Below are 288,358 nucleotides of genomic sequence, written 5' to 3' on the forward strand. Positions count from 1 at the left end.
GATTCAGTCTTCCCAGCCTGGTGCAGGTCTACAATTTTGTTTCTGGTGTCCTTTGACAGCTCTTTGGTCTTGGCCATAGTGGAGTTTGGAGTGTGACTGTTTGAGGTTGTGGACAGGTGTCTTTTATACTGATAACAAGTTCAAACAGGTGCCATTAATACAGGTAACGAGTGGAGGACAGATGAGCCTCTTAAAGAAGAAGTTACAGGTCTGTGAGAGCCAGAAATCTTGCTTGTTTGTAGGTGACCAAATACTTATTTTCCACCATAATTTGCAAATATATTTATTAAATATCCTACAATGTGATTTTCTGGATTTTTTTTCTCATTTTGTCTGTCATAGTTGAAGTGTACCTATGATTAAAATTACAGGCCTCTCTCATCTTTTTAAGTGGGAGAACTTGCGCAATTGGTGGCTGACTAAATACTTTTTTGCCCCACTGTATATATAACATTTTATTAGTTGCAAGAATTTTGTATAGTAATTTAAATTGACATATTCAAAGTTTTGAATCCGGCGTTGTTTTGCAAATCAATTCATAAACCATGTGCCATGGAATCGGTACATCGAAAATCTCTTCCCAACTATTTTGCAATTTATATGGCACAGCTGTCAGTTTTTTGGTCCTTTAATGTAATTGGTATATGTTTTTATTTATCACACTTTTCTTTAACCATTTATGTTCTTTAATACAGGGCCGACAAGTTCCTTACTTTTTTTCCTTCTACTTTCCTCTTCCATTTTTGTGGTAATGCTGAAATTAATTGGTTGTAATTGTCACGTTCCTGACCTGTTTTCTGTTGTTTTGGTATGTGTTTAATTGGTCAGGGCGTGAATTTGGGTGGGTAGTCTATGTTATGTGTTTTCTATGTTGGGTTAATGGGTTGCCTGGTATGGCTCTCAATTAGAGGCAGGTGTTTGGCGTTTCCTCTAATTGAGAGTCATATTAAGGTAGGTTGTTTCACATTGTTGGTTGTGGGTGGTTGTCTCCTGTGTCTGTGTATGTCGTTGCGCCACATGGGACTGTTTTCGGTTTGTTTGTATGTTCGTTCTTTTATGTAGTCAGTTTCCCTGTTCATGCGTTCTTCGTGTTTCATGTGAGTTCGTCGTTCAGGTCTGTCTACGTCGTTTTGTTATTTTGTTAATTTATCAAGTGTATTTCGTTTCGTCTTTGTCTTGTTCAATAAATCATCATGTCATATCACAACGCTGCGTTTTGGTCAAATCCCTGCTCCTCCTCATCGGATGAGGAGAAGGAGGAAGCCCGTTACAGAACCACCCACCAAACCCAGATCAAGCAGCGGGTTAACGGACAGCAACGACAGCGCAAGAAGGAGGAATGGACATGGGAGGATGTTTTGGACGGTAAGGGTTGCTACACATGGGAGGAGATCCTGGCTGGAAAGGATCGCCTCCCATGGGAACAGCTGGAGGCAGCTCGGAGAGCGGAGGAAACCGGAGAGAGGAACCGGCGTTATGAGGGGACGCGTCTAGCACGGAAGCCCGAAAAGCTCGTGAGTACTACCCAAAAACTTCTTGGGGGGGGGCTAAGAGGTAGTGGGCCGAGGGCAGGTAGGAGACCTGCGCCCACTTCCCAGGCTAACCGTGGAGAGCGGGAGTACGGGCAGACATCGTGTTATGCAGTAGAGCGCACGGTGTCTCCTGTACGTGTTCATAGCCCGGTGCGGGTTATTCCACCTCCCCGCACTGGTAGGGCTAGATTGGGCATTGAGCCAAATGTCATGAAGCCGGCCCTACATATCTGGCCACCAGTACGTCTCCTCGGGCCGGCTTACATGGCACCAGCCTTACGCATGGTGTCCCCGGTTCGCCTACATAGCCCGGTGCGGGTTATTCCACCTCCCCGCACTGGTCGGGCGACGGGGAGCATTCAACCAGGTAAGGTTGGGCAGGCTCAGTGCTCAAGGGAGCCATTACGCCTGCACGGTCCGGTATATCCGGCGTCACCTTCCCGCCCCAGCTCAGTACCACCAGTGCCTACACCACGCACCAGGCTTCCAGTGCGTCTCCAGAGCCCTGTTCCTCCTCCACGCACTCTCCCTGTGGTGCGTGTCTCAAGCTCAGTGCCTCCAGTTTCGGCACCACGCATCAAGCCTCCTGTGCGTCTCCAGAGCCCTGTACGCACTGTTCCTTCTCCCCGCACTCGCCCTGAGGTGCGTGCCCTCAGCCCGGTACCTCCAGTTCCGGTACCACGCACCAGGCCTATAGTGCGCATCGAGAGTCCAGTGTGCCCTGTTCCTGCTCCCCGTACTAGCTTTGAGGTGCGTGTCTCCAGTCCAGTACCACCAGTTCCGGCACCACGCACCAGGCCTACTGTGCGCCTCAGCAGGTCAGAGTCGGCTGTCTGCCCAACGCCGCCTGCACTGCTCGTCTGCCCAGCACCGTCTGAGCCATCTGTCTGCCCAGCACTGTCTGAGCCATCTGTCTGCCCAGCGCCGTCTGAGCCATCTGTCTGCCCAGCGCCGTCTGAGCCATCTGTCTGCCCAGCGCCGTCTGAGCCATCTGTCTGCCCAGCGCCGTCTGAGCCATCCATCTGCCCAGCGCCGTCTGAGCCATCCGTCTGCCCAGCGCCTTCTGAGCCATCCGTCTGCCACGAGCCATTAGAGCCGCCCGTCTGTCCCGAGCCATTAGAGCCGTCCGTCAGTCAGGAGCCGCTAGAGCCGTCCGTCAGTCAGGAGCCGCCAGAGCCGCCAGCCAGTCAGGAGCCGCCAGAGCCGCCAGCCAGTCAGGAGCTGCCAGAGCCGCCAGCCAGTCAGGAGCTGCCAGAGCCGCCAGCCAGTCAGGAGCTGCCAGAGCCGCCAGCCAGTCAGGAGCTGCCAGAGCCGCCAGCCAGTCAGGAGCTGCCAGAGCCGCCAGCCAGTCAGGAGCTGCCAGAGCCGCCAGCCAGTCATGAGCTGCCAGAACCGCCAGCCAGTCATGAGCTGCCCTCCAGTCATGAGCTGCCCTCCAGTCATGAGCTGCCCACCAGTCATGAGCTGCCCACCAGTCATGAGCTGCCCACCAGTCATGAGCTGCCCTACAGTCATGAACTGCCCTACAGTCATGAGATGCCCTACAGTCATGAGCTGCCCTACAGTCATGAGCTGCCCTACAGTCATGAGCTGCCACTCAGTCCGGAGCTGCCACTCAGTCCGGAGCTGCCACTCAGTCCGGAGCTGCCACTCATTCCGGAGCTGCCACTCAGTCCGGAGCTGCCACTCAGTCCGGAGCTGCCACTAGTCCAGAGTTGTCCCTCTGTCCTGAGCTACCTCTCTGTCCTTAGCTACCTCTTTGTCCTTAGCTACCTCTTTGTCCTTAGCTACCTCTTTGTCCTTAGCTACCTCTTTGTCCTTAGCTACCTCTTTGTCCTTAGCTACCTCTCTGTCCTGAGTTGTCTCCTCTATTGTGGAGGGGCCTTAGTGAGGGTTCCTGGACCATGGTCGGGGGCGAGGGTCGCCACTCAAAGGACGCTAAGGAGGGGGACAAAGACAGTGGTGGAGTGGTCTCCTCGCCCACCGCCGGAGCCGCCACCGCGGACAGATGCCCACCCAGACCCTCCTCTTGAGTTTTAGGGGTGCGCCCGGAGTTCGCACCTTGAGGGGGGGTTCTGTCACGTTCCTGACCTGTTTTCTGTTGTTTTGGTATGTGTTTAATTGGTCAGGGCGTGAATTTGGGTGGGTAGTCTATGTTATGTGTTTTCTATGTTGGGTTAATGGGTTGCCTGGTATGGCTCTCAATTAGAGGCAGGTGTTTGGCGTTTCCTCTAATTGAGAGTCATATTAAGGTAGGTTGTTTCACATTGTTGGTTGTGGGTGGTTGTCTCCTGTGTCTGTGTATGTCGTTGCGCCACACGGGACTGTTTTCGGTTTGTTTGTATGTTCGTTCTTTTATGTAGTCAGTTTCCCTGTTCATGCGTTCTTCGTGTTTCATGTGAGTTCGTCGTTCAGGTCTGTCTACGTCGTTTTGTTATTTTGTTAATTTATCAAGTGTATTTCGTTTCGTCTTTGTCTTGTTCAATAAATCATCATGTCATATCACAACGCTGCGTTTTGGTCAAATCCCTGCTCCTCCTCATCGGATGAGGAGAAGGAGGAAGCCCGTTACAGTAATTTTGGGTAGAGCATATATTTCCATATGTCTGTGTTAGCTGCATGTGTGACATAACTCCACCAGTCCTATTTATGATATCATTCACTAAAATTATACCTTTTTTAAACAGTTCTTCGAAAAATACAGTTTTTTTTATCAATTAGTATATTTGAATTTAACCACAATATTTGTTGTATTATTTGTTCTGTCTTTTCAGGTGGATTAAACTGAAATTGCAACCAACTTTCTAAGGCTTGTTTAAAAAATATAGATATTTTGGAGATTATTTCCTTTTCAAACAACCAAAAGTGAGCAGGTGTAATCTGAATAAAGGGAAAAAGGCCCTTCTTGAACATAGGATGAGACATTCGTACCAATTTACTAGAGAACCAGTTCGGATTTAAGTATAACTTTTGTATGACTGATGCCTTTATGACCTGCACGTTAACTGAGTCAGCTGAAGACACACTTCTGAGATGTAACGTGATAACACATTGGTCTAGAAAGCCAACTCAAGTCATTATTGTAGGCTGTGGGGGCAAACAGGAACAGCCTAAGTATGAACATGTCTTGAACGTTGAACTTTAACTTTAAGATTGCAAGATGGCAGTGTCTGTTTTAGCTGTACCCGGACAGACAGACGGCATGATAGTTGGATCGAACGCCATAAAACACAATGCAACAAGTTAAGAAAACGAAGCGGTATTGGGACAGCCTCTCCAAACCTGCCAAAGGAGATTCACATGGACTTTTACTCAGCATGCTAGCCAATGTGAACCGCTGGCACGGTGACAATATACCAGACAAAGTGGGAACTGTAATGCTCAAGCAGTGGGACTCTCATGCCTCAGCATGAACATTTAGTCTGGGGAAAACTGAAAGAACAGGTGCCTCTATCAGTTGGTAGTACTGTAGCCGTAGAGGCCACTACAGCATGATCTACACTAAGAAATGTCCTAGTAGGACACACTGTATGTCCTTTGAGGGGTGACAAGTGGCACCCCATGAAAGGGAACAACATGTTAGACTGCCCTATTGTTCTCCACCGTAAGACCAAGCTGGCTGACGTGCACCCATGCCCGATCCCAGCCCTAGAATACCTAGAGCTCTACGCCAACCATGTTCAAGGCTCCACCAAGGTCCAGTCTGCTGTTCAGAATATCTCCCAAGTAAGGGAAGAATGTTCAGTGAGTGGGGAAACGGCAAAGAGGGATTATCTACAAAAGTTGAAAGAGCTATGCTCAACAGAAGTTGACATAAAGTCCTGTGAAGTGTCTGATACGTGGAAAGGAAATCTAGTGGACCTTATTGCTCAGTATGAAGGCATCTTCTCCAGGGACCAACTTGACCGCGGGGAAGCGAAGAGCGTCATCCACCAGATACGAGTCAAAGATAAAAAAGCCTTTCAGGCTGCCGTACAGGAGGGTTTCACCATCTGACTACCAGAAACTGAGGCAGATGTTGGAGGAGATGGAGGAACGGGGCATCATCCATAAGTCCAGTAGTCATTTGCTTTGTGTGTGTGTGTAAATGGAGCTTCAATTGTTAGGATGGATAGGAGGAATATTGCCTCCAGTGCTTGACGACTGATGCTCCCTTTCCCTCTTATCCTGTTAACTTGTTTGGTGTGGGACTTGGTTAGTCCCAAAGGGGGGTTATGTGGGTGAACAATCCAGCTCTTTGGTAATTTTCCAGTACCCATGTTGGAGGGTCTCCCATCGCCTAGTAATTTTCCAATGCACATACTATTTCCTTTGGAAGTAGGAAGAAGAAGCAGTACAAGGTTAAACATTAGACATATGTAAACAGAATGAAGGTCAAAACTGTATGGATGTGCAGGAGTGGTCCAACATAGAGTTAAGCATTAGACATACAGAAACAGAACTAAGTGGTATCTATGTGTCAAGCCCTGACCTTAGAGAGCCTTTTTTTGTATCTATTTGGTTTGGTCAGGGTGTGATTTGGGGTGGGCATTCTATGTTTTTGTTTTCTATGATTTTGTATTTCTATGTTTTGGCCGGGTATGGTTCTCAATCAGGGACAGCTGTCTATCGTTGTCTCTGATTGGGAACCATACTTAGGTAGCCCTTTTCCCTCCATTCAGTGTGGGAAGTTTTCTTTGTTTGTGGCACTATAGCCTTAAGCTTCACGGTTGTTTTGGTATTGTATATTGTTTTTGTCGGCATCACCTAATAAAAGGAATATGTACGCTCACCACGCTGCGCTTTGGTCTACTTCTTACGACGGCCGTGACCCTATGTGAATAAGCTGAACTTAGCCAACAAAGAACAGACTGTTTTGAGCCACATAGAATCTAGTCAAGGCAACCACGGGGTACATGGGTTAATCACTTCCAAGTGACACAGACCTGACCTGGTGTGGGACAGTAACTATATATTTTTAGTAACCAATACAGAGGCCACACACTATGTATAAGTATTGGGAAGATATGGTTGTGTTCATTGAAATCTATTGAGAATGTACTTATAATGGGAACATATATATATGTAATAACTGTATTATTTGTTATAGTGGACCTGTGGTTGCGCCACCAATATAATCTAAACTGAGACAGATATGGGCGTACACAAGCCAGAATTAAGTCATAAAGATAATGATGGCGCACGGCCAAGGGGAGATAATCATCTACATAGAAAGGAGGGAATATGTCTGGTGGAAATGTATAAATACTGATGTTTTGAACAAGAAGAGTCAGTCATTCCATGGAATTGCTCGGCTTCTGTAACTTTTGTAATAAAGTATTTTTGAATTTACAAGTTCCGGCTATCTAAGAAATATTTGATTCAATATTTCCACAACACCATCTAGACCTTGTAGCTGATGCCATCTAGACCTTGAGAGTCTTTCAGAAGACTTTTAGAGTCAATGACTCGAGTGATCGCTGAGTCTGAGAAAAGAGAGCATCTAGCTGCTCTGATTCAAGTCTTGCCAACTTTAGTTGAAGTGTCGGAATAAGTGACAGAACCCCCAGTGAAACACGAAGGTCCAGAGGATAGATCAATAGAGAAATACTGTAGATCTCAAGAAAGAAGTCACTCTTCATTTCTTGGTTCTTCTGTGGTACGTATAAAGACCGCTACAATAGTAAAGAAATTGAAGCCAGTTTAATTTTATATTTATTGGACATGAAAATATGGCCTATTAATTGTAATGCATTTGAGAGTCGTATAATTAATTGGAGTCCATTTGAACTGCAGATCACCCCAAAGCCTTGTCAGAGGTCTGCTATGATGATAAACAATCATGTCACCTCCATAGAAATCATACACAGCAACCACTGTTTAATTAAATGTCTACTTTAACACTATTACGATAGCTATTACTGCACTGTGAGTATAAATGACATTGGATTCCAATAAACAATGAATCAGATATTATTTATAAGGCATTGTTATTTAATACTATTCAAAAAGACAAAAAAAATACACATAATCATTCAGGCAGATAAAAAGAAAACATTTGCTGATTCATTGCTGCCTTTTGACATTATCTACTGTAACACCTCTCTCGCTCTCTCTTGGCTCTCCTCTACTTTGTCTCTCTCTCTCGCTTTACCTCTCAGCTCACCCAGCTCTCTCTATGTACTCCTTACTCTCAACCCTCCCTCTCTCCCTCTCTCAGCTCTCTCTTCATCCCAGTCTTTTCTCCCGTTACCTCTCAACTATACCTCCCTCACTCATACCTCTGTCTCTCTCTCCCTACCTCTTTAGCTCTCTCCACCCCACTCTTTTCTCCCTCTACCTCTCAACTAGACCTTCCTCACTCATACCTCTGTCTCTCTCTCCTTACCTCTTTAGCTCTCTCCATCCCATGCCATCTTTCTCTCCTCTCGGTTATGCAAAAAACTCAGTGAATCATTTATTCAAGGCCCAGCATTTACAAGTCTTAATCCTGGGCTGATGCTCTTAGGGTGAGCCAAAATTGTTTGAAACTGTAAAAGTGGAATTTCAGCCACTCAGATAATCACCCGCTGTTAGTTAATACCTGAGAAGAGAGGGATGGATGGATGGAGGCAGTACTGGAGGGATGGAGTGAGCAAAAAACATGCAAGATTCAGCTGTCAGCTCGCCTGGTCAGCCTGGGCAGAATTATCATCCTCGCTTGGCCGGTGCAGGGGGGTACGTCAACACTCACCGTTCATGCCCAATTCTGTCCTCCCTCCTTCCCACCTCACAAAATCGTCCGCCCCAGCAGTCCCGGCCTAATGGAAGCTGACAGGATGTAAATTAGTTTTTAAAAGAGTTGGCTGGCGGATGGTCATTTTTCTCATTTAGTGGTAAGATGAGCTGGCCATGCCCCCAGCTGTCTGTCTTCCTTCCTGTGGGTTAAGAGGACGAGAGGCTCAATTCAACACATCAGGCCTTGATTACCATCTTGACGAGGCTGCTCCTCTCTCCATTTTCTTCCCTCGCTGTATCTCTCTTTTTTCTCACTCTACCTTTCTCTCTTTCTCACCCTCCCTCTCTTTGTCTCTGCTTCCCTCCTTAACTGGGGAAGCAGAGGGCGAAGCAGAGAGAGAGAAGGAGAAAGTGAGAGCAAGTGAGCGAGAACAAGAAACCTATGGTTGTAGGATTTTGTCAAGGCTTAAAAGTATTGTGTTGCAGGTCTGTTCAGCACCAAATAAAAGCAGCAGCAGCAGCAGAGTGAGCTACCGCAGCGATGTGCTCTGCTTCCTCCAGGCTGTCTGTCTCTCCAGCCTGGCTATCTCTCCCTCTCTTTTTCTCTCTCTCTCTCTCTTGCCTGTCTCTCTCCAGGCTCCAGCTCGGCTGGCTGTGTGTCAGAAGCTCTCTCCTTCCTCAAAACACAGAGCCTATAGGAACAGCCAAACCAGCCTTAATGGACCGGCCTTGTCCATATTGCATGTGTTTATACTAAATACCAGATTAAGGGCTTCATAAGGACACAGGGTTTTTAAGGATAAGGATAAAGCACAACAAAAGGATGTACAATGGGATTTGGGGTTGATAGTAATTCTACCAGGTGATACCAGGTGTTTTTGTGTGTTTCTTTATAATTGCTTTGGTAACTGTAGGCTTGTGATTTATTGTTGTACACTGTCCCTGTCTTTGCTGGGTTGCCTTAGTAATCCTGAACATGTGAAATGATTTCATACTGTCGATGGCTCCATATACTCCATTTGTCGTGGTTCACAACTACGTTTGACCTTCCAATAAAGTCTCCAAGCCAATGTTATTTACCTTCAAGCAAGATGACTTTTTCCTCCTTTGAGTAATGAGCATTTCTGAGAACACACACATGTACAAAACCGAAGTGCAGTAACTAACATTCAATGCCAGGCCCATGTTCACGTGCACCAGATGTTTTCCTGGGTTCCTCTGAGGTGCATGTATAATGAGAGAAAGAGAGAGATTAGTCATTCATGGAGTGGTGTAAAGTACTTAAGTAAAAATACTTGAAAGTACTACTTAAGTAGTTTTTTGGGGTATCTCTACTTTATTTGACTATTTATATTTTGGACTACTTTTAATTTTACTTCACCACATTCCTAAAGACAATTATGTACTTTTTACGCCATACATTTCCCCTGGTACACAAAAGTACTTGCTGAATTTTGAATGCTTAGCAGGACTGTAAAATTGCCTAATTCACAAATTTATCAAGAGAACATCCCTGGTCATCCCTACTGACTCTGATCTGGCAGACTCACTAAACACACACTTTGTTTGTAAATGATGTCTGAGTGTTGGAGCATGCCCCTGGAATTAAAAATAAAGAAATAAAAATAAAGAAAATAATAATAATAATTATGCTATCTGTTTTGCTTTATAAGTCATTTGAAATGATATGTTTAGCAATTACATTTAGTTTTTATACTTAGGTATATTTAGAACCAAAAACTGTTAGACTTTTACTCAAGTAGTATTTTACTGGGTGACTAGAGACATTTTCTACTAAGGTATCTTTACTCGTACACAAGTATGACAATTGGATACTTTTTCCACCACTGGCTGTTAGTTAGTGGTGTTTAACGGAGACTGAAATCCCAGCTGACACCAGCATGTCTTCTTCTTCTTTGGGTTAGATAGGAGAGCCAGAAAGCCTCGATCAACAGTCAAGAGGATAGCACTGGCCTGGAACACCAAGCACAGACTGTACAAAACTGTACAAAACCAGGAAAAGGGTACGATGATAAGGAGAGGTGTTTGTTTAGACAGAGACTGGATTTTAATCCGAAATGAACAGTTTAGTTGAACAGCTGTTTAGATCTGTCACAAATTCCAATCTGGGTAAGGAAAACAACAGACATTCCAATTCACAGTCTGACTCTCAGCTATCTTTGTAAAGATCGAAATGTAAAGGTAGTCAATAGAATCACATCATACAACACAAAGGATGCCACAACTGTTTAGCACACCTCTGCTCCTACAGTACGTCCCTGGTGTATTAGTCAGGAGCTGAGGTAATGTTTAGTCTCTCACTGTCCTAACCTTGACAGATCATTGGACCCAGTGCTCAGAAAACACCAAACAGTTTTATGGCTAGAAAATATTGGTGACGGGAAGACATCTTCAGAGGAAAGCATCTGCACGAGCCATATTGCTTATTGATCTCCGTTCGAAAAGCGCCGGTTGCACTTCTTTAGATTTATATTGTAAACAAAGACTTACAATATCAAATGTGAATTAGCACTTAAATGTTTTCCATCACAGCAGTTCATATTTTGTGCCATTGGTGCAGTATTGGTATTGCAGCAGACTTGCAGAGGTTTATGTGAAGAGAGAAGGAGTCTTAGTGTTTAGTGTTGGTTATTAAAGCAGAGGCAGGCTGTCTGCTCTGTCTCTCTCCTCTGTAGATGCAGCTGACTGACAGAAACACAGCACTGTGCCTTAGGACGGTAACTGGAAACAGTCGAAGGCATAACATCAACCTCAACACTCACACACAGACACACGCAAGGAAACATATAGACACATGTACAGTGCCTTCGGAAAGTATTCAAACCCCTTGGCTTTTCCCACATTTTGTTACGTTACAGCCTTATTCTAAAATGGATTCAAATGTTTTTTTTTCTCTCATCAATCTACACACAATTCCCCATAATGACAAATCAAAAACAGTTTTTTTTAGAAAGGTTTACTAAAATCAAAAATATCTAATTTACATAAGTATTCAGACCCTTTACTCAGTACTTTGTTGAAGCACCTTTGGCAGCGATTACTGCCTCGAGTCTTCTTGGGTATGACGCTACAAGCTTGGCACACCTGTATTTGCGGAGTTTCTCCCATTCTTCACTGCAGCTATTTTCAGGTCTCTCCAGAGTCATTAGATTGGGTTCAAGTCCGGGCTTTGGCTGGGCCACTCAAGGACATTCAGAAACTTGTCCCAAAGCCACTCCTGCATTGTCTTGGCTGTGTGCTTAGGGTCAATCTCCTGTTGGAAGGTTAACCTTCGCCCCAGTCCAAGGCCCTGAGCATTCTGGAGCAGGTTTTCATCAAGGATCTCTCTGTACTTTGCTCCATTCATCTTTGCCTCGATCTTGACTAGTCTCCTAGTCCCTGCCGCTGAAAAACATCCCCACAGCATGACGCTGCCACCACCATGCTTCACCGTAGGGATGGTGACATGTTTCCTCCAGACGTGACGCTTGGCATTCAGGCCAAAGAGTTCAATCTTGGTTTCATCAAACAAGAGAATCTTGTTTTTCATGGTCTGAGAGTCTTTAGGTGCCTTTTTCAAACTCCAAGTGGGCTGTCATGTGCCTATTACTGAGGAGTGGCCACTAGCATCTGGCCACTACCATAAAGGCCTGACTGGTGGAGTGCTGCAGAGATGGTTGTCCTTCTGGAAGGGTCTCCCATCTTCACAGAGGAACTCTAGAGCTCTGTCAGAGTGACAATCAGGTTCTTGGTCACCTCTCTGACCAATGCCCTTCTCCCCTGATTGCTTAATTTGGCTGGGCGGCCAGCTCTAGGAAGAGTCTTGGTGGTTCCAAACATCTTCCATGTAAGATTGATGGTGGCCACTGTGTTCTTGGGGACCTTCAATGTTGCAGACATTTTTTGGTACCCCTCCCCAGATCTGTGCCTCAACACAATCCTGTCTCTGAGCTCTATGGACAATTCCCTCGACCACATGGCTTGGTTTTCCAAATCATTTCATAATCAATTGAATTTACCACAGATGGACTCCAATCAAGTTGTAGAAACATGTCAAGGATGATCAATGGAAACAGGATACACTTAAGCTCAATTTCGAGTCTCATAGCAAAAGGCCTGAATACTTATGTAAATTAGGTATCTGTTTTTTATTTGTAATACATTTGCACATAAAAAAATAAAACCGGTTTTCGCTTTGTCATTATGAGGTGTGTAGATTGCTGAGGATTGCTTGTTTATTTAATCCATTTTAGAATAAGGCTGTTGCATAAGAAAATGTGGAAAAAGTCAAGGGGTCTGAATTCTTTCAGAAGGCACTGTACAAATACGAACACATCAACAGAACAGGATTGGGAAATGCGGATATGATACACATATCGCTATAGAGCTATAGGAAAGAGAGAAAGCATTTACACAGACAGATATACACACACAGTAATATTCTCCCAGTTGTATGTGACCCACTTTGCCTCTTTCTCTACGGCAAAAACATTATCGCAAGCTGTCTTTTGTACCTCTAGGAGAAACTCCTCATTGTACTTTGCTCTAATCAAATTAAAATGTGTATGAGACACGACTCCTCCGAACATCACACCGAACCTCCGGGATACGGGAGAGATTATTGAAATTCAATCAGATGTAATTAAATATTTACAACCGTCTTGACAATCGCAGGCTACACACGCACATCACACACGTACACAAACACACACAAACACACACAAACACAAATGAAAAACCCAAGGATCCTTTCAGGAAACTCACTTCTCATTTGCATTCTATGAAAACTCCTCTGTCAACAACAGCTGTATTAATCTCCAGCTGGTGTTGGTGGAACAGGCTGATCCAGTCAGTCAGGATTAGGAAGGAACGTCAGCCATCCAGCCAGCCAGCTAGTCAGACTGGTCCCAGTCAGTAAGTCAATGAAAGTCAGTCTGTCGGACTGAACAGCAGAGAGCCAAGTGTGGATAAGAGAAATTCAGCATCTGGATCTTAACAAGTTGGAGGTTCATCTGGAAGGTATAGGCCTTCACTCAGAGCCTAACACACGACCTTTGAAGCCTCTGTGAAGGCTTGGATTTGTGTCTTTCATGGAATCCGAGCCCCTGGCTGAAAACCAGGACCTTGGACAGTACCACCTAATGTAGCAGGAGTCTGGTTATATGGTGCTGTCCAAGGGACTGATATCATCTCTTTTTATGTGTTTTCACTTGCATTAGATCCGTAGCCCGTTGCAGGGTAACCCGTTACAGGATAGCCCTTTGCAGGGTAGCCCTTTGCAGGGAAACCCTTTGCAAATTCTTTAGCATCATAATCTTGCAGTTCATTAAATATTGACCAGGTCTACTGCTCTGCATATATACAGTATATTGTTGTATAATTATGGAATCCCTTCCACCATAATACATACAGCCAGCAGCATACACATATGGAGTGAGTCAGACTATTATTTCTGTCCTAACTGTCTGAGCAAATGCCTTAATCAACTCTGCAGCAATACATTCATATGCATATGTTATTATAATCAAATCCCATTGAGACTGTCTATAAATCATTTGATTTGGTTTACTTATGTATATCAGGTGTTTACCTATTAGATATGTATGATGAACTTACATGTGGACAATTAGACACTTTAAAGTAGATGGTCTAGAAGAAAAGAAACAACTTTTTCTGTCTGTCAGTTTTTGGCATATAGAACAGAATAATTAAATAAACGTAATACAAAATAAGGTATGATAAATCTTACTTCCTTGAATAAATTGGATGACTTTGAAAACTAAAACCGTCTATATTAGCAAGTGATGGTTCTTTCATGTATTTCATTTATTCTTAAAATATTTCATGATAAAAAGTATCTCATGTAAATGATTCGAAAACTTTTCCCACAATGCCTCCCTTCTTCGCGTGTCATCATCATCTTCGTCTCTCAGGACTGGAGGTCAGCATTGTGCGACAAACACAAGCACAAAAATAAATGAGATATTATAGAGAAATGAGTAAGTATTCCACGCCTTTTACAATGCAATACTGCAGCAATCAGCAGGATCCAAAGGCTGCTCATTGACTAAAGTGACAAAATCTCTGTCTATGATGAGCTCAATTTTTGATAGATAGTGACTCTCAGGCCGGAATTCAATCAGTTGCATTGAGGGTTCAGTCAGATTGTTTATGCTGTGTCAGAGTTGTTAACCACATTAAAACCGTACACTGCAAGACACTCTCACAGGCATCTGTAAAATATTACCATTAAATATTTAAACATAACTCAAGAGCATTTTTTCCTTTATCTGTGATTGATAGATTGGGAGATTAGAGGTATGAGAGGGGAGAAGCTACTTGTCATGAGAACAGAAAGAGAGCAGGACAAACCAGCGTTAGAGAGCTTGTTTTTCACGTTCTATGGCTGCCATTTTGTGACCACGTTATTCATGTCGAATAAGGTTCTCTACAAAGGTACAACATATAAAACTGTTAAATATATACGTTTTAGGCCTTTCAAAATACATTTAATGCAATTTGTCTTTTCACCACCCGCCCGCCTCAATCAGAAATGACAGTTTCAATATTCTCTTTTCGCCTCATTGATGATCAGTAGTTTTGCTCTTTTACCGTTTTTACCAACCATGCTTATTGCAATGTGTCCCAATTTGTAGCTTTTGAAAAATGCTAATCAGATTTTTTTTAATACATAGATATATGTTTACCTAAATCTCCAGTTTCAAAATACAGTGGGTGGGTTTAGTCAGAGAAAAAAATGCCAGCAAAGTGTTTAAAGGTAACTCCTTTGATTGTATGCGTGTCCCACTAGACTCTATAGTCTATGTTCAGAATGACATAAAGCCCAACATCTACAGCTATGAGGGCCCTCATTGTTGTGGAGCGAGAAAAACAAGTATCCATTTCTCTTTCCTAATCTGGTCCATCTCGTCTTACAATAAACTGTTATTTTTTTCCCCTCTTTGGTCTATAAAAATATGGAGAGTGCCAAAGGTGTACTCCTCCAGCAGAAGGCTATTCACAGCAGAGCACAGGGCGAGCAGTGAGCATGTCATCCGGTCCAGTCTGGTCCATAGTCTGGATAAATCCAGTCCAACGTTTGGTCCAGTCCATAGTCTGGCGCTAGGTCAGACACATCAGAAAGCCTCGGGCCAGGTTCACAATAATCCTCTTCTTTGGGATACATCTCTCTGTCCCATTGCAGTCTAACAGAAGCAGGTATGGTTGAAGTAAGTGGTAGTCCTCTGTCCATGAACATTAGCAGACAGGAGCTGAACAGTACAGTAGTCGATCTAAATGGCTCCATAGACACCACTCTCTCCCTCTCTGGACAAGGCGCTGACGGAAACCACACCTCCACGGCACTAGAGGGTTCTGCTCATTTACAAAGCAGACGGACGCTAATAGAAGGGGGCAGACGGGACATGTTGATCCAATGACAGACAGTGGGTTATCTACAGCAGATGGTCATTGGTTGGTTGGAGCCGCAGAGGGGTGGAGCCAGGAGTCAGGGCACAGGAAACATGAAATAGCTTCTCCAGAGTCAAAGATGAGACCTCGCTCTCGACTTCAAGTGCCCCCAAACCCTCCAGTGTTGGCTGTCGTTGACTGTGTTTAAGAGACCTGCAGATCAACGAGAACACAAGTTCTGTCAGAGTACAGGATAATCAATGCTAGCTAATCACAGACAATCCTTAAACAATGCTAAGTTGCTAAAACTTCAAAACATGCTAAATAAATCAATGCTTGTGGTAGAAGTTGCCCAGGCCATAACCACAGACAGATCTAGGATTAAATTACCAAATGCCAAATCTCAATGTTGACATTGAAGGGGGTGAAGAATACCTTGGACAAGTTGTTAGGGTCCACATCGACCTACTCCGCAATGACTGTCCCTAAATGAACGTTGTATATTTCACTCCCATTACTTTCACTCCCATTATTCCCATAACAGATACTGTATGTGGAACTTATTCAAATGTCTACAGCTCTGAAAGGAAGTTATGAAGAAATTAGACAGTCCCATACTAATCATTGTCAACAACAGTATGTTCTGGCATTCAAATATTGTGAATTCTGCCGGGGCATTAAACCATAGTAACAAAACAAGTCTTACAGTGCAGAACTGTAAAACAATTAATCAGCCTCACAGAAGAAATCTGGAGAGAGAAAGAAAAGTGTAGCTGGTCGGCACGCCATCTGGCCTATGTGTGGTCTCCAGCCAACTAGATAAAGGCATTGAAGCTGTCCAAGATTGCCGGGGCTGCTTCATTTCTAATAATGAACCCTTGACAATTACACAGAGTGCAAATTGCCATGAAAGGGGGCAGGTGTTAGATTAAAACTGGGGATATCTGGGGATAAAAACAACAGGAATGGAGCAATCAGCAACTAAATGAACCTGCGTCATTTAATAGGATAATGTCACAGTGTAGTGTACTCAGTGGCTGCAGAGGAGAAGGTATGGAGGGAATGACCCAAGAGTATCCAGGCTAAGAAGAGGGGCATGTCTCCCACTAATACACCCAGTGCAGCACCAGCCAACCTGGCAATTAGCGCCATTAGAGATGCTGTACTATTGCCGCGTCATTATGGCAGTGACAGTCACGCTGCCCTCTAGTGGTAAAATAAGGTTTACACTGAGACTGCATTACAGTAACACAGTGGATGGAATAGACAACAATGTGGTGGTGGTGGTATGACATGGAAATTAAGCATTAATTTGTTTGTTTGTTGGTTCATTCATTTGTTGATTTATTTGTTTGTTTGTTCGTTCTTTCGTTAATGAATTAATTAATCCATCCATCCATCCATTCATTCAACATAGGCTAATGGCGAAAACATGGTAGCCTAGTACAGTAGTGGCAGGGTGTCTCTGTGATATCTCAGGAGAATTTGAATGCAAATGACTTTAAATAGACCGCAGGCAGTGAGACTCTGTCTGTGTTGGCTTCCCTTTCTCTTCCACTACAATATCTCTCTCACACTGGCCGTGGTAAAATATAATATTGTAAATCTTGCACTCAAATCTGATCTCTATAAAAATGGAAACTGGCTATTAATGTATAGCATGATTATTGAATAGGTTTACATAGAAAATATGTTATTTCTTAATCTTATACTGGGGAAAGGGGTGATACCTAGTCAGTTGGACAACTGAATGCCTTCAACTGAAATGTGTCTTCCACATGTAACCCAACCCCTCTGAATCAGAGTACTGTATCTCCAGGAACAGATTTCTGATGCTTAGGAGAATACTAAAGGCAATCCTGCTGGCCAAAAATATATATTCTGCTTTAGCTGCCCAACGTTCAGGGTGACCCAAAACAAGAGCATCAATGAGATGTTACTTTATTGACAATAGCACAAGGTGTAGCATTTTCACGGCACAAATGTTTTTAGGACGCGACAGAACTTCGGGGGAAATTCAAATGGCGTGAACTACTGTGCTGTTACAGGGAAATAGAACAAAACAATCAATAGCTATCAGTATTCTCTTGAATAAGAAAAACAACTTATGGAAATAAAATATGGCCTGAGGCCATATTTTGATGCCTCTCTCTCTCGCTCTCGCTCTCTCTAATAAAGGCTGATTTGTGCCCCAAAATAGTAATAAAGGGATAATATGATTTAGATTGATAAGTGACAGAGCGTGTAACTAGGCCTATATTAAAGTGCCTGAGGAAGATGTGATCAAATGATTGAGGTGAGGTACTATAGGATAGACACGTTAGTATGATTTAGATTGGTAACAGAGAAAGTAGGACTAGTAGAATCAGTGCATGAGGAAGATGTGATCAAATGCTACCAGGGCTGATTGAGGATCTTTATGTTAGACGTGTGTGTTTGATATTCCACAGACACTCCCCATGTTCTCGCAGGAGAAGAAAGTTCAAAGCTATCAGTGCTGTTATCTTAATCAGCGCTTTCATATTACATTTCCTCCACACATCAAATAAACTAACGCTGTTTTAAGCCCAGTGTAAATACACATCACACAGTGTACAGCACATTAGGTCTCCAGAGATCAAAGTTTGTGTTTGTGTACAGTATGTTCACTTTTATTCCACCGTGACTAACTTTGGGAAACCCTGTTTTAGGGTACATATTTTAAATATAAAAAGGTACAATCATCACAGTTTCACTCTCAAAAAAAGGGGTACAATGTAAAAGTACATTTCTGTTGCAAATGTGTACGATAATTATTACCATCATCATACTTTCCTGCATGCTCTACTGCAGGTGGATAAAAAAAAGGTTTTTAATATCTGTGTTTTTGCATGTACATTCATTGATTGATTCATATTTTGCTACACAAAGATAAATAACATACATTTTTCTAAACTAAACCAATACGTTTGAACGATTTTTTGCATCTGTTACTGAAATGGTTGTTCAAGTTTAAAATGGCTTACAGTGCATTCAGAAAGTATTCATACCCCTTGACTTTTTCTGCATTTTGTTGTTTCACAACCTGAGTTTAAAATGGATTAAATTGTCACTGGCCTACACACAATACCCCATAATGTCAAAGTGGTATTAAGTTTTTGGAAATTCTTACAAATGTATTAATGAAAATCTGAAATGTCTTGAGTCAATAAGTATTCAACCCCTTTGTTTCAGCACTCCAAAATATGTTCAGGAGTAAAACTGTGCTTAACAAGTAATAATAATTTGCATGGATTCTCTCTGTGTGCAATATTCGTGTTTAACATGATTTTTGAATGACTGCCTCATCTCTGTACCCCACACATACAATAATCTGTAAGGTCACTCAGTCAAGCAGTGAATGTATAACACAGATTAAACCACAAAGACTAGGGAGGTTTTCCAATGCCTCGCAAAGAAGGGCTCCTATCGGTAAATGGGTAAAAATGAAAAAAAGCAGACATTGAATATCTCTTTGAGAATGGTGAAGTTATTAATTACACTTTGGGTGGTGTATCAATACACCCAGTCACAACAAAGATACTGTACAGGCATCCATCTTAACTCAGTTGCCAGAGAGGAAGGAAACCGCTCAGGAATTTCAGCAAGGACAATGGTGACATTAAAAAAGTGTGTGGTTGTGTTAGGAGAAAACTGAGGATGGATCAAGACTAATTACGTAACTGACAGAATGAAAAGATGAAAGCCTGTACAGAATAATAATATTCCAAAACATGCATCCTGTTTGCAAAAAGGCAAACTAAGGTAATACTGCATAAAACATGGCAAAGCAATTAACACTTTGTATACAGAGCAAAAAGTTACATTTGGAACAAATCCAATAGAACACATTACTATGTACCACCTCCCAAATGTTCAAGCATAGTGGTGGCTGCATCATGTTATGGGAATGCTTGTAATCGTTAAGGACTGGGGAGTTTTCTGGAAAAATGTTTTACGTAATGGAGCTAAGCACATGCAAAATGCTAGAGGAAAATCTGGTTCAGTCTGCTTTATACCAGACACTAGGAGATGAATTCACCTTTCAGCAGAACAATAATCTAAAACACAAGGCCAAATATACACTGTAGTTGCTTACCAAGAAGACAGGGAATGTTCCTGAGTGACCAAGTTACAGTTTTGACCTAAATGTGCTTTAAATTCTATGGCAAAACCTGCAAATGGTTGTCTAGTAATGATCAACAACCAATTTGACAGAGCTTGAAGAATTTTGAATAAGAACAATGGGAAAATGTTGCACAATCCAGGTGTGGAAAGCTCTTAGAGATTTACCCAGAAAGAGCTGTACAGCTCTAATCTCTGCCAAAGGTGCTTCTACAAAGTATTGACTCAGGGGTGTGAATACTTATGTAAATTAGATATTTCTGTATTTCATTATCAATACATTTGCAAAACAATCTAAAAACATATTTTTACTTTGTCATTATGGGGTATTGTGTGTGAATACTTATTTAAATTAGATATTTCTGTATTTCATTATCAATACATTTGCAAAACAATCTAAAAACATATTTTTACTTTGTCATTATGGGGTATTGTGTGTAGATGGGTGAGTGGAAACAAATATATTTAATACATGTTGAATTCAGGCTGTAAAACAACAAAATGTGAAATAAGTCAAGGGGTATGAATACTTTCTGAAGGCACTGTAGGTAGTCTCCTCACACTGTTTCTAACCCTGACTCTCTTTATGAATGCAGGTTGCATATGAATACAAATTCTAATTGTTGGATATCCTAACGTTGGCTGGATTCCAATAGGAATTACAAATCACTTGGCAAGCCAGCATAATGTGACTTGAAGGTAGGATTGCAAAATTCTTGTACATTTCCTAAGCTTTACAGAAATCCTGGTTGGAAAAGGAAAGCCCTCAACTATGATTTTATGAACATCTCTTAATCTTGGAACTTCGCAAACTTACTTGCAAGGTCTGATGTGGACAGTAATATATGAGTTTCGGGCCACTGTGTTAGGGTAAAGGTAGGCCGCAAAATAAGGCCTTATGAGATATGTAATGTATTATCATAAAGACTTTCATTTTAATGATAATATACACCGAGGAACTCACTTGCTGAAAGCCACAGGACTGAAAACAAACTAATTCTACAACCATGTCACTAACAAATACAGTCATGGATGGTAACTCTACAATTAATCTAAAAGTACAAAGGAGGGTACCACTCCAATCACAAATGGTTGTTCAACTTTAGGAACAAATCTAATCCTTTTTTTCTGAGTGTAGGTAGCATTAGTAAGTTGGCTATTTTTGCTATTCTATACAGTATCATCTCACTCACCACCTAATGTTTATGTCTTTAAGGGCTTTCAGCCCACGTAACTACAATTAGTCCGAACCTAGACATACCGTACTGTCTGAGATACATATAGGATGACTGAATCAACAGACAGTAAACATAAACAAAACATAAACCGAGACTGAGACTATCGACTGTACAGTTTGTTCTTTACAAATAATATTGTGAAAAAGCACTGTCTTGCTTTACAACTGGCTTCATTCATTTTCATGACAAGATAAGTAAAATTTACTCAGAGACTTTTCTGTTTCATCAAGACATACTGGCAGTATCTAGACCAGTGTCACGCCCTGGCCTTAGTATTCTTTGTTTTCTTTATGTTTTTTAGTTAGGTCAGGGTGTGACATGGGGAATGTATGTGTTTTTGTAGTGTCTAGTGTAGTTGTCTAGTTATGTCTATGGCTGCCTAGATTGGTTCTCAATTAGAGGCAGCTGTGGTTCATTGTCTCTGATTGAGAGCCATATTTAAGGCAGTCATAGGCATTGGGGTTTTGTGGGTAATTGTCTGTGTCTATGCTCTATGTTGCATGTGTGCACTTAGTTCATTTATATAGCTTCACGTTCGTCTATTTGTTGTTTTGTTTCGTTTTTCTTCTTAATAATAAAGAGAAGATGTATTTTTCACACGCTGCGCCTTGGTCCACTCTCTCACCCTTAGACAGCCGTGACAACCAGTCTATACGGTTCTGGTCGTATACTGTGTGTGCGTGTGTGTGTGGTGTCTCGTTCATTCCTCTGTGTGGATACAAGGCTCTGTAATGGGTGTAATAATTTAAAAACAACATACAGTATAAGACATGTCAATATAATGGGACAGAACTCAATGGCTCTTCCTAATGCTATACACATGGATTTTTTGTTTTTGCAAAACGGACTCTGGGGGCCTTTGAGCTCAAGGCGAGGAGTTTCAACACTTCAATAGAAATAGAATTGCAACACTAATATATTATATTATATTATTACCAGTGTATCTTAGTGCACACTTGTCAACACCATGCTGCAACACTATAATTCTGCCAGAATCATAAAAACAACATTGGTTAGGTTCAATGTTTGTTTTCCCGTTATGTTTTGATGCCGATTCCTGTGTTGATGGATTCATTCTGTACCTTGCTTTGTGGATAATGCCCACCATGGTTTAGAGTTGGTTGTGTAGGTTGCTCATGTCTGTAGTAATGGACCAGTGGTGGTGGTGGTGGTGGTTGGTGGTATGGGCTGAGGCTGTCTGTCATGGTCACCAATGCTCTCCTCCGCCATGGTACTGTCAGCGGAATGGAGGGCCCCCAGGGACTCCAGTCACGTCATAGAGCCTGGAGGGAAATCACAGAGAGGAGGAAGGGGAAGGAGTCATTTAGTCGTTTTCAAACCAGAGTGTGACCACAATTGACCAATAGAATTGGAGCAATATGCCCCACAGGTCAAAAGCCTACTGTGCAGCTACCGTAAAGAATAATACAGTAACAAAAAAATAAATCGATGTGAGATCTCTCTACAAATTTTCCAAACCATGAAATACTTTTCAAAATGAAGGAGGTGACACGTGTGTGTGTGTGTGTGTGTGTGTGTGTGTGTGAGAGAGTAAGTGTGTGGGTGTGTGTGTGTGTGTGAGGGTATGTGCCTCTTTCTAGCTCATGGTTTGAATCATGCACGGCTCCTCCATGCAGTCTCAGGGAGGGAGGCTTGGCGGCGGTGGTGGCTAATGGTTTGCAGCGGCTGAGTCTGTTTGCATGGCAGCCGGAGCATCTGTCCTCTCTGCAGTGATTCTGTTCAAGCCTCAACTGGATGTGTCCTGCACGGCATGCCAGCCATGTGTGTGTGTGTTCTGTCGTACCAGCCGTGCCCAAAGGGATCAATTACACAGCAAGGCAAGGCAGGCCGTATCGTATCAAACCCTGCACTACCAGCACCACACCGCCGGGAATCATTCCAGTATACACAGCCTATAGTACTATACAGCCTCTCTAATGAGTTAGCTAGGACTGGGACTATGGATGATCCAAATCCAAGGGATGCGTTACACACTCTGTTCAACACAGTCATACAGTATAAATACACTCTTAGAAAAAAGAGAACACGTTTTTTTTCCCCTAAGAGGGTAGTGTGTGCGAATATAAACCAAAAAAATGTATTCCCATTCAAAATAATTTTTGCCCTAACCTCTAAACCTGAACCTAATCATAACCCTTAACCTCACCTTAACCTCAAAATGCTAACCCTAAAACTAAACCTAACTTCTAAATCTAACCCTTAACCCCGATTGTAACTCTAACCCTCATTGCAACCCTAACTCCTAAGCCTAAAAAATATTTTTTCCTTGTGAGGTCCGGCGAAGTGTCACAAATGTTTTCCTTGTTTACTTTCCCTGTGTGGACTACACACACACACACACACACACACACACACACACACACACACACACACACACACACACACACACACACACACACACACACACACACACACACACACACACACACACACACACACACACACACACACACACACACACACACACCAATTAGATATCACGAAATTGGGGTAAAAAAAAAACACTGTGGGATCATCCTTTCCTCACCATTTTCTCAGTCCTAACACACTGAGTCCTTCACTTCCTTGATTAGCAACCTCTCCACACCACGTCTGCTGCTGTGAAACAGCCCTGATTACAGTGTGGTGCATAATCACAGGCTTTCTCTCAGTGGATGCCACCGACACCACTCTCTATTATGTAGTTAAATACCCCAATCAGGAGCGAGCTAATGGATTCACTGATTAAATTCATCAACTGCCACTTAAGAGGCTACCCCTCTATGTATGGTATAATCAGTGTGTGTGTGTGTGTGTCTGTGTGTGTGTGCGTTTTAGTTTATTAGGATCCGCATTAGCTAATGCACATGTAGCAGCTACTCTTCCTGGGGTCCACACACAACGCACTGTGACAGTTAAAGACATAGGTATAGTGTGTTCGTGTGTGTACGTGTGTACGCGTGGCTACCCCTCCATGTATGGTAGAATCAGTGTGTGAAGACGAGAAGTGGCAAGTGCCTTTTAGGCCGACAAAAGAAAGTGTGTGTGTGTGTGTGTGTGTGTGTGTGTGTGTGTGTGTGTGTGTGTGTGTGTGTGGGTGTGTGTGTGTGTTCGTGGTGTTAAAGAGTTTTCACTGAGTCAGAAGGTTCAATTGAGACGAGCCTCATTCTCAATTTTTTGGACTCAATGTTTGTTCTAAATGGAACTTAAAGTCTGAACAAATCTTTGAGAAATTAGTTGGATAACACGTGAATGTTTTGGTAAAGCTTTGAGGGATAGCGTTTAGCTGAGGAAGTGTTACATGAATGCGCATGGCTTGGATATGCTGTATACTGCGCTGTTGTATTCACCTCAGGAACCACTGCATGGTGTTCCCAAAGAAGTTTTCCGCCAGGAGAAAGCAAGTTCATGCATTTATCACTTCCTGCCAAGATGAAATGTTCTCTTGAAAACCGCAGCCTTCTCACAAAGGTAAAATGGTCCAGAACCATGAAAGACAATGGCCACAACCTGATGTGTTCCAATTTGAAAAAATTGTATCTGTCAGACTGATGGAATCAAGCTTTTTCTTCCCCCTTCTTGTCTCTCGCTCTCTCTCTTCCTTTGCCTTCTCCCAAACTCCTTTGAATTGTTTATCCTATTAAATTGTCAAGCAATATTGTCAGATATAACCTAAGGTGATTCTTCTCTTTAACTTATTTTTCCCAGCATGCATTTGTTCCCTGTGATGAGAAAGAGTGAAAGAGAGACAGTTCTCTCTGTTTTATCTGCCAGTACAATGGAGGAGACAATAATGTGAAGCATCCACAGAGAGAGAAAGAGAGAGAGAGAGAAAAAGAGAGAGAGAGAGCAATAAGCAATTTAGCTTAAAGAAATTTAGCTGAAAGAAGGTATCAAGGATGACTGCTGAAACTAATATTATATCACCATCAGAGAGATGTCTCTGAAATGCAGTTAACCATGTTAGACATTAGCGTGTGTGAGAAATACACATTTAAATCCTCTGTGGGGGTATTGGGGTAGGTACAGTACTTAGTGATTGCTAAATTGGACTTTCATTGCATCATGTAGGTCTTATGGTTAAAAACAACGTTGAAAATCAGGTGTCTATGTTAAACAGTTTTGTTATATTTCAGACTTCTGTGACTCTATATATGCCATGATACAGATGTCTTCTTTTTTAAAGCCCATAACCATGTGTGTGAGGTGTGTACTTTTGTTTCAAAGTAGATTTGTTTAAGACTACCAATAATCACTCTGTGTGAACCTGATTTAGCCCACTGAAGGACAAGTTACTTCACCCTAGATTTACATGAAGAGGGGCAGAGTCTGGGAGAGAGTGATTGGCATAGCCTTTTTTTCTATTTTTCTACGCTCTGCAGATGACAAACTGAACTGCCATTTCTGATTAACCATCAACATCCACACACACTGTGAACCACAAAAAGCCTCTAGGCCTCAGAAAGGATCAGAATAGGCAGTATCAAACCAAACAAAAATGATGCATCAATGAGATGGTTGGATTTGAAGAAAAGTTATAGTTTTGACCACATTATTTACATTTTTTAAAGCCTTAAATTGGCAGGCCTCAAAGGAATTGAGTCACTATATACTGTAAGCTTGGTCAAAAGCCCCAGTGCCTTGTCTGTCTATGTTCACAACCAGCACCTGGGAGATTGACTGTACATGTCACAGAGGCAAGCAGACAGAGAGAGAGAGAGAGAGACAGGCAGGTAGGTAGGCACTAGAAAGGTGGATAGGCAGGCACGTAGTTAGGCAGGCAATCACGAACCCACGCGCACACACTACACACACACACACCCAGCCAGTGCATCACTTCACATAGACAGCTCGTCCCTAGCCAACTATGGCCTCTGACCGTCCATTTGACGTGCAATATGGAGCAGCCATGAATACCTGTCATCTCTCAGCCTCTCGGAGCCAACATCAACACAGAAACACACAAACAGCCTTCTTACTTGGTTCCCAACCTTCTCTCTGTACCTCACATCTGTCATACACAACAGACGTATAGCTCGGGAATTCTCTGTGTGTTAACGTCTACAGTATGCAATGCTATAAGAGGTTTGTGGGGCTCAACTTGCGATATAGGGTAAGAGAGAGACTCGATAACGAACTGTATCAATTGGATGTAACTCTTTGAAAATGCTACACGGATATGAGTCACGGCATTGGCGTGACTCGGCGCATCTCTTCAGGAGAAGGAGTAAACAAGTTAGACTCAGCTGATGACTTAAATATGACAGATTAATTAGTGATGGGGCCTACGCTGGTCAGAGTTCACGAAGGGCGGGTGGGGAGGCAAATTGGGGAGAGAGAGACAGCTGCGTAACAAATGTGCCCAAATGAACAGTATTAAATTACTAATGAGTGGAGGCAGGATAGTGTTTGCGACACAGGGAGAGAGGGAAGCGACGGTGGGTGTGTGCACTGCAAAACTTTTCCCTGTAAATTTACAGCATTATACTGGCAGCAGACATGCCAGCTAAATGAATGAATACATTAATTGGATTCATTGAGGGGAGTCAGGGTTTGTATTTTACAGCATTTTACTGTAACTGCATGGGATTGGTGCAAGCAGGTTGGCTGCTAGGTAATGTTTTTTCATATCACAGCATATCAAATATATACAGTATATATACTGTTCAAAAGTTTCGGGTCACCTAGAAATGTCCTTCAAATTGATCAGAAATACAGTGTAGACATTGTTAATGTTGTAAATGACTATTGTAGCTGGAAACGGCAGATTTGTTAAATGTAATATCCACACACGTAGGCAAACAGAGGCCCATTATCAGCAACCATCACTCCTGTGTTCCAATGGCATGTTGTGTTAGCTAATCCAAGTTTATCATTTTAAAAGGCTAATTGATCATTAGAAAACCCTTTTGCAATGATGTTAGCACAGTTGAAAACTGTTGTGCTGATTTTAAGAAGCAATAAAACTGGCCTTCTTTAGACTAGTTGAGTATCTGGAGCATCAGCATTTGTGGGTTTGATTACAGGCTCAAAATGGCGAGAAACAAAGACCTTTCCTCTGAAACTCAGTCTATTCTTTTTCTGAGAAATGAAGGCGATCTCATGCAAGAAATTGCCAAGAAACTGAAGATCTCGTACGCTATGTACTACTCTCTTCACAGAACAGCGCAAACTGGCTCTAACCAGAATAGAAAGAAGAGTGGGAGGCCCCAGTGCACAACTGAGCAAGAGGACAAGTACATTAGAGTGTGTAGTTTAAGAAACAGATGCCTCACAAGTCCTCAACTGGCAGCTTCATTAAATAGTACCCGCAAACCACCAGTCTCAACGTCAACAGTGAAGAGGCAACTACAGAATGCTTTTCTTTAAAAAACAAGGACATGTCTAAGTGGCCCCAAACTTTTGAACGGTAGTGTATATACACTGTACATCAAATATGTATGAATAACTTACACTTCTAGATGCCTTAAAGTAGGCTTCCAAATTTGCAGTGCCTACAGCGCAAAACATAGCAAATGTATTGACACTCGAATCTGTCACCTACACACATTTTGTTGTTTGAAAGCTACTAACACATATTAGTTAAATTGGTACAGCACTCTCACTCATGGGTGTAACAAAAGTAGCCTCTTAGAAGGCATGCCTCAAAATATGTTAATGACCCCAAAAAAACAATACCATGCAACCACTAGGGGTCAAAAGTTTTTTTGTGATCCAGAAGTACGGTACACTGTAATCCCCAAGGCATTTTTAAGTCAAATATGTATAGTAAGTTGTAATCAAAGTCAATGAAATTACTACTAAAAGGTTTTTGTGGTACTGACTCAAAACTAAATGAGAATTCACACCAACTACATTTTTTAAAGATATAATGACAAATTAACTTGCTCTACTTCAGGTGGATTTTTTGGGAATTGTTTTTAATAAATGTGTTTTTGCATGTACAGTTGAAGTCAAAAGTTTACATACACCTTAGCCAAATACATTTAAACTCAGTTTTTCACAATTCCTGACCTTTAATCCTAGTAAAAATGCCCTGTCTTGTTAGGATCACCACTTTATTTAAAGAATATGAAATGTCAGGATAATAGTAGAGAGAATAATTTATTTCAGCTTTTACTTCTTTCATCAAATTCCCACAATCAATTAGTATTTGGTATCATTGCCTTTAAATTGTTTAACTTGGGTCAAACGTTTCGGGTAGCCTTCCACAAGCTTCCCACAATAAGTTGGGTGAATTTTGGCCCATTCCTCCTGAAGGAGATGGTGTAACTGAGTCAGGGTTGTAGGCCTACTTGCTCGCACACGCTTTTTCAGTTCTGCTCACAAATCACACATTTTCGATAGGCTTGAGGTCAGGGCATTGTGATGGCCACTCCATTACCTTGACTTTGTTGCCCTTAAGCCATTTTGCCACAACTTTGGAAGTATGCTTGGTGTCATTGTCCATTTAGAAGACCCATTTCCACCAAGCTTTAAACTTCCTGACTGATGTCTTGAGATGTTGCTTCAATATATCCACATAATTTTCCATCTTCATGATGCCATCTGTTTTGTGAAGTGCACCAGTCCCTCCTGCAGCAAAGCACCCCCACAACATGATGCTGCCACCCTCGTGCTTCACGGTTGGCATGGTGTTCATCGGCTTACAAGCATCCTCCTTTTTCCTCCAAACATAACGATGGTCATTATGGCCAAACAATTCTATTTTTGTTTCATCAGAGCTTTGTCCACATGTGCAGTTGCAAGCCGTAGTCTGGCTTTTTTATGGCGGTTTTAGAGCAGTGTCTTCTTCTTTGCTGAGCGGCCTTTCAGGTTATGTCGATATAGGACTTGTTTTACTGTGGATATAGATACTTTTGTACCTGTTTCCTCCAGAATCTTCACGAGGTCCTTTGCTATTGTTCTGGAATTGATTTGCACTTTTTGCACCAAAGTACGTTCATCTCTAGGAGCCAGAACGCGTCTCCTTCCTGAGCAGTATGATGGTTGCGTGGTCCCATGGTGTTTATTGTTGCGTATTATTGTTTGTACAGATGAACGTGGTACCTTCAGGCGTTTGGAAATTGCTCCCAAGGATGAACCAGACTTGTGGAGGTCTACAAATTTTTTTCTGAGTTCTTGTATTTCACCTTTATTTAACCAGGTAAGCTAGTTGAGAACAAGTTCTCATTTATAACTGCGACCTGGCCAAGATAAAGCAACGCAGTGCGACACAAACAACAACACAGAGTTACACAACTAAACAAGCATACAGTCAATAACACAATAGGAAAAATAATCAAGTCTTTATACAGTGTGTGCAAATGGCGTGAGGAGGTAAGGCAATAAATAGTCCATAGTAGTGAAGTAATTACAATTTAGCAAATTAACACTGGAGTGATAGATGAGCAGATGGTGATGTGCAAGTAGAAATAATGGTGTGCAAAAGAGCAGAAAAGTAAATAAAAACAATATGGGGATGAGGTAGGTAGATTGGGTGGGCTATTTACAGATGGGCTATGTAGAGCTGCAGCGATTGGTTAGCTGCTCAGATAGCTGATGTTTAAAGTTAGTGAGGGAAATATAAGTCTCCAGCTTCAGCGATTTTTGCAATTCGTTCCAGTCATTGGCAACAGAGAACTGAAAGGAAAGGCGGCCAAAGGGGGTGTTGGCTTTGGTGATGACCAGTGAGATATACCTGCAGGAGTGCGTGCTACGGGTGGGTGTTGTTATCGTGACCAGTGTGCTGAGATAAGGCAGAGCTTTACCTAGCATAGACTTATAGATGACCTAGAGCCAGTGAGTCTGGCGACAAATATGTAGCGAGGGCCAACCCACTAGAGCATACAGGTCGCAGTGGTGGGTGGTATAAGGGGCTTTGGTGACACACGGATGGCACTGTGATAGACTGCATCCAGTTTTCTGAGTAGAGTATTGGAAGCTATTTTGTAAATGACATCGCCGAAGTCGAGGATCGGTAGGATAGTCAGTTTTACGAGGTATCTTTGGTGGCATGAGTGAAGGAGGCTTTGTTGCGGAATAGGAAGCCGATTCTAGATTTAATTTTGGATTGGAGATGTTTAATATGAGTCTGGAAGGAGAGTTTACAGTCTAGCCAGACACCTAGGTATGTGTAGTTGTCCACATATTCTAAGTTAGAACCGTCCAGAGTAGTGATGCTAGTCGGGCGGGCGGGTGGGGGCAGCGAACGTTTGAAAAGCATGCATTTGGTTTTATTAGCATTTAAGAGCAGTTGGAGGCCACGGAAGGAGTGTTGTATGGCATTGAAGCTCATTTGGAGGTTAGTTAACACAGTGTCCAAAGAAGGGCCAGATGTATACAGAATGGTGTCGTCTGCGTAGAGGTGGATCAGGGAATCACCTGCAGCAAGGGCAACATTGTTGATATATACAGAGAAAAGCGTCGGCCCGAGAATTGAACCCTGTGGTACCCCCATAGAGACTGCCAGAGGTCCAGACAACAGGCCCTCCGATTTGACACACTGAACTCTGACTGAGAAGTAGTTGGTGAACCAGGCGAGGCAGTCATTTGAGAAACCAAGGCTGTTCAGTCTGCCGATAAGAATATAGTGATTGACAGAGTCGAAAGCCTTGGCCAGGTCAATGAAGACGGCTGCACTGTACTGTCTTTTATCGATGGATGTTATATCGTTTAGTATCTTGAGCGTGGCTGAGGGGCACCCGTGACCAGCTCGAAAACCGGATTGCACAGGGGAGAAGGTGCGGTGGGATTCGAAATGGTCAGTGATCTGTTTATTAACTTGGCTTTCGAAGACTTTTGAAAGACAGGGCATGATGGATATAGGACTATAACAGTTTGGAACTAGAGTGTCTTGGCTGATTTCTTTTGATTTTCCCATGATATCAAGCAAAGAGGCACTGAGTTTGAAGGTAGGCCTTGAAATACATACACCCTTTACTGAAATGGTTGTTCCAATTTAAATGGCTTAGGTAGCTTCCTCTTAACCCTGGCAGTCATTATGAATAGAGATTGCGGGTGAATACAATTTGTAGCTGTAAGCCTTAACACTGGCTAGATTCCAATAGAAATTACACATCACTGCAAAGCCAACATAATGTGATTTACAGAAATCCTGGTTGGAAGGTTAACCTTTCACGAGTATCTATCCCGGATCCGGGATCACCCCCCACCCCTCCCACACTGATTAGCATCGCTAGCATAGCGTCACAATTAAATAGTAGCATCTAAATATCATTAAATCACAAGTCCAAGACACCTAATGAAAGATACAGATCTTGTGAATAAAGCCACCATTTCAGATTTTTAAAATGTTTTACAGGGAAGACAAAATATGTAAATCTATTAGCTAACCACGTTAGCAAAAGACACCACTTTTCTAACTCCATCAGTTTCTTACTCCATCAGGTGCTATCACCAATTCGGCTAAACTAAGATATTGATAGCCACTAACCAAGAAAAAACCTCATCAGATGACAGTCTGATAACATATTTATGGTATAGGATAGGTTTTGTTAGAAAAATGTGCATATTTCAGGTAGATATCATAGTTTACAATTGCACCCACCGTCACAAATGGACTAGAATAAATACATAGAGCAACGTGTTTACCTAATTACTAATCATCAAACATTTCGTAAAAATACACAGCATACACTAATCGAAAGACACAGATCCTGTGAATACAGACAATATTTCAGATTTTCTAAGTGTCTTACAGCGAAAACACAATAAATCGTTATATTAGCATACCACATATGCAAACGTTACCAGAGCATTGATTCTAGCCAAAGAGAGCGATAACGTAAACATCGCCAAAATATATTAATTTTTTCACTAACCTTCTCAGAATTCTTCAGATGACACTCCTGTAACATCACATTACAACATACATATACAGTTTGTTCGAAAATGTGCATATTTAGCCACCAAAATCATGGTTAGACAATGACAAAAGTTGCCCAGCTGGTCAGACAATGTCGTGCGCCATATTAGACAGTGATCTAGTCGTATACATAAATACTCATAAACGTGACTAAAAAATATAGGGTGGACAGCGATTGATAGACAATTTAATTCTTAATACAATCGCTGATTTACATTTTTTAAATTATCCTTACTTTTCAATACAGTTTGCGCCAAGCGAAGCTACGTCTAACAAGATGGCGTCATAAGCGATTAACATTTTTCGACAGAAACACGATTTATCATAATAAATTGTTCCTACTTTGAGCTGTTCTTCCATCAGAATCTTGGGCAAAGAATCCTTTCTTGGGTCTAATCGTCTTTTGGTCGAAAGCTGTCCTCTTGCCATGTGGAAATGCCAACTGCGTTCGGCATGAACTGGAAACCTGCCCGGGCTTCAAAGTGTCTCAGAAATAAATGTCCCAAAATGCGCACTAAACGGATATAAATTGCTATAAAACGGTTTAAATTAACTACCTTATGATGTTTTTAACTCCTATAACGAGTAAAAACATGACCTGAGAAATATTACTGGCTACACTAATGCTTGGAAAAAGAGCAGGTCGGTGTCCACCGCGCGTCCGGCGCATCTGGAAAAGAGTTCCTACCTACAGGTTTTTTTCATTTATAGTGGCTGTGATTGCGCAATCGATACCATTCAAAGCGTCATCACGTAAAGGCATCCAGGGGAAGACGTAAGCAGTGTCCGTATCCTGATAGCGTTCACAGTGGCCTTTAAACTGACTCCAGATCAGGGGCCAAAATGTGTGAAATCTGACTCCATGTCAGGGAAATTGCTGTAGAATGAGTTCTGTTCCACTCAGAGACAAAATTCCAACGCCTATAGAAACTAGAGAGTGTTTTCTATCCAATAATAGTAATAATATGCATATTGTACGAGCAAGAATTGAGTAGGAAGCCGTTTAATCTGTAATGCAATTATGCTAATGAGAAAACAGCACCCCCTGTAGTCGCAAGAAGTTAATTTTACTATTTTCTTGTAGAAAATAGTAAAAATAGAGAAAAACCTTTGAATGAGTAGGTGTGTCCAAACTTTTGACTGATACTGTATATCTTTTTTTTTAAACTAAAATTGCCTGATATTCATTCGTCTCACCTGACAGCATGAGGTTGGTGCATGAAACTGAACATTTAAATCTACAGTAGGCAAAGCTATTACTGTAAAGAAATACAGTATGTTAGAGTAATTTTTACAGGAGGCTTCCAGTTACAGTTAACAACCGTATTTTTCATCATTTTACACATAATGCATTGCAATCTAGAGCATTAATTCTGTAAAACATATTTAAGGTATTTTATTGTGCATTCAACAGTGTTTTACTGTTGTCGTACAGTGTGTGCGTGAGTGAAGCAAGGGACAGAGGATGCTTTCTCTCCCCAAAATACCTGCCGTGAAGATTCCATCCGCTCCAGTCATTAGCTTTAAGAAGGAACCTTAATTCAAACTAATTACGAACGATGAACAGGTGAACAAGCCACTGTGTTGTTGAGGAGAAGTAGGAGGGAGGGGAGAAGCATTTTAGGTACGCTTGCTTAGGTGTACCTGGCTGGGGTTGGATTCATTAATATGAGCATTCTGCTGTCTGCTGCCAGCTAGTGTAGCTAACTCTGGGATGGAACTGTGGAACTGTTGGGAGCTAACCACAGCTTGTGGTGTAGTGGGTGAGTGAGTGAGTGAGTGAGTGAGTGAGAAAGGGTTCACACTGGGTTAAGGATACACATTAGTGGTTGATGGAATTACAATTGACATTCCTACTCAAGTTAACATTCTAGTAATTCTAATTCCAAGGAGTTACCCCCATTATGTGCTTTCAAACATAGTGATAATGAATATACATTCTGTAAATAAAACTCACCGTAGTGGTTTTGACTCTGCCTCCTGGTTGTGTACAAGTCCATCCAGTTTCCTTGATTAAAAGGTCACAGCCCTCATCGTCCAGACATGGGACCATCTCACACCACTGTTTGGTCCGGACGATACTAGCTGTGGAGTGAGTGAGGGAGGGAGAAGAGAGATGGCGAGAGATAGGGAGAGAGGAGAATGGAAAGGGAGAAATAGAGAGACATGGTTAACCTCATTTCGGAGGAGTCAAAACACACAACTCTCAGTGTTTAAAATAATAAGCAGGTATTTACATTATTTTCAGAATAATAGCATCTGAAAATAATGTAAATACCTGCTGATTGAGGCACTAAAAATAGTTGCCTTCTGGATATATTGCAAGAGTACATGATCTACCAAATAGTTAGCACACAGAGCCAGAGTACTATCAAATATTCTGGATTTGTCACGCCCTGACTATTGAGAACCTTTTTATTCTCTATTTTGGTTAGGTCAGGGTGTGAGTAGGGGGATGTTCCTATCTAGGTGTTTTATTTCTATGTTGGCCTGGTATGGTTCCCAATCAGAGGCAGCTGTTTATCGTTGTCTCTGATTGGGGATCATATTTAGGCAGCCATTTCCCCACTGTGTTTTGTGGGATCTTGTTTTGAGTTAGTGCATGTTGCACCGCTTATGTTACTGTTCGTTGTGTGTTTTGTTTTTGTAAGTCCGTCTCTCCACACAGCCGTGACAGGTTTACTGAAATCCGCTAGACTCGCTCAACCTACAGGTGTAAATCTTATTTTGATCACCATGTTGCAGGATAACTTTCCTGCAGTGTATTTGAGGTTAAAAAAGGCTTCTGAAGTTTGTCATTTCCACATTAAAATGTCAGACTTGAAAAATGTATCAACTCCTTCAAAAATCTCCAGAAATTAGAATCCACATAATAATTAACATTTCCTGTTGCTGCAGGATTATTTTACTGCTTTAGCAAACTGGCTCAAATTAAGATCCTACATTTGTACATCCAAAATATTATCATTGATTAGCCACAGAAATTGTTGATTTTTCTACATCAGCCTTGTCTGGAGTTGTCTGAGTTTGTGATGATGCACTTCTGAAACATGTACATGGGCAGAAAAGTGTACTTATCCTTATCCAGCTTGACTGTGGACGAATCAACAGATAGAGTACGGACTAATAATAAAACTTCTTCTGAAACCAACCAAACTGGCTGTTAAATCCCAGAGCTTTGTATTTGAGGTAGGCTCTTTGGTGTAGGGACTCATCATAAGCAAAAGTCTAATTTTAAAAAGTAGGACACAGTATTCCCACACCTGCACGCCTTCAGACAAATGGCACCCTCAACTAGCCTTCAGAGAGAGAGAGAGAGAGAGAGTTAGAGAGGGAAATAGAGAGATAGACATCTATAGAGAGAGAGATTTATTTCCCATCTGCAAATGAGATTGTGAAACAATGGGAGACGAACGAAACACAGAGGGTGAATTCTTGCAACAAAATACAGTGGGGAGAACAGTATTTGACACACTGCCGATTTTGCAGGTTTTCCTACTTACAAAGCATGTAGAGGTCTGTAATTTTTTATCATATGTACACTTAAACTGTGAGAGACGGAATCTAAAACAAAAATCCAGAAAATCACATTATATGATTTTTAAGTAATTCATTTGCATTTTATTGCATGACATAAGTATTTGATACATCAGAAAAGCAGAACTTAATATTTGGTACAGAAACCTTTGTTTGCAATTACTATATAACTACGATATAACTACGACAACATAACCAACAAAAACGGGTCACAACTCCTGCAGCTCTGTCGCACGCTGGGTATGTACATAGTCAATGGTAGGCTTCGAGGGGACTCCTATGGTAGGTACACCTATAGCTCATCTCTTGTCAGTAGCACTGTTGACTACTTTATCACTGACCTCAACCCCGACTCTCTCAGAGCATTCACAGTCAGACCACTGACGCCCCCATCAGATCACAGCAAAATCACAGTCTACTTGAACAGAGCAATACTGAATCATGAGGCATCAAAGCCAAAGGAACTGAATAATTTTAAGAAATGCTATAGATGGAAGGAAACCTATCAAAAAACATTTAGGCAACAACAAATTCAATCCCTTTTAGACAACTTCCTGGACAAAACGTTCCACTGTATTAGTGAGGTGTACTGTAAACTTTGCAGTAAAAACCTAAACAGTATATTTGGCCTCTCAGCTTCCCAATCAAATCTAAAAAATTCTAACAGAAAACCAAAGAAAATTAACAAGAATGACAAATGGTTTGAGGAATAATGCAAAAACCTAAGAAAGATGTTGAGAAACCTATCTAACCAAAAACATAGAGACCCATAAAATCTAAGCCTACGCCTTCACTATGGTGAATCACTAAAACAGTACAGAAATACACTATGGAAAAATAAAGAACAGCGCATCAGAAATCAGCTCAATGTAATTGAAGAATCCATAGACTAACCACTTGTGGGGAAATTGGAGAACACTAAACAAACAACACAAACAGGTATCTATCCAAAACGGAGATGTATGGGAAACCACTTCTCCAATCTTTATGGCCCTAAAACAAAGAACAAACAGCAAAAATGTATACAAGATCAAATATAAATCTTAGAATCAACTATTAAAGACCATCCTCAATGATGGTATTCTCAAAATTCTCTACCACAAATTCCAATTGGCTATACTTAAACTCTTTAACATCATCCTTAGTTCTAGCATCTTCCCCAATATTTGGAACCAAGGACTGATCACCCTAATCCACAAAAGTGGAGACAAGTTTGACCCCAATAACTACCGTGGGATATGCGTTAACAGCAACCTTGGGAAAATCCTCTGCATTATCATTAACAGCAGACTCGTACATTTCCTCAGTGAAAACAATGTACTGAGCAAATGGCAAGGTGGCTTTTTACCAAATTATCGTATGACAGACCACGTATTCCCCCTGCACACCCTAATTGATGATCGTGGACTTCAGGAAAGAGCAGAGGGAGCACCCCCCTATCCACATCGACAGGACAGTAGTGGAGAAGGTGGAAAGTTTTAAGTTCCTCAGCATACACATCACGGACAAACTGAAAATGGTCCACCCACACAGATAGCGTGTTGAAGAAGGAGCAACAGCACCTCTTCAATCTCAGGAGGCTGAAGAAACTTGGCTTGTCACCTAAAACCCTCACAAACATTTACAGATGCACAATCGAGAGCATCCTGTCGGGCTGTATCACCGCCTGGTAAGGCAACTGCTCCGTCCTCAAACGCAAGGCTCTCCAGAGGGTAGTGCGGTCTGCACAACGCATCACTGGGGGGAAACTACCTGCCCTCCAGGACTCCTACAGCACCCGATGTCACAGGAAGGCCACTGCCTGTTCACCCCACTATCATCCAGTAGGCGAGGTCAGTACAGGTGCATCAAAGCTGGGACCGAGAGACTGAAGAACAGCTTCTATCTCAAGGCCATCAGACTGTTAAACAGCCATCACTATCACCGAGAGGCTGCTGCCTACATACAGACTTAAATCACTGGCCATTTAATAAATGGATTTAATAAAGGTATCACTAGTCACTTTAAATAGTGCCACTTTAATAATGTTTACATACTCTACATTACTCATCTAATATGTATATACTGTATTTTATGCCATCTACTGCATATTGCCTATGCACGGCCATCGCGCATCCATATACATATTCCATCCCCTTACATTGTGTGTATAAGGTAGTCGTTGCGAATTTGTTAGATTACTTGTTAGATATTACTGCGGAACTAGAAGCACAAGCATTTCACTACACTCGCATTAACATCTGCTAACCATGTGTATGTGACCAATAACATTTTATTTAATTTATTTTGGCAAACAAACAAACCAAAACAAAGGCTAAGTCTTCTCATGCTTTGATTTCAAAAAAGCTTTTGACTCATATTGGCATGAGGATCTGCTATACAAATTGATGGAAAGTGGTGTTTGGGGAAAAACATACGACATTATGAAATCCATGTACACAAATAACAAGTTTGTGGTTAAAATTGGCAAAAAAACATACACATTTCTTTGGGGTGAGACAGGGAGGCAGCTTAAGCCCCACCCTCTTCAACATATATATCAATGAATTGGCGAGGGCACTAGAACAGTCTGCAGCACCGGGCCTCACCCTAGCAGAATCTGAAGTCAAATGTCTACTGTTTGCGGATTATATGGTGCTTCTGTCCCCAACCAAGGAGGGCCTACAGAAGCACCTAGATCTTTTGCACAGATTCTGTCAGACCTTTGCCCTGACAAAAATAATGGTGTTCTAAAAAAGGTCACGTTGCCAGGACCACATATACAAATTCCATCTAGACACCGTTTTTCCCTAGACTACACAAAAAAACTATACATACCTCGGCCTAAACATCAGCGCCACAGATAAATTCCACAAAGCTGTGAACGAGCTGAAAGACAAGGAAATAAGGGCCTTCTAACATAAAATTTGACATACCAATTAGGATCTGGCAAAAAATACTTGAATCAGTTATAGAACCCATTGCCCTTTATGGTTGTTAGGTCTGGGGTCTGCTCACAAACCAAGACTTCACAAAATGGGTCAAACACCAAATTGAGACTCTGCATGCAGAATTCTGCAAAAATATCCTCCGTATACAATGTAAAACACCAAATAATGCATACAGAGCAGAATTAGGCCAATACCAAAATCCAGAAAAGAGCTGTTAAAATCTACAACCTAAAAGGAAGCTATTTTCAAACCTTCCATAACTAAGCCATCACCTACAGAGAGATGAGCCTGGAGAAGAGTCCCCTAAGCAAGCTGGTCCTGGAGCTCTGTTCACAAACACAAACAGACCCCGCAGAGCCCCAGAACAGCACCACAATTAGACCCAACCAAATCATGAGAAAAGAAAAAGACAATTACTTGACACATTGGAAAGAATTAACAAAACAACAGAGCAAACTAGAATGCTATTTGGCCATAAACAGAGAGTACACAGTGGCAGACCCAAACTGACCCACATTTCAGGAAAACTTTGACTATGTACAGACTCAGTGAGCATAGCCTTGCTATTGAGAAAGGCTGCATTAGGAACACCTTGCTCTCAAGAGAAGACAGGCTATGTGCACACTGCCCACAAAATTAGGTGGAAAGTGAGCTGCACTTCCTAAACTCCTGCCAAATGTATGACCAAATTAGAGACACATATTTCCCTCAGAGTACACAGATCCACAAAGAATTTGAAAACAAAATACAATTTTGAAATACCACAGTCTGCCATCACGGCAGCAATATTTGTAACCTGTATGCCACAAGAAAAGGGCAACCAGTGAAGAACAAACACCATTGTAAATGTATTTTCCCTTTTGTACATTAACTATTTGCACATCATATGACATTTGAAATGTATTTATTCTGTGTACTGTCATTTTTGGGGGGGTTTATTTCACTTTTGTTTATTATCCTCTTCACTTGCTTTGGCAATGTTAACATATGTTTCCCATGCCAATAAAGCCCTTACATTGAAATGTAATAGAAATTGAGAGAGAGAGAGAGAATTGATGCAATTTCAATGTTATTTTGTGTATCACCAAATTAGCTTGAGATGATTTTACTGCAACACTGCTCACTGCATCCAAAGTGCTTGACGCAGGCGTTTCAAAAAGCTGTCTGTCAAATATAAGCCTCCTGCCCGCTCAGTCTGTAATTTCAAACATCCTGGTAGTTAGTCATGAGAGAAAAAGTAATTTTCAGAATGACTGTTTAGGACCTTTAACACTGTCAGTGTTGCTTTAACACTGTCAGTGTTGCTTTAACACTGGAGAATTTGCTGTGTGACTGTAACTTACAGAGGTCAGCTTGAATTTCTATTAGAATCTAGCATAGATCATAGAAGCAGTTCCCTCCTATTCATGAGACTAGATAACACAAATGTACTCTAAAAAACATGTTCTGTGAAGCTTTACAATGATGAATGTCATTCTAAGATTAAACAACATTGCAAAACACTCGTGATTCTCATTGCCACATTCTGCAATCAATTTAATTAATGTTTTATTTCTGAATTGTTCCATTGCAATAAGAACCACACTGTAGCTATTTGTATCAACACAAACAACACTTGAACCCAACTCAGCAACCAAATCAGGAGTGTCGTAACATAACACGCCTTCAGACAAAAGGCCTAATCAGTCCTAATTGTGGATCTAATAGAGAAATGTTGAGCACGAGTAATCAATGCTCAATGGGATCCGCTTCAGGCCTGTATTCAAACGAGCGTCTCTTTCAGGCCTGTATATTGCGTCGCGTCTCTTTCTCTCCCTGTGCTGTGGTTGTTCACACAATGACCACACAAGAGCACTCAATTATGCCCCTTGACAGGCTTCTCTTGCCTTACATTCACATTCATGCACGCTCGCTCACACATTCTCACTCAAACTCTACATTTAAAAAAGAAAATTGTACCTATATTTAAATAGACATGTCAGTTAAGTACAAATTTCTATTTACAATGACGGCCAAAACCGGCCAAACCCGAACGACGCTGGGCCAATTGTGTGCCGCCCAATCACGGCCTGTTGTGATACAGCCTGGATTCGAACCAGAGTGTCTGTAGTGACGCCTCCAGCACTGAGTTGCAGTGCCTTAGACCACTGCGCAACTCAGGAGCACAACATTTTGGGCCCCCGTCAGCCGCTAGCAGTCATAGACAGATAAATCAATCCCACGCAAAACGCGGAGGCGCTGTTCATGATGGACACGTTTCAGGAGAAAAAGTCATCGAGCTCAGCCCTCGGAGGAAAGAAAAAAAAAGAGAAAGTGAGAAAAATTGAAAAATGTCCATTCACTGTGAAATGGGAAACCTGTTGGGAGTTTTTCTCAAGGACTCGCCAAGACAGACGACCCTCAATTGATAAAGACATGGTGTGTCTGGTGTGTGTCCTAAATGGCAACCTATTCCCTACAAATTGCACTACTTTTGATAAGAGCCCTACGGAAAAGGGTTCCATTTGTGACACCGCCATTGGTACTGTTGACTAACCCCATTCCGTACAAATTTGCACAACCGTGGCATTCTAACGAGGCTGTACGTTCAATTGTGACGTGTCATGACGTAACGTACAGCACGCACAATGCAACTCATTCTGTGTCGTGCAGCCTCTCTTCTCTGGCAGACTAAAACAAGAAAGGGATGTGGTAAGGGGGGATACCTAGTCAATTGTACAACTGAATGCATACATTTTTTGCGTCATCATTGCAAGCCATCATGACTCTCAAAAGCCGTGACAGCCGCTGTTTACTTCTGAAGAAAACTTTAGCGCCGCCCTAAACACCTGATTCAAATTCGACACAAACCTTCAAATAGGTATGTAATGACACATTATATAAACTCTTTATAGTGTTTTATTTCAATTTTACAGGTGATAAGTTGGACAGATCGGGTGGAAAAAGACTTTTCCCACCCAACATATCTCCTCTTTTCACTATCATGCAGTAGGTTTCGCTTCCCCACCCACCATTTCCCCACCCACACGCACCCACGAACACAGGCACAACACACACCACACATCACTAGCAGCTCATTGAGCCATCTGAAAACATTTGAATCAGATTCAGCCTGCATCTGTAACACCCTCCACATGTCATGATGCCATTCATTCTACTGGCATTCCTGTGTCGTGTCTTTGGCTATGGCCGGATTAAGTGATATGACATTCTGAAAAATAATTTCTCTGTAATTAATATTACCTGATTAAGCTAATCATGTAAATGTAATTAACTAGAAAGTCGGGACACCACGAAAGAATGTTTATAGAGCTGTTATCTTCCGAATAAACTCTTAAAGACCTGGTAGTCTTTTACATCAGTAGCAGTCAATTATTAATCGTCACCTTATTCAGTCTATTGTGAAAGTTGTAAATTCTTGGTTAACAAGTTGAATCAGCAATACAAAATTTGGTTTAATTATTTATTTACTAAATACCTAAACAATCACACGGAATTACACACACCCAGGATGGGTCATACAAGAAAAACGTCCCTGGTGGACGGAACCGTTATGACGGCTGGTTACACAAAGAGAGGGGGTTGGGCTTGAATGAAAGAGCGGGAAGACTGAGGAACAAAAAGGCTTTCATTCAAGCCCAACCCCTTTACAAAATAAATGGTCTATTGATTCTGTATCCTCACAACAAAATCTGCAGAGCTTCAATGATTTTATGCCCCAAATATGGTGACAAGAATTCTATATAATAATTTTAGCTGAAAAGCACGAAGTCTTGAATCTTGCGTTGTTTTATATATCAACTCATATACCCTGTACCATGGAATCGGTACATCAAAAATCTCTTCCCAACTATTTTGCAATCTGTATGGCACAGTTGTCAAGGGCAAGCGGTGTTATGAAATAAAAACACTCCCCCAACACTCCCCTCTTCCCAGCCCAGTCCAGTAGATGTCATTTGGTTGAGGGAAGGTATCTGTGGATGAGTTCATGTGGCGGTAATAAAAGGTGGAATAACATCATTACACCCACGGTGGGACACTGTGAAATGGTATATCACACTTATGTCAACCAGCCTGAGAGAAGCTGAGATGATAAATCCTGGCTAACATAGAGAGAAGACGTGATGAGAGAGGGAGGGCCTGGAAATGCTGATCTACCAAAGCCTGCGATAGGATGGGGACGGATACAGCAGGAGTCTCTGTACTGATGCTAGATCTGCTCACATAATTATAGCTAGGAACCATCTATTATAGCTGATAGGGCCAGCATCAGCGGTTAAAGCCTACATCTGGACTGTTGCTGATGGTGTACTACCAAAAATAATGTTTCAAGATGTCATGGCTCTCTCCGTCTTTCTGTTATCTGTGTCTTTGTACATCACACACACACTGACTTAAATACACACAAACATCTCTTAGTTGTCCCTTTTTCTGAATCCATGCCCAAGCCTTCAACCACTCCTCACCATCAATAGGGTGCCATTTGGGACAAACCCAGTATCTCACTCATTATCTACCACGCTCCTATGCTATGAGCATGACACACTCATCCAATATGTGTACGTGTATTCCGTTTGTATGTGTGTGTATGCCTACAGTATGTGTGTGTTATGTGCATGCATGTGTGTGCGTACATCTTCGCGCGCGTGTGTTCAATGGTCTACGTGTGCGGGCTTTCTTTCGTCTGTGTGCTCAGACTGACTGTGCATCAGGAATAAACATAAATCCTAGCTTTGAAATTAGCCACAAGCGTCTCTCTCTCTCTCTCTCTCTCTCTCTCTCTCTTTGCTGTCTCTCTGATTTGCATATGATTATTCCACCCATTTGCTGGCTTAATGAATGTCTCGTGTTAAAACCTGCAAAGACTTTTAAAGCCTGAGGTTGTACAGCATTGAATTTGTGTCCTAAATAGCTCCGTCACTCACGAAGCTTCGAGAGGCTGTGATAACGAGATAGCATGCCGACACACATAACAATAATCCTTGTTTTCCTATGGGTTTAGTGGTGGCCCACGCGTCCCTGGAAAGGTGTTTGTGACAACTTATGATCTTAATAAATATGTTATTATCAATGATATCAAGGATATGAAATACTGTATGGCGATATTGTGTGCAATAAAGGAAGACTGAGAAATGCAGGCTATATTATAAGATTGTTACTGGTCATATTTTTACTAGGAATTTAGTATTGACCTTACTGTATGACATACTGTATGTATAGGTTGGTTATTGCATACAGTATGATGTAAATGTACTATAGATGTTAGTGGTTCAATATCCAAAGGTTTCGTTTCAAGCCTTTGGAACATTTCTACAATGTAGCATAGCACAGAGTTTTTGTAGGTGCCATTTTGGTCCATAATTGGCAGTTCTTTGACATGCCAGAGCTCATGGTGTCTGCCAGTGCCCACGGCGTGTGTGTGTGTGTGTGTGTGTGTGTGTGTGTGTGTGTGTGTGTGTGTGTGTGTGTGTGTGTGTGTGTGTGTGTGTGTGTGTGTGTGTGTGTGTGTGTGTGTGTGTGTGTGTGTGAGCAGGGATGTGAGGTCTTCAGTGATATCGTACACTTGCAGATGTGCTCTGACATCCCCCCCCCCCCCCCCCCCCCCCCCCCTCCAAACACACACGCACACACATAGCCTGAAGATGCAGTAAGCCAGAGGAGGGAATGTCAACCTGAACAGGAGTCTTCGCCGATGGAGATCATTTAATAATAACTCCGGTCTGCTGGGATCTCCGTCACTACATATGCACCTGACAGACAGCAAGCCCCGTCGGCTGCTCCTTCCCAAACATTGAAAGATTTTGCCATTCAGTTTTTTTTATTTTATATATCAAGCCATTATGTGTAATGCGTTATACATACTTTTATGCTCAGAAAGAAATATAATAATATATACAGTACCGGTCAAATGTTTTAGAACACCTACTCATTCAAGGGTTTTTCTTTATTTGACTATTTTCTACATTGTAGAATAATAGTGAAGAAGACATCAAAACTATGAAATAACACATATTGAATCATGTAGTAACCAAAAAAAAGTGTTAAACAAGTCAAAATATATTGTACAGTATATTTGAGATTCCTCAAAGTATCCACCCTTTGCCTTGTTGACAACTTTGCAACCTCTTGGCATTCTCTCAACTAGCTTCACCTAGAATGATTTTTTAACAGTCTTGAAAGAGTTCCCACATATGCTGAGTACTTGTTGGCTGCTTTTCCTTCACTCTGCGGTCCAACTCATCCCAAAGCATCGCAATTGGGTTGAGGTAGGGTTATTGTGGAGGCCAGGTCATCTGATGCAGCACTCCATCCCTCTCCTTGGTCAAATAGCCCTAACTGTCACGCCCTGATCTGTTTCACCTGTCTTTGTGATTGTCTCCACCCCACTCCAGGTGTCGCCCATCTTCCCCATTATCCCCTGTGTATTTATACCTGTGTTTTCTTGCTGTCTGTGGCCAGTCTGTCTTGTTTGTTCAAATCAACCAGCATTTTGTGTCTCAGCTCCTGCTTTGTCCAGTTTCTCTTTTTCTCTGTATTTTTTACCCTTGCCTGTCTTGACCCTGTACCCACCCGCCTGACCCCTCTGCCTGACCCTGAGCCTGCCTGCCGTACTGTACCTTTGCACCACCTCTGGATTATCAACCCCTGCTTGCCTTGACCTGTCGTTTGCCTGCCCCTGTTGTTACAATAAACATTGTTACTTCACACAGTCTGCACTTGGGTCTAACCTTGGTACCTGATACCTAACACAGCCTGGAGGTGTGTTCTGGGTCATTGTCCTGTTGAAAAACAAATTATAGTCCCACTAAGCGCAAACAAATGGGATGGCATATCGCTGTAGAATGCTGCGGAAGCCATGCTGGTTAAGTGCTCCTTGAATTCTAAATAAATCACTGACAGTGTCACCAGCAAAGTTCCATCACACCTCCTCCATGCTTCTCGGTGGGAACAACACATGCGGAGATCATTCGTTCACCTACTCTGCGTCTCACTAAGAAAGGGCGGTTGGAACCAAAAATCTCCAATTTGGACTCATAAGACCAAAGGACAGATTTCCCATCGGTCTGATGTCCATTGCTCGTGTTTCTTGGTCCAAGCAAGACTCTTCTTCTGATTGGTGTCCTTTAGTAGTGGTTTCTTTGCAGCAATTCGACCATTAAGGCCTGATTCACGCAGTCTCCTCTGAATAGTTGATGTCGAGATGTCTGTTACTTGAACTCTGTGAAGCATTTATTTGGACTGTAATCTAAGGTGCAGTTAACCTGTTTGGGCTGCAGGGGCAGTATTGAGTAGCCGGATAAAAGGTGCCCATTTCAAACGGCCTCGTACTCAATTCTTGCTCGTACAATATGCATATTATTATTACTATTGGATAGAAAACACTCTCTAGTTTCTAAAACCGTTTGAATTATATCTGTGAGTTAAACAGAACTCATTTTGCAGCAAACTTCCTGACAGGAAGTGGAAAATCTGAAATCGATGCTCTGTTCTAGGGCCTGCCTATAAATGTCCTTGATATATATCAGTATACATGCACTTCATACGTCTTCCACTAGATGTAGACAGGCAGTGAGAGAAGAAATGGAGTGTATAACTTGATCTGGGGTCGAATAAAAGCTCTTTGTATGACGTGTCACCAGTTTCCTGTTTTCTGGAGAGCGCGTGAAGGGACCTGGTTTTGCCTTCTGTATAGCTGTCGTTATAGACGACTAATATCTCCGGCTTTGATTTTATTTGATACATGTGACAATATCATCGTAAAGTATGTTTTTTCAATATAGTTTTATTAGATTATTGAAATTTTTTAGGGACGTTAGGCGTGTTGCTTTGTCTGCGTATGTTCAGGAAGGAGAGCTTCGCGCCACTTTGCTAGCTTTCCGTGCTAATTGACTGGAGAAGAGGACATTCTAAATCCAAACAACGATTGTTCTGGACAAAGGACCCCTTGTACAACATTCTGATGGAAGATCGTCAAAAGTAGGACCCATTTTATGATGTTATTTCATATATCTGTCGAACATGTTGTACTAGTAGTTTGCGGCCAGGTTTTGGGCACGCTCTCGCCATAACGTAAACTGCATATCGTAATGAAGTTATTTTTAGAATTCTAACACGGCGATTGCATTAAGAACTAGTGTATCTATCATTTCCTATACAACATGTATTTTTTAGTTATGTTTATGAATAGTTATTTGGTCAGAATATGTGAGTGTCAGAAAAATATCCGGACGTTGTGGGAAAAAGACGCTACGTTAGCACAATGTATAACCACTGATTTCAGCTCTAAATATGCACATTTTCGAACAAAACATAAGTGTATGTATAACCTGATGTTATAGGACTGTCATCCGATGAAGCTTATCAAGATTAGTCAAAAATTATATATCTTTTGCTGGTTTGTTACGATCGCTAACTTTTGCTGCTGGGGAATGGCTTGTGTTTCTGGCTATTGTGGTAAGCTAATATAATGCTATATTGTGTTTTCGCTGTAAAACACTTAAGAAATCGTAAATATTGGCTGGAATCACAAGATGCCTGTCTTTCATTTGCTGTACACCATGTATTTTTCAGAAATGTTTTATGATGAGTATTTAGGTATTTGACGTTGGTGTCTGTAATTACTCTGGCTGCTTCGGTGCCATTTCTGACGGTAGCTGTGATGGTAGCTGCAATGTAAAACTGATTTATAGCTCAAATATGCACATTTTTCGAACAAAACATAGATTTATTGAATAACATGTTATAAGACTGTCATCTGATGAAGTTGTTTCTTGGTTAGTTTGGTTGGTTCTTGGTTAGTTAGGTTGGTTTTGTGCATGCTACCTGTGCTGTGAAAAATGTCTGTCCTTTTTTGTATTTGGTGGTGAGCTAACATAAATATACGTGGTGTTTTCGCTGTAAAACATTTTAAAAATCGGACATGTTGGCTGGATTCACAAGATGTTTATCTTTCAAATGGTGTATTGGACTTGTTAATGTGTGAAAGTTAAATATTTCTAAAAAATATATTTTGAATTTCGCGCCCTGCACTTGAGCTGGCTGTTGTCATAAGTGTACCGACCTCGGGCTTGCAGCCAGAAGAAGTTAATTGCCCATTTCTGAGGCTGGTATCTCTAATGAACTTATCCTCTGCAGCAGAGGTAACTCTGGGTCTTCCATTCCTGTGGCGGTCCTCTCGAGAGCCAGTTTCATCATTGCGCTTGACAGTTTTTACGACTGCACTTATAGAAACTTTCAAAGTTCTTGAAATGTTCCGGATTGACTTTATGTCTTAAAGTAATGATGGACTGTCGTTTCTTTTTGCCTATTTGAGCTGTTCTTGCCATAATATGGGCTTGGTCTTTTCCCAAATAGGTGTCATGGCCTGACCATAGAGAGCTGTTTATTCTCTATGTTGGGTGGGTCAGGGTGTGATTTAGGGTGGGTTATCTAGGGGAATTGCATATCTATGTTGGCCTGATATGGTTCCCAATCAGAGGCAGCTGTTTATCGTTGTCTCTGATTGGGGATCATATTTAGGTAGCCCTTTCCCCATTGTATTTGTGGGATCTTGACTATGTTTGTGTGTAGTTGCTTTCTGCACTGCATGTAGCTTCACGTTTCGTTTGTTCGCTTTATTGTTTTTGTGCTTTAAGGTTTCTCTTCCAAATAAAAGGATGGAAACATACCACGCTGCATCTTGGTCCACTCCTAATAACAATCGTGACAATAGGGCTATCATCTGTATACCAACCCTACCTTGTCACAACACAACCGATTGGCTCAAACGTATTAAGAAGGAAAGAAATTCCACAACTACACTTTTAACAAGGCACACCTGTTAATTGAAATGCATTTCAGGTGACTACCTCATGAAGCTGGTTGAGAGAACGCCAAGCGTGTGCAAAGCTGTCATCAAGGCACAGGGTGGCTACTTTGAAGCATCTCAAATATAATATATATATACTGTGTATATATATATGTGTTTAACACTTTTTTGGTTACTACATGATTCCATATGTGTTATTTCATAGTTTTGACGTCTTCACTATTATTCTACAATGTAGAAAATAGTACAAAATAAAAACCCTGGAATGAGTAGGTGTGTCCAAACTTTTGACTGGTACTATATATATAGAAAGTAAGTTGGTAGTCCCCTGAGTTTCTCCTGGTCAGGTTCAAATGTAGCCATATACTGTTAAGAGATTGCTGTATAATATGGCCCTGTTTAGGTCACAAGGTACGGAAAAACAATTGGACCTTGTCGTTAGCCATCCTAGAATTATAATTCCTATGGAGGACACACAGGCAGAAACAACAAGACAGCATACCAGTACACGTAACAATGTACTGGTGTTCCTGTTCACACTCAGGCTCCCAGATGTGTCAGCTCGATGGTTAACTTGTTAATGAAGAACCTATACAGCTGGACTAAACCAATGCCCCCTCAGGACGCAACACATTACACTCAACCCCCATCTCTCTCTTGCTCGCTCTCTCTCTCTTCTCTTTCTCTGTGTGTCTCTTTGTCTTTCTATCTCTCTGTCGCTCCCTCATTCCTTCCCTTTTTACCCCCTCTCCCTCCCTCCCTCCTCCCTCGCTCTGTTCTCTCGCAGTCTCGCTCTCCTCTCTCTTGTGTGAATCAGGCAATTTAGCCTTTATTGACCTCTCCATACCAACCAAATCCACTATAAAGGATGCATAACCTTTTGCTTGGCAGATTTCCCACATAACCTGTGTTTATTCCCTATTCTCACCACATAATACACAAAGACTGCTGAACACTAAACAGCATTCAATTATGAAACAAGTAGCTCTGAAACTGAACGGCAACAACTATTTCTACTAGACTATGGACAAAAAGCTAGAAGGAATCACAGATCTTCTCAAACACTTTTGGGGAAGAGCATTTAATTATACAAATAGCAGAAATAATCAAAGACTATGTTCACAAAACAGATGAATTTTTTCAAAGGTATGAGTTTTCTAACCTTCACATCCTCTCTTTCAATATTCAACTGTGTACCATGAAAGGGACAGTGATGTTTGATTTATACTGTATGACATGATATACAGAAGTGATGGGGGGAGAAAAAAATCACTACAGCTTCATATTGCAATATTATTTTTGTAAGATATTATATAGAGTAATTATACACACTGAACAAAAATATAAATGCAACATGCAACAATTTCATCGATTTTACTGAGTTACCGTTCATATAAGGAAATCAGTCAATTGAAATAAATTCATTAATATAAATTCCCTAATCTATGGATTTCACATGACTGGGAATACAGATATGCATCTGTTGGTCACAGAAAACGAGTCTGTATCTGGTGTGACAACCATTTGCCTCGTGCAGCGCGACACATCTCCTTCTCATAGAGTTGATCATGCTGTTGATTGTGGCCTGTGGAATGTTGTCCCACTCCTCTTCAATAGCTGTGCGATGTTGCTGGATATTTGCGGGAACTGGAACACGCTGTCGTATGCGTAGATCCATAGCATCCCAAACATGCTCAATGGGTGACTTGTCTGGTGAGAATGCAGGCCATAGAAGAACTGGGACATTTTCAGCTTCCAGGAATTGTGTACAGATCCTTGCGATATGGGGCCGTGCATTATCATGCTGAAACATGAGGTGATGGCGGCAGATTAATGGCACGACAATGGGCCTCAGGATGTCGTCACGGTATCTCTGTGCATTCAAATTGTCATTGATAAAATGAAATTGTGTTCATTGTCAGTAGCTTATGCCTGTCCATACCATGGGGCAAACCACTGGCCCACACAACGCCACACACGCTGTTTGCCATCTGTCCGGTACAGTTGAAACCGGAATTAATCCGTGAAGAGCATACTTCTCCAGTGTGCCAGTGTGCCAGTGTCCATCTGCACACTGAAGTCGGTTACGACGCCTGTCCGGGTGAATCGACTCAGACAATCAGACCAGCATCCCGGAGTCGCCTCTTCACTGTTGACGTTGAGACTGGTGTTTTGCGGGTACTATTCAATGAAGCTGCCATTTGAGGACTTGTGAGGCATCTGTTTCTTAAACTACACACTCCAATGCACTTGTTCTCTTGCTCAGTTGTGCACCGGGGCTTCCCACTCCTCTTTCTATTCTGGTTAGAACCAGATGGCGCTGTTCTGTGAAGAGAGTAGTACATAGCGTTGTACGAGATCTTCAGTTTGTTGGCAATTTCTTGCATGAGATTGCCTTCATTTCTCAGAACAAGAATAGATGGACGAGTTTCAGAAGAAAGTTATTTGTTTCTGGCCATTTTGAGTCTGTAATCGAACCCACAAATGCTGATGCTCCAGATACTCAACTAGTCTAAGAAGGCCAGTTTTATTGCTTCTTTAAATCAGCACAACAGTTTTCAGCTGTGCTAACATAATTTCAAAAGGGTTTTCTAATGATCACTTAGCTAATCCAAGTTTATAATTTTAAAAGGCTAACACAACGTACCATTGGAACACAGGAGTGATGGTTGCTGATAATGGGCCTCTGTACGCCAATGTAGATATTCCATAAAACAATCTGCCATTTCCAGCTACAATAGTAATTTACAACATTAACAATGTCTACACAAAAACAAGGACATTTCTAAGTGACCCCAAACTTTTGAACGGTAGTGAATGTTTGGAACATGAAATCGCAGTGTCGAATTTCAATACACATAGAATCGTGAGAATCGCAATACATATCGCATCGACACCAATGTATCGTGATAATATCATATTGTGAGTTCCCTGGCAATTATCAGAGCTAATATACAGTATATTATCAAAGCCTCACACTCTCTCTCAACCTATTGGTGTTGCTGGTATTATCAAACAGTTGAGCTTTAGGGGTAATACAGTCTGTCCCAAATGGTAACCTATTCATTACAATGCATGCTCAAAAAATGGTCCACAAAAAAAGGTTCACACAACAAATGAGGGTTCCTCAAGGGTTCTTTTGGAAGGGTGAAGGTTCTATATGGAACCATAATGACTCATAAAACTCTTTGAGCTCTTCAATGGTTCTTTTCAGTTCACAAAAGGGTTCTTTGGTCTTTTATTGATAATTCAAATGTGGGGGAGGTGGGTCATTTGAATATTTTGAGGCGTGGTTTTGCACACAGCTCTTATTAAATTTTATAATATTTAATGCAAATGAAAAAACTAATGTTCTTTCTCCCCTCCATACAAAAACCTATACACACAAAGAATGACTACATCTAATCTGCTCAGATTCGCATGCTAACACTCCCATTCCTAATTCCTGCGTTATTGTTTGCCACACCTCTGTTTCTGAAGTCGTGAGTGAGTTTCATTCCAGTTCATCTATGTGTTGTGTTATACCAATACATGTTATATATGATGATGGCCAGTGATGCCCTCAGAGACCCCCAGCTGTTCCAGCGGTAGCTTACTTAATTCAATTTGTCAATTAACACATTATTAACACCTATGGAAATGTGACAATATAATATGGCAGAACAGAATTTCTTCCTTTCTTCAAAAGGATCTCCAAAGAACCTTTCAGATTCAGAAAGGTTCTTTATATAGCCATTATCAATAACCCTTTTTTGGTGCAAGGACAACAACCTCTCCCTCAACGTGATCAAGACAAAGGAGATGATTATGGACTACTGGAAAAGGAGGACCGAGCACGCCCCCATTCTCATCAACAGGCAGTAGTGGAGCAGGTTGAGAGCTTCAAGTTCCTTGGTGTCCACATCACCAACAAACTAGAATGGTCCAAACACACCAAGACAGTCGGGAAGAGGGCACGACAACACCTATTCCCCCTCAGGAGACTGAAAAGATTTGGTATGGATCCTCAGATCCTCAAAAGGTTCTACAGCCGCACCATCGAGAGCATCCTGACTGGTTGCATCACTGCCTGGTATGGCAACCGCTCGGCCTCCAACCGCAAGGCACTACAGAGGGTAGTGCGAACGGCCCAGTACATCACTGGGGCCAAGCTTCCTGACATCCAGGACCTCTACACCAGGCGGTGTCAGAGGAAGGCCCTAAAAATTGTCAAAGACTCCAGCCACCCTAGTCATTGACTGTTCTCTCTGCTACCACACAGCAAGCGATACCAGAGTTCCAAGTCTAGGTCCAAGAGGCTCCTAAATAGCTTCTACCCCCAAGCCATAAGACTCCTGAACAGCTAGTCAAATGGCTACCCAGACTATTTACATCCCCCCCTCCGGAACGCTGCTGCTACTCTCTGTTATTATCTATGCATAGTCACTTCACCGTTTTCCACAATTGTTCACACACGTTTGCTGAATATTTGTCCCATTTTCCCTAAACACAAAACCACAAACACAAAATTCAAAACTCTACAAATCTCTAGCAAAGCAAACACTGCATTCAAAACTGTTTTATCTCTTTCCAAAATGATTTTTCACATCAAAATGACACACACACGCGCCATATGAATAGATCTGTCTCCCAACCAACAACACACTGATGTGCTCAACAGAAAACACTACTATGAATTTCCCATCAGTAGGTTTATGCCTTTTGCACTTTCAGTGTTGCACTGTGGCCGGTTGTAAAAGTCTGTTACAGTAATGTATACCTACTCAAATATACATAAATAAACACACACAAATGCAATACAGTAACAAAAACATTGTCATTTATTTCCAACAGGAGAAAAACAGGGTAAGATAAAGGGTTTTCTGTACAAAATTTTAAAAAATGAAAGTGGCTAATTTTTTCTAACAAAGAAAGACAAAAACACATGCAAAATATAAGAAAAAAGACATCAGGCTGCATCCTGCCTCCTATTTAGGTCTGGCCACAGCACCTCATCTACATCGCAAGCAATGTTCTCCCTGGCTTAACAGCGGGGAAAGAATCTTTTGGAGTGACGGATCCAGCGGCCGAAAACCCCCACATCAACTTCACCACATGCATCCTCCATTGCCTGGAGAAGAGGCCTGCGTGCGAGGGGATGGCGGTCATACACCTTCCATCACCATACCGAAAAAAACCTCTTCAATTGGGTTTAGGAATGGGGAATATGGTGGGAGGTATAGAACAATAAATTGTGAGTGGTCAATGAACCAGTTGCGGACCAGAGCAGACCGGTGGAAACGTACGTTGTCCCAGATGACAACATACCTGGGCTGCTCTGGTCCACCCCTCTGCTCGGCTGGAATGAGGATGCCATGTAGTGTGTCCAGGAATGTGATGAGAAGGGCGGTGTTGTAGGGACCATGGTTGGCATGGTGATGGAGGACTCGGCTGCACACATGGTGAGATTCCTTCCACGCTGTCCAGGGACATTCACAATGGCACCGTGGCCAATAATGTTCCGTCCCAGTCACCTTCTTTTGTCTAGGTTGAAGCCAGCCTCATCAATGTAAATCTAAATGTGCTGAATTGCAGCGGCATCCAGCTCCAAGACTCTCTGAAACAGACAACAAGATATGTGACACACACCTAGAGCAGTCAATATGGTGAGACACAATACACTGGATTACAGTACTGTAATGTGTCTACATAGTGCTGATATGATAGTAAATTCACAGTATAGTACTTACTTGCACATATTCATAGCGCCGTTCTTCAACCCTCTCTGAGTTTCGCTCAAATGGCACCTTGTAGACCTGTTTCATCCGGATTCAGTTGCGCTGTAATACACGGTCCAATGTAGACAAGCCCACCGGGTGAATGTTATTGAATATTGTGTTGTCTGCAGTTATGTGGTTCTGGATTTCTCGTAGTCTAATGGTATTGTTTGCCACCACCATGTTCACAATAGCGGTCTCCTGTTCTGGTGTGAACAGCCGGTGTCTTCCACCATGGCCTGGCCGTCTCTCAGTTCTGCAGATGATCCACAAATAGGATATGATTGATTACAGTAAGCAAAAATAATCATTTTTCTTTCAATATGAAATGACATTACTGTAACATTGGCCAACAATCACTGAGTAACATAGGCCTACTGATATGTCGGACTGCATTATACCACAGTATCCATACATAAAGAGCATAGTGTAGATGGTAGGTAACTTACCGGTTGTCATTTCTGAATGTACGGATGATAGACGCAACCGTGTAGTGGCTCAGGTTGGGTTGTACTCTGCCCAGCCTGCCTCATACTCAATCCATGGTTGAGCACATGGTCAACCAATGTGGCCCTGATCTCATCTGAGACAACTGTGCTTCTTCGTCCTCTTCCTCCTCTTCCTCTCACTCCTTCACCACTAGCTCTTGCTTCACCATTGACTTCCATTTTCCTCCAAAACAGGAGAGCTCATCTGTGGCCTTTTATAGTGCTAAAGCTTTGATTTCTAAGTGAACAATTCTGCAACTACTGTTTACACCTGTGAGGAGTGGGTGTTGCCAATTGGTGTACAGAGCTTGGCATTGTGATTGGCGTTGCTTTCCAAAGGGACTGAAGATATTTTACTTTTTAATGTTGTGCCTAATGTAGAGAACTGTGTGTAGTGTTTTGCAAAAAGTGGGATTTAGAATTGAACACTGAGTGTAAAGCAGGAATTGTGCTTTCAATTTTGCAGACTTGGTTTAGGTATTTGGTACTTGAGTTTCAGGTTTCGGTAATAGCGTTTCAAGTTCCAATTGTAATGTGTAAACAATTGGGTAAAACGGTAAATATTCTGCTGAGATTTTCTATATTTTTCAATCTGGTTACTGCAGAAATGCACAACATTTCCATCATTCTGTTTTGAATATGTTTTTAATAGTTTTGGAAACAGTGTGTTAGCATTTGAATACATGTGCTGCAAATATATAGTTTTGCAGGTGGTGGAGTATGAATGACAAGAGTTAATGGATTTCAGAGAATGTGGTCATTGAATGCATTTTGTGTGAAAGCAATAATTCCCAGTTTGATCCACATACACTTCTGTTTCGCTGACTGTGTGAAGAGTTTTGACAATGTGACTTCAGTTTTGACCAATGCATGTTAGCAATTGAAAAAAACTGTAAAGCCTCCTTTTGTTAAAAACGGATATAAAAATGATTCCAAGATCTCCATAATGATACAGAGCAGTAATAAACAGAATGATTGACTGTGGTAATAGCTCCTGTACTGACTGTAAATCCAGGCCGCACTGCGTATTTCAAAAGTAACAACGGTTAAACTGTTAAATGTTCCATGTTCCTCCTCTGCTCTGAATTCCTAGGGTCTCTATTAAGTGTGAGTGATGCCCCGGCTCCAGCTGTATCCCAGAGCCGCTGACAGTCCGGTGAGAGTCAGAGAGGATGAGAGAAACGAAGAGGAGGTACAGGTTTCCTGGGCCCCCAGCGGTCTTGACCCAGTTAAGACGGGTTCTGTGACTGATGAACGACGCAGAAACCAGCAAAGCCTCTATTGAGACAATGAATGAGGAGGGAGCAGTGTGTGTGTGTGTGTGTGTGTGTGTGTGTGTGTGTGTGTGTGTGTGTGTGTGTGTGTGTGTGTGTGTGTGTGTGTGTGTGTGTGTTAGGTGTGCAGCACAACAGGGAGGGAGAGCATTAGGGTCTGTATGTCACATGATTGGGTAAGCTGTTGTGTTGTGCATCCCCAGCCAGCACTGATGTCGATGTTGATTTCTGATCTTTTAACTTCGCCATAACACTTTTGTTGGGTAAGTAAGAATGGCCCAGAATGCATCATTCCCCCTTGCTTGGAAAGTTTTCAGTTAAAGATATAAATCTGATCTGATTCGTGGACACACACAAACACATACAAACACACATACACACACACACACAGCCGTAGTGCGTCACAAAGCACAAAATAATAGCTTTAACATGCTTCCTTATTATCCTATTTTTATCTTGACTGTTAAAGTTCAAGAAACATCTCAAAACTTTCCACTCAAGTCCAACTACTTCAATACTCCTTACCTCTGAAGCCCTCTGTCAATGTCTCTGTCTGGATCTCTGAAAGGCCCATTGAGGTTAATGAACAGAAGCAGTAGATGGACGCAGAAAAACAAGGACAGACTGATTAAAACGTGGCTAACGTGGCAGAGACCCACAGACACACCATCAACGGCTAATTAGGATAATTGGATATGCCCACCACACAAAGATGACATCTCGTAATTATCCCAAAAGGACGCCTAGAAGCACTGAGAGGGAATGTGTGTAAGTGTGTGTGTCTGCGTACATGCCCGTGTGTTTCTGCTTGCAATGCATGCATGCATGAGTGTGCTTGCGTGTGTGCGTGTGTGTGTGTGTGTGTGTGCGCGTGCGCATGCGCGTATGTGTGTGTGTAACAGACCAGATAATGCCTGTAGCCCTGAGTAAGCCAACCGGAGAGTTTTAACTTGACATTTAGAAGGATCAGTCTGGATCAATAGGAAAGGTTAGGGAGACAACGGCCCACAGGTGTGTTGATGGTAAAAAAGAGGGGGGGAAACAGTCTGAATATGACTTTCTCGATCTGCGATCTCTGACCGATTTCTATCCACATAGATTGAAAACAACACCGTACAGGTCAGAAGGGATTAAGGGTGTTTCGATGGTAATGGTGATTGTGATGCAGGAGATGAGCCCAGGCTTACAATGTCCAGAGAAATAATAAATCAGGTGCAACAACATTCTTGTGTTTCTAGTGCCAACAGTGCAGTGATACCGAACAATAGAAAACAATACGCACAGATCCCAAAAATATAAATGAAGAAAGAGATATCAGAATGTGCATATGTATAGGACGGTGTGTATATTCGGTAAGGACAGTATATGAATAGAAAAGGTGTGTACAGCAGTATTTATATAGGATGAGCCTTGACTAGAATACAGTATATGCAGTGGCAAGAAAAAGTATCTGAACCCTTTGGAATTACCTGGATTTCTGCATAAATTGGTCATAAAATGTGTATCTTATCTTCATCTAAGTCACAACAAGACAAACACGGTCTGCTTAATCTAATAACACACAAACAATTATACGTTTTCATGTCTTTATTGAACACACCGTGTAAACATTCAAGGTGCAGGGTGGGAAAAGTATGTGAACCCATGGATTTAATAACTGGTTGACTGTCCTTTGTCAGCAATAATCTCAACCAAACGTTTTCTGTGGTTGCGGATCAGGCCTGCACAACGGTCATGAGGAATTTTGGACCATTCCGCTTTACAAAACGGTTTCACTTCAGCAATATTCTTGGGATGTCTGGTGTGAACCGATCTCTTGAGGTCATGCCACAGCATCTCATCGGGTTGAGGTCAGGACTCTGACTGGGCCACTCCAGAAGACGTATTTTCTTCTGTTAAAGCCATTTTTTTGTTGATTTACTTCCGTGTTTTGGGTTGTCCTGTTGCATCACCCAACTGTTGAGCCTCAATTCGCGGACAGATAACCTTACATTCTCCTGCAAAATGTCTTGATAAACTTGGGAATTCATATTTCCGTCGATGATAGCAAGCTGTCCAGGCCTTGAGACAGCAAAGCAGTCCCCAACCATGATGATGATCCTGACTCCAATTAGCTTTTGGAGAAGTCATTAGCCTAGCGATTCACATACTTTTTCCAACTTACACTGTGAATGTTTAAATGATGTATTCAATATATAAAATAAAAATACAATAATGTGTGCGTTATTAGTTTAAGCACACTGTGTTTGTCTGTTGTTGTGACTTAGATGAAGATCAGATCTAATTTTAGAACCAATTTATGCAGAACTCCAGGTAATTCCAAAAGGTTCTCATACTTTTTCTTGCCACTGTACATATGAAGTGGGTTCAACAGTATGTCAATATGATTAAAATGTCCAGTGTTAAATGACTATGTACATAGGGCAGCAGTCTCTAAGGTGCTGGGTAGTGTACCGGGTGGTAGCCGGTTAGTAACAGTGACTAAGTTCATAGCAGGGTACTGGGCAGAGGCCGGCTAGTGGTGACTATTTAACTAGTTTCTGCCATCTATGGGTGGCAGGTAGCACAGTGGTTAGAGCTTTTGGCCAGTAACCGGGAGGTTGCTGGATCGAATCCCTGAGCTGACAAGGTAAAAATATGTTGTTCTGTCTCTGTGCAAGGCAGTTAACCCACTGTTCCCGGGTGCTTAAGACATGGATATCAATTAAGGCACCTCTCTGATTCAGAAGGGTTGGGTTAAATGTGGGGGACACATTTCAGTTGGACAACTGACTAGGTATCCCTGTTTCTTAGATGGTAGTGGGGTGAACAGCATGTGGTTTGGTTGGCTGGGGTCCTTGATGAGCTTCTTGGGCTTTCTACATGTCTTAGAGGGCAGGCAGTATGCCCCCGGTGATGCTTTGGGCTGACTGCAAAATCCTCTGGAGAGCCCTGCGGTTGTGGATGGTGCAATTACAGCCAAACAGGATGCTCTCAATGGTACAATGGTACATCTGTAGAAGTTTGTGAGGGTCTTAGGGGCCAAGCCAAATTTCTTCAGCAACCTGAGGTTAAAGAGAAGCGCTGTTGCGCCTTCTTCACCAAACTGTCTGTATGGATGGCCCATTTCAGGTTGTCAGTGATGTGCACGCTGAGGAACTTGAAGCTTTTCACCCTCTCCACTGCAGGCCCGGTCAATGTGGATAGGGTGGTGCTCTCTCTGCTGTCTCCTGAAGTCCACGTTCAGCTCCATCGTTTAGTAGACATTCAGGGAAAGGTTATTTTCCTGTCACCACTGGCACCACTCCACCAGGGACTTCCTCCCTGTAGGCTGTCTCATCATTGCTGGTAATCAGGCCTACCATTGTTGTTTCATCAGCAAACGTAATGATTGAGTTCGATATGTGCGTGGTCTCGCTGTCATGGGTGAACAGGGAGTACAGGATGGGGCTGAGCACGTACCCTTGTGGGGCCTCTGTGTTTTGGATCAGCATGGTGGAGGTGTTGTTGCCTACCTTCACTATCTGGGTTTGGCACGTCAGGAAGTGCAGGACTTAGTTGCACAGGGTGGGGTTTAGATCAGGGCCCCAAGCTTAGTGATGAGCTTGGAGGGCATTATGGTGTGGAAGGCTGAGCTGTAGTCGGTTAACAGCATTCTTACAAAGGTATTCCTCTTGGCCAGATGGAATAGGGCAGTGTGCAGTGCGATGGTGATTGCGTAGTCTGTGGATCTGTTGGGGCAGTATACAAATTGTAGTGGGTCTAGGGTGTCGTTAAGGTGATATAATCCTTAACTAGCCTCTCAAAGCATTTCATGAGTACAGGAGTGAATGCTACAAGGCGATAGTCATTTAGTTCAGTTACCTTCACTTTCTTGGGCACAGGAACAATGGACATCTTGAAGCAAGTGGGGACAACAGACTAGGTTAGGGAGATATTGAATATGTCAGTAAACACTCCTGCCAGCTGGTCTGCACATGCTCTGAGGACATGGATTGGGATGCCATCCGGGCCACCAGCCTTGAGAGGGTTAACCCCCTTAATGTTATGTTAAGTTATGTCTTACTCACATCGGAAAACGGAGAATGAGAGCTCACAGTCCTCGTGAGTGGAGGTGGCCCACGTTGGTGGCACTGTGTTTTCCTTTAAGCAGGCAAAGGTGTTTAGCTTGTCCGGGAGCAAGGCTTCGGTGTCCGCGACATGGCTGGCTTTGCCTTTATAATCTGTGATTGTCTGTCACATACACTGAGTGTAAAAACATTAGGAACACCTTCCTAATATTGAATTGCACCCCCTTCGCCCTCAGAACAGCTTTAATTCATCGAGGCATGAACTCTACAAGGTGTTGAAAGCATTCCACAGGGATGCTGGCCATGTTGACTCCTATGCTTCCCACAGTTGGCTGGATGTCCTTGGGTGGGGGACCATTCTTGATACACATGGGAAACTGTGGAGTGTGAAAAACCCAGCAGCGTTGCTGTTCTTGACACACTCATATCGGTGCGCCTGGCTCCTACTACTATGTTCCGTTCAAAGGCACTTAAATATTTTCACCTTCTGAATGGCACACATACTGTACACAATACATGTCTCCATTGTCTCAAGGCCTAAAAATCCTTATTTAACCTGTCTCCTCCCCTTCATCTACACTGATTGAAGAGGAATTAACATATTATGTCAATAAGGGATCATAGCTTTCACCTGGATTCACCTGGTCAGTCTACAGTATGTCATGGAAAGAGCAGGTGTTCCTAATGTTTTGTACACTCAGTGTACAGTGCCTTCAGAATGTATTCATACCCCATGACTTATTACACATTTTGTTGTTACAGCCTGAATTCAAAATTGATTAAATATTACTTTAGTGCCTTGCCGTGGTTAAATCAAATCAAATGTTATTAGTCACATGCACCGAATGCAACAGGTGTTGACCTTAGTGAAATGCTTACGAATGAACCCCTAACCAAAAATGCAGTTTAAAAAAATATGGATAAGAATAAGAGATAAAAGTAACACGTAATTAAAGAGCAGCAGTAAAATAACAATAGCGAAACTATACACAGGGGGGTACTGATACAGAGTCAATGTGCAGGGGCACCGGTTAGTTGAGGTGGTATGTACATGTAGGTAGAGTAATTAAAGTGACTATGCATAGATGATAACAGAGAGGAGTGGGTAGCAATTTGACTAGATGTGCAGGAGTCTTATGGCTTGGGGGTAGAAGCTGTTTAGAAGCCTCTTGGAACTAGACTTGGTGCTCCGATACCGCTTGCCATGAGGTAGCAGAGAGAACAGTCTATGACTAGGGTGGTTGGAGTCTTTGACAATTTTTAGGGCCTTCCTCTGACACACGGCCTGGTATAGAGGTCCTGGATGACAGGAAGCTTGGCCCCGGTGATGTACTGGGCCGTTCGCACTACCCTCTGTAGTACCTTGCGGTCGGAGACCAAGCAGTTGCCATACCAGGCAGTGACACAACCAGTCAGGATGCTCTCGGTGGTGCAGCTGTAGAACCTTTTGAGGATCTGAGGACCCATACCAAATCTTTTCAGTCTCCTGAGGGGGAATAGGTTTTATCGTGCTCTCTTTACGACTGTCTTGGTGTGCTTGGACCATGTTAGTTTGTTGGTGATGTGGACGCCAAGGAACTTGAAGCTCTCAACCTGCTCCACTGCAGCCCCGTTGATGAGAATGGTGGCGTGCTCGGTCCTCTTTTTCCTGTAGTCCACAATCATCTCCTTTATCTTGATCACGTTGAAAGAGAGGTTGTTGTCCTGGCACCACACGGCCAGGTCTCTTACCTCCCCCCTATAGGATTTCTCGACGTTGTCGGTGATCAGGCACTGTTGTGTCATCGTAAAATGTAATGATGGTGTTGGAGTCATGCCTGGCCGTGCAGTCATGAGTTAAAAGGGAGTACAGGAGAGAACCAAGCACACACCCCTGAGGGGCCCCTGTGTTGAGGATCAGCTTGGCGGATGTGTTGTTACCTACCCATACCACCTGGGGCGGCCCGTCAGGAAGTCCAGGATCCAGTTGCAGAGGGAGGTGTTTAGTCCCAGGGTCCTTAGCTTATTGATGAGCTTTGAGGACACTATGGTGTTGAACACTGAGCTGTAGTAAATTAATAGCATTCTCACATAGGTGTTCATTTTGTTCAGGTGTGAAAGGGCAGTGTGGAGTGCAATAGAGATTGCATCATCTGTGGATCTGTTGGGGCGGTATGCAAATTGGAGTGGGTCTAGGGTTTCTGGGATGATGGTGTTGATGTGAGTCATGACCAGCCTTTCAAAGCACTTCATGGCTACAGACGTCAGTGCTACAGATCGGTAGTCATTTAGGCAGGTTACCTTAGTGTTCTTGGGAACAGGGACTATGGTGGTCTTCTTAAAACATGTTGGTATTACAGACTCGGACAGGGAGAGGTTGAAATGTAATGGTTTGCGCTTTCAGTTAAGCAGGAATGCTGCCATCAATCCACAGTTTTCAATTTGGATAGGTTGTAATCATCACAGTGTGAACAACGTCCTCTATTCACTTCCTGATGGACTCTGTCACCGAGTCAGTGCGTTCGACAATAAACATATCCCAGTCTGCGTGATCAAAACAATCTTGAAGCATAGATTCCAATTGGTCAGACCAGTGTTGAACAGCCCTTACCAGGGGTACTTCTGGTTCAAGTTTCTGTCTATAGGAGGGGAGGAGCAAAATGGAGTTGTGATCTGATTTGTCAAAGGGAGAGCGGGGAGGGTCTTGTAGCCATCCCGGAAGAGGGAGTAGCAATGGTCAAGTAGCACAGGAGATGTGTTGATACAACTTTGGTAGCGTTTTCCTCAGATTTCCTCGATTATAGTCCATTTGTCTGGTTCCTACTGCGTGAACCCAAACAGCCACACCATATGGCTTCCTTCCCTCCTTCTACAGCTATGTCTGGACCCCTATGGAGCCTCTGAGTAGTTGACACATAACAGCCAATAACAGCCGTCTCACAGCAGGTGTTTAGGCTTTGAGAGGAGCCTGTTATCTGGCCACGACGCAGTGGAGAACCTCAGAGACCACCATGATGAGGTCCATCATGCACTGTGAGAGGTATTGTTCCGACCAGATTGTAAATAACCTAATCGATATATCATTTGGCATTTGGCTTCTATGGGAAACTCTCCTTCGGGAATCCACTTTTCCAAACCAAAATGAACCCAATCAATCATGACTCCGTTGAGACCTCCTCAGAGAGAACTACGGAGAGTGGAAGTGATTCTCGATGGCTCCCTCTTGTTTCTCTTTTCCTTTTTCTCTCGTTCAGGTCTCACTCTCCATCGCTCCTTCTCTTTCTTCCTCTATCTCTCTCTTACGCTTTCCCTCCATTCCCCTCTCTCCTTCTCTATGTGTCAAAGTTAACTTTACTTCTCTCTTTTTTCCCTCCTCTCATTCCCCCCTATCCTTTCCCCATCTCTGTGGTTTTGAAACCGACAGAGTGGGTAGAGGTAGAGAAAGTAGGGAGCATAGCCACATAGCCAGGCAGTGTTCTGCTCTGATGGCACTTTGTGTTTAAGTGGAGGGCAGAATGTTCCTGTCAGGGCCCTGAGGCTGACCGGGACTGGCAGGTGTATTATCCTCCCTCGCTCCCTTGTCCCTGGACAAATTCAAAGGCAATGTTACCCAACCACTCGGCAGGAGCCACTCTCTACTCCCTCCCTGCTACTCCCAGACCGAGCCAACTACCTGTCTCAGCAGTGCCTCTGTGTTTGTGTTTCTCTGTCTCTCATAAAACACAAGCAAATACCGCTTCTCCGGGATATATAACAGCATTGTAGTCATCTGCTCAAAACCGGAGAGTTTTGGGGATGTGAATTGTGAAGATGTACTCCCATGACAGTGCTTTTAATACTACGGGAACAAGCAAAAATAACCCAGAGTATGCGGTATTTGGTACTGGTGAATAAAGTCCAACTCAACCATAAGTGCCCATGCATCGTGAGTAATCCTGCATCCAGCGCCGATGTTAAGTGAGTGAAATTGCTGCTATTTGCTTGTTTAGTCAATACAGGCGAATCAAGGCTTGCACCCTTTCGTGGTAAGCAAGTTCACGTGGCGCTCAGTGTCAAATCACCTATACGTCGTCAAGGACTGATAGTAGCTGAAATGCTTGGTAAACAAACACACACACACACACACTTGGTGCGGCTCACCAGACCCCAAGGCGTTCATGGTAAATCAACCAACACCAACATAACAGACTTCAGATCCAGTCTAAAATGCTAATTCCGGAGATTCTCGTTTCCCTTCCCGGTTGCCCCGGTAACACATCCACAATCGTCTATGCTCGCCACTGACAGAAACTCAGCTCTCGCTGAGAAAAGGGAACTTCAGCCACATTAAGGCAAATATGCCGAAACCTGTTGGTTTTTATAATAAATGCCATTTAGCAGACACTTTTATCCAGAGCAAGTTACAGTAAAGCACGCATACATTTTCACATATAGGTGGCCCCAGCAGGAATCAAACACACGACTGTTGGTGATGCAAGCGCTATGCTCTACCAACTGAGCCACACAGGACCATATTCCCTGTCCTCCAAGACTCGCCAAATGCCTCCTGCACAACCAGATTGTTCTTTAATTCTAGCAGCTTGATTAGACTGCAGGGTTCTCCTGTTAACAGGAATTTCAACACAGAACCATCATTTCAGCCACTTCATTCATTGTGACAGATTACAGAAAGAACTACATTTGTGTAAAAGACAGAAACTACGTAGTGTATAGTAGATGTAGGTCTCTGGTGGATGGCTGGCTCCCTGAGGCACCATGTTCCTGTTCATGTTCAGTTTGCTCTGTCTCACAACGACATAACAGGCTTCTACAGGTACTGTAGTATTCTCCTGCTAAAACAGTCTCTCTGCTCTGTTCTCCTCAGAACTAACACAGTCTCAGGCTGTGTCCCAAACGGCACCGTATTCCCTACAATAGTGCCCTACCTTTGACCAGAACCCTATGAGCCCTGGTCAAAAGTAGTGCACTATATTTCTTTAAACCAACATCATCCCTGTGTTGTATACAGTGAATCTGATTTCCACCCTAGTCATCCGAGGCTTTGATTTAAGATCAGACCCTTCTCATATGCTATGATATTCTTCCATCTATTATATGCTTGGTGGGATGAGTGTTTCACTATAAAGGAAATCAATTATGGATTCTAAGAGTGAGACTTTGTCCCAAGCGGCACCGTATTCCCTACAATAGTGCCCTACCTTTGACCAGAGGCCTATGAGCCCTGGTCAAAGTAGTGCACTACATAGGGAAAAATGTATCATTTGAGATGAAGTCTCACTCTTAGAATCCATAATTGATTTCCTTTATAGTGACACACTCATCCCACCAAGCATATAATAGATGGAAGAATATCATAGCATATGAGAAGGGGTCTGATCTTAAATCAAAGCCTCGGATGACTAGGGTAGAAATCAAATTCACTGTATAAAACACAGGGATGATGTTGGTTTAAAGAAAATGGTTTGAAGAAAATTATTCACTTGTATAATTTTGGCATTGCAAATGTATTCATTACACATATCTTTCCAATATACTCTATGTATAATATACTGTATGTGATAGTGCCATGGAGTATTGAATAGTCACAATCTGTGTGTTTGTGTTTGTGTGTGTGCCTGTGTGCCCACATACATGCGTGTGTGTGTAGGATAACCTTCCTCTGTCATTATCTCTGTAATGGGGCTACGTATGGCGGAGAACATGTTGCTCATCAATAGTATTCAAGTCATCATGCAAATGAGATCATTAATATTAATGATCTCATTTGCATGATGACTTGAATACTATTCTTGCTGCTTTTTGTTCTATGTTGCTCTGTCTGTATGCTACGTCTTGTTCCATGCTGCTATTGTCTATATTGTAATTGTTTTTAATAACCTGCCCAGGGACTGCGGTTGAAAATTAGCCGGCTGGCTAAAACCGGCACTTTTACTGAAACGTTGATTAATGTGCACTGTCCCTGTAAAAATAAAATAAACTCAAACTCAAACTCAAATGATGGGTGTAATTCCTTCATGGCTGCCTCACAGCTGGGCTCCGCACACACACATACACACACACACACACACACACACACACACACACACACACACACACACACACACACACACACACACACACACACACACACACACACACACACACACAAATGCACACACACACACACACGGAAACAAAGACACACTCATGCATGAAAGTACACAAGCATGCGCACACACACTCACTCACAACATACACACACATACGCACACACACACACGAACAATGACAATGTTTGACTGTGTGTGTATTCCCTGTGTTGATGTCGGCCCAGTCCGGTGCTGCGGTATTTTTGGATAAGCTAGCAGTTCTTTTTAGGTGGGAGACATTTCGGGGATGAGAGGAGATGATAAAGTAATTGAACCGGTGCTAATTGTAGCAATGATGTTGGTGTTCAGTGAATATGTGATGTGTGGTGTGATCGAATGTGTCATTGCTGTAGCTACAGCGCTAAAGCATCATGAGTCACAATACTCACTGACAGTGGTATCAGTTTGACGGCAGAGTGAGACACTTTGTTCTGAGAGAACATTAAGGTCCGCTGTTCTCTGAAGAGGGGAAAGTAGAGAATGGAGGGAGGGAGAGGGAGAGAGAAGGCCTCTTCTCCATCATTATTGCGTGACTATTTGTCGAACACACATGGCTGTAGCTGTATCTAGGGTGACTAACAACGATGTAGGCGGCTCCAATTTGGGTTTGTGACCCATTTTCACAGCTGGGTTTTAAGTGGGCTATATCCAGGATATATCCAGGTTAAGTGCCCTATACAGGGAGCAAGTCTCTGAGTGTTAAACCTATGGCCTCAGCTTCAGACAGCTGCAGAACCCTGAGTTCATTGCCCTAGGCTTATAGTAATTTACCACTAATGGGGATCCTAATAAATACCAAATACCAAATCCCTGTCAACCTAACCCTATATCTAACACCCTATAACTCTTGCATCTATCTCTCACTCTGTATGAGGAATCAATGGTACAGTGTGGTTCTTATGCCTACACTTTCCAGAAGGTACTGACATAATCTGAGATCAGCTTTCCCTCCACCCAAATGCTAACCTAAACCACTAAGGGACTCAACACAACCCTGACCACAGATAAGCATGACCAAGCAACTTCATGCTATTCCAGATGGCAAGGGGACTCACACTCCGTGCTGTGAAGTAACCTAAATAAAGAAATACCATAAGAAGCAACTTCCTCTACACACCCCATGCTGTGAAGTCACTTCCTGTGACAACTACAGATCTGGCATCTTAAATTGATCGCCGTTCTGTTGCAGAAAGTTAGCCTTCTTCACTGGAAAACGTAAATGGACACAAAAAGGCTTTATGATTTACATAAATGCAACAGAAAGCCGCGGAAACCCTTTCTCTTCATGCAGGGGCAGTCGAGTGCATTCAGTCATATTCAAGTGAAAGAATTTGCTTTCAAATGGAGGCAATTTGTTTCCTGCAGGAACGTGATGGCCGATTCAGATCCTGGTGCTACAGAAATATTTCCCTCCTGTAATAATAGGGGTCACATTAAGATGCCACATATGTAAATGAACACACTGCCACCTCGGCCTAGTCCTGCTGTGCACTGAGTCAGTTAGTTATTAAAATAGGCCCATGCTCAGTACTCGGCACACTCGCTGTAATTCAATGAGAGAGAAGGGGCCCTTGTCTCAGAACTATATTAAGCCTTAGTGATTTATCCTCCGCTCTTGGTGAAGGATACATTGTTTGTATTCATTTGCGTCATTTTTATCCTACATTTCTATTTTTCTACACGCTCCTGTGCTACTCCTGTGTCACTCCTGTGCTAATATAAATATATATACATTTTTCCTTCTCCATGCAATGCCCTGTAAAAAGGTCCTACAAAAAAAATGTTAAGGATGAAAAGGGTACCAAGGACCAGGGTTGCATCCCATTGTGCACCCTATACCCAATAAGTACTGCACTACTTTGAACCAGGACCTGGGGCTCTGGTCAAAAGAATTGCACTGCATAGGAAATAGGGTGCCACTTGTGATACCGAGAAGATGTGTGAAGGGACGGATAATGATGAATGCCATCCGGGTGCACTGAGGGACTGAAAAGGGTTCAGCAAGCGTTTGTATTTCTGATGGAGCTAGCAGCTAGCTGTACCATCCCAAGGACATCACTTCCAATTCTCTGCAGGGCTTCACAGAACAATTAGATGAGAAGAGAATACAACAGTGGGTCGGGTTGTTCCTCCGCATACTGCATGACTCGCACTCACACCCTGGTACAGACACAAGCACGTACACACACACACACACACACACACACTGGCACTGACACAGATGTGCACACACACACACTGGCACTGACACAGATGTGCACACACACACACACACTGGCACCGACACAGATGTGCACACACACACACTGGCACTGACACAGATGTGCACACACACACACACTGGCACCGACACAGATGTGCACACACACACACACACACACACACACACACACACACACACACACACACACACACACACACACACACACACACACACACACACACACACACACACACACACATCAGAGGCCCTCTTCAGATCCACCCAACATATTCTTTCCGATGTGTTTCATTGGGGAGACAGGGAAACAAACTTTGCCTTCCTCCCTTCCCAGCTCCCTCCTTCAAACACACACACACACACACACACACACACACACACACACACACACACACACACAGACACGCACACTTTTCTATCTCTCTCCCTCACCTAGCTCATTTCGCTGGTATATCCAGCCCACTGAACACAGCTGCACTCAAACATCTCCTGCAATTACAGGTGGCGGGGAAATAATAGCCCAATGCTACACACAACATTCATTATTAAACAAGACATGTTCATGAAATTGCTAACCGAGCCAATAAAGGTATATTACACAATACAAAAAACACATTGACAGAAAGAAAAGATGACTGCATAGAATTAATAGAGGATTATTTCCCTAACACACCACATATAAAAGAGAAATAACACCACATTGACTGCCTAATTATGTGTTTTATCATCTCAGTCACAAGAGAGTGCCTCAGCTCACTGTTATCCTTGCCTCCTGTAAATGCAGTAGTTTATTTTACCGCTTTAATGAGCAGAGATAACAACGAATCACATTGGTCTCATTTTTAGATCCACACAGCCAACATTACAATTCCAGGCATAACACAAGAACTACCTTCACATTAGCTGGAGGCTGGAATTTAAATATCATAGACGCTTGCCAAATGCACACACACACACACACACGCACACGCACACGCACACGCACACACTTCTTTACCACATCTGATCACTACAACTGCAGAGACAGAACTCTTATGCATGAAGAACATAAATACCTGCCCATTTCTGCTCATCACATTGAAGCACACATCCCAGGCTCCCTAGAACACACACACACACACACACACACACACACACACACACACACACACACACACACACACACACACACACACACACACACACACACACACACACACACACACACACACAGCCCCATGCACTATTCACTATCTCTGCATGTCCTCCGCAGTCAAACCTCAGCAGCAGACATCCCTGACACTCAGCTGTGCTTAATGCCATTGCCAGTCCATCATGGCTGACTAGCCCTGCTGTAGAAACACAACTAGTATCCCACTGCTTTTTGCTTCCAATTTCCTGTTATCAACCACATGTTCCAGGAAACAGGACCTGCAATCACACTGCAATAGAAAATGACCAAGAAACGAATGAGTTAAGCTGTACATACAGAAGATAGAGGAGAGGGAGAGAAAGGAAGAGAGTGAAAGAATCCCAGAAAAAAATATTGGTCTGTAAAATGTCAAATGGAGCTGAAGTTTAGGGGTAAAAGAAAGAAGAGCCATAGGGAGTAATTATTAATTGTTCATGCCACGTGGCCTTCAAAACAGACACATGGAGGAGCAGCGGGCCTGGCGTTTAGGCGCACTGCAGCACGCCACAGAGAGAGGGAAGGAGAGAGAGAGACACACACAGTGGAGGATGTGGAGGAAAGAAGCCCCACTCTGGGGGTTCATTACCAGCAGAAGAAGTGTCAGAGAGGGAGAGAGAGGGAGGGAGGGAGAGAGATGTAAGGAGGGAGAAGATGAGAGAGTGAGAGAGGGCAGAGAGGGAGAGAAAGCAGTAGACAGAGAGAAAGGGAGTGGGAAAGGAGAGAGCTGGGAGGGAAGGGCACAGCCACAGCCGGGTCTGTTAATATTCCCTCCAGAGAGAGAGAGAGAAATGGAGAGAGAGGGAAAGAATCTCTGGAGCATATGTGCAGAGAATGATGCTCAGAAATGGTTAACACTTAAAGTGATAACGGCTAGGTGTTTACACATGGTGATAAAGTGTGGGCCGCATGGCTACATGGAGGTGGGAAAGAGGGAGATACACTCTTTGAAAAAAGGTGCTAAGTAGAACCATACAGGGTTCTTCGGTTTGTCCCTATAGGGGAACCCTTTTTGATGCTGGGTAGAACCCTTTGCAGAGAGTTCTGTCTAGAACTCTCAGTGTAGGGTTCTTCAAATAATCCCCTGTATATGGTTCTACCTAATACCCTCTATGAAGGGTTCTACAGAGAACACTTATCTTTGGAGGGTTCTTATTAGAACGCTCTAACCCGTCAGCCTAATTAGCCTTTAAAATGTAATTATTTATGACAATACATTACAAAAACTGACTGTACAAAACATTAGGAACACCTGCTCTTTCGATGACATAGACTGACCAGGTGAATTCAGGTGAAAGCTATAATCCCTTATTGATGTCACCTGTTAAATCCACTTCAATCAGTGTAGATGAAGGGGAGGTGACAGGTTAAATAATGATTTTTAAGCCTTGAGACAATTGAGACATGGATAGTGCATGTGTGCCATTCAGAGGGTGAGTGGACAAGACAAAATATTTAAGTGCCTTTGAACAGGGTATGGTAGTAGGTGCCAGGCGCACCGGTTTGAGTGTGTCAAGAACTGCAACGCTGCTGTGTTTTTCACACTTAACAGTTTCCCGTGTCTATCAAGAATGGTCCACCACCCAAAGACATCCAGCCAACTTGACACAACTGTGAGAAGCATTGGAGTCAACATGGGCCAGCATCTCTGTGGAACGCTTTCGACTTCTTGTAGTCCATGCCCAAATGAATTGAGGCTGTTCTGAGGGCAAAAGGGAGTAGAACTCAATATTAGGAAGGCGTTTCTAATGTGCTGTACACTCAGTGTATATCACAAGGCCTTTCTTTGAGGGCCTAGGTATACCCTAACACAGTGGTGTTAGGAATCTCCTGGTTTACAGGCCACATCAGGCCTGCAAGTCACATTATGCTGGCTTGGAAAGGGATGTGTAATTCCTATTGGAATATCCAACAAATGGAATTGTTAATCACCCGCAGCCTGCATTCAGAATAACTGCCAGGTTAGGGAAGATTGACTACTGAGACTACCTCAATCATCTAAACTGGGACAACCATCTCAGTAACGGGTGCAATAAATCCAATTACTAACAGATTGGATTCGTTTAGAAAACTGTATGTTATTTATCTTTCTGTAGCATAAATTGAATCAACCAAACAACGTACATGCAAAAACACAAATATAATATCTTATTTAACCTTTATTTAACTAGGCAAGTCAGTTAAGAACAAATTCTATTTACAATGACGGCCTACCCTGGCCAAACCCAGACGACGCTGGGCCAATTGCGCGCCGCCCTATGGGACTCCCAATCACGGCCGGATGTGATACAGCCTGAATTCGAACCAGGACCTGTAGTGATACCTCTTGCACTGAGATGCAGTGCCTTAGACCGCTGTGTCAATTTGCAAGCCAGAGGTAGCTACAGTAACTAGCTTAACGGAGAGTGACCACTGGGAAGGATATGTGTCTTAGGTGTTGAAATCTGAAGTAGAGGGATTGAAGGAGTGTCAATTTGGCAAGTGAATATGCAGCTAGCTTGATGGAGAGTTACTTAAGCACTGGTGATCATTAACAGGATGACTTGTCAAACTATACATCAGGGGAGAATAACTATTCATACAAGCTTTCGTTGTGAGAGGTGCATAACAGACAGACATTCTCTAATCACAGGAATATTTATAGGATAGGATCCATTTAGATTTCCCTAAATGGCAGGTGACTTACACAGTGCTTTGATACAGCCAACATTGAGTAATTATTACAGTGAAAGGAATAAAAGACATTAACTTAGAGGCACAGAGGCACTGCATACACAATATGCAGGTAACTACCAAAATAAAGGAAACACCAACATAAAGTGTCTTAATAGGGGGTTGGGGCACCACGAGCCAGAACAGCTTCAATGCGCCTTGGCATTGATTCTACAAGTGTCTGGAACTCTATTGGAGGGATGCGACACCACTCTTCCCCAATAAATTCAATTTTTGTGTGTTTTGTTCATGGTGGTAGAAAACGCTGTCTCAGGCATCTCTCCAGAACCTCCCATAAGTGTTCAATTGGGTTATGAGACGGCCATGGCCTATGGTTTACAACATTTTCATGCTCATCAAAAAATTCTGTCACCACTCGTGCCCTGTGGATGGGGGCATTGTCATCCATGCCCATCAGGATAGAAATGATTCACCATAGGTTGAAGGTGATCACGCGGAATAGCTGTGTATTTACTAGCCTCTGCCGAGTTTCCAACAAGCGGATGGTCCGGTTTTCAGGGGAAATGGAAAGAGAGCCTGTGACTTCCGCTTTTGGACGCTAACACGGCGACACTCCATCTTAACTCCTCCTCCATATTTCTGGATTGGTTGAACAGTGTAGAAGAGAACCTCCCCCGACAGTGTTTTTTTCATCTCGTCAAGAATCTAGTTTCAGGTGTTTCTTTTACACCTGCTTTGTTAGGTCAAATAAAATAAAAGTATATTTGTCACATGCTTTGTAAACAACCGGTGTAGACTAACAGTGAAATGCTTGCTTACGGGCCCTTCCCAACAATGCAGAGAGAAAGACAATAACACAAGGAATAAATACACAACGAGTAACGATAACTTGGCTATATACATGGGGTACCAGTAACGAGTCGATGTGAAGGGGTACGAGGTAAATGAGGTAGACTAGGCAACAGGGTAGACAATAAACAGTAGCAGCAGTGTATGTGATGAGTCAAACGAGTTAGTGCAAAAAGGGTCAATTGTAGATTGTTAAATAGTTAACCAATAGCTTCCCGGACTGGCTATTTAACAGTCTTATGGCTTGGGGGTAGAAGGTTAGTATTTACTGGAGTTTACCGTGCACTCTAAGGGGTTGAGTGGACCAGGAAAATTCACTCAACACCATAACAGAGCAGCCAGAACTCTGATTTACTCAAGGGGTTTCCATTATTTTGGCAGTTACCTGTATCAGTAATAAGGAAAATAGCTAAGTGGTGGAGGGCCCGAAAAAGTATGGTGGAGCATGGTGGAACTACTCCTAAGCTACTTGTAGCATTCAGGATCTGCATCCCAAATGGTACCCTATTCCCTATATAGTGCATTACTTTTGAGCAGGGCCTATAGTGCACTTTATAGGGAATAGTAGGTGGGACACTATTAACCCTTAAAGATTCGAAGCACACTGTATATAACCTCGTTATTGTTATTTTATTGTGTTACTTTAAAAAATGTATTTAGTAAATATTTTCTTAAAGTCAGCATCGCATCTCTGCTCAGGCCGTAGCATCCAGCCAGCCAGACAGCCATCTAATGTTCTCTGATCTCCCCATAATGTATTTCTTCTTCTTTGGTATTATGGCGGTCCGCAAACAAATAAACTCAGCAAAAAAATAAACGTTTCAGGATCATGTCTTTCAAAGTCATTTGAAAAAAATCCAAATAACTTCACAGATCTTCATTGTAAAGGGTTGAAACACTGTTTCCCATGCGTGTTCACTGAACCATAAAGAATTAACGAACATGCACCTGTGGAACGGTCGTTGAGACACAACAGCTTACAGACAGTAGGCAAGACCAGACAGGACTGGCAAAAAGTGCTCTTCACTGACGAGTCACGGATTTGTCTCACATGGGGTGATGGTTGGATTCGCGTTTATCGTCGAAGGAATGAGCGTTACACCGAGGACTGTACTCTGGAGCTGAATCGAATTGGAGGTGGAGGGTCCGTCATGGTCTGGGGCGGTGTGTCACAGCATCATCGGACTGAGCTTGTTGTCATTGCAGGTAATCTCAACGCTGTGCGTTACAGGGAAGACATCGTCCTCCCTCATGTGGTAGCCTTCCTGCAGGCTCATCCTGACATGACCCTCCAGCATGACAATGCCACCAGCCATACTGTTCGTTCTGTGCGTAATTTCCTGCAAGACAGGAATGTCTGTGTTCTGCCATGGCCATCGAAGAGCCCGGATCTCAATCCCATTGAGCACGTCTGGGACCTGTTGAATCGGAGGGTGAGGGCTAGGGCCATTCCCCCCAGAAATGCCCGGGAACTTGCAGGTGCCTTGGTGGAAGAGTGAGGTAACAATTCATACCAAGAACTGGCAAATCTGGTGCAGTCCATGAGGAGGAGATGCACTGCAGTACTAAATGCAGCTGGTGGCCACACCAGATACTGACTGTTACTTTTGATTTTGACCCCCCCTTTGTTCAGGGACACATTTTTCATTTTCTGTTAGTCACATGTCTGTGGAACTTGTTCAGTTTATGTCTCAGTTGTTGAATCTTATTATGTTCATACAAATATTTACACGTTACGTTTGATGAAAATAAACGCAGTTGACAGTGAGAGGACGGTTCTTTTTTTGCTGAGTTTATAATAGGTGCATACCACCACCTACTGTATTGGCTGTGTACCTGTAGTATGAATTCATTACACTTTGTGAAAAAATTGCCCTACCCACTAACCCTGCACCCATTAAAACCTCACCGCTATTCCACTAATTTGGCCCTATCTGATTCTAGGCCAGCAGCCTGGGAGGACAGGACACTACCGTTCAAAACATCTTCTAACTCTTCTGCAATGAAATCTCGTACACCCAAGTACTTCTCTGCAGCTGCCACCACAATATCTATCCTCTGTGACATAGGTTCCATTCCAACGGTACAACCATGGCCATGAATGCCGAAAAACCAAACTTACTGAAGCACATGTTATTCCTATCACTCTCTGTTGGCCTCGGCCTACTCACAGGGATCCTCTTAGTATCTCTCACCCTGGACCCATCTTCCTCTACTACTCTTCACTGCCTCAGCATACAACACCTTCTGCACTACTCTGATCCTGGCAACCTCAACCTCCCTATCTTTCACTGAACACATCTGATCTCCAGCACCATGGGTAGCCCTACAGTTTACACACACAACTTTTTCCACCATTACTACACAAATGCTTTGTCTCATGTCCTCCTACACACTTCTCACATCTAGGACTCTCCCTCCTACACACTGCTGCCACATGACCATAAACTTGACAAAAGCTCTCACGGGATAACTGACACATCTTGACTTCATCTGGTAAAGACTGCATCAAAACTCAGTAGTACAGATAGTGACTTCTCTGTTTCACCACGCTCTCCACCAGGTCTGCGTCGCACCAAATGGCGGGCGTCACAGACACCGGAAAGCTTCAACTTCAGTTGATTGTCCTCAACACTTTTCACTACTTTCAGCACCCTGCTCCGGATAGGAAAGCAAGTCACAGTTGTTGTCCCCAGCCGTGTGGTCTGGAGTGCACACTCCCTCTGGTTGGCAGAAACGATAAAAAAATCAACACGATTTCACTTCGAGTCACTTTCACCAACCCAACATTCCCCAAACTCTTCTCCACCCAATCTGACACCACAAATGGATATGCCAAAAGGCAAAGATCCATTCTCTCAAAACATGTCACCCCCACTGGGCCTGAATCATTGTTGTCATTATCAGGACGAGGTTCAAACTCAGCGTTCTTCACCCCACCTGCCACCACAGTTCATCCTCACTCTCGACAAGTTCAATTTCCTTCTATAGGTCTTCCAAAAGTTGTGTGTGAACTCAAAACATGTTTCACTTTTCTCCTTTTTTTCCTGTCCGCCATCTTCTCCTTCATCAGATCTTCCAGAAGGCTTGTGCATTCCACTATTCCATATATTATTATAATATGTTCCACTTTTCTCCTTTTCTTCCTGTCCGACATTTTACCCCCACCTCATAGAAACCTCCATACTGTACAGTCTTTAGTCATCCTATTTGCCTACGTATATTTTCACAAACGGTCTCTTTCGTCTTTGTGTTGTGTACATTCCTCTCTCATGTGGAGGCAAATGTGGCCTGTGTGTAATCTAACCTAACGTAGCAGGCGTGAAAGTGTATCCATCTCGGTCCAATCCAGAAAAGGGGTTATGGGTAGAAACAGGACGTGCGGTTAATGCTGTTTGCTAAAGAGGAGGATAAGGAGGAAGCTATTTTGTCTGGTGTATTCAAACTGCATCAGTGCTGTATCACCTGACGCATAGGGAGTTCTCGAATCTGGAGGATATCGCTAACTTTCGTGGAATTTCATGTTAACTCCCCCTGATATGAGGGGGATTTGATGATGTATCAGGTTCATGTTCTGAATGTATAGCTAGTTCCACTAGGAAGACTTTATTTTTAACTTCATGAATCTGAGTGATTTAGCATAAGCAAATGAAAAGAAAGAGGGGTGTAATGTTAACAGATGGGATGAGAAGTGAGTGGGAATGAGCGGTATGACATACCACACTTTGTATTTCTATGCTTATATCTGTGTCACATGTCAGTAGACATCTCTGAAGGGAAAAGCGTGCAGGTTTCTTTGTGTATTATATGTCTGCCTGTCATACAGAAAACAACCTACACAATATGTTTTATTGTAAACTCACCAAAAAACGACATTGATATAACTACCCTAGAGAAATAACATTGCATTAGGTTCAGGAAACAAATTCGGAGAGAGTCGAAGAGTACTCCTTGGAGTTGTATTTTTCCTCTTCTGTCTTTTGTAGGAGAAAAAGCAGTGACGGCTCGACACTCGACAGTTCTCCAGTATTTTCACTGACAACGTTCCGGGGAGTAGAAGTGTTGATAGAGCTAGTGGAAGTGTTGAGAATATCAATGGAGAATAGGAGAATTGCTGGTGCGTAGTTTCTGTTCTTCGAGGAGTCCCTCTCGAGATCATTTTGTGTTCAAAATGGATTTTGCCAAATGCTGTTAATAAGGAACTATAGGTTTTTAAGGAAAATGCTCATATTGTTGTTTTGTAACACTTGTTACCTAAAATAAACCTTGATGTGCTCTCAAGCTGCCAAAAGAATCGCATTTTCAACCATTTAACTGACAATCAAATTCCTCCTTTCCCTACATCATGTAAACTCCGTGGGCATTTATACATCATACATAGCCTCACCTGATCTCTCCTACTCAAACTACAACACAACATTCTATGCAGTGTTCATACAGAGGTGGCAAATACTCCACCTCCAAATTCCCATCTCGGCCCAGAGGCCAGAGGGCCGGTTTAACATGCCCAGAAAGACTGCTAAGCACACCAGCCTCCCACCCTCCATCTGGATGTCTACTACAGGGACCCATTGTCGTGACGTGACTATCATTAAGGTGATGACTGTTATTCATCAAATCAATTAACTATGTTTAATTGTTACTCAATTAAACTAATCATGTAACAACTAACTCATTGGGAATTTGGGGCACCAAGTGAAAATTAACCACGAGTTACCATCTCCCAAATTAAACTCTTGAAAGATATATAGATATATCTTGTTAACAGTTACTTATTAATTATTATTACCTCATATCAGTCTCATTCTGAACCAGGCATATTCCTTGATATCTGCAAGAACCGTAACCTTATTGATAAATACACAAATTTATTTAGTAAATAACTAAATGACACAGAATACATAAACACACACACACACACACACACACACACAGTATAGATAATTGATTAGAAACGTAATACAATGAAACAGGTCCCTAGTGGACTAACAATAGCATGACTGCTTGGTTATGAAAAAGAGAGGGGTCAGGAAGAGAGAGGGACACAAAGAGAGTCAAACTTATCGCACCTTTGGAACCTACTCTCAAAGGAATTGCACAAGAACCACCGCTCATTTCGGATAAGAAATGCAATATAGAGTTGAAGTCGGAAGTTTACATACACTTTAGCCAAATACATATAAACTCAGTTTTTCACAATTCCTGACATTTAATCCTAATAAATATTCCCTGTCTTAGGTCAGTTAGGATCACCTCTTTATTTTAAGAATGTGAAATGTCAGAATAGCAGAGAGAATAATTTATTTCAGCATTTATTTCTTTCATCACATTCCCAGTGGGTCAGAAGTTTACATACACTTAATTAGTATTTGGTAGCATTGACTTTAAATTGTTAAACTTGGGTCAAACGTTTTGGGTAGCCTTCCACAAGCTTCCCACAATAAGTTGGGTGAATTTCGGCCCATTCCTCCTGACAGAGCTGGTGTAACTGAGTCAGGTTTGTAGGCCTCCTTGCACGCACACACTTTTTCAGTTCTGCCCACAAATGTTCTATAAGATTGCGGTCAGGGCTTTGTGATGGCCACTCCAATACCTTGACTTTGTTGTCCTTAAGCCATTTTGCCACAACTTTGGAAGTATGCTTGGGGTCATTGTCCATTTGGAAGACCCATTTGCGACTAAGCTTTAACTTACTGACTGATGTCTTGAGATGTTGCTTCAATATATCCACATAATATTTCATCCTCATGAAGCCATCTATTTTGTGAAGTGCACCAGTCCTACTTTTCACACTAAAGTGTGTTCATCACTATGAGACAGAACGCGTCTCCTTCCTGAGCGTTATGACGGCTGCATGATCCCATGGTGTTTATACTTGCGTACTATTGTTTGTACAGATGAACGTGATACCTTCAGGCATTTGGAAATTGCTCCCAAGGATGAACTAGACTTGTAGAGGTCTACAATTTTCTTTCTGAGGTCTTGGCTGATTTCTTTTGATTTTCCAATGATGTCAAGCAAAGAGGCACTGAGTTTGAAGGTAGGCCTTGAAATACATCCAGAAGCTTCTAAAGCCATGACATAATTTCTGTGATTTTTCCAAGCTGTTTAAAGGCACAGTCAACTTAGTGTATGTAAACTTCTGCCCCACTGGAATTGTGATACAGTGACTTATAAGTGAAATAATCTGCCTGTAAACAATTGTTGGAAAAATTACTTGTGTCTTCTAACAAAGTAGATGTCCTAACCGATTTGCCAAAACTATAGTTTGTTAACAAGACATTTGTGGAGTGGTTGAAAAATGAGTGTTTGTTAGGAAGTATATTTTGGTTGTCTGAGATGGGATTATTCCTACCCACCTTGGGTCTTTAGTCAAAGTTCTAGGACCACTTACATGCACAGCTGCAGACTGTGAATGTTTCTGTTCTCTTAGGTGAGGTTATCTTCTCTTGTAGTGTTGAGGTTGGGAGCTTCAGAGTTTCTAACCATTTCAACATCTTTTGGTATTTTGGTCTCGTAGTGGTTGATTATTCAGGTTCAGGCTCCCGGCCACTCAGCAGCAACCAGGCATGTTTTGGTCTAATGTAAATTTTGTTACCAAGGCTTTAAATAGGGGGCATTCCATCACGCCGACACAATGTCTGTGCTCACTTGGGCGTGGTTACTGACTGGGTACAACTTTATATGAAAAACAATTCTCGAAGGCTAAAATCACATTGCCATCATCACAAAACTATTCTCCTATTTAATCATATATTTTATACATCATTTAGATGTAAAGTTGATAGGTAGAATGCGTACACTTTTAGAGTTACAGTTACTTTGTTATACCATCCTTAATGACATCACAAAATAATAAACAATGTGACATGATTATTCTTTAGATCCCCACAAACCATTCTTAACATTTGAATGTCAGGAATAATGTCCAATGTTTTCCTTTTATTGACATAAAAGTTTTGGCAGCAAAGAGCCTCTGGAACAAAAAGGTTTCAATCTTCCCATATTAGAGAGCCAGAAGCAAACTATTTATAACTGGCTGTTAAGTCATAAAACAGCCCCAACTCCCCCCTCTCCGTTCCTGTGGGAGAGAGGGGTCATCTGGCTATCTGTCAACCATTGCCAAGCTGATATGGCACCTTTGATCCACACCAAGGAGAGAGAGTCATGACACCATTATGATTCACTAGATCACTAAACCTCCCTTCCCAACACACACCAACACCCTTTCCTCCTTGTTACAGCTACTGCAGTTCATACTAAATGGAATGTACTGAGCTGACGTATGTTTTCTCAATTGAATTCACCACTTACAGTGTATGTTGCACTGTACAAACTGTACATTTTGGGGAATTCCATAGTAACAATGATTTTTCACTTTAAAGTATACCAAACGAAAACCATTGATTACGAAGTTAAACAAACTATACAACTCTAAGAACAAGGACTACTTTTAACAATTTCCACTGAGAATTTTACAAAAACACATTTACTCAAAGAACAGTGCAGATGTAAAGTTTGGTAACAGAATGACAGTAAAATCTCCCTCAGTTTATGTGACCAAAACTCTTAAAGATGTACTCCGAATTAAGATTCAAAGATGTCTTCGGAAATAATGGGGTGTCAGCTATGATATGACACCTTGAGTTTGAAAAATCTATTTTGGTTATTGAACTACAGTAAGTGAAGTGGATTAACACCAGCTAACATAATGATTGTAACAGAAAGACATATTTCCCTAATCTGTGCTATACAGAAATGCATGATAATGAATGTCATTCTCTTCGTGGTGATGTACCTGAATAGTTACACAAAGGTACAAACATGTAATATCCTCCTTTGCATGTTTGGATATTATTCTACACACTGGCTATTATTCTAATGAGCTCCACCCACAAGCAAGGCCAAATTTGGTTAGTACAGACCGGACTAAATCTGTACCAATCATAGACTTCTATTTTTCACAAGTTAGGGCATCATAGTACAGCACAGTACAGTACAGCACAGCAGAGTATAGTTCAGTACAGTAAAGTACAGTAGAGTTCAGTACAGTACAGCACAGTAGAGGATAGTTCAGTACAGTAAATTATACTGTACTTTACTTGAGTGTGCTCTACTCTACTGTATTAAACACTACTGTACAGTACTGTATTATACTGACCTATTCTCTACTCTACTTTACTGTACCGTAGTGTACTGTGCTGTCCAAACTTGTGAAAGTAACAGAAACTGTTCATTCTTATGTGGATTATAATTAATGGACATTTTGTTGTAGGGATTAATGCATTTTTGTTAGGGCAAATCAAATCTGCCACTCTAAAGTGAAACTTACAAACTTTAGAAGCCTTTTTAAATCTTGAATACACTACACGTTTGCATTTCCTGCTATGCAGGAAAATTCTCAGGAACCAAAGAGTGATGAGACTAATATCCTACATCTGTATATATTTCTCTCTTCCAGTCTCTTCCTGTCTCATGGAATAATAGTGCTGTGCAAAACAAAGGGTATACAATACAGAGAGCCAGTGTATACAAATGTACAGTATATCTAACCTTTGACTTAACCCTTATGGGTCGTTCCACCTCAAAAAGCACAAGAAAGAGAATTCAAAACCCACTATTTCAGGGCATGCTGAAATTGTTACTGTAGTTAGAAAGAGATAAGATTAGCATTCCTGAAACATAATTTTGTTGAAATATAATTTGATCTCAGGGAAATTAAGCTACAGTAATTGATTGCACCAAAATTGGCCATTTTAATTTATTGGTTTCATAGAATTGTCAATAAATATAGTACCTAACATCCGATTTGGACCATACTTCTTACTAACAATGAGTAAGACACGATCAAAAGCCACCCACGGCCACCCCACACACAACGCCAAGCCCATCCCAACAACCAGTATACAGTAACACCAATATACAGTATCAGTTCTTTATGTCTGACAAGTAGTATGCTGTGGCTTGGAGTATTGCTTTTTCCCTCCCCTATTTCAATCTTGTCTCATTACTGCAACTCCCCACTGGGCTCGGGATGCGAAGATCGAGTCATGCATCCTCCAAAACATGACCCGCCAAACCGAGTTCCTTAACACATGCCCGCTTAACGGGCAACACCAACGTGCCAACGTGTCGGAGGAAACACCATTCACCTGATGACCGGGGTCAACCTACAGGCCCCCGGCCAACCACAAGGAGTCGATAGAGCACGATGAGCCAAATAAAGCACTCCCGGCAAAACCCTCCACTAACCCCGACGACGCTGGGCCAATTGTGATACAGCCCGGGATTGAACCCGGGTCTGTAGTGACGCCTCTAGCACTGCGATGCAGGGATATTGCTTTTTTTTAATCTTATGTAATGTATTCCCTTTGAACCTGGAATCAGTTTTTTTCCCTTGTTCAGAGAAATTAGCCATCGAAGTCACTTGCATTATTTACCATAAATGAGTGTGAAAATAACAGGTTTTTCCCACTAGATGCTGCTGTTCCTACCACTGCCACGTCCTTTTATCCATTTTGCTGCTCTCCTGTGTTGATTAAATGGATTCCAACATTTTCTTTGCAACTTTGGGTAGAAAACCAATAACTTTTGCTAATTATGAAAATAAATTCTGTGGTCATCCTCACAATTCAAGACAGTCCTCCATGAAAGCAATTCAGTTTGTCCTTCTCTTTGGCCTAATCTGTGTCCAGGAAACGGCCCCTCTGTGTGTGTTTATTTGCTTCAAAAAAGGTGTGGATTAGTTAGACCATTCCTGGTAAACAAGCACATTATTAGGCTACAGAAGTTATAATGGCTTCATTGGTATGGTCTCTAATGGTCTTCAATGGTAAAAGTAAAAAACACACACTGTATATTCTTTTGAAATGATACTGGATAGGGTTGGGCTTAATGGTAAATGTTACTAATCACACTACATTTAGAAATGTTTCTAATAATTGTATTGAAATAAATACGACTGCCGTGTAAAGATTTATAACTTTATTAAGGTTGTCTTGTGCTGAACAATTCGTAATTAGTGCTTTTTGAGGTCGGTTCAGTTTCGGATGTATTATTTTTTTAAATATGGTTTTTGATTTTGGTTTTGATTATTTATTTTTCACATTAAATGCACTATGTGGGTTGAATGCTGTAACACAGAATAAAACAATTAATAAAAGTCCCATGATAGTAGTGACTGCCAATTTCTGCTCATCCCTTATCAACCATCATTTATTCACGTTGCTTTACTTAAATAAAATATTTTTAAAATTGTGTATATTACATGTTTTATTTGATGACTTTATTATTTCATTCCAAGTCATCATCTCACCTCTATAGAGCTGCTGTCTATGCTGTCTGACAAAATCACTATTTTAGTAGTTCTTCAAAGTAAATAAGGCATACTTTTAAGACTGCTGAATATCAATCACTTAGATCATGTATTTTCAGGTAGAGATACCTCGCAAAGCAACTGCTCTCTATGTTTGTTTTGTCTTTGGCTCTTTCACACCTGGTTTCATTTGCCTTCATTTCTGTGTGTATTATCACCCCTGTTGCCTGCCTAGGTTTGTGCGGGATTATTCGTGTGATGTTGCGCCTATTTAGTTTTCACGTATTTATACTGAGTGTGTATACATTTAGGAGCGTTTTTTCCCCCTCCTTTCATGAGTAACGGGTTTCTCTGTTGTCGAGGGCGTTTATTTTTTGGTATTGTACCTTAACTGTATGTTTGTGGACTTGCCCATTAAATTACGCATCTCGGACATCTCTGCTCTCCTGCGCCTCACTCCTTCACCTACCTCTAAACGCAATCTTGTCACAGCCTCTCAATCGCAACACCCTACTACATCGCACAGTTTGGACTTGATCTGACTTACAGTATCTCTACAGAAACTGAGAAATGTGTGCAGTGAGCTCACAATTTTTTTTAAATTCTAATAATTGAACCGACATTGATCAATTAGTTAAAACATTTTCTCAGCACTAGGGTTGTCATAACATTTTAGTCACTAACCCATTTATTAATCAATGTTTTGGGCTTGTAAGAAAAGTCTTTGTATGAGAATTGCACTACAGGGATGGCCCTCTCAGAAAGCTGCCATTTGTTAACTATTCAAGGAGAGTTGGGATGAAGCAGTAGGTTGCTAAGAGGAGGACTGGCTTGACATAAAATGTGTTTTCATCATGAACAAAATCTATTGGTTTTATACCCAAAGTTGCAAAGAAAATGTTGTGATCCATTTAATAAACACAAGAGACCAGCCAATTTGGCAAAACCTGGTACTTTAACACTTCAATGGGTATAGTTCCCAGAGGCCAATTGGAGACCGTCTCCAACTCAGTTTGTCATGTTGAGTGTGTTAGTGTCAACAGCCAACACACACATTTCGCTGTGCAACCTCACGTTTTAATTTGGGAGCACCAGTGCGACCCAAAGAAACTACAATATTTTTAAAATAATTGTAGTAATGATAAGGCTTCACACTGTTGTTTCCTCGAGCGCAGATTCGTTAGTGTCTATAACGAGTTCGCTGAGAGTCTTAATAAATAAAAGAACAATTAACACGAAACACAAACGCACCGACATGAAAACAGAGTCAATTACACCTGAGGAAAGAACCAAGGGGAGGGACAGATACAGGGAAGATAAACAAGGAGGGTATGGAGTCCAGGGGAGTGTCATGAGGCGCAGGTGCGCGAGACGATGGTGACAGGTGTGCGGGATAATCAGCAGCCTGATGACCTAGTGGGAGTATACCTGACAGTACCCCCTTCGACGCGTGGCTCCAGCCGCAGGACGAACCCGGGGATCAGGAGCAGACACCCCTGCAGATGCGTGAGAACCTGTCACGCCAGCTGGGGTGTGCGAACCTGACAGATCGGTTGAGGCAGGGGAGACCGGCGATCTGGTGGAGGCACGAATGCCCGGCGATCCGGCGGCGGCATAAAAGTCGGCGATCCGGCGGAGGCCAGGTGATCAGGCTGAGGCAGGGAAGCCTGGCAATCTGGTTGAGGCATGAGAGCCTGTAGCACTTCCCGGGTCCGACGTCAATAATCAGACACAAAATATGAAATAAAAAACACTCCCTGATGCTTCTATTAGGTGAGGTTGTAACGGCTTTCCTCCTCCTCTTCATCCGAAGAGGAGGAGCAGGGATTGAACCAAAATGCAGCGTTGTGTGATGACATGATTTATTTAAACAAGACGAAAAAACGAACTACACTTGAATAATTAACAAAACAAATAAACGATGTAGACAGACGTGGACGACGAACTTACATGAAACACGAAGAACGCAATAACAGGAAAACTGACTACATAAAACGAACGAACAAACAAAACCGAAAACAGTCCCGTGTGGCGTAACATACAGACACTGACACAGGAGACAATCACCCACAAACAAACAGTGTGAAAACACCTACCTTAATATGGCTCTCAATCAGAGGAAATGAAAACCACCTGCCTCTAATTGAGAGCCATATCAGGTCACCCTAAACCAACATAGAAACAGAAAACATAGACTGCCCACCCAAACTCACGTCCTGACCAACTAACACATACAAAAACTAACAGAAAACAGGTCAGGAACGTGACAGAGGTGTTATTCTTTAACGAGTGTGCTGAGAATCGGGAAGCAGGTTCCGGGAGTGAGTGTTTTAATAAATAAAAGAACAATGAACACGAAACATAAGCAACGCACCGACATGAAAACAGAGTCAATAACACCTGAGGAAAGGACCAAGGTGTCACGCCGTGACCTTAGAGTTCCTTATTATTATTTTCTATGTTTGGTTAGGTCAGGGTGTGACTCGGATGGGAAAGTCTATGTTTTCTATGTCTTTGTTTTTGGCCGTGTGTGTTTCCCAATCAGAGGCAGCTGTCTATCCTTGTCTCTGATTGGGGATCATACATAAATTGTCATTTTCCTTTTGGGTTTTGTGGGATCTTGCTTTCTGTTTAGTGTTTCTGCCTGACAGAACTGTGCGCTTTCGTTTTCACGTTTGTTATTTTGTTTGAGTGTTTTTTTTATAAAACTATCATGAACACTTTCCACGCTGCGCTTTGGTCCACTCTTCCTACCACCAACGAGAGCCGTAACACAAGGGGAGTGACAGATATAGGGAAGATGATCAAGGAGGTGATGGAGTTCAGGTGAGGCGTCATGAGGCGCAGGTGCGCGAGACGATGGTGACAGGTGTACGGGATAATCAGCAGCCTGATGACCTAGAGGCCAGAGAGGGAGTATACGTGAGAGCGTCATGCGTGCACCATTAGTTCAACGAAGACCGCTTGTTTCTATCACAAACACTTCAAAAGATCTGACCCATATTACCAGAGCAATGTTATTTTTTTCCTGTCACAGATTGGGAGACTGCATTTTACATTCATAAACCAGGTCGTTCTAAAACTACTCGTGGGCCTCACTGGTTTTAAACCTTGTTCAGTCATGTTTGTTAACTCATTAGCTAGCTAGCTAACAGCCTGGTAACTTTACCAGTACATCCAAACATTTGGATGCACAGAAAGAAAGGACAAGGGATAGCTTCTTCAGGAGATCAATGATCATAGCAATGAACCATCATCACAAACTCACTCTTAACGAGCCAGTGTACAATTGTCAATATAATGCATCTCAATTGGAAAATAGTGTTTTTAAATCATGTTAAAAACCTCAGTCTACAAATGACTTTTTAATTTCAGTGACAGTTAATTGTAACAACATTTTAGGTTTTTATAATCAACAAATGTATTTACAAGGTTCCATATTTGTTTCTAGGGTACAACATACAGGCTATATCTGAATAGATTTTTTGTAAATCTTATTTTCTGGTGCTTCTAACTTTTTAAAGTTTGGAGCACCAGTGCTACCAATGATTACACACATGCAAACACCCTCCTTGGCCTCTCCTCTCTCAGAACACCTGAGGAGAAGGTACAATTTCTCTCTCTTCAGCCCCTCAACTAGCCCTCTTAATCAGTGTAGTGGCCCCTCCACTCCAACACCACACTGCTAGGCAAAAGCGGCCTTGCTCTCTTTTTCACCTGCATTGATGGGAATCAATAGATAGACTCTGACATTATTACAAGAAAATATAGGGATCAGGAGAGTGAAATGGCAAACAAGAGGAGTCTGTATTTATGCAACACAAGAAAAACATCACATCCGCCCGCAGTGGAACGGGATCAATTGGGCTGAGAGGAATATTTTGGCATGGAATTTAGATTTTGTCAGAAGAGGATTTTATTGTCGGTGTTTGTTGTCTCCTTGCGGACCGGGTGGAATGATATGACTTATAAAATGGGGCAGTTGGGAAGATTAAATGTATCCTGTCCTCCACTTGAACAAACTGCTTCCAAGATATGTGTAGCACTCAACAGGCAGAATAACTATTTTGTAATGGCAATACAGAGAGTAAATATATTATATTTTGTTCTCAGGACTCAGTATGTTGCAAATTACTCATTGGATAGATCATCTTGCAGAATTTCTATCAGGATTCAATTCCAGAATTTGGATTTTCTTGGTTGTGATGGGTCTCATTTGGATTATCCTTCTCGAGAGGTGACCATCAGGAGTAGAGATTGAGGATTGACGAATAAGGACAGCGATTGTGTTGGTCGGAAAGACTCAGATTGTATCAATTTAAATGTAGGATTTCAATACTGGCCCAGACCTTGAGAACTGAAATGACTGAAATGAAATTTGTTGATTTTTCTTTTATTCTCTGTCTTATTCTCTTCCAGTGTACTGGCTATTCCTTGTGTGATCCAGGAAGAAATATAACAACTAACACTGACTTTAGGGAACAGAGGGGAACCAGACACACAGGCCAAAAGACACACATCGAACCCCTGAGTCGACGCAAGGAGCTCGGTGCGAGGTGTGTGGTGGGGGATTACATGTCATGATGTCAGTTTCTTCTGCTCATTATTAGACACACATACACACGCACACACATGCACACGTCAAGGGGATCAGAGAAACAGCAATAGAATTGGCTTGGGGGGAATAGGAAAAATGTGTTACATTCACGGGCATACTGTCACTGCTGATAAAATGAACCTCAAAGGTAACTTGGAATCCACAAGAACATAAGAGAGATTTCCCTGACGTATCCATGCCAAAAGCATCAGATACTGTGAAGCATAAGGTATAAGAAATGATTCACTGACATGACATCACTGAGCTCTTCCAGCAGTCTTTCTGATAAAAACAACGCAATCACAACCCTTACTATATGCTTGGAAAATGTACTGGTTAGTTTGAATGTTTCAATCTGCAATGTATCTTCAGTATCGGTGATAGTATAGGCCTATTTCAGTGGCTAATATGTCCAACTCTGGTCTACACACCACCTGTTTACCCACATACTTGACCACACACTGTAAAAGATCAATCCAGACTAGTTCTCAACTATGTAAAAAGCTCTTACCGTCCACACAGGCTGGCATGGCTCTTGTCGTCCCAGCGATCTGTCCCTTCTTACAGGCGCACCGTGCAGTCTGTCTGGCGATGGTCCGTCTGGGCTGACTGCTGTCCCTGTCCAGCATCACAATCTCACATGTCCCCGCCGCCAGTTGACCTGGAAGTGACATCACATAGACAGGACATTATGTCAAAGTGGCAGAACATACTCTATTAGGGAAAAAGTAGAACCATACAGGGTTCTTCAGTTTGTCCCCATAGGGGAACCCTTTTTTGTGCTAAGTAGAAACCTTTGCAGAGAGGGTTCTTCATAGAACCCCCTGTAAATGGTTCTACCAAGAAACTTCTATGAAGTGTTCTGCCTAGAACCATCTATAAAGGGTTCTGCCAAGAACACTTTTATCCTCTAAAGGTTCTTCCTAGAAACCTCTATGAATAGTTCCACCAACATTATTAACAAAATCTAACTCTTTATGACAATACATTACATACATTACATACAGTAAGGCCTTTCTTTGAGGGCCTAGTTATACCCTAAAGGCGCCCGCAGAACTCGGCTAGGCGAAGTAAATGTCTGTGCCCCTTAAAAGACCCTTGCTTGAAACACGAGACAAAAGCAGCGATATTACTGTTCGTCCCTCTTGAGATGCCGTGGCAACAACCTAGCCAGTATACACTTCCTCAAAATAGTCCGAATTAATCTAAGCTAAATCATGAAATCTGTCATTCATTTAGATGTTTTTGCCAAGTAGGTCTTAGCCGCGCAATTTTACATCTAACTAAGATGTTTGGTGCAGTATTTCTCAAGTGAAAAAAGGAACTAGTCATCTCTTGTTGAATGAAAACAAACACTTCATTGAAGAATCCCATCCAAAGTTCCCACTCCTACTAAGAGTAGAACTGTTGACCAATCAACGACGAAGGGACTACCAAACCTCGACTTGCCTCAAGAACAAAATGTACAGTACCAGTCAAAAGTTTGGACAGACCTACCTATTTTTACTATTTTTTACATTGTAGAATAGTGAAGACATCAACACTATGAAATAACACATATGGAATCATATAGTAACCAAAAAATATATATTTTATATTATTCAAATTAGCCACCCTTCGCCTTGATCAACTCCTCCGTCCTCTCTCGCCTCCTTTGGAAAAAGTTCAAAGGTAATCGAGGAGAGGCAGTGGAGAGAACGTGGATGAAAATTTGCTTATTGGAAATTAAACTCTCTTTCTCCACTCGTGCGTCATCAGGCAGATTAAGTTTACAGGGGTGGATCCCAAAATAAATGTGTAAAGTGATTAAAAAAACAAGTTCGATTTGAAGACATTTTATAGATAAAAATAACATGCTACATATCGTTTTAAATGTGTGCATGATTCAAAGTAGTGATGTTACGTTTGATACCGGAGATCCGAGACGTGTGGAAATCGCTAAGCTGTTTACTTTAAAGCGGTGTGCCGATGCCTGTATCACTTTATCAGAAACACGTGAACAATGACGTCCGAAGCTTGGTTTCATCGAACAACCACCTGATTGGTTTGGTAGAAGACAAAAAGGCTACGCTATGCATGCTCTCCGGCGTGTGGGACGTCATCTATAATAATTTGGCAGCTCTCAACCACTTATCGGTTTCCGGGTCACGGAGGAGAGAGGGTGGAGGACAGACTTTTTCCCAAATGAGAAAAGGCCCTGGTTTACAGGCAACATCAGGGGCATATTCATTATGGAAACCATTTAAAAACTAAATTGAAGCTTCCTCGCTGTTTCATTCCATTTGATTCCGTTTAATAATCATTTTGCAACAGAATTGGCCAAATGAATACACCCCAGCAAACCCAGTCCTGCAAACAACATTATGCTAGCCTGCAAAGTGTGGTATACCTCCAGAGAGAGATTATTCAACAACTGCAACCTTTAATCACTCACAATCTGCGTTCAGGAGTACTGTCAGGGTTTGAGACTAACTGTTTTCGAGACTACTTAAATAATCTAAACGGAACAAACATCTCAGTAACGGGTGCAATAAATCCAACTACTAACATTTTGGATTAGTTTAGAAAAATGTATGTTATTTATCATTGTATAGAATACGATTAATCAACCAATATATGTAGATACAAAACATATTTTGAAAGAAACAATTCTGAAAATCAACATGCAATCGAACATGCTGGGAAAAATTATAAAGATGGGAGTGGTTTTCAGAGTTTTACGCTACACAGAGTAGAAATTGCACAATCACACTCAACTCTGGTTATTAAAACCAACAGTGGGGTTATTTTACACCACCGAGTGTTGTTCATTTAACTCAACACTAAAAAGATTTCACAGAAAAATCGACACAACGTAAAACTGGCCAATTTGCTGTGTACCATAAAATACACTGCTGGTTCACTCATACTCCCTTCGATTCTCCTACTCTCTGCTCCATGAAATTACAGAAAATACTAATTTGAAAGACAGAAATCATGGCAAGATATCAACTACATCAGTACTGTATACGTAAAATGATTAAGGGAATAGCAGATACATGCACAAATATTCCCATATAAACTCAGCAAAAAAAGAAACGTCCTCTCACTGTCAACTGCGTTTATTTTCAGCAAACTTAACGTGCAAATATTTGTATGAACGTAACAAGAATCAACAACTGAGACACAAACTGAACAAGTTCAATAGACATGTGACTAACAAATGGAATAATGTGTCCCTGAACAAAGGTATCTGGTGTGGCAACCAGCTGCATTAAGTACTGCAGTGCATGTCCTCCTCATGGACTGCACCAGATTTGCCAGTTCTTTCTGTGAGATGTTACCTCACTCTTCCACCAAGGCACCTGCAAGTTCCTGGACATTTCTGGGGGGAATGGCCCTAGCCCTCACCCTCCGATCCAACAGGTCCTAGACGTGCTCAATGGGATTAAGACCCGGGCTCTTCGCTGGCCATGGCAGAACATTGACATTCCTGTCTTGCAGGAAATCACACACAGAACGAGCAGTATGGCTGGTGGCATTGTCATACTGGAGGGTCATGTCAGGATGAGCCTGCAGGAAGGGTACCACATGAGGGAGGAGGATGTCTTCCCTGTAACGCACAGTGTTGAGATTGCCTGCAATTACAACCAGCTCTGTCCGATGATGCTGTGACACACCGCCCCAAACCATGACGGACCCTCCAAATCGATTCAGCTCCAGAGTACAGGCCTCGGTGTAACGCTCATTCCTTCGACGATAGACCTGAACCCAACCATCTCCTTGGTGAGACAAAACCGCGACTCGTCAGTGAAGAGCACTTTTTGCCAGTCCTGTCTGGTCCAGCGACGGTGGGTTTGTGCCCATAGGCGATGTTGTTACCGGTGATGTCTAGTGAGGACCTGCCTTGCAACAGGCCTACAAGCCCTCAGTCCAGCCTCTCTCAGTCTAATCTCTGATGGAGGGATTGTGCTTTCCTGGTGTAACTGGGGCAGTTGTTGTTGCCATCCAGTACCTGTCCCGCAGGTGTGATGTTCGGATGTACCGATCCTGTGCAGGTGTTGTTACACGTGGTCTGCCACTGCGAGGATGATCAGTTGTCCGTTCTGTCTCCCTGTTGTTCTGTTTTAGGCGTCTCACAGTATGGACATTACAATTTATTGCCCTGGCCACATCTGCAGTCCTCATGCCTCCTTGCAGCATGCCTAAGGCACGTTCACGCAGATGAGCTTGCACCCTGGGCATATTTATTTTGGTGTTTTTCAGAGTCAGTAGAAAGGCATCTTTAGTGTCCTAAGTTTTCATAACTGTGACCTTAATTGCCTACCGTCTGCAAGCTGTTAGTGTCTTAACGACCGTTCCACAGGTGCATGTTCATTAATTGTTTATGGTTCAGTGAACACGCATGGGAAACAATGTTTAAACCCTTTACAATGAAGATCTGTGAAGGTATGTAACGGCGGTCCTCCTCCTCTTCAACCGAAAAGGAGGAGTATTGAGGGAACCAAGGCGCAGCGGAGTTTGAACACATAATTTATTAAAGAAAACACGAACTTGACTAAACTAACAAAAACAACAAACGGTGTAGACAGACCTGAACGACGAACTTAAATTTAAACACGAGAACGCACGAACAGGGAAAAATAGCCTACACATAAAATGACGATGTACAACACAAACCGAACAGTCCCGTATGGTGCGACAAACACTGACACAGGAGACAACCACCCACAACGAACACTGTGAAAACACCTACCTAAATATGACTCTCAATTAGAGGAACGCCAAACACCTGCCTCTAATTAAGAGCCATACCAGGCAACCCATAAACCAACATAGAAACAGAAAACATAGAATGCCCACCCAAACTCACGTCCTGACCAACTAACACATACAACAAACTAACAGAAATAGGTCAGGAACGTGACAAGGTATTTGCATTTTTACGAATTATCTTTGAAAGACAGGGTCCTGAAAAAGCGACATTTCTTTTTTTGCTGAGTTTAGGTACAGTTTAAAACATTCTCACACCTAACTTTTTTAACTTATCAGATTACTCAAACTCCTGATGTTAAAGTTTAAAACTGAGGTAAACTCTAATGCTCATACACCATTTAAAAGCGTATTCAAATTCAGAAGGGTTCTATATAGAACTCGTCTTGCCTTCCAAAGAATCCTTCTTGCCTTCCAAATAATCATCAAAGACCCTTTTCTTCCTAAAACAGTTCTTAGGATGTTTAAGGTTCTAGAACCCTTTGCCTTACAAAGAAACTCCCAACTAACATCACCACATTGGCCCCATGCGGGTGTTTGGGGGCTAGACCCCACAAATATTTGGGTGCGTGATAGACAACACAGTTGTTACTATCTGATACAATGTAAGGGGCAGCCGATCCAAAAGAGTTGGCTTACTTCAGGCGAAGTGAGGGCTGCCCTTGGGGCCAATGTTGGGCCGATGAGCAAAGGCATATTGGCCCAATGTTGGCAGCCTACATGGGTCCAATGTTTTAACCCGCATTGGGCCCACATAGTGCCAATGTGGGTATGTTTGCTGGGAAAATATGGGTTTATTTGGGCTTATTTAGGCAAAGTGACCAGATATGGGATGCCAACACTGGGCCCACACTGAGCCAATGTGGAGCCGATAAGCAAAGGCACATCTGCCAACATCTGACAATATTTTAACCTGCATTGTGCCCACGGCATACCAATGTAGACATGTTTGCTGTGCCTCGTTTCCAAAAAATAATTCTTCAGATGAAAAGGATTCTTGGTAGAACCCTTTCCCTCCGCAAATAATCATTTTGGAAGCCTTTTTTCTAAGAGTGTAAGCACATAAACATCGCATAAGTGTGTGTAGTATTGTTCTATGAGGAAAAGCATGAACATGCTCAACGCAGATGTAAGAAAGAAGACGAGGACACACATTTTGAGTATTGAGATCCACCCAATATTGAGAAAAAGCTAAAAAAGCAGTCTAGACAATCACTTAAGAGGGCATTTTGGAGGAATGTTTTATATTCTAATACTTATTAGACCCCCATTGGAAACCACCAGACTTTACCCCATGGTATTTCTTATACATTTTTCATTAATTGTACATTTTTTATCACCCTATCTCCATGGACGTGTTGCAATCGTTATCCATGAATTAAATATGAATACTGATGAACCCTCCAATCACAGTTCAGCATCCACCGCACTTCCTGATTCATTCAATCCGGTGACCTCTGACCTTTAATCAACATCTTGCTGTTCACCCATCAACCGCATGCGCACACGCACACATATATATATATATATATATAAAGTTGAAGTCGGAAATGTACATACACTTAGGTTGGAGTCATTAAAACAAATTTTTCAATCACTCCACAAATTTCTTGTTAACAAACTATAGTTTTGGCAAGTCGGTTAGGACATCTACATATCACAAGTAATATTTCCAACAATTGTTTACAGGCAGATTATTTCACATATAATTCACTGTATCACAATTCCAGTGGGTCAGAAGTTTACATACACTAAGTTGACTGTGCCTTCAAACAGCTTGGAAAATTCCAGAAAATGATGTCATGGCTTTAGAAGCTTCTGATAGGCTAATTGACATAATTTGAATCAATTGGAGGTGTACCTGTGGATGTATTTCAAGGCCTACCTTCAAACTCAGTGCCTCTTTGCTTGACATCATGGGATAATCAAAAGAAATCAGCCAAGACATCCGGAAAAAAAATTGTTGACCTCTGGTTCATCCTTAGGAGCAATTTCCAAATGCCTGAAGGTACCACGTTCATCTGTACAAACAATAGTAAGCAAGTATAAACACCATGAGACCACGCAGCCATCATACCGCTCAGGAAGGAGTTCTGTCTCCTAGAGATAAACGTACTTTGGTGCGAAAAGTGCAAATCAATCCCAGAACAACAGCAAAGGACCTTGTGAAGATGCTGGAGGAAACAGGTGCAAAATTATCTATATCCACAGTAAAACGAGTCCTATATCGAGATAACCTGAAAGGACACTCAGCAAGGAAGTAGCCAATGCTCCAAAACCGACATAAAAAAGCCAGACTACGGTTTGCAACTGCACATGGGGACAAAGATCGTACTTTTTGGAGAAATGTCCTCTGGTCTGATGAAACAAAAATAGAACTGTTTGGCCATAATGACCATCGTTATGTTTGGAGGAAAAAGGGGGAAGCTTGCAAGCCGAAGACACCATCCCAAACGTGAAGCACGGGGGTGGCAGCATCATGTTGTGGGGGTGCTTTGCTGCAGGAGGGGCTGGTGCACTTCACAAAATAGATGGCTTCATGAGGAAGAAATATTATGTGGATATATTGAAGCAACATCTCAAGACATCAGTCAGCAACATCAGTCAAGCTTTAACTTGACATCAGTCAAGTTAAAGCTTGGTCGCAAATGGGTCCTTCCAAACGGACAATCACCCCAAGCATACTTCCAAAGTTGGGGCCAAATGGTTTAAGGACAACAAAGTCAAGGTATTGGAGTGGCCATCACAAAGTCCTGACCTCAATCCTATGGAAAGTTTTGTGGTCAGAACTGAAAAAGTGTGTGCGAGCAAGGAGGCCTACCAACCCGATTCGGTTACATGAGCTCTGTCAGGAGGAATGGGCCAAAATTCTCCCAACTTATTGTGGGAAGCTTGTGGAAGGCTACCCGAAACGTTTGACCCAAGTTAAACCATTTAAAGGCAATGCTACCAAATACTAATTGAGTTTATGTAAACTTCTGACCCACTGGGAATGTGATGAAAAAAATTAAAGCTGAAATATATCATTCTCTACTATTATTCTGACATTTCACATTCTTAAAATAAAGTGCTGATCCTAACTGACCTAAGACAGGGAATTTTTACTGGGATTAAATGTCAGTAATTGTGAAAAACTGAGTTTAAATGTATTTGGCTAAGGTATATGTAAACTTCTGACTTCAACTGTATATATATATATATATATATATATACACATACACACAATCCTGTGTGACTCCCTCCCCTTGCTGCTCACACCCATTAACCCCGGACTATGTTGGGAGCCCCAGGTCTCATCCGGCGAGGGTTATCAGGGCCAGGAATTGGTAATTGTGATTGGCAACAGGGTCAGAGGTGTGATTTTAATCTGGCCCTTAGTCACCACAGAAACATAATTAACTACCGGGTCACTCTCAGGGTAATAGTGATCCATCAAGAACGCGATGCTATAATGCTGTGGAGACAAATTTGCAGTGGAATGGTGTGCCGATAGGGGTTGCCTATTACTTTAAATGCAGAACGTGTCTCTGTGTGTGTGTGTGTGTGTACACTACTTTAGCACACACTAGGATGTACAGTGTATGTGTCTTTTCACTTCCAAATATAACTTCCAAATCTTTCAGGATGAATGATAAAAAATGGAGAAAAAAATATATTTATATATATATAACAGCATGAACACTTTGTACATGTGGCTCACTTGTGTATGCTTTAGCCTGTGCATCTGTCAAGGTAGAGAGGTAAACAAACCCATACTGTGTTACAGCATGTTACAAAGAGGACACTAGTTCATCGGGAGCTTCATGAAATGGGTTTCCATGGCCAAATGTGCATGTGTCTGCTCAAACGGTCAGAAACAGACTCCATGAGGGTGGTATGAGGACCCGACGTCCACAGGTGGGGGTTGTGCTTACAGCCCAACACCGTGCAGGACGTTTGGCATTTGCCAGAGAACACCAAGATTGGCAAATTCGCCACTGGCGCCCTGTGCTCTTCACAGATGAAAGCAGGTTCACACTGAGCACATGAGCACAAGTGACAGACGTTACAGAGTCTGGAGACGCCGTGGAGAACGTTCTGCTGCCTGCAACATCCTCCAGCATGACTGGTTTGGCGGTGGGTCAGTCATGGTGTGGGGTGGCATTTCTTTGTGGGGCCGCACAGCCCTCCATGTGCTCGCCAGAGGTAGCCTGACTGCCATTAGGTACCGAGATGAGATCCTCAGACCCCTTGTGAGACCATATGCTGACACATGCACATTTGTGGCCTGCTGGAGGTCATTTTGCAGGGCTCTGGCAGTGCTCCTCCTTGCACAAAGGCGGAGGTAGCGGTCCTGCTGCTGGGTTGTTGCCCTCCTACGGCCTCCTCCACGTCTCCTGATGTACTGGCCTGTCTCCTGGTAGCGCCTCCATGCTCTGGACACTACGCTGACAGACACAGCAAACCTTCTTGTCACAGCTCGCATTGATGTGCCATCCTGGATGAGCTGCACTACCTGAGCCACTTGTGTGGGTTGTAGACTCCGTCTCATGCTACCACTAGAGTGAAAGCACCGCCAGCATTCAAAAGTGACCAAAACATCAGCCAGGAAGCATAGGAACTGAGAAGTGGTCTGTGGTCACCACCTGCAGAACCACTCCTTTATTGGGGGTGTCTTGCTAATTGCCTATAATTTCCACCTTTTGTCTATTCCATTTGCACAACAGCATGTGAAATTTATTGTCAATCAGTGTTGCTTCCTAAGTGGACAGTTTGATTTCACAGAAGTGTGATTGACTTGGAGTTACATTGTGTTGTTTAAGTGTTCCCTTTATTTTTTTGAGCAGTGTATATTGCTGCAGTAAATATATTGCTGCAGTAAATATATAACAAAACAGCAATATAGTACTTCATTGTTGAATGGTATTGAAAATCAGCAATTGCTAATAGTGAATATTTCATTTGGCCTATATATTACAGCATACAAACTGATATTTGGCGTTTATACAACTTGCACTTCAGGCCTTAACAAAGGCTTCTAAACTGACAGCGACGACAGGGCAAAACATGCCACAGATCTGTTCCCTATATAAATGTGATTGCTGGAGCACTACAACCACATATCATTTAAATTGGTACAGCACTTTCACTAACGGGTGGGACAAAAAGAGCCTCTTACAAGACATGTCTCGAAATGTGTTAATGAGTGAGAAACAACAACACCCTATACTTGCTAGTGATCAAAAGTTTTTTGGCGCTCCAAAAATGCAGTATGGTACTGTATTTTTCAATTGACCATTCGGGTACTGTAGTGACTCGGGACAAGGATTGTAGAATTCCTAAAATACATTCTCACTCACGGGTGCAAACAATAGAGCCAATTACAAGGCATGCCTTAAATTATGTTAATGAGCCAGTGACTGTCCCGCCCACAACATATACCCACAATGCACCATAATTCATACTGTAAAACACATTGATGGTATTTTACTGCGCATTCAACAGTGTTTTACTGTAAAAATTACAGAACGGTCTTAGTGTGCTGTAAAACAAATGTACGTTATTTTACTGTGCATTCTACAGTAATCTACTGTATTCAGTTTATACAGTATCATACTGTTGAAAATTACAAAAACATCTAACAGTTCCCACCTTATAAGAGCCAAAAGCTACAAATGTAGTTCTCTCTCTTTGTAAAGACAGGAGGAAAACATCCCACCAGCACTCACCAGCACATACCTGTATCTTTAATGATAAATTGATGCAGATCTGCAGAGACAGAACACAGGGCTGTGATGTCTTGTGTTACGTTGTGATGGTTTTTGATGGTGTTGTGATGTCCGCTGCCTTTGCACCACGTCATAATGTATGATGAGGGGTTTTTAATCTCTGACTGTGTCATTCCCAGCAGGAGCCTATGACTAAAGAACAATGTGAGAGCTCAAGATTTCAATTAATCCTCCCCCTTCTCCTCCTCTTCTTTCTTCTGCCTCTCTCACTTGTCTACCTCTGCTCTTAATCACATTTCACTTAACTTCCTCTTCATCCCTGTCTCTTTATTCTCCCTCTCTCATTTGTCTTCCTCTGTTCTTCATCAGACGTTTCACTTAACTTCCTCCTCTTTCTTCTCCCATCTTCTCCCCCTTCCTCTTCTTTTCCTCTGCTCTGCTCTTCATCCCAGGTTTCTCTTAACTCTCTTCTCCTATTTCACCTCCCTCTCTCCCTTGTCTTCCTCTGCTCTTCATCACACGTTTCACTTCACTCCCTCACCTCCTCCCCATCTCAGACTTTCCATGTATTAATCTCCTCCTTTCCTCTCTCCCCCTTCTCTTCATCACATGTTACACTTAACACCCTTCCTCCTCCTCCTACCCCTCCTCCCCATCCTTTTCCTCCTCCCTGCCTCTGCAGATGATGCAGGATAATGACTTGTCATGTGTGCGTTGCATCAGGCACAGCGGCAGAGTTCGTTTTATTTTTACACTCTTGTACAAAGGAGCCACTCACTGCCTCTCCCTCTGTCAGAGCCCCCTGTGAAATAATAATGTATTTCTTCACTGAAGCTGAGAACATTTCCGTGCCCACCATTGTCTCATTATATATAATATGTGGATCACTTTGGAGCTGGAGCACATTGTGTCATAGAGGCAAAAAGAGCAAGAGTGACTTTTATGAATGTCTACAGCTGCTTTTAGCTAGACAAAGTACCTCTCCAGTCTTACTCCACTGTCGTACTGTTAATGATTGGTAATCTACAGTCCAAATGGATTCCTTTGTATACCGGTGATGGGTGTGAAGAATATATCTTGTGTTGCATCCATCTCAGGGATTTGTATTAATAGAATGGTGTCCATTCCACAAACATCTCTATGAGACTGAATAATCCACACAAGAATGGATGTCACATACAGTCACATATACTGAGACACATAGTTAAAATGGTTGAACAAAACGAACATGTTAGCCTGATTGATGTATGATTTTTCTGTCCTGTTGTCATCTGGGCAGGCGAGACGGCTGATTTTAAAATGTATGTGTCCGGCCCTTCAGCGAAATGAAACCTCCATCAACAACATAGAAGATGGATTATCTTGGCCAGGCATACAACTTAATACACAGCGAGATTATTGACATGCTCCTTTCCTCTATTATTTCTTTGTGCGATCCCAGAAACACATTAGGATTGCCCTTTTGTACCAGGTCGTTTGACAAACGTCCATTGCAGCAGCAAGTATACAAGGCCAGAATGCGTGATTGATTTTACGTTCATGTCAACGCCTTTGGGCCTCTTTTATATATATATATATATAGATATATATATTTTTTTTTAAATGTAACCTTTATTTAACTAGGCAAGTCAGTTAAGAACAAATTCTTATTTACAATGACGGCCTACCAGAGAACAGTAGGTTAACTGCTTTATTCAGGGGCAGAACGACAGATTTTTACATTCACTGTGTGCATCTTTAAGTGTGAATCTGATTAATCAAATAGTTGCTATTTATAAGTCGAGTGGTTCGTGTTTTTATTTTTCTGCCAGGAAAATGTAAAAAAAGGTCATAAAAAAAACAGAAAATTACATGGTTTCAAAAACTGCTGGAAGTCATGTATAGTACTCAGTCAGTATGTATTCCGTCGTTTTACATTCCCGTTACAGTATATTTCCAGTTTCCATTCCATTCAACTCAAATGTAAATTATGATTCCATTCAGATGCGACTTGGGGAAAAAATAGAAGCAAAATTATTTTGCTAATTACCACTTACATTCTTGGCATCTCGTGCTGCATGTAGCCCTCGTGGCGGTATTTTAGTAGAGTTCAAACTAGATAACGATCCACTGGAGTACAGCATAACCCCCCCCCCAACATTACAATGCCTAAAAAAAAAGAACTACTCTGAGCCACTCAGCAACAAAATAACAATGTGTTCCAGTGCAGATAAGGCAACTCCAGTGACTTTCATTCACTATCAATCTTTACTGTATGGGAAGAGCTCTCAGTATCTGCAAGTACAGGCACTATATAGCCAGAGAGGAGAGATCACAGAGGGCTAGTAGCACTACTCTGCATCATCCTCACCCTGACCCAGTCAACGGCCAACCAGACAGGGCAGAACAGAACACATTCATGCAGTACAGCCTAAGATAAGTCATTTCTACAACGTCTTGGCAATACTTGTGATGAGCAATCCATCACCCACGCACTCAACTACATTATGCCAAAATACATAATGTCCTTCAGGGAACTGTGGCAAGAACTGTAATTAAAGTTAAAGTGTATCACCATCTAGTCTTAGCCTTGCTAGGTAGACAGTATGCACTGCAAGTCAGATTCCTGTGTAGGTTTCATTCTAACCATGGAGTTAGTTGTTATTCTTACCACTGTTGCCTTGGACACGACTTTAATTATTTTGGGAGTTTAGGCACACTTTGTGGTAAATGCAGGCAATAAATATAATTTGATTGATGTATCTTCAAACATAAGAATGGTGATGGTGTGAATGCAGTACACTCTTAGCAAAAAAAGGTACAGTGGTCCCTCAATTAAAGGGTTTGAGCTTATGCCGTGACCATTTGCGGTAGATGATGGCAGATTGTGGTGAATTGCGTCATTCTGTCGTTGCACCACATTATCACAAGGGGGGCGATAGAACGCCGATCTATCGGTAGTCTAAACTGTGGCACAAATTGACTATCTTTTTCGTAAATTAATGGAGGTGTGAATGTTTCAGTCCGAGAGTCTCTCTTCTCTGTCACTGCATCAGGCAAAACAAAAAAAATTGCTGGCGGGTGGACCTGGAGTTGAGCGAGAACTTGGGTAAATGCAATGGCACAATTACACTTGACATGTGGACTGACGATTATCGAAAAATAGGCAAGTGGACTTTTGGTTTCTCTCCCTCTAAAAACAGAAATAAATCATTCTAAATAACAAACTATATGAAGTGAGTTTCTGAAACACAGTCCTTCTTTGCTGATGTGAAGAAGGAACTGAAAGTCCAGTGAGGATAGGGAGGGGAAAAAGTTGCCAATATTTTCAAGACCTGAGCTACTTCATTTATTTATGAAATGTACTAGTTTATTTAGGCAATTTAATATATCACTTTAGGCTTGGCCTATTTAGTAGGCTATTTCGCAGCATAAAGCTATATTTGTCAGCATAAAGCTGAGTGACTCACTTGTTGCTTTGGATCAAAATAAATAAGTACCAACATTCTTTCTGATAGTCTAATAAAGAAATGTTTTGACCAAGTTAATTTGCTCATGTTGTTCGTGTTCAATTATTTGTGACATTGTGGTTAATAAAATGAAGTAAAACAAAATAAATCAAGTAAATCATATTCATAATAATGAAATGTGTTTTGAAAACTTGTCACTGTTCCTTATTAAATTTAAAAAATATATTTTATTTGATCTTTCTGAATAATACAAAACAAACAATACAAAACAAACGATAACTACATCACACCTGCCCAGACCCTCCTGCTCACACCCCCATCTCCAGCGCCCGCATCACTCTCCGCCACATGGCCTCAAACTGATCCATTTTGTTTCTCTCCGTCGCCCACACGAACCTTCAACATTTGGATAATAAACCATTTAATGGCTGACATTGGTTGATTTTAATACTTCTGACAGCCAAATTTCTAACTCCACCTGTAACATTTGGATGTTATAACATTCCCAGAAGGCATGGATTATTATAACCTAATGAAAAATGAACCTGGTAATCTCATTTAATTTACTACAGGCCTAAGACCTATGGGTTTAACCTTCTGAATGAATGATTATATTGAAGATAGAAGCTGCCTCTTAATGAGTTCCAAGAGCCGATTCTTTACCCAACAAAATAATACTATTCCTCTTTTCCTCCCTGCATTAATTAATTTGTCTGCATGTCTATTCAACATTTGGTTAAAAAGATTTCTTCAAATTGCTGTGCAGGAAAAGGATGTTATCCACCGTGCCTGGTCGCAGGTTCACAGCTGGCTTCTCTCTGAAATCACACATCCACCGTGCCTGGTCCCAGGCTCGCAGCTGGCTTCTCTCTGGAACCACACATCCATCTGAAGGTGACTCTTTATCCACCGTGCCTGGACGCAGGTTCACAGCTGGCTTCTCTCTGAAATCACACATCCACCGTGCCTGGTCCCAGGCTCGCAGCTGGCTTCTCTCTGGAACCACACATCCATCTGAAGGTGACGCTTTATCCCTTGGAACCACACAAACACCAGGTGGACAATAGGCCTCTTGAAGCAATAAAGGAAATGAACAAGTAGAACCATACATAGCTATTCAGTTTGTCCCCATAGGGGAACCATTTTTGTTTCTAGGTGGAACCCTTTGAACCCTCTGTGTCGGGTACTCCATAGAACACCCCTGTAAATGGTTCTACCTAAAAGTCTCTATGAAGGGTTTTAGGCAGAAGTTTAAACTTTTAACGTCACATGCACAAGTACAAGGAAATGGCTTTCTTGCAAGCGCTAAACCCAACAATGCAGTAGTCAATAACAATGCACAAATAAAAATAACATAAGGTAGAGAAACTATGTAAGCATACTACATATATAGTCAGTCAGTTCTAGTACCATATTTACAATGTGCAGGGATACTGGAGTGATAGAGGTAGATACAGTATGTACATGGTAAGGTGACTAGGCATCAGGATATATCCTAAAGAGTAGCAGCAGTGTCTATGGTGATTGTATGTGAGTGGGTGTGCGTGTGTGTTTGGATTAGTTTAGAAAATGGTATGCTTTTTATTAATCAATCAATGTGCACCATTGTACATGGAAAATACATATTGAAACAAACAATTGTGAAAATCAACATGCAATAGAGCATGCTGGGAAATATGACTGTTGATTGTGATTGCCTGCGTTGTTGGGAAGGGGCTCATTAGTAAACATTTCACGGTAAAGTCTACACCTGTTGTATTCGCATGTGACAAATAAAATTTGATGCGCGCTGTTTGATTGTGTCATTTTGACTCTGTGTAGATAGAAACAATCACACACAACTATTTTACACCACTGAGTTAAGTTAATCTAACTCCTGAATCAACACTAACAATATTACACTGAAAAATCAACACAACGTAAAACTGGCCAATTTGCTGTGTACCATACAACACACTGCTGGTTCACTCATACTCCCTTCTATTCTCCCACTCTCTGCTCAATAAAATCACAGAAAATACTAATTTGGAAGACAGAAATCATGGCAAAGATATCAACGACATCAGTACTGTATACGTAAAATGATTAAGGGAATACCAGATACATGCACAAATATTTCCCTGTACTGTAGGTACAGTTTAAAACATTCTCGCACCTATTTTTTTTTTTTTTTTAATCAGATTACTCAAACTCCTGATGTTAAAATTTAAACACTGAGGTAAACTCTAATGCTCAGGCACTATTTGAAAGAATAAAAATACAATAAATAAGCTTATTCAGATTTCAAAGAGTTCTATGTAGAACCGTTCTTGCCTTCCAAAGAATCATCTTCCAAAAACGGTTCTTAGGATTTTAAAGTTTTCTAGGTAAAACCCTTTGGCTTGCAAAGAACTCTCGTTATCTAAAAACGTTTTTTGTTTTTTTTTGAAAACGGTTCTTGGTAAAAACCTTATCAAGCCGCAAAGAACCCTTTTTTTTAAGAGTGTATGATGAGATCAGTGAGCCTGAGCCCCTGATAATGTTCGACTCCATCACCTCACCATCACACTCTGCCAGAGAGAGCGGAGGGAGGGAAATATCTATGCTCACACACATTCCTGCCAAAATCCCTCTGGAAAACACAGTGGGCAGAGTCCATTCTATCTCTGCCCACCAGTCCCAAAGTAACACAAGGGGACATGCAGCCATGTCCAGCTCACTCACACACACACACACACACACACACACACACACACACACACACACACACACACACACACACACACACACACACACACACGTGATTTTACAGAGGACTGTATTAATAAACTACAGTAGCGTACAGCTGTTCACAGAGAGACAGAGATACAGAGCCAACAACAAGCTGAGTTGTCTGAAATCTAATTTGGAGACAAACTGTAAATGAGTGGAACCTTGATGATGCTCCCTGGCCTCGGGCCTGGCGTGGAGGATTTAAATGAAGCCTTTTAACAAGCTTAATAAAGGGCTGTAAGAGCCAGCACACAGTCAGCACAGCTTCCCTACACAGCAAACCTCTAGGTGGGTGAGCGGTACACCGCCCACGGGTCTCATCCTGACACACACAAATGGGAATGTTATGTTTACACACAGACGCATTTACACGTGCATGAACGCATGCGCAAACGCAGGCGGGCACACAAACTCACACACACACACAGACACACAATACTCTTACTGCCCACCCAGCATGAAACAGTACATCAGCTTCATACAGTATGTGGCTGACAAAATACAGCCATAGACTCTGCATGCTGTTGGAAAACAGCGATCAGAAAGGGGCAGCCTGGGCCGCTAAAGCGCTGGGCAAAGAGGAGAAATATTAGCTCTCTGTCCAGAAATCACAATCAGCAAAGTTCTCGAGACGACTCTCGTTAAAAGCAAAAAGGGAAAGTGCTGCCTGTCCAATCTATTTTTGGGAAGTGTGCTTGTTTGGGCGGAGCACTTCGCTTGCTATTGGCCTGTCTCTAGCCAGGTGATTTTATTTTCTCTCTCCCGAAAATACTGGAATGTGTGCGCACACAAACACAATATATAATATATGCCATTTAGCTGACACTTTCATGCGACTTACAGTCATGCGTACATACATTTTCCATATAGGTGGCCCCAGGGGACATCAAACCCACGATCCATGCATTGCAAGCACCATGCTCAACCAACTGAGCCACAGAGGACCACACACACACAGAAGCACTGGTAAACCTGCAGTCTAAGTAACATTGGCTACATTTACACTGGCGGCCCAATTCTTGTTTTGTTTTTTTACTAATTGGTGTTTTGACTAATCAGATCAGCTCTAAAAAAGATTCTGATGTGAAAAGATCTGATGTAATTGATCAAAAGACCAATAAGTATCAGAATTGGGCTGCCTGTCTAAACGCAGCCATCTAGAGGTATTGAGTCAGCTTATACTGCAGAAGGTTGTCTATGTGCTTCAAGGGATAGTTCAGGCACATGAAAACCCATTGCTGTTCATCACAATGCAAATCTCTGCTCCTATTATACACTACATACACAGGGTGTGTACACATCATTTAATATATCAGCTCTGTATGAAAAGACATCTAAATGAATTAGTACCTACCAGGCAAGTATCTTTTCATAAGGATGGTAGCCTATGGAGTATGGAGCATGCTTGTTTCTCATGAGGGGCAACCTTTTCCTCCATGTTAAGTCTTTAAGAATAATGAATTATTGTAATAGCATGATTCTGGCTTGGAACATTTAAATGAATGTTGATCAATTAAAACGGTGGATGAGGGGAAAACAAATGACCCTGATCACCCTAACGCTACCCCCCCCCCACCCACACACGCACACTTATACACACAAAGCACCACTGCAATAAAGCTCATTTTCCAATCCCTGAGGATCCACAAATGGGGCCAGGCATGCAAGTCCCTTAAACACCACTGTGATTTCACAGGTTAAACCTCCATCTGAAACTAGACACCATGTCTCAGCCCTCGGGGTCAGGGGGAAGGATAGAGAGGCCACCCTTACGCAATATATCTGTGGCAGCAAAAGCCTATAATCAGGCCTAGTTGGGATGTGTTTGTAGTTGGAGTGTGTGTGTGTGTATGTGTGTGTTTGTATCCGAGTGCGCCTGATCGTGCACGTGCACGTGTGTGTGGCTGTCTAGTAGTGTGAGTCCATGACTTCTTTCATGGAGGGTTGATCAGCATTCATCAGGAGGACTCAGGGACTCCAAACCAGCCTTCCTTTAATCTCACTCTCTCATTCAGCTGGCCCCTACACTGTGGCTCAGCGGTGTGATAAAGAATGCTCGCATTCTCCCTCCATCTCTATCCCTTTCCCATTTCTCTTATTCCATTTCTCTCATTTTCTCTCCTCGGTCAGACAGTTGGTTGGTAAGTGTCTCTCTCCCTTTCTCTCTCTCTTTCTCTCTCACTCACAAAAACCCTTACGTATCAGGGGAAATATTAGATATCTTTTCAAACAAGTACACAAACACAAACCCTCGTAAAATATAAGCCCAATTATCTACTTGCATCAACACCAATAAAACCGTCGCGTCCCATGCCTATAATACTTCAAAGTTGGGGAGAATATAAGTGTGTCATGGTGCTGTCGGTTACCCCAGTCAACGACAGCTCTATTCTAACCTCCAGGCAGTCAGTTCACCACTCAGCCAGCTAATCCTCCCACTCCCTGCCAGCCATTCTCTTCTCCCAGAATAACGACGAGCTTTCACTCCACAAAGCCTTTCTCCTAATCACCCCAGTGACGGGTCTGACAACTGACTGTATGACAATGAGAAACACACACAGAGCATGGAACGCAGCTCACGTCGACGTCTGAGAGGATTGTTTCGATGACTTCAAATTCAACAGCACCGAACTCCCTCTGTGTGTCACCAAATGAGACTTGTCTCTGCACTGTCTGCAAAATATCCTATCTAGGCTCGGGAAATGGAACCATTTGAAATACAAGAAGAGAGGAAGGAGTATTTTTTATTTTCTATTGACAGGGCTTTTATAGATGAGTAGTAATTATTCTGAGACATTTGTGGCTAGCTGGGGGAATGTGAGGTGAGGTAACATAGAAACAGTCATGTTATTCAGACACAGAAATAAGGACAGATATTGTGTTGTCACCAGGTGGCAAGTACGTACAGTCATTGAAGGAAATAATGAAACAGTGTGAGAGAACCTCTGTTGAAACCCAATGACAACACACATACACCTGATTCAATTAACAATGGTCTAAACTGAAGACCATGAACTAGACCGACCATGACAATTCGAATACACGATTAGTGTATTGATGGAATCATTTGTATTACATAAAGCTGAGCTGGAACAAGCACCTGCACATAGTACAGTCCTTTACTACAGATGTAATAATTTGAGACAGTTTGTTACACCAGGAAAATAATCCTGCAGCAACAGGAAATGATTATGTCGATTAGAATTAATTGACATTTTTGTAGGGGTTGATACATTTTTTGTTAGGCCAAATCAAGTATGACATTTTAAAGTGGAAATTACTTTAGAAGCCTTTTTAAACCTAAAATAGACTAGAGGTATGCATTTCCTACTGTGCAGGAAAATTCTCAGCAACAAAAGAGTGATCAAATTAAGATCCTACATCTGTAACCCAGCTAGGCTACTGTTTCTATGGGACAGAAATGGGGTATGTTTCTTGGTTGAGCCTGAACAGCCTCAAGTAATTAGGGATGCCCCCATCTGGTTCGCCCCTGGAGACGGTGTGTGTGTGAGATGGTGGTGGTGGTTTGCCACTAGGGGCTGTCAGTCACTCAGTCACCCAACTGACATGTCACCCTGATGGGCATCTGACTAGCAGCCCCACCCCACTATCCCAGAGAGACCCACAAGGTGGGCTGAATCTACACATCTTTTCCTGGGCCTTTGATATTCTATTCTATTTTATTCTACCCTCAAAAAACATCCCTATGTTTGACATGCAGAACCAGACACCACACTGCAAAAGCATCCAACTGCAAAAGCACCATCATCAACAAACACAACATAAAAATCCAACCACCTCTTATATTTCAATGTTATGGCTGAAAAGTAGTTTGGCCAGACATTTGCTCATGAATATTTAGTTCTACATATGCATTAGCTCGGTTTAGTAGCAGTACCAGCTATACGATTTATGAGTATGGGAGATGATTATAGAGCAGGAGCAGGTCTGTGTCCCAAATGGCACCATATTCCTTATACAGTGCACTACTTTTGACCTGATCCCTTAGGGACCTGTTCAAAAGTAGTGCACTACATGGGGAATATGATGCCATTTTGGACGCACCCTGGAGGGATATCACCCGCCCACAGGCATGAAGAACAGACTTTACAAAAAAATGAAAACCAGGTGGTAGATTTAGGGCCTTATTAACCATTCGGTCTATCCATGCAACTTCTCTCCATGTACCTTAGTTGGATTGTGTGTGTCTTTTATTATAGGTCTACTTTTCACTGATTATGCACTTGCATCGCATTGACTCAAATGGAAAGGCGGGGTTTGTAGATAAAATAACTTGAAATCATAGATGCCATGGAGTTAAATGTAAACACAAGTCTCACATAGGCCTACTTAGCTGTGCAATACATTATAAAGTCCTCCAATATCCCATTGACTTCTAAAGTGGTTTTGAAGGGAAGAAGAAGCAGAGCACAGAAATAGCATCAAATGACTATGCAATAACCTTGTTGTAATTTCAGGGCCCCTGTGTGTGTGAGGTGAATTCCCCGGGAGCTAAAGTATGCCCATCTCGCCATCTCACCTCTGGTGTGTGTGTTAGTGTACCGTGATAACAAACCTCTATCGCCTGGCCGTTCACACAGAGATAGGGCCACCACACGCTTCAGCTGCAACCAAGGTGCAGGGAAATATTCACCTCTGGGAGCAAGGAAAGAGCTGACAGATATGGAAAGGCAGCCCAACTCACTACTGTCTTCTCAGTACTAGAAGCTGTTATTTGCAGAAAACAATTGATAAATCAATTTATTAATTTTAGACACGTCTCACCACTGTTGCGCTCTCCAAACTCCTGCCATTTCATTGTGCTTCGTTTCCCAATTAGAAATGTTTGTTAATATTTCCCCACAACTTTAAACATAATTTCTGTTCAATCTTTATTGCATATAATCTTACAATAATCTTGAGCGTTTCACCATTTCATTTTATTACCGTTTATTGTTTCATTGAATTGACCAATTCCTATCCTGAATGGCGATGTTCAAAGTGCACATGATCATTCCTTAAACTCACGTGGTAGACGTTCATTTTATTTCCATCAAATGTGTTAGTCCTTGGAGCTCCTTGATTCTGTCAAATGTTCTGTACCTGTGAAAATTGTGCATGAGCGAGCTGCTGAGTTCGAATACTTATGCATGGCCTCCCCATTAGGACACCAACGGGAGAGATCAATTAGACTGAACCAGGGTGCACCGGATTATGGCCCACCTCACAAGCGGTCCAACCAGAGAGGGTGAGGAAGTTTTCCCCAAATGTTTTTCAGACCAGTTACTGTACATAAATCCTTGTAGCCTACTGATGTCTACTAATTATTTTATTAGTAGTCTATATTATTGGTAATAGTTTTTAAAGCAGTTTCTGAAATAAAGGAAAGGAACAATGCATTAACAAGCACAATGTAGACAATACTACACACAATATACAGAAGAGTAGAAGGTTGTAAGACGGGTGCTTTTCAAAGACAATCCAGAGCATAACCAGGCTTTGAGCCAATCACAAAGGTTGGCTCTTGACAGTCGACTCCTGAAATAAACACATTTCTGTCTCTCTGATGAGCAAGGCTTCGGGAAAAAAATGAAAGGGGAAAGAGTAATGGAAATGAATTGAAGGAAAAAACGAATCTACTGTGGCTGTCAGTGGTGAAGGTGACACATGGTAGAGCGTAAGATTTCAATGCGGCTCGCATCCTCATTTCTCTCCCTATTGTGACTCAAGGCCCTGTCATTCATCTGGTGAAAATGGACCGTTTGAGTGTTATTATCAAGCTGACACAATGCACGGCTTGACTACTCTCTCCGTTTCCATCACTGTGGTGTGTGTGTGTGTGTGTGTGTGTGTGTGTGTGTGTGTGTGTGTATTATGCCCATTGCTTTGTAATGTAGACATTCCATACAGTGCAGTACTTAAATGGGAGAAATATTTCACTGTTAAGGTAATGTACCGTGTCTACATTAGTGTGTGTGTGTGTTTGTGTGTGTGTGTGCATTCCTGTGTGCCTGTCTGTGTATGTATGACTATAGCAATAAAGCTAGTAGCTGCCATTAGGCCCAGACAGACAATCCAGTCTAATAGGGAGGATGTTCTCTACTGTGGCCCAGCATTATACATTATACATTATTAATTCCCCTCAACACCCGACTATTATCGGGCACCACACTTTTGACACTAGTGAACTAGGGAATAGAGTGCCATTTGGGACTTAGCCACAATAGCTATTACTGGATGATAGTCACCCATCATTCTATCTGGGCAAAGCAAAGGTCCAATGTACTGTAAAGTTCAATCTTCATATTAAATGCCTGCTGATGCTGTTATAGGGGATTTTTTTATTTGTACTGTACTGTGGGGCTAGGGCTGTGTCCCTGATGGCACCATATTCCTTATAAATTTCACTGCTTTTGACCAGGGCCCATTATGGGCTTTAGGGTGCCATATGGGACTTAACCTAGCTCTCTGGTCATGTTTGGTAAATGGTATTAGGAAATGATCAAGGAACTCATGAATATATTTTAAACAGACGGGGTTGAGGCTGTAGAAAGAGTTGAAATTATAGAGTCGATTCTTTCCTTCTCTTCGCTCCGGCTCGGAGCAGAGCGGAGGTTGCTTGCCAGCAGTGAGGTATTGGTTCAGAGTAATTGGTATTCTCCGCACATCAGACCCAATGCAGAGCTTCTTATGAGAATAAGAGAGGAAACACGCTTATCTGTATTTCCACAGTAACCAGGGGGGGGGGGATCTCTGCTCTCGCTCTGCAATGCTAGTCTAGCTAGCTGCTCTTCTTTTCTTCCCTGTGCAGTTCTCTACTGTCAGAGCTCATTATCAAGTGTTGCTTTCCCTTGCTCGGTGCCGCTGTCCACACTTTTAGCCTTTCAGCATTCACAACCCCCCAGCTCTCCCACACCACCATCCCATCCTCCCTCCTCTTCATCTGCCCCCACCACCCACACACACATACAGTGCATTCAGAAATGATTCAGACCCCTTGACTTTTTTTCACATTTTGTTACGTTACAGTCTTATTCTAAAATGGATTAAATTGCTTTTTCCCCCCTCATCAATCTACACACAATACCCCATAATGACAAAGCAAAAAAAAATGTTTAAACATTTTTTGCAAATAAAAAAACGGAAATATCACATTTACGTAAGTATTCAGACCCTTATTCAGTACTATGTTGAAGCACCTTTGGCAGCGATTGCTCGGGTCTTCTTGGGTATGATGCTACAAGCTTGGCACATCTATATTTGGGGAGTTTCTCCCATTCTTCTCTGCAGATCCTCTCAAGCTCGGTCAGGTTGGATGGGGAGCTTAGCTGCACAGCTATTTTCAGGTTTCTCCAGAGATGTTCGATCAGGTTCAAGTCCGGGCTCTGGCTGGGCCACTCGAGGACATTCAGAGACTTGTCCCTGAAGCCACTCCTGCATTGTCTTGGCTGTGTGCTTAGGGTCATTGTCCTGTTGGAAGGTGAACCGTCGCCCCCAGTCTGAGATTCTGAGCACTCTGGAGCACGTTTTCATCAAGGACCTCTCTGTACTTTGCTCCGTTCATCTTTGCCTTGATCCTGACTAGTCTCCCAGTCCCTGCCGCTGAAATCCACCCCCACAGCATGATGTTGCCACCACCATGCTTCACCGTAGGGATGATGTCAGGTTTCCTCCAGAAGTGATGCCTGGCATACAGGCCAAATACATTCAGGCCTGAGAATCCTTTAGGTGCCGTTTGGCAAACTCCAAGCGGGTCGTTATGTGCTTTTTACTGAGGAGTGGCTTCCGCCTGGCCACTCTACCATAAAGATTCCTGATTGGTGGAGTGCGGCAGAGATGGATGTCCTTCTGGAAGGTTCTCCCATCTCCACAGAGGAACTCTGGAGCTCTGTCAGAGTGACCATCGGGTTGTTGGTCAGCTCTCTGACCAATGCCCTTCTCCCCCGATTGCTCAGTTTGTCCGTGCGGCCAGTTCCAGGTAGAGTCCAGGTGGTTCCAAACTTCTTCAATTTAAGATGATGAAGGTCACTGTGTTCTTGGGGACCTTCAATGCTGCAGAAATGTGTTGGTACCCTTCTCCAGATCTGTACCTCGACACAATCCTGTCTCTGAGCTATACGGACAATTCCTTCGACCTCATGGCTTGGTTTTTGCTCTGACATGCACTGTCAACTGTGGGACCTTATATAGACAGGTCTGTGCCTTAAGAAATCATGTCCAATCAATTGAATTTACCACAGGTGGACTCCAATCAAGTTGTAAAAACATCTCAAGAATGATCCATGATGCACCTGAGCTCAATTTCGAGTCTCATAGCAAAGGGTCTGAAAACTTTTATAAGGTGTTTCTGTTTCTATTTTTAATAAAATTGCAATAAAAAAAAGTTCTCTTTGTCATTATGGGGTATTGTGTACTTTCTGAATGCGCTATATACAAACATACAGGTAAACAGAGAGAAACGTGCTTACTACACGCACATGCACACACAAATACACTAACGTCATCTCTCAAATGCTTTATGGTATTGAATAGTGGTGAGGCTATGGTCTGTGAGTAGACGTCAAACAATGTCTCTCACCTAGCTCGTACACATGGCTTGGCCATAGCCAGTCACTTCCTACCAGTACTTTTAAGGACGAGTCACCATAGCAACACCCCAAAAATTATGCAAAATAGCAAACCAGCTACAACCTGTGGCACTCTCTTTCTGTCTCCCTCTCTCTTCCTCTCGCTCTCAATATCTCTGTCTCTTCCCCCCTCTCTCTCTCTTCTTGACAGAACTCAGTCTGTCTGTCCCTTTCCTATCTACCTCATTAACTGTCACAGTGCTACTCGTCAGTCTGTGGTCAGTCAGTCCAGTCATAAGCTACTACTGCTCCTCCGCTCATCATTCCATTTGCTTTTACAAGCAGTGGCTTGGTCCATCAGGCATCTCCAGTTGAGCGGTTATCTGCACTGATGGGAGAAAGGGCCTGACAAAGCAGTGAGCCCATGTGTAACCATTTGTGCCAATTATTTCATTAGAGTCTGACAGACTCCCTTCCCTCCACTGGCAGCATGCATGTCGGCAGGCTGGACTCTCTCCACTCTGCTCTCCTCTCGCCTCCCTGCTCTGCACGCTGGAGAGCACCGCAATGGGTTCAAGTCCATCAATTAATGAGGCAATTTGCTCAAGTGGTTACACCTGGGCTGAACACTTTGTATAGCTCTGCTTGCTGATCACAAGCTATTAGGGTGAGGTAGGATGAGGGTGGGTTCTGCTAGTTTTGCTGCTTCACTAGGCTTCGCTGGTTATGTCAGTGTGTGTGGGATGATGGTGAGTGTGTGGGGGTTTGGGGTTTGTGTGCATGTGTGAGTGTTTTGTCATGTCTGCCTGCGTGTTTTGTCTGTCAGTCAGTTTGTGGGTCATGCCTTCTCTCCATCTCTCCGTCAGAATGCTGCTGAGTGTCAGTGTGTTTGTGCGTGCGTGTGTCAAGTGTGTGTGTGCGTGCGTGCGTACGTTAGGGATGTAACGATTCACTGATACACATCGGACTTTGGTTCAAATGTTTAAGATATGAGTGCATCAACTGATTCAAATGTAGCATGCATCTGTCAGACAATCTATTCAAATGTCATGAATTGGCGGTTCACAATTTTTTGGGGGGGACAAATCCTTCAGTGTCAAACTAAGCATATAATTGTGTTGACAGTAACTGATCTACAAGTAATTTTGCATACCGAACAACCCCAGGCAACATAAGTAGCCTAGTCAAACTGCGCTGTGCGCAGCTTCGCACGCTGACCAACGAGAGTTAGGCCGATTCCTTATCTGGCAGATCTGCGCATCACCTTCAGCATTAAAACGCTTGTAAAATGGCTTGTGCAGTACTACGCTTTATTAGTTTAGTTATTTTTAATAAAATGTGCTATTGAAAATGGTGTTCTACAAAAGTAACCTAAGCTATCGCCGGAGACACAACTCTCAACTGGCTATAGGCTTACATGCTGACCGGGGTTTAAATGTGATTTTAGTTATGGCTCAGGTCAGGTGCCTAAATACACCATACCCATATACATAATTTACACACGCACAAGTCAGCTCATGAGCTCCATTAGCAGCAGATTTTAATTTAGAATGGAAAATGAATGTGTTTATGTGACAGATGTTAGTGCATCAAATCGTATTGCATCGGACAGAATCTCTTCGAATTCGTTCCTCTAATCAAACGGAATCGCACCATCGTTTCAAACTAAAACTTATCATTCCTGTATCGTATCGGAGCCCATGTATCTAGATACGTATCGAACCGTCTAGAAAGGGAAAGATGCACATCCCTAGTGTGTGTGTGTGTGTGTGCTGCTGACAAGCAGAACTAGAAGCAGATGTTTGTTGTCCACATTTTCAGGCTTCCTGAATCTTTGATGACACTGCTTCAGAAATGTCGGTCTCTACCAGTCAGAGTCACATGGGATAACCAGGCGCCATGTGGTTTGCATTGCTTCACGAATCGACAGTGGATACAGAATAATACAATCTATAAAAATCCGTGGGGACAGATTCTTCTGTACTGTATTTACAGCGTTTTGTATGTTGAGCTTGAGTGCTAGAGGAAATATGAGCTGATATATTCAGTGTGTGTGTGGTCTGAGTAAAGATTCCTCTGTGCTACAGAGACAAACACGGACACACCGGCTAGGTAAAGTTGTATGTTTACAGACTGACCCCATTGCAGCGAGCTGTGCGGAGCTGTAGCTATAATGTATGCTTGAGGTAAACCACTATGACAGGACCTACATGTTTCCCTTTTGTCCGTTTGATTTAAGCAAGAGCATTCTCACTCCTGCATCCACGCAGACCTATTTAATTCATCTCATTGGGTGTGCTATTATCCTTGGGCTTCTGTAGCAACACAAGGTATCATTTATTGTTTTGTTAAGCAAGGCAAATGTGCAAGCCCGGCATATTTCGTTTGCTGTGTAAATATCATTATTCAAATATTATGTTTTTGTGTGTTCTCTGTGGCACAGATACCTCCTTGTCTGAGTCCTATCCTCTCCGGGATTGTATAATTTTTCCCCCCACTATGATTATTCCTGCAATATGAAATGTCATGGGATATATACGCGTGTGGACTCGAGGTGCAAAGGGAGTTTTAAGTCAATGTTATATCAAAGTGAAGAAAAAGAGATTGGTGGAGCAGTATCCACCAGCCTGCCAATATGCACACCAATGCATACCAAATGGATGTTACATTAACACTCGGGATGAAATATTGAGATGGTAGAAAGCTTTGACCCGAATGGCCAGCCCAGCCCAGACATTAGGTGTGTGTGTGTGTGTTTTATGTTTGTGTCTGTATGCTGTGATAGAAAAATTACATACTTACCTGATTTCTTTAATATTAATACTTAACAAATAGGACATTTCTGTTTAATTCTGTGTTTCTATAAAGAGACGGTTTCCACTCTAGCTTCCTGCAGTTAGTCTGTGCGTAGGGTTAATGAAATGGGTTTTACTAGATAGCTTGGGCTAACAATGACTTGGTAATAATTACCTAAAGCTGGCATTCTATAGACAAGATGTTGTGTGTGTGACCCCATAGAGTTGCCTGGAAGACTTTAGAACAATGCCTCACTGTCTCATCTTCCTGGCATCTGGGAAACTAAGCCAGGTTGGGGGTAAAACACCATCCTGTGTAGATAACCAAGGTGGCTTATGGGAGTTGGAATCAGTCTGACTTAGCATTTTTGAGTCCTAACTAAGGTCTCTGTGTCACGCCCTGGCCTTAGTTATCTTTGTTTTCTTTATTATTTTAGTTAGGTCAGGGTGTGACATGGGGGATGTTTGTGTGTTTTTGTCTCGTCTAGGGTGTTTGTATTGTCTAGGGGATGTTTGTAGAGTTCATAGGGTTGTGTTCAGTGTAGGTGTTTATGTAAGTCTATGGTTGCCTAGATTGGTTCTCAATTAGAGACAGCTGTCTATCGTTGTCTCTGATTGGGAGCCATATTTAGGCAGCCATAGTCATTAGGTAGGTTGTGGGTGATTGTCTATGTGTAAGTTGCAAGTTTCTGCACTTATTGTTTGTATAGCTTCACGTTTGTTGTTTTGTTAGTTTGTAAAAGTGTTTGTTTCGTCTTCATTAAAAAGTAAGATGCATTGTTATCACGCTGCGCCTTGGTCCTCCTCTCTTTCACGTAACTACGATCATGACACTCTGTTTTATCATTATCAGTTAGGCTCTCAGACCTACAGTCAAGACTGTTGGGTCGACGATCTCATTATTGCAATAATTAATCAATATTAAATAAAGATTATTGCTTGAAGAAATGACCAAGTTACTATGCAGAAATTAGGTGTGTGTGTTTTATGTTTGTGTCTGTATGCCTACGTGTTTCTGTGTGCAATGCATGCGTGTGTGTGCGTGTGTCACATGCATACATGTAGCCTAATCAATAGCCAGAAATCAACTCCTGCAGGTGCTAGCAGTAGCAGTTGTTTGCCTTCGACCCAGAAGCTAAGAAAAGCGTTCTGTATTTATGAGTCTGTTTTAACAAGCCCAGTCTGTCTAATAATTAAGTTATTCCATCCATATGGAATTAACTGCGATGATTATGATTAAGCTAAAGCAGTCTTGTTTTTTTCTGTGGATATTGACAGGGTTGTAAAGACTAGCGTAAAACTATACGTAGCCATGCCTGTTAACCATAAAGGTAGCTGTAAACTGACATCCAACAAATGAGAGAGTGAGAGGGAGAAAAAGAGAGAGTTGGGTGGGAGGGTGGGTATAGTGTCAGCCTTACACCTCCGGAGTACATTGCACTCACACAGCCATACACTTCCATGTCTATGTACAGTACGCCGGCACTGAATGTCCATTCCTATTGATTAACTCCAAACCATTTGCATGGTGTAGCCTAACCCTAGATACAAGCAATCAACTTGTGCCACTACAAACCAAAAATGAGTTTCGACTGAACAAATGACATAGGACATTACTATTATCCCAGTGACACTGTAGCCAAGATAGCAGTTGAATATCCTGTCAGTTGAAACACATCTCATTCTAATAGCGGAGGACAGGGTCAATCGAGTTGATCGCTGTGTTATGATTTCGGCGGTTTAGTTGCATGACTCACATCTATATCACCCCACCTGACCATCATCCAGACACACATAATACAATTACCAGGTAGATGAGTATGTACTTCAAGTAGACAGTCATGATTACTTTTCCCATACGCCTTTACGAAAAAAAAACGATTTCCCTCCATTGTCTTTGGGTCTGGATGAAATTGTTCTCAGCATTCAATCTATTCAAGTTGTGCCAAGCTAAGGGAATGTGGCGTCCAATGTTTTAGGATATTCACTGTGTCATTTCTTTTAATTCGTTTTTTTTTTCAATTGAAAATAAAGAGCCGGCGATCATTGACGGAAGCGGGAGGAGGAGGAGAGACATGAAGGAGAAGGAGCCTGTTTGGCTTCAAGTCAGCCACAGAAAATAAGGATCTTAATCAAATTGCTTTAGACACAATCTGACAGGCAAGACAAAGACTGTGGCTGGCCTTGTTAAAATCGATGTCTCCATTATTCCCGACGAAAAGAAACATGCAATTCATTCCAGTGAAGCGTGGATTATGTTTTTACCCTGTTAGACAGAAGGTGATGTTCTACAAACAAACTAATCCCATATAAACTAACATGTCCATTATAGTGCAATCAACAGTGGTACTTTGAGTAGCCTTCGATATACGTAATCTATACTGTATAATACAATGCAACCGAAGAGAAGGAGCACCCCCTCCTCCCACTCCCTGACAGTCGATTAGACAAACGACCCTCCAAGTCTCTAACGTCTGGGCGGCTCCCTCCGTCTTTACCACTGTGGGTGTGTGTGTGTGTGTGTGTGTGTGTGGATGCATGTCTCTCTGTCTCTCTCTCCATTGTTGTGGGCTTTACTGAGACCCTAGTTGCCACTAAACACTGATCTATGGTCTAGGTGTTCAGGTGCGTTTTACCCCTATTGGTTCAGGTTAAGGTGAAGATTTGCTGAACGATATGCTGCCACTACAGTAGATCTGCACCTAAAGGCTACTTGTAATTGAAGCAGATAGACACTGGTGGAGAGAGTGGTCACTTAGGTCTGGAGCCTTTAAAATCAGATGAACGCTATTCACTGGGGACCAACTAGGGAAGGAGCGCGAAACCAAAAACACATTTCTGATAAGACCCTAACCCTATGCCTAACCCTATAACTCCACAGGGAGCTTTCATTAGGTATTTTCTAACACTGGAAATGTACTGTCCTTAGGGCACCGACAAACTGCAATCAATAAAACCCAAAGTAAATATGGTGCAATAGATGGGCAGGTTCCAAATACTGTATCCCCGTATACCGGTGTATACCGGTGTATCGGATCAGTTTTTCAATACCGTCAATACAGTCAAAACTATTTATTTGAAGTTTTTTTAATACCTTTGAATATTTGTAGCTACTTTTTAAGTTAATATCTGCAATCAACTTGTGCAATACGTTAGGAGATAAAGCAGACTGCGTTCTTCATTTCACCTGTCACATTACATTATGAAGTTAATTGCAGTTCCCCAGAACAGTTGAGCCAGTCAGGTGTTTGTTTGTAAATTGCACAGCTAGTCAGCCAAGTACTGTAAGTGGCTGAATAAATATGAAGACGTGGCTTCTTTAAGTGTTAGCTTTCTACCATGTTTGAGAAGTCAAAGTGCTTTGGATGAGTTATTTGTACAGCTGCCACTGCTATCTTGATGTCCTTGTGTTTTTTTCTCTCCTTTCTGTCCTCGGACACTCAGTCTGCTCCTCCCCCATCTTCTCCGAGCAGAGCAGGCAGGCATGTTGCCCTAGAGACTCCAGACTCCACAGACACAGCGTGTACACACGCTGCTCCAGAGCCAGTGATGTTCTTCATTCAGACAAGCATGCTTCAAAACTTTGTTTGTTTGCACAATGTCTCTCGTTCACATTAGCTTGTAACTGTCATAGCTCACCAAAAATGACATTCGGTAGCTACTACCTATACAACCTTAGGAGCAGGATTGCCTGTCTTGGCAATTAGGTTATTTTTTATTTACCTTTATTTAACTAGGCAAGTCAGTTAAGAACTAACTCTTATTTTCAATGACGGCCTAGGAACAGTGGGTTAACTGCCTTGTTCAGAGGTAGAACATCAGATTTGTACTTTGTCAGCTCGGGGATTTGATCTTGCAACCTTTCGGTTACTAGTCCAACGCTCAAACCACTAGGCTACACTGCCGCTGTGGTCTTTAGTATATTTAGTTAGCAACCTCTATGAAAATTCACTAGTACTTGTGGTAATTTTGTTAGCATTCTGCTTTTAGACGCTCATTGGGCTTTTCTTGCGATTTTAGCACCCCCTTGTGTACTAAGACGGTTATGCTGTATCCCATGAGAGAAGGAAGGTATGACGATATAAACATCTGTATTTCTTCCAACACGTGCCCTAACCAGGGCTGTTTAATGTGAATTGTGACTAAAATACCACAACAAATCTGTATTTTCAATTATCTTTAATTCATGTGACCTGATTTTTCACAAATTCAATCGGTTATTGTTGTATTCTTAACTTTGTGAATTACAGTATATTCCGACCCCTTTCAGATAATTCTATTCAACTGCTAATCCTTGATGTAAGGAACGCCTCACCTATACAGCATAGTTGGTGAGGTAACAAAAAGAGTTGGGGAGGTGACAAAAGAGGGATTTCCGCATACAGTACAATAACCATGAGCCCTTATTTGCATCTGTGTAGTGTGTGTGTGTGTCTGCCTATGTTTGTGCTGTATGGGAGTATTTCTGGCACGCTAAACAAATGTACAGTGCCTTGTAAAAGTATTCATCCCCCTTGGAGTTTTTCCTATTTTGTTGCATAACAACCTGTAATTTAAATTGATTTTCATTTGGATTTCATGTCATGGACATACACAAAATAGTCCAAATTGGTGAAGGTAAATGGAAAAAAATTACTTGTTTCCAAAAATTCTAAAAAATAAAAACCTGAAAAGTGGTACGTGCATATGTATTAACCCCCTTTGCTATGAAGCCCCTAAATAAGATCTGGTCCAACCAATTACCTTCAGAAGTCACATTTTAGTTAAATAAAGTCCACCTGTGTGCAACCTAAGTGTCACATGATCTGTCACAAGATCTCAGTTTATATACACCCGTTCTGAAAGGCCCCAGACTCTGAAACACCACCAAGCAAGCGGCACCATGAAGACCAAGGAGCTCTCCAAACAGGTCAGGGACAAAGTTGTGGAGAAGTACAGATCAAGGTTGGTTTATAAAAACAATATCCGAAACGTTGAACATCCCACGGAGCACCACTAAATCCATTAATGGTGCACCAAAACTCACGGACCAGGCAAGGAGGGCATTAATCAGAGAGGCAACAAAGAGACCAAAGATAACCCTGAAGGAGCTGCAAAGCTCCACAGCGGAGATTGGAGTATCTGTCCATAGGACCACTTTAAGTCATACAATCCACAGAGCTGGGCTTGACAGAAGAGTGGCCAGAAAAAAAGCCATTGCTTACAGAAAAAAATAAGCTAACAATAAAAAAACATCTCTCATCACCCCAAGAACATCATCCCCACAGTGATGCATGGTGGTGGCAGCATCATGCTGTGGGGATGTTTTTCATTGTCAGGGACTGGGAAACTGGTCAGAATTGAAGGAATGATGGATGGCGCTAAATACAGGGAAATTCTTGAGGGAAACCTGTTTCAGTCTTCCAGAGATTTGAGACTGGGACGAAGGTTCACCTTCCAGCAGGGCAATGACTCCAGCTCCAGCAGGGCAAATAAGCATACTGCTAAAGCAACACTAAAGTGGTTTAAGAGGAAACGTTTAAATGTCTTGGAATGACCTAGTCAAAGCCCAGACCTTAATCTAATTGAGAATCTGTGGTATTACTTAAAGATTGCTGTACACCAGCGGAACCCATCCAACTTGAAGGAGCTGGATAAGGTTTGCCTTGAAGAATGGACAAAAATCCCAGTGGCTAGATGTGCCAAGCTTATAGAGACATACCCCAAGAGACTTGCAGCTGTAATTGCTGCAAAAAGTGTATCTACAAAGTATTGACTTTGCGGGGGTGAATAATTATGCACGTTCAAGTTCCGTTTTTTTTGTCTTATTTCTTGTTTGTTTCACAATAAAAAATATTTTGAAACTTCAAAGTGGTAGGCATGTTGTGTAAATCAAATGATACAAACCCCATAAAATCTATTTTAATTGCAGCTTGTAAGTAAAAAAAAAAGGTGAATACTTTCGCACCCCTGTCACTTCAGCCTGAAGCGATGCAGTGCTCAAGGGAAAAACAACCAAATCCATCCTTTTCTTTCCGCAGGTTTAAGCATCTTTGTGAGGAAGAGCAACATTGATGAATGCGCTTGCCATCTGTACATGCTGTACATGTAAGTCACACAACTATGCCACGGTAATGACACTATAATGTTCACCAAACTTATGCAATCTGGGTATCACAAAGACAAACGAACACACCAGAGGATCACACTTCTTTCACATAGACACTATAATGGTACATAGAGGAAGGGGGGCAAACTGTTGCCCCCCTTCCCACCTCATCCCTATCCCCACAGTCTCTATCCTGACAATCCCTATGTCATTGTTCTCTCTGACACCATTCCATACCACCACATGTCAAACTGTGAGAGATCAATTACATCAACTGGTCTGGCACAGAGAGATGTGACAGTTGGGAGGAAGGCAATATAAGGGAGGGTAAGGTGTCTTATTATTGAACTCCCAATGGAGAGGTTCCCCTTTCCACTGTCACTCTAGGCTTCCTCTTCATTTCTGAGTCGTATTGGTGGTCTGTAACAAATGTCTTGGTGAAATGTATTTATTGATTTACTAGCTGAAGCACCACTTAAGTTAACTTGTCAGTCAAATGAGCTAAATGACAGACATGTAAAATCAGACCAAAATGCTCCATATAAACAGTGTACAGAGTCAGAGACTTTATGGGTTAAATGAAGGATTATCTAGTCATTGTCATAGGTGAGCCACTGCATAGGATTATAATAATGTGGCATTCTATATCCTCCATCTCCACAACCTCATCCCTCAACTCATTCCTCAACTCATGGGCCCAGCAGCATACCACCCTGCACCCCACTACCAGCTTGCCTCTGAAGCTAAGCAGGGTTGGTCCTGGTCAGTCCCTGGGTGGTGGAAGTCCTGATAGGACCAGATGCTGCTGGAAGTGGTGTTGGAGGGCCAGTAGGAGGCACTCTTTCCTCTGGTCTAAAACAATATCCCAATGCCCCAGGGCGGTGATTGGGGACATTGCCCTGTGTAGGGTGCTGTCTTTCAGATGGGACGTTAAACGGGTGTTCTGACTCTCTGTGGTCACTAAAGATCCCATGTCACTTATCGTAAGAGCAGGGGTGTTAACCCTGGTGTCCTGGCTAAATTCCCAATCTGTCCCTCATACCATCATATCCACCTAATCATCTCCAGCTTCCAACTGGCTCTCAATCACCCCCCCCCCCTCTCCCCTCTAACTATTCCCCTGGTTGTTGCTGTAAATGAAAATGTGTTCTCAGTCAATTTACCTGGTAAAATAAGGGGTAAATAAAAAAGTAGATGCTGTGTCATATTATGCAAGGTGCAACCTCTCTCCTGCCTGTTCAAAATTTCAGCAACGCAATGATGCATGCCTACCTAAGATACCCTTTCCTGACACCCTGCTGCTATCTGAAAACTTGCAGAAGGGGTGACATTTGTTTCCTTGTATTTACATTGAAATGTCAGGGTACTGCCAATATACTGTATATAATGAGATATATGATTCCTCATGTCATCTGACTACAGTGAATTCGTGAAGTATTCAGGCACCTTTACTTTTTCCACATTTTGTTACATTACAGCCTTATTATAAAATTGATTTAATCGTTTTTTCCCTCAGAAATCTACACAAAATACCCCATAATGACAAAGTATGGGGAGCGTCGCTGCACAGCTATTTTCAGGTCTCTCCAGAGATGTTCGATCGGGTTCAAATCTGGTTCAAGTCAGGGCCCTGGCTGGGCCACTCAAGGACATTCAGAGACTTGTCCTTAAGCCACTCCTGCGTTGTCTTGGCTGTGTGCTTAGGGCCATTGTCCTGTTGGAAGGTGAACCTTCGCCACAGTCTGAGGTCCTGAGCAATCTGGAGCAGGTTTTCATCAAGGATATCTCTGTACTTTGTTCCATTCATCTTTCCCTTGATCCTGACTAGTCTCCCAGTCCCTACCACTGAAAACCATCCCAGCAGCATGATGCTGCCACCACCATGCTTAACCTTAGGGATGGTGTCAGGTTTCTTACAGATATGACATTTGGCATTCAGGACAAAGAGTTCAATCTTGGTTTCATCAGACCAGAGAATCTTGTTTCTTGTGATCTGAGAGTCCTTTAGGTGCCTTTTGGCAAACTCCAAGCGGGCTGTCATGTGCCTTTTACTGAGGAGTGGCTTCCGTCTGGCCATTCTAGCGTAAAGGCCTGATTGGTGGAGTGCTGCAGAGATGGTAAATCAATTTTAGAATAAGGCTGTAATGTAACAAAATGGGGAAAATGGGAAGGGGTCTGAATACTTTCCAAATGCACTGTATATAGAGTCCTGCCTGCCTGTATATGTTAGGTATCTATCATGCTGGGGAAGCTAAAAAATAGCACCTATTTATTTAATTTGCAAGAAAATTACATTTTGGGGTTGGGTAACATTCAATGCAAACAGATGTGGAAATATTTCATTTCGACAGAGAACATTCCAAAGGATTGTGCTACTAGCAACTGTATGGACAAAATCATATTGCACTACTTACTATAGGTTCCTTTTTATTATTCTGGCCCCAATAGACTGTCATTAATGCAGTTCTTATGAATTCATTATATCAGCAGCGTGTATTTTATTCTGTAGCCTACCGTGTGTAATTTGACCTTGGCTATTCTAACAGCACAAAGTGAACATGGTCCCAGCTTCCTTTGTATGCCTCTTCTTGCTTCCTTGCATAGATTTCAATCAAATAAATACCTCCCACAATAGACTTCCAATTCCAAACCTCTGATTTTAATAAAGCAAACAACATGATCAAAATAACCAAAGACTACAAGACATAAAATACATGTTTGCTAACCAATTTGTTATTTTTGTGCTGTGGAAAGGAATACAATGATATCCACAAAATGCTATTGAACGTGGACAAATATAGTCTTGGTCACGATGACAAACTCATTGACCAGGAAGGATAAGATCTTTTGCATTTGTGCATTCATTGCCATTCCGGAAGAATACCACAGCCTATGATAGGCTGCCTATTACATTGACATTCCGGAAGAATACCATGGCCCTGGCCTATCAGATGCCACATGGAGTTCAGTTGGGTGGATGTGGATTATTTGTGCTGTAGTTAGATCTCAGAGCCCTGACAGCCCCTTTAGCCCTGTAGGCACAAGACTAACAGGAAAGGTCTTTCGCACTTGGCACGCATGGATTTCTCTTTCCACCATGTGGCACAGAGATGCCATGGAGAGAGAGACCATTTGCCACCAGTTGACCTGCCTTTCTACTGACAGTGAGGAGAGGAGCCTGGCCGAGTCGTAACCTAATGACCCTGCTGCCTGCCACACACCCACACACAAACAGTGCCCCTAGCCTCACGCCAGACATGAGAGAAAAGGCACGGCAGTTTGTGCATAGGATGTCTATTCAAAGCTTTACCAATGTGAAATCCAGTGGTATTTGAGGTTAAACCACATTGCCAGAGGGCCTTTTATACCACCTTATGTATGTCTGAATACACTGCAATCACATCGGTTTCCTACGTTGAGGATGCATTTAATGAGTTACGACAAAATACAATCATATAGGCTGTCTACATTATTTCAAGCTGCAACAAATTGTGACAGCTTGAAATGGTGGTGGCTGTAAAAAAATATATAGATATCTGCCAGAGGTCATTAAAAATGAAATCAATAAAATAATTGGAAAATGTGTCCAAATGAAAACCAATTAATTGTCTTAAAAGCAGTAAAAAAAAAAAGGCTTCGTTTACATTTATAAATGACATTAACGCAGGCCAAAATAAAAACCAAATAGCAATATAGATTTGTAGCTAGAGCTTCATCATAAGGTGAATGAATGTATAGCAGGGTTGGATTGTATACAGTGGCCATGGCACGAGGCATGGCAACAAGAATAACAGCGGCTAATACGAGGACATAATAAGGGTTTGTCCTCAGCCTTACCTTAAAGCTAGACTGTAGTGCCATCTATTGAAGAACTCAACTACAAATCACACTATCGATTGAAACGGGATAGTACCACCCATATATTAACGTTACATACAGTATCAATGTATTTATCTTCTGTTCTTTTTTGTGGGTAAATTACAGCAACAAAAAATATCTAATAAATATAATTGGATCAATTGGATAGGTCTATAACTTGTTGACATTAACCAATAGGAAAGCATTGCTGGTGACAATCAGACCATTGAATTGTTCACGTTCATCAAATAGATAGATATTCATATTATCGAATCAATTGTATTTTTTGGCTTGGGGTCAAATCCAGCAGGTTTACGCCATGGCAAAGTTGATTAAGCATGAAAGCCAAAGACGCCTTCTGCACGAAGCTCTTTTGTAGGGCTATGAGACTTGATATAATATATTATGAAAGACAGTGAGTGGGCTACAGTACAGACAGGCGACATGAATACAGAGCTATGTAATATGACAACACCATTATATAATGGTCTGAAATCAGTTACATAAACAATTACCTTCTTTGAGCAAGCGTGAGTGGATGAGAAGAATAACAAAACAACAGATTGCCGCTCCCGCTAAAGCCCAGGCAACTCTGAGAAGCTGCATCCTGGCTGGTGAGTGGCGACGACTTAATTCAAACACCCGAGGAGATAAGTCAGAAGTCTTCAGAGACACACACAGCCTTCTATTCTGCTCCCATCCAGCGCAATGCTTCTCACACCACCCCCCCACCCCCCAAAAATAAGAGAAAATAGGCTGTTTTGTGGAAAACACAAAATAAATCCCCCTTTAGTTCGCTTCGGAAATAGCTGGGACGAATACAAATACTAGTCAATCCGTCAGCTGAAGGGGAAACATAGATGATCCCGCCCGTGGAAAAGGACTCAGTGCTGGGTCAAAATTGAAGTGTGGGGTGCCTCAGTATGAAGCGGGGCTGTTAAACCCCCATCGTTTGAAGTGCTGACATTCCCACTGCCACTTCACCCCCTCGTCCGTGACTCGGCCACGGCAGGCTCACAAGCAGCTTTCTCTTCGCTCTCTCTGACTGCTGCGCGCGGATACGGTAATTCGGTGCGCTGATCACCACTCTCCTCCAGTAAATGTTCCACACAACTCCCGCGCAGGAATAGACTCGGAAGCTGGCAGCACCACCATGTCGCTATGCAGTAGGGCTATATTTCCGTTTAGTTTCAGCCAGATAGCACGCTTGCCATTTTACGCACAGGGATAGCTCACAATCTGTGGATACCTCTCGTCTTAGTTGATCTACATGTAGATCATGAAAGATGCTCGCATCTCTTTAGATTTGGAGGCGATACCTCCCGAGCTTTATCAGATATAAAAAATAAAATAAAATAACGCGCAATTGACCGTTTTCCGTTAAGTTTCTTGATCTACTTCCGGATTTCGATACATTTGTCAGTTAGTGATGACGATGACAAAGTATATTTCGGCCTCACCATCCCTGATCTCAGTACCAGTTCTTCGGGCTTTCCGGATCTCCTCGTCAGGCAACCGCATATAAAGTCTACAGACGCGACTTTCTCTCTCCCTGCTCTGTGCTCTCCCGGTGAGTGACGTCACAACAACTCCCCCCACAATATGTTTCCTCGGGCGAATTCACAGAGCCAGTGTGAGGAGAGGCGGAGAGGCGTGGAGGGGATGGAGGAGGAACGGGGCTGGTTGGCAGATGAAAAACTGCATTGCTCGTTAACTACCTAATTACAGTGTCCCTATTCTGCATTTGGAGAACTTTAGTTGTATTACCTTAGGGCATATCCAATTGAATTTCAATGCATTTTTCCCCCTATATTTTTCTATTTCAAATGTAGCCTACAGGCAAGGTGCCTAGCACCCAGCTTGTGCCTTTAGTAGACTATAGACATATTTCAAAGACAGATTTGCACAAATTCTTTCAAAGCAAAGTATTTTAAAATAGAAGAATATGGGCATATAGGCCAATCACATGCAATATGTCCTGCGGAACAGTGTCCATCCCATTTCCAAAGCCCTTGACGGGTCTGTGCCAATTCTCATATTCTATTTTTATTTAGCTAGGCAAGTCAGTTAAGAACAAATTCATATTTACAATGACGGCCTACTGGGGAACAGTGGGTTAACTGCCTTGTTCAGGTGCAGAGCGACAGATTTTGATCTTGTCAGCTCGGGATTTCATCCAGCATACTGGCCCAACGCTCTAACCACTAGGCTACTTGCCGCCCCAAAATCTATAGACAGTATAAACAAGTGAATCCACTGATTGGTTGAACTTCATCCAAACAAACTTAAGTTGCAGTGTCAATAACTTGGCTCCTGCAGCTATTTCATTGCTAATTAATGTTGTGGGTGGGGGGTAAAGGAGGTATTAACAACAAGGGCATCCATGTTTGATGCTGCCTATGTAAAGAGAAAGAGAGAGAGAGGAGAGAGAGGGGAGAGAGCGGGGGAGAGAGAGCTCCCTCCTCCCAGCCTCTTCCATTCTCAGGCTGTACTCTATCAATCAGTGGGACAGCAATTAACGGAGACCTGTCCACAACTTGTCTGCCAAGGGGGTGGGGTGTGTGTGTGGAGGGCTGGGGGCAACATGGCTTACATTAAATATGGTGAACCCTGTCATTACCGGTCACTAAAACGCTTCAGCTTTGTTATTTATGGGACAAGGGTAGAAATGGCAACAAGCTTGCACAGTCTCACAGCAGAATTTGATGTTCGTCCACGTTCTCCAAACGTCAAATTTCGAGGTGCTTCAAAGGTCAAATTTCGAAGTGTTTTTGTTGCTACTGCTGCTCTGTATCATTCCATTTCTCCAAACGTCAAACGTCAAACTTCGAAGTTAAGGGTTAAGCTTAGGCACACATTCCGAATGGTTAAGGTAAGGGTTAAGGTTTGGGATAGGGTTAAAACCAGAAATAAAAAAACATTTCTGATCCAGAGTCATGGGTTTACACCATTCCACAACGCCATAGCAAAACCCAAGTCTACTTGATGGCAATAGCGCTCACGGTTACGCCTAGTGGCCGGTTTTGAAGGCATTTTCTGACGTCCTCAGGACATGGATAGACGTCCAATATTGACATCAATCATAAATGACCTGGCTGAGAAATAGCCCATAACCACAGACTATAGGTTCAGATTACCCTATAACCCCCAAGCCTAATCCTATTAAGGGAATGTTAATTAAATGACCCTGCATAAGTGCTTGGGGCCAACAAGTCAAACAGCCATGAGCTGAACAGTAGCCTCAAGCACACATAATATAGGCCTTCTCCTTTGAAGTATAGTATTTCTTAATCGCAAGTCCAGAGAGCCTTATTATACTGTTCTAGAATACTTCTAAGATAAAAGTCCAGGTTTCTCAAGCAAAGGCATGAGTAGAAGTACAGCTACAAATACGTGTTAGGTTGTCCAGTTTTGTGCAGAAACAGGAGTTAGTCCTACAGAAAGAGCCTTATTTCAGTGTTATACTGTCTGTAGCCTGCCTCCTTGTTCAATTTGCCTACCCTCCTTTCTTTCCTCTGTGTCTCCCTGCCCGGAGCTAAGGAAAGTATTACTTGCTTTGTCCTCTGTTCTGTTCACATCGTCGGTTCGGTGCCATACCATGGCCCATGCCAATAAAAGCCATATGTTCACTGTATTCCCCATTATCTTCTATGTGGACAATATGCTTGAAAGATGATATGATCAGAAGTTAATTAGGCCATATTGTCCAATTCTGCTTTTGTCTCAATGCTTGTTAGAAGTCCACTGCAAGAGAATCGCTCTACAGAATTCAGAGAAGCAGTTTGATTAATTGATACAGAAATAAGAGTTGAACCATTATTTTCTAGTGAACAATTTTGAAAAATGTTTTACTTAACAACTGAAAATCGTATTATCCTCCATCGTTAGGACAGTGGATGAATCAAATGCATTATTATTGCCCGAGCCTGTATTATTTAAATATTTTTTTTTTAATATGGGTTACAGAAGCCATATGGCATGAAGTAATTTGAAGCCCTTACAAGCCTTAGAAATATCCAAAGGATGAAACATTTAAAAAAAGGTTATTATGAGAACAAAGAAGATAGGCATGGATACTGTGGGAACATGTAGGTTTGAGCATGGATGATGTCATTAATGTTTGTTGAAATCTACAATATGTATGTATATCTGAGTTGGTGTTTTTTGTATTTTTTCGTCTTTTTACTTTATGTTGAAGGTCGGGCATTAAGTCTCAGCCAATGTCATGTCTCATTTAGTGGGTCCATGTCTGTGAAATGTTAAGTTGTCTGTTGTGTTTTGTCTATGTCTATTGTCTAAAAACCAACATAAAATCGTCCACATTCTTTGGGGACGGAATTTGTGTTGCCCAAAATGATAAACAGTGAAAAGCAGTCTACTGCTTGACATGTTGAGGTTTCTTTGAACAATTCCAGTGAAACACTAACACTAATAAACCATTTCAAAGGACTCTTCAATAGCTCCTCTGAAATCAATATATTGTTATAATATATGCAGTACTTCAAGGCTCTCCAAGGATTTTCCTTTTGCCAGAAGAAATTAATATTTTCAAACACACAACATAAATATATTTTTTAATCCAAGATGGGAACCCAACTAACAGGAGCAAAATGTTTATCTTCATTGTATTCCCCATTATCTTCTACGTTTGAAAGATGGCTTGATCAGAAGTGAATGAGAGCATATTGTCCATGTCACGTCCTGACCATAGTTCTTATGTGTTTTGCTTGTTTAGTGTTGGTCAGGACGTGAGCTGGGTGGGAATTCTATGTTGTGTGTCTAGTTAGTCTGTTTCTGTGTCCAGCCTAATATGGTTCTCAATCAGAGACAGCTGTCAATCGTTGTCCCTGATTGAGAATCATATATAGGTGGCTTGTTTTGTGTTGGGGATTGTGGGTGGTTGTTTCCTGTCTCTGTGTTTGTATTCTGCACCAGATAGGACTGTTTCGGTTTGCCACATTTTGTTATTTTGTTCGTTGTAAGTGTTCACTGTTTTTGTTTATTAAACATGTTGAGCACTGGCTACGCTGCGTGTTGGTCCGATCCCTGTTTCACCCTCTCTTATAGTGAAGAGAGGGAAGGCTGCCGTTACAGAACCACCCACCAAACCCGGACCAAGCAGCGTAGCAACGGGCAGCAACGGCAGCAGCAGCAGCAGCGGGACCAGGAGAAATGGACTTGGGAGGACGTATTGGACGGAAAGGGTTGCTACACATGGGAGGAGATCCTGGCTGGTAAGGATCGCCTTCCATGGGAACAGGTGGAGGCAGCTAGGAGAGCGAAAGCAGCTGAGAAGGGGAACCGGTGTTATGAGGGAACACGGCTGGCCAGGAAGCCCGAGAAGAAATCCCAAAAATTTCTTGGGGGGGGGCTAAAGGGTAGTGTGGCGAAGTCAGGTAGGAGACCTGCGCCCACTTCCCATGCTTACCGTGGAGAGCGGGAGTACGGGCAGACACCGTGTTATGCGGAAGAGCGCACGGTGTCTCCTGTACATGTGCATAGCCCGGTGCGGGTTATTCCACCTCCCCGCATTGGCCGGGCTAAATTGAGCATTGAGCCAAGTGCCATGAAGCCGGCTCAACATATCTGGCCTCCAGTACGTCTCCTCGGGCCGGTGTACATGGCACCAGCCTTACGCATGGTGTCCCCGGTTCGCCTACACAGCCCAGTGCGGGTTATTCCACCTCCCCGCATTGGTCGGGCTACGGGGAGCATTCAACCAGGTAAGGTTGGCCAGGCTCAGTGCTCAAGGGAGCCAGTACGCCTGCACGGTCCGGTATATCCGGCGCCACCTTCCCGCCCCAGCCCAGTACCATCAGTACCTACACCACGCACTAGGCTTCCTGTGCGTCTCCAGAGCCCTGTTCCTCCTCCACGCACTAGCCCTATGGTGCGTGTCTCCAGCCCGGTACCACCAGTTCCGGCACCACGCACCAAGCCTCCTGTGCGTCTCCAGATCCCTGTACGCACTGTTCCTTCTTCCCGCACTCGCCCTGAGGTGCGTGCCCTCAGCCCGGTACCACCAGTGCCGGTACCACGCACCAGGCCTATAGTGCGCTTTGAGAATTCAGTGTGCCCTGTTCCTGCTCCCCGCACTAGCCTTGAGGTGCGTGTCTCCAGTCCGGTACCACCAGTTCCGGCACCACGCACCAGGCCTACTGTGCGCCTCAGCAGGTCAGAGTCGGCCGTCTGCCCAACGCCGCCTGCACTGCTCGTCTGCCCAGCACCGTCTGTACTGCCTGCCTGCCCAACGGCGCCTGCACTGCTCGTCTGCCCAGCGCCGTCTGAGCTGCCTGCACTGCTCGTCTGCCCAGCGCCGTCTGAGCTGCCTGCCTGCCCAGCACCGTCTGAGCCATCCGTCTGCCCAGCGCCGTCTGAGCCATCCGTCTGCCCAGCGCCGTCTGAGCCATCTGTCTGCCCAGCGCCGTCTGAGCCATCTGTCTGCCCAGCGCCGTCTGAGCCATCCGTCTGCCCAGCGCCGTCTGAGCCATCCGTCTGCCCAGCGCCGTCTGAGCCATCCGTCTGCCCAGCACCATCTGAGCCATCCGTCTGCCCAGCGCCATCTGAGCCATCCGTCTGCCCAGCGCCATCTGAGCCATCCGTCTGCCCAGCGCCATCTGAGCCATCCGTCTGCCCAGCGCCATCTGAGCCATCCATCTGCCCAGCGCCATCTGAGCCATCCGTCTGCCCAGCGCCATCTGAGCCATCCGTCTGCCACGAGCCTTCAGAGCCGCCCGTCTGTCCAGAGCCATTAGAGCCGTCCGTCAGTCAGGAGCTGCCAGAGCCGCCAGCCAGTCAGGAGCTGCCAGAGCCGCCAGCCAGTCAGGAGCTGCCAGAGCCGCCAGCCAGTCAGGAGCTGCCAGAGCCGCCAGCCAGTCAGGAGCTGCCAGAGCCGCCAGCCAGTCAGGAGCTGCCAGAGCCGCCCTCCAGTCGTGAGCCGCCCTCCAGTCGTGAGCCGCCCTCCAGTCGTGAGCTGCCCTACAGTCGTGAGCTGCCCTACAGTCGTGAGCTGCCCTACAGTCATGAGCTGCCCTACAGTCATGAGCTGCCCTACAGTCATGAGCTGCCCTACAGTCATGAGCTGCCACTCAGTCCGGAGCTGCCACTCAGTCCGGAGCTGCCACTCAGTCCGGAGCTGCCAGTCAGTCCGGAGCTGCCACTCAGTCCGGAGCTGCCATTCGTCCTGAGCTACCTCTGTCCTGAGCTACCTCTCTGTCCTGAGCTACCTCTCTGTCCTGAGCTACCTCTCTGTCCTGAGCTACCTCTCTGTCCTGAGCTACCTCTCTGTCCTGAGCTACCTCCTAAATCATGTGGGGGCCTTGGGGAGGATTCCTAGGCCAAGGTCGGGGGCGAGGGTCGCCACTCAAAGGACGCTAAGGAGGGGGACAAAGACAGTGGTGGAGTGGTGTCCTCGTCCACCGCCGGAGCCGCCACCGCGGACAGATGCCCACCCAGACCCTCCCCTTGAGTTTTAGGGGTGCGTTCGGAGTCCGCACCTCAGGGGGGGGGGGGTACTGTCACGTCCTGACCATAGTTCTTATGTGTTTTGCTTGTTTAGTGTTGGTCAGGACGTGAGCTGGGTGGGAATTCTATGTTGTGTGTCTAGTTTGTCTGTTTCTGTGTCCAGCCTAATATGGTTCTCAATCAGAGACAGCTGTCAATCGTTGTCCCTGATTGAGAATCATATATAGGTGGCTTGTTTTGTGTTGGGGATTGTGGGTGGTTGTTTCCTGTCTCTGTGTTTGTATTCTGCACCAGATAGGACTGTTTCGGTTTGCCACATTTTGTTATTTTGTTCGTTGTAAGTGTTCACTGTTTTTGTTTATTAAACATGTTGAGCACTGGCTACGCTGCGTGTTGGTCCGATCCCTGTTTCACCCTCTCTTATAGTGAAGAGAGGGAAGGCTGCCGTTACAGTCCAATTCTGCTTTTGTCTCAATGCTTGTTAGAAGTTCCACTGCAGGAGAATCGCTCTTCTGAATTCAGAGGAGCAGTTTCATTAATTAATACAAAAATAAGAGTTGAACCATTTTGAAAAAACCTTTACTTCAAAAATGGAAATCAAATGATCCTCCAAATCAAATCAATTGTCTTGATCGCATACACATATGTTATTGCAGGTGTATTCATCTTTGAAACAGTGGATGAATCAAATGCATTATTATTTAAATATTGAAAAAATGTGGGCTACAGATAGAAATAAAATACTATAAAACAATTTGAAGCCATATGGCATAAAAAATTACAAACCCTAGAAATATCCAGATGATTAAGAATGAGATTGTTTTATTATGAGAACAAACAAGATGGGTATGGATACTGTGAGAACATGTACAGTTGAAATCGGAAGTTTACAAACACCTTAGCCAAATACATTTAAACTCAGTTTTTCACAAATCCTGACATTTAATCCTAGTTAAAATGCCCTGTCTTGGGTCAGTTAGGATCACCACTTTTTTTTAAGAATGTGAAATGTCAGACTAATAGTGGAGATAATTATTTATTTCAGGTTTTATTTCTTTCATCACATTCCCAGTGGGTCAGAAGTTTACATACACTCAATTAGTATTTGGTAGCATTGCCTTTAAATTGTTTAACTTGGGTTAAACGTTTTGGCTAGCCTTTCACAAGCTTCCCACAAGTTGGGTGAATTTTGGCCCATTCCTCCTGACAGAGCTGGTGTAACTGAGTCAGGTTTGTAGGCTTCCTTCATCGCAAATGCTTTTTCAGTTCTGCCCACAAATTTTCTATAGGATTGAGGTCAGGGCTTTGTGATGGCCACTCCAATACCTTGACTTTGTTGTCCATAAGCCATTTTGCCACAACTTTGCTTGGGGTCATTGTCTGTTTGGAAGACCCATTTGCGACCAAGCTTTAACTTCCTGACTGATGTCTTGAGATGTTGCTTCAATATAGTGTGCACCAGTCCCTCCTGCAGCAAAGCAGGCCCACAACATGATGCTGCCACCCAGTGCTTCACTGTTGGGATGGTGTTCTTCGGCTTGCAAGCCTCCCCCTTTTTCCTCCAAACATAACGATGGTCATTATTGCCAAACAGTTCTATTTTTGTTTCATCAGACCAGAGGACATTTCTCCAAAAAGTACGATATTTGTCCACATGTGCAGTTTGAAACTGTAGTCTGGCTTTTTTATGTCGGTTTTGGAGCAGTTGCTTCTTCCTTGCTGAGCTGCCTTTCAGGTTATGTCGATATAGGACTCGTTTTACTGTGGATATAGATGCTTTTGTACCTGTTTCCTCCAGAATCTTCACAAGATCCTTTGCTGTTGTTCTGGGATTGATTGCACTTTTCGCACCAAAGTCCGTTCGTCTCTAGGAGACAGAACACGTCTTCTTCCTGAGTGGTATGATGGCTGCGTAGTCCCATGGTGTTTATACTTGCGTACTATTGTTTGTACAGATGAATTTGGTACCTTCAGTCGTTTGGAGATTGCTCCCAAGGATGAACCAGACATGTGGAGGTCTACAATTTATTTTATGAGGTCTTGGCTGATTTCTTTTGAGTTTCCCATGAAGTCAAGCAAAGAGGCACTGAGTGTGAAGGTAGGCCTTGAAATACATCCACAGGTACACCTCTGATTGACTCAAATTATGTCAATTAGCCTATCAGAAGCTTCTAAATCCATGACATACTTTCCTGGAATTTTCCAAGCTGTTTAAAGGCACAGTCAACTTAGTGTATGTAAACTTCTGACCCACTGGAATTGTGATACAGTGAATTATAAGTGAAATAATCTGTTTGTGAACTATTTTGGGAAAAATTACTTGTGTCATGTACAAAGTAGATGCCCTAACCAACTTGCCCAAACTATAGTTATTTAACAATACATTTTTGGAGTGGTTGAAAGGTTTGGAGTTTTAATGACTCTAACCTAAGTGTATGTAAACTTCCGACTTCAACTGTATATATATATATATATATATATATATATATATATATATATATATATATATATATATATATATATATATACATATATATATTTTATAGAACTAAAAGGGTCCTACATTTGACCGTCTTAAAACAATTCCGTATGTGTCAGCTTCGACCCCCCCCCCCCCCCCCCCACATCCCCAATCGCATAGACACCCAACAGTGGCCTACAGTATACACTTGCTCAAGTCTCAGAATTCATACAGCTGAATACAGCATAGCCTGCAGTCCACGATTCTTAATATAATCATATCAGCAGCAGAGCTCAAGCAAGACAGCTCCCTAATTAGACCTGAGAAAAACCAATAGATACACTGAGGAGTTCATTTTACCACCAACCCCCTCTCTCTCTCTCTCTCTCGCTCTCGCTCTCGCTCTCGCTCTCGCTCTCGCTCTCGCTCTCTCTCGCTCTATTTCTCTCTTCGTCAGTATAAGCCAGTCAGTTCTCACCTGCTCTGATCCCATTCGTCAGCAGCTTAAGTGGCGTTCATTGGTGTGTTATGAGGCTGATTATGTTTGTTTTCTCTTGAATATTCATCAGTTTCTCAAAGTTTTACAGCCAGGAAGACACCTCATTAACTACAAACCTGATTGCACAGGGTTGAAAAAAAAACACTTATTTACAACAATTTGCTTTGAATTAAATATGTGCTGCTTCAATGGTATTTTAAAGATTTCCATCCTGAACGGTATTGTTATAATAATTAATTTTGTATAGAAACTGATAACATCAAGTGTAACAAATATAAATATTATTCTTAAAATGATTATTCATAAATTTGCCATTTTTTCACAATGAGTTGTTCACAATGGGCTGTTATTTCTCCACATTGGCACACATACACTGAGTATACAACATGCTTTTTCTATGGCATAGACTGACCAGATTAATCCAGGTGAACGCTATGATCCCTTATTGATGTCACTTGTTAAATCCATTTCAATCAGTGTAGATGAAGAGGAGGAGACAGGTTAAAGAAGGATTTTTAAGCCTTGAGACAATTGAGACATTGATTGTGTATGTGTGCCATTCAGAGAGTGAATGGACAAGACAAAATATTTAAGTGCCTTTGAACGGGATACGGTAGTAGGTGCCAGGGGCACCAGTTTGTGTCACCACCCAAAGAACATCCAGACAATTTGGCACAACTGTGGGAAGCATTGGAGTCAACATTCAAATCAAATCAATTTGTATTTGTCACATGCGCCGAATAATACCTGTGGAACGCTTTCGACACCTGGTAGAGGTCCATGCCCCAACGAATTTAGGCTGTTCAGAGGCCCCAAAAAAACAACAACTCAATATTAAAAAACTCAATATTAGGAAGGTGTTCTTAATCTTTTGTAGTGTATATATCTTGTGCCAAGCAACACAAAAGGAGCATCAACTAAAAGCCCTTTATAAAATAGATGGAATTCAATGTTGCCCGAACATCAAAGGTAAATGGAAGCTTGTTTACCTAGTGTTGTCATAGCCACACGGGAAATACAATAGCAGAATACTAAGGCCTCGTCCTTATGAAGAAAAGTGAGAGCAATATGTTCACAGTGACCACCACATATGGCCACAACAGTCTGAAACCTGGACCTGAGGAACAACAATAGCACTGTAGATACAAACAGGGTTTGATCTCCCTTACAAGTATTATTACAAGCAGTTTTACAAATATCATTCTTTTTTTATACTAGAAAGGGAAAGAACATTTTTTAAATATTTTGATCTTTGCAAATAGCCTATATTCCCAAGAAAGGGTAACATTGTTCCATACCAATCCCTTTCATATCTAAAACAGTGGTTGTAGGCAAACCTTGGGCAGTCAGCCTATAGGCTAGTGTAGGACATGTACTGTATGTTTATATTGAAAATAATTCCTTTTATCTTTTTATAGAATCTCTGTGATATTCTTTAATAATCTTCCAAGTTTGGGGAAAACTTGATTCATTATTCAATATGTTGCATAAATATTCCAATGTTTTCCCTAATTGGTACAATACATCTAGTACATGTATATTTAAACTGGACAAAAATATAAATGCAACAATTACAACGTTTTTTCTGAGTTACAGGTCATGTAAGAAATCAGTAAATTGAAATAAATTAATTAGGTCCTAATCTACCAATTTCACATGAATGGGAATGCAGATATGCATCTGTTGGTCACAGATAACTTTAAAAAGGGTAGGGGTGTGGAATCAGAAAACCAGCCAGAATCTGGTGTGACCACCATTTGCCTCATGCAGCGCGACACATGTCCTTCGCATGATCTGGCTGTTGATTCTGGACTGTGGAATGTTGTCCCACTCCTCTTCAATGGCTGTATAAGTTGCTGGATATTGGCGGGAACTGGAACACACTGTCATATATGTCGATCCAGAGCATCCTAAACATGCTCAATGGTGAGTATGATGGCAATGGAAGAACTGCCCAGTACAGTTGAAACCGGGATCCATCCGTGAAGCGCACACTCCCCCAGCGTGCCAGTGGCCATAGAAGGTGGGAATTTTCCACCTGAAGTTGGTTACGACGCCGACCTGCAGGGTTGGGGTGGTGGGGGTTGGAGGGGGGTGGGGGGTGGCGGGACACAATGAATAGTCCGGGTAGCCATTTGAGTAGCTGTTCAGGAGTCTTATGGCTTGGGGGTAAAAGCTGTTGAGAAGCCTTTTGGTCCAAGACTTGGCGCTCCGGTACCGCTTGCCATGCGGTAGCAGAGAGAACAGTCTGTGACTGGCGTGGATGGAGTCATTGACAATTTTTAGGGCCTTCCTCTGACACCGCCTGGTATAGAGGTCCTGGATGGTGTACTGGGCCATTCGCACTACCCTCTGAAGTGCCTTCGGTCGGAAGCTGAGCAGTTGCAGTACCAGTCAGGATGCCAGTCAGGATGCTCTCGATGTTGCAGCTGTAGAACCTTTTGAGGATCTGAAGACGCATACCATATCTTTTTAGTTTCCTGAGGGGGAATAGGCTTTGTCATGCCCTTATCATGACTGTCTTGGTGTTTGGACCATTCTAGTTTGTTGGTGATGTTGACACCAAGGAACTTGAAGCTCTCAACCTGCTCCACTACAGCCTGTTGATGAGAAAGAGGGCATGCCCGGTGCTATGGCACCACCTGGCAAGGTCTCTGACCGCCTCCCCATAGGCTGTGAGCCATGACCAGCCTTTCAAAACACTCCATGGCTACGGACGTGAGTTCTACGGGTTGGTAGTCATTAAGGCAGGTTACCTTAGTGTTCTTGGGCACAGGGATTATGGTGGTCTGCTTGAAACATGTTGGTATTACAGACTCAATCAGGGACATGTTGAAAATGTCAGTAAAGACATCTGCCAGTTGGTCAGCACATGCCCGGAGCACCCGTCCTGGTAATCTGTCTGGCCCAGCAACCTTGTGAATGTTGACCTGTTTAAAGGTCTTACTCACGTCGGCTACGGAGAGCGTGATCACACAGTCACCCAGAACAGCTGATGCTCTCATGCGTGCCTCAGTTTTGCTTGCCTCGAAGCGAGCATGGAAGTAATTTAGCTCGTCTGGTAGGCTCGTGTCACTTGTTAGCTCGCGGCTGGGCTTCCCTTTGTAGTCTATAATAGTTTGCAAGCCCTGCCACATCCGACGAGCATCGGAGCCGATGTAGTACGATTCAATCTTAGTCCTGTATGGACGCTTTGCCTGTTTGATGGTTCGTCTGAGGGCGTAGCAGGATTTCTTATAAGCGTCTGGTTTAGAGTCCCACTCCTTGAAGGCAGCAGCTCTACCCTTTAGCTCAGTGTGAATGTTACCTGTGATCCGTGACTTCTGGTTGGGGTATGTATGTACAGTCATTGTGGGGACGACGTCATCGATGCACTTATTGATGAAGCCAGTGACTGATGTGGTGTACTCCTCAATGTCATCGGAGGAATCCAGGAACATATTTCAGTCTCTGCTAGCAAAACAGTCCAGTAGCTTAGCATCTGCATCATCTGACCACCTTTTTATTGACCGAGTCACTGGTGCTTCCTGCTTTAGTTTTTGCTTGTAAGCAGGAATCAGGAGGATTGCCCGGGTGGCTGGTCTCAGACGAACCCGCAGGTGAAGAAGCAAGATGTGGAGGTCCTGGGCTGGCATGGTTACACCTGGTCTGTGGTTTTGAGGCCTGTTGGACGTACTGCCAAATTCTCTAAAACGACGTCAGAGGCGGCTTATGGTAGAGAAATGAGCATGCAAATCTCAGCATCCCAATTGCATGCTCCCTTAAAACTTGAGACATCTGTGGCATTGTGTTGTGTGACAAAACTGCACATTTTAGAGTATTGTTCCTAGCACAAGGTTCACCTGTGTAACGATTACGCTGTTTAATAATTTTCTTGATATGCCACACCTGTCAGGTGGATGGATTATTTTAGCAAAGGAGAAATGCTTACTAACAGGGATGTAAACGTGTGGAAAATTTCTGGGATCTTTTATCTCAGCTCATGAAACATGGGACCAACACTTTACATGCGTTTATACGTTGGTTCAGTGAGTCTATGTTTGCTCACGTGTTTGTTCCTAAACTTACATGCTCTTTACAATTTACATCACAGCGTTGCAAATTTCTGTAAATAATCTATGGTGTTTATACATACATACATATACATATACATACATACATATGAGCTGCGTATAAACCAGTTTTACGCCCATTATTTTTTTCATCAATAAAAGTTAATAAACCTGAACCCTACAGCACAGGCTATTTATAATGTAGATACGTCAGCCAATGAAAGATCAAAGTTTAGTTTGGTCACACCCTTCTCTGACCTGAAAATAAATGAATGTTATAATTCCAAAATGTGTTGGTTTTTAACTCCTCAGTTTTTTGTTCTCCAAGAGTATCTGAATAACTATGGCACGTCCACAATGCTAAAGTCTAACCTTGGACAGGTATGGATCCTGGCCCCCAATACTGGGACCAGGAATGATTAGTAGAATATAGACTATTCATTTCAAAACCACTGAAGCATAGGATGAGAAAATAGGGAAAATCTATACAATCCCCTGTGACGAACAAACCCTCTTGTCTCTGTTCTCAGAAAGCAGGTTGCAGGACAACTGAGGGGACGAGAGGAGGAGAGAACGGGTTGAGAGGAAACGGGTGAGCACAGCGGAGGAGGAGTGGAGAGAGGAAGAGAGGAGGAGTGGAGAGAGGAGGAGAGGAGGAGTGGAGAGAGAGAATATCAGTATGCAAATCAGAGAACGTCGAGGGAAGAACGAGAGAAGGAGTGAGTGGAGGTACTGATGCCGGTGATGACGCCGCTCCTCGTCTACCCGCAGTCTTTCCCCTGACACAGATGTATGAGCACTGCGTGCGTTCAGATGGACCGCCTTGGGAAAGACTAGCGTAAAGACGAGTGTATGCCCGGCAACAGTGTAAAACGCAGTGTAAAGATACCTCATAATAAAGCAGCCTTTGAGAACCCCAAAAAATCCCTTGTTTATATACAGTACCAATACATAATGCATGGACAGCGTTGAATTATGCGAGCGTGTGCTTGTGTGTCACTCTCTGTAGAAATGGATGTAGAGGAGAAGAGGAGATGCTGTGAATGAGACAATCCAGTTAAACACTCGCAGACTGAATGTGTGGCCTCCACTATCAACAGAGCGACACATCATAAAAAGAGAAGAGCTCAGCAGGCTAACAAGCTCTATGAAACGATACCAGCCATCCTAAGATTGCTGTAACCTTGACTTCACCTTTAGATGCCTCGGGGTGGTGGGGGGAAATACAATTGTGAAAGAAAGAAAAATGTGATTATCAGACGGAGAGAGTGAAAGGACAGTGGTAAATAGTTTCACTTTGAGAGAGAGCGAGAGGTTGAAATGTGGGCTCTCTATGTATTTGCTAGTTGTACGTGTGTGTGTGTGTGTGTGTGTGTGTGTGTGTGTGTGTGTGTGTGTGTGTGTGTGTGTGTGTGTGTGTGTGTGTGTGTGTGTGTGTGTGTGTGTGTGTGTGTGTGTGTGTGTGTGTGTGTGTGTGTGTGTGTGTGTGTGTGCGCGTGTGTGTGTCTGCATACAAGCTGAGGGGAAAAGGCCAAGCTGGTTGTATAGTTTGAATAACATGCTGTTGATTTGTAATTTCACAGTGATGTGGCATTGGAGGGGCAGGCAATGTTGCTGTCAGTTACTATCACCACAGTGACTGCCTCTTGATTGACAGCTGCTATTGGATTCATATCCACTCTTGCTCACTTTCAATTACTCTCTAAAGACATGGCCTTCAGTTCGAGTTGTCATCGTGTGTATGAGTTAGTGTGTGTGTGTGTGTGTGTGTGTGTGTGTGTGTGTGTGTGTGTGTGTGTGTGTGTGTGTGTGTGTGTGTGTGTGTGTGTGTGTGTGTGTGTGTGTGTGTGTGTGTGTGTGTGTGTGTGTGTGTGAGTTGTCAGCCAGATTGTGCCTTGCCTTATTGGGAGCACACGCGCACGCATACAGCCACTGACAGCAGAGTAAAAGAAGGGGCTCATCCTGATTCAACCATGGCTTTAGACTCCTCACACCGTGAAAATGTGAGCTCCGGAATTCCGTTGTCCCTGGATGGAGATCTAGAGACTGCAAGTGATTCAATTGTGTGTTGATAAGGATGCCCTATATCTGAATCTAAAGGGCATTTCCATCAAAAAAGGACCCACGAGCACCATCATGTGAAGTTCATAGGAGCTAATCAAATTGGGTGTCAAATGAAAGCAAAGAGTCTATATTTGTGGGAAATGAAGGAACAGATACATTTTTCAACCATTTTCCATCTAAAAAACGAGGTGTAAGTAAAGGCTTTGATTTGTGGATGAACAGATGGAACACATAGTGTTGACGTAAAGACCCCAGCCAACTAATATCAACACTTATTATTTCATTTTGCAGACATGGCTTGCCTTCTGTAAATTTAAAATGCAGGCCGTATGCCTTGTAATTCTGTTACCAAAAACCCACATATTTTCTGACATTTTCTAATTTCTCTCCCTCATGAGGGAGGATAATAAAAGGTCACAGCAGTAACAATGGTTGACCAACCAATAAGTTACAGTGATTTTACTCATATACATTTTGTTTATGAATTACTAAGTGATTAAAAGTTGTAATTATGTTACCTAATTGATAAGGGAATTACCAAAAATGCAGTAACATAATTAATGCAACTGAATTAGCTACAATGGGAATCATAGAAGTCATAAACCACAGTTGGGTCTCCTACTACTGTCCTATAATCCACTGACATACTGTTATGTTGAGCTCATAGTGTTGCCTGTTACTGTCCTCTCTTCCACTGACGTACTGTTATGTTGAGCTCATAGTGTTGCCTGTTACTGTCCTCTCTTCCACTGACGTACTGTTATGTTGAGCTCATAGTGTTGCCTGTTACTGTCCTCTCTTCCACTGACGTACTGTTATGTTCAGCTCATAGTGTGTCCTGTTACTGTCCTCCCTTCCACTGACATACTGTTATGTTCAGCTCATAGTGTCTCCTGTTACTGTCCTCCCTTCCACTGACATACTGTTATGTTCAGCTCATAGTGTCTCCTGTTACTGTCCTCCCTTCCACTGACTGTTATGTTCAGCTCATAGTGTCTCCTGTTACTGTCCTCCCTTCCACTGACATACTGTTATGTTCAGCTCATAGTGTCTCCTCCTACTGTCCTCTCTTCCACTGACATACTGTTATGTTCAGCTCATAGTGTCTCCTCCTACTGTCCTCTCTTCCACTGGCATACTGTTATGTTCAGCTCATAGTGTCTCCTATGAGGAAGAGTGTTAACACAGTCTGGACAACCCCTCCCTCACCTCTCTCTCTCCCTCTCTCTGCCTTTGTCTCTCACTCTCCAGTTAATGTCACCTCTCCCAGTTCTTACTGACACCTCTCCATGAGCCCCTTGAAACCAGCATCCTAACCCACTAATCACCGACTGACACGGGATGTCCATGGAAGTTGAAAAGTAGTTGAAATTAGGTCAGTCCACCCTGGCCTTGATGTTAGCGTCCACAGATCGACTGGACTGGACCAAATCTGGACCTATCAGAGACTATGTTTCACATGTTTGGACAGCACAGTACAGTACAGTGAGTAGAGCACAGTAGAGTAGAGTACAATACAGTACAATGCAGTGCATTACAGCCCAGTACAGTTCAGTGAGTAGAGCACGGTAGAGCACAGCCCAATACAATACAGTTCAGTATTGTACAGCACAGTACATTGAATAGAGCACAGTAGACTGCAGTCCAATAACAGTAGTAAACAGTAGTTTAGTAAAGTACAGTACAGCACAGTACTGTACAGTGAGTAGAGCACAGCAGAGTACAGTACAATATTGTATAATACAGTACAGTACAATGAGTAGGGCACAGTAGAGTACAGTACTATACTCTATTGCACTGAACTGAACTCTACCCTGCTCTACTTTACTCTGGTCTGCTGGGTTGTATTGCACTGTGCTCTACTGTGCTTTGCTGTGCTGTGCTGTGATGTCCAAACTTGTGCAACATCAGGAGAAGGACATTCACATCCCTAATTATGCATTTCTGTGTAGTACAGATCAGGGACCCATGATGTGATTCCGTTACTGTAATTCCGTTAACGGGTGTAAATTCACTTCACTTACTGTAGTTCAATAAACAAAATTGATTATTTTCTAACTCAATGTGGCATGTGATAGCTGACACCCCGTTCTCTTTTCAGAAATCTTTGAATCTTAATTCATAGCAGATAGTTAACAGTGTTAGGAAAACGTGGTCACATAAAAAAACGATTTTTCCGTGACCAACGTTTGCATCTGCACAGTTCTTCAACTAAATTATTTTTTGTAAATTCTTCTGTGGAAATTGTTAAAAGTAGTCATTGTGCATATTGTTGTATCGTTTGTTCGTTTAGTTATTCGTATAGTTGTATCGTTTTTAAATGTATGGGTTTTGTTTGGCATACTTTTGAAATGAAAAAAACCCCAGAGTAAAGCGTAATCCCATTACCATGGAATTTCCCTAAATCAATGCTCAAAGAAGTTGTTCAGATGTTGTGAGGGCAAAGTCGGCAGCACATGGTGAGGGCGTAGTCGGCAGCACATGGTGAGGGCGTAGTCGGCAGCACATGGTGAGAGTGTAGTCGGCAGCACATGGTGAGGGCGTAGTCGGAAGCACATGGTGAGTGCGTAGTCGGCAGCACATGGTGAGGGCGTAGTCGGCAGCACATGGTGAGGGCGTAGTCGGCAGCACATGGTGAGGGCGTAGTCGGAAGCACATGGTGAAGGCGTAGTCGGCAGCACATGGTGAGGGCGTAGTCGGAAGCACATGGTGAGGGCGTAGTCGGCAGCACATGGTGAGGGCGTAGTCGGCAGCACATGGTGAGGGCGTAGTCGGAAGGAAGCACATGGTGAGGGCGTAGTCGGAAGCACATGGTGAGGGCGTAGTCGGCAGGACATGGTGAGGGCGTAGTCGGAAGCACATGGTGAGGGCGTAGTCGGAAGCACATGGTGAGGGCGTAGTCGGCAGCACATGGTGAGGGTGTAGTCGGCAGCACATGGTGAGGGCGTAGTCGGCAGCACATGGTGAGGGCGTAGTCGGCAGCACATGGTGAGGGCGTAGTCGGCAGCACATGGTGAGAGCGTAGTCGGCAGCACATGGTGAGGGCGTAGTCGGCAGCACATGGTGAGGGCGTAGTCGGAAGCACATGGTGAGGGCGTAGTCGGCAGCACATGGTGAGGGCGTAGTCGGAAGCACATGGTGAGGGCGTAGTCGGCAGCACATGGTGAGGGCGTAGTCGGAAGCACATGGTGAGGGCGTAGTCGGAAGCACATGGTGAGGGCGTAGTCGGCAGCACATGGTGAGGGCGTAGTCGGCAGCACATGGTGAGGGCGTAGTCGGCAGCACATGGTGAGGGCGTAGTCGGCAGCACATGGTGAGGGCGTAGTCGGCAGCACATGGTGAGGGCGTAGTCGGAAGCACATGGTGAGGGCGTAGTCGGAAGCACATGGTGAGGGCGTAGTCGGCAGCACATGGTGAGGGCGTAGTCGGAAGCACATGGTGAGGGCGTAGTCGGCAGCACATGGTGAGAGCGTAGTCAGCAGCACATGGTGAGGGCGTAGTCGGCAGCACATGGTGAGGGCGTAGTCGGCAGCACATGGTGAGGGCGTAGTCGGCAGCACATGGTGAGGGCGTAGTCGGCAGCACATGGTGAGGGCGTAGTCGGCAGCACATGGTGAGGGCGTAGTCGGCAGCACATGGTGAGGGCGTAGTCGGAAGCACATGGTGAGGGCGTAGTCGGCAGCACATGGCATAAAAGCAATAGGGATGTCTCGCTGGATCTTCAAACTGTAAACCATCAAACTGAACTCCGTTACTGGCTGTCGTTAGTCTGGGGGGCAAGACTCTTTTTTCAATACGCTGTTTGTTTGCGCGTTTTGTCCAGTAATCCAGTAATAAAAGACGCGTGCACTAATTCCAGACGAAAAGTTTTTGAAAAGTACAATAAAAGTTAGTAGAAACATGCCAAACAATGTTTAAAATCAATCCTCCGGTTGTTTTTGTCATAAATAATCAATATTTTTTCAACCAGACAAAAGCTTCGTCAATAGGAAAGGAGAAACAAGAAAGGCGCGTTCCCGATCAGGCGCATGGCTGATGAATGGAAATTTCCACTGGCCACTGATTGAAAGTGCTGTATCTCCCTCATTTTTCAGAGTAAAAGCCTGAAACAATGCCTAAAGACTGGCCACATGTAGAGGAAGACACGGAGCTCGTGAACTGGATCCTAAGTCTTTGTATGGTGGATAGGCTTACAATGGAAAAACAGCCTTTCAAAATAATAGTACTTCCTGGTTGGGTTTTCCTCGGGTTTTCGCCTCTATTATACTCACAGACATTATTTTAACAGTTTTGGAATCTTTAGAGTGTTATATATCCAAATCTACTAATTATATGCATATCCTATCTTCTGGGCCTGAGTAGCAGGCGGTTTAATTTGGGCACGCTTTTCATCCAATATTCCGAATGCTGCCCCCTACCCTAGTGAAGTTAATGTGATTTTTGGACCCACTCTGCTTAACGCTGTGATGTGGTTCGGAACCAGGCCAATGGAGAAAGCGAGAAAGAGAGACGGAGAACGAGAGAGCGAGAAGGAAAGAGAGAGAGAGAGCCTGGATTACATGCAACAAATAACAACAAAGCCTTGGGGTGCTGCCATCATGAAACAACCATCAGTTCTCTATGATCAGTCATGTGTTTGCATCTAAAGCAGGACCCCGAAATGGTTGCAGGGTAATGCTTATGTTTTACAGAGGCACAATCCACCATCTTATTTGCATATTCAGCTCAGCCGGTTTTCTGCCCACCAATGCACAATCTACCATCTATTCAAGTCTGCTGTATGTATATTTATTGTTTTATTTTATTTATGTGCTATAACCGTTAAAAAGAAAGGCATAAAGTAAGACATGCTGATGGGGAATTTCCTTTTTGAAAAGGGACATTTGTATGCAGGTTTGGGCCCCTATTATAAACATACATACTTGCAAGAGCGCACACAGTCGCACACACACACACACACACACACACACACAGAGAACACACACACACAGAACACACACACATACAGAACACATCTCCTCTTGGGTCGATGGGTTCCTTGGCTGGCAGAGCTCTCTGCAGTGAGGGGAGGCAAGTGGGAGGGGAGGCGGACACCGCTCCATCTGTGCAGGGAACAGGGGGGCCTGGCAGGCTCCCTCTGCAGAGAAGATCAGCCACCCCCCCTCTCTCAGCTCAGCCATCATTTCCCCCTCTGCTTTCATGTGACTGGAGGAGCAGAAGGGGAGTGTGACCAGACAGCCAGTCCAGTCTCCCCTCTCTCCCTGTTTGGCTGTTTGGTATAATGGCTAGACGACGCACAACCCCCCATAGAGATGCCATATATTCAGTTCTATGGCACCAGACCATGTTGATGGCACAACCCCCATGGTGAACACATATTTCTTTCTATGGCACCACCGCCCATGTAAATATTCCATATTATTTTCATTTCTCGATGGCAGAGGCACCACGAGGGATGTAGTGGAGGATAAACTGTGTTTACACACCTATCACGCTAAATTAGCGTTGTTAGCATTAGTGCTTATGTAACTGGCCAACGCTTGGGTTGAAATAGAATGGAAGTGTTCTATTCTTTGGAGTCGTTGAAAATTGACCATATCCTCCAGCAATCAGAAGGCAGGGAGAGAGATAGTAGAGGGTCTACTATCTCTGTATGCAGTCCTCAAGGACCCCCAGGTGATGCCAACTCACATATAATCACAGCGTTTAAATGAGCTGACAGACACTTCACAAATAAACCTCTGAGCAAGTCATTCAAGACAGAGGGGTGGAGGAAAGATGACTGACCCTTCAACCCCCCCCATGAGGCCACAGACACATACACAGAGACGGACACAGAGACGGAGACGGACACAGGCACGACACGGACACACACAGCGGTCTTTGCAGCATCGGTGACCAGATCTGGGTTCACACCAGTCAGGCTCTATCAAAAGCTCAACATATTTCAAAGAAAACAAATACTCGAACCCAGGTCTGTCTGTCGACAGTGGGTGAGGCAAGGAAGAGACAGGCAGCCGGTGGCTGTGGTCCTGGGAGAAGGTAATCGATGATAGTGCACCGCTGCAATATCAGTCCTGCTGCGGCTGCCGTGCCCAGAGAATTGATGAGACAGATCACAATCAAGGGGCAGGGGAGTGACTTTGATGAAGTTCCCATGACAGCTGTGGACAGAGAAGGGAGAAGATACTTGATAGGCACTCCTCATCTGTCTGGTAGTTATATGGCCCTTTGGTCTGTCTGCCTCTTTGTGTCTGTGCATCTCTCTCTCTCTCTCTCTCTCTCTCTCTCTCTCTCTCTCTCTCTCTCTCTCTCTCTCTCTCTCTCTCTCTCTCTCTCTCTCTCTCCTCACTGGAGTCATCAATCACAGTGAACAAATGTTTTACTTGTTTATGTGTGTGTAACATAGGTATCACTCAGCCCACCCTCGCAGTTGCTATGTAACTGCGGTGGAGGTCGTATACCAACACATCGATGCAACATTACACTGGCCATATACATTGGCCATATCGTGTGGTGTCTCTGAGTCACTCTGCCCCTTATCCTCTCTCCTCTCTGGCCCTCATCCCATGGCCTGCTGGGATGGGATCTGGCCTGCTTTTTTATCAACACACAGCCAGGTGCGTGGTGGGTTGGTTCCTGTCTGGCCTTTATCGGCAACGTCCTGGTTGTGTAGATCAGAGGTGTCGGAGCGGAGGGAATGGAGGTGGAGGAGGGGCCTGCCGCAAGGGACCGACGGGCCTGCCACATCAAAAAGCCCGCGGGGCCACACCACCATCCACATACACACGTGAGCGCGCTCACATACACATACGCTCACACACGCATTCTCACTCACACAGACGCTCACACACACGTGCGCACACACACATAGGAAGTCGTGTCACTGTGAGAAAAGCTAATGACTAGGGTGTTAAGGTCTTTCCGTGGGATTTCAGAGGGCCGCTGGGCTGTCTCCTCCTCAAAGCCTTCCCACGGTTTGCCCCTAAGACAGAGATGTTTTGGAGAACGCTGTGAAAGGATAGTGGGGGATTTAGCTGCACAGCAAGCATTGTGTTGGAGTCGAGCAGCCAAAGAGTTTGAGAGGGAAGAGGTGCATCTCTGTTGAAATGGGATGATTGTAGCCTGTGATGCTTGACTTATCCAACATCATTGATCTGTGTTTGAGTAGTGCTAATCTTGGCTCTTTGAATTTTTTGGTTGCTTTTTGTCAGAAGTCTAAGTTTGACAAGGACTTGTAGAGATAAAGCTGTCTACGGCTGTCTTACTTCACAATGCAACAGACATTTTGTCAAATTTCTGATCTATTTAAATTGACGTGCAGGCAGTTTGACATTTGTGACATGTTGGTAAAACTTAGTTGAGTGTTTGTCCTTGATAATCAAAATGCATTGTGATTTGTTGACTTTCGTAGTCACGTTTCTCAAACAACATTGTTCTTCAAGTTTGTAACATTCAGCAAATTATTTCAGATCAATGTGCATGGGTGATAGAGTAAAAAAAAAAATATATATATAGATTCAAACATTCAAAATGAGAGCACTATACGAGTGATATTATAACGTATAAGTGAAATGAATTTAATACCAATAAGAGATTTTTAATGACAAAGTTAACAACATACTAGATGTTCTACTGTATTCTGATCGTCGTCATGACACCCTAATGGAATAGAGTTAATTGAACACTCAGTGATACGTAACATCGATTTTACAAAGTACTAAGATCTGATATCAAACTAATATAAGTCAATGATATACTCTGAAATAGAATATTTCTAAAGTGGTCATAAAATTGTCCCACAGACAGAGCAATAATTATTTTCTAAAATCCGTTCTCCACTCTCTGAAGAAAATTTAGAGAATAGAGAGTGAAAGAGAAAGAGAAAACAAAAATAAAGATAATATCCCTTTTGGAAGATGGGGCTTAAAACTATTTTTCTTTACTAAATCCAGCCCTGAATTCATACCTGTCTCTTATCATTGATATGCAAAGCACACAAGGATGTTCTCTCCAGACAATACCATAAAATCCTGAGAGAGAGAGAGAGAGAGAGAGAGAGAGAGAGAGAGAGAGAGAGAGAGAGAGAGAGAGAGAGAGAGAGAGAGAGAACCCTGTGGCTGAGACACCAGACTGATGATCTCAGAGACAGTATTTGGGAGGAGAGGGGGGAGGTGAGCGCATTATTAATGAAAAGGAAGATAATAATTGGAGTCATACATATATTTTGTATCTATTCAAATCACATCCAGAATCGGTCTTTTGACAGCAGGTGATTTCTGTGACAGCAATTAAAGCCGTGGGTATCTAAATTGTATGACTAGACACATTAGTATTGGAATTCTTTGGTGCCAGAAGTCTCAGAATATACTGCTTTTAAATATCTGTGGTTTGTATGGTGCCATTAACGCATTAAGAAAGAGAGAGAAGGGAGGGGGTTATAGGATTACAAGATGGCATGCACCGCCAAAACAAAGAAAACATCCTGCTACTTCGCAGTGGTCATAACAGCTTTACTAATGGAATCCTGTACACTGGGCGTAATACCTTGGACTGGGTCTGTGTCTCTAGTCAAGCTGGCCCTTGTCCAATGCAACAAACTGTTCTTTAACATCCTTCTGTTTTCACTGTTCACTCTCCGTGAGACTTATTGGCTTTGTAAACACAGGAATTTCTATTAAAAAACATTGTCTGAATGTGCATATGAATGGGCTGAACTGCCTTCAGGGCCTCAAATTCTCCTCCACATCTACTGTAGGCTACCAGAAGCCACTTGTGTATTTATTGCTACTGTAGAGTAACGTGAAAAGCATATAATTGTGGGATCTGTGTTACTTCACCTTCTCCAGTGCGGGTACACTCTTAGAAAAAGGGTTCCAAAGGGGTTATTTGGCTGTCCCCATCGGAGAACCCTTTTTGGTTCCAGGTAGAACCCTTTCTGATTCCAGGCAGAACCATTTCCAGTTCCATGTAGAACCCTCTTTGGAAAGGGTTCCTCATGGAACCCCAAAAAGTTCTAACTGGAACCAAAAGGGTTTTTACCTGGAAGCAGAAGGGGCTCTTCAAAGGGCTCTATGGGGACAGCTGAAGAACTCTTTTCGGTTCCAGATAGAACCTTTTTTTCATAGAGCGTAGGGTCTGCTAGGCTACTGTAAAGTACAGTAGTGGGAGTATGAACAAGCTACGTTTCTGTGGATATTTGATGTATTCTTGCCTCCTGAGGAACAGAACAGTCAGAATGGATGCAAAGAAAGCTTAAACACACACAACACATCCACCCACCAACGCCCACACTGTCACGCTGGTATAAATTATTCGGGAGATAGGCGCAGGAATAGGCGCAGGAATGTTTTTTTATTAAGCCCAAACACAAGACCAAACACACACTAAACAAAACACAGGGTTGAAACCCAAACAAAAGAGCGAGGAGTACCTCGAATAAATTACACAAGCGCACAAGGATTAACACACGGGACGAGACCCGTAATCATCTGCGCAATCAAAAATGGCACGAAAGCCAAGAGACACAGCACAGGTACTCACACGCACCAACAGACATAGTAACAATAATTGACAGGACAATGGTAAACCAAGGACAATTACTAATCACTGGGAATAGGGGCCAGGTGTGCGTAATGAATGTTCCGGAGGGATCCGTGACACACACACAACAATCAACCTAGAAGTTCAACAATCAACAGAAGTTAAGTTAAAGGATAGTTAAAAAAAATGTGCTGCATATTTATGTTATAAACTTATCGTTCTATTTACCGCATCAATTCAGACAATATATCGCAATATGTATTTTTTTTACCATAAGTGCCAAGCTCTACTCAGTCGGTGGCCATCTTGATTATGCAACAGTTTAGAAAGCATTCTGTGAATTACTTCACCCCACTATTCACGGATACAAGACCCCTGCTTGGCAGTTGGCACGCCTCTAAGTTTCTGCTGCTTCAAATTGATTATAGCATGTTGCACTATGATGAGAGAGCTTGGAGGATGGCACATTACAAAACAACGTAATACAATAAAACTCAATAGGAAAGTACACAGCAGCCACAAGGCTGCAACAATATTTCTACAGGGAGAAATAGAATCAGTAGCTAACACACACACCACCAACAACAACAACAAATCCCTAGCAGATTGGAAACCAAATAGCACTTTACGCAATCCTCTATATCTATGTTTACCGGCATCTTGCACCACAGAAGGCTTGCTGTATTTATTTATTACAGAAAGAAATAGGCAACTTTAACTGGTTTTGTCTTGCTTGAGTCGGTGTTATTTTTAGTTACAGCAGCAGCAGAAGCAGACATCAACAGTTGAACTTGCCCCTAGTTCCCATTTTATGAGAAACAAGGCTGTTCAATGAAAAGCTAGGGAGGGAGGCCCACAGGAGCGGAATGGTAAAAAGAGTGTGAGCATTTGATGCCGGCTGAATTATCCTGAGGTGAGTTGCTTACTGTGGAAAATGTACGGGTTATTTAAACGCCGAAATGCTCAAAAGCTGCTTCTCACAAACGAGAGCTAAATGTTGCATGATTCTAGAGGGATTGATGTAGCTTTTAAAAATCAAATCAAATCAAATTTGATTGGTCACATACACGTGTTTAGCAGATGTTATTGCGAGTGTAGCGAAATGCTTCTGCTTCTACTTCCGACAGTGCAGAAATTTCTAACAAGTAATATCCAACCATTTCACAACAAATACCCAATACACACAAATCTAAGTAAGGAATGGAATTAAAAATATATAAATATATGGACGAGCAATGTCAGAGCGGCATCACCCCTTGGTAATGCGTTGTACGGATCGCACCACCCTCTGGAGGTCCCTGCAGTTGTGGGCGGTGCAGTTGCCGTACCAGGCGGTGATACTGCCTGACAGGATGCTCTCAATTGTGCATCTGTAAAACTTTGTGAGGGTTTTAGGTGTTGCACCTTCTTCACAACACTATCTGTGTGGGTGGACCATTTCAGTCTGTCAGTGATGTGTACGCTGAGGAACCTTCTCCACTGCTGTCCTGTCAATGTGGATAGGGGGGTGCTGTTTCCTGAAGTCCACGATCATCTCCTTTGTTTTGTTGACATTGAGTGAGAGGTTATTTTCCTGGCATTACAGTCCCAGAACCCTTACCTCCTCCCTGTAGGTTGTCTTGTCGTTTTTGATCAAGCCTACTACTGTTGTGTCGTCTGCAAACTTGATGATTGAGTTGGAGGTGTGCTTGGCCATGCAGTCATGGCTGAACAGGGAGCACAGGAAGGGGCTGAGTATGCACCCTTGTGGAGCTCCGGTGTTGAGTATCAGAGAAGTAGAGGTGTTGTTTCCTACCTTCACCACCTGGGGGCGATCCGTCCGGAAGTCCAGGACCCAGTTGCATAGGGTGGGGTTCAGACCCAGGGCCTCGAGCTTAATGATGAGTTTGGAGGGTACTTTGATGTTGAATGCTGAGCTATAGTCAATGAACAGCATTCTTACATAGGTATTCCTCTTGTCCAGATGGGATAGGGCAGTGTGCAGTGTGATGGCGATTGCATCGTCTGTGGACCTATTGGGGCGTTAAACAAATTGAAGTGGGTCTAGGGTGACACAGTGGTGGAAAAAGTACCCAATTGTCATACTTGAGTAAAAGTAAAGATACCTTAACAGAAAATGACTCAAGTAAAAGTGAAAGTCACCCAATAAAATACTACTTGAGTAAAAGCATTTGGTTTTAAATATACTTAAAATCAAAAGTAAAAGGTAAAGTATAAATTATTTTATACTGTATAATTTTTTTTTTGCCAGGGGTACACTCCAACACAGAGACGCAATTTACACAGCGCCAGGGGCACAGTCCAACACTCAGACATCATTTCCAGATAGCCAGGGGTACAGTCCAACACTCAGACATCATTTCCAGATAGCCAGGGGTACACTCCAACACTCAGACATCATTTACAGATAGCCAGGGGTACACTCCAACACTCAGACATCATTTACAGATAGCCAGGGGCACAGTCCAACACTCAGACATCATTTACAGATAGCCAGGGGTACACTCCAACACTCAGACATCATTTACAGATAGCCAGGGGTACACTCCAACACTCAGACATCATTTACAGATAGCCAGGGGCACAGTCCAACACTCAGACATCATTTCCAGATAGCCAGGGGTACACTCCAACACTCAGACATCATTTCCAGATAGCCAGGGGTACACTCCAACACTCAGACATCATTTCCAGATAGCCAGGGGTACACTCCAACACTCAGACATCATTTCCAGATAGCCAGGGGTACACTCCAACACTCAGACATCATTTCCAGATAGCCAGGGGTACACTCCAACACTCAGACATCATTTCCAGATAGCCAGGGGTACACTCCAACACTCAGACATCATTTACAGATAGCCAGGGGCACAGTCCAACACTCAGACATCATTTCCAGATAGCCAGGGGTACACTCCAACACTCAGACATCATTTCCAGATAGCCAGGGGTACACTCCAATACTCAGACATCATTTTCAGATAGCCAGGGGTACACTCCAACACTCAGACATAATTTACAGATAGCCAGGGGTACACTCCAACACTCAGACATCATTTACAGATAGCCAGGGGTACACTCCAGCACTCAGACATCATTTACAGATAGCCAGAGGCACATTCCAACACTCAGACATAATTTACAAACAAAGCATGTGTCATTTAGTGAGTACTCTCTTGATAAGTGTGTGAATTGGATAATTTTTTTTGTCCAGCTAAGCATTCAAAATGTAACAAGTACTTTTTTTTGTCAGGTAAAACCTTTATTTAACTTGGCAAGTCAGTTAAGAACAAAATCTTATTTTCAATGGCGGCCTAGGAACAGTGGGTTAACTGCCTTGTTCAGGGGCAGAGCGACAGATTTTTTACCTTGTCAGCTCAGGGATTCAATCTTCCAACCTTTCGGTTACTAGTCCAACACTCTAACCATTAGGCTACCTGCCGTATGGAGTAAAAATAACATGTAGTGAAGTAAAAGTAAAAGTTGTCAAAAATAGAAATAGTAAAGTAAAGTACAGATACCCCTAAAACTAATTAAGTAGTACTTTAAAGTATTTTTTACTTAAGTACTTTACACCACAGCTCTCAAAGCATGATGACAGTTACCTTTGGATTCTTGGGTACAGGAACAATGGTGGCCATCTTGAAGCATGTGGGGACAGCAGACTGGGATAGGGAGAGATTGAATATGTCAGTAAACACATCAGCCAGCTGGTCTGTGCATGCTCTGAGGATGTGGCTAGGGATTCCGTAAGGGACGGCGGGATTGCGAGGGTTAACATGTTGAAATGTTTTTACTCACGTCGGCCACGGAGAAGGAGAGCCCACAGTCCTTGGTAGCGGGCCACGTCGGTAGAACTGGGTTATCCTCAAAGCGGGTGAAGAACGTGCTTGTCCGGAAGCAAGACGTTAAGCTTGTCCGGAAGCAAGACGTTGGTGTCTGCGACGTGGCTGGTTTATCTTTTGTAGTCAATGATTGTCTGTAGAATTGCGACTCCACTTTGTCTCTATGCTGACGTTTTGCCTGTTTCATTGCCTTGCGGAGGGGAATTACTATTCTGTTTGTATTCTGCCATATACCCAGTCACCTTGCCATGTTTAAAGGTGGTGTTGCGCGCTTTCAGTTTTGCGTGAATGCTGTCATCTATCCACGGTTTCTGGTTAGGGTAGGTTTTAATAGTCACAGTAGGTACAACATCTCCTATACACTTCCTGATAAACTCAGTTACTCAGTTTCAGTGAATTCGTCAATATTATTCTCGGAAGCTACCCGGAACATATCCCAGTCCGCGTGATCAAAACAATGTTGAAGCGTGGATTCCGATTGGTCAGACCAGCGTTGAATAGTCCTTAGCACGGGTACTTCCTGTTTGAGTTTCTGCGTATAGGAAGGGAGGAGCAAAATGGAGTCATGGTCAGATTTGCTGAAAAGGAAGGCGGGGAGGGCCTTGTATGCATCCAGGAAGTTGGAGTAACAGTGGTCTAGTGTTTTAGCAGCACGAGTACTACAACCGATATGCTGATAGAATTTAGGCAGCATTTTCCTCAAATTTGCTTTGTTAAAATCCCCAGCTACAGTAAACGCAGCCTCAGGATATATGGTTTCCAGTTTGCATAAAGTCCAGTGAAGTTTCTTGAGGGTCGTCGTGGTATCGGATTGAGGGGGGGATGTACATGGCCGTGATGTACATGGTCGTAATCAAAGTAAATTAACTTGGGAGATAATATGGTCGGCATTTGATTATGAGGTATTCTAGGTCAGGTGAACAAAATTCCACCATGATTCGTTAATCATGAAACATACACCTCCCCCCTCTTCTTCCAGGAGGGATGTTTATTCTTGTCGGCGCGATGAACTGAGAATCCAGATGGCTGGACAGACTCTGACAGTATATCCTGAGAGAGCCATGTTTCCATGAACCAGAGTATGTTACAATCCCTGATGTCTCGCTGGAAAGAAACCCTTGCCCGGATCTCGTCAACTTTGTTATCTAGGGACTGAACATTAGCGAGTAATATACTCGGAAGCGGTGGGTGGTGTGCGCGCCTCCTAAGTCGGACTAGAAGACCGCTCCGAGTACCCCTTTTCCATCGGCGTTGTTTTGGGTCGGCCTCTGGAATCAGTTCAAATGCCCTGGGTGGTGCGAACAAAGTATCCGCTTCGGGATAGTCGTATTCCTGGTCGTAATGCTGGTAGTGCTGGTGAGTTACCGCCGCTCTGATATCCAATAGTTCTTCCCGGCTATATGTAATAAGACATACAATTTTCTGGACTAACAATGTAAGAAATAATACATAAAAAACGAAATACTGCAATATTTCCTAGGAACTAGAAGCGAGGCAGCCCTCTCTGTTGACGCCATCTTGAAGAGAGGTGGGGAGAGGTGCATTGTTGAGCATGTGTGTGCTGTGTTGTTGGTTTAAAGGGACCCCAAGGCATGTGTTCAATAATAGAAACAGTCAAACAGTAGAAAGGGTTGGCACTAGCATGGCCATGTTGTTGGAGTGTCCTTACAAACTGTGGTCATAGCCTTTCTCTCTCTCTATAGTCACTCCCTCCTTTTGACTCCCCATTTAGCCGGTAAACTCTGCAGTTTTACTCTGCAATAACATGCCTCAAGCACCTAGATGTACAGTATTGGAGAATGTCCTTACAAACAGGGGTCACAGCCTTGTTACATCTCCCTATAAAGTCTTTATGACTCTCCAGTTAGCCAGAAAACACTACAATTGTACTCAATAAGTGTCCAGGGCTAGGTTTAGCCATTTGGGTGAGCAATTAGCGAAGTAACGAGCGTCAGTACTCTTTGTCATTCAGCCATTCTGTAGCACAGTCTGCTAAACAAGAAGATTAGTCAACCAATCAGAGTAAAATGAAGTGTGCTGTCCCTTGGCAGTACGGCGCATGGCGCACGGTCCCAAAATGAGCCACTTAGGACTGAAATAGGACCCTTTGAAAACCCAGCACAAAGCAAAAATATTTTAAGACAAATACTCATGAAGAGGAAATTCAAAAACCTTGCAGCTCAGCGTTTTGTCCCTTTAAAAAAAAAAAATCCCCGGTTTGGTTAAGTGGCCTGTGTGTGTGTGTGTGTCTGTGTGCGTCCGTTTGTGTGCGTGTCTGTGTGTGTGTGCGCGTGCGCGTGCATGCACATGTGTGCATGAGTGTTTGTATTCTAGCCAGGACCTTGCATTTAATTCATCCGGCCTCCTCCACTTTCTGCAAGCATGCATAATCATTCCATCCACTGTAATATCATCTGCTTAATACACCATTTTACCATACAGTTAAACCTGGCCAATAAATCTAACAGAGATCTCCTTTAAATAGTTGCTGGTTGGCTGAGTAATGTGTGCATTAGATTAGTAGTGGCTGGACCCACCGAACCTCCAAGCTGAGAAAATAGGGATGGGGACTCCCTCCCTCAGGATCACATCTTAACACCTTAGTGCCCCAGATAGCTATGATGATGATGATGACAGTGTACGTGCATGCGTGTGCGTGTTTCTGTCCGTCCGTCTGCGAACGCGTGTGTGCATCTATGAGTCTCTCCTCTCTGCCTGGTGACTCACTCTATCCATAGTGTTCATCTATGTGTACATCCCAACAGAAATAAAACCATATCCCATTCATTCTTTCTAGCCATAACATCCCACACTTCACTATTGGCTTCACCATGTGTGGCCCTGTCTATTTTCTCTCCCTAAGCCCCATATCAGAGGTCAAGGTGTGGCTTTTGAAATGGAGACTATGGAATCCACTCAATATCCAATATCAGAGTGTCAAGGTTGCAATGCACCGTCAAACCTTTTTCATTTGTGACATTTGCAGCGGACTCAATTATTTCCGTCTCTTCCGTGGGGCACGGTGGAGAGATCCTATGTGACCTCATTATGGAAATGACAAAGACGGTGTCCCAAATGGCGCCGTATACCCTGTATAGTACACTACTTTTGAATCACAGGGCTCAGGTCAAAAATAGTGCACTATATGGTATACACTGAAATGGGTCCCATTTGGAACGCATAGAAAGCAACCAGAAACATGATACAGTGAGATATGAACCACCCTGCATATCACTGCTGGCTTGCTTCTGAAGCTAAGCAGGGTTGGTCCTGGTCAGTCCCTGGATGGGAGACCAGATGCTGCTGGAAGTGGTGTTGGAGGGCCAGTAGGAGGCACTCTTTCCTCTGGTCTAAAAAAATATATCCCAATGCCCCAGGGCAGTGATTGGGGACACTGTCCTGTGTGGGGTGCCGTCTTTCGGATGGGACGTTAAACGGGTGTCCTGACTCTCTGAGGTCATTAAAGATCCCATGGCACTTATCGTAAGCGTAGGGGTGTTAACCCCGGTGTCCTGGCTAAATTCCCAATCAGGCCCTCAAAACCATCACGGTCACCTAATAATCCCCAGTTTACAATTGGCTCATTCATCCCCCTCCTCTCCCCTGTAACTATTCCCCAGGTCGTTGCTGCAAATGAGAACGTGTTCTCAGTCAACTTACCTGGTAAAATAACGAATAAATAAATAAATAAATAAATAAAAATGAAATCCAGAGATTATATACAGTACCAGTCAAAAGTTAGGACACACCTACTCATTCAAGGGTTTTTCTTTATTTTTACTATTTTCTACATTGTAGAATAATAGTGAAGACATCACAACTATGAAATAACACATATGGAATAATGTAGTAACCCATTTATTTTTAAACAAATCAAAATATATGTTATTGTCACGACTTCTACCGAAGTCGTTGCCTCTCCTTGTTCGGGCGGTGTTCGGCGGTCGACGTCACCGGTCTTCTAGCCATCATCGATCCATTTTTCATTTTCCATTGGTTTTGTCTTGTCTTCCCACACACCTGTTTTCAATCCCATCCATTACCTCTTGTGTATTTAACCCTCTGTTTCCCCTCATGTCTTTGTCAGAGATTGTTTTATGTCAAGTGTTGTTTCTTGGTGTATAGGTGCGCGACGGGTCCTCGTACCATGTTTATTTTATGTATGTACATTTTCGTGTTTGGAGCATGTTAAGTGGACATTTATTAAAAGTCTCCATTTACACTCCGTTTAACTCTCCTGCGCCTGACTTCCCTGCCACCTATACACACGACTCTGACAGTTATATTTGAGATTCTTCAAAGTAGCCACCCTTTGCCTTGATGACAGCTTTGCACACTCTTGGCATTCCCTCAACCAGCTTCATGAGGTAGTCACCTGGAGTGCATTTCAATTAACAGGTGTGCCTTGTTAAAAGTTAATTTGTGGAATTTCTTTCCTTCTTAATGCGCTTGAGCCAATCAGTTGTGTTGTGACAAGGTAGAGGTGGTATACAGACCATAGCCCTATTGTTAAAACACCAAGCCCATATTATGGCAAGAACAGCTCAAATAAGGAAAGAGAAACGACAGTCCATCATTACTTTAAGACATGAAGGTCAGTCAAGCCAGAAAATGTCAAGAACTTTGAAAGTTTCTTCAAGTGCAGTTGCAAAAACCATCAAGCGCTATTATGAAACTGGCTCTCATGAGGACTGCCACAGGAAATGAGGACTCAGAGTGCAGAGGATACGTTCATTAGAGTTACCAGCCTCAGAAATTGCAGCCCAAATATATTCTTCACAGAGTTCAAGTAACAGACACATCTCAACAACTGTTCAGAGGAGACTGTGTAATTCAGGCCTTCATGGTCGACTTCCTTGGGCCAAAAAACACGAGCAATGAACATTAGACCGGTGGAAATCTGTCATTTGGTCTGATGATTTGGTTCTTTGGTTCTTTTTGGTCCTTTGCTGGTGACACCGTCAGTGATTTATTTATAAATCAAGGCACACTTCACCAGCATGGCAACCACAGGATTCTGCAGCGATACGCCATCCGATCTGGTTTGCGCTTAGTGGGACTATCATTTGTTTTTCAAGAGGACAATGACCCAACACACCTCCAGGCTGTGTAAGGGCTAATTGACCAAGAAGGAGAGTAATGGGGTGCTGCATCAGATGACCTGGCCTCCACAATCACCCGACCTCAACCCAATTGAGATGGTTTGGGATGAGTTGGACCGCAGAGTGAAGGAAAAGCAGGCAACAAGTGCTCAGCATATGTGGGAACTCCTTCAAGACTGTTGTAAAATAATTCCAGGTGAAGCTGGGAGAATGCCAAGAGTGTGCAAAGCTGTCATCAAGTCAAAGGGTGGCTACTTTGAAGAATCTAAAATATTAAATATATTTTCATTTATATAACACTTTTTTGGTTACTACATGATTCCATATGTGTTATTTCATAGTGTTTATGTCTTCACTATTATTCTACAAAGTAGAAAATAGTAAAAATAAAGAAAAACCCTAGAATTAGTTGGTGTGTCCAAACTTTTGACTGGTACTGTATATTTTCCTGTGTTCTTTATCTCTCCAATACAGTACAGGGAGCAGCTAGGACGCATTATTTGTTGTTTTCCCTCTCCCCCTCTCTCTCTCTCTCTCTCTCCCTAATTGCCCCCTGACCCCCTTTCGCCATCTCTCTCTCGTTCATACACATTCTTAAGATATTCCGTAACAGTGCAGAAGGACTTGTTAACTACCATACCGACATTTGTCCTGTGTGTTAGGGAGGGTTAGCAGGGAATAACAGTCGAATTGTGATCTCTTATCGAAACAACACGACAGACCACAACAGATGTCACAACCGTCAGCATTAATATGAATGATTACAAGGTCACAAATACTTGGTCCCAAAAGGCACACTATTCCCTACATAGTGCACTACCTTTGACCTGGGGCCCGTAGGGCTGTGGTCAAAAGTAGTGCAATACTTAGGGAATAGTGCGCCATTTGGGGGGCACTCAAAATGAATTGTTTTCATGTCATGCTTTTAAATTATGTCATTCGTATGAATAATACATATGTTTCTTAGGAAGTTGTAGAAACTGGGGTTGTTCTGTTGTCTTTGATCTAGATGCAGTGACGTCCCTCGGAATGTCCTCCACAGGCTAAAAGGAAAAAAAATGAAATGATGAAAGAATGTTATGGAATGATTATGCGTGTGATTAAATAATATTGGAGACCCAGAGGGCTAAGAAAGTAATTGTGAAATAAAGAGTTTCTCCACACTGGAAGATCTGTGCAAGGACCAATTGCTGTCTGTCTCTAGTTGCTGTCTGTCTCTATACGTTGACAAATGAAGTAATTACATTTGTGTGAATCTGTGGGATTGGTTGTCACTGGATAGTGGAATGGTGTTAGCTAACACTCATTACTGAGATTCACTTGAGGGGCTGATAAATCTGTCAGACTATCATATTAATGAATTTCACCATAATACCCCACAACCCTATTTTGGTTGATTAAAGGGATTACCTGTTTCTCTATGCTAAATATGATCAATATTATGTCATTTTCTGTATGGTAGGAGTAACTGCTTTTCCAACCAAACACTATCCTCTACAGCACACACACACACATACAGAAACACACACACATACAGAAACACACACACACACACACACACACACACACACACACACACACACACACACACACACACACACACACACACACACACACACACACACACACACACACACAGGCAACGCTGGCACTCTATAGCATAGGCTTCTCATTAACATCAAGGAAATGGCACCCTATTTCATATTTACTTCTGACCAGGGCCCATAATGCACTGGTCAAAAGCAGTGTGCTGTATAGAGAAGAGGGTTCCATTTGGGACACAGCCATGATTACAGGATCTCTGTTGTTCCACTGTAATGGGTATTCCATATTCTAACCCCGAGGTGCTCCACTTACTGTAGATAACTCACATGCCATGCCAGTGTCACTGTTACAATTAAACACTTTATCACATGCTTAAGGGTTAGGGACAGGGTTAGAGGGAGAGAGAGGGAGGACAGAGGGAAAGAGTTATGAGAGAGGAGGGAGAGAGGGGGGGGAGAGAGAGAGAGAGAGAGGGAGTGAGAAAGAGAGGCAGAGAAAGCGAGAGAGAGAGAGAGAGAGAGAGAGAGAGATTCCCCCATCCAGAAGCTGCCAGGCTTAACCAAGCCATGTTTCACATGTAGAAAAGTATCAGCTGGAATTACACTGCTACAGCTGAATGGATACCTTCAGGCTTCACTTCCTGGTTCTCTCTTACAGAAAATGTCTTATAGGGGTGTCTTATCCCTTCTCTCTCTGTTTCTCTATCTGTTTTTCCCTCTCCTCTATCACTTCTCTTATCTCTCTCTTCTCTCTCTCCCTTTCTTCCTCGCTCTGTCTTCCTTTTTCTTTTCCTTTCCATTATTCCTCGCAATAATATCGCATAACACGACATAACGTTATCCAGAATGTGTGTGGAATGCCATTTCTTACAATACTCGACTCTGCATTCCGAAATGACATTGTCAGAACAAACAGTAAGACCTACCGCAAATGAGAGCATGCTGAGATGTGCATATCGATCACATAAATTGCTAAATATAAAAGAAATACCATATAGTCCAATGATTCCAGTCCAGAAATGGCCTATGATTGATGCAAGCCTAAAAAAACACCTGTGGGTCCATCAGTAATCGCTGCTGTAACACAATCCGTTGAGACAAGTGTCCAGGTAATGCAATGTATGGCATACTGCCAAGAGAAGACAGACTGTCCCATTTTACACAGACCTGAGAATGAGCCATACATTTCAACACGTGCTCATATCTGACTGTGGGTGAAGTGCTGCTGTCCGTCTGCCATATAGATAGATGTAGATGGAAGATAGAAGATGGTAAGTAGATGGCATTTACCATACAGTGCACTGGATTTATAGCTCTTGTGTTTCAACTACTAAAACATGTCGCAGGGCCACAACCTGTTATAATATCTTCAGCTCAACGATCCTAACATTAGCCCTGACAGTCATAACGATAATGCACGTATTAAAACTTCATAGTATAGGTCTGTTATCGTGTTACGCGTGTGTGGGGCTCCGTGGCAGGACAGCGACAATTGATTGACTAGAGTTGACTTCAACACCATTAGGTGCCCCAGCAACATGCATCAACCAGGCACGGTTCCTTATTCTGCAGATGAACTACCTCTCAGGCACAGAGATGAATGGTCCTGTCTCGTCTAATGTAATATTTGTCTCTCCTTCTTGAAGTCTCCACTCCGCTAGTGTCCGTCTCCATCTGACTTCTTCATTGTATTACCTCACACTTTATTCCCGAGACAGACTGTGGATCTGTGGGTCAGCGGACTGAACCTTTTCATCCATCTGCTTTTGTCTCATTTTTCTAATGTGTTTTTTTTTCTTTTTTTCTTTGCTGTAAACTCTCTATCTATCTCTCTCTCTCTCTCTCTCTCTCTCTCTCTCCCTCTCTCCACCCCTCTCTCACTCTCTATCCACTTTGCTGGCGTCTCCTCTCTGCTCCAGACGTTTGCTGTCGTGAGCTGTCTGTCTGTGACGGGGCTAGGGCCCTCCAGGAATTCAAAACGCCACTGTGGCATTTTTTTCTTCTTCAAAGCGATTGCTTTTTTTTCAATAATAAAGAGAAGTAGCTCTAACCGTCCTCTGTGAATGGATTTACTCTCCCTCAGCGAATCAAACGTACTTTCTCTTGCTCTCTCTCCAAGTGTCCAGACAGGACCCCAGGTGTATTTGATCCTGTGTGTTTCTGTTGTTATAAGTCATTGTGTAACTAAACGATCACTCTATATGCCTATCAATGATCAAACTTGTATGTTACAGTGAAGGCACTAAACTCATCAGGGTGTAATGTCAATACCCAGGCATTATGCATGCTGTTTTACTGCCTATCAAAAATATATTACACTCATATCAACTCATGATGCGAGTGACATGCAGCATTTAACCAGGAATCATCTCTATAATTGATGACAGACTCACTGATGCCAGAGCTAAACACAAACACATGTAGGCTAGTTTGTTCACTCATATCATGCTTCATGAACAACATGTGTAGACCGACAGTGAAACGGTTACTTACGACGCATGTGGGTGAAACGGTTACTTACGGCGCACGCGACTAATAAAATGTGCTTTGATTCGTTATCAGTTACATCTCTGAGAAGGTAAACATACAAGTGTACGTGTATGTTTGATATTACATTCTGTTTTTCTATACAGGTGTCAGTTACATCAGCTTTCACATTGAGAGACAGAGGCTTTCGAGAGACAACATGGTCTCAATTGAATACGTCAAAAATAGTGACGTTGAACCATTGTAGTCATTCATAACCCAAGCTGATATGTTAGTTTGGCGAGAACACAGCACAAGATACCAGCACTCTACCCTGTGAAAGCAACTTAATGTGAACTGCTTTCACAACTATCACCCCTTTATAGGCCCTTTATAGGCCCCAAGGATCTGTTAACATGTCATCTAGTCAACAAACCTCTCTTGTGGTGACCCTACGCAGGCAGTAGGGGATGTGCAGTTTTCAGAAGCTGCAGTTTCACTGCTGATCGAGTTGTGAAAACAGAGCTATGAATGTCAACAATATCCATCTCTTTATCTCATTCAACAGACAAGCTGGTAGTTTATAGTGTAACAGATTTGATTTTCTCAAAAAACACAATGTAATCGTCTGCATAATTTCCAATCCCCATATATATATATATATATATATATTTCTTATTTTCTTAAATATATTTTCATTCTTTATTATTTTCCCCTAACCCTACCACCCTCATGTATTTGGAGTAAACTAATGGGCAACAACACTTAGGCTTCTACTTCCAGCTTATACACACTATATACATTTTGCAGACATGGTACATTTTACACTAGTTATCTTTTTCATTTATTTTTATCCTTCAGCTACCCTCAACCCCTCCCATTTGTTATGTTTGTTTGTGTTTGTGTGTTGTGGTCATCTGTAAACATAAACAACCGTGGTGACAGAGATGGATTGTCATGCTGGTTTATTTCATTAGGCTATTCTCCTGTGTGTTTCCAAAATGAATTGCTGGAACAGATGGAGCCAATAAATACGATGGTGATATGCAGAAGATGGACACTGGGCTTGTAATTGAATAGCGTGTCTTTATTTGTCCTAGGTGTTACCAGGTATGAGGTATTGGAATAGCAGATTGAAAAGGCAATAGTCATTGATTTTCCCATTACACAGAGAACAACATAGAATGTTGTGGTGTCTCTCTGAATTCATTTTGTTTGTACTTTTATCCTGGACCAAAGAAACAGGATCATTACTTCTCTAGAAGACTGGATTTATAAGCAATTAGAAACAATCAATATTCCGATATATTTGAGCTGCATCCAGCAATGTCAAAGACATATCTGATTATGCGCATGAACTTATTTTAGGATCGTCAAAGGGATAGTTTGTTAAAGATAATCGTTAAGGGATTTGATCAGACTTGGATTCCATCGGTGGTACTCTGGTAATACAGGCAATGGAAAAAGATACAGTATTTGAGCCACATCCACCAATATCACCAGGCTAATAAATATCAAAGACAAATCATAAAAGGGATCATCAGTTATTAATGGACGTGAACAGTATCAGCAGTAGATTACTATGTCATCAGTGAGAAGCATTACTCTGTTACCACACTGCTGTGATGGATGCTCACACATTATATACCAACTAGGATTTCATCACTTAACAATATTTTATGAGTCACAAAATACTCATCTTCTGCCAACATTTCTCTGGCCCATCTGTGATACATACATGAACACCACAGAGTTGAGGAACTTCCTCCACATCCTATATGACACCCATGGTCACACCATTCGGTAAAGTAGCTCCATTTTCCACACAGAGATGCATTATGTTCTTTCTATCTCCTTTCTGTTGGTGAAAACCTCAACAAGTTTGATAGTTATAGATGTACATGTGGACAGTGGCTCAATTTCTATACCCAGAAAAATGCCCTTCGTGCAATGTCAGAAATAGAATACGATGTTCAAATGCAGGCTTGTTTACCTACTGGTGCTGCTTGGATTTTGAGGGCAGTTCCTTGTCATCTTGCTGCAGAGATTCCAAACACATTGACGTCTCAGGCAAGTTTCTCAGGCTAGGTATCAGGGGCTTGGGTTATCAGATGATATCATATTGGGTTTTCCCCATGAACGCCCTGAGGGCTGAGTCTATAGTGCTGAGTCTACAGTGCTTAGGCTACAGCAGGATACAGAAGGCTGTGTTCCCCATGCAGCGTTCGAAGGCCAGTACAATATTATTGATTCAGGTAGAGCAAGCAGACTGAGACATGTAGATAAACAAACAGAACAGAGAGCATTAGAAGATGCTCCATCTAAGACAGTGGGATATCTGTGGGTGTGTGTGCTGGTGTTCGGAGTGAGCCGGGTATGCAGTGTGCTGAGTGACGTGCATGCTGAGAATGTGGGTGTGAGTCAGTGGGTGTCTAAAGTGAACGGGGATGTGTGGTGGGCTGTAATGACTACTGAAGATGTGTGGGGCGGTAGTGACTCATAGTGGTGTGTTATAGGGGCTGGTGGTGCTGTCGGCCTATCTCTGACAGCAGGTGTTACATCAGGACCAGGCATGATTCATCTGCTACTGCTGGATTTGACCCTGGGGGTGGGAGGTGCAGAAGGGGAGAAGGGACAAACTGTACAGGCTTCCCTTCACCCACCTTCTCCCTCTCTGATCTCTCTCACGATCAGCATAAGCACCCTGAGAAACAATATGCTCCTGAGATCTTACTTATAGACTGACTCCCACACAACACACTGAAACAGCACACACACACACACACACACACACACACACACACACACACACACACACACACACACACACACACACACAAACACACTTTTCCCATTCAGATACATGCAGTGATAATGATCCAGCAGCATCAACATCCCGACCTAACCTCCCAGTACAGCTTGTTAATAGCCCAGCGTTTGTTCTACTTTGCACGTTCACAACCATCTGACTGATATTCATGTAGTAACCCCACAGAGGACCCCAGTCACACACGTTCCGATGGTTCTAACTAGCGCCGGGCTAACGTTATTGGCATTTCGACTTTTATCTCTATGGCCTCATCGTTAGCAATTCAACGCCAACAAGCAGAGCCAATGAATGAGTAAAAATGAATATCACTGGAACAAACCAACAAACGCATCTCGAGTCACATCCAGAGGAGGGAGCTACAGTGCACTGAAAAAAAAACTGTCTCTTTAACTAAATATATGTGTGTGTAGTTCACTTAAAAACAATGAATATTATCAGTGGCTAAGGACATATTTTAAACGTAATCAGGACATCCATGGGAATGAACTAACCCCAGTCTTTGACATGCTGTTGGTGAATTAAGCTGAAGTGTCATCTCTAGTGTGCAGCCTTGTGTGTGTCTCTCTCTCTCTCTCTCTCTCTCTCTCTCTCTCTCTCTCTCTCTCTCTCTCTCTCTCTCTCTCTCTCTCTCTCTCTCTCTCTCTCTCTCAGCTGTGTTTGTGCAGATCTCACAGTGAGATGTTAATTTTGAGAGACATTTACCATATGAGTCACAGTCATAATCACAGACCTTCCATTTATTTCCTCTCAGCCGCTTACGGTCACACTCGTGAGAAAATAGGTGTCACGCGGAGCATGCACTGGTGTGTGTGTGTGTGTGTGTTTATGGTCAATAATACACAAAGTCAGATGACATTGCTCTGTAATATATGCTTATCACAACATAGACTAGATTCTCCTTAGCCCTATATACTGTTGGATACCTCTCATGGATGTCCTAGATGGCTACAATGATGCCAAGCAGCGTGAAAAGGAGGAGCAGCGTTTAATGGGGAAATGGACCTGGGAGGAGATACTGGATGGAGCAGGACCCTGGACACACGCACCAGGCCTCCAGTGCGCCTCCAGAGTCCGGTACGTCCTGTTCCTCCTCCCCGCACTCGCCCTGAGGTGCGTGTCCTCAGCCCGGTACCACCAGTTCCGGCACCACGCATCAGGCCTCCAGTGCACTTCCACAGTCCAGTACGGCCTGTGCCTCTTCCCTGCACTCGCCCTGAGGTGCATGTCCTCAGCCCGGTACCACCAGTTCCAGCACCACGCATCAGGCTTCCAGTGCGCTTCCATAGTCCAGAGCTTCCGGCGACAGTACCCAGTCCAGAGCTTCCGGCGACAGTACCCAGTCCAGAGCTTCTGGCGACAGTACCCAGTCCAGAGCTTCCGGCAACAGTACCCAGTCCAGAGCTTCCGGCGACGTTTCATAGTCCGGAACCTCCAACGACGGGCCACAGTCCGGAACCTCCAATGACGGGCCACAGTCCGGAACCTCCAACTACGGGCCACAGTCCGGAACCTCCAACGACGGGCCACAGTCCGGAACCTCCAACGACGGGCCACAGTCCGGAACCTCCAACGACGGGCCACAGTCCGGAGCTTCCAGCGACGATCCTCAATCCGGAGCCTCCAGCGACGATCCCCAGTCCGGGGCCTCCAGCGACGATCCCCAGTCCGGGGCCTCCAGCGACGGTCCCCAGCCCGGGGTCTCCAGCGACGGTCGATGATCCGCAGTCCAGAGCCTCCGGCGATGATCCACGGTCCGGATTTACAAAGGCGGAGGGATCAGTGTAAAGAGGGGGGGGGGGGGGGGCGGTGTCCAGAACCAGAGCCACCACCGAGGGTAGATGCCCACCCGGACCCTCCCCTATTAGTTCAGGTTTGCGGTCGGGAGTCTGCACCTTTGGGGGGGGGGGGGGGGGGGGTTGGGGTACTGTCATGCCCTGACCTTAGTTATCTATGTTTTCTTTATTATTTTGGTTAGGTCAGGGTGTGACGAGGGTGAGTATGCTTGTTTTGTATTGTCTAGGGTTTTTTGTATGTCTAGGGTGTTTGTAAGTTTAGGCATATGTATGTCTATGGTGACCTGAATTGGTTCCCAATCAGAGGCAGCTGTTTATCGTTGTCTCTGATTGGGGATCATATTTAGGTTGCCATTTTCCCTTTTGGTTTTGTGGGTTCTTATTCTATGTTTAGTTGCCTGTCTGCACTATCCATATTAGCTTCGTTTTGTTCAGTGTTCATTCTTTAGATAAAGAAGAATGTACGCTGATCACGCTGCGGCTTGGTCTCCTCCCTACGACAGCCGTGACAAATGATGAGCCTGGAAAATAATTGGCTAATTGTTTTAGGGGGTAATTGTTTCTAAAAATCCTGTTATTGAAAGCATATCTATAATCTGTAACTCCTTGTCCGTCCATCCGGAATGTATAATGTGTGGATATCTGTGTAGGACCCGACTGAGACAAACTTTTCTCCAAACCGGCACCTATAACTCCGCTGTGTTATAGGTCCCAGTTTGGATTTTTTGGGGGGGCTCAGATGGTTTCTATACAGATAGCCACACATTATACAATCGGGATTGTACAATCGGGATTATACAAGGATTATACAAGGAGTTACGGATTATAGATATGCCTTCAGTAACAGGATTTTCAGAAACAAGTACCGCCTTAAAACATTTTGCCAGTTATTTTCCAAGCTATATATGGCTAGATTGTCCTTATTTTAATGCTGCCATTTCCTGACAAACATTATATGAAGTCTTATAATGCCTGGGGACTAGGCGATATGGCTTAAATATCATATCATTATATATATATGTAACATTCTTTACAGTGTGACGGTATTTGATGGTATTTTATGTTTTTGAATAGTAAAAGTTCTAAATATGCTTCATGAGTAGTTGTCACGCCCTGACCATAGAGAGCTTTTTATTTTCTATGTTGGTTAGGTCGGGGTGTGACTAGGGTGGGTCATCTAGGTGATTATGTTTCTATGTTGGCCTGGTATGGTTCCCGAATCAGAGGCAGCGGTTTGTCGTTGTCTCTGAATGGGGATCAAATTTAGGCAGCCATTTCCCCTTTGCGCTTTGTGGGATCTTGACTATGTATAGTTGCCTGTGAGCACTATAATAGCTTCATATTTCGTTTTGCTATTTATTGTTTTGTTTTGCTGTGAGTTTCACCTAGTAATAAAAAGATGTGGAACCCAGATCACGCTGCGCTTTGGTCCAGTTATTATGACGAGCGTGATAGTAGTTCATGACCCTAGGGTGGCCACACAAATTAAAAGCAATTTCAATGGGTCTTTCTCCATTCTGATTGTTTTATTTTGTTCAATCCAACTCCAACAACAACAATTTCATGAATTCTGTCATTTCCTGCACTCATTTGTTAGCATTTCCACACTGTGCCACTGTGCATGATATGGGCAAAATATCTAGGCCTAATTAAATGGTGAACTGTTGGAATCATGGAAATAGAAGGCTTATTCTAACTCTATAGCTGGAAAATACACTAAGTGTCCCAAAAATTTGGACACCTTCCTAATATTGAGTTGCACCCCCTTTTGCACTCAGAACAGCCTCAATTCACCAGGGTATGGACTCTACAAGGTGTCAAAAGCATTCCGCAGAGATGCTGGCACTCCAATGCTTCCCACAGTTGTGTCAAGCTGACTATATGTCCTTTGGGTGGTGCACCATTCTTGATACACACAGGAAACTGTTGAGCGTGGAAAAACCCAGTAGCATTGCAGTTCTTGACAAACTCAAGCCGGTGCGCCTGGCACCTACTACCATACCCCGTTCAAACGCACATACATATTTTGTCTTGCCCATTCACCCTCTGAATGGCACACATACACAATCCATGTCTCAATTGTCTCCAGGCTTAAAAGTCCTTCTTTAACCTGTCCCCTCACCTTCATCTACATTGATTGAAGTAGATTTAATAGGTGACATCAATAAGGGATCATAGCTTTCACCTGGATTCACCTGGTCAGTATATGCCATGGAAATAGCAGGTGTCCCTAATGGTTTGTATACTCAGTGGAGTGGGCAGCACTTTGAATATATTGTTATTTGACATGACAATGAATGACCAAGCCAGGGAGGAACTATTGTGAAAGAGTAGGAACCAAAGTGTTGGTCAGTGTTTCCCAGAGGACCCTAATTAGATGTTAGATGACATGTTTTCTCTTATTTCATGTAGCTAGCACAAGCTAACATATTTATGCTTTGCCTATTCCGCTCTGATTTAGAAGATACCATTGCACAAACAACATGGTGATCTTTGCCTACACCAGAACTGGTATCAGGCTGTATGAGCTAGCTACGTTTGCTTTGACTATTTGTACATTTAGCAAGCTAGCTAGCCAGCTTACTTACATTAGCGGCTAACACAATTTATTTTACTCACAACTTGCTAAGAAAAGACAAACTAGCTGTTTGCAGACAATAAGATACACAAACTAATTGTGTAAATATAGACCGCTTGTGGATTTATATTAAGAACCAAAGTGGAAATCCATGTTGTTGTTAACATCTTGTTGCATCTGACCATGCATACAGTGTGACGGCATGGCAAGTGCTCGTGACTCCGTGGTTGTTTGGTTGAGCAACAACTTGAGTGACGGGGCAGGGCTTGGTGTGGGAAGCGGATGGGGAAGCGACATGCAGGAGGAAAGAGAGAGAGAGACGCCTCGAGTAGCAAACGGAGTCAACTAAAAAAACGGACATTACACGTGCCAGTGTGGCGTATCACATTTAACAAACCAAACACTGAAATATCGTTATAGAAGGTGAAGTAAAAACCCATACCGGTCCGTGCATCACTACCGGTAAAATACAGTACACCGCCCAGCCCTAGTCCAAACCCTCTCATCCAGCTGATGTAATCACACACAGGCTGTACTTTCATCTCATACCCAGCATAACAATTATGGATCAGCTCTGGCTATATTTCTGTTCTCTGACTCACAGAAGAGAAGCATGCCATCTGTTGGTAAGCCAGTCCAGTCAGGTTCTGAGATTCATGTCAGAGACCACAAGTAGGTCAGGGCACTGCTTCAGAAGCCATTTTGGATAGGGGGAAGAGTGCAGGAGAGACAGGCGAAGGTAGACAGGAGAGTACAGTAGAGGCAGCCTAGGACGAGAGGGACAGGACTGGACAGGAAACGGGTAAGGACAGACAAGAGGGACAAGCCAGGACAAGGAAAGGGACAGCGGAAGGAGTCAGACCATGGTCGAAAAGACACGCCAGGAGGGAAGAAATGTACAAAAACAGGTAGGTCAGGATAAAAGGGAAAAGACAGAGAGGAGAAAGTGGGGCAAAGAAGAAATCATCAAGGAAAGGGACACAGGAAACAGGTGTAAAATCAAGTTAGAGACAAACAGCTGTTTAACAGTAGGGAGGATCAGTATGGCTCTGTAGACTGCTGACCAGAGCAAACAGCCAACATTGCAAAAGAGAACCACCCTCTACATTTTTCTTCCGTCTCGTCAATACCAGAATATGTGGGGAATCTAGTTTCAGGCTTGTCTTTTACACCTGCTACGTTAGGTTTCCACCGAGGAAGAGTTTCTACACACACACACACTTACACACACAGACACACATTGATCTGAGACATCCAGAGAAACACTGGCCAATGATTAAACAGCCACAGTCTCTGTGTGATCGAAACACACAGGCCGTTCATTCTCAAGACAAAAGAGAAGAAAATGAAAAAGCGGATTCAATTCCCTCCTCGACTTTTGCTGCAGCCTATAATGAACCTAAGACCCTGGAAGAGGAGAGGAAATGAGTCCCATGTAGCTCAGTAGGTAGAGCATGGCTCTCGCAATGCCAGGGTTGTTGGTCAATTCCCATCGGGTCCCAGGAGGAAAATGTATGCACTCACTACTGTACCTCGCTCTGGATAAGAAGCTCTGCTAAATTACAAGTATGTTCAATGAAATTCTAGCGAAAAGGAGGGATCTGTTTGTGTGGTAAATGTGCCCCTAGTCATTAGCTTAAAGTGCTAATAAAATGGCTTAGCTTGTAATACGCTTATCGTGGTTAATGCACAACGAATGCTTCCTTTCCCATACGCTTTCACACATAACCCATAGTGTCAGCTGGAGATCACTCTCAAGTGACTCAGACTGGCATTGCATGCTATCCTTTCATGGTCAGAATACACATATGAGTTAGGTCCGGGCCAAGAATGTCTCTCTCTTAGATGACATTTCATCTCAACGAGACTAACCTGGGTGGGCTAAATAAAGATGAGATAAAATGTAGATTTTTCATTCATGGTATTTTCTTCATTTAAATGTGATGATGATGAAGAAGCTTCCACCTAATGAGTGTATCACAGTCCAGTGCAATCCAGCTGCAACCAGGTGAAATACGGCAATGATCTAATAGCACAAACAGTGTTTGATGCATGATTGCCCTTTCCACAGGATGATGGTAATGAAGTAAGCAGCCAACTTGACAATACCACACATCCAACAGAGTGAGTGTGCTACTCCTATTATAAACTGTGTCCTTATAAGGAAATTATTAGTTGCCTGTGTGTGTGTGTGTGTGTGTGTGTGTGTGTGTGTGTGTGTGTGTGTGTGTGTGTGTGTGTGTGTGTGTGTGTGTGTGTGTGTGTGTGTGCGTGTGTGTAATTGTGCATACGTGCGTGGGCGCGTTCTTGCATGAGATCGGAACTGTTATCCAATAGCCTACTTTTGAAACGATATTAGTTCGACTGCAATGGCAAAACCAATAACCCTTGAAGTGATTTCCGATATTGCTGTCGCATAATTTTCATGCCAAAGCAGTAGACAGTGACACCACGGTAACCCTATAGTCTACGGCAGCAGCACTCTCTCAATATGAACCAATATGACCAGGGAAAACGAGCCAGAGCTAGAGGACTTACCGCAGTAGATGATTAAGAGACTGGTCAACAGTATCACAGCCCAGAAAGTTGAAGACATCCTTGGCCAGGGGCTGGCATCCTTACGTTTATTCAACCTCAAAGCCGGAGCCATTGAACAGAGCGATACCCTCTCACAAAAATCAAAAGTAATTTCACCAGCCAGGTCTTCCTCTTACGACGCGCCTCTCTCCACGTGTAATCCTTGGAAAAAACATGTTGAGAACGAACCTCTCATTGTAAAAGCTCTCATATGGCTATGCAGCCGGTGCGTAAAAAATGTAGCATCTTCTTGAGGTTCACAGCTGACGAAAAAAAGGTGTCTTGGAACGCTTGGGAACTCACATGTGACGCAATTAAATGTTTCGTATTCCAAAGAGAACCCACTTCTTAGTGATATTTGTAGAAGTAACAGGCTAGTTCAGGAGAATCAGGAGGATAGGTTTGGCATCCTGAAATCGCAGTATGATCTCCCTTATGATTGCTATAAAGGATTGAAAGATGCAATCACGTGTACCGCAACGTCGTAAAGCTCCTCTAATTCAACTGTGGTAGAGGATGTGTGAATCGTTTAGGCTCCCAGGTAAAGAAAAACACTGGACATATGTAGTTCGTCAACAATGTCCTTTTAAAACTGATAAAGAATAGCATATGGGATCTACCCTAGAAAGAAAGTCCTTAGAGATCACACGTCACTATCGACTGTCCTCAAACCCAAACTTGTAGATGATCACCATCATGCGCACCGTTATTCTATACTGGTAGAATGAAACGGAGGATGGAGAGAGAAATAACGAGAGAGAGTGTGAGAGAAGTAGAGAGTGAGCGCAGGATGCGTCGTCAATTCCCTCCAAACGATTGTGAGACTAGAATATGCGTTATATCGCCGGAATAAAATAATGTTCGGAAAAATAAAACTACATCAAAAATCTATCACCAATAACCATCTAATAACGTGGTTCTTGTTGTATGTACAGGACATACAGCAAGCAGCCCTCTCTAAACTCACATACTGGGATGCTCACAGGTGGCGCGTGTGTGTGTGTTGATTTTTAGGCTAGAGTACAGGCTGTATCTGTTAATGCATTTCCTGGAAATAATCAAAATCACACACATACATATCAAACACAACATTGTTTCATCTCTACTCAACATAGTTTATGTCCTATAGTGTAGAAACATATCAAGAATGTCAGAGGCCGTTACTTGATTGATAGTGCCTAAACATATCATTTATTGGGAAGAAATCCCATGGCAACTGTGTCCAAGCCAGCCATAACTCGAAGTTCAGCCCCACTTCTACTGGACAGCGCCCCGACTGCATATCAGCACCATGCGTCTACTGGACAGCGCCAGCGATGGTCGAATAGCAGAAGAGAAGTGCTGTACATTTTTGTTTTTAGGGTATGAGCCACTATGCATTAATTACCATGAAATTACGACCTGATTCATTATATCTAATTAATTAATGCCCTATATTCGAAATATTATATATATTTTTATAGTAGGGATTGTATTTCTACTATAAGGCAGTGTGTGGGCCATAGCATCTTTGAGTGGTTTATAGGCCTATCTCTTGGTTAGCATTGGCCTACAAACCATTCAAAGACGCTATGAACTGGGCCCACATACTGCCTTACCATAAATATAGAATCCCTATTAGAAAAAGTATTATATTTCTATGGGCCTTACTCTCTTACATACTTCAGTGATCTGAAAGACCCAGAACTCAGAGTTATGCTTAGTTATTCTAACAGACAAGCACTGAGTCTGAATACTATTTTCCACTACATCAATTCCACCCTCCCCCTCTCTCTTCCCACATCAGGACTTAAGCATTTAAAATTCTAAGCCTGTTTTAAATGGAAAGCAGTGCATGAATAGATAGTTGGAATGAGAGCCAGAGAGAGAGAGAGAGAGGGGAAGGGAGAGAGAGTGGTTGGCACGGTGCCCGCACTATGCTGGCAGTGGATCAGGTACAGCGGGCCTGGCCGCGCCTTGGCACGAGGCACACTCACCCAGCGCTCGCTGCATTAATTCCAGCCAGGAGACAGGGCAGGAGGTGTGGCCTACATATGTTTTTAACTCCCTCACTTTTTTCTGATTGGTTTTTCCAAGCGCCAAATGTACAGTCTGTTGATAAGGGTAGAAATGACTAGGGATGAATAAACAGGGGTATGGTAGAAAAGATAAACCCTGTTGTGAATGAGTAGCTTAAGCTGCAACCCATGACTGATGGCATTCCCCTGTAATAGCATGATCACAGCACATTTATTCTGAGTATTGACGGGAAGAAGCTTGATCACATAAGTATCGTCCATACAGAAATAGGCCTATATAGTTCATTCAAAAATCAGGTATTAGTCATTCAATTAGCATTTTGTTATTCTGAAAGTGTGACCAAAGCTCTTCTTGTATTCTCTTCCTAAAAGTTTGTGTTAGAGTTTGAAAACTCTATGTCTCCCTATTCCAGTACATTAACTCTGCTCTCAAACCTTCTCAGGTCACAATCTTCAGATTTTACAGACTCCTTCCTGAAGTTTTGTTATTAGTTTTCGGGTTGTGTCTTTTGGTGCAAAGACAGGGTTCTGTCCTGGGCTTATCTGTTCTGTATGAAACCCAGACCCAGGCTGTGTCCCAAATGGATGGCTATTCCCAATACAGTGCACTCCTTTGACCATGGCCCATATTAGATGCACTATGAAGGCAATAGGTTGTCATTTGGGATGCAATTCTCACCCTCCCTGTGGTGCTTCTGTTCTGGTAATACACCACTTAGTAGGGAGCCTCTCCTGATGCTACCTCGCGCATCCGTCTGTGACAGGATGCATCCCAAATGGCACCCTATTTCCTACAGAGTGCACTACTTTTGACCAGAGCCTGGTCAAAAGTAGTGCACTATATAGGCAAAAGGGTGCCATTGGCGACGCAGGCTTAGACCAACCTGACCTTCTCTCTCTGCTACTCTCTGCTATCCCTTTGATCTGCCTAGACGTGATGACTTCCTCTTTATTGGGTCTGGCTGGATGGCGAAGTGCCTCTGAACTCAGCGTGTCGCCCGCTAAGCTACGCAGGCCCACTGAGGACACTTCCTGGTGGGTGAGATTTACTATGCAAACCTACTAAACAGCAGGTGATGAGCCATGGTTAAAACAGAGCCAGGCCATTAGAGAGGAATAGTATTACAGCTACAGTAATATTGGTGTTTGGTGAAGTTGTCCCTAGTCACTGACCTTGGGTCTGTTTAGTATTTTCCCCACTAATGGTTAAGGCTAGGACTGGGGGCGGAGAAGATAATACTAGCTCTGCACCTAAACTTCCCCCTGGAGCACACTATAATGTTCAAACAGGACCTCACTAATTCACTTTGATTCTAAATGATCCTGAGGTCCATGAGAAATGCAATCCATCCATGCATATCAGCTTAGTCAGGTAGAATTTGTTCTCTGCTGCACTTGGAGATTTCAGAAGAAATACTTTTGTATGGTGTTGCATCCAGCAAGATAGACCCGCTTGTCTCCGGTGCTGTAGTTACAGTCTGCTACAGAGGACCTCCCAAATTAAGCCTCCAAACACATTCATTATCATGTTTGAGAAAGTCAAGTGGGTTGTTTCTAGCTGAATGTCCTAGTTCAAATCACAGTAATTATATATGGGTAGACTAGAATGTCTTTAGTTTTTTTATTTAATTCATCACTTTGTTAATAATCAGGATAACATAGCCTACTCTGCATCCCAAATGGCACTGTATACCCTATAGTGCACTACTTTTGACCAAAGCCCTACATAGGGAATAGGGTGCCATTTGAGACGTAAACATAAACATCCTGTACATTGTACAATACTAGCAGCCGGAACATACTGTAACAACATAATTAGACAGTGTCATTATACAGTACATGTTCCAATGCTGGAATTTTCTATGAATACCTGAGTGCCAGCCAGGGTGACCGGGGCACTGGGCTGTGATGTGTGTGCGTTTTACTGTGTGTGTATTTGTGTGTGTGTGTGTGTGTGTGTGTGTGTGGCCCCTGATGTCTCTCTGCTCATATTGTGGGTGCTCTCTGATATTTTACATTGGCGAGAGAGAGAGCGAGAGAGAGCGAGAGAGCGAGAGAGCGAGAGATGACTAAAAGCCTGGTTCATCTTTGAAAACATGTCATGCTAAGGTGAAAATGCAGTCCTTATGGCATTGCACAGTCCACATAACAATTGCCTGATAATCTAGACCAGTGGTTCCCAATCTTTTATAGTCCCATACCCTTCAAACATTCAACCTCCAGCTGCGTACCCCCTATAGCACCAGGGTCAGCGCACTCTCAAATGTTGTTTTTACCATCATTGCGAGCCCATAACACACTCTATACAATACATTTATTAAACATAAGAATGAGTGTGAGACTTTCGGGCACGCAACTTAGGAAATGGCTGTCTAGTTTTTTGTACAGCACATCGGTTTGGTATTTCCCCCCTAAATTCAAGTATTTACTCTGAGCCTTATACTAATTTACACAAAATGGAAAAGGGGAAAATAGGAAAAGGTTGTGGAGCTGCAACAGTAGCCCGTAACAAGACAGCGGAAGATACAGTGGCAAGAAAAAGTATGTGAACCCTTTGGAATTACCTGGACTTCTGCATAAATTGGTCATAAAATGTGATCTGATCTTCATCTAAGTCACCACAATAGACAAACATAGTCTGCTTAAACTAATAGCACACAAATAATTATACGTTTTCATATCTTTATTGAACACACCGTGTAAACATTCACAGTGCAGGGTGGGAAAAGTATGTGAACCCTTGGATTTAATAACTGGTTGACCCTCTTTTGGTAGCAATAACCTCAACCAAACGTTTTCTGTAGTTGCGGATCAGACCTGCACAACGGCCAGGAGGAATTTTGGACCATTCATCTTTACAAAACTGTTTCAGTTCAGCAATATTCTTGGGCTGTCTGGTGTGGACCGCTTTCTTGAGGTCATGCCACAGCTTCTCATTCGGGTTGAGGTCAGGACTCTGACTGGGTCACTCCAGAAGGCATATTTCATTCTGTTGAAGCCATTCTGTTGTTGATTTACTTCTGGCTTTTGGATCGTTGTCCTGTTGCATCACCCAACATCTGAAGAACTTCAATTGTCAGATAGCCTAACATTCTCCTGCAAAATGTCTTGATAAACTTGGGAATTTATTTTTATGTCAATGACAGCAAGCTGTCCAGGCCCTGAGGCAGTAAAGCAGCTCCAAACCATGATGCTCCCTTCACCATACTTTACAGTTGGCATGAGGTTTTGATGTTGGTGTACTGTGCCTGATTTCTCCACACATAGTGTTTTGTGTTCCTTCCAAACAACTCAACTTTAGTTTCATCTGTGTTTCATCTGTCTACAGAATATTTTGCCAGCATCGCTGTGGAACATCCAGATGCTCTTTTGACAGCAGTGGCTTCTTCCGTTGTGTCCTCCAATGAATACCACTCTTGTTGAGTGTTTTACGTACCGTAGACTCGTCAACAGAGATGTTAGCATGTTCCATAGATTTCTGTGAGTCTTTAGCTGACACTCTAGGATTCTTCTTAACCTCATTGAGCATTCTGCGCTGTGCTCTTGCAGTCATCTTTGCAGGATGGCCACTCCAAGGGAGAGTAGCAACAGTGTTGAACTTTCTCTATTTATAGACAATTTGTCTTACCATGGACTGATGAACATCAAGGCTTTTAAAGATACTTTTGCAACCCTTTCCAACTTTATGCACGTCAACAATTCTTCATCTTAATCTTCTGAGATCTCTTTTGATCGAGGCATGGTTCACATCAGGCAATGCTTATTGTGAATAGCAAACTTAAATTTGTGAGTGTTTTCTATAGGGCAGGGCAGCTCTAACCAACATCTCCAATCTCGTTTCAATGATTGTACTCCAGGTTAGCTGACTCCTGACTCCAATTAGCTTTTGGAGAAATAATTAGCCTAGGGGTTCACAAACTTTTTCCAACCTACACTGTGAATGTTTAAATGATGCATTCAATATAGACAAGAAAAATACAATAATGTGTGTGTTATTAGTTTAAGCTCACTGTGTTTGTCTGTTGTTGTGATTTAGATGAAGATCAGATCTAATTTTATGACCAATTTATGCAGAAATCCAGATAATTCCAAAGGGTTCACATACTTTTTCTTGCCACTGTATAATCATCGACAAAACAGAGATGGCCAATGCTAGCGCAAATAAGCTAGCAGCTGCAAAAGAACCCTCATTTCGTGAGGTGATATAGGAGGAATTGAGCGAGGCGCTCACAGGCTTACGAGAGGAACTTCGAGAAGATGTTAGAAAATAACTGAATGAGTTCAAGAAGGACATTAACCAGAAACTCGAATAAAACAAATAAGAACTGCACAGCATATCTACAAGAAAGGGGGATGCATAACAGCGCATTGCGGAAACGAACACATGGAACACTGCAGTCAAGGAAATACTTGAAAAGTATTTGAAAAGCAATCAAGCACTACAGGCAAAAGTGACAGAACTCTAAGGTTTTTCACGTCGAAACACCATTAGACTTTATTCCGTGGCAGAGGGCGCAGAAAAAGACTCTATGCCCAAATTCCTGGAGGGTCTATTCAAAGAAATACTTGAAGACGACACTGACCTGGGAATCGAGAGAGCACACTGAGCTCTGGCCTCAAAACTCCCCAGCGGCGCCCCACCAAGATCCATAGGAGTACGGTTCCTAAAATTCTCAGTCAAAGAGAAGGTCTTACATGCAGCCTGGGAACAGCCTGTTAACTTCCAGGCCAACGAGTGTTCTTTGATCAGGACTACGCGGGAGAGATACTGAAAAGAAGGAAGGAATACAGCCCCCATTAAGAAAGCACTTAAAGAGAAAGATATTCTCTTCCGAACGCCATTCCCGGCAAAAATGTGGGTATTTCTGGATAATGGCCCGGTTACATACGAGCATGCAGACGAGGCGGCTGAGGACCTGAAGTCGAGGGGCATCCCAGTGGAGTACACCGCCAGGAGAAAGGCGTCTTCACCGGTGGAAAGACTTGAGCAGGCCCTCCCATGGATCGTTGTCGGCGAGCAGAGTCATGGAAAAAGGGGGAAATCACCTCGGCGAGAGGACATTCACATGCGAGAGAGACTCAGGCATTTCCACCAAGAAGATAGAAGACACTGAATCGGATTTAACAGACTTAAGAGTTACCGCGAGCTGGTAAGACATATTGGGTTGTTACGGTTGACATTGCAATAGGTAAAATTTTCCCCTATTTTCCCCCAATGCTGAGCAAGGGTGATGAGCCAAAGGTATGTGTTCTTTATGGACACATTATGTATGGTCACGTTAATAACATATCTATTAGCTAATGATTAATGACACTGACAACAGGGTGACAGAAGGGCATATCAAGGAGAGGATGCATGATATTTACACATGACCTACTGTATATAGTTTTCACTTGTAATTAACCGATGTGTAAAAGCGATGAAATAGGTAGCTTTTACATTTTCGGTTCCAACAGGTCTTGTTTGCGACTGCGTTACGCATTTTCATATCTGAACGAGGGGCCCCTCCAGCGGACAGGCTCATCCCCTCAAACCCTCAAACTCCAGAGGCAAGAGACAGTCCTCTGACATGGGAGTTCAAATAGCAAAGTATTTTCCCACTTTGGTTCACATTTTAGGCTCGAGTTAAGCAGCCAGTTATGGTGCACAGGTTTTTCTATTTACATCGATGCATCATCGGGAATTTAAGGTCATAAGTCTCAATGTAAACGGACTGAGGAGTGCCATCAAGAGAAGTAGGGTAATAACAAAGATGAAACAGGAGAGAGTTGACATACTATTCTGTCAGGAAACTCACTTATCCACACCTGAACACGAGAAACTCAGGAAAATGGGATATAGGAATACCCTTTTCTTCTTCTTACAAAATGGGTAGAAGTGGCATTGCAATCTTGATCCCAAATTCAGTTTATTTTGAGTTTATATCCGAAATAAAAGACAAGGAGGGTAGATTTATACTTGTTAAATGTAAACTGGATAACAAGGAAGTTACATTATTTAATGTATACGCACCCCCGGGGAATGACATGGTCTTCTATAGGAAGGTGTTTGATTTAATTGCCACAGAAACCACTGGCACTCTTATCTGTGGAGGGGATTTTAACACGATTTTAAACTCAAAATTGGACAGCACAAATCAAAATAGGAAAATTAGCCTCGTTTCTAAAAAAGATCAATAGGATATTGCAGGATCTAGGACTGCTCGATGTATGGCGTGACATTCACATGACAGATAGGGAATATACTGTTTACTCAGCCCGTCACACTGAATACTCCAGGTTAGACTACTTTTTCATGGACAATGCAGATAGACACAGGCTTAAGGATTGTAGGATCGGGCAGTGCGACTTATCAGATCATAATGGAGTTTACCTTACTCTACACCTTGATAGCAAACCAATTAATACTCTACGGAGGCTTAATACAAGCATGCTGAATGATCCAGCATTCAAGGAATCAATAAAGACATAATTGAATGTCTATCTGGAGAATAATGATAACGGGGAAGTATCTCCTGCTACATTGTGGGATATTAGAGGAAAGATCATAGCCACATCATCTCTCTGGAAAAAGATTGAAGCACAAAAACTGATGAAATTACAGGAAACTTTAAGAAACTTAGAATGATCTCGTAGTCATTACAAAGACCCTCTTATATTACGGGAGATTCAAAAGGTAAAACAGGAAATTGACCAGATCTATAGTGAAGAAGTAGAGAAAAAGCTCATGTTCCTGGAACAACAATATTATGAATCAGGCTCAAAGGCAACACAATTACTAGCATGGAGACTCAGGAAACAAGAAGCATAGAATACAATTCTCAAAATAAAAGACCACAAAACAAGAAGATTGCATGCAAATTGGATTAAATATAGAATGCATTTATATCATATTGCACAAATCTGTACAAGCAACCAGAGAAGGCAGATGCACAGACAATAGAGCATTTTTTGAACTCACTTGATCTCCCCTCAATTGGGACAGAGCAAAATGATAGACTTACTTCAGAAATAACTACTGAAGAAATGAACAATGCAATATCTCATCTAAAAGTCAACAAGTCTCCAAGCACTGATGGCTTCCCATCAGAATGGTTCAAAGTCTTCAGAGAACAACTAACACCTCTACTTCAGGCCTGTTTTAACTGGACTGCGGGAGGGGGGGTCTACCACCATCATGGAGAGAGGCCATCATATCTGTAATCCCAAAAGAGGGTAAAAATAAGAAGGAATGCAGTTCATATAGACCTATTACAATTCTTAATACAGATTATAAACTATATGCATCAATAATAGCCAAAAGAATGGAAGACATAATCCCAGAATTGATTGACGGGGATCAAACTGCTTTCATACGAAATAGGCAGACACAGGACAACATAAGGAGAACACTGCATGTCATGGACCACATTACTCAGAATAAGGCAAGTGCTATATTACTTAGTCTAGATGCTGAAAAAGCATTTGATTCAGTGGGATGGGATTATCTATTCCAAATTATGGAAAGATTTGGTTTCCACAAAGAAGTGATACAGTGCATCAAAACACTGTATTCGTGTCCGGCCGCTAGAATAAAGATAAAAGGACATTTGACACCAACGATAAAATTAGAGTGAGGGGCAAGACAAGGCTGTAATATTTCACCCACGCTCTTTTCCTTGTACCTCGAACCATTAGCACAGGCAATAAGACAGGACCCAACCTTAGAGGGAATAACAATAAGAGGCAGTGAACATAAGATATGCATGTATGCTGATGACGTTCTGTTATTCCTTAAAGACCTAGGCTCAAGTGTACCAAGATTGATGGATGTTTTACAAACATTTGGAACATATTCAGCGTATGTGCTTAACGTACACAAGACCCAAGCCCTAGTATATAATTATACCCCACAGGAAGAGCTGAAGAGTAATTATAACTTCCAGTGGACCTCTTCATCCAATTTACTGTATTTGTTCCAATCACTGCCCATAGAATTCCCACCTAAACAGTTTAGGGAATGGGATGAACGGATACCAAGGTTTATCTGGAACAGTAAGAGACCAAGAATTATGTGTACAACATTACAATTACCAAACAATAGTGGTGGTATGGCCTTACCAAACGTAAAGTATTATTTTGTGTCAGCCCAATTGAGATCTCTGGTGTGTTGCTGATGCAATTCAGAATCCAAATCCAAATGGAAAGACATGGAGACTACTTTGACAGAGATACACACAGTCAGTTTTGGGAAATAAGGACATGGTAATAGAAATATACAATAGACAAAATCAGTTGATTGATTTCTCTCTTAAGACATGGTTTAGGGTAGTTAAGCAAAATCATTTAGACAGAGAGGTCAAACTGCTGAGTTGGCCCGCATACTTCATTGGCCCAGCTTCATCCCTGCAATTCAGGACAGCAGATTTGAACAGTGGACGCAGAAAGGCATCACATCATTCAGTACAATTATACGGAATGGGGACCTAGAGAACTTCCAGGACCTACGTATAAAACATGGCTTGGATAAACCTACAAGTTCGACACTGTTTCTTAAGGGAGATAAAATCGATTGACACTCGATCACCTCAAAAATGTATCCAAGTATTCACTAACGCATACAACTTGGGGAGTATCAAAAAAACTATTTCCAATCTCTTCTTGGGTATTCAATCCTCAAAGAAACAATCTACAAACTATATAAAATGGAAATGGAAGGAGGAACTTAACATGGAAATAACTGATGAAACATGGTTGAACATATTTGAGACTCAACAAAGCTCCGCCAACTCAAGGTCATGGAGAGAATTCTGTTGGAAGAATGTTAGACGTTTCTTCATAACACCTAAACTGAAATCAAAACAGACTGGCTCCCTACACCCTTGTTGGAGAGAATGCGGGCTATCAAGGGTGGATCACTCTCATATATTTTGGTCCTGCACCGCAATTGAAACTTACTGGGGAGAAATAACATTGGAAAAATAATGTGATTTGACATAGAACAAACATGAATGTATTTGTACTTGGGTGAAATACCTGATACACACTAGACACAAGTACCTGTTGAAGGTCCTACTATCAGCCAGTAAAAAGTCTATCACTAGGAAATGGCTACAAAAGACCCTCCCACCGTGACACAGTGGATAGATATTATTCAAGAAATACACCATATGGAGCATATGACCTTTGCTTTAAGAACACAAAGAGCAGAGACGTCAGGAAAACTGGGAAAAATGGGTTTCATACTTGAAAATTGTCTAATTCAAAGATGATGTCAATGTAACTATTCTGATGATCGTATGGTGTGCGCTGTAACTGCCAGATCTTCTTTGTTGTTCTTTTACTTTATTTGTATTTTCTTTGTGTTCCTCAATAAAAACAAAGTTTAAAAAATAAAATCCCCAAAATAATGAATGTGAGTTTTTGTCACAACCCGGCGTGTAGGAAGTGACAAAGAGCTAATATAGGACCAGGGCACAAATTATAATACAATAACAATCAATAATGTTGCTCTTTATTTAACCATATTACATATAAAACCTTATTTGTTCATCGAAAATTGTGAATAACTCACCACAGGTTAATGAGAAGGGTGTGCTTTAAAGGATGCACATAACTCTGCAATGTATTGGAGAGAGTCTCAGTCTTAAATCATTTTCCACACAGTCTGTGTCAAGTCGGCATAAACGATTCGGGAGACAGGCGCAGGGATGTGAAATAGGGTTTTTAATTAAGCCCAAATTACGGCGTGTAAAGCAACGGGACGAAGACCAAACAAACAAGTAACAAAACACAGGGTAGATACCCAAAACAAAAAGAGCGAGGAGTAGCTCGAATAAATAACGAGCGCACAATGATTAACACATGGGACGAGACCCGTAACCATCTGCGCAATCCACAAAGGCACGAATGCCAAAACACACAGCACAGGTACTCACACACACCAACGGACATTGTAACAATAATCGACCACCCAATGGAAACCAAAGGGCACATACAGTTGAAGTCGGAAGTTTACATACACCTTAGCCAAATACATTTAAACTCAGTTTTTCACAATTCCTGACATTTAATCCTAGTTACAATTCCCTGTCTTAGGTCAGTTAGGATCACCACTTTATTTTAAGATGAAATGTCAGAATATTGATAGAGAGAATGATTTATTTCAGCTTTTATTTCTTGCATCACATTCCCAGTGGGTCAGAAGTTTACATACACTCAATTAGTATTTGGTAGCATTGCCTTTAAATTGTTTCACTTGGGTCAAACATTTTGGCTAGCCTTCCACAAGCTTCCCACAATAAGTTGGGTGAATTCTGTCCCATTCCTCCTGACAGAGCTGGTGTAACTGAGTCAGGTTTGTAGGCCTCCTTGCTCACACACGCTCAATTCTGCCCACAAATTTTCCATAGGATTGAGGTCAGGGCTTTGTGACGTCCAGTCCAATACCTTGACTTTGTTGTCCTTAAGCCATTTTGCCACAACTTTGGAAGTATGCTAAGTATGCTTGCATTGTCCGTTTGGAAGACCCATTTGCGACCAAGCTTTAACTTCCTGACTGATGTATTGAGATGTTGCTTCAATATATCCTCACAATTATCCTACCTCATGATGCCATCTATTTTGTGAAGTGCACCAATCCCTCCTGCATCAAAGCACCCCCTCAACATATGATGCTGCCACCCCCGTGCTTCACGGTTAGGATGGTGTTCTTCAGCTTGCAAGCGTCCACCATTTTCCTCCAAACATAATGATGGTCATTATGGCCAAACAGTTCTATTTTTGTTTCATCAGACCAGAGGACATTTCTCCAAAAAGTATGATCATTGTCCCCATGTGCAGTTGCAAACCGTAGTCTGGCTTTTTTATGGCGGTTTTGGAGCAGTGGCTTCGTCCTTGCTGAGCGGCCTTTCAGGTTATGTCGATATAGCACTTGTTTTACTGTGGATATAGATGCTTTTGTACCTGTTTCCTCCAGCATCTTCACAAGGTCCTTTCTGTTGTTCTGGGATTGATTTGCACTTTTCGCACCAAATTACGTTCATCTATAGGAGACAGAACACGTCTCCTTCCTGATGGCTGTGTGGTCCCATGGTGTTTATACTTGTGTACTATTGTTTGTACAGATGAATGTGGTACCTTCAGGCATTTGGAAATTGCTCCCGAGGATGATCCAGACTCAAATGATGTCAATTAGCCAAACAGAAGCTGTTTAAAGGCTGTTGAAAGGCACAGTCAACTTAGTGTATGTAAACTTCTGACCCACTTGAATTGTGATACAGTGAATTATAAGTGAAACAATCTGTAAACAATAGTTGGAAAAATTACTTGAGTCATGCACAAAGTCCAAACCGACTTGCCAAAACTACAGCTTGTTTAACAAGAAATTTGTGGAGAGGTTGAAAAACGAGTTTTAATGACTCCAATCTAAGTGTATGTAAACTTCCAACTTCAACTGTATATACAAATACAATCGGTGGGAATAGGTGCCAGGTGTGCGTAATGAAAGTTACGGAGGGATCCGTGACAGTCTGTGCCTGTATTTGGTTTTCATGATTGTGAGGGCCGAGAATCCGCTCTCACATAGGTTCATGGTTTCAAAGGGCATCAGTGTCTTAACAGCATGCTTTTCCAAGACAGGTTACTCAGAGGGCAGCCCAATCCAGAAATCTGGCAGTGTCTTCTGATTAAATTCAATTTTCACAGAACCGCTTGTTCTGATATCGGTACGTGGACTGGAAGCAGGGCATGAAAGGGATAACGTATCCAGTTGTTTGTGTCATACATTTTGGAAAAGTACCTGCGTAATTGCGCACCCAACTCACTCAGGTGCTTCGTCATATCACATTTTACATTCTCCGTAAGCTTGAGTTCATTTGCACACGAAAAAATCATACAATGATGGAAAGACCTGTGTGCTGTCCTTGTTAATGCAGGCAGAGAAGAGCTCCAACTTCTTAACTTCTTATGGCTGCAGGGGCAGTATTGAGTAGCTTGGATGAAAGGTGCACAGAGGTGCCCAGAGTAAACGGCCTGCTCCTCAGTCATAGTTGCTAAAATGTGCATATTATTATTAGTATTGGGTAGAACACACTCTGAAGTTTCTAAAACTGTTTGAATTATGTCTGTGAGTATAACAGAACTCATATGGCAGGCAAAAACCTGAGAAGTTCCACTTCCTGTTTGGATTTTTTCTGAGGTGGCAGATTTTCAACCAAGCTCTCATTGAAATTACAGCGAGATATTGATGAGTTTTCACTTCCTACGGCTTCCACTAGATGTCAACAGTCAATAGAACTTTGTCTGATGACTCTAATGTGAAGGGAGGCCGAAGGAGACAGGAATTAGTCACCACTGCCACAAGCTGACCATGCTTTGACCACGCGCCTTCACGTGATAGGCAGCTCCGTTCCATCGCTCAACTGAAGTCAATCTAATTCTCTGGTTGGAACGTTATTCAAGATGTATGTTAACAACATTCTAAAGATTGATTCAGTACATCGTTTGACATGTTTCTACTGACTGTTATGGAACTTTTGGACATTTCGTCACGTTATAGTGGACGCGCTTTGTGACTTTGGAATTGTTTACCAAACACGCTCACCAAAGTAGCTAATTGGACATAAATAACGGACATTATCGAAAAAATCAAGCATTTATTGTGGACCTGCGATTCCTAGGACTGCATTCTGATGAAGTTCATCAAAGGTAAGGAAACATTTATCATGTATTTTCTGGTTTCTGTTGACTCCAACATGGCGGCTAATTTGGCTATTGTTCTGAGCTCCGTCTCAGATTATTGCATGATTTGCTTTTTCCGTAAAGTTTTTTTGAAATTTGACACAGCGGTTGCATTAAGGAGAGGTATATCTATAATTCCATGTGTATAACTTGTATTATCATCTACATTTATGATGAGTATTTCTGTTGAAACGATGTGGCTATGCAAAATCACTTGATGTTTTTGGAACTAGTGAATGTAACGCGCCAATGTAAACTCAGATTCTTTTATATAAATACAAACTTCATCAAACAAAACATGCATGTATTGTGTAACATGAAGTCCTATGAGTGTCATCTGATGAAGATAATTAAAGGTTAGTGATTAATTTTATCTCTATTTCTGCTTTTTCCGACTGCTATATTTCGCTGGAAAAATGGATGTGCTAATTGTGGTTTGGTGGTGACCTAACATAATCGTTTGTAGTGCTTTCGCTGAAAAGCATATTTGAAATCGGACACTTTGGTGGGATTAACAACAAGATTACCTTTTAAAATGATATAAGACACATGTATGTTTGAGGAATTTTAATTATGAGATTTCTGTTGTTTGAATTTGGCGCCCTGCACTTTCACTGGTAGTTGTCATATCGATCCCGTTAGCGGGATGCAGCCAGAAGAAGCTAATCAAAGCCTCAATTTTGTCCCGCACATTGAATATAGTTGCGGAGAGTCCCTGTAATCCTTGATTCAGATCATTCAGGCGAGAAAAAACATCACCCAGACAGGCCAGTCGTGTGAGAAACTCGACATCGTGCAAGAGGTCATACAAGTGAAAATTATGGTCAGTAAAGAAAGATTTTTTGTCAATACTTTGCCCCTTGATAACCAGCGCACTTCTGGATGTTGTAAAAGCTTTAAACTGTATATATCTTTTTAAAATGTGAATCACATTTTTCTTTGGCGTACCCCTGGGGTCAGTTTGGGAATACCTGGCCTAGACAGATGGGCTAAATGTATCCTGCTGATGACCAAAGTACTTCTGCAAATCCTGATCCTCTTCAAGAGGGATGATGATGAACAGAAATAGAGCAGCAAATCTATCTATACATGCAATGGATCCTCGAGGGAATGTAATAACAGTGATTATAAATTATAATGGCATTCGAGACATTTTGATGGTGCGATTTTGCGCCTGGTGATAATTTGCACCCGTAGAGCGAAATTAGGGACATGAAATGTCCATATTAAAGAGGTCAATACAGTTACTGTGTCCTTACAGAGTTCAAATGGAAAGAAAGTGACACAAATTATCCAGTGTTAAATCAATTGCGAGAGTGTGAATTTAATAGTGTTCCAGTGTCTATACGGGTCCACACTTTCAAAACTCAGTTTTAAATGAACACAGTGCTCCTTATTTCCATATTTCCCAGGTTGCCTTGCCTTTAGAGTGAATTGTAGAGTTATCATCTATGACTGCATTTGTTAGTGTCAGAGACATGGTTGTTGCATTAATTCATTTTCAGTCCTGGGGCCTTCACCAAGTGAGATCCTAACGTAATATATTATCAACTCATGGTTTACAGGCCACATCAGGCTGGCTCGCAAAGGGATGTGTAATTCCTATTGGAATCTAGCCAGTGGGGATATCCAACTTTTTTTTTAAATCACCTGCAACTATCACATTTCAGGTAAGACCCAAATGCAGTCTGTGTTGAAGTAACAATGTTTATTACAGCAACAGGGGCAGGCAAACGACAGGTCAAGGCAGAGAAGTGTCAATAATCCAGAGTAGTGGCAAAGGCACAGGACGGCAGGCAGGCTCAGGGTCAGGTCAGGCAGGGGTCGGTAATCCAGAGAAGGGGCAAAGGCACATGACGGCAGTCAGGCTCAGGGTCAGGGGCAGGCAGAGTGGTCAGGCAGGCGGGCTCAGAGTTAGGACAGGCAAGGTCAAAACCAGGAGAGTGAGAAAAAGGGAAACTGGGGAAAAGCAGGAGCTGAGACAAAACGCTGGTTGACTTGACAAACAAGACGAACTGGCAACAGTCAACCAGAGAACACAGGTATAAATACCCAGGAGATAATGGAGAAGATGGGCAACACCTGGAGGAGGGTGGAGACAAGCACAAGGACAGGTGAAATAGATCAGGGCGTGACAGTTCCCCCCAGGGGGTCAGATCAGAGCGTCCATTCATGGGAATGGAGAGGGGTTGAGTAGGGATGCCCTGCTCGGACGCCAGAGTAACGTCCATAAGACTCATTTCAGCCCCAGATTCGATGAGTATCTGAAGAGACTTGGACTGGTCGCCCCACCGCAGGGTGGCATGGAGAGGGGGGTGAGTAGGGGGAGAAGCAAAATTATCCTTAAGACCCACCAGAGTACTCATTCCTACCAATGAGCTGGGTCTCTTGAAGGGACAGGTAGACATATAATGACCGGCAGTACCGCAATACAAACAACTCTGGGTGTTAAGTCTGCGTACACGTTCGGCTGGAGACAGCCTAGCCCTGCCGAGCTGAATTGGCTCGGGAAGCAGCAAATCGGCAGTCTTCGGAGGCTCATGGAGGAACTCGGGTAAGCCCGGATCCTTTTGGGGACTTCTGAGTTCATCAGATGCAAGGTGGGATCCTTGAGTGACCGATTGGGACTGCAATCAGACCTCTTCTCCCTCCTACGGTCCCGTAGCCGACCATCGATCCGGATATTTAAAGCGATGAGTGAGTCAAGATCCGTCGGTAGTTCCCAGGCTGCAAGCTCGTCCTTTACTTCCTCTGATAATCCGTGCGGGAATGTGTCAAACAGCGCTTCCAGGTTCCAGGCACCCTCCGCTGCTAGCGTGTGGAAATCCACCCCATAGTCTGCCACACTGAGGGAGTCCTGGCGAAACTGGATTAACTTCTGGGCAGCCTCTCTCCAGGAAACTGTAGCCTCGAAAACTTTTCTCAACTTCTCCACAAATACCTACAGACTGAGGCAGACGGTGGATTGTTGCTCCCACACCGCCGTGGCCCAGGCGAGTGCCCTCCCGGACATCAGCGTAATAATCTACGCTATCCTTGAGCGGTCCGAGGAGAACGAAGAAGGCTGCAGCTCGAAAACGAGGGAGCACTGGGAGATAAAGGCCTGGCAGGTTCTAGAATCTCCATCGTAGCGCTCCGGAGGAGGTAAGTGGGGTTCCCAGTGAACTGGGGTAAAGGCGCTGCTACCAGCCGGGTTACTGAGGGGCTGGGAGGTTACCGTTGTGGTAGGCTGCCTAGTAGGAAACCCACGGAATAGCTCCCGCAATGCGTCCAATGCTAGGTCATGACTTTCGGCGACTTCCTGGAACCCTTCCATCAGACTGCGAAGCAACTCCTCGTGTCTACTAATGATTTCTCCTTGGGAGGAGATGGGGTTGCGGAGCTGGGTCAGTCATGGCCAGATCGTACTATCACGTTTCAGGTAAGACCCAAATGCAGACTACGTTGAAGTAACAATGTTTATGACAGCAATAGGGGCAGGCAAACGACAGGTCAAGGCAGGCAGGGGTCGATAATCCAGAGTAGTGGCAAAGGCACAGGAGGGCAGGCAGGCTCAGGGTCAGGTCAGGCAGAGGACGGTAATCCAGAGTAGGAACACAGGTTTAGGAACACAGGGGATAATGGGGAAGGTGAGCGACACCTGGAGGAGGGTGGAGACAAGCACAAGGACAGGTGAAACAGATCAGGGCATGACAGCAGCCTGCATTCAGAATGACTGCCAGGGCTGGGAAGACTAAAATATGAGACTAAACTGGAACAACTATTTCAGTAATGGGTGCAATAAATCCAAATCATATTTTGGATTGGTTTAGAAAAATGTATGTTATTTATATTTGAGTAGCAAAAGATTAATTTATCAGAACTTGCTGTAAAATATTTTTATAAAAAATGTTTTACCTTTATTTATTTAACTAATTCTTATTTACAATGACAGCCTACCGGGGAACAGTGGGTTAACTGCCTTGTTCAGGGGCAGAACAACAGATTTTTTAATCTTGTCAGCTCGGGGATTCAATCCAGCAATCTTTCAGTTACTGGCACAACACTCTAACCACTAGGCCACCTACTAATGATGGCCTATTAAGAGGCAAAAGGTCTCCTGTGGGGATGGGGGCTGGGATAAATACATATAAATGTAGGACAAAACAAACATCACGACAAGAGAGACACCACAACACTACACAAAGAGAGAACTAAGACAACAACACAAGATGGCAGCAACACGTGACAACAGAGGATGGTAGCAACACATGACAACAACATGGTAGTAACAACATGGCAGCAGCATAAACATCGTACAAACATGTTAGGCACAGACAACAACACGAAGGGCAAAGAGGTAGAGACAACAATACATCACAAGAAACAGCCACAAGTGTCAGTAAGAGTGTCCACGAGGGAGTCTTTGAGTGTAGAGATGGAGATAAAACTGTCCAGTTTGAGTTTTTTGCAGCTCGTTCCAGTCGCTAGATGCAGCGAACTGAAAAGAGGAGCGACCCAGGGATGTGTGTGCTTTGGAGACCTTTAACAGAATGTGACTGGCACAACGTGTATTGTATGTGGAGGATGAGGGCTGCAGTAGGTATCTCAGATAGGGGGCAGTGAGGCCTAAGAGGGTTTTATAAATAAGCATCAACCAGTGGGTTTTGCGACGGGTATACAGAGATGACCAGTTTACAGAGGAGTATAGAGTGCAGTGATGTGTCCTATAAGGAGCATTGGTGGCAAATCTGATGGCCGAATGTAAAGAACATCTAGCCGCTCGAGAGCACCCTTACCTGCCGATCGATAATAATTATGTCTCCGTAATCAATCATAGGTAGGAAGATCATCTGAGTCAGGGTTAGTTTGGGAGCTGGGGTGAAAGAGGAGTGATTACGATAGAGGAAACTGAGCCTACATTTAACCTGAGCCTGCAGCTTGGATATGTGCTGAGAGAAGGACAGTGTATCGTCTAGCCGTACTCCGATGTGCTTGTTTTAGGTGACTACCTCAAGCACTAAACCCTCAGAGGTAGTAATTACACCGGTGGTTGGACACTAAGAAAGCCTTGTTGTAGAGCATTTTACACAAAATCCGGGGAGAGGCCAGCTGAGTATAACACTGTATCATCTGCATTAAAAATGGATGAGAGTGCTTCCTACTGCCTGAGCTGCGTTGTTGATGTAAATTGAGAAGAGTGTGGGGCTGAGTGAACTGAGTGTTCATTTAACCCTTACAGAGTTAATGTAACTCCTAAATCAACATTAGAAATGTTACATTGAAAAATCAACACTAGCTAACACAGGCCAATATGTTGTTTAATTACCTTGTTCCTGATCCACAATCATCTCCTCTGTCATGTGAGAATAGAATACACAGCTGGCTCAAAGATGAAATATTCTCTGAGGGATTGGCTTGATGTACACCATCAGGCAATGTTCATTTTAAATGAGTTTGAGGGAGTTGTATTGAGACATCTACACAGCCACTAAGGGTGAGTCACACAATGTAGGTGAATGAATACAACATCTAACTGTTATCTTTGAATTGACACAAACAGTACTATTAATTTCAGGCAATGCGAGTGCCAGCCATGATAATATTTCAAATAAATGATGTTGTTTTATCCATTTGATCATAACAAAATATTCGCTCTGCTACAAAAGAGGAATAGACCTAACTTGGGGAAAATAATGAGGAAGGGAAGCGCTACTAAGGTACACAAAAGTACATTTTGGTAGACAGAAGGTGCTCTTTGGTAAAAGGGGTCAATTGGTCATCAAAAAGAAAAGAGGACCAAGTCACTCATCATATAACTAATTAAAATGCCTTTTTTTGTTATGGCATGTTCAATGGAAACACAGTTTAAATATTGCGGGGACTCGCTGCCCTGGCCCTCCTTTCTTTTTGAGGAATAGGCCTAGTTGACTACAGTAGCTACATACACCTTCACTGGCTGACATTGTGTAGGCTACGTATCTCATTGCTCCAACGTACTTCTGGAGTCGTCAAACGGCCTATTGAATACGCCTCCGTGACGGTGAAGATAACCTGCTCATGACCCCATGGAGTGTCGGAGTTGGCTGGCTTTGCTTAAATAACCCAGGATGACAGTCCCCTTTATCACCATAGCAATGCTTTCCCTGACATTTTACTTTGAGAGAGAGAGAGAGAGCGAAATAGCCTCGTGCTTCTTGTTATTCCGAGCACTGCAACGGCGTAATTCACAGTGCCCAATTTGGACTCTGCTTATTTGAAAACAATAGGCGCCCCTTGCATCGCTCCAAAACTTGTGTCTCGGTATTTGTTTGTTAACGGGGCTCGGCTGAGTTTCAAGAGTCCTTTAGTTGCCAATTTCTCTTTCTCACTCTCTCTTTCTCCTCTCCTCTCCCAAAGTCCTTTAGTTGTTCATTTATTTCTGTCCCTCTCTCTCACTCCCTACCTCCCCATCCCTCCCTCCCTCTCTCTCTTTACCCACTTTATTATTTTCCACAACGTATCCCTGCTAAGTAGGATCTTAAGCGGAGGTAGTGGTTGTCATCAGCAGCAGGCTACGCTGCGTTTCAGGTATTTGCACAGATTGTTCTCGGGTATGGTAATTAAACGTGGGGACTCTCAGAAATAATGGGGGAACATTTTTCTGGGCGTTTTGTTGTGAGTCTCGCTCTATTCACAGCGGAAGAAATAACTTTTATTATCCGATTATGAGGCCCGTGTCAAGGAAACATGAGGGAAAGGCTTCCCTAAGAATCGCTGAGCACTGCCACTGCCGCTTGATCGGGAGAGGGAACTTTTTTAATGGGATGGCGACAATGTCGATTATCTGGCGGCGAATTCCGCTTTCCTGTGAATGAGGTCCCATTAATTGCATTTACAGACTTTGAAATTAAGTATGGCGAATGCTTTTAGTCAACGATTCCCAAACCAATTTGCATGGTAATGAATATATTTCTCTGGGATATTGAAACGATTCCCATATGGGTTTTTAGCACCGGTTGGAAGGGAAGTATGAATGTGAAAGCTAGTGGGGGTGGTGGAATGGGAGGTAGTGTTTTAAATCAAAGTTTAACACTTAAACTGCCCTCCCCCCACCCCCTTACTATGCCAATGAGCAGGCACCTTGACTGCAACATTCTTACAGTTTAATAAATACATGTAATATATCCTAATTTGGTTGTGTTTACGACGGTCTTTGGTAACATTAGAATATGAAAACAAATGTATTTCAAAGAATACAATAGCATTTTCTTTAGTTTATGTTACTGTAGGCGATCTGCTGCACTGTGTTCGCATGTGAAGCGCAAACTAACAGCGGTAATTCTTGATTTTTTAAAATCTTGAAATAGAGCTCAGTGTCTTCAATTTTGCGACCTTGGGATTGATCTTTAGATGGTTCTTATAATTGACATTTAGATGGTTATTATGTCTGTGAAGTTTGAAAAAGCAAACTTTAAGTGAAAACAAATGAAAAACTACAGTAAATCCATTTCAACTTGGCGCTATAAGGTTCTGTCTGCAATCCAATCACAAGCCTGAACAAATACAAACGGTCCAATCAGAGCAAGTCTTTGCCATCTCCCTCTTAGTATGGTCTAGGCTAGTCTAGCCAGAAATATTGGCACACAAGCAAAAAATCAACACAGTCAGAAATCTCAAAGGAAATGATGATGTCACGTCGTTGTTTAGTGAGTGATGAAAGTAATTTCTCTGACGATCATAATACATTTGTCAACGTATTTGAGGATGTGTTTGTGAAATAGTGTGATTTTATCATTTATGTCTAATTCAGAAGTGTCAGATAGAACTGTATGGATCAACCCAGATTAACATGTCAGAACCATAAGGCTATATCTGTGAATGCACCCCCCTAAAAAAAAACGTATTGACAGATAGATAGATATCTAAAAGGTCAGAACCTTACTAGGTTATGAAATAAGAAGTCACTATGAAACAGATTTGGGATGTACAAACGTCGAAGCTCAATATCTCAAAGCTATGCTTAGCGCAGATAGAACCTAATAGTTACAAGATAACGATTTGGCAAAGGTAATTTTTTTTTAGAAACGTTCAGATACTATATAGAAATCAAAACTTTTTTCCTGCATGTGAATGATGTCCTTTTAAAGATTATGTTTGTGATATCGAAATTCTAACAGCATCTGTGTGTTAAATAGACTTACTTAGGAAATGTCAAGGACTTCATCGGTGCTTAGTGTTAATTACAGTGATTGTTTGTGTGCCAACATTAGCTAGTTAGTGTTCTGCTCTTTTAACTGCAAAACCCTGAAAGTGGAGCTCTATTGGGATCAGATGTTTCACAATGCCAGTGTAGCAGCTCATCTAAGAACGTAGGACGTCAGTGTAGCACATCAGTAAAGCTACCACGTCATTGACCCTGAGAACCTGAAGTAGCGTGCCACTGGTCTACCAAAGTGTACCAGAGCCACTAACAGTTTTGGTAGACCACTGGCTACCATGCTGCTTTTTGGATACCAAGCATTGCTGTGGATGAATGTTCAAGTCCCAGGCTTGAGCCCCAGTAGATCCCCCACCACACAAACCAAAGCTGATAAAGTCCCACCAGACAAACCAACCCTCTTTCTCTCCTCATGTCCTAGCAGGGCCCTGATCAGATCCCCACTGCCCCTCTAGACCTCCTGGACCCCCAGCCCAGCCTTCCTCCTCGTATCTTAGAGTTGAGGCCTGATCCTGTCTGATCTACCCACAGCCCAGCCCTGTATCTGTCATAGAGAGCCGAGACCCACAGCCCTGCACTCAGCCCTTTGACTGTAGAAGACTGGATCAGGACAGACATTTGTATTCTAAGAAAAACACAAATTGACAGGCCTGGTCCTCAGGGTTGGCTTTATGGATTCTGTCTGCTGCTCCTCTCCCCTCTGTGCTGAGCCATGCTCAGTCATGCGAGACCAACCTCTGGAAGCAGGATAAATACAAGAATCCCTTAAAGTGATTCAGGAATAAGCATGTCCCAAATAGCACCCTATCGCCTATATAGTGCACTACTTTGGACCAGAGCCCTATGACCTCTGGTCCAAAGAAGCATGCTTTATAGGGAATAGGGTGCTATTTGGGATGCGTGCATGGTCTGTCTGTGGTATAAGTTTCCTGGAAAATAGAAAACAAACTCCAGGCCTCAGATATACGATGCATCAGGATAGGAAAATAACCCGGCATCTTCCATGGGAAACGCTGTGTCATTTTACACCTGTGTGTATTATCTGTGATAGCCGAGAGAGAGCGGGATATCAATTCCTAATCTCTCTATGCTGTTTGGGGTGACATATCTCAGGCCCTGCCTGCTTGCATGCCGGCTGCTGATTCCAACAAATAGATTTCCGCTGCTCACGCCTCAAACTGCATGACCCGAGGTGCTTGGAGTCAAGGATGCTCCCATTCCGATGAAAAATGGTGTGTGCACGTGTGTTTATGTGTGTGTGCATGTTGTGCTCGAGCTGTTGAAACAGCAGCAGCAGCTATTGATGCCATCATCACCGACAACGACAACAGAGTTTTTGTTCCCAACTGAAGGGAAATAACTTTGGTTTTTGTATTTTATCAGGATCCCCATTAGCTGTTGCAAAAGCAGCAGCTACTCTTCCTGGGGTCCACACAAAACATGAAACATGACATAATACAGAACATTGTAACGGCGGCCTTCCCTCTCTTCACTAGAAGAGGGGGTGAAACAGGGATCGGACCAACACACAGCGTAGCCAGTGCTCAACATGTTTAATTAACAAAACTACTGTGAACACTAAACAAATACAAAATAACAAAAGTGGCAAACCGATACAGACCTATCTGGTGCAGAACACAAACACAGAGACAGGAAACAACCACCCACAATCCCCAACACAAAACAAGCCACCTATATATGATTCTCAATCAGGGACAACGATTGACAGCTGTCTCTGATTGAGAACCATATTAGGCTGGACACAGAAACAGACAAACTAGACACACAACATAGAATTCCCACCCAGCTCACGTCCTGACCAACACTAAACAAGCAAAACACATAAGAACTATGGTCAGGACATGACAAACATTAACAGACAAGAACAGCTCAAGGACAGAACTACATCAATTTAAAAAAGGCACATATCAATACATACACACAAACTATCTAGCTCAAATAGGGAAGAGGCGTTGTGTTGTGATGCTTTATCTGTTTTTTGTTCATTTGAGCAATACGAGATGGAACGGAGTTCAATGCAATAATGGCTCTATATAATACCGTACGCTTTATTGAATATGTTCTGGATTTGGGGACTGTGAAAAGACCCCTGGTGACATGTCCGGTGGGGTAAGTGTGTGTGTCAGAGCTGTGTGTACGTTGACTATGTAAACAATTTGGCATTTTCAACACATTAATGTTTCTTATAAAAAGAAGAAGTGATGCAGTCGGTCTCTCCGCAACTCTTACCTAATGATGCATGGCTTAAACTGTCACTGTTTCTTCAAAATTGTCCTGTCATTGCCTGCTACACAGCCGAACACAACGCGGCTTTGTCAATATGGAGAGAGGGAGAGGGAGAGGGAGAGGGAGAGGGAGAGGGAGAGGGAGATAATGAGGGAGAGAGAGATAATGATGAGAGAGAGATGATGAGGGAGAGAGAGATAATGAGGGAGAGAGGGAAAGTAGGCTACTGTCTGTTGGCTTTTATTGACGTTTAAATGGACTAAGCTAGAAACATTATTGAAGTTAAGAGTTTTTCTAGTCTGGTCCTTAGTTTTGATGAGCCTCAGGATCTGTATTCAAAAAGTTTCTCAGAGTAAGTTTGCAGATCTAAGAGCAGGACCCCCCCCCCCCTTCTTAATAGTTGCATTATTATAAATTACAAGGCACAGCTGATCCTATCAGCACTACTACTCTAAGACTGAATACAAGCCTTGCTCTCTTGTTTTAAGATGTGTGGTTAGATGACCTTGGACCTATAAACACTACATGACCAAAAGTATGTAGACACCTGCTCGTCGAACATCTCATTCCAAAATCATGATATGGAGTTGGTCCCCTTTTTGCTGCTATAACAGCCTCCACTCTTCTGGGAAGACTTTCCACTAGATTTTGGAATATTGCTGCGGGGACTTGCTTCCATTCAGCCACAAGAGCATTAGTGAGGTTGCGTACTGATGTTGGGAGATTAGGGTTGGCTCGCAATCAGCGTTCCAATTCAAAGGTGTTCGATGGGGTTGAGGTCAGGGCCAGTCAAGTTCTTCCACACCGATCTCGATAAACCATTTCTGTATGGACCTCGTTTTGTGAGCAGGGGCATTTTCATGCTGAAACAGGAAAGGGCCTTCCCCAAACTGGCAGAAATTGAAAGCACAGAATGGTCTAGAATGTCATTGTATGCTGTAGCATTAAGATTTCCCTTCACTGGAACTGAGGGTCCTAGCCCGTACCATGAAAAACAGACCCAGATGGTTATTCCTCCTCACCCAAACTTTACAGTTGGCAGGGGTATGCATTAGGGCAGGTAGCGTTCTCCTGGCATCCGCCAAACCCAGATTCGTCCATCGGACTGCCAGATCGTGAAGCGTGATTCATCAATCCAGAGAACGCATTTCAACTGCTCCAGAGTCCAATGGCGACGAGCTTTACACCACTCCAGCCGACGCATGGCATTTTGAAGGGGTGTCCACCTACTTTTGTATATATAGTGTATCTATCCTCAAGAGTAGCAATCATTAGAGAACACCGACTGTTGCTTGCAGACTTGATGTTAAGATGCATATTTAAAGCTTTTCTATATTTTGGATTTGTCCTCAGGGTTTCAGGTATCCGTTGCATGGATGACCTTTTCTCCTGTCATTACTCATTTCCACGGACATGATAAAACAATCATCTACGCATGTGGAATAGTTTCAAACAAGATCACATTTACAAATAGGATCTGACAGTTTTGATTAGAAATTCCACCCTACCTGTGTCATGCACAAGGTATCAACTACAGCAGATACCTTCAAGTCATTCCCCTTGCATAGCATCACCAACACATGCAGAAATAGCTTCAAACAATATCACACTTACAAGTCTTCAAATTCGGACTGTTATGATTAGACTAACTTACCTGCGTCAGACACCCGCTTATCAACCTCAGCTATTATATTTCCCAGTGTTAGAATGTCAAACAACAACCTAGCTACCTGCCAAAACACCTCAGCTGAGGCCTTCTCCTGTGCTGCCTGCCTGTCAGCTACTCTGGAACAGGGCCTGTGTGTTGGTTTGTCTCCACTACAAAGTAAAAATCCATTATGTATGTGCAACCGAAGAGCTCTACTCACTCTGTAACTCAGCGCTGTTATGCTGTCAAGTTGTCATTCAGTCAGCCAGCGTAGAAGTTGGTGACTAGTCGGTGTCGACCTTTATTAGTTTAGAGAGCAGATGCACTGGAGATAATGAGTAAATATCAAATAAAGAGGACAGTCTTCATTCATTAATGATGTATCCTGCCTGCATCTCTACAATGTATGTGTATTAACTCCTATGAAACGGATGTGTGTGACTGATGGTAATCAAAGAGAGCACACTGTCAATACAGCAGAGCAAAGATAAACTGTTTGTCGTCATCACACACATGGTACAGTGTGCCAAATTTAATTACCAGATGAACATTTTACTGATAACTCTCCCGGCTTGTCTTGTATATTATGGTCAATTAGATAGTAGATTATTTATCAAGCAGTCAGGATGGCAACTGTTGATATATGCGTTTTATCCACTTTCAAATCCCTTTTATTGGCTTTTCATTCATGTTCAATGATTCAAGTAAATGAAACCTAATTGGAGTAATACTCTACACACTTTCTCAGTTAGAAATCACCATACAGGCTTACATGAATGTACTGTAACATACGGTATCATATATGTTAATATTTACAATATGTTTCACAGTTTTTTACTGCTATATAAAAAAAACTACTAGTGTCCACCCAGGACAGGTTAGTGTGGAGGTAGTGACAGGTGGGCTGTTTGCCGTCACCAGTAGAAGTCTCCAGGTGTTTTTCTATCCTAACCTTCCTGACTGTAGGTGGACAGGTGACAGAAAGACGCTGCTCCTCGCTCACTACTTGCACTTCTGAGTGGCACTGCTGCCATGGTGTGTGTGTGTGTGTGTGTGAGTGCATGCATGCTTGCTTGCCCACATCTGTACTCGTGTCTCTATCTGCTGTGTGTGGGAGACTGGACAAGCTGAGGTGGCTGGGGGGATGGGGACCATCACCATGCTGGAGAGAGAGCTGATAGTCATGGACTGTGACAGGCTGGTGAGGGCCTGCTGCTGGTGGTGGTAGAGGGAATACAGTGGATTTAATCATGGGCATCTCCACAGTCCCATACCCCATTGAGACTTCCCAGCTTGTGTCTCAAATGGCACACACAGGGCTCTGGTCAAAAGTAGTGCACAATGTAGGGAATATGGTGCCATTTGGGGCATAGCCCCAGTGATTTTCGATGGCTGGTTCCAGTCTCCACATAGCTGTGACTCTTTGACTAAGACCTTGCCGTTGTCTGTCACGGATGTACCGGTATGTGACTGTTAGTGATGGATCATCCCATTAACCAGACTCCCCAGTGCTCAGCTGTAATGCCATGCCTTAATAAGTGGAAGTGGCCAATCAGCCTGCATCGTGGTGGATGGAGGCTATGTGCTGTGTTGGGCTGTCATCTAACTGCCTGCGTGAGTGGGGGACAAGATGTATTCTCAGTTTTGCGGGCAAGATGTCCTTGTCCCGTTTGACAAAGATGTTCATGCAAGTAATCATCACTCACATCATGCCTGTCGAGAAACATGCATTGTTCAATATGAATTTCCTGTAAACATCCACTTTACTCTACCTATGCATGTCACTACACAGACATAATATTACACACGAATAATGTGTCTATACAATGAATGACTCCTACGCACCTGGAACAGAAACTATTCAGTAGTAAGGACCTTTAAAAGAGCACAGACGGCCTCTTATCATTTATACATTGAACCAGTCATACATGTTCTGTATAGCATGAGTCATAGGCATAGTCTGTGCATGAGTGCATGCATGCTTGCTTGCCCACATCTGTACTCGTGTCTCTATCTGCTGTGTGTGGGAGACTGGACAAGCTGAGGTGGCTGGGGGGATGGGGACCATCACCATGCTGGAGAGAGAGCTGATAGTCATGGACTGTGACAGGCTGGTGAGGAGTGCTGCACCCTCGACAACTACTGTGATTATTATTATTTGACCATGCTGGTCATTTATGAACATTTGAACATCTTGGCCATGTTCTGTTATAATCTCCACCTGGCACAGCCAGAAGAGGACCAGAGTGGCCACCCCTCATAGCCTGGTTCCTCTCTAGGTTTCTTCCTAGGTTTTGGCCTTTCTAGGGAGTTTTTCCTAGCCACCGTGCTTCTACACCTGCATTGCTTGCTGTTTGGGGTTTTAGGCTGGGTTTCTGTACAGCACTTTGAGATATCAGCTGATATCTGTACGAAGGGCTATATAAATACATTTGATTTGATTTGTGTGTGTGTGTGTGTGTTTTGATTTGATTTGATTTCTACTGACTCTGAAAAACACCAAAAGAAAGATGCCCAGGGTCCCTGCTCATCTGCGTGAACGTGCCTTAGGCATGCTGCAAGGAGTCATGAGGATTGCAGGTGTGGCCAGGGCAATAAATTGCAATATCCGTACTGTGAGACGCCTAAGACAGCGCTACAGGGAGACAGGACGGACAGCTGATCGTCCTCGCAATGGCAGACCACGTGTAACAACACCTGCACAGGATCGGTACATCCGAACATTACACCTGCGGGACAGGTACAGGATGGTAACAACAACTGCCCGAGTTACAACAGGAACACACAATCCCTCCATCAGTGCTCAGACTGTCCGCAATAGGCTGAGAGAGGCTGGACTGAGGGCTTGTAGGCCTGTTGTAAGGCAGATCCTCAACATACATCACCGGCAACAACGTCGCCTATGGGCACAAACCCACCGTTGCTGGACCAGACAGGACTGGCAAAAAGTGCTCTTCATTGACGAGTCGCGGTTTTGTCTCACCAGGGGTGACGGTCGGATTCACGTTTTTTGTTGAAGGAATGAGCGTTACACCGAGGCCTGTACTCTGGAGCGGGATCGATTTGGAGATGGAGGGTACGTCATGGTCTGGGGCGGTGTGTCACAGCATCATTGGACTGAGCTTGTTGTCATTGCAAGCAATCTCAGCGCTGTGCGTTACAGGGAAGACATCCTCCTCCCTCATGTGGTACCCTTCCTGCAGGCTCATCTCTCCAGCATGACAATGCCACCAGCCATACTGCTCGTTCTGTGCATGATTTCCTGCAAGACAGGAATGTCAGTGTTCTGCCATGGCCAGCGAAGAGCCCGGATCTCAATCCCATTGAGCACGTCTGGGATCTGTTGGATCGGAGGGTGAGGGCTAGGGTCATTCCCCCCAGAAATGTCTGGGAACTTGCAGGTGCCTTGGTGGAAGTCTGGGGTAACATCTCACAGCAAGAACTGTCAAATCTGGTGCAGTCCATGAGGAGGAGATGCACTGCAGTACTTAATGCAGCTGCTTGCACACCAGATACTGACTGTTACTTTGATTTTGACCCCCCCCCCCTTTTTTCAGGGACACAGTATTCCATTTCAGTTAGTCACGTGCTTGTGGAACTGGTTCAGTTTATGTCTCAGTTGTTGAATCTTGTTGTGTTCATACAAATATTTACACATTTTAAGTTTGCTGAAAATAAATGCAGTTGACAGTGAGAGGATATTTCTTTTTTTGCTGTGCACATCTTTGCACTCTGAAATATTGGCTAGATTCACAAGATCTTTGTCTTTCATTTGCTGTACGCTGTGTATTTTTCAGAAATGTTTTATGATGAGTATTTAGGTAATTCACGTTGGTCTCTGTAGTTATTCTAGTTGCTTTGGTGAGAGTTGTGATGGTGGCTGCAATGGTAAACTATGATTTATACCTGAAATATGCACATTTTTCTAACAAAACATATGCTATACAATAAATATGTTATCAGACTGTCATCTGATGAAGTTGTTTCTTGGTTAGTGGCTATTTATATCTTTATTTGGTCGAAATTGTGATAGCTACCTATGCAGGAAAAAAATGGTGGAGTAAAAAAAGTTGTGTCTTTTGCTAACGTGGTTAGCTAATAGATTTACATATTGTGTCTTCCCTGTAAAACATTTTAAAAATCAGAAATGATGGCTGGATTCACAAGATGTGTATCTTTCATCTGGTGTCTTGGACTTGTGATTTAATGATATTTAGATGCTAGTATTTACTTGTGGCGCTATGCTAGGCTATGCTAGTCAGCTTTTTTACTGATGGGGGTGCTCCCGGATCCGGGATGGTGAGGCGTGAGAAGTTAACAGCTTTTACCCCCAAAACATAAGACTGCTGTCACGTTCTGACCATAGTTCTTGTGTGTTTTACTTGTTTTAGTGTTGGTCAAGACGTGAGCTGGGTGGGCATTCTATGTTGTGTGTCTAGTTTGTCCATTTCTATGTATGCCTGATATGGTTCTCAATCAGAGGCAGGTGTTTGTCATTGTCTCTGATTGGTAACCATATTAGGTGGCTTGTTTTGTGTTGGGGTTTGTGGGTGGTTGTTTCCTGTCTTTGTGTTCTGCACCAGATAGGACTGTTTTCGGTTTTCACATTTATTGTTTTGTTGCTTGTAGTGTTCACGTTATTATCTTTATTAAATCATGTTGAACACTAGCCGCGCTGCGTTTTGGTCCTCTCCTTCATCCCAGGAAGAAAGCCGTTACAACTGCAGAACAATTAATCAAACAGCCGCCGGACTATTTACATCGACACCCCCTTCCCCTCCATTTGTTTTGTAGACTGCTGCTACTCGCTGTTTATTATCTATGCATTATCTATGCATAGTCACTTCACCTCTACCACCTCTATGTACAAATTACCTCAACTAACCTGTAGCCCTGCACACTGACTTGGTACCGGTACCCCCTGTATATAGCCTCGTTAATGTTATTCTTATTGTGTTACTTTTTATAATTTTTTACTCTCGCTTATTTGGTAAATATTTTCTTAACTCTTGTTGATCTTCACTGCTGGTTAAGAGCTTGTAAGTAAGCATTTCATGGTAAGGTCTACCCTTGTTGTATTTGGCGCATGTGACAAATAAAGTTTGATTTGATATGAACAGTTGATGTTGAGATGTGCTTGTTACTTGACTCTGTGAAGCATTTATTTGGGCTACAATTTCTGAGGCTGGTAACTCTAATGAACTTATCATCTGCAGCAGAGGAAACTCTGGGTCTTCCTTTCCTGTGGCGGTCCTCATGAGAGCCAGTTTCATCATAGGGCTTGATGGTTTCTCCGTATTGACTGACCTTCATGTCTTAGAGTAATGATGGACTATCTTTACTCTTTGCTTATTTGAGCTGTCCATAATATGGACTTGGTCTTTTACCAAATAGGGCTATCTCCTGTATACCACCCCTACCTTGTCACAACACAACTGATTGAGCCCTGGGACCATGCTTCAGGACTACCTGGCCTGATGATTCCTTGCTGTCCCCAGTACACCTGGTCGTGCTGCTGCTCCAGTTTCAACTGTTCTGCCTGCGGCTATGGAACCCTGACCTGCTCACCGGACGTGCTACCTTGTCCCGGACCTGCTGTTTTCAACTCTCTCTCTCTCTCTACCACACCTGTTGTCTCTAACTCTGAATGCTCGGCTATGAAAAGCCAACTGACATTTACTCCTGTGGGACTGACCTGTTGCACCCTCTACAACCACTGTTATTATTATTATTATTTGAGCCTGCTGGTCATCTATGAATGTTTGAACATCTTGGCCATGTACTGTAATAATCTCCACCCGGCACAGTCAGAAGAGGACTGGCCACACCTCAGAGCCTGGTTCCTCTCTAGGTTTCTTCCTAGGTTCCTGCCTTTATAAGGAGTATTTCCTAGCCACCGAGGTTTTAGGCTGGGTTTCTGTATAACACTTTGTGACATTGGCTGATCTAAAAAGGGCTTTAAAAATACATTTGACTGATTGATTGATGAATTGACTCAACATATATTTAGATTTGTTTAAAAAAATGTTTGGTTACTACATGATTCCATATGTGTTATTTCATTGTTTTGATGTCTTCACTATTATTCTACAGTGTAGAAAATAGTACAAATAAAGAAAAACACTGGAATGAGTAGGTGTGTCCAAACTTTTGACTGGTACTGTATATGTAAAAATGAACAATTGCAAAGCATGCTGAAACAAGGCCAATAATAATACCCAGTCTGCTTAGCAGTTTATTTAGGTATGTTTATTTTCTTATATACGTTTACATTTTGGTCATTTTACAGACAGTCTTATCCAGAGAGACTTAGTCAGTCCATTCAACTAAGACACATAAACAACAAAAATAGTACACCAAACATTAGGAACCCTACAAGGTGTCGAAAGCGTTCCACAGGGATGCTGGCCCATGTTGACTCCAATGCTTCCAACAGTTGTGTCAAGTTTGCTGGATGTCCTTTGGGGTGACTGTTCTTGATACACATGGGAAACTGTTGAGCGTGAACAACCCAGCAGCATTACAGTTCTTCACACACTCAAACCGGTGTGCCTGGCATCTATGTAATGGAAAAAGCAGGTCTTTTCCCATCCACACACACGGACACACACACATGCACACACAATGAACCTTCACCTTCGTGAGCCCTCTGAGTGGGTTAGAGAGACATGGCCAAAACCTGAGGAGCATGAGGCTGAATATATTAAATTACAGCCGGTTTAACACAGGCAGACGAGGAAATAAAGAATCAGTCACTCAGTCTCTGGTCCAGTACACAGAATGGAGACTCACGACCAAATGGCCAATCCCTTTGGCCTTCCAACTACAATTAAAGTCTACGGAGAATAGGTAGCACACAGGACAGCTCACAATAAATTTAAAAGCTACAGTCTGCCATAACGCAGCAATCTAATTATTTATTCTACAGCATCTACCCCAAAATGCATAGACTACAGTGTAATTAAGGCCAATGTGTTTTGCCCGACTCATGCAAGCTGTCAAGGAAAGATTCTGTCCCCTAGCAGTTTTACCTTGACATTTCACGTAAACCCCAGGGCCCTAAACGTTAGTACGCATCCCTGCTACACAGAGCAGATAAACACACACACACTATCCAGGCCATGCAGATCAATCTCCATCCTAACCCCAGGATTCAGTACTAACCACATTAGTCTTCACCAGAGCACAGTGGTATGTTTGTGATTAAGGCAGTCTGATAGTCTGACTATTGGTTTACTGGGAGGAGAGAGGAGAGGTACACATGAATGAGAGACTGCATGGCGCTGGGAAAATGTCACTGTGTGTCTGCTCTGCTTTGCCCTTTTATTGGGGTCTGGCTATGTGTGCCAAATCAGACCTGGGTCTGTACCAGCTATAGAGGTGTGTGTGTGTGTGTGTGTGTGTGTGTGTGTGTGTGTGTGTGTGTGTGTGTGTGTGTGTGTGTGTGTGTGTGTGTGTGTGTGTGTGTGTGTGTGTGTGTGTGTGTGTGTGTGTGTGTGTGTGTGTGTGTGTGCGGCATCTGTTATCTTCTGCTTTACTGTGCAGAAACTGTACAGATAGCACAGGGGTTCACCTTTCTTTCAGCTAAAGATAAGTATAGCCTTCCCCCAGAATCGAGTGAGCGCGAGAGAGTGAGAGATAGAGAGTGAGAGAGAGAGAGAGAGAGTGGACAACCTTAAATGATCTGAGCCCGAAGGCAAAGCTCCATAATGAAAGCATTAAGCTAACTCTTATTTTCTAGACAGTGTTAACAGATAATTCCACCCTCCTTGAGAGCTGTACCTGAGCCTCTCTCGCTCGCTCAATACTTTTTTAATTCAATAGTTGTTCGATATCCTCCTGGCGTCATTCCTCATTTCCCTTCAACCTGTAATAAAGAAGATAGGAAGAGACTGGGCCTACCGGCTGTCTCAGTCGATTGGAAGGGGGGAGGGGTGTCTTCCCCCTTAATTTTTTTATACTGAGCTCTATTCTTCTTTATGGGCTCCTGAGGCAGCTGAGGTAGACCATTATGCTAAATCGTGTCCTAGATGTTGACAAGTAAGGCTTCTCACTCAATGAGATCGACCCTTCACCTTGCTAGACAAAGTTATAGACTGTTGCAACCTGTCAACATTTTTCTGGAAAGCCCAATTCCCCGTTCAAACCACTGGAGAAAACCCCGAACAATGATCTCAAACTCTATTTTTAATCCCTTGCTGATCAGGATACTCTCGGGTATGTTGTGGTGAACTGTCATTAAAATGGGCTCCCGAGTGGCGCAGGCACTCCCGAGTGTCTAAGGCACTGCATCTCAGCACTAGAGGCGTCACTACAGACACCCTGGTCCGAATCCTGGCTGTATCACAACCAGCCGTGATTGGGAGTCCCATAGGGTGGCACGCAATTGGCCCAGCGTCTGGCGGGTTTGGCCGGTGTAGGCTGTCATTGTAAATAATAATTTGTTCTTATTAACTGATTTTCCTAGTTAAATAAAGGTTAAACAAATAAATAAAAAAGTCAAATTCCTTTATGGGGACATGGTCAAATTAAGTTTGTAGTGTGACTACCACTGGATGGCTGTGAATGTACTGTCATAACTGCTAACTATTTTTGGTGCTTAAAGTACTCTCAAATCGTTGGCTGATGTCGACAGCAGATGGTCGTTATATTCCTAATATAGCCAACATAGCTAAGATACATTGGAGAAAACACGTTATTTTAACTATGGCTACCTAGCTAACTGGCATTTGAAATGTTTTCAATGAGAGCTATATTGCCTTGTAAAAGTATTCATCCCCCTTGGTGTTTTTCCTATTTTGTTGCATTACAACCTGTAATTAAATAGATTTTTTATTTGGATTTCTTGTAATGGACATACACAAAATAGTCTGAAATAGTGAAGTGAAATTTAAAAAATAAATTGTTTCAAAAAATTATATAAAATATAATCCTGAAAAGTGGTGCGGCCTCTAGGTCACCCAGCTGCTCTTTATGGCGCACACCTGTCACCATCGTTACGCGCACCTGCGCATCATCAGACTCACCTGGACTCCATCATCTCACTGATTACCTTCCCTATATATGTCACTCCCTTTGGTTCCTTCCCCAGGCATTATTGTTTCTGTTTCAGTTTCATGTCTGTGTGCTGTTAGTGTTTCTTGTTTTGTATTATGTGCCGTTTATTTTATTAAAACACTCACTCTATGAACTTGCTTCACGACTCTCAGCGCACATCATTACACAATAACGCCTCACCAAAGGGAAGCATCAGGGAGTTTGTTTTTTCTCCCCTACCTCCGCCGGCTCGTCAGGCTCTCCCCAAACATATGCAAGAAGGTATTCTGGTCAGGTGAGACAAAAAATGGAGCTTTTTGGCATCAAGGAAAAGGCTATGTCTGGCTCAAACCAAACACCTCTCATCTCATCCCCACAGTGAAGCATGGTGGTGGCAGCATCATGCTGTGGGTATGTTTTTCATTGGCAGGGACTGGGAAACTGGTCAGAATTCAAGGAATGGTGGATGGTGCTAAATACAGGGAAATTCTTGAGGGAACCCTGTTTCCTTCTTCCAGAGATTTGAGACTGGGACGGAGGTTCACCTTCCAGCAGGACAATGACCCTAAGCATACTGCTAAAGCAACACTCGAGTGGTTTAAGGGGAAACATTTAAATGTCTTGGAATGGCCTAGTCAAAGCCCAGACCTCAATCCAATTGAGAATCTGTGGTATGACTTAAAGATTGCTGTACACTAGCGGAACCCATCCAACTTGAAGGAGCTGGAGAAGTTTTTCCTTGAAGAATGGGCAAAATTCCCAGTGGCTAGATGTGCCAAGCTTATAGAGACATACCTCAAGATACTTGCAGCTGTAACTGCTGCAAAAGGTGGATCTACAAAGTATTGACTTTGCGGGGGTGAACAGTTATGCACGCTCAAGTTTTCTGTTTTTTGTCTTATTTCTTGTTTGTTTCACAATAAAAGATATTCTGCATCTTCAAAGCGGTAGGCATGTTGTGTAAATCAAATTATAAAAAAATACATTTTAATTACAGGTTGTAAGGCAACAAAATAGTAAAAATGCCAAGGTGGGTGAATACTTTCGCAAGCCACTGACCCCTGGTGCACTGCTCAATTATTTAGTAATTTAATACTAGAACCGCCAAGATGCGAATCTGATCATTATCAATTGAATCCTACAGACGAAGAACCATATATGTGACAAAAAAAAGCAAAAAAAAGAGATATACATAAAAAATCATTATTGGACACCCTTTTTCTATAGTGAACCGGTTTCACAAGCTTTCCACGCGCTAATTAACAATAATTTGAAATTTAAAGATAGGCTCTCGTGGAATAACCGTTTATGTGCACCACTCAGAATGGACGGACAAGCGCACAACTTTTCTGTTGCTGATGAAAATCGCCGAAATGTGGGAAAGAAACGTAAAACAAAACTAAAAGAATGGAAAGACAGGCAAAGGAAGATCTTACGGGATGCGGGAAAACCCTATACAAATCGTAAGGGTCAAGAAAAAACTGGGAAATGCTGTCCAAAAGAGGTATGTGGAAGAACCGTATATCAAACAATCAAGCTAGCTAGCTATAGAGTACAGTAACTAACATGTATGTTCTGGGTTGTCTAATTTGTAACTATAGAGAAAACATATTAGCTAAAGTTTGTTGGCTACTGACTTATACATTATCGTTACAAATATTATTGCTAGATTATAGAAGAAACATAGCTAGCTACTTTTTCTCCATCCACCGGATGATTCGACATGGCTACAGTAGCTAGCTAGTTATAGGTAACGTTACACTGTATCCTGCAGGGAAGAGCGTGTTCCACGACGTGCAGAAAGGATTGTGGACAGTTGACTGATGAGCGCAAGCTGCATCTGTTCAACAGTTTCTACACTGTCCCATACGAGAAACAACAAGCGTTGATTCTCTCCGGCTTAGAACAGGTTAGAAATAAGACAAAACGCCTATTAGTATAATAGCTATATTGAACACTTGCATAGTTTAACTTTGACAGTAATGATACGGACATTAATTAACTCTAAAAGTGCAGTGTTACACAATGGTGCAATTACAAACTCATTCTGTGTATAGGTTGGGAGTGTGTGAAAGATGGAGGTCCTGATCAAGCAATACCCTGAATGTGCAACAGTATATTAAATTCTGAATTTATCATTGTCAATTTTTATTGCAGCATGAAGTGAAACGGAGACGTAAACCTGAGAATAAAAAGGAGAACAAACGATGGAAACAAACCTTCAAATACCATGTACAGCAAGCAGGCCAGAGATTAAATGTGTGCAAGGTCACTTTCATGTCTGTGTTCCAGCTAACCAACAGCCGTCTTCATGCAAGTGAAAATATGAAGAGAAGAGAAGAATACCACAGCATTTTCAAACAGCAGAGTCTCAATTTCGGCCAACCCAGGAGTGACACCTGTGGCAAATGTGACGCATTCTTCACTAAGATGTCAGCAGCAACATCTGAAGAGGAAGTTTGCAGTTGAAAGTGAGTTGCACCATCGAAAAGCCAAAAAGGCCTACACACAGCTTCAAAGTGGCACTGAGTGGGCTAAAGCCAATGCTGACTGCCATGTCATTTCTGTGGATCTACAGGGGTGATGTACACACCCCTAATCTGACCCACTCCAATGTCTACTACCAGCGGCAGCTGTCAAATTTTAACCTTTGCATCCAGGAACTTGGAAAAGAAGATCCTGCATACATGTGTGTTTGGCATGAGGGGATTGCACACCAAGGGTTCATTGAGGTGGCAAGCTGCATATATTGAAGTGGGTGAAGACAAAATTCACACCACTCACCAAACCAGAGGTGCGCAAGTTGATCATCTTCAGTGACAGATGCTGTGGGCAGAATAACAACTGGCGGATGCTCAATCTGATGTCGATGCTCGTCTCTATGGGTTACTTTACCCAAGTTGAGCAGAAGTTCATGGTCTGGTCATTCTTTTCTTCCTTGTGATCGATATTTTGCCACCATCGAGAAGAGGCGCAAGGTGTCAGTCCTTCATACACCTGATGATGTTTCAAAGATGATACTTGAAGCACAACCAGCAAAACCATTCAAGGTGATGAGGATGCAATGTGAAGACTTCAGGCACCTCCCAGATTCTGTCCTCAAGCGACCAGCTGGACTACAGATCACCTCAGTGAGGTGGTTAAAAGTCACAGGTATTGCACAGAGAATAGTTTACTAACATCCCATCAACATGCAACATGTTGTTCTAACAATAAAATATCCTAATGCTTGACTATGAAAGTTGTTTATTGATGTCAGGAACTTAAAATCTTTCTGTTCTAATTTCAGTTGATCCTTGGAATCTGTACGCCAGACAGAGCCGCAGTCTATTTGAGGGATGGAAATCGTGGCTGATCTCCAAACCAAAACAAGGAGCTACACGTCAACCTCCCTATTTTGCAAGCCACTACCCTAGAGAATATGAGAGTCCTCTGCCCATCAAAAAAAAACAAGTACCAAGATCTGATGACCATGCTCAACTACTTGCCAGCTGCTGCACGCTCTTTTTATAAATCACTGCAGAGTGAATAATTTGTTGTTAAACCAAGCTACATAATTAACAGTTTTTTCTGTGAGTTTATGATCCCCTAAACCTGTATAGTATGTTGAATCTGAATACATTTCAGAAGACATGTCACCCCTATTGTAGGAAATGAAATGTATAGTAGGTGTTTTCTATGTGAATCAATTTGTGTAGGATTTGAACCAGCACAATATATTTAATTAATTTAATTTTAAGATGTTGTTCCTAGTGTAGGAAATGTTATGTACAATGTGTTCTGTTGAGAATTATTTTGTGTGTGATCATTTGAACATTTTTTAAATCTGAATTAATTAAAAACAAATAAGTCATCACATACAGTATGTGAGTATTCATTTGATCTTGATTCCCTTTTTTTATTCATTATAATATACAGTACGTCTCTCTGTCACCACATTTAGCATTAACTCTAAGCAGTTAATACTTATTTACTGCTGTCACCTCAGTACAGAAGGACATTTCTTGCCTTTAGCATGGGTTTAGCGTAATTCAAAACTTAATTGCTGATCATAGTGTTAAACGCAAAGAGAATGGTTTTCTGGAACGTTTTGTAATATTAACCTTAGAGACCTGCATAATGGACATGCATATTGGCACATCACATTGATCCATATTTGATATGTACAAGTTGTGCTTGTTTTGATTGAATTAATTTAATTGTATTCTATTTGTGTCGTTATTCTATGGTATGTTCACATTGAGGGCTTCATTTTAAATGAGACTAAGATTTCATGACTCAACTTTTAAGAAAAGTCATCAGTGCTGAAGTTGATAGACCACCTTTAAATGAACCTCCATACAAATGAAAGTACTTAAAATATCATATCAGGTGTTAAAAAAGGACATCTTACAAGAGTCATGCAAAAAGTCACATATACTGTTCTTCCACAAACTGAAATCATCACTGGAGATATACTGTTCGTCCACATTCTAAAAATTAAAACGACAATAAAAAAGTATTTTTTGAAATAACAAAAAAATATTAATTGTTGTTGGAAGATATGGTTATGGTGAATTATTTGTCAACCATAAAACACCTAATGTGGTACACACAATTAATAATATAAAAATAACTGATTATCTTAAAATGGAAAAATTGTCACATATGGTTCTTTGTCTGTAGAATTCAATTTAGTAATTTCAGTAACTTAATTTCAACAAAAACCTTGAACCCACCTGTCCGTGACTTTTCCTAAATATGTGTGTTTGACCCTCTAGCAATACTGTGAGATAAATATCATAAAAGATCAAAACGTTCTGACCAGTTAATCCTCAAAGCGCCATGATGTATGAATATTTAACAGTAGAATAGGCCCAATAGATGCCAGTCTAATAAATCCATTTAACTAGAAAAGCATGGCCTGTTGGACCCCGTTTGTGCCAATGTCATTTGGTTGTGTTTAAGATGGTAACATTGGGATACGAAATGTAAATATTTGAAAGAACATAATAAAATGTTCATTTATTTATGTTACAGGATGTGACTCGTTTCAGGAATCTAGGCTGGTTAAGGGCTTGTAGGTAAGCATTTCACAGTAAGGTTGTATTCGGTGCATGTGACAAATACAATTTTATTTTATTTTATTTGATGTCATGCATCACTACTTCACAGGAGAGGCATTTTAACGTAATGCCATCTGTAAATATGAATACAATTGTTCATTTACGAGCCTAATTGTTACGCTCGTTGATGGAAGGATCGGACCAAGGTGCAGCGTGGTGGACCAAGGTGCAGCGTGGTAGACGTACATCTTTCTTTTATTGATGACACCGAAAAAACAACAAATACAAAAAGAAACGCACAGTTCTGTAGGGCTGGAAAGCAACAGTACAAAAACAAGATCCCACAAAACAGGGTGGGTAAAAGGCTGCCTAAGTATGATCTCAAATCAGAGACAACGATAGACAGCTGCCTCTGATTGGGAACCATACCAGGCCAAACAAAGAAATAGGAAAACTAGATTTCCCACCCAAGTCACACCCTGACCTAACCAAAATAGAAAATTAAAAGGATCTCTAAGGTCAGGGTGTGACACTAATTGGATTAGCCAAGGAAAAAGGCAGGAGCCTTTCCGCTAGCCATGATTGGCTGAGATAGTAGATGGGTTGTTGCACGCTTCTGTCTATAACCTGAGCTGCTTAGGATGTGTAGGTAATATTTTCTAAAGCAGATTTTTTTTAAAGATATCACAAAGAACTGCATAAGTGTTGCTAAGGCTCTGTATGATCTGTGTAGTAATATTATTCATATTTCAGAGCCATTTGCATTGCTGGTTATAGCCTACTGTTAGCTAGCTAGTTGATTAGCTTTAGCTACCTGTAGATTCATGCAGGGTAGGGATATTATGAGTTGGGATTATGGTTTGTTGTTTAGCTACATGCCTAAACAAAAGACTCCACTATGGAAGTTACCATTTCACTGTACCGTTTACACCTTCTGTATCCTGTGCATGTGACAAATAAACATTTATTTTATTTTATATGATATGTGTTTACCAGAGATAGTAATGTGAAGAACAACCTGACCTGCACCAAAGTCGAATTAGGATGTAACGTTAGGACAACAAAACAGTGTCCAAGTTCTAAAATGCTCTGTTAGAATGCCCTGCTTGTCACACTCACAACTGTTAGCTATTTTCTGTAATTAGCTCACCATTAACTTCACTAGGGTAGGGGGCAGCATTCGGAATTTTGGATGAAAAGCGTGCCCAAATGAACCTGCCTGCTACTCAGCCATAAAAGCTAGAATATTCATATCATTAGTAGATTTGGATAGAAAACACTCTGACGTTTCTAAAACTGTTTGAATGATGTCTGTGAGTATAACAGAACTCATATGGAAGCCAAAAACCTGAGAAAAAATCCAACCAGGAAGTGGGAAATCTGAGATTTGTAGTTTTTCAACTCATTGCCTATCGAATATACAGTGTCTATGGGGTCATATTGCACTTCCTAAGGCTTCCACTAGATGTCAACAGTCTTTAGAACCTTGTTTGAGGCTTCTACTGTGAGGTGGGGCGAATGAGAGGGGATTGAGTAAGGTCTCTCCCAGAGTGCCATGAGCTGACGACGCGCGTTCACGTGAGAGATAGTTTGCGTTCCATTGCAATTCTAAATAGAAAGGAATTCTCCAGTTGGAAAATTATTGAAGATTTATGCTAAAAACATCCTAAAGATTGATTCTACACATCGTTTGACATGTTTCTATGGACTGTAACGGAACTTTTTGACTTTTCTTCTGCACCTAGTGATCGCGCCTCATGAATTTTGATTACTGGGCTAAACGCACGAACAAAAAGGAGGTAATTGGACATAAATTATGGACTTTATCGAACAAATCAAACATTTATTGTGGAACTGGGATTCCTGGGAGTGTATTCTGATGAAGATCATCAAAGGTAAGTGAATATTTATAATTTCTGACTTCTGTTGACTACACAACATTGCAGATATCTGTATGGCTTGGTTTTGTGTCTGAGCGCTGTACTCAGATTATTGCATGGTGTGCTTTTTCCATAAAGTTTTTTTGAAATCTGACACAGCGGTTGCATTAAGGAGAAGTGGATCTAAAATTCCCTGCATAAGAGTTGTATCTTTTAGCAATGTTTATTATGAGTATTTCTGTAAATTGATGTGGCTCTCTGCAAATAGACCGGATGTTTTGGAACTGAATGTATTGTGTAACATGAAGTCTTATGAGTGTCATCTGATGAAGATCATCAAAGGTTAGTGATTCATTTTATCTCTATTTCTGCTTTTTGTGACTCCTCTCTTTGGCTGGAAAAATGGCTGTGTTTTTCTGTGACTTGGCTCTGACCTAACATAATCGTTTGGTGTGCTTTCTACGCTAGCGTCCCACATACCGTAGTGAGTTAACTTGTAAATAATTATCTTTTTGTGAGTTTATTTTCCTGTAATTATTAATACAAATTAGCTAAAGTGAAGACACTGTTTGCTATACGATACGTTCATTATTTGAACTGGCTAACCCTAACAAGCTAGAAACGACCTACATATTTTTTTAGAAAGTTGCTTTTAGAAGTCTGGTTTGCTAGATTGTCATATAGTAGCTAAATTCATTTTTAAACAGATTGGTTTACTGGTGTTAAAATACACCATTTATGCTATTTTGGACCATCAGGCTGCTGATGTCATGCAGCCTGTCGTGTCATGCAGCCTGTCGGGAGGGGGTTGCTATAGGCCACCAAGTGCTACCAGTCAGTATCTAAATGATATGTGTCAAATTCTTGATAGTGTATGCGATGTAAACAGAGAGGTCTACTTTCTTGGGGACTTGAATATTGACTGGTTTTAATCAAGCTGTCTGCTCAAGAGGAAGCTTCTCACTGTAACCCGTGCCTGTAATCTGGTTCAGGTTATTAATCAACCTACCAGGGTGTTTACAAACACTACAGGAACAAGATCATCCACATGTATTGATCATATTTTTACAAATAATATAGAACTTTATTTTTAAGCTGTATCTGTACCCATTGGATGCAGTGATCACAATATAGTGGCTATATCCAGGAAAGCCAAAGTTCCAACAGCTGGGCCTAAAATAGTGTATAAGAGATGATACAAAATAATTTTCTGTGACTCTTATGTCGATGATGTTAAAAATGTTTGTTGGTCTGATGTGATTAATGAGGAGCATCCAGAGACTGCACTTGATTAATTTATGAAATTGCTTCTTCCAATTATTGATAAGCATGCACCTGTTAAGAAACTGACTGTTAGAAATGTTAAGGCTTTATGGATTGATGAGGAATTGGAAAACTGTATAGTTGAAAGAGATGGGGCAAAAGGAGTGGCTAATAAGTCTGGATGCACATCTGACTGGCTGACTTTATATTGAGAAATGATGTGACTAAAATCAACAAAAAGAAGAAGAAACTGTATTATGAAGCCAAGATCAATGATATAAAGAATTATGGGAAAAAACTTGCGTACTTTTAATGAAATTATGGGCAGAAAGACAAATTCAACTCCATCTTTCATCGAATCAGATGGCTTATTCATCACAAAACCATTTGATGTTGAAATTTATTTTAATGATTATTTAATTGGCAAAGTGGGCAAACTTAGGCAGGAAATGCCAACAACGAACAGTGAGCAATTGTATTCATGCATAAAAAACAAATAATGAAAGAAAAGCATTGCAAGTTAGTAAAGTTAGTGTGGGAGAGGTAGAACAATTATCGTTATCGATCAATAATGGCAAACCTCCTGGCACTGACAACTTAGATAGAAAGCTACTGAGGATGGTAACTGACTATGTAGCCACTCCTATCTGTCATATTTTTTATCTGAGCCTCGAGGAAAGTCTTTGTCCTCAGGCCTGGAAGGAAGCCAAAGTAATTCCGCTACCCAAGAGTGGTAAAGCAGCCTTTACTGGTTTTAACAGCAGACCTACAGTATAAGCTTACTGCCAGCTCTTAGCAAACTGTTTGGAAAAATTGTGTTTGACCGAATACAATGCTATTTCTCTGTAAAAAATTAACAACAGACGTTCAGCATGCTTATAGGGAAGGGCACTCAACATGTCCTGCACTGACACAAATTACAGATTATTGGTTGAAAGAAATTGATAATAAGAAGATTGTGGGAGCTGTAATGCAAGATTTCAGTGCAGCCTTTGATATTATTGACCATAACCTGTAGTTGAAAAACGTGTGTGTGTGTTATGGCTTTTCAATCTTTGCCATATCGTGGATTCGGAGCTATCTATCCAATAGAACGCAAAGGATTTTCTTTAATTGAAGCTTTTCTATTGTCGAACATGTAAAGTGTGGTGTACTGCAGGGCAGCTTTCTAGGCCCTCTACTCTTTTCCATTTTTACCAATGACCTGCCACTGGCAGTAAACAAAGAATGTGTGTCCATGTATGCTGCAGAACACAGCAACAGGCCAAGTTCCTCCTTTCACCAAGTACAGCTGTGCCATCAGATTCGAAACATTATCCGACACTCGCTCACCTGCTGCCCAATAGGGATCCTTTCCCAGATATGGAAATCCCTTCAGCATGAATCAGAATGATAATCATCAGAGATTTGATTTGATTTATTAGGATCCCCGTTAACCGACGCCAATGGTGACTGCTAGTCTTACTGGGGTCCGACACATAACGAAAAAGACATTACAGACCAAAGACTTTATAATATACAGTACATATATTTAAAAACATCAATATGTAGTGTGTGTGTGTGTGTGTGTGCACGCATCTATCAGTTACACATACATGTCATCAAGTAGTTCACATGGGGGAAAGGCTCTGCTTAATTTTTTTGCTATTCACTTGCGCTATATAAGATGGAAGGGAGTTCCATGCACTCATGGCTCTGTATTATACTGTACGTTTCCTTGAATTTGTTCTGGACCTGGGGACTGTAAAAAGACCACTGGTGGCATGTCTGGTGGGGTAAATGGGTATGTCAGCACATGAATCTGTCTTATAAATTCAAGAAGTGAGGTCTTTCTTAAACTCTTAGCCAAGAGAGACTGACATGCATAGCATTAATATTAGCCCTCTGATTACAATGAAGAGCAAGACGTGCTGCTCTGTTCTGGGCCAGTTGCAGCTTAACTAGGTCTTTCTTTGCAGCACTTGACCATAAAACTGGACAATAATTAAGATATCATAAAACTAGTCTGCATGACTTGCTTTGTGGAGTGTGGTGCCAAAAAAGAATAGCATCTCTTTATTACGGACAGACCTCTACCCATCTTTACAACCATTGAATCTATATGTTTTGACCATGACAGTTTGCAATCTAAGGTAACACCAAGTAATTTAGTCACCTCAACTTGTTCAACAGCCACACCATTCATCACCAGATTCAACTGAGATCAAAAACTTAGGGAATGATTTGTACCAAATCCAATGCAGTTAGTTTTAGAGATGTTCAGGACCAGTTTATTTCTGGCCACCCATTCCAAAACAGACTGCAACTCTTTGTTAAGGGTTTCAGTGACTTCCATAGCTGTGGTTGCTGATGCATATGTGGTTGAATCATCAGCATCACATGCTTTGTTTAATGCCAGTGGCAGGTCATTGGTAAAAATAGAAAAGAGTAAAGGGCATAGAGAGCTGCCCTGCAGTGTACCACACGTTACATGTTTGACAAAAGAGGAGCTTCCATTAAGGAATCCACGATATGGCAGAGGTTGAAAAGCCATAACACATGCAGTGTATTCAGAAAGTATTCAGACCCCTTTCCTTTTTCCACATTTTGTTACGTTACGGCCTTATGCTAAAATGTATCAATCTACACACAATACCCCACAATGACAAAGAAAAAACAGGTTTTTCGAAAATACCTTACAGAAATACCTTATTTGCATAAGTATTCAGACCCTTTTCTATGAGACTCGAAATTGAGCTAAGGCTCATCCTGTTTCCATTGGTCATCTTTGAGATGTATCTACCACTTGATTGGAGTCCACCTGTGGTAAATTCAATTGATTGGACATAATTTGGAAAAGCACACCTGTCTATATAAGGTCCCACAGCAGACAGTGCATGCCAGAGCAAAAACATGTCTGCAGCATTGAAGGTCCCCAAGAACACAGTGGCCTCCATCATTCTTAAATGGAAGAAGTTTGGAACCACCAAGACTCTTACCAGAGCTGGCCACCCAGCTAAACTGAGCAATCGGGGGAGAAGAGCCTTGGTCAGGGAGGTGACCAAGAACCCAATATTCACTCTGACAGAGCTCCAGAGTTCCTCTGTGGAGATGGCAGAACCTTCCAGAAGGACAACTATCTCTGCGGCACTCCACCAATCAGGCTTTTATCATAGAGTGGCCAGACGAAAGCCATTCATCAGAAAAAGGCACATGACAGCTCTCTTGGAGTTTGCTAAAGGTCCCTAAAGGACTCTCAGACCATGAGAAACAAGATGCTCTGGTCTGATGAAACCAAGATTGAACTCTTTGGCCTGAATGCCAAGAATCACGTCTGGAGGAAACTTGGCACCATTCCTACGGTGAAGCATGGTGGTGGCAGCATCATGCTTTGGGGATGTTTTTCAGTGGCAGGGACTGGGAGACTAATCAGGATCGATGGAAAGATGAACGGAGCAAAGTACAGAGAGATCCTTGATGAAAACCTGCTCTCTGTCTTTCTAGTGTTAATATACAGTCACTAAGAAATCCATTAATATTTTGTTGAGGAAGGTCATAAAAACATAATACAAAACCATTTATTTCAAAAGAACACAATAGCATGTTTTAAGTTTGATCTATCGGTGCCATGCCAATGACATCAACTTAATAATTTAGCAGATATCACAGGACCTGCATTACCACAGTCAACACACATATATTTTACAGTAAGAATATAATGGAATATACATCGAACAAAGATTTTAATGAGTTACAATTAATATAAGGAAATAAATCAATTGAAATAAATGCATTTGGCCCTAATCTATGGATTTCACATAACTGGGAATACAGATATGCATCTCTTGGTCACAGATAACTTTAAAAAAGTAGGTTCTTGGATCAGAAAACCAGTCAGTATCTGGTGTAACCAACATTTGCCTCATGCAGCGCGACACATTTCCTTCGCATAGAATGGATCAGGCTGTTGAGTGTGGCCGGTGGAATGCTGTCCCAATCCTCTTCAATGTTTGTGCGAAGTTGCTGGATATTGGCGGGAACTGGAACACGCTGTAGTACACGTCGATCCGGAGCATCCCAAACACACTCAATGGGTGAAATGTCTGGTGAGCATGCAGGCCATGGAAGAACTGGGACATTTTCAGATTCCAGGAATTGTGTACAGATCCTTGCAATATGGGGCCGTGCATTATCATGCTAAAACATTAGGTTATGGCGGCAGATGAATGGCACGACAATAGGCCTAAGGATCTCGTCACGGTATCTCTGTGCATTCAAATTGCCATCGATATAATGCAATTGTGTTCGTTGTCCATAGCTTATGCCTGCCCATACCATAATCCCACCGCCACCATGGGATTTGTTCACAAGGGTGACATCAGCAAACCGCTCACCCACACAACGTCTACCATCTTCCCAGTGCAGTTGAAACCGGGATTCATCTGTGAAAAGCACACTTCTCCAGCATGCCAGTGGCCATCGAAGGTGAGCATTTGCCCACTGAACTGCAGTCGGGTCAAGACTCTTGTGAGGACAACGAGCACGCAGATGAGTTTCTCTGACGGTTTCTGACAGTTTGGGCAAACCCACAATTTCATTAGCTGTCCGGCTGGCTGGTGTCAGTCGATCCAGCAGGTGAAGAAGCAGGATGTGGAGGTCCTGGGCTGGTGTGGTTACACGTCGTCTGCAGTTGGACATACTGCCAAATTCTCTAAAATGACACTGGAAGCGGCTTATGGTAGATGCATTAACATTACATGCTTTGGCAACAGCTCTGTTGGACATTCCTGCAGTCAGCGTGCCAATTGCACGCTCCCTCAAAGGACATCTGTGTCATTGTGTTGTGTGACAAAGCTGCGCATTTTCGAGTGGCCTTTTATTGTCGCCAGCACAAGATGCACCTGTGTAATGATCATGCTGTTTAATGACCTTCTTGATATGCAACACCTGTCAGGTCAGGTGGATGGATTACCATGGCAAATGAGAAATGCTCACTAAAAGGGATGTAAACAAATTTGTGCACAACATTTAGCTTTTTGTGTGTATGAACAATTTCTGGGATCTTTTATTTCAGCTCATGAAACATGGGGTCAAAACTTTCCATGTTGCGTTTATATTTTTGTTCAGTGTAAGAGAAGAATATAGAAAGAATATTTTTCCCAAATGGCTTTTGTTGATTGTCACCAGTAGCCTACTCACATGAGGAACACACACCGAGCCACTGTTTTTCTATGGAAAACGTATCTTTTGAAACAGAGACCATCCTCACACTTTGTCGATTTGGCAAACCTTGGAATCTTCTCGTTCTGAAAATGTATAGCAGTCGAAACATCTGGCCTGCATGTACCTCAGTAGGATGACATGGAAGAAGTGCTCTTTCGGTATCTCCTTTCCCTTCTTTGTCAAGGCACGCTGCGGTCGTCATCAGTCTCTTCATTCTCTATTTGACTGATAATAATATCACCCATCATACTATTGTCCGTTTATTCTTGTCTTTAGGCCACATCTATTATTATTATTATTATTATATGTGTGAAATTGGTTTCAATATAGTTTAGGTGTAGTTTGGAAGGACCAGGCAGGCAACTGTTGTCTTGAAGTCAGAAAATCACTTTATTCTTATTTCTGTATTTTCAGTCCATGTGCTTATGGATCAATCAATACATTTTCTGACTGATCACAATTTACATTTGGTGTCCAGAGGTTTCTTATGACCCATTTTAACATAATGAAGGCATTCATTAAGCAATTTATTATTTATCATGGAATATTTACACAATTTAAATATCCACGGCCATTCTAGAAGGTATGGCCTCCCGGGTGGCGCAGTGGTCTAGGGCACTGCATCGCAGTGCTAGCTGCGCCACCAGAGTCTCTGGGTTCGCGCCCAGGCTGGGCTGGGTTCGCGCCCAGGCTCTGTCGCAGCCGGCCGCAACCGGGAGGTCCGTGGGGCGACGCACAATTGGCATAGCGTCGTCCGGGTTAGGGAGGGTTTGGCTGGTAGGGATATCCTTGTCTCAGTATGTAAAAAAATGTAATATGTAAAAATGTAAAATGTAATAAAATGTATGCACTCTACTGTAAGTCGCTCTGGATAAGAGCGTCTGCTAAATGACTTAAATGTATGGAATTCAGGCACTTGTGTTGAACAATTTATCTTTTGATGAAGACTTTTTATTTTTTTGCCATCCAGAGATTGGATGCCCAAAATTCTGTGGTGTGGCTTAGCGACGGGTCATAGAATTAAGGTTGGTTCCTTGAACCCATTAAAGTGAGCATATTGAGTTACATTAAGCAGCGGTAAGAGAGCAAATGCTTTGCCAGTTCACATTCTTTTATCCAAATTGATCTAAATCCAAACGTAATTTGCTCAAGACTTTTCTTGTTTGCATCTGTCCCTGAGCTCTTTTCCCTTCTCAAATAACATTAAGACATTTTAGAATTAAGGCTCTTCAAAATATGTTTCGAATTGATTTCCGTCTTTGCATAAACTGGAGTGAATAAAAAGATCTGCAAAATACTGTAGTTGTCTCTAAAGTCCCTGTTACGAGGGATTCAGTTTTGATCTCTTTGCCTCTAGGGATGGAATGGGTTAGGCAGATTGGGTTTGCAGTGTGAGTGGGTTTGCAGTGGGAGTGGGTTTGTGCACCACAAATGTTAGTACACTCCCAACACGTTTGGTGCAGTGGACTAAATGCTGGGCATTAGTGCTTGGGGAGCTATGGCAAGTCTTCTGAACTCAGAGAAGGTCATCATCAAGACTGTGTTGAGACAGTGACATCCCTCTCTCTCAGACCATACCTTGCAATATCCATGCATGCCCATCCTCCATCCCTCTGGGAAATCACAGCAGCTGAAGTGCTATCTGACTGACTGGACAAACTCTCATGTGGACATTCCGCTCTATCCTCTCATCTCATCTGACTGTGTTGCCATCGTCATAGATCTGAGCTCTGTGACAGGAGGGATGAAGAAATGGAGGGATGACAGATGTCCCTACAGAGGTGGTCTATTGAGACCTGTCCCCTTCTTCTATCTCCTTCTCTTCTGTTACCCTCTTCAAACTTAATTTAGTGACATATGATAATATAGATAATCTTCTTCATCATCCTTATCCAGTCGACCAGTAACTAGCGTCAGCAGCAAAGAACGCAAGAGGGGAATTAACTATGTGAGATTGCTGTTCATAGACTACAGCTCAGCGTTCAACACCATAGTCTCCTCCAAGCTCATCACCGAGCTAGGGACCCTGAACCCCACCCTCTGCAACTGGATCCTGGACTTCCTGGCGTGCCGGCCGCACGTGGTGAGGGTAGGCAACAGCACCCCCGCCACGCTGACCTTCAACACAGGGGCCCCTCATAGGTGTGTGCTTAGTACCTTCCTGTACTCCCTGTTCACCCACGACTGCGTGTCCACGCACGACTCCAACACCATCAACAAGTTTTCTGATAACACGCTGGCGATGTGTCATCCTACAGGGAGGAGGTCAGAGACTTAGCAGTGTGGTGCCAGGACAACAATCTCAACAAGGAGCTGATCGTGGACTATAGGAGAAAGAGGGGAGAGAGCAACGCCCCATCCACATCGACAGGGCTGTTGGGGAGCGGGTCGAGAGCTTCAAGTTCCTTGGTGTCCACATCACTATGGACTTAACATGGTCAACACAGACCCGCACAGTTGTGAAGCGACCACGGCAGGAGGCTGAAGAGATTTGGCATGGGCCTTCGGATCCTCAAAAAGTTTTACAGCTGCACCATTGAGAGCATCTTGACTGGCTGCATCACCGATTGGTAGGACCGAAAAGCGCTACAGAGGGTGCTGCAGACAGCCCAGTACATCCCAGGGGCCAAGTTCCCTGCCATCCAGGACCTCTATATCAAGCGGTGTCAGAGTTAGGCCCAAATAATTGTCAAATTTGCCATCGGCTCTCGGACAGGCAACGAGACATTCAAGCCGTAAGATTGTTAAATACCAGACTGCTAAATAGGTATCTTGCACTGACCCTATACACAGACTCACTAGAATTTACAGTGCATTTGGAAAGTACTGTATTCAGACCTTTTCCACATTCTAACACGTTACAGCCTTATTATAAAATTGATTGAATAGTTTTTTGCTCATCAATCTACACACAATACCCCCTAAAGACAAAGCTAAACTGTTTTTTAGAAAAAAAATACAAAATCAAATTTACATAAGTATTCAGACGCTTTACTCAATACTTTGTTGAAGCACCTTTGGCAGCGATTACAGCCTAGAGTCTTCTTGGGTATGACGCTACAACCTTGCAAACCTGCATTTGGAGAGTTTCTCCCATTCTTCTCGGCAGATCCTCTGTCAGGTTGGATGGAGAGCGTCACTGCACAGCTATTTTCAGGTCTCTCCAGAGATGTTCGATCGGGTTGAAGTCCAGGCTCTGGCCGGGCCACTCAAGGACAATCAGAGACTTGTTCTGAAGCCACTCCTGCATTGTCTTGGCTGTGTGCTTAGGGTTGTTGTCCTGCTGGAAGGTGAACCTTCGCCCCAGTCAAGGTCCTGAGCGCTCTGGAGCAGGTTGTCATGAAGGATCTCTCTGTACCTTCCTCCATTCATCTCTCACTCAATCCAGAAAAGTCTCCCAGTCCCTGCCGCTGAAAGACATCCCCACATCCCCCACTTGGCATTCAGGCCAAAGAGTTCAATCTTGGTTTCATCAGACCAGAGAATCTTGTTTCTCATGGTCTGAGAGTCCTTTACATGCATTTTGGCAAACTCCAAGCGGGCTGTAATGTGCCTTTTACTGAGGAGTGGCTTCCATCTGGCCATTCTACCATAAACACCTGATTGGTGGAGTGCTCCAGAGATGGTTCTCCTTCTGGAGGTTCTCCCATCTCCACAGAGGAACTGTGGAGCTCTGTCAGAGTGACCATCGGGTTCATAGTCATCTCCCTGACCAAGGCCCTTCTCCCCTGATTGCTCAGTTTGGCCAGGCGGCCACCTCTAGGAAGTCTTGGTGGCTCCAAACTTCTTCCATTTAAGAATGATGGAAGCCACTGTGTTCTTGTGGACCTTCACTGCTGCAGAAATGACTTGGCACCCTTGCCCGGATCTGTGACTCGACACAATCCTGTCTCAGAGCTGTACGGACAATTCCTTCGACCTCATGGCTTGGTTTTTGCTCTGACATCAAATCAAATCAAATTTTATTTGTCACATACACATGGTTAGCAGATGTTAATGCGAGTGTAGCGAAATGCTTGTGCTTCTAGTTCCGACAATGCAGTAATAACCAACAAGTAATCTAACCTAACAATTCCACAATTACTACCTTACTACCTTATACACACAAGTGTAAAGGGATAAAGAATATGTACATAAAGATATATGAATGAGCGTTGGTACAGAACGGCATAGGCAAGATGCAGCAGACGGTACAGTGCACAGCCTATACATATGAGATGAGCAATGTAGGGTATGTAAACATAAAGTGGCATAGTTTAAAGTGGCTAGTGATACATGTATTACATAAAGATGGCAAGATGCAGTAGATGATATAGAGTACAGTATATACATATACATATGAGATGAGTAATGTAGGATATGTAAACATTATATTAAGTGGCATTGTTTAAAGTGGCTAGTGATACATTTTTACATAATTTCCATCAATTCCCATTATTAAAGTGGCTGGAGTTGAGTCAGTATGTTGGCAGCGGCCACTAAATGTTAGTGATGGCTGTTTAACAGTCTGATGGCCTTGAGATAGAAGCTGTTTTTCAGTCTCTCGGTCCCCGCTTTGATGCACCTGTACTGACCTCGCCTTCTGGATGATAGCGGGGTGAACAGGCAGTGGCTCGGGTGGTTGTTGTCCTTGATGATCTTTATGGCCTTCCTGTGACATCGGGTGGTGTAGGTGTCCTGGAGGGCAGGTAGTTTGCCCCCGGTGATGCGTTGTGCAGACCTCACTACCCTCTGGAGAGCCTTACGGTTATGGGTGGAGCAGTTGCCGTACCAGGCGGTGATACAGCCCGACAGGATGCTCTCGATTGTGCATCTGTAGAAGTTTGTGAGTGCTTTTGGTGACAAGCCGAATTTCTTCAGCCTCCTGAGGTTGAAGAGGCGCTGCTGCGCCTTCTTCACAACGCTGTCTGTGTGGGTGGACCAATTCAGTTTGTCCGTGATGTGTACACCGAGGAACTTAAAACTTTCCACCTTCTCCACTACTGTCCCGTCGATGTGGATAGGGGGGTGCTCCCTCTGCTGTTTCCTGAAGTCCACAATCATCTCCTTTGTTTTGTTGACGTTGAGTGTGAGGTTATTTTCCTGACACCACACTCCGAGGGCCCTCACCTCCTCCCTGTAGGCCGTCTCGTCGTTGTTGGTAATCAAGCCTACCACTGTAGTGTCGTCCGCAAACTTGATGATTGAGTTGACCTGCACTGTTAATTGTGGGACCTTATGTGGACACGAGTGCCTTTCCAAATCATATCCAACAAATTGAATTTACTACAGGTGGACTTCAATAAAGTTGTAGAAACATCTCAAGGATGGTCAATGGAAACAGGATGCACCTGAGCTCAATCTCAAACAAAATGTGGAAAAAGTCAAGGGGTCTGAATACTTTTCAAACACACTGTACACAGTACACACACCATATGCACACTGACTCACGCACAATAGATTGACACGTCTACTGTAAACAAAGCCCACACACATTCACATACACTGCATACGTACACACACACAGAACACACACATGGATACCGGCACAACACACACACATATACATTACACACACATACATGCGCAATCACACACTTTTAGACTCATCATTTGCCGCTTTATTTTACTCGTATTATTTATTGTTTATCCTGATATCCAGTCACTGCTATCATGTGTATACATAATCTACCTCATATACCTTGTACCTCTTCACATTGGTCTGGTACTCCCTGTACACAGCTCCATTCTAGTGTATTTGATGTATTTTACTATTCCAACTCTGCATTGTTGGGAATGGCTCGTAAGCAAGCATTTCACGGTAAAGCGTAAATCAGTTGTACTCGGCGCATTGTTGAAGGTCCCCATCTAATAGAATAATGCTTCTGACATGGCGTCTCCAAGTATACATCAGGTAGAATAATGCTTCTTACATGGCGTTTCAAAGTATACTAAGTATTCATCAGATAAAATAATGCTTCTGACATTGCTTTTCTAAGTATACTAAGTATTCCCGAGTACCTTTGCGGCAGATCTTTCTAGGAAACTAGGTAGTAGGTATGTGCAATAACCTTCACATTAAGACTCTGTCCTGCTCAATCAATCAATCTCTCTCTCGTATGAAAGACAATGACATACAATTTTAGGCAATTATCAATATAATGTGTTACATAGTGTGCAGATGTGATAACTTTAGGTAATTCTCTCTCTCTCTCTCTCTCTCTCTCTCTCTCTCTCTCTCTCTCTCTCTCTCTCTCTCTCTCTCTCTCTCTCTCTCTCTCTCTCTCTCTCTCTCTCTCTCTCTCTCTCTCTCTCTCTCTCTCTCATATATATGTTAACATTGCCGAAGCAAGAGTTTCGTTAAGTCTATTCGTTATAAATGTTCTAAGGCCCGAGGTGAAGCCGAGGGCCGGGAACAGCCCTTAGGAGGATTTAATCACACAATAATCCCCAGGTTATAAAACAGTTGCCAACATTTAAAAATATATATATTTGGGGGTTATTTTGGGATGTTTTTACCCAATTGTTCATTCTATTCATTCCATGTTGCTATGCTTAGCAAATCATTGGCATGTAGCTAGCTAGCAGAGGTCCAATGATGAGAGACAAGAACTTCAATAAATAATGATTTAATAAATAATTTATAAATACACAAAAAGAACTTAAGCAAATAATGAATTGATAAATAATGTACAGTATAAATAGGCAAAAACCAGCTTTATTGTCAAGTCAATAATATAGTTATGGAGGACAGCTAGGCTAACATTATTTCTCCTTTGCTAGCTAGCCAACTAAAGCTAACACACAATCACATCAAGCAGCTGAAATCACAGCAAACTGTATTCATTTTCGTTTGTTTTACCGTCATTTCTATATTGATAAACTAATATGCCTGGTTCAAAGCTGTCAGTCTCCTCACTTTCATATGCATGGCATGGTGGAGATCACAAAAAACGAAACATGTTGTACAGATCAGATAGACACACAGCGAGGCTTGTATTAACCCCCGCTGTACAAAACAAAATGCTAGGCAAGAAGCATGGGGAAAAAATGTCTGTACACTTTTTTGAAGTTTAATTGCTTGGCTGGGCTGCGGGACAGTGGATTGATACTTGAAATGGAATTATAGCATCATGGCATTTTGCGTGAATCATTGAGAATAAACTCACTGCTATCTTTTCCAATTGACTGCAATTTATTAAGAAAAACGTCAACCCGGCGACACTCATATTTTCCCATTGAGTACAACGTGTTGAGAAAAACGTCAGCTACCTTTTTTGCAAAAATGTGCCGGAGTCACATTTTCAGACTGATAATGAGGTAAAGGACCGTCACTCACCATGGTCGTTAGGTCATCAGATGCTGTAAAAAAAATGTGTCTGCAAAAACAAATTATTGCTATCGACCTACGCTTTTCCTCATTATCCAATTTCGGCTTGTGCGGATGTTGGTTTAGCTTTCTGTAACTTTGTACAGACCGTACAAAGTTACAGAAAGCTAAATGAATGGTGCTGCATGGTGCAGTGCTTTTAGAAAGTTGTTGGAACTATATTTGGAACTACTTCGGAGGTGTCCTATATTTTCCATCTGTCCCGTATATCTGGTTTTATACCATGACATTGTTACATACTGGTTTCTGATTGTGACAGGTATGTGCGTACTGGTAGCGAAGTCAGGTGCAGGAGAGCAGAGAGTTATGAACAGGCGCACACTTTATTGAGGCAGGAGAAACCAACAGACAGACGCAACTGCATCAAAACCTCCAGCCCATAGGCAAAAGTGCACAACGCACAAAACAGTCACAATCATTTATGTTCAACAATAAACATCTTCGTGAACAACACAGTATAAGCAAACCAGTCTGGCGCGTCAACAATTAACACGTAACACAAACAATTTCACACAAAGACATGAGGGGGAACAGAGGATTAAATACATGCAGTGTGATTGGGGAATGAAAACCAGGTGTGCAGGGAACAAGACAAAACAAATGGATCAATAAAAAATGGAGCGGCGATGGCTAGAAAGCCGGTGACGTCGACCGCCGAACGCCGCCCGAACAAGGAGAGGAGCCGACTTCGGCGGAAGTCGTGACAGATTGGCTTGAATGGCACTTTTGAGTGTGCATTGTTTCCCTATAATGCATGGTATAAATCAATGGCTATGAAGTACATTCTTACATGTTCTATGTTTGAGCTGCTTTTGGAAGCAAAAGTCAAATTGAAAACGTTATTGGCATTGTTGAATTCAATTTTCATAATACCAAGCAAGGGCTGATGCTTTGGTTAGCTAAATTAGCAAGTCTGTTTGTTTGGTTACCAAGGCAACTACTGTAGCTATCTAGTAAACTTGCTAGGTACTTCAGTAGATGTTTAACACATTTCTACTGGCAAATGAACACAGCAGAGTTAAATTATAGCCTTGGTGTAACGGCTTTCTTCCTGGGATGAATGAGAGGACCAAAATGCAGCGCAGTTAGTGTTCAACATGTTTAATCAACAGAATAAACGGTGAACATTAACCAATAGCAAAATAACAAAACGTGAAAGCCGAAACAGTCCTATCTGGTGCAGAACACAAACACAGAGACAGGAAACAACCACCCACAATCCCCAACACAAAACAAGCCACCTATATATGATTCTCAATCAGGGACAACGATTGACAGCTGTCTCTGATTGAGAACCATATTAGGCTGAACACAGAAACAGACGAACTAGACACACAACATAGAATTCCCACCCAGCTCACGTCCTGACCAACACTAAACAAGCAAAACACATAAGAACTCTGGTCAGGACGTTACACTTGGTATTAAAGGGATAATCTACTTGGGACTCTGTGCTCTCTGGAAAATAATGCAACTCCGCCTTAGTGTCATGGCACACACCGTAACGCGTCGTGGAACACACCATCCACGTTATTCAATCTTTTTCATATAATGCAGCCCCTCGTTGATTATCCATTACTTAATAATAGTTTATTTCTGTTGTGGTTGTCATTGAACTGTACAGATCACAGTTGATTCTCTCACTCTCTCTTCAGCTTGCAGCAAAAGAGACAGTGAGGACACTGGGTAATTTGTTGAACCACAAAGAGGTGGAGATCAGCTGTGACCATCATGGATTATGCATTCTCATTTCGACACCAAATCTACCATTGGTGTGCATGGCCAAAAAGCTCTTTTCATTTCATCTGATCAAAGCACCGGTTCCAATCCAAGTGCCAATGTCATTTAGCAAACTCCAGGCCTTTTACATTTGCTGGGTGACATGAAAATAGAGCTCTTTGTCCACGCACACCAGTGGTAGGTTTGGTGTAGAAATGAGAATGTATGAGCAGAATATAACCCCATACCTACTGTAAAATATGGTGCTGGATCTTTGATGTTATAGGACAATTTTTCTTCCGCTGGTCCTGGGGTCCTTGTACAGTATTATGGGAGTTTGTAGATTGTACATGGTACGACTTGATAATTCATGGTCATCTTAACCGACATATTTAGCGGATTCATCTGCAGTACTTAAAGGGAAGCACAGAACTAGGGTTGGGCAGTATCCAGATATTCATAACATCATACCGTCCTTCTCTCATCCCTTAATTTACTGTATTAGCGGCTTAGTACACAAGGGGGTGCCAAACAATTAAGGAGAAAAAGCCCATTGCGCATCTATTACAAGAACGGTAAGAATATTAGCACAAGTAATAGTGAATATATGTATATGTATATGGAGGCTGCTAGCAAAATATGCTCACAAGCGCAAAAGAAAATAAACAAATTGCAAAGACAGGCAACCCATCTCTGAAAGTTAGACATATATATGAGCTACCGAATGTCATTTTTGGTGAGTTTGGACATTTACAAGCGTGTGAACGAGAGACGTGCAAATGAACAAAGTTTTGACACGTGCTTGTCTGAAGGAAGAACAGTACTGGCCCTGAAACAGCATGTGTACATACTGTGTCTATATGGAGTCTGGATTCGATAGGGCAATGGCCTGTCTGCTCTGATAAGAGGGGGGAAGAATATACTGGCTGAGAATAGAGAGGAGAAAAAAGGCAAGGAAATCAAGATAGCAGTGGCAACTGTGCAGATAACTCATCCAAAGAGCTTTGCCTTCTCAAACAAGGCAGAAAGCCAACACTATATGATGCCCCGTCACCTTATTAATTCAGCCACTTACTTAGATACAGTTAAAGTCGGAAGTTTACATACACCTCAGCCAAATACATATAACTCAGTTTTTCACAATTCCTGACATTTTATCCTAGTAAAAATTCCCTGTCTTAGGTCAGTTAGGATCACCACTTTATTTTAAGAATGTGAAATGTCAGAATATTAGTAGAGAGAATGATTTACTTCAGCTTTTATTTATTTTCATCACATTCCCCAGTGGGTCAGAAGTTTGCATACACTCAATTAGTATTTGGTAGCATTCCCTTTAAATTGTTTAACTTGGGTCAAAAGTTTTGGGTAGCCTTCCACAAGCTTCTCACAATAAGTTGGGTGAATTTTGGCCCATTCCTCCTGACAGAGCTGGTGTAACTGAGTCAGGTTTGTGGGCCTCCTTGCACGCACAAGTTTTTGCACGCACAGTTCTGCCCACAAATTTTCTATAGGATTGAGGTCAGGGCTTTGGGATGGCCACTCCAATACCTTGACGTTGTTGTCCTCAATCCATTTTGCCACAACTTTGGAAGTATGCATGGGGTCATTGTCCATTTGAAAGACCAATTTGCGACCAAGCTTTAACTTCCTGACTGATGTCTTGAGATGTTCTGCAATACATCCACATAATTGTCCTCCCTCATGATGCCATCTATTTTGTGAAGTGCACCAGTCCCTCCTGCAGCAAAGCACCCCCACAACATGATGCTGCCACCCCCGTGCTTCACGGTTGGGATGGTGTTCTTCGGCTTGCAAGCGTTCCCCTTTTTCCTCCAAACATAACGATGGTCGTTATGGCCAAATAGTTATATTTTTCGTTTCATCAGACCAGAAGAGAATTTGCCTATCAGAAGCTTCTAAAGCCATGACTTCATTTTCTGGAATTTTCCAAGCTGTTAAAGGTTGCAGTCAATTTAGTGTATGTAAACTTCTGATGCACTGGAATTGTGATGCAGTGAATTATTAGTGAAATAATCTGTCTGTAAACAATTGTTGTAAAAATTACTTGTGTCATGCACAAGTAGATGTCCTAACCGACTTGCCAAAACTATAGTTTGTTAACAAGAAATGTGTGGAGTGGTTGAAAAACGAGTTTTAAAAACTCCAACCTAAGTGTATGTACACTTCTGACTTCAACTTTAAGTTGAATTTAAACTTAGGGGTCGATTTAGTCCCGAATTAAAAATGTATAAAACATATATATTTTTTATTTCACCTTTATTTAACCAGGTAGGCTAGGTGAGAACAAGTTCTCATTTGCAACTGCGACCTGGCCAAGATAAAGCATAGCAGTTCGACACATACAACAACACAAAGTTGCACATGGAATAAACAAAACATACAGTCAATAATACAGTAGAAAAAAAAGTGAGTGCAAATGAGGTAAGATAAGGGAGTTAATGCAAAAAATAGGCCATGGTGGCGAAGTAATTACAATATGGCAATTAAACACTGGATTGGTAGATGTGCAGAAGAAGAATGTGCAAGTAGAGATACTGGCATGCAAAGGAGCAAGATAAATAAATAAATACATTATGGGGAGGAGGTAGTTGGATGGGCTGTTTACAGATGCAGTGATCTGTGAGCTGCTCTGACAGCTGGTGCTTAAAGCTAGTGAGGGAGATATGAGTCTCCAGCTTCAGTGATTTTTGCAATTCGTTCCAGTCAATGGCAGCCAAAGGAGAAATTGGCTTTGGGGGTGACCAGTGAGATATAACTGCTGGAGCGCGTGCTACGAGTGGGTGCTGCTATGGTGACCAGTGAGCTGAGATAAGGCGGGGCTTTACCTAGCAGAGACTTGTAGATGACCTGGAGCCAGTGGGTTTGGAGACGAGTATGAAGAGAGGGCCAACCAACGAGAGTGTACAGGTCACAGTGGTGGGTAGTATATGGGGCTTTGGTGACAAAACAGATGGCACTGTGATAGACTGCATCCAATTTGTTGAGTAGAGTGCTGGAGGCTATTTTATAAATGACATTGCCGAAGTCGAGGATCGTTAGGATGGTCGGTTTTACGAGGGTATGTTTGGCAGCATGAGTGAAGGATGCTTTGTTGCGAAATAGGAAGCCGATTCTAGATTTAATTTTGGATTGGAGATGCTTAATGTGAGTCTGGAAGGAGAGTTTACAGTCTAACCAGACACCTAGGTATTTGTAGTTATCCACATATTCTAAGTCAGAACCGTCCAGAGTAGTGATGCTAGTCGAGCGGGCGGGTGCGGGCAGCGATCGGTTGAAGAGCATGCATTTAGTTTTACTAGCATTTAAGAGCAGTTGGAGTCCATGAAAGGAGAGTTGAATGGCACTTAAGCTCGTCTGGATGTTAGTTAACACAGTGTTCAAAGAAAGGCCAGAAGTATACAGAATGGTGTCATCTGCGTAGAAGTGGATCAGAGAATCACCAGCAGCAAGAGTTACATCATTGATGTATACAGAGAAGAGAGTCGGCCCGAGAATTTAACCCTGTGGCACCCCCATAGAGACTGCCAGAGGTCCGGACAACATGCCCTCCGATTTGACACACTGAATTCTATCAGAGAAGTAGTTGGTGAACCAGGCGAGGCAATCATTTAAGAAACCAAGGCTGTTGAGTCTGCCAATAAGAATGTGGTGATTGACAGAGTCGAAAGCCTTGGCCAGGTCGATGACTACGGCTGCACAGTAATGTCTCTTATCGATGGCGGTTATGATATCATCTAGGACCTTGAGCGTGGCTGAGGTGCACCCATGACCAGCTCTGAAACCAGATTGCATAGCGGAGAAGGTACGGTGGGATTCTAAATGGTCAGTAATCTGTTTGTTAACTTGGCTTTAGAAGACCTTAGAAAGACAGGGTAGGATAGATATAGGTCTGTAGCAGTTTGGGTCTAGAGTGTCTCCCCCTTTGAAGAGGGGGATGACCGCGGCAGCTTTCCAATCTTTGGGAATCTCAGATGATACGAAAGAAAGGTTGAACAGGCTAGTAATAGGGGTTGCAATAATTTCGGCAGATAATTTTAGAAAGAGAGAGATATATTGCTGCGTTTTGTAAACGCAGATCTAAAATGTTTCTTTTTGTAATTTCTGCATGGTATCAGACACAATTTGTGCTTCAGTTGCATTTTATCAGCAGACATTGCGCTACTTTCCTCCCATATTTTTCTCGGTTTTTCTCTGGTAAAATGCTAGATTAACCTCAAGGAAAACACTTGCAAAAAATAGCTTGCTTTTTCATTGTAAGCTTATTTACTTGTGTGGCTGCCATCCAAATAGTGTTGCACTTCTGTTGTGATCTGATGAAAATGAAGCAATTTTCGGCCAAATGTGTTGCACTAATGTATTTTCTGTGAAGGAATAGTTGCAAGCACCCTGATCATTCTATTGTAGAAAAAAACACGACTTTCAATTGAAAATAACGACCCCTGTCAATACACAGCTGGACTCACCTGCTCCCGCTTTTCCCCGTTGTGCTATTTACAAACGGACATGTGACTGGTGAAATTAAGAACGCGATCTGCTTTATCTCATAACATATTGCACAAGCTGACTGCAGGTATTTACTTAAAAAGTAATAAAATATTGAAATGTATTGAACAACTTCAAATAAGGAATTTCAACAGTATTGACGGTATTGAAAAATCATTGTGACTATTTCCAAATACATATGGTATACCGCCCAAGGCTACACAGAACACCCACCTTTGAAAAACAAAGAGAAATTAAATGTTGGTTGTGTCCCACAGGATTCTAATCACAATTGGTTGAGTTGATCCATTCCAGCCCAGGGCTGCCTGTATCCATTGAATAATAAAATGCCCAGGAGACTGCACTCTGGGAGGAGGTGAATGTGTACAGATAAGAGGAAAGACTATTTTTTTACAGTGGAAAGACAGGAGCATAGCACAGGTGTAAAAGGACAAAGCTGGGGAATAAACTACATCGGTTCAATTATAAATCCATATTGGATTGAAAGTGTGAATGCCATCACTACATTACTGTGCCTTTCCTTTGAAATCCCGCAGAAAATCAAAGTCCAAAGGAAAGAACAGCTAAACACTGAGGAATCCGACGGCAGAAAATGAGCTCTGCCAAAAAAAAGAGAAACATATGTACTTCCACTTGAATTGAAATCAATACATCATGAAAAAGCTCCACAGATGATGAGCACGACTACAACAACAAACACAACAGAAAAACACATCCTTCCACAAGCTTATATACCATGAACTTCCACACATTCAACCTTAGTCTGGTGAGCTTTTGTTGTGTTGTGGAAAAACACACCGTATCTAGTCATTAGAGTGCATAACAGAGAGCTCTAGTCACGGCTGTAAGGTAACAGTTTGGCAAAAGTGAGATAAGCTGATCATAGTGGGTTTGTTCACCTTGCTCTGCCGCCATGTCCCCCCTCTCACTTAGAGACAGAGCTATCCAATTACCTTCAGCACAGAGAGACCTGGCAGTGCCCGCCCTGGGTTAGGGCATCGCTGGGAGCATCAAACCCACACGCCCAGTCTCTCTAAGGGTCAGAGGTCAGCACACACACACACAGACAGGTGTCGGGAAGGCGCACAAACACTGTACACACACACAGGCCCACGAGGAAGAAAATAGGTCCTCTTTAGGGGATGAAAAGTGCCACAGCAGCCTGTGTTACATTTTGTATATTGTTAGCACCTGTATGACGTGACCTTTCAGTTCTCTGTTGACTGAAGTCTTCAGTCTTTTGTGCGTTTTAAAGTCACTGCAGTATGGAGCCGGTGTGTGGAAAATAGAGAAGATCAGCACTCGACTCATTTTCTAGTCTAGGTGGAAGGGAGAATGGCAGCCATATTATGTACATATGGTACAGTCGGTGACTCCAGTTGGTCTGTTGATGTATTACATGATGAATGTTAGAATGCAATGCTTGATCATTAATAATTGGGCAATTGACATTTAAATATCATTTCTTATTATTATGAACAATTATTCAATAATAACAACAACAAAACAAATGGACCATTTGGTGTAATCTTGTGATAATAGCTTATGATGCAGATGCTGACATAGGCCTTTTACTCGAATGTATTATAATCCCATACTGTATGTGAAGGTGTGTACCTATGCTCTACGTCTAAGGTGATAACCTTCGCTATATAAGACTGTATCAACAATCATTCATTTAAACTTCAAATAAAAAACCCTTCGGTGTGTATTGATGCATCTTTCTCTGAGAGAAGAGCCTCCGGAGAGGATCCGTATCCAACACGGACGCCACCAGGGAATAGCATGTACTGTACAGCATTCATCATCATCATCACACACACACACACACACACCTCTCAAAGCCCAGAGACAGATTCCAACCTCAAACACACATTTAGCCTCTCTGGCTCTACATGATAAGCAGTGATGTATCAAACACACCCCAGATCTCCCTGACTCAAATATGTAGCCACTCTCGTGTTCCGTGGTCATTTTGGGCTACAGGATAGATCGCTTCTCCCCAGGGTTCTATCCTTACAATCCCTTAGTAGTTCCTGGGAACACAGCTTGAGACTTGCTTACATTTGAGTATAATTTGGAAAGATAATATACCTGGGATGCAATACATTTAAATAAATGCGTGGCTACATTCTTTTTACAATAGTAAGTTCCGCTGGCCTGCACCTCTTTTCTACTACTGATGTCTATACTCATATTTGACCTCTATCATCTTTCAAGTAGGTTTCGCAGGTCCACAAGAGGAGGTATTCTTATTCCAAACGTTGTTTAGCCTGGCCTCAAAGATGAGATGGAACAATATGTTCGGCAGCTGCTGACTTCTCTCTCCTGTAGGCTCTCAAACTGTCCTGTTGTGTATTTCAAAGCCTCTGAACCCCCTTACCCCAAATAGATTCTCATTTCATCATACCGTAGATCTAGGATTGTACGCAATATCAATTTTAACTTCATCGCCTTCTTATCTCCCTCAACAACCACCCATACATGCACACAGGTTTTGAATTAGTGTTGTAATTATGCTCTTCTTATTAGAAGATCTTGCTGTTTTTACAATATTACACAATAAAACTAATATCAATGTAGTATATTCATTATTGACATCAAATTGCCGTATATCGTGATGCGTTCTAATTTTAGGCATAACTGTTAAACGATTCAGTAAATTCCAATGAAACGTTGGTTTGACAGTGCATTACTGTAAAGAAGTACTGCATTTCAAATGGTTCTGTAATTCCACTCCACAGAATGCAGTACCCTACCATATTTTTGGAGTGCCAAAAACCTTTTAACCACTAGTGTTGTTTCTGGCTCATTAACATATTTTGAGGCGTGCCTTGTAAGAGGATTCATTTGTATCAATTTATCAGTGTTGTATCAATTTAACCGATATTTTGCAGTGCACCAACAATGGAATATGTGTAGTAGACAGATTAGAGTGGAAGCATGTCACGCACTGACCATAGAGAACCTTTTTATTCTCTATTTTGGTTAGGTCGGGGTGTGACTAGGGGGGGTGTTCCTATCTAGGTTGTTTATTTCTATGTTAGCCTGGTATGGTTCCCAATCAGAGGCAACCGTTTATCGTTATTTCCCCACTGTGTTTTGTGGGATCTGGTTTTTGTGTTGTTGCCTGTGAACACTCCAGAACGTCACGTCTTGTTTATTCTTTGTTGTTTTGTTGTGCGGTTCACTTATAATAAAAAATGTGGAACCCATATCGCGCTGCACTTTGGTCTGAGTATGCTTACGACGATCGTGACACAGCAAGTCTAAAACCTTTAATTGTTCAGTATTTGTCATATCCTTGGTCTGTTTTGCCTGTTCGGAAGCCTTTCTTATGGCTTCCAGAAATGCAAGTGATATTTAAGACCAAATATGAATATATACTGTAGTTGGCATATATATATATTTTTTTGTTGATATGCTCTAATATGAAAACACATTACCTAGCAGCCAACCTCCTTCATTCATGCATTCATTACAATTGCTGTAAAAAGATTACAGTAAGAGTATTGTTACCACAAAACTGATGGTTGCATGCTGTACTGTAAATTTACAGCATTATACTGGCTGAACAGTTGCCCGCAAATAACTGTAATCATATAATACAGCTATGTTGATGTAATGATTACAGTAGGCTCATATACTTACTGTAAAACCTTTTACAACATCACTGCTGTAAAGCAAAATTACAGTATTTAACTGGAATTTGTTACATATCATGATTATTGCAAATTCGTAATATATTATATTATTTGTAGTTAAAATGGATGATGGTGTAACGGCTCTCGTTTGTAGAAGGAAGAGTGGACCAAGGTGCAGCGGGGTAGGCGTACATTGTCTTTTTATTGATAACACCAAAACAAAATAACAAAGACAAAAAAACGAAAGCGAACAGTTCTGTCAGGCACAGACACTAAACAGAAAACAAGATCCCACAAAACCCAAAAGGAGAATTACAACTTATATATGATCCCCAATTAGAGACAATGATAGACAGCTGCCTCTGATTGGGAACCACACTCGGCCAAAAACAAAGAAATAGAAAACATAGACTTTCCCACCCGAGTCACACCCTGACCTAACCAAACATAGAGATTAATAAGTATCTCTAAGGTCAGTGCGTGACAGATGGACATCCACAAATGAATACATACCACACGAAACGTAATATATACTAAATGGAGGGAGACAAATGCATTGGTCAAGACCAGCGTTGAATAGTCCTTAAACATGAAGTACCCGTGCTGAGTTTCTGCCTATAGGAAGGGAGGAGCAAAATGGAGTCGTGGTCAGATTTGCCGAAAGGGGGCGGGGGATGGCCTTGTAAGTATCGCGGGAGTAGCAATGGTCCAGTATTTTTTTTCTGCGCGAGTGCTACAGTCGATATGCTGATAGAATTTAGGTAGCCTTGTTCTCAAATTTGCTACAACAAATGCAGCCTCAGGATATATGGTTTCCAGTTTGCATAAAGTCCAGTGAAGTTCCTTGAGGGCCATCGTGGTATTGGCTTGAGGGGGGATATACATGGCTGTGATAATAACTGAAGAAAATTATCTTGGGAGACAATACGGTCGACATTTGATTCTGAGGAATTGTATGTTAGGTGAACAAAAGGACTTGAGCTCCTGTATGTTGTTACAATTACACCATGAGTCATTAATCCTGAAACATACACCCACGCCCTTCGCCTTCCCAGAGAGATGTTTATTCCTGTTGGCACGACGCACTGAGAAGCCAGGTGGCTGTACCGACTCTGACAGCATATCCCGAGAGAGCAATGTTTCCGTGAAACAGAGTATCCCTGATGTCTCTCTGGAAAGCAACCCATGCCCTGATTTCTTCGACCTTGTTATCAAGGGACTGGACGTTAGCGAGTAATGTACTTGGAGAGGTGGGTGGTGTGCGCGTCTCTGAAGTATGACCAGAAGACCGCTCCGCCTTCCTCTTCTATGGCGGTGTTGTTTTGGGTCGGTCTCTGGGATCAGTTCAAATACCCTGGGTGGTGCGGACACAGGATCCGTGGGAAAGTCGTATTCCTGGACGTAGTGCTGGTAAGTTGACGTCGTTCTGATATCCAATTCCAGCCAGCTGTATGTAATAACACTTGAGAGAGAAGGAGAAGGAAAAATAGACTCTTTTATTACTTTGAGACATCCTCTTTACACTAGAAAAACACCACATTACCCCTCCACATTTTAAAACATTAAAACCGGCATTACAGACTTACATTATAGGCTTTGGTTTTTTCCATTTATGATTTGAGGTAGCACGTATAACTCGTTAGCACGTAGGATGCATCGATTGGTGTCACCTCGTTAATCAGTATGTGTTACACCTGTGCTGGTTGCCATCCCATTAGTGGGAAGTTGTTTTTCCTGTGCTAGCCCAGGTGCTATTTAAGAGTGGCTGGCCCAGTGCTCCAGATGTCTTGAGCGATGTGGAGCCAACCTTTTGTTGGCTATCCCTATTTTTTCTAGACAAACAAGTCTTCATTTTGTTTGCCTCTTCCTGGCACATGGTGGGTGTCTTTTAGGGCGCAGTTGTTGCTAGTCAACTTACAGTGGACACCCCCGTGAGTGTCTTTCAGAACCCCTCCTAAAACCCAACCTGTTTCATTTTGGTTGTTGGTCCGTAACTCTTTGTTAGTTCCCATTTCTGTTTGAGCTACACTTTCGGGTTTTCTTGATGGGGAATGTAGCACACATATACATACATAACTACATATACTGTACATATGCCTTAACTACACTGTTAGCCATTTTTGTAATTTCATCTGTAACTTACTGTATTAATCAACAGTATGATACTGTATACCTGAAATCAGTAAAACACTGTAGAATGCACTGTTAAATACCTTCAATCTGTCTTACAGTATTAAAGATGGTGCATTGTGGAAAAATGTGGGTGGGAAAGAGTCTCTGGCTCATTAACATATTTTTAAAGGTTGTCCTTGTGAGAGGCTACTGTATATTTGCTGCACCCATGAGTTAGAATGCTGTACCCCCTTAAAATAAGGTAATATGCTCTATTTTAGGAATTCCACAAACCTTGTCCTAAAATTACTATCTCACTGGTCAATTGCTACCAGAAATGTACTGTAATTCAGAATACACCACCATACCGCAATTTTGGAGCACCAGAAACCTTGTCAACACCAGTGGGTGCATGGTATTGTTATTTCTCATGCATTAACATATTTTCAGGCGTATTGAGAGTAGTGGTTCCCTAACAATTGCATTTATTTAGCTGAAAGATCAGTGGCAGTAAGTCACAAACGTTTAATGGTTGATTGGCTAACCATCTCCTTTTGATCATTTCTTTACCACTGTCAGTTTAGAAGCCTATGTTAAGGCCTGAAGTGAAAGTGATATAAAACACCAAATATTCGTTGGTATGCTGTAATTTACCCCCCAAAATATTCACAATTTAATGAAACATTCAATATTTAATTATACATTTTATTTTCAATACAATTCAACAACAGTTCTCTTTTGCTAGATATTTAGGTCAGCATACCGTAGATTATGGTGCATTATGGATCAATATTGTGGGAGGAGAAGGAGGAAAAAATTGTCTGAAAGCGTACCTAATGTCTATATTTGTTGCACCCAATGTGAGAGTTCTGTACCCATTTAAGTAATGTGGTAGTAGTTCCCTAACAATTTAAATATACAGTTAAAGACGGGAAGTTTACATACACTTAGGATGGAGTCAATAAAACTCGTTTTTCAACCACTCCACAAATTTCTTGTTAACAAACCATAGTTTTGGCAAATCGGTTAGGACATCTACTTTGCATGACATAAGTCGTTTTCCAACAATTGTTTACAGACAAATTATTTTACTTCTAATTTACTGTATAACAATTCCAGTGGGTCAAAAGTTTACATACTCTAAATTGACTGTGCCTTTAAACAGCTTGGAAAATTCCAGAAAATTTTGTAATGGCCTTAGAAGCTTCTGATAGGCTAATTGACATAACTTCAGTGAATTGGAGGTGTAAATGTGGATGTATTTCAAGACCTACCTTCAAACTCAGCGCCTCTTTGCTTGGCATCATGGGAAAATCAAAACAAATCAGCCAAGACCTGTATGCCCCCCCCCCCCCCCCCCCAAGAAAATTGTAGACCTCCACAAGTCTGGTTCATGCTTGGGAGCAATTTCCAAATGCCTGAAGGTACCATGTTCAACTGTACAAACAATAGTACGCAAGTATAAACACCATGGGACCATGTAGCCGTCATACCGCTCAGGAAGGAGTCGCGTTCTGTCTCCTAGAGATGAACATACATTGGTGCGAAAGTGCAAATCAATCCCAGAACAACAGCAAAGGACCATGTGAATATGCTGGAGGAAACAGGTACAAAAGCATTTATATCCACAGTAAAACGAGTCCTTTATAGAGATAACCTGAAAGGCCGCTCAGCAAGGACGAAGCCCCTGCTCCAAAACCGCATAACAAATCCAGACTATGGTTTGCAACTGCAAATGGGGACAAAGATCATACTTTTTGAAGAAATGTCCTCTGGTCTGATGAAACACAAATAGAACTGTTTGGCCATAATGACCATCGTTATGTTTGGAGGAAAAAGGGGGGCGCTCGCCAGCCGAAGAACACCATCTCAACCGTGAAGCATGGAGGTGGCAGCATCATGTTGTGGGGGTGCTTTGCTGCAGGGGGGACTGGTGCACTTCACAAAATAGATGGTATCATGAGGAGGGAAAATTGTGGATATATTGAAGCAACATCTCAAGACATCAGTCAGGAAGTTAAAATTTGGTCGCAAATAGACAAGGACCCCAAACATACTTCCAAATTTGTGGCAAAATGGCTTAAGGACAACAAAGTCAAGGTATTGGTGTAACGGCTTTCTTCCTGGGATGAAGGAGAGGACCAAAAGGCAGCGCAGTTAGTGTTCAACATGTTTAATCAGACGATACACGGTGAACATTAACAAATAACAAAATAACAAAACGTGAAAGCCGAGACAGTCCTATCTGGTGCAGAACACAAACACAGAGACAGGAAACAACCACCCACAATCCCCAACACAAAACAAGCCACCTATATATGATTCTCAATCAGGGACAACGATTGACAGCTGTCTCTGATTGAGAACCATATTAGGCTGGACACAGAAACAGACTAACTAGACACACAACATAGAATTCCCACCCAGCTCACGTCCTGACCAACACTAAACAAGCAAACACATAAGAAATCTGGTCAGGACGTTACAATTGGAGTGGCCATTACAAAGCCCTGACCTCAATCCCACAGAAAATTTGTGGGCAGAAATGAAAAAGCGTGTGCGAGCAAGGAGACCTATAAACCTGACTCAGTTACACCAGCTTTGTCAGGAGGAATAGGCCAAAATTCAACCAACTTATTGTGGGAAGCTTGTGGAAGGCTACCCGAAACGTTTTACACAAGTTTTTTTCACCTTTATTTAACCAGGTAAGCTAGTTGAGAACAAGTTCTCATTTACAACTGCGACCTGGCCAAGATAAAGCAAAGCAGTGCGACACAAACAAGAACACAGAGTTACACATGGAATAAACAGGCGTACAGTCAATAACACAATAGGAAAAAAATATTATACAGTGTGTGCAAATGGCGTGAGGAGGTAAGGCAATAAATATGCTGTAGTAGCGAAGTAATTACAATTTAGCAAATTAACACTGGAGGGATAGATGAGCAGATGGTGATGTGCAAGTAGAGATACTGGTGTGCAAAAGAGCAGAAATGTGAATAAAAACAATATGGGGATGAGGTAGGTAGATTGGGTGGGCTATTTACAGATGGGCTATGTAGAGCTGCAGCGATCGGTTAGCTGCTCAGATAGCTGATGTTTAAAGTTAGTGAGGGTCTTCAGCGATTTTTGCAATTCATTCCAGTCATTGGCAGCAGAGAATTGGAAGGAAAGGCGGCCAAAGGGGGTGTTGGCTTTGGTGATGACTAGTGAGATATACCTGCTGGGGCGCGTGCTATGGTTGGGTGTTGTTATTGTGACCATTGAGCTGAGATAAGGCAGAGCTTTACCTAACAAAGACTTATAGATGACCTGGAGCCAGTGGGTTTGGCGACGAATATGTAACGAGGGCCAGCCGACTAGAGCATACAGGTCGCAGTGGTGGGTGGTATAAGGGCCTTTGGTGACAAAACTGATGGCACTGTGATAGACTGCATCCAGTTTGCTGAGTAGAGTATTGGAAGCTATTTTGTGAATGACATCACCGAAGTCGAGGATAGGTAGGATAGTCAGTTTTACGAGGGTATGTTTGTCGGTGTGAGTGAAAGAGGCTTTGTTGCGAAATAGGAAGCCAATTCTAGATTTAGTTTTGGATTTGAGATGTTTAATATGAGTCTGGAAGGAGAGTTTACAGTCTAGCAAGACACCTAGGTTTTTGTAGTTGTCCACATATTCTAAGTTGGAGCCGTCCAGAGTAATGATGCTAGTCGGGCGGGCGGGTGAGGGAAGCGAACGGTTGAAAAGCATGCATTTGGTTTTAGTAGCGTTTCAGAGCAGTTGGAGGCCACGGAAGGAGTGTTGTATGGCACTGAAGCTCGTTTGGAGGTTAGTTAACCTCTTTTGGGTATTTTCACATCCGGATGAAAAGTGTGCCCAAAGTAAACTGCCTGTTATTCAGGTCCAGAAGCTAGGATATAGATTTGGATAGAAAACTCTAAAGTTTCTAAAACTGTTAATTATGTTTGTGAGTATAAGAGAACTGATATGGCAGGCAAAATCCCGAGGACAAACATCCCAGAAAATAATAGTTTCAGTCTACCACTTTTTCCAATGGCTCTCATGTTTATTATGGGGCAAAGTCCTCCCAGATTGCAGTTCCTAGGGCTTCCACTAGATGTCAACAGTCTTTAGAAAGAGTTTCATGCTGGTTTTTGGAAAAATGAGCCAGAAATGGTTGTTTTTCTAGGTGGCTCCCATTTTGTCTGTAGTGTTTCCAAGCGCGTGGAAGCGCTCATTCTTTGGTATTTTTCTCCGGTCAAGACAATAACGATTCTCCGTCTTAAATTGTATTGTTTATATACGTATTAGGGTACCTAAAGGTTTGATTATAAACATTGTTTGACTTGTTTGGAAAAGTTTATTTGTAACGTTTGGGATTCACTTTGTATGCATTTTGATGGAGGGAAACTGTGGATTATTGACTGAAGCGCGCCAGCTAAACTGAGTTTTTATGGATATAAAGAAGGACATTATCGAACAAAAGGACCATTTGTGATGTATCTGGGACCTTTTGGAGTGCCAACAGAAGAAGATCATCAAAGGTAAGGCATTTATTATATCGCTATTTCTGACTTTCGTGTCGCACCTGCCTGGTTGAAATATGTTTTTCATGTGTTTGTATGCGGGGCACTGTCCTCAGATAATCGCATTGTGTGCTTTCGCCGTAAAGCCTTTTTGAAATCTGATACAGCGGCTGGATTAACAAGAAGTTTTAAGCTTTATTTTGATGTATTACACTTGTGATTTTATGAAAGTTACATATTTATAATTCTGTAGTTTGAATTTCGCGATCTGCAATTTCACCAAGGCAGGTAGATGAATATGGCTGCACAGTTCTGTCTTTTATCGATGGAGGTTATGATATCGTTTAGTACCTTGAGCGTGGCTGAGGTGCACCCGTGACCATCTCGGAAACCGGATTGCACAGCGGAAAAGGTAAGGTGGGATTCGAAATGGTCAGTGATCTGTGTATTAACTTGGCTTTCGAAAACTTTAGAAAGGCAATACAGGAGGGATATAGGTTTGGGTCTAGAGTGTCACCCCCTTTGAAGAGGGGGATGACCGCGGCAGCTTTCCAATCTTTAGGGATCTCGGACGATACGAAAGAGGTTGAACAGACTGGTAATAGGGGTTGCAACAATGGCGGCAGATATTTTTAGAAAGAGAGGGTCTAGATTGTCTAGCCCAGCTGATTTGTACGGGTCCAGTTTTGCAGCTCTTTCAGAACATCTGCTATCTGGATTTGGGTGAAGGAGAAGCTGGGGAGGCTTTGGCAAGTTGCGGGGGGTGCGGAGCTGTTGGCCGGGGTTGGGGTAGCCAGGAGGAAAGCATGGCCAGCCGTAGAGAAATGCTTATTGAAATTCTCGATTATCGTGGATTTATCTGTGGTGACAGTGTTACCTAGCCTCAATGCATTGGGCAGCTGGGAGGAGGTGCTCTTAAACAGTTAAACAATTTAAAGGCAATGCTACCAAATGCTAATTGAGTATATGTAAAACCCACTGGGAATGTGATGAAAGAAATTATAGCTGAAATAAATCATTCTCTCTACTATTTTTCTGACATTTCACATTCTTAAAATAAAGTGGTGATCCTAACTGATCTAAGCCAGGAAATTTTTATTAGGATTAAATGTCAGGAATTGTGAAAAACTGAGTTTAAATGTATTTGGCTAAGGTGTATGTAAACTTCCAACTTCAACTGTACATAGTGAAGAGATAAGTGATAGAGCGGATCTTTGACTTTTTACAGTGCTTTCTGAAAGTATTCATACCCCTTGACTTATTCCACATGTTGTTGTGTTACAGCCTGAATTCAAAATGGATTCTTGAAGTTTTGAGCGGCTCGAGTCTCTCAGTAACAAAGGGATTTTTACCTTCTCAATACTGCAGGGCAAGAGAGAGAAAGTTCTCTCAATTTACGACCGGCAGTTAAGTCATAAAACCGGCCCAACCCCCCCCCCCCCCCCCTCCCCTCTGGTGGGAGGGGGGGGGGGTTGGGTCTGGCTATCTGTCAGCGATGTGCCAAGCTGATCTGGCACCTTTGATTCTCACCAAGGAGAGAGGGTCATGACAGTATTGTAGACTAACTGTATTGATCCATCCTCAATGTTCTCCTATTTCAGCCATTAAACTCTAACTGTTTTAAAGTCACTATGGCCTCATGGTGAAATCCCTGAGCGGTTCCATACCTCTCCGGCAACTGATTTAAGAAGGATCAAATCAAAGTTTATTTTGTCTTACGTACGCCGAATACACCTTACAGTGAAATGCTTACTCACAGGCCCTAAATAACAGTGCACTTTTTAAGTAAAAAATAGGTATTAGGTGAACAATAGATGAGGTAAGAAATAAAAACAACAGTAAAAAGACAGTGAAAATAAATGCAGATAGTCGTAGCCAATGGGCGGGGGCACCGGTTAAGTCAGGCTAATTGAGGCAATATGTACATGTAGGTATAGTTAAAGTGCCTATGCATATATGATAAACAGAGAGTAGCAGCAGCGTAAAAGAGGGGTTGGTGGGTGGCGGGACACAATGCAGATAGTTCGGGTAGCCAATGAGTGGGGCAATGGTTAGTCTGGCTAATTGTGGTAATATGTACATGAATGTATAGGTAAAGTGACTATGCATGGATGATAAACAGAGAGTAGCAGCAGCGTAAATGAGGGGTTGGGGGGCTGGTAGCAGAGAGAACAGTCTATGACTGGGGTGGCTGGGGTCTTTGACAATTTTTAGGACCTTCCTCTGAGCGCCTGGTGTAGAGGTCTTGGATGGAAGGCAGCTTAGCCCCAGTGATGTACTGGGCCGTACGCACTACCCTCTGTAGTGCCTTGTGGTGGGAAGCCGAGCAGTTGCCGTACCAGGCAGTGATGCAACCAGTCAGGATGCTCTCGATGTTGTAGCTGTAGAACCTTTTGAGGATCTCAGGACCCATGCCAACTCGTTTTTGTTTCCTGATGGGGCATAGGCTTTGTCGTGCTCTCTTCACGACTGTCTCGGTGTGTTTGGACCATTCTAGTTTGTTGGTGATGTGGACACCAAGGAACTTGATACTCTCAACCTGCTCCATTATAGCCCCGTCGACGAGAATGGGGGCGTGCTCGGTCCTCCTTTTCCTGTAGTCCACAATCATCTCCTTTGGTCTTGATTACGTTGAAGGATAGGTTGTTCTTCTGGCACCCCCTTGGCCAGGGCTCTGACCTCCTCCCTATAGGCTGTCTTGTAGTTGATCAGGCCTACCAATATTGTGTCGTAGGCAAACATAATGATGTTGTTGGAGTCGTGCCTGGCCACACAGTCATGGGTGAACAGGAAGTACAGGAGGGGCCTGAGAACGCACCCCTGAGGGGCTCCAGTGTTGAGGATCAGCGTGGTGGATGTATTGCTACCTACCCTCACCACCTGGGGGCAGCCTGTCAGGAAATCCAAGATCCAGTTGCAGAGGGAGATGTTTAATCCCAGGATCCTTAGCTTAGTGATGAGCTTTGAGGGCACTATGGTGTTGAACGCTGAGCTGTAGTCAATGAATAGCATTCTCACGTAGGTGTTCCTTTTGTCCAGGTGGGAAAGGGCAGTGTGGAGTGCAATAGAGATTGCATCATCTGTGGATCTGTTTGAGCGGTATGCAAAGTGGAGTGGGTCTAGGGTTTCTGGGATAGTGGCGGTAATGTGAGCCATTAACAGCCTTTCTAAGCACTTCATGGCTACGGACGTGAGTGCTACAGGTCTGTAGTCATTTATGCAGGTTTTCTTAGTGTTCTTGGGCATAGGGACTATGGTGGTCTGCTTGAAACATGTTGGCATTACAGACTCAATAAGGAACATGTTGAAAATGTCAGTGAAGACACCTGCCAGTTGATCAGCACATGCACGGAGCACACATCCTGGTAATCTGTCTGTTTTCCCATGGCCTTGTTGACCTGTTTAAAGGTCTTACTCACGTCAGTTACGGAGAGAGTGAGCACACAGTTGTCCAGAACAGCTGATGCTCTCATGCGTGCCTCAGTACTGCTTGCCTTGAAGCGAGCATAGAAGTGATTTTGCTCATCTGGAAGGCTTGTGTCACTGGACAGCTCGTGGCTGTGCTTCCCTTTGTAGTTTGTAATGGTTTGCAGGCCCTGCCACGTAGACGAGCATCAGAGCCGGTGTAGTACGATTAAATCTTAGTCCTGTATTGGCGCTTTGCCTGTTTGATGGTTCGTCGGAGGGCATTGCAGGATTTCTTATAAGCTTCCAGGTTAGAGTCCCACACCTTGAAAGCGGTGGCTCTACCCTGTACTTCAAATGTTGCCTGTAATCCATGGCTTCTGGTTGGGGTATGTACGTATAGTCCCTGTAGGGACAACGTCCTCGATACACTTATTGATAAAGCCAGTGACTGATGTGGTGTTCTCCTCAATACCATTGACAGGATCCTGGAACCTATTCCAGTCTGTGCTAGCAAAACAGTCATGTAGTTTATCATCTGCTTCATCTGACCACATTTGTTATTGACCGAGTCACTTCATTTTAGCTTGTAAGTAGGAATCAGGAGGATGGAACTGTGGTCAGATTTGCCAAATGGAGAGCGAGGGAGAGCTTTGTATGCGTCTCAGTGTGTGGAGTACAGGTGATCTGGAATTATTTTTCCTCTGGTTGCGCATTTAACATGCTGATAGAAATTAGGTAAAATGGATTTAAGTTTCCCTGCATTATAAAGTCCCCGGCCACTAGGAGCGCCACCTCTGTGTGAGCGTTTCCTGTTTGCTTTTTTCCTTATACAGCTGACTGAGTGCGGTCTTAGTGCCAGCATCCATCTGTGGTGGTAAATAAACAGCCATGAAAAATAGATAATCATGAGATACTCTACTTCAGGTGAGATATCTAGAGACTTCCTTCGATTTCGTGCACCAGCTGTTTACAAATATGCACAGACCCCCCCCCCCCCCCCCCCTCGTCTTACTGTGCTGTTCTATCTAGCCGGTGCAGCGTATATTCCGCAAGCTGAATATCCACGTCGTCATTTAGCCACGATTCGGTGAAACATAAGATGTTACAGTTTTTGATATCCCGTTGGAAGGATATTTGTGATCGTACCTCATCTAATTTATTGTCCAATGAGTATTAATTGCCAACGTACTGTTAGGTTCCAATTTTGAGTAAATAACTGACGGACACTAGAGAAGCTTAACCAAGTTTATTTCTTCTCAAAGGGTCGATACAGCTGTAATTCAGACAACAACACAAAATTCACACAAGCACTGATATTTAACCCTTTCTCCTAGGCTGAGTCTCCTCCTCCACATCTGAACAGCCAACAGCAACTACGTTGCTAGACTTAACCTTAGTGATATCTGTTCTTCCTCACTTCATCTAACCTGACCTCTAACCCAAAGTGCTCACTCCTCCCCAAGTCGAGGCTGTCATGGTTATTGATACCAGACTGTGTCTCTTCTCCTCCCAGAGGATCCCTGATGGCTAACAATAACATATCCTGACATCATGTAAACGTTATACGATGTCGGCCTTGTCGGGTGTCTGAAGTACTTCCTGTGCGTCCTGCTTGTTGAAGAAAAAAATCTTTGACTAATCCGAGGTGAGTGATCGCTGTCCTGATATCCAGCAGCTCTTTTTTTGCAGTAAGATACAGTGGCAGAAACATTACGTACAAAATAAGTTACATATAAGGCGAGAAAACACATAATAGCACAATTGGTTAGACGCCCGTAAAACTGCCATTTCTTCCGGTGCCATTTTACAGGATGCCTGTATCTTTGTAGTGACTGGTTGTATTGATACACCAGCGAGTGTAATTAAAAACTTCACCATGCTTAAAGGGATAATCAATGTCTTCTTTTTTTCTGTTTTACCCATCTACCAATAGGTGTCCTTTGTGAGGCTTTGGAAAACTTCCCTGGTCTTGGTGGTTGAATCTGTCCTTAAAGTTCTATAACTCCATTCCTATTCTATTTAGAGTTTAGAGAAATTCATTGAAATGGAAATGAGCTATCATTAGGCTGATTCTGTAATGCATATCTGTTGAATTTGGAAAAATCCACCCACACTCGGCCCCGCCCAACTACTCAGTCAGACAGGAGCCGCTACTGCATTGTGGCCGTGGCATACTGCATACCTTTTACTTAACAGTACTTGCTTAATAGTATGTGATGATGAGTACATAGTATGCAGTAGTCCGCTAGTAAGGGTACTTGGACACGGCCATGGAGTCTGTGAAGGAAGAAACCACATGGAAAAAGCTAGGTCCAAAAAACAGATTTTCATGTGTCAAAGGATGTGTCAAAGGTTTCATGATTCTTGTATCTACAACCAAATAGATCGTTTTAAAACTGATCTATACATGTACATCAATTGGTGTCTATAAGCTGCAATGTGAGCATGAAAGTGCATCCTTGTAGCTTTGTGTGCTAACCATTGGCAAGTTGAGCAAATTGAAGTGTTTTCTTCCCAGGCGTAATGCAAATCATTATTGTAGTATCATCTAAAATAAGGAGGCACCACAACAGGGTTCTAGCTTCAGCATGTTTATTAGCCTAGTCTGCACATGTCATACGTAGGTACAGATACCCACAAGGGCCATCCTACTACATCTTCCCCTCTCCAATGAACAATAATTCAACATTCATACCCACTGAAGCACAACTGAAATGCAATTTGGAAACCAGTATTATTCTCGTTAACATGCTACTTCACATCCTGAAAGAGTATGAAAGCATTACATTACACACAGTCTGAACTCCTATGCATTAACTTAGGTACAGTTCCTTTTTGCTGGGTCCCCAACAGTATTTATTCTATTCACGTAGCATAGTCTTTCAGCCACTCTGGTGGCTTCACAACCCTTTTTGGACGAGTTTGTGGCTCTGTGATCATTCTCTCCTTCCCCCTCTTTTTGTGCATTTTCTGTGGCCTCAGTCTGTGTGGCTGGTAGATCTGGAAGAGCTCTGAGGTGTGTTTTGTTCCTCCGTACCTCCTCTGAGCCTGTGTCCACCACATAGGAGCGTGGGGCATCCGCTTTCCTCAGCACTAATGAAGGTGTCTTTGAGTTTGTAATTCAAACACATTGATCATCTGTCAGCTCAGGCCTTTCCGTAGCACGGTGTCTCAGTTTAAAGTCTCCAGTTTGTGTTGTTTCAGCCGTTTGTCCCTCTCAGCGAAGGCCTTCCTGTTAGGCCATCAGGGATTGAGCTGTGCCGGCGAGACAGGCAATGGGGAGCGCAGCCTCCTAGCCATCAGGAGCTCGGCAGGCGACGGCCCATGATGCAGTGGTGTAACTCTAAGCTAACAGAGACCTGTACGAATCCTTGTTCTTTTTCAGCAGTCCCTTGACTGTTTTCACAGCTCTCTCTGCCTCACCATTACTCTGTGCATGGTAGGGGCTACTCGTCACATGTATGAAGTCATATTCTGTGGCGAAAACAGAAAAGGAGCTCGCGGAGAACTGGGGAGCGTTATCTGTAACCAGGACCTCAGCGACCCCTTGCCTGGATTTTTTTTTATTTAATCCATTGATAACACCAGCTGATGTTGTTATGGGTGTTTTTGTTATTTCAACGCATCTTGAATAGTAATCTACCACTAGCAGATGTGTCGTTTTTCCAATAGAACATATCTGCCCCTACCTTTTGCAATGGCTGTTTTGGCAGCTCCGTTGGTATCATTGGTTCAGGATGACAAGGTTGACATTTTGCACCCACCCTCACACTGGGCCACCAGCTTGGCAAGCTGAGTACTCAGACCAAGCCACCACACTGACTGTTGAGCCCTCAGTCTGCATTTGGTTATCCCCATGTGTCCATCATGCACTCTGTCTAGCATTTCTGGTTGTAGAGTCTCTGGGATCACTATCCGTTGTCCTTTCATGAGAAGGTCTCCTTTGCAGTGGAAGTCACTTTGGTGCACCCAATAGGGCTACAGCAGCTGAGGCAGTTCCTCCTGCCTGGGCCATACTATCTGTTGGCGGATGGGGTCTCGCTGTTGGTCCTCTGCAATCTGCTCCAGTTTGCTCTGAGATGCAGGTAGGCTGTCTCTTAATGCATTAATGGACACCTGTACCTCACCCTCTAGACATTGCTCCTCCTCTGTTAATGAACGTTTAATTGGGGCCCTGGAGAGAGCGTCTGCTGTGATCAGTGCCTTCCCTGGCGCATACACCATCTTGTAGGTGAACCTCAGCAACCTTAGGCAGAAGTGCAGTGGCAAGTCGACCAGCGCTTTTGTCCATAACAGAGCCAACAGTGGTTTGTGGTCAGTCTCTAATGTAAACTGCAGGCCAGTAAGGTATTGGCTGAGCCTTTCACATGCCCATGTGATAGCCAATGCCTCCTTCTCCACGTGTGCATACCTTTGCTCCATGTCAGATAAGCTTTGTGAGATGTATGCTATTGGATACCACTCCATGTTGTCCTGCATTTGTGTGAGGACCGTACCTAGCCCAAAAGATGTTGCATCTGCTGATACCTTTGTCTTAGCAGGGGGACGATACTAGGCCAGCACTCCTTTGATTTTGTCAGACGCCACCTGTTGCATGTGACCCCATGACCAGTCATTCTCTTTAGCTAGTAAGTCTCTTCGTGATTTGGTTGTATCTGAAATCTGTGGGAGGAATTTACTCACAAATGTGGCCATGCCTAAGAAGGTCCTGACTTCAGCCACAATCTGGGGGATGGGCATATCTGTGATGGCACTGATCTTCTCCCACAAGGGCCATCCTACTACAACTATCACTGTGATATTTGGTAACACCAGGGCCTGGCCATTGTTAACCCCCTAAGGCCGATGTCCGCACCCCCGAGGAAATCTGTCAGTTTAAACTAGAGATATTTTTTTGAGATATATGCGTTTATCCACTTCCTCATATGTGGTGAATGATGACAGAGCTCTTTTTGTGTGCTTTTTTATACTTCAAAATCAAAGATATTGGTATGACCTTCTTAAAACAATTCCAAACAGCTTAGTAGAACCTCCACCGGCTTAGAGAGGGCGTAGACTGTTTAGTGCCAAAAAATAAGTACATGTAAAAATTCTTGATCTTTCTTATATCTCTCACATATAGGACAGACTCTATAGATCAAACTTAATTTTAAGGGGACTATCTATTATTCAATGCATTTGTATGGGCTAATAGCAATAACGCCCAAAATATTTTGGGTTGGTAGGGGAGACCCACCCAAAATGGCTCAACAAACCCGACTCTACCCTACCAACCCAGAGAGGTTACCAACATAATCAACATAGAGCCAGATGCTTTTTAGGGTACTCTTGCTGATCAACGTTTGGATGTGATATTAGAGTAGATTCCTTTGCACTCCCTCACCTTGGCTTTTGGATCAACTCACACTTCATTTTTTTAATCTTACATTTGTAAAGTTGTTAATTCTCCTAAGATTTGAACTTTACCACCACATTGTTCAACTCCCTTTTATTGCGTAGAGAGAGAGAGAGAAAGGGGTGGGGTAGGGGGTGCAAGGGTGAAAACAGACATGTAGACTAGTCTCGAAAACCAGACCCTATGTCACGATCGTCGTAAGGAATGGACCAAGGTGCAGCGTGGTAGGCGTACATTATTCTTTACTAAATGAATGCCGAACAAAAACGAACAACCAAACGAAACGTGAAGCTATACAACTAGCGCTGACAGGCAACTAAACATAGACAAGATCCCACAAACACAAATGAGGAAATGGCTACCTAAATATGATCCCTGATCAGAGACAACGATAAACAGCTGCCTCTGATTGGGAACCATATCAGGCCACCATAGAAATACAATATCACCTAGATGACCCACCCAAGTCACTATCACGCCCCAACCAACACAGATATAAAACAGCTTACTATGGTCAGGGCGTGACACCCTAGGCAACACAGGGGTCTATCAAGCATTCCATGACACTCTTACAGTTCACTTTTCTTGACAACTGCTACAATCCTTTTCGACACGGGTATAAGGCCTTCTCCCGTCCTCCTTTCGGCAAATCTGAACATGACTCCATCCCTAGCCGTATCATCCATGTGCCTAAGAAAGGGAAAGTAACTGAACTGAATGACTACCAACCAGTAGCACTCACTTTTGTCATCATGAAGTGCTTCGAGGCTAGTTAAAGACCGTATCACCTCCTCACTCCCCGACACACTCGACCCTCTCCAATTTGCCTACCGCCCTGACAGATCCATGGACGACGCAATCACCATTGCACTGCACACTGCCCTCACCCACCTGGAAAAAAGGATTACACATGTGAGGATGCTGTTCATAGACTACAGCCTTCAATACCATAGTGCCCTATAAGCTCACGGCCCTGGGTCTGAACTCCTCTCTATGCAACTGGGTCCTGGACTTCCTGACGGGCTGCCCCCAGGTGGGGAAGGTACCTCCTTGACAATGATTCTCAAAATGGGTGCCCCACAAGGGTGCGTCCTCAGTCCCCTCCTGTATTCCCTGTATACCCACGACTGCGTGGCCTCACACAGTCCCAACTCCATAATCAAGTTCGCTGATGACATAGTGGTAATCCTGATTACCAACAACGATGAGACGTTGTGTTTATACAACTAATGCCGGTTTTTCTGAGGCTGATGCCGTGCAGATGTTTGTACACATGCATATACTGTACACACACTGTCATTCAAATAAACACATACAAGAACACACACATACATGTAATATTGACAGATATGCACACAAACATATACAGCTGGCATTACTGTTATGATTTTAGTTGTCCTTGATGTCCTTTGTTTTAATTTTATGATTTTGATTTATTTTTTTGCATTATTGTTTGCTGTTTTCTTCTGTCTTTTCCTTTTTTCTCTTTAGTTCATTCTCTTGGTTGTTGGTTCTTGGGGGTGGGGAATGGAATTAATTTTATTTTTTATTTTTCTTCTTGGGGGGTGGACAGTGAGAGGGGTCTCGAATGGTTGAGGGACAGCTATTGTGGAACTGTGGAGAGATCTTGGAGGGATCGGGTTCACGTTATTTTGGCCTGCTGGTAGATTGGTCAATGTGCCCTTGAGCAGGGCATTGACCCTGGATGCTTATGTGTTTCGCTCCGAATGGGAATCTGTTGGATGACTGGTATGATGTACAGTTGAAGTCGGAAGTTTAAATACACTTAGGTTGAAGTCATTAAAACTAGTTTTTCAACAACTCCACAAATGTCTTGTTAACAAACTATAGTTTTGGCAAGTCGGTTAGGACATCTACTTTGTGCATGACATAAGTAATTTTTCCAACAAGTGTTTACAGACCAATTATTTTAACTTATAATTCACTTTATCACAATTCCAATGGGTCAGAAGTTCACATGCACTAAGTTGACTGTACCTTTAAACAGCTTGGAAAATTCCAGAAAATTATGTAATGACTTCTGATAGTCTAATTGACACAATTTGAGTCAATTGGAGGTGTACCTGTGGATGTATTTCAAGTTCTACCTTCAAACTCAGTGCCTCTGCTTGACATCATGGGAAAATCAAAAGAAATCAGCCAAGACTTCAGAAAAAAAATTGTAGATCTCCACAAGCCTGGTTCATCCTTGGGAGCAATTTCCAAATGCCTGTAGGTACCACTTTCATCTGTACAAACAATAGTACGCAAGTATAAACACCATGGTACCACACAGCCGTCATACCGCTCAGGAAGGAGACACGTTCTGTATCTACTTAATCCTATATCTACTTAACCAGAAAGGGGCTCAGCAAGGAAAAAGCCACTGCTCTAAAACCACCATAAAAAAGCCAGACTACGGTTTGCAACTGCACATGGGGACAAAGATTGTACTTTTTGGAGAAATGTCCTCTAGTCTGATGAAACAAAAATAGAACTGTTTGGCCATAATGACCATTGTTATGTTTGGAGGAAAAATGACGAGGCTTGCAAGCCGAAGAACACCATCCCAACCATGAAGCACGGGGGTGGCAGCATCATGTTGTGGCGGTGCTTTGCTGCAGGAGGGACTGGTGCACTTCACAAAATAGATGGCATTGAAGGAAAGAACAGGATGTGGATATATTGAAGCAACATCTCAAGACATCAGTCAGGAAGTTTAAGCTTGGTCGCAAATGGGTTTTCCAAATGGACAATGACCCCAAGCATACTTCCAAAGTTGTAGCAAAATGGCTTAAAGGACAACAAAGTCAAGGTATTGGAGTGGCCATCACAAAGCCCTGACCTCAATCCCATAGAACATTTGTAGGCAGAACTGAAAAAGCATGTGCTAGCAAGGAGACCTACAAGGAGACCTACCAGGCTGTATCACCGCCTGGTACGGCAACTGCTCCGCCCACAACCGTAAGGCTCTCCAGAGGGTAGTGAGGTCTGCACAACGCATCACCGGGGGCAAACTACCTGCCCTCCAGGACACCTACACCAGCCGATGTCACAGGAAGGCCATAAAGATCATCAAGGACAACGACCACCCGAGCCACTGCCTGTTCACCCCGCTATCATCCAGAAGGCGAGGTCAGTACAGGTGCATCAAAGCAGGGACCGAGAGACTGAAAAACAGCTTCTATCTCAAGGCCATCAGACTGTTAAACAGCCACCACTAATATTTAGTGCCTGCTGCCAACATACTGACTCAACTCCAGCCACTTTAATAATGGGAATTGATGGAAATGTATGTAAAAATGTATCACTAGCCACTTTAAACAATGCCACTTAATATAATGTTTACATACCCTACATTACTCATCTCATATGTATATGTATATACTGTACTCTATATCATCTACTGCATCTTGCCATCTTTATGTAATACATGTATCACTAGCCACTTTAAACTATGCCACTTTATGTTTATATACCCTACATTACTCATCTCATATGTATATACTGTACTCTATACCATCTACTACATCTCCCTGTGCAGTTCTGTACCATCAATCATTCATATATCTTTATGTACATATTCTTTATCCCGTTACACTTGTGTGCATAAGGTAGTAATTGGGGAATTGTTAGGTTAGATTACTCGTTGGTTATTACTGCATTGTCGGAACTAGAAGCACAAGCATTTCGCTACACTCGCATTAACATCTGCTAACCATGTGTATGTGACAAATAAAATTTGATTTGATAAACCTGACCCGGTAACACCAGCTCTGTCAGGAGGAATTGGCCAAAATTCACCCAACTTATTGTGGGAAGCTTGTGGAAGGCTACCCGAAACGTTTGACCCAAGTTAAACAATTTAAAGGCAATGCTACTAACTACTAGTTGAGTGTATGTAAACTTCTGACCCGCTGGGAATGTGATGAAAGAAATAGAAGTTGAAATAAATCATTCTCTCTGCTATTATTCTGACATTTCACATTCTTAAAATAAAGTGGTGACCCTAACTGACCTAAAACAGGGATTTTTTCCTAGGATTAAATGTCAGTAATTGTGAAAAACTGAGTTTAAATGTATTTGGCTAAGGTTTATGTAAACTTCCGACTTCAACCGTAGTTGTTGAGCGGCTTCACTGCAAGTGTATTGTTTGTTTCGAATATTCGATAATAAAAATGTTTTTTTTTAACGTTTTTTAAAAACAACGACGAGACATCCTACAGGGAAAAGGTAGGCACCCTGACTGTGTGTTGCCAGTTCAACAACCTCTCCCTCAATGTTAGCAAAACAAAAAAGCTGATTGTGGACTTCAGGAGGAACCAGGTTGAAAACGCCCCCATCCTAGTCAACGGGGCCGCAGTGGAGACGATCAATAACTTCAAATTCCTCGGCGTACACATTTCAGAGAAGCTAAGGTGGTGAAGAAGGCACGACCGCGACTCTTCAATCTCAGGATGCTGAAGAAATTTGGCCTGTCCCCGAGAGCCCTCACAGTGTTCTACAGGAGCATCAGAGAGCATACTGTCTGGCTGCATTTACATTTTAGCAGACACTCTTATCCAGAGCAACTTACAGTAGTGAGTGCGTACATATTTGTACTGGTCCCCCGTTGGAATCAAACTCACAACTCTGGCGTGGCAAGCACCATGCTCTACCAAATGAGCCAAACGGGACTGCAGCACAGCCTGGCACGGCAACTCCATCACCGCAGACCTCAAGGCGGTTCAGAGGACGATACGTGCAGCCGAACGCACCATTGGGTGAACACTAACTGCCCTACAGGACACCTACAACACCAGGTGTCGCAGGACGTCCAAAAAGATCATCAGGGACCCCAGCCACCCAAGCCATGCCCTGTTCTCCCCACTTCAATCCCTCAGACACGGGAAATACAGGAGCGTCGTGGCAAAAACTTGAAGGCTGGCCAATAGTTTCTTCCCTCAGACCATCAGGCTGCTGACTAGCCACCACTAGTCAGCTACATAATCCACCCTCCCCCTCTACTCCCCATATGGACATATTCCCTCCACACCTCATCAATGGTCACTTACATTACATGCTGCTCCCCCTATGGACATTTCCCCCAACATACTTGTACTCTGTCCCCACCCCAACAACACTGTTGCAGTTGTTAATATGTACAGCATATTATAGCTTTTGTTTATTATAATTTTGATCGTTTTTATTTCACTTGGCCGCCACACCCCCTCACTGGTCATACCGCTCATATTCCTCTCCCTAAACAGTCTTGCCACTTGAAACGGAATGGAAGGTCAGGGGGACCTTGAGAAATCCTTTTTAAAGTGGATCTAGAGACACAGCTTCCAAGCCTCCTTCCATCTGTCACTCCTAATGGATCCTACAGAGAGAGCCGTCACTACCAGCCCCAAGGTCTACAGCTAAACATATTGCCACGACTAAACGCTAGGTTTTTTTTCTGTTATGCTGAGAAAGAAAAACTGAAAAGCGGACAAATCCCAGTGGCTTTACAAAAACGGAGTGGTGAAATTATTCTATAGGTTTAGGATGAATGCTATGGAGAGCCTGTCCTGAATGAATACATAGCCAGCTTAGAAAAGAGCTCATCACAATGGGCTGCATGTAGTCGGTTCTCTGCAAAATGCTTTGAACGCTTGGCCTTGGTGTGAGTGTACCATAGAGATAGCTATATCACAGAGATAGGGTACACTGCCTATAGTAAGTCTACACCCTCTTGAACTTTTAAAATGTTTGTTGCATTATAAAGTGGGATTGAAATAGATTTAATTGTAATTTTTTGTCATTCATCTACACAAAATACTCAATGTCAAAGGGAAAACAACATTCTACACATTTTTACTAATTAATATACAGTACATTTACTAACTAAAATATAGTCATTGCATAAGTATTCACCACCTCTGTTTAGGCAAGCCTAAATTAGTTCAGAAGTATAATTTGGCGTAACAAATCACACAATATGTTATATGGACTCACTCTGTGTGAAATAATTGGGGTTGACGTGATTTTTGAACGACTACCCCTTCCTTTGTCCCCCATACAGTCAAGTATTGAATTTCAATCACAGATTCAACTACAAAGACCAAGACCAGGGAGCTTTTCAATAGCCTCATAATGAAGGCCAGTGATTGGTAAATGGGTAACAATAACAAATAAGACATTGAACATACACTACATGACCAAAGCATGTGGACACCTGCTCATCAAACATCTCATCACAAAAATCATAGGCATTAATATGGAGTTGGTCTCCCCTTTTCAGCCAAACACCCTCCACTATTCTGTGAAGGCTTTCCACTAGATGTAGGAACATTGCTGCGGGGACTTGCTTCCATTCAGCTGCAAGAGCATTAGTGAGGTCGGGCACTGATGTTGGGCGATTAGGCCTGGTTCGCCGTCTGTGTTCCAATTCACCCCAAAGGTGTTCGATGGGGTTGAGGTCAGGCCAGTCAAGTTCTTCCACACTGATCTTGACAAACCATTTCCATATGGACCTCGCTTTGTGAGCAGGGGCATTGTCATGCTGAAACAGGAAAGGGCCTTCCCCAAACTGACAGAGATGGCCGCCTCGCTTCGCGTTCCTAGGAAACTATGCAGTATTTTGTTTTTTTACGTGTTATTTCTTACATTGGTACCCCAGGTAATCTTAGGTTTTATTACATACAGTCGGGAGGACTCGAAACCATCTACTGCATCTTGCCTATGCCGTTCTGTTCCATCACTCATTCATATATCTTTATGTACATATTCTTTATCCCCTTACACTTGCGTGTATAAGGTAATAATTGTGGAATTGTTAGGTTAGATTACTCGTTGGTTATTACTGCATTGTCGGAACTAGAAGCACAATAATTTCGCCACACTCGCATTAACATCTGCTAACCATGTGTATGTGTGACAAATAAAATTTGATTTGAAGTTGGAAGCACAGAATTGTCTAGAATGTCATTGTATGCTGTAGCGTTAAGACTTCAATTCACTCGAACTAAGGGACCTAGCCCGAACCATGGAAAACAGCCCGAGACCATTATTCCTCCTCCACCAAACTTTACAGTTGGTATATGCGTTGGGGCTGCCGTCCGCCAAACCCAGATTAGTTCGTCAGACTGCCAGATGGTGAAGTGTGATTCATCACTCCAGAGATTTTTTCCACTGCTCCAGAGTCCAATTGCAGCAAGCTTTACTCCACTCCAGCCGAAACTTGGCATTGTGCATGATGATCTTAGGCTTGTGTGTGGCTGCTGGGCCATGGGAACTCCCAGCGAACAGTTATTGTGCTGATTTTGCTTCCAGAGGGAGTTTGGAGCTCGGTAATGAGTGTTGCAACCGAGGACAGACAATTTTTACTCGCTACGTACTTCAGCACTCGGTGGTCATGTTCTGTGAGCTTATGTAGCCTACCACTTCGCGGCTGAGGAGTTGTTGCTGCTAGACGTTTACACTTCACAATAACAACACTTAGTTGACCGGGGCAGCTCTAGCAGGGCAGAAATTTGACAAACTGACTTGTTGGAAAGGTGGCGTCCTATGATGGTGCCACATTGAAAGTCACTTAGCTCTCCAGTAAGGCCGTTCTACTGCCAATATTTTCCTATGGAGATTGCATGGCTGTGTGCTCGACTTTATACACCTGTCAGCAACGGGTGTGGCTGAACTAGCCAAATCCACTAATTTGAAGGGGTGTCCAGATTCTTTTGTACATATAGTGTAGGTTCAGCAGATCCCCTTATTTTATGGGACACTTAAATGTACCTTTAGATGTCATGCAATTCCAAACTCATCTATTAAACAAAAGCAATTTAGGTCAAAAGAGTTCATATTAACAAAGGAAATAGAGGGACTGATAGATAGCAATACAAACTGTACCATAGAGGTAGAGAATAAATTAGAATTAAGTAAAAAGATTTGGAGGAACTTAAGAAAGATCAAGCATCAAATATAAAGCAAACTGGACGGAACACGGGGGAAAATGCACTAAAGTCTTTTCTAATATTCAACATAAACATGCTACCTAAAATATTTTATTGAAATTTGTTACAATTGACTGATTCAGCAAATTATATTTTGAAAGAGGAAGCAAAGTACTTTAGTGGAGCTATGCTTGAACAATGTTAATTGTAAGGATTTCTAGCGTTAATGTAAAATTAACAGCTGTACAGAAAGACTCATGTGAAGCCCAAATCGCAGACGAGGAACTTCTTGATGCAATTAAAGCCTTGAAGTCCGGGAAAACTCCAGGTGAGGTATATCAAACCTTTTTTTATGTACTCAGAAGACCATGATTAACATTGTTTTGAACACTCCTATGAAAATGGTAGATTATCAGATACTCAAAAATAAGGTCTGATTTCACTATTACTGAAAAAGGACCCAGGTGGTAAACATAAAGATCCAGTCCATTAAAAAAAGTTGGAGGCCCCTTAAACTTGAGTGTTGTGAAGCAAATATTCAAGCAAAATGCATACCACATAGAAATAAATAGAATTGTGAGATATTATTAATTCTAGTCAGACAGGTTTTTTTTACATGGACTATACAATGGAGATAATTTAAGACAAGAACTGGAAACAATAGAACAATGAGAAATCTAGGAAACCAGGCCTGGTATTCATAGCTGACTTTAAAAAGGATTTTGATGAAGTACAACTGGAATTTATACATAAATGACTGGAATGTTAAAATGTTGTAGAATCTGTTCTACAATGGGTTAAAGTTATGTATGTAAATGTCTAATTCTGAAAGTATTAAACTGTCAAGAAGAGTAAAACAGGGTTGTTCACTTTTGACATACAGTTGAAGTCGGAAGTTTACATACACCTTAGCCAAATACATTTAAACTAAGTTTTAATTCGCAGTAAAAAATTCCCTGTCTTAGGTCAGTTAGGATAACCACTTTATTTTAAGAATGTGAAATGTCAGAATATTAGTAGAGAGAATGGTTTATTTCAACTTTTATTTCATCACATTCCCAATTGGTCAGAAGTTTACATACACTCAATTTGTATTTGGTAGCACTGCCTTTAAATTGTTTCACTTGGGTCAAACGTTTCGGGTAGCCTTCCACAAGCTTCCCAAAATCAGTTGGGTGAATTTTAGCCCATTCCTCTTGACAGAGCTTGGTGTAACGGAGTCAGGTTTGTAGGCCTCCTTGCTCGCACACGCTTTTTCAGTTCTGCCCACAAATGTTCCATAGGTTTGAGGTCAGGGCTTTGTGATGGCCACTCCAATACCTTGACGTTGTTGTCCTTAAGCCATTTTGCCACAACTTTGGAAGTATGTTTGGGGTCATTGTCCATTTGGAAGACCCATTCTCTTCCAAGCTTTAACTTCCTGACTGATGTCTTGAGATGTTGCTTCAATATATCCACTTAATTTTCCTGCCTAATGCGGCCATCTATTTTGTGAAGTGCACCAGTCCCTCCTGCAGCAAAGCACCCCCACAACATGATGCTGCCACCCCCGTGCTTCATGGTTGGGATGAGGTTCTTCGGCTTGCGAAATTCCCCCTTTTTCCTCCAAACATAACAATGGTCAATATGGCCAAAAAGTTATATTTTTGTTTCATCAGACCAGAGGACATTTCTCCAAAAAGTACGATCTTTGTCCCCATGTGCAGTTGCAAACCGTAGTCTGGCTTTTTTAATGGAGGTTTTGGAGCAGTGTCTTTTTCCTTGCTGAGCGGCCTTTCAGGTTATGTCGATATAGGACTCGTTTTACTGTGGATATAGATACTTTTGTAACTGTTTCCTCCAGCTACTTCACAAGGTCCTTTGCTGCTGTTCTCGGATTGATTTGCACTTTTCGCACAAAATTACATTAATCTCTAGGAGACAGAACGTGTCTCCTTCCACAGCGGTATGACGGCTGTGTGGTCCCATGGTGTTTATACTTGCGTACTATTGTTTGTACAGATGAACGTGGTACCTTCAGGCATTTGGAAATTGCTCCCAAGGATGAACCAGACTTGTGGAGGTCTACAATTTTCTTTCTGAAGTCTCGGCTGATTTCTTTAGATTTTCCCATGATGTCAAGCAAATAGGCACTGAGTTTGAAGGTAGGCCTTGAAATACATCCACCTGTACACCTCCAATTGACTCAAATGATGTCAATTAGCCTATCAGAAGCTTCTAAAGCCATGACATCATTTTCTGGAATTTTCCAAGCAGTTTAAAGACCCAGTCAATTTAGTGCATGTAAACTTCTGACCCACTGGAATTGTGATACAGTGAAATAATCTGTCTGTAAACAATTGTTGAAAAAATGACTTGTGTCATGCACAAAGTAGATGTCCTAACCGACTTGCCAAACTATAGTTTGTTACCAAGAAATTTGTGGTGGTTGAAAAACAAGTTTTAATGACTTCAATCAATCAATCAATCAAGTTTATTTTATATAGCCCTTCGTACATCAGCTAATATCTCGAAGTGCTGTACAGAAACCCAGCCTAAAACCCCAAACAGCAAGCAATGCAGGTGTAGAAGCACGGTGGCTAGGAAAAACTCCCTAGAAAGGCCAAAACCTAGGAAGAAACCTAGAGAGGAACCAGGCTATGAGGGGTGGCCAGTCCTCTTCTGGCTGTGCCGGGTGGAGATTATAACAGAACTATGCCAAGATGTTCAAAATGTTCATAAGTGACAAGCATGGTCAAATAATAATCATGAATAATTTTCAGTTGGCTTTTCATAGCCGATCATTAAGAGTTGAAAACAGCAGGTCTGGGACAGGTGGCGGTTCCATAACCGCAGGCAGAACAGTTGAAACTGGAATAGCAGCAAGGCCAGGCGGACTGGGGACAGCAAGGAGTCATCATGCCCGGTAGTCCTGACGTATGGTCCTAGGGCTCAGGTCCTCCGAGAGAGAGAAAGAAAGAGAGAAGGAGAAAATTAGAGAGAGCCAAGATTTTCAAAATGTTCATAAATGACAAGCATGGTCAAATAATAATCAGGAATAAATGTCAGTTGGCTTTTCATAGCCGATCATTAAGAGTTGAAAACAGCAGGTCTGGGACAGGTAGGGGTTCCGTAACCGCAGGCAGAACAGTTGAAACTGGAATAGCAGCAAGGCCAGGCGGACTGGGGACAGCAAGGAGTCATCATGCCCGGTAGTCCTGACGTATGGTCCTAGGGCTCAGGTCCTCCGAGAGAGAGAAAGAAAGAGAGAATTAGAGAGAGCCAAGATTTTCAAAATGTTCATAAATGACAAGCATGGTCAAATAATAATCAGGAATAAAAGTCAGTTGGCTTTTCATAGCCGATCATTAAGAGTTGAAAGCAGCAGGTCTGGGACAGGTAGGGGTTCCATAACCGCAGGCAGAGCAGTTGAAACTGGAACAGCAGCAAGGCCAGGTGGACTGGGGACAGCAAGGAGTCATCATGCCTGGTTTGCCGTGACGTATGGTCCTAGGGCTCAGGTTCTCAGAGAGAGAGAAAGAAAGAGAGAACGAGAGAATTAGAGAGAGCATACTTAAATTCACACAGGACACTGGATAAGACAGGAGAAGTACTCCAGGTATAACCAACTGACCCTAGCCCCCCGACACATAAACTACTGCAGCATAAATACTGGAGGCTGAGACAGGAGCGGTCAGGAGACACTGTGGCCCCATCCGAAGATACCCCCGGACAGGGCCAAACAGGAAGGATATAACCTTTGAAGTGAGGGATCTAACATTAAGTAACCCTATTTTGAGATGTGAGGTATCACGATCTCTTTCAATAATGGCAGGAATGGAGGAGGTCTTTATCCTAATGAGATTGCTAAGGCGAACACCGCCATGTTTAGTTTTGCCCAACCTAGGTCGAGGCACAGACACAGTCTCAATGGGGATGGCTGAGCTGACTACACTGACTGTGCTATTGGCAGACTCCACTAAGCTGGCAGGTTGGCTAACAGCCTGCTGCCTGGCCTGCACCCTATTTCATTGTGGAGCTAGAGGAGTTAGAGCCCTATCTATGTTAGTAGATAAGATGAGAGCACCCCTCCAGCTAGGATGGAGTCCGTCACTCCTCAGCAGGTCAGGCTTGGTCCTGTTTGTGGTTGAGTCCCAGAAAGAGGGCCAATTATCTACAAATTCTATCTTTTGGGAGGGGCAGAAAACAGTTTTCAACCAGCGATTGAGTTGTGAGACTTTGCTGTAGAGCTCGTCACTCCCCCTAACTGGGAGGGGGCCAGAGACAATTACTCGATGCCGACACATCTTTCTAGCTGATTTACACGCTGAAGCTATGTTGCACTTGGTGACCTCTGACTGTTTCATCCTAACATCGTTGGTGCCGACGTGGATAACAATATCTCTATACTCTCTACACTCGCCAGATTTAGCTTTAGCCAGCACCATCTTTAGATTAGCCTTAACGTCGGTAGCCCTGCCCCCTGGTAAACAGTGTATGATCGCTGGGTGATTCGTTTTAAGTCTAATACTGCGGGTAATGGAGTCGCCAATGACTAGGGTTTTCAATTTGTCAGAGCTAATGGTTGGAGCCTTCGGCGTCTCAGACCCCGTAGCGGGAGGAGTAGAGACAAGAGAAGACTCAGCCTCAGACTCCGACTCGCTACATAATGGGGAAAACCGGTTTAAAGTTTCTGTCGGCTGAATGAGCGACACCAGTTGAGCATTCCAACAGCATTTCCCTCCAGAAGCCATGAGAAAGTTGTCCGGCTGCGGGGACTGTGCGGGGGGGTTTATACTAACGTTAGTATCTGTACTTACTGGTGGCACAGACGCTGTTTCATCCTTTCCTACACTGAAATTACCCTTGCCTAACGATTGCGTCTGAAGCTGGGCTTGCAGCACAGCTATCCTCGCCGTAAGGCGATCGTTCTCCTGTATATTATGAGTACAGCGACTGCAATTAGAAGACATCATGTTAATGTTACTACTTAGCTTCGGCTGTTGAAGGTGCTGACGAACCATGTCCAGATAAAGCGTCCGGAGTGAAAAAGTTGAATGAGGGAAAAAAGTTGCGATGGAAAAACTAAAAATATAAACGGTAATTAAAAAGAAAAAAAAACGTAAAGTTGTCAGCTAGCAAAGTAAAGTTGGCAACAAAACGCACAGCAACAAAACGCACAGCAACACGTCTGCAAATTCAAGAAAAAAAAATTCAACCTAAGTGTATGTAAACTTACGACTTTAACTGTATAATTTATTATGGCCATTGAAGTGTTAGCCACTAAAATCAGATTCAACAATATTATCAAGGGGTCTTGAAATCCAGGGCTTAAAAACAAAAGGTGTCATTGCACGCTGATGATTCATGTTTTCTTTTAAATCCACAACTTTGATCCCTCCAGAGGCTCATAGAAGATATAGATGTTTTTCTAAACTCTCTGGATTAAAACAAATGTCGTGCAATATTACATATTGGATCACAAAAAAATACAACTTTTACATGACCATGTAGTTTACCAAGAAAATGGTCTGATGGTGAAGTGGACATACTCTGTATTCATATCCCAAAATAAATTCATTCTCACTACAATACATTTTAAAAGGAATGTTATCAAAAATACATAAGCTCTTGCTACCACAAAAAGAAAATACCTGTCTATCTTTAGTCATATCCCAGTTCATCTATTTGCTTGTGTGTGTGTGTGTGTGTGTGTGTGTGTGTGTGTGTGTGTGTGTGTGTGTGTGTGTATGTGTATATATATATATATATATATATATATATATATATATATATATATATATATATTTACTAATCAGGGGGGAATGGGAACCAGGTGTGTGTAATGAGACAAGACAGTCCGGGGTTGGTGCTAATGAATCCAGTACAGTGATGCCTAGAAGACCGGTGACAGAGACCTCCGGAGCTGGAGCAGCAGTACCGGTGGGATCCATGACAGTAACCCTCAACGGGCTTCACCAGCAGCTGGATGACACCGGCCTCGGGGACGACCAGAGGGACGCAGTGCGGATTGGACAGGAAAATCCCTGTTCAGCGAGGCATCCTGGATGTCCACTGAAAGAACCCAGCACCGCTCCTCTGGGCTGTACCCCTCCCAGTTGATGAGGTACTGGAGACGCCCCACCCGACGCCTTGAATCCAGAACTTCACGGATCGAGTATGCCAGACCTCCCTTAATGTCCAGAGGAAGAGGCGGGGCGTCACTGGGTCCAGCCTCAGCGAGGGGATCAGGCACCACTGGCCTGAGGAGTCTTTTCTACAGGTAACGAGTTCAAACAGGTGCAGTTAATACAGGTAATGAGTGGATAACAGGAGGGCTTCTTAAAGAAAAACTAACAGGTCTGTGAGAGCCGGAATTCTTACTGGTTGGTAGGTGATCAAATACTTATGTCATGCAATAAAATGCAAATGAATTACTTAAAAATCATACAATGTGATTTTCTGGATTTTTGTTTTAGATTCCGTCTCTCACAGTTTAAGTGTGGCTATGATAAAAATTACAGATCTCTACATGCTTTGTAAGTAGGAAAACCTGCAAAATCGGCAGTGTATCAAATACTTGTTCTCCCCACTGTACATACTAATCAGGGGGAATGTGATCCAGGTGTGCATAACGAGACAAGTCAGTCTGGTGTTGGTGGTGATGAATCCAGTTCAGTGACATCTAGAAGGCCGGTGACGTAGACCTCCGGAGCAGGTGAACGGAATGAGCAGCAGTACCGGGGGGATCAGTGACAATAATTTGTTTTGGTACTGTCCGTATGTAGCTTGTTTTTTATCGCAGGTTCAGGAATGGCTGAAGAATTACAAGTATCATGTCAGGATCATGTCAGGATGAGCCTGCAGGAAGGGTACCACATGACGGAAGAGGATGTCTTTCCTGTAACGTACAGTGTTGAGATTGCCAGCAATGACATCAAGCTCAGTCCGATGATGCTGTGACACACCGCCCCAGACCATGACGGACCCTCCACCTCCATTGATCCCTCTCCAGAGTACAGGCCTCAGTGTAACGCTCATTCCTTCGACGATAAACGCGAATCAGATCATCACACCTGGTGAGACAAGAACGCGACTCGTCAGTTGAAGAGCCCTTTTTGACAGTCCTGTCTGGTCCAGTGACGGTGGGCTTGTGCCCCTAGGCGACGTTGTTGCCGGTGATGTCTGGTGAGGAACTGCCTTACAACAGGCCTACAAGCCCTCAGTCCAGCCTCTCTCAGCCTATTGCGGACAGTCTGAGCACTGATGGAGGGATTGTGTGTTCCTGGTGTAACTCGGTTAGTTGCTGTTGCCATCCTGTACCTGTCCCGCAGGTATGATGTTCGGATGTACCGATCCTGTGCAAGTGTTGTTACAAGTGGTCTGCCACCACGAGGACGATCAGCTGTCCGTCCTGTCTCCCTGTAGCAATGTCTTAGGAGTCTCACAGTACTGACATTGCAATTTATTGCCCTGGTCACATCTGCAGTCCTCATGCCTCCTTGCAGCATGCCTAAGGCACGTTCACGCAGATGAGCAGGGACCCTGGGCATCTTTCTTTTGGTGTTTTTCCAGAGTCAGTAGAATGGCCTCTTTAGTGTCCTAAGTTTTCATAACTGTGACCTTAATTGCCTAACGTCTGTAAGCTGTTAGTGTCTCAACGACCGTTCCACAGGTTCATGTTCATTAGTTGTTTATGGTTCATTGAACAAGCATGGGAAACAGTGTTTAAACCCTTTACAATGAATATCTGTGAAGTTATTTGGATTTTTACTAATTATCTTTGAAAGACAGGGTCCTGGAAAAGAGATGTTTCTTTTTTTGCTGAGTTTATATGGGTGATGTCACTCCCTGACCTTAGAGATCCTTATTATTCTCTATGTTTGGTTAGGTCAGGGTGTGACTCGGGTGGGAAATTCTATGTTTTCTGTTTCTTTGTTTTTGGCCGAGTTTGGTTCACAATCAGAGGCAGCTGTCTATCGTTGTCTCTGATTGGGGATCATACTTAGGCAGCCCTTTTTCCCACCATTAGGTTGTGGGATCTTGCTTTCTGTTTAGTTACTGTTGCCTGACAGAACTGTGCGTCTTCGTTTTCTATTTTGTTTGAGTTTTTTGGAATTAAAATCATGAACAATTTCCACGCTGCACCTTGGTCTACTCTTTCTACCATCAACGAGAGCGGAGAATTACATTGATAGAAGCCACAATCTTTTTGCAATATTAAAGCTGAACTTTGTAATGTTAGCTAAATGTAGTAATTATTACATTGGCTGCATGTCTTTAAATTGACAATTCTGTGAACTGTCTTGTGCAACTTTGAAATCGACACAATACCTGTTAGCAAAGGTGTCAGCTAGAGATGACGTGCAGGAGCTTGCAGGGATTTGTAGCCTTGGATGATGTCTACTTTGATGCTAATTAGCATTTTTGAATCAGAGTAAATAGAGCTGAATATATTGATAAAAGTCACCTTGACCTAGAAAGATTTACATGGTTATTAAAACGTCACGCCTGGGTAAGCCTACATGATACACAGCCCTTATTTTAAGTGTTTTTAAAATCCCCTATGGTAAAAATGAATGTTTGAAAACAATTGGAACCATTTTTCTTGGTTGATCGCTAGGTTTTATGGGTATTATGAAATGTCCACTGTGGGGCTCTAGTTTCAAGCATGGTGGGGGCTGCATCATTGTATGGGTATGCTTGACATCAGCAAAGACTGGGGAGTTTTTCAGGATGAAAATAAATGGGATGGAGCTAAGTACAGGCAAAAACCTGCTTCAGTGTGCTTTAGACCAGACACTAGGAGAGGAATTCAACTTTCAGCAGGACAGTAACCTACAACACAAAGCCAAATGTACACTGGAGTTGCTTACCAAGAAGACAGTGAATGTTCCTAAGTGGCCAAGTCACAGATTGTACTTAAATCTGCTTGAAAATCTATGGCAAGACTTGAAAATTGCTGTCTAGCAATGATCCCCAAAACATTGACAGAGCGTGAAGAATTTTTTGAGAATAATGGGCAAATATTGCACATATGACACTTACCCTAGAAGACTCATAGCTGTAATTGCTGCCAAAGGTGTTTCTAACATGTATTGACTCAGGGGAGTGAATTCTTATCTAATCAAGGTACAGTATACTAGTGTTTTATTTTTCATTCATCTTAAATCTTCTTCCACTTTGACATTCAAGTAATTTGTGCAGCTCATTGATATAAAATTACAATTAAATCAAATTTTTTCCCACTTTGTAACATAATAAAATATGAAGAAATCCAAGGGGGTGTAGACGTTCTATAAATATACTACCATTGTCACACCCTGATCTGTTTCACCTGTCTTTGTGATTGTCTCCACCCCCCTCCAGGTGTCACCCATCTTCCCCATTATCCCTTGTGTATGTACCTGTGTTCTTTGCTTGTCGGTTTCCAGTTTGTCTTGTTTGTCCAAATCAACCAGCGGTTTGTCTCAGCGCTTGCTTTTTCCAGTCTCGCTTTCTCACCCTACCGGTTTTGACCCTTGCCTGCCTGAGCCTGCCTGCCAACCTGTACCTTTGCCCCCCTCTGGATTACCGACCTCTGCCTGAGCCTGCCTGCGGTCCGATACTGTTTCCCCACCTCTGGTTTTCTGACCCCTGCCTGCCTTGACCTGTCTTTTGCCTGCCCCTGTTGGAACATTAAACTATTGTATATTCAACGTGGTCTGCATCTGGGTCTTACCTTCATACCTGATAACCATTCAAAAGTTTTAGAACACCTACTCATTCAAGGGTTTTTCTTTATTTTTTACTATTTTCTACATTGTAGAATAATAGAAGACATCAAAACTATGAAACAACAGATTGGGAATCATGTAGTAAATGAAAAAACAAAAAATTGTTAAACAAATTAAGATATTTGAGATTCTTCAAATAGCCATCCTTTGGCTTGATGACAGCTTTGCCCACTCCTGGCATTCTCTCAACCAGCTGTGGGGAATAAACATGCGGAGATCATCTGTTGACCCACACCGCGTCTCACAAAGAAACAGTGGTTGGAACCAAAAATATCCAAATTGGACTCATCAGACCAAAAGACAAATTTCCACAGGTCTGTTATTGCTTGTGTTTCTTGGCCCAAGCAAGTCTCTTCTTATTGGTGTCTTTTAGTAGTGGTTTCTTTGCAGCAATTTGACCATGAAGGCCTGATTCACACAATCTCCTCTGAACAGTTGATATGTGTCTGTTACTTGAACTCCGTGAAACATTTATTCAGGCTGCAATTTCTGAGGCTGGTAACTCTAATGAACGTATCCTCTGCAGTGGAGGTAACTCTAGGTCTTCCTTTTGTCACGAACCGGCTCAAAGTTCGTAACAAAAAGGGAGACAATGTGGAGATAAGGAATAACAAAATATATTTATTAACTAAAGTAAACTAAAAACAATTAACAATGGTGTGTGTGTGTGTGTGTGTGTGTGTAGTCAGTGGTGTACGTGAGTGGTGGCGTGTATAAATGTGATGAGGGGTGTTGAAAGGTGCCAACGCAAAGAAACAAAAACGGCCACAAAATTGCCACAATCAAAATCTGTGTCTGCATGCAGAGGGTCTCCCCAATGAATGGGGAAGAGGTGTATTTATCCCGGGACACACCCGAGCCCAGGTGTGTCCCATTTCGCTGACGACCCTCCCGGCTCCGCCCACCGACATCCTATTAAGGAAAAGGAGCAAAGAGAAAGAATTCGGCAGACAGAGCGGGAGGGTCGTTACACTTTTCTTTGGCGGTCCTCATGAGAGCCAGTTTCGTCAGTGGTTGATGGTTTTTGCGACTGCACTTGAAGAAACTTTCAAAGATCTTGAACTGTTTCTTATTGACTGACCATGTCTTAAAGTAATGATGGACTGTTGATTCTCTTTGCTTATTTGAGCTGTTCATGACATAATATGTACTTGGTCTTTTACCAAATAGGGCTATCTTCTGTATACCCCCCTACCTTGTCACATCACAACTGATTGGCTCAAACGCATTAAGGAAAGAAATTCCACAAATTAACTTTTAATTAAGGCACACCTGTGAATTGAAATTAATTCCAGGTGACTACCTCATGAAGTTGATTGAGAGAATGCCAAGAGTGTGCAAAGCTGTCATCAAGGCAAAGGGTGGCTATTTGAAGAATCTCAAATATAAAATATTTTGATTTTTTAACTTTTTTTGGTTACTACATGATTCCCAATGTGTTATTTCATAGTTTTGATGTCTTCACTAGTATTCTACAATGTAGAAAATAGTAAAAATAAAGAAAAACCCTTGAATGAGTAGGTGTTCTAAAACGTTTGACCGGTAGTGTATGTCTAGGCAAAACAACAAATAACCCTTCACCTATCCACTGAGCTTCTATAGTAATTTCTCCACCTCTTACTCTTCACATGCTGGAGAACAAACAAAATTCATGGAATAATGGAATTATTTATGTTGCTTCTCCCACAGTCCCAAAGCTCCCATTGTAATTGATATTAGAAAACATTTGATATTGCCAAGAAAAGTATTGCTGTTTTGGGGGCATTGTCCTTCTCCAGACATTCACACTCATTGTTTAGCTGTTGAAATGGAGACATTTTTATTTGGTTTATTTCATAAAATGCTTGTTTTATTGGGCTATACTGTTTATTTATATCCATTTCAAAGCAGTTAGATAAGTATCTGGTACTTTCATGTACTGGAACTCTCATGTACTACAGGGTATTGAAGTGTAAGAAATGTTGGCCTTACAAAGGATATATATGAGTGAGTGAGTGAGTGAGTGAGTGAGTGAGTGAGTGAGTGAGTGAGTGAGTGAGTGAGTGAGTGAGTGAGTGAGTGAGTGAGAGAGAGAGAGAGAGAGAGAGAGAGAGAGAGAGAGAGAGAGAGAGAGAGAGAGAGAGAGAGAGAGAGAGAGAGAGACTAAGCATTCCTTAAACCAGTCCACCAAGGAATAGATCAAGTTATCATAACAAATAAATCTCTCGTTTCTCCACATTTGGCATATTTTCTTTAGCATTGGATATTGCAAGTATTCTCCAACTCATGAAACAGAATCACTGATACAACACTATATTACTTTCTGAATCGAAGCTTCAGTAAATGTGATATCCTCCTTAATGAGTGTGTGTCAAAGGAAATGTCATTAACGATCGAATCCCGGTAGAGGTCGAGTCTGGTGAGACACCTGATAGTGTCTGTTTGGTTTCATGAAGAGACTGTTGAGAGGCCACGGGTCTGCCTGTTAGAGACCTCAGCAGCAGACACACCATTACACCCACTATGCTCTCTGCCAGAAACGTTCTGTTTATCTGGAGGGTTGGAGGAACTCGCTCCCCTGGGTTCATTGTTAAAATAATAAGATGCCGCCCGTCTCAAAGACAGTGTACACTGAGTTATGACAAACCACTTTGTGATCTAAGTTTGTTGTTGTCGAAACTTCTCACCAGCTAAATGTTACACTGAGTGTACAAAACATTAAGAACACCTGCTCTTTCCATGACATAGACTGACCAGCTGAATCCAGGTGAAAGCTATGATCCCTTATTGATGTCACTTGTTAAATCCACTTCAATCAGTGTAGATGTAGGGGAGGAGACAGGTTAAAGAAGGATTTTTAAGTCTTGAGACATGAATTGTGCATGTGTGCTGTTCAGGGGGTGAATGGGCAAGACAAAAGATTTAAGTGCCTTTGAACGGGGTATGGTAGTGGGTGCCAGGCGTACCGGTTAGTGTCAAGAACTGCAACGCTGCTGTTTTTTTTTACGCTCAACAGTTTTCCTTGTGTATCAAGAATGATCCACCACCCAAAGGACATCCAGGCAACTTGACTGTGGGAAACATTGGAGTCAACATGGGCCAGCATCCCTGCAGAAAGCTTTCGACACCTTATATAGACCATGCCCCGATGTGGGGGAATGTGTGTGTAACTCAATATTAGGAAGATGTTCCTGATGTTTGCTATACTCTGTATGTTCCCATGTTAGCTTTATTCAAGCTTGGTTGATTTATATCATTGCATTGGTTGTTTGGGTCTTTAGGAAGAAAATAAACAGAATTTTGTCTATATATTTTCATAGTTGAGGCAATGGCGCAGAGACACATTATTCCCTGGTGTGGTCGACCATTTCATTCATGAACCTGCATGCATAATACATTCTCATGATAAATAATGTATTGTTATTCTTGTAGCAGAAATCACGGTTTAATTTAGATTATTCTCAGGCCAGAGACTCATTCATTAATTAACAATTGTGGCCTCATTAGAATTGGTGGGAAAATCAATGACTTTTACAGTGAATTCTTCTGATACAAATAGTGTCTTTTATTTCATCTACACAAAAAGTACCCGACAAAAGTTTGGACACACCTACTCATTCAAGGGTTCTACTTTATTTTTACTATTTTCTACATTGCAGAATAATAGTGACGGCATCAAAACTATGAAATAACACACATGGAATCATGTAGTATCCAAAACCAGCTTCATATAGTAGTCACCTGGAATGCATTTCAATTAACAGGTGTGCCTTGTTAAAAGTACATTTGTGTAATTTCTTTCTTTCATATGCGTTTGAGCCAATCAGTTGTGTTGTGACAAGAAGTGGTATACAGAAGATAGCCCAATTTGGTAAAAGACTGTGACGGAAATGTTATTTTTTTTGTTGCTTTTCTCTTAACTCATTTCTGTGTTCTATTTATGTGCTGTTCTATAAAACAATTTCTGTGTTCATGCAAGTGGCTGACTGAACGAATCTTCACTATCAGTAGCTGCAATTTGGCGGCACTGATTGACATGTGTACTATGGTGCATTGAGTTGGTTGGAATCTCTCCAGGAGACACATCATCTGCGAACAATTGAGGGCCGGCAACTGATTTCAGTAAGTACATTTAAATCAATCTGTATTTAAAAAAATAATGTTTTAATTAAATTATTTATATATATATATATATAACCAATAAAATTAAACAAAGTAGGAGGGTACCACTAGACTACAAAATAACACAAGGTGTTTTTGAATACGGGGTTATTTACATATATTGGAAGCGGCAAGACTATAGAGCCTATAGAGACCATAGCATTTATGATAATATATATGTATATTGATACTATGATGCTGAGGGACTGTAGATGCTGAGGGACTATAGATGCTGTTGGGACCATAGATGCTGTAACTATAGGGACTATGGATGCTATTGGGACTATTGACGCTCGGGGACTACAGATGCTCAGGAATCATGTATACTGTCGAGGCTATGGGGACTGTGGAGACTATAGAGGAACCGTTAAAGATACACGTGACGTGGAAGAAGGCTAAATCTAGTCTTAGAGAGAAGACTAGAGCGAGGGCAAGTAACGGTACCATGCCCCGCTGACAGCTGTCTGTAGGCATTTAGAAGAGAAATGTCTAAAGTGCACGCCATGCAATTTTATATGTATAGTGAAGATACATATGGTGCATAGGAGGCAATGACGGAGGATTGTTGAAGATGCACATGGGGTAATAAGGGAGATTACCGAGTGTGTTTGGGAATAGCACTAAGTGAATGTGAAAGTTGTGTATGGTTGCGTGAGTGTGGAAAGGACGTGTCAAGCTGACTGAAATTTGGATAATAAGCTGATTGAAATGTGGATAACAAGAGATTGAAATGTGGATATCAAGCTGACTGTACAGAGTGAATGAGCGTTGCCAGGGGACTAGCTCACGTGTGAAAGAGGTGAATGAATGCCCCAACCAGTTCTGTGAGCTGAGTTTTTCCGTCTGCAACGTTATCTAGGCGTCTGTCCAATATCGCCGTTGGATCTACAGGTGGAGTTTGATGTATAACGTTGTTATTTATGGAGATATGAAAGTTACTAGAGATAAAGTAACATCATATTTGTATAGTGGGCTATTATGATGATCTGATGAAGTAAGAATAGAAGAATTGTAAGAATTTACAATTAGCACACCCACATGTTGACGTACGTAAGTGGAGTAAAAAGTATTCTGTTCAGAGTGGTCTTTTATGGATAATTGGTATGATAAGGTTAAAGCACCGTGCGGGACTTGACTTACCCCTAACCAATATAACTAATGATCGCTTAGAATATTTCCTCCACCCTGGAAATGCATTTTGAAATAAGCCCATACCCAGTTCAATAGAACAAATGAATGTTGAACATGATTTTCTGTTTAACTAAACTTAAAAGGCTTACTTATTGTACTCCCGATTGGAGTTTTTGTTGATATCCCAAATGACGTTCGAAACCAATTCGTGAGTAGGCAAAATGGAGACTGCATCTGTTCCCCTGTCTCAGGTGCCAGACATTATGGACGGAGCACAATATCTACTGGGGACTAAGACAGTGCCAACCCAGTTAATACATATGTAAGGATCGACGCTGGTAGAGAGGAGAAACAGGTACAGGGAGTGAACATTTAATTATCAACGGACACGGAACAGGACAGCGTCAGGACAAAAACACATAACGACATTAATGCAGACACAGGGAACAAATGGGGGAGCAGACAGTTATAGACGGGGTAATCAACAAAGGTCAGAAGTCCTTGTGAGTCCAGTGAGCGCTGCTGTGCATAATGATTGTGACGGGTGTGCGTAATGAAGGGCAGCCTGGCACCCTCGAGCGCCAGAGAGGGAGAGCGGGAGCAGGCGTGACAACATATTGATCCCTCCAAAGCATTACATATGAATCTGAAGATAATATGCATTTAATAAATATGGAAGCAGAAAGTGAATATCCAAAAGAGATTGGTAAAAAAATATATATAGTAACTTTTTGAAGGTATATTAAAATGAAAACAATGCCTTCCAATATGGGTAAAGTTATCATGTTTTTTTGTTTTAAACCTTGCAATAGGGGGAAAGCAGAACATTGTTTGAGAGTGATCAGTGTGTATTAGGAGTAGTGATTGAGAATGTTTTTTTCTACTGGAAAGAGTAGAAGGGTTTTAGTTGAAGGAAACAGATTATGGAGACTTGTGAAAGTAACAGAGTGAATGGTAATTATCTTTCAGACAGCAATCCAATAATGCAAAATGTTTGTAATTTGAAGGAGTAAGGATTGAGAGAGGGATAGAGAATTGGGACTGATACTAAATTAGAGGCTGCTCACTCTTCAATGCCTGGTCCACTGCTCTTTTGTTTAAGTCATCTGTTGTTTGGGTTAGAGAACCTTCCTGTGGAACAATAGATAGCCGCCAGTACACACTGAACTCAAACAGGCTGTAAGAGACACAGTGGGGAAATTTGGGATAGTTTGTACATAATTGTATTTCAATGCAACAGGTCAAAAAGATTAACAATTCTGCTAAGACCTTCAAAAAGTTGGTGCTTGCTCATCAGCTCAGTGTTCCACATAATGTAAACAGGTTAAGACCCTATCTTTTCTCATCTGTGGTAATGACAAATTATGTCTATTCTTAGTCTAAATTACAATACATTACGCAGTGTGCAGACCTCCACAATCAACCTGATACCCCAAATAAACAATTTTGAAAAAACCTCAATCAATTACGGGCACGGTTGTCCACAACCCCCCCGTCCCACGTCCCCCCGTCCCCGGCACTCATCCTTCCTTTCCTGGCATTTCTTCACGCTTCATGTTCTTCTTCAGATAGTGTTTCAGTTTGTCCTTTTAATGGCACATGTTCAAAGTGGATGGCCCTTGATAATGTCTCTCCCATTACAGTCCATTATGTCTTTGTCCATTTTCGTACCAGAACACCAGCAGCATGAGAGTAGTTTGGACTGGATCTCTCTCCATGCTCACTCCACATGGACCCATGTCGCACTCCTGAGAGAAAAAGCATGAGAGAAAAGGCAGTTGATAGCTTCGACTGGATGCTGTTTACAGGTTGCTGGCTCGGACTCTGGTCTCATGGTAGAAGTGATGAAGGACCATACTGAACGCCATTTCTGGCATTTTCAGCCGGTTAGAGGGGGTGTTGAGGTTCACACTGTTTTTGGCCGACTTATCTTCCATGCATCTAGATACCATCTGTTATCACCTTCGCCATAACCTAGAGAGAGGACAGACCAGAACAACAGTTTAGTTCAGAATAACAACACACAGTTGAAACCATTCCTCCCCCCCAAATTGGCTTATACTCCCCTATCATCTTAGAGATCTCACTGCAGAGTTACAGATCAAGGAGTCAGAGGGCTAATCTTTAGGCCCGACCATCCAGCAGACCCAATCTGCCGAGATTTGTTATTGAAGCAAGACAAAAACAAAGAAATGAAAAGAAAACAACAGCAATACACATATCACTTGAGGTGGGGAAAACTTAAAATAATTTGGAGTAATTGTCATTACCAACATCTCTTTTTTCCTTTTACAGGCAGGCATGTGAATAAAATCGATTAGCATATTTACCAAAGGGGCCAGGGGACCGGAAAGTCCCCCTTTGGACACATCGTGATACATGTGTCCGAAAAAAAACAATACTACCTGTTAAATCAAAAATAAGCAAATTAGAATAACAAATTTAATTATCTCTTGATAATTCTTAGTACTTAGTTTTCACTATGCTACATTTTAGTCAGTCCTAAACATTCTTAATCATTAATCGAGTTACTGCATCTTGGGCAGGTGTCACGCCCTGACCATAGTTTGCTTTGTATGTTTCTATGTTTTGTTTGGTCAGGGTGTGATCTGAGTGGGCATTCTATGTTGTATGTCTAGTTTGTCTATTTCTATGTGTTGGCCTGATATGGTTCTCAATCAGAGGCAGGTGTTAGTTGTTGTCTCTGATTGGGAACCATATTTAGGTAGCCTGTTTTGTATTGTGGGGTGTGGTTGATTGTTCCTGTTACTGTGTTCCTGTGTTTGTGTTGTCACTTTACGGGACTGTTTCGTCTTCGTTTGTTTATTCGTTTATTTTGTCAGTTTATTGTTTTTTGTTCTTTATGTTCAAGTATCTTTATTAAAATGGATACTTTACCACGCTGCACCTTGGTCCTCCTCTCTTTCTCCTAACGATGGACGTTACAGCAGGAAGTCTTAATAAACCCATGCGTATACAGAATTATACTTCAGACACAATTATACTTCAGGCATATCAGATGATACGGTGTCCCGTAAAGCTAAAATTGGGCACCTTCTAAAGTAAGCACTTCTCTTGTAAGCTTAAACAACTGGGTTTTATATTTTGACTAGGTTGACGTCCCAGGGACAGTCAGTGAAAAAAATTGGTCAATGGAACCCGATTGTGGTAAGAGATATGGAAACAATGGTTAACAGATCCCTTGTATATGTGTATGCATTTTTGATACTCACTCCCATTAGTAGAAGTATCTTTATTATGATTATAGTATTACCATACTAAGTGGATTGTACAACCCAGAATGAAGGGTTTGAAATGATGAAGTGTCTGTTTTTGTTGTTGTTAATTTCCCTATAGAATATTTTGATATGGAAGCTAAATGCTTACATTAAAATGTAATGATTATTATCACACAAGTGATAAGAGGATGGAATGTAATGAAAATGTTTGTGCTTTTCTTATAACTCATTTCTGTGTTATACTCATGTGCTGTTCTATAAACCAATTTCTGTGTTCATGAAAGCTGACTGAACAAATCTTCACTATCTATAGCTGCAATTTTGCATTATGCCCAGACCTTGTTTTGAGAAACGAAAGATATCTCAGTTTCAAGGTCTCAGCTTAGAGAGAAGAAGCATGAGGTATTGGTCTGTCACATGTTACGAACCAGTATGGGTTGGTCACATGGATGAAACACAATGGCGATGATTAATTAATTATGCTAAATCATGCAAATATAACTTGTCTGTGTATAGCCGTATATAAGACATCTGTTGGGACTGCCCAGGCAGAGCTCCTGATTGACATGTGTACTACGATGCATTGAGTTGCACCAACAAGACAAAGGCCATATTATGGCAAGAACAGCTCAAATAAGCAAAGACAAACAACAGTCCATCATTACTTTAAGACATAAAGGTCAAGCACTCCGTAAAATTTCAAGAACTTTGAAAGTTTCTTCAAGTGCAGTTGCAAAAACCATCAAGCCCTATGATGAAACTGGCTCTCATGAGGATCGCCACAGGAAAGGAAGACCCAGAGTTACCTCTGCTACAGAGGATAAGTTCATTGGGGTTACCAGCCTCAGAAATTGCAGCCCAAATAAATGCTTAAGAGATCAAGTAACAGACTCATCTCAACATCAACTGTTCAGAGGAGACTGCGTTAATCAGGTCTTCATGTTCAAATTACTGCAAAGAAACCACTACTAAAGGACACCAATAAGAAGAAGAGACTTGCTTGGGCCAAGAAACACAAGCAATGGACATTAGACCGGTGGAAATCTGTCCTTTGGTCTTATGAGTCCAAATTTGAGATTTTTGGTTCCTACCACCGTGTCTTTGTGAGACGCAGAGTAGGTGAACGGATGATCTCTGCATGTGTGTTTCCCACCATGAAGCATGGAGGAAGAGGTGTGATTTTGTGGGGGTGCTTTGCTGGTGACACTGTCTGATTTATTTAGAATTCAAGGCACACTTCATCAGCATGGCTAACACAGCATTCTGCAGCGATACGCCATCCCATCAGCTTTGGGCTTAGTGAGACTAGCATTTGTTTTTCAACAGGACAATGACCCAACACATCTCCAGGCGGTGTAAGGGCTAATTGACCAAGAAGGAGAGTACTGGGGTGCTGCATCAGATGACCTGGCCTCCACAATCACCCGACCTCAACCCAATTGAGATGGTTTGGGATGAGTTGGACCGCAGAGTGAAGGAAAAGCAGCCAACAAGTGCTCAGCATATGTGGGGACTCCTTCAAGACTGTTGGAAAAGCATTCCAGGTGAAACTGGTTGAGAGAATGCAAAGCTGTCATCAAGACAAAGGGTGGATACTTTGTAGAATCTAAAATAAACAAGTATATTTGTTTAACACTTTGCTTACTTCATGACTCCATATGTGTTCTTTCATAGTCTGGATGTCTTCACTATTATTCTACAATGTAAAAAATAGTAAAATAAAGAAAAACCCTTGAATGAGTAGTCGTGTCAACTTTTGACTGGTACTGTACATGCATGCATGCACACACATCCATATGGATACACACAAGCACGTACGCATGTGCACACACACACACACACACACACACACACCACACACACACACACACACACACTACATCTGCCAGATCCCGTTCCTTTCTTGGCTGATCAAAAGAAATCGGATGTCAATCAAACACGTCCCCCAATCTGGACCTCTCGCCTTTCACTGCAACACCAGTTGTCCACTCCTCACTCTGTCAAACATCATGTGAATACTCTGATGCTGTGCCTTCTTCTCGCTGATTTGCCACTAGGGACAGCTGTTGGATCTTATGGGTTCTACAGTTGACCAGAGTATTTGACCTGATAGTGTCTACCAACCCTTACAAAAATGATGTTCATAATAGATTCACATGAGTTACATTTGTTTTTACAGTTTTTTCTGTAATGTCCTGATCTACCAATATTCTACAAAACCTGACTTCTGTCCTGTCCGGGAACTCTACTGTTAATTTTATCTCACATCCCACCAGATTATCGTATTTAAGTGTTGTTGCTGCAATGTTGTACCTGGTGTTGGTGGAGTTGTTTGTAGGAGTTGATCATGGACTACAAGAGAAAGAGATGAGAGCAAGCCTCAATCCACATTGACAGGTCAGTAGTGGAGCAAATTAATGACATTTTCTTGACAGAGCGGAACTTCTTAATAGTAGTCTCTCTCGCAGTGCATGCTGGGAGTGTTTGGTAGTTGAGAGGCGGTTTTCTTGCTAGCTGAGGCTGGGCCTAGTCAGGCTCAAGATGGTGCTGTAGTTGAGGCTGGGCCTAGTCAGGCTATAGATGGTGGTGTAGCTGAGGCTGGGTCTAGTCAGGCTCAAGATGGTGGTGTAGCTGAGGCTGGGCCTAGTCAGGCTATAGATGGTGGTGTAGCTGAGGCTGGGTCTAGTCATGTTATGGATGGTGCTGTAGTTGAGGCTGGGCCTAGTCAGGCTATAGATGGTGGTGTAGCTGAGACTGGGTCTAGTCATGTTATGGATGGTGGTGTAGCTGAGACTGGGTCTAGTCAGGTTATGGATGGTGGTGTAGAGGAGGCTGGGCCTAGTCATGCTATGGATGGTGATGTAGATGAGGCTGGGTCTAGTCAGGTTATGGATGGTGATGTAGATGAGGCTGGGTCTAGTCATGTTATGCTAGTGGATGAGGAGAGTATAGTGGGGAAGTGTAAGAGACTAGGAGGGGAGGAGGAGGGTGTCAAGCAGAAGAGGAAAAAGAGGGAGAAGAAAGGAGGTGGGAGGGGAGAGGCTGGGGTGGTCAACGGCACCAAGGAACCTTTGCCTGGTGCTGTGGGGGAGACCCTGTCCAGAGAGGAAGGTGAGTCTGAGGAAGAGGATGATGAGGCCTTTTTTTCAGACTCCTCCTCAATGGTTCCGGAGCTGACAGCCAGTCAAGCAGAGGGATCAAAGTACACAGTGAGGGAACTGACAAGGTTCCTGAATGAGACCAAGGAGAAAAAAGTACATCTTGAAGCTTTTTCTTTCAGATCCGAGAAAGTTTATAAGATCAGTACAACATGCTATGAAAATGAGGGGCATGGTGTCCTCTCACCCAGGACACGGTTTAGGTTGAGGAAGTGAGTCACAACCATGCGTAAAGGTTTACCTTCAGACACTGTTTAGATTAATAGTGTTTTTCTGGCACTGGGGCTTTTTTGAGATTTGTTATTGGTCTCTTTCTTTGCTGGCTTTTCTCCCACTTATGGAGACTATTTGGGTAGGCTCGCCTAATATAAATGGCGACGGAGATGTGGAAAAGAGGAGTGTGTTGGATGTGTTGGAAAAATTACAGGTGTTGTTTCTGCAGAGGAGACGCATAGTGATGTGGTGAATGAAGTTGATTGGGGGCTCTGGTGGAAAGGGACAAGTGTGTTGAGCCATGGGACACATTTTAGTTTAGGGGTGGCAATCTTTTTTGCACCGGATCTGTCTGTACAGATGTGCTCCTCAAAGGAGGTGTGTAAGGGGTAGGCTGCTTGTAGCAAAAGCAGAAATTAACCCTATGGGTTTTGTCTTCATAAATGTGTGTGCGACAAACACAGGGAAAGAGGGGGGTTCTATGTGGGTGTCTTAGACAGGAACTCTCACAGGTAGCGCCTGGGGAGACGCTGGTGGTCGGCGGGGACTGGAACTGCACAATGGATTTTACGAAAGGCAGAAATGGGGAGGAGCCTCATTCAGGGTCAGTGGGGAGTGTTAACCTTTCTGCGCACAGATCTTGATTACGGGATCATTTTCCTAAACAACCGCTGAATTGCAGGGCGCCAAATTCAAAAATATTACTAAAAATATTTATAATCATGCAATCACAAGTGAAATATACCAAAACACAGCTTAGCTTGTTGTTAATCCACCTATCGTGTCAGATTTTGAAAATATGCTTTACAGAGAAAGAAATCCAAGATTTTGTGTGTATCAATCAATTCTATAACAGCTAGCCCCAAATTAGCATGGTCACGAAAGTCAGAAAAGCAATAAAGATTAATAGCTTACCTTTGATAATCTTCAGATGTTTGCATTCACGAGACTCCCAGTTACACAACAAATGTTCTTTTTGTTCGATAAATATTACTTTTATAACAAGAAAACGGCATTTGGGTTGCGCGTTATCTTCTTATGGCTGCAAGCCCGACGTCGGTACACTTATGACAACAGCCAGCTCAAGTGCAGGGCGCGAAATTCAAAATATATATTTTTTAAATATTTAACTTTCACACATTAACAAGTCCAATACAGCATATGAAAGGTACACATCTTGTGAATCCAGCCAACATGTCCGATTTTTAAAATGTTTTACAGCGAAAACACCACGTATATTTATGTTAGCTCACCACCAAATACAAAAAAGGACAGACATTTTTCACAGCACAGGTAGCATGCACAAAGCCAACCTAACTAACCAAGAACCAACCAAACTAACCAACAAACAACTTCATCAGATGACAGTCTTATAACATGTTATTCAATAAATCTATGTTTTGTTCGAAAAATGTGCATATTTCAGGTATAAATCATAGTTTACATTGCAGCTACAATCAGAAATTGCACCGAAAGCAGACAGAATAATTACAGACACCAACGCCAAATAACTAAATACTCATCATAAAACATTTCTGAAAAATACATAGTGTACAGCAATTGAAAGACAGGCATCTTGTGATTCCAGACAATATTTCCGATTTATCAAGTGTTTAACTTCTTATGGCTGCAAGGGGCAGTATTGAGTAGCCAGTTAAATCGTGCCCATTTCAAATGGCCTCGTACTCAATTCTTGCTCGTACAATATGCATATTATTATTACTATTGGATAGAAAACACTCTCTAGTTTCTAAAACCGTTTGAATTATTTCTCTGAGTGAAACAGAACTCATTCTGCAGCACATTTCCTGACCAGGAAGTGGAATGTCAGAAATCGATGCTCTGTTCAACTTCCTGCCTATACATGGGCATGATACGTAAGAGTCTACGTACACTTCATACACCTTCCCCTGGTTGTCAAGAGGCGGTGAGAGAAGAAATTTCGTGTTTATCTTGGTCTGAGGTGGAATTAAAGCTCTTTGTATGACGTGACCGTCCATTTCCTGTTTCTGGAGCGCGCGAAAGGGGACATGGATTTGCCTTCTGTTTAGCTGTCGTTATGGACGACTAACATCTCCGGTTTAGATTTTATTTGATACATGTGACCATATCATCGTAAAGTATGTTTTTTCAATATAGTTTAACCTGTTTGGGGTGCAGCCCGACACCGGTACACTTATGACAACATCCAGCTCAAGTGCAGGGCGCGAAATTCAAAAGGTATTTTTTTTTAAATATTTAACTTTCACACATTAACAAGTCCAATACAGCATATGAAAGGTACACATCTTGTGAATCAAGCCAACATGTCCGATTTTTAAAATGTTTTACAGGGAAGACACAATATGTAAATCTATTAGCTAACCACGTTAGCAAAAGACACCACTTTTCTTACTCCATCAGTTTTTACTCCATCAGTAGCTATCACAAATT

At 42.6% G+C, this 288,358-nt stretch overlaps 1 protein-coding gene across 1 annotated transcript; it reads right to left on the reverse strand.

Moving 5' to 3' along the window:
• Nucleotides 1-23,895: 23,895 nt before the first annotated feature.
• Nucleotides 23,896-174,517, reverse strand: LOC120031779 (chemokine-like protein TAFA-5). Its single transcript, XM_038977599.1, has 4 exons — nt 174,406-174,517; nt 88,170-88,319; nt 33,844-33,971; nt 23,896-23,904 (listed from the first exon to the last, which is right to left on the reverse strand). The coding sequence occupies exons 1-4, from the start codon at nt 174,515-174,517 to the stop codon at nt 23,896-23,898; spliced, it is 399 nt and encodes a 132-aa protein (XP_038833527.1).
• Nucleotides 174,518-288,358: the final 113,841 nt, after the last annotated feature.

The sequence above is a fragment of the Salvelinus namaycush genome, chromosome 38 (assembly GCF_016432855.1).
Source record: "Salvelinus namaycush isolate Seneca chromosome 38, SaNama_1.0, whole genome shotgun sequence".
NCBI lineage: Eukaryota > Metazoa > Chordata > Actinopteri > Salmoniformes > Salmonidae > Salvelinus > Salvelinus namaycush.

What these genes read in the sequence shown, in the direction of transcription:
- LOC120031779 (XM_038977599.1), bottom strand. Translation starts at nt 174,517, where the DNA reads ATGGCTCCGGCTTTGAGGTTGAATAAACGTAAGGATGCCAGCCCCTGG. An exon ending in TCTCTTAATCATCTACTGCG is followed by an intron (nt 88,320 to 174,405) that starts GTAAGTCCTCTA and finishes TGTCACTTCCAG; the next exon opens with GTCAACTGGCGGCGGGGACA. An exon ending in CATGCCAGCCTGTGTGGACG is followed by an intron (nt 33,972 to 88,169) that starts GTAAGAGCTTTT and finishes CTCACTCCACAG; the next exon opens with CTAGTATCGTCCGGACCAAA.